The sequence below is a fragment of the Notamacropus eugenii genome, chromosome 4, assembly GCF_028372415.1.
Source record: "Notamacropus eugenii isolate mMacEug1 chromosome 4, mMacEug1.pri_v2, whole genome shotgun sequence".
NCBI classification, from domain to species: domain Eukaryota; kingdom Metazoa; phylum Chordata; class Mammalia; order Diprotodontia; family Macropodidae; genus Notamacropus; species Notamacropus eugenii.
Window position 1 is genome coordinate 75,327,400 of NC_092875.1, and position 209,919 is coordinate 75,537,318.

Below are 209,919 nucleotides of genomic sequence, written 5' to 3' on the forward strand. Positions count from 1 at the left end.
GGAACATCTGGTCTCTAATTCCAGCTCTGCTACTGAGATCCCTGAATGATCCTGGGTAAGTCACTTTCCTCTCAGGGCCTCAGTTCCTTCCTTTGTAAAATGAGTCAGGTGGATCCTTAAGGCACCTTTCCTGCTCTAATACTCTGTACTTTACCCAAGAAGGCCCTCCTCCCTTCTCACCCTCCCCCTTTCCTTCCCCCAGCTTTCTATAGTCTCAATGATTTCCTGGGCTATCCCCCTGGTGGACCCAGAGGGAGTGATTGGTGGCTGTCAAAAAATGAAGGGGACAGCTCTAATTTGGACCCAGGAGAGGTGCTCTTCTTGGGGCTGGGAGAGATTGCTGTCCCTGGGCCTACCCTTTCTTTCCAGGTTGCATCTTGTTTACACCTGGTCCAGCACCTCAAATCACAGGATGTCAGGGATCAAACAGCCTGACCTCTTCCTAGGGGGCATTGGGGTTTAGTGGAAAAGACGTGTGTTGTAGTAGATTTGAGGACACTGGGCTTGGGTTTTAATCTCAGCCTTGTCACTTATTACCTCTGTGACTTTGGCCTAGTCATCTCTCTGGATCTGTGTCTTATCTGTAAAAGGAAAGGGTTGGGCTAAATGTCCTGTGAAATCTCACCCAGCTTGAAATCAGTAAACAAGCAGAGGCTCCCAGACGTTAAAAAGGCTTGCCTAAGGCTGCATAATTAGTTAGTGACTGAGCCCCATCTAGAACCTCAGCCTCCTGGCTCCCTGGGCTCTTTCCATTATCCACCAGAACTGGTGGTGAGTGGTAGGGTGGTGGTGGTAGGGTTTGGGAGAAAGGGTCACCCCATAGGAGCAAATGTCTAGTGGTGGGACTCTGAGTCCTGGTCCAGGCAGGTGTGTGTGTGTGTGTGTGTGTGTGTGTGTGTGTGTGTGTGTGTGTGTGTGTGTGTGTCTGTGTCTGTGTCTGTGTGTGTTGGGAGTGGAGGAATTTGGGCAGGACCCTGCTGAGGGTCTAGAGTCTCCACCCCTACTCTTCTCCCTCCCCTGGGCCCTAGGATCTTGGGGGCACTGCATGAAGGAAGGGATGGATTAGCTTAGGAGGTTCAAGTCACATGGAGCATTTGCATGACCTTGGGTCTCAGTCTCCACAGTCCTGGATATTAGGTCCCTCATGTATAGTGAATATTGTGCTCAGGCTGGGGGAAGATCAAAAGTTGGGATAAGACATGACCCTTGCCCTCCTGGAACTTATAGGAGGGGTGGGGGATGGTTTGGTGCAATGTGTATGTAAAATGGTGTAATACATGATAATACTTTAAAAAGTACATCAAATGGTTGCACAGCAAAACACAGAATACCATGTTCAGTCCAAGGTAGGAGAAGTATTCTATCCCCTGGAGGGATCAGGAAAAATTAATGGAGAAAATCCTGATACTGGGTTTTCAAGGTTTTTTTTTTTACATCTTGTAAAGAGGAGGAGGAAGGGCAAGCCAGGTATAGGAAATAGCTGGAGCAAAGTCGTGGAGGTAGGAAAAGCAGAGAGTGTTCCAGGCATGGGGGGTAGTGTAATTGGAAGGGCACATAAAGTAGCATGAGACCAAACTAGATGGTAGGGTAGTAGAGAGAGCCTTGAATGCCAGGCTAAGGACTCTGTAGTTTAGTCAAGAAGCAACAGGGAGTAATTGAAAGGTTTTATTCTATTAGAATAATATGATAATATTTTGGTTTTGTTTATATATTTTTAAAAGGGCTGCGACAGACTAGAGAGGGGCAGAGGACAGAGGAGGGAGGACGTCAGGGAACATTATGAAGGCTATATGAAGGATGAAATGACCTTTTAAAACCTTTTCAGTTCTAAGCCTATGTGTGATATGAAATCCTACGACCTGTTTAGAATGGGGAGGGGGGGGGGTGGATCTCTCAGGTCTACCTGGCAGGGCTGTGTGCTGCCCTCTTGTGGGCTGATTGCTTACGGTTCTGTCCTGACATTCTGGGATCGCCTGAGCTCCTGACACCACCGGGCACACGTACTGACTGTTGGTCGTCTAATTTGTAGGGTATGACATAGAACCATAAAATGTTGATGGTCGAATGTCATTATTTCACCGATGAGGAAACTAACGCTCATGGAAGGCCTCAGAATTTGTCAAGATGTGGGAGAAAGGGATTTTTAAAATTCATGCTGGATAGTCTAGATCGTTTCTAAATTCACTTCTAACTCTTAGCTTCTGTGAATTCTTAGATATTTTCAGTGAGGGAGTTTATTACCTCTTTTAAAAAGTTATCTTTAATTTTAAAATATTTTAATTTTTCTCAACTACATGTAAACAAAAAATTTTAACATTATTTTAAAATTTTGAGTTCCAAATTCTCTTCTCTCCCTGTCCTTAAAACAAGGCAATTTGATATAGATTATACAAGTGCAGTCATACAAAACAATTTCCATGTTAGCCATATTGCAAAACAAAACAGACCAAAAAACCAAGAATAATAAAGTAAAAAAATGTGTGTTTCAATCTGTATTCTGATGCCATCAGTTCCTTCTGTGGAGTGGATAGCATTAAGCTCATTATCTCTGAAGGCAGCTTGTTCCATTGTCTGGACATTCAAATTATTAAGTAGTTCTTGCTTCTACTGAGCCAATATCTACCTTCCTGTTCTGTCCTTGGCTTTTAATTTTGCCCTCTGGGACCAAGCAGAATGTCAACTCCCTCTTCCACATAATGTGCTCTTATTCATAAGACTTGTTAATTCTTCAGGCTAAACATTGCAAATCTTGCAACTGAACCTTATAGGGTTGGGTTTCCAGACACTTCACGGTTCAGATTACCCACTTTTGTACTCATTAGATTTTTGTCAATGTCCTAGTGTAGAAGAAGCCCCTGAAATTAGACACAATGCTCCAGATGGGGGCTCGATAGGGTAGAGAATTACTGTCTCCCTTGCTTCCAACAATAAGGAAGGCAGGGAAGTTGAGCTGGGGGGTTGAGGATAGCAGTTGCTACCATGAATTCTTGTGAGAGCACTGGCTCCTCCAAACTGGCAGGATGTTAGTGTCTATGACCTGTTTACACATGGATAGTACACTTGACTACAGCTGCAGACCTGATTCTCACAAGAGAAGAGGAGGAAGAGGAAGAGGCATGAGCATACTCTTCGTGGTGGAGCAAGGCAGTTCAAGTCTGATGTTTTTAGGTGGTTTTTCTCTGTATGTGTGTGTCTCTTCCTTTGTGCTGTGGGTGATCTTGGTTAAGTCTCATTTGCTGCATCATACTACCCATGGTCTTGGGTGCTATAAGGAAAAGGATTGGATTTTTTGGGTGAACTTTGGCACCTGTTTGTTAGGTCCAGTTATTCTGAGTTTTTATTTTTAGTGAAGGGAACCCTATCCTACCTACCCATCTGTATTTCTTTTTTGATCCCTTGGTGATGAGGAAGGGAAGGGAGTGGTTTCCTAGTAATATGGGTTGATTGGCTAACCATTGTCATAATGAAAATTACAGTTGCATTTATGAAATATTTTAAAATTGGAAAACAGATGTTAACTCATTTGATCTCCATAACAACCTTGAGAAGGTACTATTACAAATGAAGAAACTGAGTCAAGAGAAGGGTTAAGTGATACACACAAGGTCACATGGCTAGTAAATTCTCTAAGGCTAGATTCAAACCTGTCTTTCTAAAACCATCCATGCCTTAGGAAAACTTAGTTGGCTGGTAGGGAGCTAGGTATTAAAGGGCAGATGCCCAGTTTGATCCAGCACGCCCAAGCATCACATGTCTGGGTCATCTTGGAAGCCAGAGGTTTAGAACTTGAAGAGACCTGGGAAAGCATCCATTTATTCCAAAGCCTTTCATTTTACATAGAAGGAAACTAATTTCATAGAGAGGTAACTGTGTCAGAATTCAAACCCAGGTGTTTTGTCTCCAAATCCAACATTTTTTCCACTGTGCCATACTGGGGCTTCTCTCTAGGGTCATGGCATCATTGGCTACGAGATGGGAGGTTCCTTAAAGTTCTAAATCCAAATCCAAATAAGGAAACTGAGGTCCAGAGTAATTAAATGACTTACCCAAGTTCACACAGTAATAAACCTTAGAGTCAAGACTCCAATTCCAACTCTATACCACCCTGCAGCCTCCATTCTATTCTGTGGCCAGGAGGTAACTAAATGACCCTGACTAGGGAGACTCCCGATGAGTCAAGCTAAGACTGGGGAGCTTAAACGAAGAGAAAGGAAGTAAGCTTAGGTGCCACCAAATCTGGGAGTAAGTAGACTTCTTTTTAATAGACTTCTAATGACCTTGCCTTGCCATGTGATTTCTAGATTTATTCATTCTCTTCTCTCTGGGGTGGGTGTAGAAGGAGGAAACACTTTTGTGGTCAGCAGTGTTGTGAAGGTAGGAGAAAGAAGAGCAAGAGGGAAGAGGGTGGTTCTGGAATCCTGCTGCCCAGATGGAATGACTGGAGCAGGAGAAGGGGCTTAGGAAACTAGCCATCAGATGTGGCAGATCTCTCTGTAGCTAGGGAGGCCTGCTGTTTCGGGGGCCTGGAAGTGTCAGGTGGCTGGGGGCTTTGAGGGAGTAGGGGTGATTGAGAAAGAAATGAAGGAAAAAGCAACATGGTATAGTAGATAGAAGGTGGTTAAAGTCCCACTTTTGACACGTACTGGCTCTGGGACTCTGGGCAAGTAATTTACCCATGGGATATGGGTAAGAATTGAATGCTGGAGTCCATCGATAACAAAGTCACCCAAGGCAATTTGAGGATTACAGATTGCAATACAGTTGTTGATTTGCATTGGTAGAGGGAGTTTCATCACCGGGGAGTTCTGGATATTGATGGAAAAACCAGTCTGGAAAAGTAAAAAAGGCAATAATGATAGCTCACAATTTTTTAGCTTTAAGGTTTGCAAAGAACTTTACAAATATCTCACTTTTTCTTCATCCTAGGAGGTAGGTGCTACTATTATCTCCATTTTACAGATGAGGAAACTGAGGCAAGCAGTGGTTAAGTGACTTGCCCAGGATCACATAGCTGGTAAGAATCTGAAGTAAGATTGGAACTCTGGTCTTCCTGACTCCAAGACCATCACTATGTCGTGTAAGTCTCTGGCGCTGACTCCAAGCAGATTTGCGCTAAAGCTTAAGGCTAGATCCTCTTTAGATTTAGAGAAGCTGAACAGTTGGGGTGATGATGATTCTATGAAACACAATCAATATCAGCTAAGTCCTTGATGATGTAGCATCTGGGTGGGGGGCACCCTCACCTCACATGCAAGTCTTTCAGATAATGCCGTAGAGGTTCAAGGTAGTCTATGTATGTTCCACAAACTCAGAAGCTCAGATAAAGCCCCCATCAGTATGTTTAGTTTTATTGGTCAGGTAGTAGACAAATTAGTTCAAAGTAAAGGCATTTAATGAAGTAGAATAGTAAGAAAAACAGTCATAGGACAGTCTCCCCCATAAAACTGTGGCACACTCTCCCATCAATGCACCATCACAAGAAAGAGTGGACAAGTGTAATGTGGACAGGCATGTGGCTAGAGCACGTGGTCCTTGTCCTATAGCAGATACTTAATAAATGTTTGCTGATTGCTTAATTGAGGCATGGAAGGGTAACTCTTATCCCCAACGCTGTAGGACCAGCCATGTTTTTTGGTCCTACCATCATGTTGTTCCTTTGGGCCTTCTTCAGTTTTTTAGCTAGCTGACTCTAGTGGGCGGGTATCCTCTGCCAGTTGCACGGCCATGCTGCATGGATGACGTGGCTCTCTCTGATAGCCTTTTATAGGAGAATGCTTGCTGTTACTCTGCTGGTCCCATAGCCAACGTAGGGCACTTCTAGAGTGTGAGATTATAGCACATTTGTCTCCCTCCAGCTTTGGGCATCAGCTGGGGTTTTTGATAGAGATATTATCTCTTCTTTGTAAAACACGAAGTGGTTACTTACATAGATTTTTTTGGAAAAGGGCTTAAAACTCTGAGTTTTTTAATTTTTGCTTTGCTACAGTTCTTTTGGGAAAGATAGAATATTCATATACCCAGTCATTGGATTAGAAGAAGAAGAAAAAACCCACTGGCTTTTTTCCAAGCATTGGCTAGAATGGGCATTTCCTCTTCAGAAAAACATTACTCCCCATGGGTGACAAACTCTTCAAAACTCAGAATCATCTCAAATAACTATCGCATAGAGGCTTAGATCTATTTTTAAGTCTGTATTTCTTGCTTACTCAGGGCAGGCTTTCTGTCTGAGACTTCCTTGACCATGCAATTCTCCTGCTTAACTTCCAGTTGCTCAATGTCTCCCAGGAAATGTGGAGTAAAGAAGATACCTTGCTAGTAAATTGTCAAAGCTTTTATGGTTCAGGGACCTTTCCAGTTTTTAGAGTCCAAGATAGTTTTCCCTTTCATGCAAATGAATGAGATGGGGAAATGCGTAGGGAAAAATGCTAAACCCGAAGAGTTTAGGGGTTGTCTTCTGGCCTAGCCACATTCCTTCCTTTATTATGTATGTATGGTGGAGGACTAGTTAACTTCTTCTGCAAACTTCCCTATTTTGTTAAGTATCACCTTGTCTAAGACCCCCCAAGACCCTAGTTGTCTCATCAGTATCCTGGAGTCGCCCTTCCCTGGTTCTTTTAGCTTGGGTGATTTTGTTATTACTGGACTCCAGTATGGAATTCTTACCCATATCCCATAGACAGCAGGAACAGAACTTGGGTTTTTGAGGTCAGTGTATAGTAGCATTTAAGACCCAGCCTGGGACTTTTGCAATTGACCCCATTATCAGAAAATTATAGGTAGACAGGAGCTATCTGAACTTGGCATCCTCTCAGATGGATAATTGCCAGTATTTTAAGCTAATTTCTATTGTTCAGGGGTACCTACGCAAAAACAAGATGCAGAAGCCTTTATATTAGTAATATGACAAAGGAGTCATTTACATATGTAACCCAAGGGTTCTGTTCACTCTGGGTCTCCAGTTAGCTTCCTCAAATTTAAAGTACTTTGTGGATCAGAATCCTTTCCAAACCATAGTTCATGAGCCCCCACTAATGTATTTTATGTTTTTTACCAGTCAACCAGATGACTCACTTAGCTCATTAAAAAAGTCATCATAATTAAATAATAGTGCAAATAAAGTAACTACAAAACATTTCCCTTCTCTGCCCTATAAACCATAACTTTACTTTCTCACAAATAAATGTAGACTCGATGGGAATAACGGACCTTTATAGGAATGTGTGGGACACACACATGGGGAACATGTGGCCATCCACATGTGAGGGAAATACACAAAGGGCTGCAAACTCGGCAAAGTTGGACAGTCTTTGTCTCCTACCGATGTAATTATTCTGCTCTCTGTGAGGCCTGCTCCCTGCCAGAAACTGCTTTCAGCTTTAGCTACTCATCATCTCTGGCTCTTCTCTTTTCATTAATCTCAGTTCTCCACCTACCCGATATGCCGTGATTAGTAAACCCTTCCCCTGTAAGGAAGGCCAACCCAGCCGACAGAGGTTAAGTGACATAAGTGAAGGCAAGATTTGAACTGAACCTTCCTGACGCTGGTTCTCTCCACTGCCCCACCTAGTTGTTTAACCAGTTCCTTTCTTTTGAACTCTTTCAGTTGAACTGCCTTGTCCTCTACTGCCTCCCCTGGGTCTCTCAGCTTCACTGTCACTTAGCCAATCATCAAAAACTTGCTTTGGACCTTAATATCTCCAGGATAAGGTAAATGAGGTTCTGTTTCTTCAAATAGACAAGGGGAGAAAAAGACAGAGTGATTAGGAAACTAAATTAAACTTACCCTAGTAGCCCCTTTATTCTATGAAAAATACCAATGAATAGAGAATTCTAAAAACTTGTTGACATTCAACTTTCCTCACCAACACATCACAGCCTAGTCTTTTTCTTTGGACTCTCTCCATGTGTATCAAGGAGTTTCACGAGACAAAACCCATCTTCGAGTATGAAGAAATAGCATTGTTGGAAATACTTAAGCAGTGATTTTGAAAACTGCCAAATATACTATCTCCTCCAGATACCAGACAAGTCTGATGAATATGTTAGTACAACTAGATGATTCCCAAAAAGATGGAGGAAATAAGCAGGAGACAGACCAGGAAGAATATTCCTAGCTACTGGAGAGCCCCAAAGCCACAGGAGAGCCCCCCCCCCCCCCCCATATAGCTATGGAACAGAGATGTTGGTTCCTTAAGGGCTTGCCATATTATTTTTTAAAAATTAAATTTTTTCCAATGAACAAAGATCTATTTTCTTCTTTCTCACCTCCCCCTATATGGGGGTGGGGGAAGAAAAAGAAAACTCCTATAAGAAATATATTTAGTCAAACAAAACAAATTCCATGACTGGCCACATCCAGAAAGGATGTCTTACTCTGCATCACTCCCTGAGGAGGTGGGTAGCATGGTTGATCACTGTGTTGATCAGAGTTTTTAAGTCTTTCAAAATCATTTGCTTTTATAATGTTGTTATTGTATAACTTATCGTCCTGGTTCTGCTCATTTTTCTCTGTATCAGTTCATATAAATCTTCCCAGCCTCCTTTGAAGTTGTCCCCTTCATAATTTCTTATGGCACAATAGTATTCCATTATATTAGTACATCCAGTGCATACAGTGGAATTTGTTTAGTCATTCCCCATTTAATAGGCATTTTCTTAGTCTTCAGTTCTTTGGCACTGCAAAAAGGGCAACTATAAACTATTTTGTACACAGAGGTCTTTTTTCTATGTCTTTGATCTCTTTGGGGTATAGGCCTGCTCTCTATATTTTAAATCTATCCCCTCATCATCTGGTGTGGCAGTGTTACAAATTTGGTGGGTCTAAACAAGGCAAGAGAACTCTGAGATGAATCTGGAAGGGAAAGTTGGAGAGCTTCATCTCCCAGGGTATAGAATAAGCTCATAAGGACTAGTGCATTTGTTAAGGGACCTGGATGACAAGCAGGCCTCATTGCATTAGCCATAGCCAACCATGGGGAGGAGGTCTGTCTGAGGCCCAGGGAAACAGAGAAGGAATTCCTGTAAGTCATGCTCTAGGCCAAGGCACGTTTGCTTGGGAAGTCAGAGAAGCCTGGATATGTATAGCCCTAATCAGTTTGTGGAGCCTTCAGGCCCTGTATTATCTGTACTTTATTAGTGAGGGGAGACATAATATTTCAGAGGAAGTCTGTCTCTGAGCAGCTTGTCAAAACTTGAGGGGGACATCTAGGAAGAGGGTTAGTGTGGCAAGAAGCCATCCTACTTATCTTGCTAGGGTTGGGGAGATTATAAGGTGAACGTTGGAGTCAGTATTAGGAGTTAATATTATGGTAAAGGGGTAACTTGCTTACATAGCTAAAAAGATGCCCTTCACTTTGGGTTCCCTGTAATCTCTGTCAAATTCCAATATTTTGTGGAAACCATGATTCTTTCTAGTTAGTTTACATGGTCTCAGCAGGGTAGCAGAAATAATTTATTTTTTATTTTCTATTTTGAGTACCAGTGGCCTGCTTCTAGTTTGGGTTCTAGTCCCAACTCTGTCATATGCTAGCTGTGTGACTGTCTCTCAGTACTCTAAGCAGTTCTCTATAAGTTGCTAAGAAAGTGCTGACCTGCTTGGGTAGAGGGAGTATCCTCACCAGGGAGTTAGTTCCACATACCAGTGAAATCCAGGTCCAACTTTGCTGGCCTCATATCTTTGAGGGACAGTGAGGCATCATGGATAGAGTCAGTTTGAAACTTGAGAGATCTGAGTTCAAGTCCTGCTTATGATACACATAGGCTGTGTGACTTGGAAAATCCCTCAATTTCCTAGTACCTTAAGAATGTAAGGTAGTCAGAGGTGCTTTGTGAACGCGTACAGCTAAGTGCGCTGTGGGGAGCTTCAATACATAGTCTTCTTAAGGTTGGATTGTGATCTATGAGTACTTTCTAGTTGGTCACATCCTACATCCTGTTTGCTCCATCTCCCTTGAACACTCCTTTTTTGTGTTATGTTAATGTTATTGTATTATGCTTAGTGTGTTGTGTTACCCCCAATAAATTCCTATACTTGATTTGGTGACAGCTTAAGTGAATTCTTTTGGGATAACCTTGTACCCCAACATTTTGGGGTACACCCTGAACCTCAACCTTAAGATTATAAATTGCAGAGGAAGTGACAAACCTTCATTGGTAAGAGGGACTTTCTTCATGTGGAAGTTCTATATACCAATGAAATTCCAGGACTAGTCTCTATTCCTATTCAGTGGTTTTTTTGCGTTTGTTTTGTTTTGCTTTCCTGACATTCTTCAGCTCTGTGATGCACTTTTATATTGATATTTGGTTATGAGCCCCTCCTTTTATTCTTTGAATGTGCCTTTTAAATATCTGAGCTACATCACCCTTCCTCATTGGGATATTTTTATATTTGAGAATCACCATCCTTCTTTCCTTTTAGATTTTCCGGTCATGCGATTCTACCTTTTTTTTTCTCCTCTGAATTAAAAAAAATCTGTTCTCCTTCTGTCTAAGGGACACACCTGATTTACTCTTTTCTGGCTAGCATGACTGCTGTGACAAGGCTATCACTTTCTCTCAGTCTTCCCTTTGCTTTTACAGACTCAACCATTTCCTTCTTGTGGGTCAGATTTCGGCCCAGGATAGCGGTTCTCCTCATTACTTCCTCTGTTTTCTCAGAGATTAAATGATTGGTAAGGTACATTATGATCGTGTCAGATGCTTGACTTTTAGTAGAATAAAGTCATCTGCTGGTACACGGGAAACTGAACCCCATCCTCCCTCCTAGCCTCCATACACATCCCAGCTATATAACTAGCTGCCCTCTGTATCAGCTTTGTAGTTGGTTTCAAGAGGTCTTTGCCTATAGTGTTGGTTTAATAATGGCACAGCATGTTTACAAAGAGCTTTATAAACCTTTTTCCTTACAACCACAGCCTGTGAGGTTATTGTGATAACTATTGTTGCAGTTTCTATTACCTCCATTAGACTGTGTGGTCCTTGAGGACAGAGATTGATTTTTATCTTTGTTTCTACCAGGGTTTTGCTGAGGTCCTGCCACACAGTAGATATTTTTTTTAAAGGGATATTTTACAAAATATCTCCCCACCTAAAATCTGACATAGTCTCTCATTAATACATCTAGCAAAAGTGGGTTCAAATTTTGGGCACATTGGCAAAGGGAATAATTCACAGCTCCTAGAAGATCTTTGAAGGGAGAGGTCCTCAAGTCCTTTAGTATAGTGTATCTTTTTTCTGGTTACCATATAGAATTCTTTTAAAAGGAATTATTTCCCCCCTCCCAATTATGTGTAAAAATAGTTTTAAACAATTGTTTCTTAAAATTTTGAGTTCCAAATTCTCTCCTTCCCTCCTTCCCCATCCCTCTCATTGAGAGGGCATAGAATTGGACAGAAGTTATACATGTGCAGTCATGCAAAACATATTTCCATATTAGTCATGTTGTGAAAGACAATGCAGACAAAAAAAACCCCAAGAAAAATAAGGTTAAAAATGAAAGTATGCTTTGATCTGCATTCAGATTCCACCTAGATCTTTCTCTGGAGATGGATGGCATTTTCATCATAAATCCTTAAGAACTGTCTTGGATCATTATATTGCTGAGAATATCTAAGTCATTCACAGCTAAGTTTTGTACAATATTGCTGTTACTGTATGTATTCTTCTCCTGGTTCTGCTTGTTTCACTTTGCATCAGTTTATGTAAGTCCAGGTTTTTCTGCGAGCATCTTGTTCATCATTTCTTAAACACAGTAGTATTCTATCACAATCATATACCACAATCATAAACCATGAAGTGTTCAGCCATTCCCCAATTAATGGTCATCCCTTCAATTTCCAAACTTCTCATTTTACAGATATGAAAACTGAGGCCCTGGGAGGTTAAATGACTTACTTATGGTTGCAGGAAGTTGTAAGGGACATAACTAAAAAGCCCTATTTACACTCCTTCAAATCCTCAACCTGCTTTTCTCTGAATTTTCTTGATTTTATGTGCCAAAGAGATGGAAAGTACAGCACAAAAAATTGGGATCCCTATAGGAAAGGACCATTACTAAAGGCTGTGTGCTATGGAACTCTTTAAAAGGCCCTACACAGAACTGGCTGGTTCTGTGTAGATAATAATAAAAATAATAACTAGTATTCATATAGTGTTTTAGAGTTTACAAAGTACTTCACCACTATTGCCTCATTTTATCCTCACAGCAATCCTGGGAGGTAATTACTATTATTATCCCTATTTTATCAAGTAGGAAGCTGAGGCATAGAGATTAAATGATTGCCAAGGGGTCAAAGAGTATCTCAACTGGGATTTGAATAGACTCCAACTCTATTTAGTTGGTCATCTAGTTACTACTTTCCTTGTAGAGAGACACAGAGCAAGAGCCAGTGCCCTGGCAGGTAGCTCAAACTTCCCAGTGATAGCCTATTGATCTATGATAAGTTGGATCCAGTTTGTGGGTGGTTAGAAGTTGGGTCCAAGCCTTTATAGGATCAGCAAGATGAAATTTTTACATCTTTTGCTGTCCTTGAGATCTAGAATGCTTTATGGCAGTCCTCTACCAGTCTTCCTCCAAAATGACCTTTGAGAGTATCCATCTATGCCCAGAGTAAGGGAGACTGATTCAGAAGAGAGGGTGAAGGGGTAAGCTAACAGGAAAGTCAAAGATACAAGTTAAAGAGAGATATAACCTTGGCTGAGTAGGCATCACTTCATTCCCTTGGAATGGAACACAGAACGCAGGGCCCTAGGGCTATCTCCGAATGCTCAGTTTGTCTGAGTTGATTTTGTTCAACCATTTAGGACCACTGGGTACTTGCAGAGATCGAACACCCTGAAGCAGCTACTCCAAGACTTATTTCAAGAGGAGAAACATTTGTAACAATGGACCATGAAATCCGACAAAAGTCAGTCAGCAAGCATTTATTAAGCATTTACTATGTATCAGGAACTGTGCTGGGCACTGGAAATACTGTTCTAAAATACAAGTAAAAAGAAAGACAGTCCCTGCTCTCAAGGAGCTTCTATTCTACTAGAGAAGCTGAAATGGGAGGAGGGAGAAAAAACCCAGAAGTATGCAGCCTGATGAGAAGTGAGAAGATGTCTGGGTTGGGCTTCCTGTGTGAATGAGGATTCTGGGAGGAGGCCAGAGGAAGGGGCCACAGCACTTGGCAGGTGAGAGTATAGTATGGGAATTCTCTAAAGTGATCTTCCAGGATCAATTTTCCTATTAGTGCTTTACTGGTTCATTTGATAAATATGTTCATTCTCTATCCTCTACAGTCTTTTGTGTACTAATTGGTGGGAAGTCATACAAATTAGTTTAGGTGTTAGAAAATGCCCAGGAGTGAAACGAAATCTCAGCTCTAATGTAGCTGGGAGTGGAAGGGATATGGTGGGGGACAGAGAGGCAAACCTATTTCACTCTGAGTCTACTCAGTCTCTGGGGTTGTAAACTTTGGGAATCAACTGAGTTGGGATATTAGCTCTTTCCCACGTTTGTAGCTCAGCATGGCCCACCCACATCAGAGAAGATGCTATGCTTTATGAGCAAAGCAGAATTGAAATAGCTCAAAAGGAACTCAAGATGCACACATTTAGAGAATCCACCCCAAATGTTCACACAGACTATTTGTGCCCAACCTGTGGTAGAGCATTCCGAGCTCGTATTGGTCTGGTCACCCACAGTCAGACACACTGAAACTTGATTCTAGCATAGTGGTGTCATTTTAGTTCTCTTTGAGCATGAAGAACAACAACCAACCAGCTCTGGGGTAGAGGACAGCTGGAGCTCCTGCTTGCCATTCAAAAGTCGCACCTTGCCTCACTTTGCACCTTGCCTCTCTTTCCCTTCTTTTCTTCTCAGAAATCTCTCTCCCTATCCAAAGTCATCTCTTCCTTCATGTGCATAGTCCCACAGAGTCATACTTCTGGGACCAACAATAATGTTGGCCTGTGAGGATTCACACCGTGATCAGCGTTGCACGGGAGACACAATTGTTTCAAACTGGTATTTCTATGGCATTGACCCTCTAACGAAGAGGGTTCCCACACTGCAAACTTTTTGGGTCCCCTCTCCAGTTGTACTCTGGTTGCTTATTCAGGAGGCAACAGCAGATGCTAAAACAGATCTAAGGGAAATACAGAAGCCCATAGACTGAGAGACTTCTAGCACTGGAAAGTATCTTAGAAGGGACTTAGTCCAACCTGTACCAGACAAGACATTTCTGTAATACCCCAAATGATCATATAGTGAAAGGGTGCCCACTAATGCCTGAGGCTGCCCAGCCTAGTTGTGGATAGCTCTGATTACAGGCAGTTTTTTCTGAAGTCTAACTTTATCTCTTTGTAGCTTCTCCCTTCTGCTCCTAATTCTTAACTCCAGGCATTTTCTCTGGCTGTCCCCCAAGCCTGGAAGGCTTCTCCCTCCTCATTTCCACCTCCTGGCTTCCCTGGCTTCCTTCAAGTCCCACCTAAAAGCTCTCCTTCAGGAGGAAGCCCTCCTGAATTGTGTAATATTCACTCTTGATTATTTCCTACTTATTTTGCATATAGCTTATAGCTATGCAATTGTTTGCATGTTGTTTCCCTCAATTGATTGTGAGCTCTGCGAGCGCAGGAACTGTCCTGTGTCTTTCTTTGTATCCTCAACACTTTGCAGTGCCTGATATATAGTAGGCACTTAATAAATGCGGTGCAGTGGATAGACCCCATGGCCAAGAGCCAAGAAGACTTTTATCTTCCTGAGTTCAAATCCATCTCAGATTCTAACTAGTTGTGTGACCCTGGGCTCAGTTTTCTCATCTGTAAAATGAGAAGAAAATGGCAAACCACTCCAGTATCATTGCCAAGAAAACCCCAAATGAGATCATGAAGAGTTGGGCATGACTAAATAACAATAACAAATGTGTAATGACTGACGAAATACAACTTTTATCTCTCCTCTAGGTGACAGTTCTTTACCTAATTGAAGATAACTATCATTCCTTTTCTCCCCTCCCCCCATCCCTCTCAAGACTTCTCTTTTCCAGGCTAAACATCCCCAGTTCCTATAACAGTACTGATTATGGCGTCCATTTCAGGTATGAAATCAGGTGAATATCCTTGTCACCCTCTTCTTAATGCTTTCATTGGTTATCGATGTCCTTCCCCAAATGTGGACCTGGGGATATAATACTTCAGATGTGGTCTGACCTGGGCATAGTAGAGTTAGATTTCTCTAGTCCTGGATATTATGTGACTCTCAGTGAAACCCTAGCTTGAATTACCAATTTCGACTACTGTATCACACCATCAAAGGCAGCTAGGTGGTGCAGCGGATAGAGCATCAGTGCAGGAGTCAGGAGGACCTGAGTTCAAATCTCACCTCAGACACTTGACACTCACTAGCTGTGTGACCTTGGGCAAGTCACTTAACCCCAACTGCCTCATCCTGGGTCATCTCCAGTCATCCTGATAAATATCTGCTCACTGGATTCAGAAGGTTCTGGAAGAGAAGTGAGACTGGTGACCTGTACAGCCCTCCCTCACTCAAAACAAAGTCAAGTGCAAGTCATGTCATTATTTCTCTGATGGCATGGTCTTCTTTGGCAATGAAGGACGAACACACATCACACTGCTAACTCTTGTTGAACTTTCAATCCATTGGTCTTGCTTGAGATTTCTCATATTAACTGCTCTCAAGCCAAAACAGATACCGGGAAGGTTGGGAAGAAGACCCAGTTAATTAGGAAGTTTTCTCTGGAGGAGCTGGGTCTTGAGCTTTGTATTTAGGGTAGAAAAGGGATGCATCATGACAGGCAGGAGGGAGGAGATGGATTTTTGTCCATGCGATAAGTTGTTAATGTATATAGCTTACTTCATGGAGGGAGGGGTCATATCCTGAGTTAGTTTTAAAATAGATATGTGGTTTTTGAGATTTTTGCTTGGGGCCACTGGAAGAGGAAGGCTTTCTGATTTATGGTGACAAAGGAGTTTCTGTCTTGTTTGGAGAACTGAGTCCTCTCCTTCCTCCCCTAAATAACTGCTCTTCAGTCTTTAGGGCTAAGTTCAGTCTCTCTTCCCCCTGGAAGCCTTTCATGACTACTCCAATCTACACAGAACTCTTCCTTTTTAACATGCTTCAGTCATTAGGAGAAAAGCCATACAATCCAGCCCTTGGTATGCTAATTGGCTCCTCTAGCTGGCTGTTAAGGCCCCTAGGTAGTGCAGTGATCAAATCCAGCCTCAGACACTCACTGTCTATGTGACCCTGGGCAAGTCACTTAACTCTGTTTGTCTCAGTTTCCTCATCTGTAAAATCAACTGTAGAAGGAAATGGAAAAGCACTTCACTATCTTTGCCAAGAAAACTCCAAATAAGGTCATGACAAGTGCACATTAAAGAGCAACAAGAAGCACGATATTAATCTCCTTGAGGGTAGGATTCACTGTTTCATTCACATATATTTATCAAGTATCTACCATGTGCGGAATCATGGGTGAAGTTATTGAACCTTAAGTTCCACATGGGTAGGGTTTTATCTAAACTTTGAAACCTGCACAAAAAATTATAGCATTGATTTTTAAAAAAATAATACAAAATAATTACATACATACATAAGTGTATGAGGGGAAAAAAAAGTGTGTCAGGACCTCCATTTTAAGGAAAAGCCCAGGCCAGCCGTGTTACTTCTTCATTCCTCTCTGGGCTCCACTTCTCACTCTTCGGATTTCTTTCTCCACTGGGTACTTTTATCTCCCATCCCTTTCCAACCTCCAATTTCTTTTGTTTTCCTTTTGTGTTCCTTGTTAGAATATGAGCACTTCTGGGACAGGGATTGCCTTTCTTTTTGAACTCAATGCTTAGGGTAATGCTTAGCACTGTCAAGGCTTCATAAATTCTTGTTGACTTGACCTGACAGACAGATGTAAAACAAAGTATCTTAAAATGAAGAACTGGGGCTTATCTGGTAGTTAATAAATGTTTGCTGAATGAATAAATATATGAATGGGTATTTCCTGGCAACGCTGACTCCTGGGCAGGAGAGAGCCTGATTGAGTGGGGAGAGTTATTATATTTGGGGATTGAAATCTTGCTTCTGTTATTTAGTAGCTGTGCGACTAATTGACTTCTCTGAGGCTTTTTTCCTACTGGCAACCCTTTAGAGCAAGAGGACCGCTTTTTAAAGATGTCAAAAACATGCCCAGAGCTCACTATAATGGTAGTTGTTCTATTAGAATTTATTTTTTGAGAGCATATACGAACATGCAAAACTAGTGTGAATTTAGAAATGCTTTTAAGTGTGTATATGTATGTGACAATATTATTTGAAAGAATCGTCTATGTGTGTGACATTATTTATTTAATCTACAGAAGGTATGTTTAGGATCATAGATCTTAAACTGATAAGGACCTTAGAGGTCATTTAGTCCAATTAACTCACTGTATAGTTGAGGAAACTGAGGCCCAAAGAAGTAAAGTGAAGTGGCTCAGGTCACATGGAGCCAGATCCTTTGACTCCAGAGTCAGTTTTTTTTTGTACTATACCATATGCATCTCTTTTGCTTAGTTATAGATTTGCATATAGATTCAGGGACCCATTATAATAGCCTATGACCCTGATGGGAGTCTGTGATCCATAGATTGGGAACCATTTGACCAGATGATTCTGAAGGTTCCTTCAAGCTCCAAATTCTATGATCTGAAGAATTCATAAGAAGAAACATTATAGTCAAAACTTAGTCTGTAACTGAAATGGACAAAAGGATACCCCTGAGCCATCTTAGGTTGGTTCAATTGGAGCCAGCTGCCTTGAAAAAAATGGCTTCTGATCTGGGCTTTAAATGAACAAAGGAGGGAAGATGCTGTTAGCAGAAAGGAAGGAAATTATCTTGTGGCTATCAATCTGGATGCAGGCTGGGTCCCAGGACTGTGTGACCCTTTTTTAGCTTCCAGTTCCCATTCTCACATATCCTACTTGCACAGGGCCAGACAGACGTTTAAGCAGAGTAGCCATTTGTTAACTGGTCCATCAGTCAGTCAACAAACATATAAGTTCTGGGGTTATGAACAAGCTAAGTGTAGGATAAATTGGAAATAATCAACAGAGGGAAGGCATTAGAATTAAGGGGGATTGGGAAAATTTTCTAGTTGTGGCTGGGATTTTAGTTGGAAGAAAAACCAGGAGACAGAGATGAAGAGGGAGAACATTCTAGGCATGGGGGACAAGTCAGTGAAAATGCCTGAAGTCAAGAGACGCAGTATCTTGTTGGAGTAACAGCAAGGAAGCCAGTGTCACTGGATCAAAGAATATGTGGGGTGGGGTGTAAGGTATAAGAATACTGGAAAGGTGGAAGAGGGCAGGTTATGAAGGTCATTGAATGATGCTGGAGATAACAGAGAGACCCTGAAGTTTATTGAGTAGGGGGAATGATGTGGTCAGACCTTCACTTTGGGTGAGATGGAGGATGAACTGGAATGGAGAGACACTTGTGGCAGGTATTGCAATAGTTCAGGTGTGGGATGATGAGGGGTCAATACCAGGCTGGTAGGCAGGGTCAGAGGAGAGAAGGGAGGGAATGAGAGAGATGTTTTGAAGGTAAAATCAACAAACCTTGGCAACAGATTGAACTGAGAGAAAGTGAGGAGTTGAGGATGACACTAATGTTATGAAGCTGGGGGACTGAGAGGATGGTGCTAACCTTCACAATAACAGAGAAGTTTGGAAGTTGGGTGAGTTTGGAATAAAATAGAATAAGTTCCACTTGGAACATGGTGGATTGAATATGGCTATAGGATATCCTGTTCAAGATGTCTGATACACAGTTGATGATGCAAGACTAGAAGTCAGCAGAAAGATCAGGGCTTGATGAGTAGTTTTAAGAATCATCATATGATATGATATTTGAATCTGTGGGAGCTGATGAAGACATGAAGTGATATAGTATAGAGGGAGAAGAGAAGACCCACTGCAGAGCTCTATGTGACACCCATGGTTAGCAGGTGTGACCTAGATGAAAGCAAAGATGACAAAGAAGGAGGGGTCAGATAGGTAGGAGGAGAACCAGGAGATGTTGGTGTCCCAAAAATGGATGAGAGAGTATCAGGGAAAACAGGGTGATTCACGTTGTCAGAGGTTGCAGAGAGGTCAAGAAAAATGAGGATTAAGAAGAAAATATTGGATTTGACAGCTAAGTGGTGGGAGTGATTCAAAGCTGAGCTTTGGCAGGGGACGATCAGCAATCCAGTAAGGGGCCAGGGGACTCAGAAGAGTATAGTTCAGAGTTAAATCATTGACCAAGGGACAAGCTGGGGAATAGAGGAAAGTGTAGCTAGTAGTAAGGGCTGGGAGAGAAGTGAGGGGGTGAAGGAATTGGAGATCACATAGCATGGATGAAGAACAGGATTTAGGGTTGCAAGACAGAGGGAAAGGTGGAATGGCAACAGATTGTGGTCTGATAAGGAAATTCAGAGTTTGTGAACATGGTAATAGAGCATTTGTGGGTGATGGCAAGATCAAGGATATGACTATCTCTATATGTGGCTGAGGGGAGGTGGAGGAATAGGTCATGGGAAATGAGTAGGTTGGGGAACTGGGAGGTTAGTGTTTGTAGCAGTATCAATATGTCTGTTGAAGTTCCTTAGAATGAAGGCAGGACTTGGGTAGGAGAGAGTCTGTGAACTATGTACCAATCTCACTGAAGAAGGGTTGTATCCTGGAGATAGAAGGCAGCTAGGTGGTTCAGTAGGTGGATCACTGGGCTTGGAATCAGGAAGACTCATCTTCCTGAGTTCAAATCTGGTCTCCGACACTTACTGTCTGTAGAACCTTTAACCCTGTTTGCCTCAGTTCCTCATCTGTAAAATGAGCTGGAGAAGAAAATGGAAAAATCATTCTAGTACCCTTGCCAAGGAGACCTCAAAGGGATTATGAAGAGTCAGACATGACTGAAATGACTCAACAACAAAAATCCTCGAGATAGACAGTACTGAGGATTTAAAAAGTTCAGGAAGGTCTTTTGCTGAAAAATTTTGGTTGAAACGACACTGTTTGGGTTTTACTCCTTTGAGTTAAGTAGTGTCTTCTAACTCTTTTTTTTTTAAATGCAAATACTGCCTAGAGGGAGAAATTGTAGATATGTTCATACCTTCATATGAATGGTTTCAAATGGGCATTTTCATAGATTTTAAGAGCTGTAAAGACTCTTAGAAGACAGAACTTAGGCTATTAGAGAGAGAAGGGATATTAGAACAAATAAATAAATAATAAATAAAGTAAAAACCCAAATAAATAAAAAATAAAAAAATAAAGTTTTTTCCTTTTTTAAAAGTTTTATTGTCTTTTATTTTACACCAAAGTAATTTCCCAGTACAGCTCCTTCTCACTTAGCCTCCACTTTGAAATTACCCTTGTGACTGAAACACATCTGAAGGAGGTGCTGATACTCAAAAATGTCATGAACCACAGATTGAGTCCAATGCTCTTATCTTACAGATGGGGAAACTGAGGATCAGAGAGGTCAAATGTCTTGTCTAAAGTAATAAAGATAGCCAGAATTTGAATTCAGGTCTTCTGCTTTTGCTACTTTGCCTCAGTGTCTCCTATCTAGGAGATAAAACCCCAGCCTTTCCTTCCCTCATTCAGTTCGTATCATCCAAGCTGATCTCGGTATCCACATTTCTTCTTCTTCCATTTATATTCTATACAGCTATCAGATTGATAACCTTGGTCTCATTGCATTACTACCCTCCTCAAAGAAATTTTAGTGGCTCCCGATTGCCTATAGGTCAAATTAATCTTTTCTGTTTCCCATTTCTTTCTTCAGACTGATTTCACATTACTTCTCTTCACCCCTCTCCCAATATACTCCATGTTTCAGCCACATTCCACCTCTGGACTTTGTAACTCTGCACGGTTTGTTCCTTCATACCTAGAACACACTGTCTCTTCACAATTTGCTTTTTGGAATCCCAATCTGACTGGTCTGGTTTTTCTTTTCCTCTGCATTTTCATGTCATCCCTAGGGTTGGAGAAAAGAAGGAAGTGTGGAGGTGAATTGCCCTGGTTATTTCATGTAAAAGCAATTGCTTGCTGTTATTTTAATGTCTCATGGACATTCGAAAAGAATCATTCTTCTTTATGGAAATGGTCCTGGAAGATGTCTAAGGGAAACATGAGAAACATATTAGAGACAAAGACAGGAAACAAAGGGATGACCCTTGATCTCGGGTCCTCTCAGTGGCCAGCCTAGGAGGTATCTGGTAGGGTTTTGCTTAGCTGAAATCCAAGAGGGAGGGCTTTGAAGAGTTAACCCATGAAGGAGGCAGTGGTTATACGACCAGCCAAGGAGATCAATGGGGCGAGCCAAGTAGAAAACAATGTTGTATGTATCCATCATCATTGAGAACAAAATGGTTGAAGGGGGAAATCTCATGCCGATATGGTTCATGGATACATCTGTGAAAAAAAAAAAGAAAAAAACAAAATATAAACAGAAGAATGGGTGAGGAAGTTGAGATTTCAGATTCTTCCCAGGAATAGTTCCATTGTTAATAGTCAATGAACATATTTATTAAGCACCTACTATTTGTTGGGCATTGTGCTAAGCACTAGGGATTGTTGTTTATTATTTTTTGGTTGTGTTCTACTCCTTGTGAGTCCATGTGAGGCTTCCTTGGCAAACAAACAATCCCTTTTGGGGTCTCCTTGGCAAGGGTACTGAAAGGATTTTCCATTTCCTTCTCCAGTCCATTTTACATACTTGGCAAAAATGTCCTGAGGGTTGCCATTTCCTTCTCTAGCTCATTGTACACAGGAGGAAACCGAGGCAAACAGGGTTAAGTGACTTGCCCAGGGTGACACAGCTGGTGTCTGAGGCCAGATTTGAAGGCAAGGTGATGAGTCTTCCTGACTAGGTCTGGCACTTCATCCACTGCGTCACCTAACAAGCACTGCGGATATAGACATGAACAAAGAAACACAGTTCCTGCTCTCAAGGGGCTTACAGTCGAATGGGAAGATAGTATATTAAAGGAAGTCAAAAAGGGTGGATGGGAGGAGGTAGAAATGCCCCCCAAATGCCCCGGGGTCAGGTCCCAATCAGGTGAGAAATGAGATGATCTGAGCTGGGCTCCCTCCTTAAATGGAGGTTTAGAGGTCATGACTCCACCCTTCAATTTTAGGGCTGGAGGTTGGTGATGAGTACCTAGGCTCTTGGGATCTTGCAAGGTGATGAAGTTTTCCCATAATGAGGTTCCTGAGGGTATTGGGGAGAAGTCAGAGATATTCCAGAGTAGTGCAGTCTGGTGAGATTCTGCTCTGGACTTCTCACCCTGTACTTGGTTGTAAGGTGTATTCTCCTTTAGTTAAGGCATACTTTAATTTTGGTTTCACATGAAATTGGAAAAGTGATTACAATCTCATTGGAATGAGGACAGGAGTGTATTGGAATCAGCTTGAATACAGCTGATTGTTAAATTTTCTGCGTAAACGTTTACAACTCAATTGTAAGCTGGCAAATACTACAAATCAGGGCTTCATTTACTGTTCTGATGATTGTCTAAACTTAAGAAATGTTAATGATGTAGATAAAATGTAAAAGTTTACTATATGTACAGTCCCCCTTCCCAGTCCCCTTTTAGAGAGCTGGTTGTACAACATTTACTATCATGGTGTATGGGGTGATCAGCACACAAGCATTTTTCAGGGCTGCTCATCCACTTCTGGTGTCCAACAGTCACCCAACTCTGACCTGTGGTGCTGAAAAGTTGTATTACGCACATTGGCCACACCCCAGTAAAACCACCTGGGCAGACCGGCTAAACCAGGTTGAGGATAACCAATGTAATAGGCTTTAAACTCTTCAGTGAGTTAGGAGGATGTCTACAGAAGACTTCCCCAGAGTAATGGGTAGATGAGAATGACTTGTTCCAAAGGCCTGGTGGGCAGCTGAAGCTGGCACTTTGGAGTGATTAGAATTTGGTCAGACACCAAGGTCATCCGCCCCATCCCAGGCTATTGCAGGGCATCCTGACTTTTGTCCTATCACTGGCCTTTGATGACTCTGGAAGACAGCGTGAAGCTGATGACTTTGTGCAACTCTGCCTCACTTCAGCTTAAGTGATGAGACCCCGATGGTCTCATCAGTCCTCTGAAAACCAAGGACGGACAACTACAAGTCAAGATAGATTTGAATTATGTAGTTATTCCAATCCCTAGAGAGAAACATGGGCGGAGGCACTAAAAGGCTGTATGCCCTGAGGACTAGCTGATTCCTGTCTACGTTTGCTAAAGCATTTTATTGCAGCTAGGTCCTATCATCCAAGCCCGTCCCATTACTAGAGCTGATAGCTCAGACCTTGGAGTGCCATCTGGTGGCTCATACAGATATATCATGCCCACCTTATCTTTCAGAAATAATGCAAAGCAAGCTCATAGGAGACTGAAGGCAAGCTTTTGCTCAGTTCAAGTGCAACCTCTGGTAAGAGATCTTTCCAAATGACTTTATATTTATTTCCCAAGTATTTTATATTCCCATATTTTGGTATATGCGGTTTCTACACAGAATGTAAGTTCCTTAAGGGCAGGAAAGATTTCATGTTTATCTTTGTATATCTAGGGTCTAGAATGATGTCTGGCAAATAGTTGGTGCTTAATAAACTTATGGAATTGAATTAGAACACAAAACATGGAATACCAAACCTGGGAGAGATCTTTAGGAAGACGATGTCAAAGATAAAAGATATATTAGAACATAGAATGTTTTCTCTTTTTTACAGTTTTATTAATTCCTTTAATTTTTTACACACAATAATTTCCTAATATATTCCCCAGCATTTAGCCTTCGTTTGAAACTGAAACACTTGTGTCTCCTTCCTCCCTTTCCTTCCTGCCCCTTCCCTACGCATTATTTCACCTTTATGACTACGTGGCTGGAATAGCTTCTTGGAATGCCGTAGCTGGGTGAGTCACCAGTTGGTACTTTAGGCTTAAGCTATGAACGAAGTCTAGCAAACCGGTTGGATGCAGATCCTCCCCGCTCAAATCCTGGGTTTTTATCTAGAATCTAGAGAGAAGCAAGGATATTCCGATACTGATCAGCAAGTATTTATTGAGCACCTATATTGTGCTAAGTAATGGAGATACAAAAGTGAAACCACCCTCTGCTTTAAGGAGTTTACATTCTAAGGACAGAGACCACTTGTATGCATGTTAATACATACAGATACAGAAGAAATGCAAAATAAATGCGCGATAATTTGGGAGGGAGGGCACCACTGTGCAGAGGATCAGGAAAGACTTCGTGCAGAACGTTGTGTTTGAGCTGGGTCTTGAAGGAAACCAGACATTCCCCAGGGTGTCAGGGGGTGAGCAAGTTTGGTGGCTATGTGAAAGTTTGATTGGAATGGAGAGCCTTGAGGCAGGAAGACCAAGTAGTCCAGGTGAGACGCCATGGGGGTCTGAGCTGTAATTTACCTGGCTCATGGAGCTCCAATTACCACCCAGCCCCTGATAGAGCTTTAAATCCCCCACGCGTGGGGTGAGGTGAAAATTTTGAGCTTCTTGGGAGGTCCAGGGCTTCCCCCATTTAGGATTTTAAAAACTGTACTCATTTTCTTTAGATTTGGCTTCTGGATGTACAACGTATTTTTGTTTTATTAAACAAATCTCATTTTATTGAGAAATTTTGTTTTTAGATCACTTTCATTTTCAAATGTAGTCCTCCTCCTCCTTCTCCTATGAACTGTCCTTATGACAAAACTTTAATGAGAAAGAGGGAAAAAAAAACCCAACACATTATGTCTGACCGTATATGCAAGTTTGGCCCTCAGTCTCTTGTGGTTGAGACTTATAGAGGTGATGCATTTACTTGTGTTTCCAGCTCAGGGATCTTTCAGTTACTGAGGCAGCTAGATGGAATAGGGCTTGGAGCCTGAACTCAGAGTCAGGAAGATCTGAATTCAAATCCAGCCTCAGACACTAGCTATGTGACTCTGGGCAAGTCATTTGCTTTATCTCTATTTGACTCAGTTTCATCATCTGCAAAATGGGGACAATAATAACACCCACCTCCCAGGATTGTTGTGAAAATCAAATGGTAAAGGACCTGGCACAAATTAAATGCTATAAACATTGTTTTTTGTTGTTTAGTTATGTCTGACTTTTCATGACCCTATTTGGGGTTTTCTTGGCAAAGATACTGGAATGGTTTGCTATTTCCTTCTCCAATGGATCCATTTTGTCAGGCAGTCAGAGGTTAAGTGACTTGCCCAGGGTCACACAGTTAGGAAATGTCTGAGGCTGGATTCGAATGCAGATCTTCCTGATTCCAGGTCCTGTGCTCTATCCACTGAGCCATCAGCTGCCTCCGTAGAAATATTAGCTATTATTATTTATTGTCTCTATGGAAAGTGGAGAAGTACATTTTTTCAATTCTTCTCTAGGGCTAAGCTTGGTTATATTATAATTACAAAGCATTCAGGGTTTTGGGGGTTGTAGTTAGAGTTGTAGTTATAGAGTTGTAGTTATTTATGTGTAGAGTTTTCCTGTTTCTGCTTACTTCACTTTGTATCAGTTCATTAAGAATTTCTCATGCATTTCTGGATTCACATTCATTATTTCTTATACTGCAATAACATTCTAGTCACGTATCACAATTTGGCTATTTCCCAATCTATTTTGTTTCCTGTCCTTTGCCGCCGCAAAAAGTGGTGCTATGAACATTGTTGTATATAGAGGACCTTTTGTTCTGGCTTTGCCCTCTTTTCTTGTCTCTGGGTTTTATTTATCTGGTTTGTTCCACTGTTCCACTTTTATATTTTTAAACTAGTACCAAATAGTTTTGGTGAGTATTGTTATGTGATATAATCTGAAAGCTGGTAAGATTAGGTTTTTTCATTCTTTCTCTTGAGATCCTAGACCTTTTGTTTTATCAAACGAATTTTAATATTATTTTGTCTAGTTCCATAAAATAGTCCCTTGGTCATTTGATAAGTAGAGCACTAAATATATAAATGAGTTTGGGTAGTATCAATTTTACCATAAGAGTTCAATCCAACCGCGAGCGTTGGATATCTCTCCAATAATTTAAATCTTTGTTTTTATGAAGTGTTTTGTAGTTGAAATTTAACCTACCAAGGAATGGTAGGTTAAATGCCAAACACTTTAATACATTTTCGTAATACTTTGTAATGGAATTTCTCTTTCTCTTGTTTCTTCCTCATTTTCTTTTTAAAGCACCATATAGAAATGCTCTTCATTTCTACTGATTTATTTTGCATCCTGTGAAGTTCCAAAAATTATTAGTGGTCTCAGTTTGTTTCTTTGTTGATCATTTGGGCTTTTCTAGGTAAACTAGCATGGCTTCTATAAATAAGATAATTTAATCTCATCTAAGTTTAATTTTTTTCTTGTCTTTTTGCTGGTTGGTTGTTGTGACCAAAATGACATCACCATGATAAAGTGAGGTTTCAATGTGTCTGACTGTGGCTGATCAGACCAATACAAGCTCAGAATGCTCTACCACAGATTGGGCACAGAGTGAACATTTGGGGTGTATACTCCAAATTTGTGCATCCTGTGTTTCCTTTGTGCTATTTCTGTTCTGCTTTGCTCATAGAGAACATCATCCTTGCTGATGTAGGCATGCCATGCTGAGCGGTTCTGTGCCAGTGTCTCCTCTGTCACAGAATCAGATCCAAAGTTCTTGAGGGAGACCCTGAGAGTGTCCTTGTATTGCTTCTTCTGACCACCATGTGAATGCCTGCCCCATGCAAGTTCTCTGTAAAATGTCTTTTTTCCATACTAGCATTCCCAGCACTATGCCAAATGATAGTGGGGAGATGGATATCTTTATTTTGTCCTGTATTCATTGTGACAGCTTCAAGTGTTTTTCCGTTGAAAGTGTGATATGTCTATTAAGTAAGTAAAATATTTGTGGTATGGAGCATTAGCATATATGTGCTGTCACATTTGTAAAAAGCTGACCAAGGAGCTCGAATTAGCTCAAATGGAATAAAATTAAGTAACCACCAGGTAACCTTTCACTTACAATAGTTACTGTATCATTTGGGCAGCTAGGTGGTTACTCATTTTCCTGAGTTCAAATCTGGCCTCAGACATATATTAGCTGAGTGACCCTGGGCAAGTCACTTAACCCTATTTGCTGCAGCTTCCTCCTCTATAAAATGAGCTTGAGAAGGAAATGGCAAACCCACTCCAGTATCTTTGCCAAGAAAATCTCAAATTTCACCATGAAGTATCTGACATTAATGACATGACAACTGTGCTACTTATTGAGGCAGCAGTATTTCCTCTGGCCACTAGAGTGTGCTTTAGCCAATAAATGCTTAGGTAACTCTATCATGGCATTGCTGTTTAGTGGGGGCCATCTCCAGTGGTCCTGATCCATATCTTGACACTGGACCACATGGCTCTGGAGGAGAAAGTGAGGTTGGTGACTTTGAATAGTTCTCCTTCATTTAAATCCAATTCACTTGTAAGTCATGGAATCACTTTCCTGATATCATGGTCCTCTTCAAGAATGAAGGACAAACAACAACCTTGAGTCATAGTAGCTGCCCCACTGGGGACCCAACTGGACAGTTCCAGTTGGGCAATGCAGCTCTTTCCTTCCTTCCTTCCTTCCTTCCTTCCTTCCTTCCTTCCTTCCTTCCTTCCTTCCTTCCTTCCTTCCTTCCTTCCTTCCTTCCTTCCTTCCTTCCTTCTTTCCTTCCTTTCCTCCTTACTTCTTTCCCTCTTCTCCCTCTCTCTACACAGGGAATCATACCCTCATCTGTGGGTGTTCTGCCCAAAGAAATATACATTTTGATCACTGAAATCTTGCAAAATATTTTGGGATTTATGGTCTCGATTTCTTTCTTAAGGATTGTGGCTTAAACCCAAATCACATTAGCACTCATTCATTGATTGGCCAACAGTAGGTCAGAGGCCAGTCTCACTTTTTCATTGTTTGGGCCTGGATGACTCAGAGTGAGGGTAAATAGCAACTGTTTCTGTTTTGGTCAGAAACCCTGAGTGTCTTTCCCTCCCAGGTTGATTTTTTTCTTTTTGGACTAGGTAAAAGAGACCATTCTTTGGTTCATTTCTTAACTAGAAAGATGGACAAATTTGGAGAATCCACCCCAAATGTTCACACAGACTATTTGTGCCTGACCTGTGATAGAACATTCCAAGTTCGTATTGGTCTGCTCAGTCACAGTCAGGCACACTGAAACTTGACTCTAGCACAGTGATGTCATTTTGTTCCTCTTTGAGAATGAAGGACAACCAACCAACTAACCAACTAATCTTACCTAGCCTTAATCACTGAATAGGCATTGCCTTAGCCAAACTGAGACTGGGAAAGACCTTAATTTAAAAACACCAAGGTCTTCCATTGCATCCTGGGACATCTCTAGTCATCCTGATCTATATCTTGTCACTGGACCCTGATGACTCTGGAGGAGAGAGTGAGGGTGGTGATTTTGCAAGCTCTCCCTAACTTAAATCCAATTTGCTTGCAAGTCATGGCATTACTTTCCTGAGGTCATGGTCCTCTCAGAGAGTGAAGGGCAAACAACATCAACAATTGCCTAGTACTCATCTTGGAAGCAGTATTTTTTTAAGCAACCCTTGTCCTGAGTTCCATACAGATCTAGGAGATAAAATACTGGTCGAATACTAAAATATGAAATTTACTCATTGTATTTTCTGGCTCATCGCTTCCACCACATGAAATATTTTACTCTTAAGTCTCTTCCCTGACAGATGGCAGTACCAATCTTCCAGTCACACAAGTTGGTGACCTCAGTTCCTTCTCTTCTCCTCCTTTCTACTCTTATATCCCATAGAGCTATAAAGTTGCCAAATCTTGTCATTTCTACTTCCAGAACATATATCATATATGTTCCTTTTTCTGCACCAACACAGTCATCACTTTATTTAGGTGAAATGTACAGGTTTCTAACTCTTACCAATAGCCTTGTTATTGGCCTCTGCACCTCGAGCCCTACCCTTCTCTAATCCGTCCTCCACATATGTTGCCAGAGTGATTTTCCAAAATGCAAGTTGGACAGGTCCCAACACTATGTTGTGTACAAGCGACACTCTTGGGACAGAAAGTCATATGTCTTTCTGATATGATGGGCTGGAGCGGAATCTATCATGCTTCAGCTGAACCAAAGAGGGCAGGGGTGGCAAAAATAGGCATAATTGAAAGAGATAATTAGTGAAACTGCATTTTGCTAAATAATCAGGGAAACTACATTTTGCAATGAAGTAATATAAAAAATTTTCATAGCAAGTTTCTCTGCTAAAGGCCTTATTTCTCAAATATACGAGGAACTGAGTCAAATTTATAAAAATAAGTGTCATTCTCAAGTTGATAAAGGGTCAAAGAGTATGAACAGGCAATTTTCAGGATATGAAATCAAAGCTATCTAGAATCATACAAAAATGCTCTAAATCATTATTAATTAGAGAAATACAAATTAAAATAACCCTGAGGTACCACCTCGCATCTATTGGCTTGGCTAACATAACAGAAAAGGAAAAAAATGATAAATGTTGGAGGGGATGTGAAAAAATTTTGCAACATTGGAGCAATTCTACTTCCTATATCTCCTCTGTTTCTCATAGAAAGAAACTCCATTTCTGTTGGTGGATCTCAGGATTTTGCTTCGTCTTTTGCTGATCTGAATTATTATAGATTCAAAGAAAAGATCCAAAGAGGTAAAAATAACAAAGCAAAAAATTGGGGACACTACTGCCCTGCTGGTAGAGTTGTGAAGTGGTCCAACCATCCTGGAATGATGCCCAAAGGGTTATAAAACTGTGCATGCCTCTTGATCCAGCAATACTACTATTAGTCAGTACCCCCAAAGAGATCTAAGAAAAAGGAAAAGGATCTAGATATAAAAATATTTATAGCAGGTTTTTTTTTTAGTGGTGGCATAGAATTGGAAATTAAGGAAATGCTCATCAATGCTAAACAAATTGTGGCACATGATTGTGATGGAATACTGTTGTGCTATAAGAAATGATAAGTGGGGGTGGTTTCAGAAGAAAGACTTGTATGAACTGATTCAGAATGAAGTGAGAAGAACCAGGAGATCATTGTGCACAGAAACAGTAATGTTGTAACGATAATCCACTGCGAAATGCTATCGATCTCCAGAGAAACAACTGATAAACTCTGAGTGTAAGCTGAAATAAAATTTTCTCTCTTAAATTTTTTTTTTTGGTTTTTTATTGTGATGTGACTAATATGGAAATACGTTTTGCATGATATCACATGTGTAGTTTATATCATATTGTTTGCTTCTCTGTGGGTGAGGGAGAGGATAAGAAAGGGAGAGCATTGGAATTCAAAATTTAAAAAGAAAAGAATGTTCAAAATAAATAAATGAAAACAACAAAGAAAATAAAATGAGTGTTAGATTGAGTGACTTTCCTGCTGGATGAACTCCAGTGGCTCCCTCTGACCTCTAGAAGCATTTACATGCGCATTTTCTATTTAGTATTTAAGAATCTACACAACTCGGCAGAACCTGCTTGACCTTTAATGACATAGAATTTAAATGCAAAATAAAAGTCATCCCTATCACTCCTATTCCCTCCCAGATTTTCAAGGTAGATGAGAATATTTCCTTAGTTTGCACCTAGGAGCTCTTGTGTCCTCTTCCTCACAACTGTAAGTTCAAATGGAACAGAGAGAGAGAGAGAATTCAATGAGCAGATAATGCCTCTAATATTGCATTACTCCTGGTCAAAGACAAGTGTTTTCTTTTGCAGCCTCAGAGCATTTCCACTTCCTGTATCTCCTCTGTCTTTCATAGAAAGAAACTTCATTTCTGGTGGCAGATCTGAGGATTTTGCTTTGTCTTTTACCAATCAGAATTATTCCAGGTTCATAGAGAAGTAGCAAAAACAAACGAGATTTTTTCCTGGGCTACAGAAATAGGATTAGCTCTTGGTTTTCAAGTTGACATAAAAATAGAGATAATGGGGCATTAATGAATTAACAAGGTGTAGCCTCTTGATCCCTTTATGAAGTGTGAACAGGTCCCATGAGTGAATTAAAGGGAACCAGTCATTAGATAAGCAAAAATCTGACATACCTTTTTGGAGCTTTACATATTTTTTAGTTGCATATTACATATCTACAGTTACATATTTTTACAGTTGCAGAGTTTGAGGGAGTCCAAAGTGCTTTGTGGAGAAGACCTTCGTAGGGGGAAGAGGGGATTTTTCTCTTCATCTCCTTCTCATTGGCCATAATATCCAACAATAATTTGTCCAGAGAGAAACCTCATCTGGCAGTTCCAGAGTTCATGGGTTTGAGAGAATTGAGGCCAAATTGAGAGAGCAGATACACACATTCTAGACAAAGATGGACATGGAAGGGCAGTCACTTGAGTTCACATGCTGCTTTGAGTAATGGGGACTCCTGACAGCAGAGGAGAGAGCCACCTGTGAGATCAAAAGAAAGCTAGCCATGGTCACCCAAACTCAACAGAGAGTTGAACTATGAGGAGAAGCAGATCTGGGAGACAAGCCTAAGCATCCAAAAGGGGATTAAGGACTCTGGAGAGGGAAAGGACATGAGGGCCCTTCAGGGTCATGGCTGTGAAGGCCTTGACCACATATGTTCCCTACACAAGCGCTTCATTACCGTTGTATTCTGTGTCCAATCTTCCCAGAGATGTGTGGATTTGTGGGAGAGTACTCTAGATTTAGGGGAGAAATATTTGGTAGCTACCTTTCTTACTATGCTTCTATTAAGAGCTAATTTTATCTATTGACTGATCATTAATGGGAAGCACATTAATGGGGGCTTATTAGCTATACTATTGTAAACGCAGAGCCACAAGATTACCCCTAGAAGCCAAAGTAGCAGTTGCTCTAGGGGGACCCAACCCTTGAGTGGAAGAGCAAGTTGGGAGAATTACCTGGAGGGGTTGTTACACAACTATATTGTTTTCATTGTTCATATTACAGTTTTATAATATTTTATTGAAAAAAGCATTCAACCTCAAAACAACCAAATAAACCTGCTTAGTAACTATTTACATTTAAATGAATTAATTTCAACCCACAAAGCATCAGAATAATCTTTCAGTCACTCTCTGCTTCCAGATTCACCTCTGTAATCTGTCCTCTACATAGCTGTCAAATTGATATGCCTAAGTGCGGGTTTGACCATCTTGCTGCCTGTTTTGGAAGCTCCAAATGGCTACCTATTACTTCTAACATAAAATGCAACCTCCTGGGTCTGGCATTTAAAGTCCATTACAGTCTGGCTCCAATCTACTTGTCCAGATTGATTTCACATATTTCCCCAAACTCCCCACGTGATGTGCATTTCACTCATATCAGCCTACCTTATTTTCCTTGTACACAATATTCTATCTCCTCAGCATTTGCACAGACTGGGGTCTGTTCCAGGAATACTCACCCTCTATGACTCTGTCTTGTGGAAGTTTGAAGTCCTTTCAAGTCTCAGGTCAAAGCCTCCTTCTGGAAGCCTTTGTTGATTTCCGTAGTTATCAATGATCTCCTGCCCCTTCATCAATGTGTATTTATTTTGTATATAACCTATATATACTTATTTGTGAACATGTTGAATAGAATGGAAGCTACTTGTGGACAGGGCTTGCTTTTCCTTAGCTTATATCTGTATTTTCAATGATTATTACAATTCCTAGCACATAGTTAGCACTTAACAAATGTGTGCTGACTTGTCTGGATTTGAAAAAAAAGTCCCAACTCTCAAGGAGCTCACATCTAATGGGTGGCGACAACATGCAAACAACTTTGTACAAGCTAGCTATACTTTGAATAGATAAACAGAGGGCAGATTTCCTGAAGAAGGTGGGACTTGAAAGAAGCCAGGAGGAGGAGGGGCTGAAGAAGAAGAATATTTCACGTATGTAGGACAGTCAGTGAAAATGTTCAGAGTTGGGAAATTGAGTGTCATGTTCAAAGAATGGCAGAGCATGTGTTTGTATGTGTGTGTGTGTGTGTGTGTGTGTGTGTATGAAGTAGTCTAAGGTGTACACTTGGAAGGTGTATGTGAGTAGGTTATGAAGGGTTTTGAATGCCTAGCATGATTTTATATTTTATCTTGGAGGTGGTAGGGAGCCACTGGAGTTTATTGGGTAGGAAAAGGGGTGACATGGCAGGGAGATCCACCAGCAAGTTATTGCAATAGTATAGCTCTGGGGTGATGAAGTTCTGCATGAGAATGGTGGCATTGTCAGGGGAGAAAAGGGGTTGTATGGGAGAGTTCTTAAAAAGGAGAAGTCTACAGGACTTGGCAATAGATTAGATATGAAGGTTGAGAGAGTGAAGGGTTGAGGATGACACCTAGGTGGTGAGTCAGGGTGACTGGGAGAATGGTGGTCCTCTCAATAGGGGAGTATTTGAGGGAAGATAATGAGTTTAGTTTTGGGCATGTTGGGTTTGTCTACAAGATATCCAGTTGGAGATGCGAGACTGGAGGCCAATAGAGAGATTAGGGATAGATAGATGGTTTTAAGAATCATTAACATAGAGATGATAATTGAATCCATGAGAGCTGATGAAATCACCAAATGAAATAGTATAAAGGAAAAAAGGAAGAGGACCCAGGACAGAGCCCTATGGGTCAACCAAGATTCGCAGGGATGACCTGGATGAAGATCCACCAAAGGAGAATTATGGGAAGAACATCAGAAGAAAGGAGGGTCATGAAAATCTAGAAAGAAGAAAGTATCAAAGATAAGAGGGTCTGCAGAGAGGTCAAGAAGGATGAGGATTGAGAAAAGGTCATTAGACTGGGCAGCTAAGAGATCATTAGTAACTTTGGAGAGAGTAGTCTTGATTGAATGATGAGGCTTGAATGATGGAAGTCACACTCTAAAGACTATAAAGAGTTAAGAAGAGAATGAGAAATAAGGAAGTGGCAGCATCTATTGGAGACTGCCTTCTCAAGGAACTTTGCCAAAAAAAGGGAAGTGAGGTCTGAGGCGATAGCTAGTGGGGGTGGATGATTGAGAGTTTTTTGAGGATGGGGGAGATAAGAACATGTTTGTAGGCAGCAGGAAAGCAGCCAGGAGACAGAGAGAGATTGAAGATAAATGAAGGGAGGGGTGATGGGGGAAGCAATCTTCTGGAGAAGATGAGATGTAATGGGATTGCTTGAGTGCATAGAAGAGTTTGTCTTGGCAAAGAGACACCTCATTACGTGAGATGGGGTGAAGGAGCAGTTAGTGGCAAAAGGCATATGGGTGTTGTGAAATGATGAGGAAGGGAGGAGAATAAAGAACTCACCGTTAATGGCCTTAATTTTATCAGCAAAATATGAGCTAAAGTTCTCAGCTGAAAGAGTGGGGCAAGGGGGAGTCATAGGAGCAGAAGTATGCTGGCTTCTGAGGGCTGATTCTGGAGGAAGCCTTTCCTGATTCCCCCATCAATGCTAGTGCTTTCCCTTTGTTATTTATTTCTAATTTATAAAGCTTTTTTGTACATGGTTGTATGCATGTTGCCTATCCCATTAGACTGAGCTCCCTGAGAGTAGGGACTGTCTTTAGCCTTTCTTTGTATCCCTAGCTCTTAGCATGATGCCTGGCTGAACCGATAATAAACTCATGACATCATGAAATAGGGACAAGTATGACTTGTTTTTTGAGTACTCTATGGGAAAGGCCATGATTGGTTGTGGCAATCATACCTTAATAACCCCAAAGGGGATGAGGGTAAACAGAACAGAAAATGCAGAGGCAAGTAGAAAAAAGTGGGGAGGGATACAGAGGCCCACAGACTGGGGACAGAGCATGGGCTTGTGTGGTTAGAGGCAGGCAGAATGAGGAAGAGGATGGAGAGGGGCAGAGGCAGAGAACACTGAAGTAACCATGGATTAGAGTTGGGAACACTAGGCATTATGGACCCAGTAGTGATGTAAGAGCATTTGGGGAGGAGGAGTTTGAAGTCCCATTATTATAGGGTTTTTTTTGGGGGGAAATAGGTGAATTACTATCTGTGCTGCCTTGGGGTTAGTTCATTATCCTACCTAGGTTATCTCAAAGTTATTGGTAAAACTTTAAAGTTGTCATTTCAAAGTTCTTATCTCCCTTTTCATGTTCTGCTGGTCTGGAGCTGTGGAAGTCTGGATTTTGTGTGTAGTTTACATATTATAGGACCAGAATCTTGGCAAACAGAGCCTAAATGGTTTCTCCTGATTCAGCACATATTACCACGATGTTAATTTCGTTTAATATGGGATACAATTTGTAAATTACTTTCCTTTGCTCTTTGGTATGGTTTGCACATGACTTCCAGATTTCCCTTTGCAAGCTCATTTCCGCTATTGCTTCTTTATACTGGCTACTTATAAACGTACTATACTGACTAGAAGGAGGAACTGGTCAGGGGGCCCAGAACAAAATACAATTTTAACATATTGGCACATAGTAGGTGCTTAATAATTTTTTTTTTTGACTGCACAGGAAAATCTCAGGTCCTTCTGATTTCTGGTGGAGTATTCAGGAAGAGAAGTCACTCATCTGAGATGAAGAGGAGGTAGAAGACTGGCTGTAGCTTGGTCCTTGCTCCTCCTGCTAACCTGAATGGAGAAATGGAATATGGGTATTCCTCCTCATTCCCCTTCCCCCCCTGCCGCCTCCTGAAACAGAAGGGTAGAAATAGTGCAAATGATCAGATCAGGAGCAGAAGCAAAGAAATGACCAAATGAGAGAAGACACTGTTAGACAGACTAGTGAAAACAAAATGGGGTAAAGAGTAGACTTGGGGTTGATGCAACTGCTAGACTCTAGCACACAGCACCCTGTTCACATCCATTTTCTTCCAAGTTCCTTCTCTGACAAGGGGGAAGGAGGATTGTTTGTAGGGGAGGGGAGGGAGAGTTTCAACTCCCCCCTCAGCTACAAGTTATATCACATCTCACTATACTTTATAATTGTCTGTGTTTTTATGCTATTAAATTCCGATTAGAGTACATGACCACTTACCATGAGTTTACCCCAAGTTTATAAGTATATGATACAAGACGGAGAGAAGGTACATTAATACGGAAGAAGAGATTTTTTCCCTAACTCAAACTGGAGTGAAGGCTGGATAGGAATGATAGGCTGATTATAGGAAGGGTTTCTGCAATTTTAGTAATATCCCAGATCGTACTCTAGATTGCCTTTTACACCTGGAGGAAAACTTAAAGAGGAAATGAGTCAGTGGCTGTAAAGAACAGAAAGTTTTGTTTGTTTGAGTTATCAATCACTCATGCTAAACACATAGCACTTAGCCAATCCCCACCTAAGTATTAATTGCTCTTCCAATGTTTTATAGAATTCACTTGTAAATCCATGTTGATCAAAGTCCTTCCTTCACTTTTTAATAGATAATTTTGCCTCGGATTGATGCAATTGTTTTCCTTATTATTTTATGAGTAGTCTTAAAGCTTATGATCGACAAACCCCCTACTTTTTTGAAATCTCTGTATCAAATTGTTATTACTTACTTAATAACAATAATTATCATTGATATAGTGTCTTTTGTGTGTCAAGCTCTGTACTAAGCACTTGACAAATATTATCTCATTTGATTCCTCAGAACCACCCTTTGAAGTAGGGGCCATTACTACCCCCATTTTATAGTTGAGGAAAATGGGGCAAACAGACATCAAGTAACTTGCCCAATGTCATATAGCTAGTAAGTATCTAAAGTCAAATTTGATCAGGCTTGCTTTTAGATAAGTGAGTCTCGAGTGTCTCCAAATGTTTTCATACATATATTGTCCTGACACCGATAGGTCCATTTGTACATGTGTGTGTGTTTGTGCGTATGTGTGTGTGTGTGTATTTGAGTACATGTATGATGCCTGGCTGAACTGATGGTAAACTCATGACATTATGAAATAGGGACAAGCATGACTTGTTTTTTGCGTACTCTACAGGAAAGTCCATGATTGGTTGTAGCAATCATACTTTAATAACTACAAAGGGGGTGAGGGCAAACAGAACAGAAAATACAGAGACAAGTAGAAAAAAGTGGGGAGGGATACAGAGGCTTACAGATTGGGGGGATGGGGTTGTGTGGATAGAGGCAGGCAGCATAAGGAAGAGGATGGAGAAAGGCAGAGGTAGAGAACAGTGCAAGCCTGGAGTCAGGAAGACCTGAGTTCAAGTATGGCCTCAGACAGTTACTAGCTGTGTGACCCTGGGCAAGTCATTTAACCCTATTTGACTAAGTTTCCTCATCTGTAAAATGAGCTGGAGAAGGAAATGACAAACCACTTTCCTACCAAAGACTGCCAAGAAAACCCCAAATGGAGTCATGAAGAGTTGGACATGACTGAACAACAATTTCCAGTTTGATTTTTTTCTGAAGCCTGGACTCCAACAATAATTTATTCATTGAAAGGCTGAATGCAATGGGTACCTTGATAGGACAAATAAGCTAGTCTTTCACTTTCTTTGTCATCTATTAGTTCAAAGAGCTGTTGAACAAAATCCTTAATTAACTCACCCAAAGCCTTTTCCATGGCTGATAAATTAGAAGTTCTTCTCTTGGCTTCTTTTGCTAAATCTATCTTTGTACTAAAAGCACCAAGAAGGAAGAAGGGGATAAGCATTTATTAAATACCAACTATATACTTTGGGCTGTGCTAAGCTATTTACAGATATTATTTCATTGCATCAAGATAACCTAATCCACTGAATATTGTTCCCAGAGTTTTTCTGAATGGGGTCAATTTCATCTAATACACTGGTGATGTCATACACCTTTTCTTTCCATATACTTAGTATTTTTGCATCTTTATTTGAATCAATAACTCCAACAGGAGCAAAATAATTGTGAGCTGAATACAAATATGCATTGTAACAAGTCTTCTCTACCCTTGTTGCTTTTCTTATGGTCATGCATTGTACATTCTTTTCTAAATGAATCATTATTTTTGATGTCAGGAGATTCTCTGATTGACTGGCAGTTGGGGTTTCTGGACTCCATGTGGTGGGTGAAAACAAGCACAGTGCCAGAACTTCTAGGGCTCTTGATATTTTCCCTGAAAGCGTTTTCCAAAGGACTCGTGGTGGAAAATGCTATCCACCTCCAAAGAAAGAATAATGGAGTTTGAATGCAGAGCAAAGCAAATTATTTTCACTTTCTTTATCGTTTTTGTGGTTTTTGTTTTTGGTCTGTTTCTTCTTTCATAACATGACTAATATAGAAATATATTTTGCATGATTGCACATATATAACCTCTTTAAAATTCTTACCTTTTTAGAGAGGGGGAGGGGAAGAAGGGAGGAAGAAAATTTTGAAAATAAAAAAATGAATGTTAAAATTATCTTTACATTGGAAAGTTGGAAAAAATATAATACCAGTTTTTAAAAAGAAAGTTTGTTGCTATTGGTATTTTGTCTCTGGGGTTACCTTGGGCTGAGGCCTGGGAGAGTGAGGTAGAGGAACCTGTCTCTTGGAGCAGAGTCTCTGCCTTCTTGTCGCTGTTTGGATCTCTCTGCAGACTCCCTGGGCCCTATGACAGAACCCAGGACCACCACTCTACCCCAATATTGGAAGAATGCTATGGTTCTAGGATGAATTACATGCTACCCCTTATGTGGAATTTCCTTTAATTTAAAAAAAATTATTTTTCCCCAATTACACATAAAAACAATTTTAAGCCCCCCCCCTTTTTTTTTTTTACAAAAAGTTTTGAGTTCTATCCTTTAACTTTTAAGTTAAAGCACAAGTACTAACGGTGACCCCTTGCACTCTTTCCAGTAGGAGCAATTAGATATCTTCTAAGAGCAGGGAGGTACAAAGAGGAGGAAGATATGAATATTCAAAGCCTGGTCCAGGGAAATCCACTCACCTGTTCTTCCTGTGTCTTCACATTGATACTTAATAGTGAACAGTTCATTTGTATGCTGGTAAATATGTAACAACCAGCTTTCCAACCCCCCCGCCCAGGACTGTGCCAATGGCACACTTTTAAATTTAGTCTGAATTATTAACATCTTCTCCTTAACAAAACAATAAATCAAGCCTTGCTTTGTTGTGTTGGCTAATTTCCAAAATGCAAATGATCACACTGAAAATTTAGCGATAGGTTCTTAGGGAGTCCTTATGAGCTGCCTCTTGCACACTTTTGCACAGTCTCTATTGGCACAGACCATCAGGTGGTTTGGCCAATTTAGTGACATGGTAGGTTGGTTGAATGTATTAAAACTAGAGGATCATTGCTTTTTAGAGTTGGAAGGTACGGTTAGGGTATTTAGTTCAAAGCCCTACCTGAAGCAAGACTCTTTTCCACAACATTCTTGACAAGAGGTGATTTATTCACCTTTTATTGGAATACTTCTAGTGACAGAGTACCCACTAACTTACCAGGAAACCTCCTGCACTTTTGGACAGCTTTGATTATTGCCATTTTTTTTTTTGGTGGCAATTGGGTTTAAGTGACTTGTCAAAGATCACACAGCTAATAAGTGTCTGAGGCCAGATTTGAACTCAGGTCCTCCTGACTCCAGCACTGATGCTCTATTTACTATGTCATGTAGCTGACAGCTTTATTTATTGGGAAATTCTGCTTAATAGTGAGCTTACTTCTTTCTCCCTGAAAGATCTCCCCATTGTTCCTAGGTCTACTTTGCAGGGACAGGCAGAACAAGTTTCTTTAGCATTATGACCCATTGGATATGTGAAGACAGTAATTGTTCCCTCCATGAATCTTCTCTTCGTCAGGTTACCCATCTCCTAACTCATCTCCTAGTTCTTTCAACTAGTGTTCATCTGACATAGTTATGCCTTCTCTCAATGATCTGGTGGTCATCGTCCTCTGGACATAGAAATGACCAGTATTGACATGAATTGATCCCTTTAATAAAAATGGTGAATCCAGGAGCACTTTGAAGAAACAGACTCAGAGAAAGACCATGACTAAGTTACTCTTTGACCCAGTGAAATGAAAGGTAATGAGGAAAAAGGGAAGGGAGAGCGAGAATAGATACATAGATTCCTTCATAGTCTTCACTGGCTATGGAATCAGGGAACATTTCAGTTGCTTATTCCTTGTGTGATCTCAACCTGGGTCTCAGTTTCCTCAGCTGTAAAATGAAAGGGTTAAACTAGATGGCCTTTGAGTTACTTTCCAATTCTAGAATAGATAAAAATTCAAAGGTGAGTTAGTCTCTACCATCAGAAGACCTAATACTGGTTGTGTGACTCTGGGACAAGCCACTTAACCCCTTGGTGCTCTGTGCAGCCCTCTGAAAACTTAAGTTGTGTGGAAGATACAGACTTGTATAGGCAGAGAGAGTTTCCTCACCAAGATTAAATTAAGCCAAGAATGTCACAGGTCTGGTCCATATTCCTAATGCAGAGTAATTTCGTAGATGCACATTGAAGAACATTAAGAACTATATTGAACTTTTTGCCAAAGTCTTGGGAAATATCTGAGGAAGGTCAGAGAAGGCATAGTTCCCCATTTGGTTATCAGTACCAGGGGCTGTGGCTAAAAGTTGGGTCCTTCTCTGGGTTATGTAGAAAGTACCTTATTCTCTTCATATGAAAAATTAGACCACTTGTGATCTAATGTTAGGACATGGACTTCTCCATGGCATTCCTGATGAGATAGCAAATTACATAATAGAATAATGCTCATGTATCTTTAGTGCTAATAGTGTTTCTGAAGTACTTTCCTATTTGCACAAACAAATCTAATGTAGTTAGAAGAGAAATAGGTAACTGAGGGAGAAGTCTTTGTAGGAAGCCAATTTAATAAGACTCATATCCAAGACACATAAGGAATTGATTCAAACTTACATGACTAAGAGCCATTTCCCAATAGATAAATGGTCAAAGGATATGAATAGGTAGTTTTCAAAGGAAGAAATCTAAGCTATTAGCAATTGCATAAAAATGCTTGAAATAACAAGTAATTAGAGAAGTACAAATTAGAGCACTTTGAGGTTCTACCTCATATCAGACTGCAAAGATGACAAGAGTGGAAAATGACAAATGTTGGAGGGGCTATAGGAAAACAGGTATATGAATGCATTGTTGGGGCAGCTAGGTGGTGCAGTAGATAGAGTACTGGGCTTGGAATCTGAAAGACTCATCTTCCTGAGTTCAAATATGGCCTCAGATATTTACTAACTGTGTGACCATGGGAAATTCACTTACTAACTCTTCCTGACTCCATTTGGGGTTTGCTTGGCAAGGACACTGGAGTGGTTTGCCATTTTCTTCTTCAATTCATTTCACAGATGAGAAAATGGAGGCAAACAGGGTTAAGTGACTTGACTGGAGTCACACAGCTAATTAAGTGTCTGAGGCTGGATTTGAACTGAAATTTTCTTGACTCAAGGCCTGGCTGGTAGCCTGGTGCCACTTTGCCACCCAGATTTTCCTAAGGGGCTGTCAATTCAATAGCATTTCCTTCCCTTCATCTCATCTCAAAAGAAATTTTTTAAAGGGGAAATCCTTTAGTATTTTGCTACCACTGGGACCCATAATTCTTCTCCACTCTGGGGGCAAAACTTAATCCTAAACCACTCCACACTCTGGGGCAAATTTAACTTAAATCTAAACCACTCTTATCCCTGAGACAAGCTTTCTAAACCTCCCCTCTCTTGCGAGCCAACCTAAACTTTAAATTTCCCCAAACCTAACCTAAAATTAAATTTCCCTGATCCCTGGGGCAAACTTCTGAGCCTCAAAATTTAAAAAATTTAAAAATCAAACTATACCCTAAATCTTTCCTGATCTGGAAGAAAAAGGCATGGAGAACAGACTCCCATCTCTTGAGGCTGTCTTCCTCACAAAAGGCTCTCAGTGAGGGTTATTTGGAGTTCTCTAGGGAGATTTTCTGGGAGATTGACAGCTGAGGGTGGTGAGGGTGGTGGAATTTGGGTACTGGGGTTCAGTAATATGACTTGACCTAGTTGGGTCTTCCAAAAACTGGTGGGTGAAAGATGAAATGACAGAGGAAGTAAAGGTTCGATCTTCGGAGCATATCAGTTTTATCAAGCAACGTATGTATTGCTCAACTAACCAGGCCCAGGCCCCTTCCTCAGCTTCCCCAATATGGGGGAGACAGACTTTTAGACATTCAAAACAACTAAGTAAGGCCAATTAATTAAAAGGAAACAATATGACATTAGGTAATCTGATTTCTAATTGGAGGAAAGAATAGGGACTTTCCAAGTTGGGAAGGCGATAGTGAACAGGTGCAACTCCCTAAAACCAGAAAAAAAAAACACCTTTTCTCACTCCTTCCAAGTCTGTATGCAATCAAAAAAACGTGAAAACAGTAACTGATTGATCGGTATGGAGCCAGTTTTCAGATAAGACATATGGGTTGCCTAAGATCTACAACTGTGAGAAAACTCCTTGAATTGGACTTTGGGTCTGATTCGATTTCTGGTCAGCATAACCTAGGTCCCTGGGTAAGGGTCTTTAACCAGCAGGGAGAGGTGGTCTAGCTTCCCAACTGTGCAGGTCTACGTTCAAACAATGCAATAGGGTTTTCTTCCAATTCCCACAACTAAATAAAGTTTTCTCACAAGACAGAACTCATAATTGAATAGAAAGTGAACTGAGCTAGCTCCAGAACTGAGTCACAAGATGGAGTCAGTGTGGTTTACTCAATTCCCACAATTAACCACTTGCTATCCTAATCCCCTCAAGTCTCTCAGTTGTTCATTTATGTCTGACTCTTCATGACTCCATGGACCATAGCACATCAATACTATCCATGGGGTTTTCTTGGCAAAGGTACTAGAGTGGTGTGCCATTTTCTCTCCAGTGGATTAAGGCAAACATAGGTTAAGTGACTTACCCAGGGTCACACAGCTAGTAAGTGTCTGAGGCTGGATTTGAACTCAGGTCTTCCTGGCTCTAGGCCTAGCACCCTATCCACTGAATCATCTACTTGTCCATGTAGTTATTACCATCCCTGTGTTACAGAAGAGAAAACTGAGGCACAGTCTCTGAGTAAATGTTTGTTAGGACAGACTATAAGACTATTTGAGGTCATCCAGCAGGATTCATTTCATTTTACCAAAGAAGTTTAGGATGAGAAAGAGGAGAGAATTTGTTCAGTCACCAGCTAGTTACTGCCTCAGTGACTGAATTGAATATTAAAATTCATTTTATTTAACACAGGAAGAAACTGAGACCCAGGGAAGAGAAAGAGACATCTAAATATATCACATTCCATTATTTGAAAATATATTACCCTGATTTCATAGCCACTATAGTGCAGAGATGTGAACCATGGTCTCTCCCAGGGCGCACTATGGCGGTATCAGCATTGGAAAGGTAAGGTGCTGTAGAAGCAGTATGGTGATGAAAAGACTAAGGTCAAGCTGGGAACACAGAAATAATATCAGAAGAGAGAGAGATTAGATATTTAGTCTGAAATTACCCCTATGCTCTTCACACTGATCTTTTTCTCACTGTTCCTAGTTCTTTGTTGTGTGGCCAACCAGGACAAACCTTGGGCAGTTAGGTGGTGCGGTGGATAGAGTGCTGAGCCAGGATCAGGAAAACCTGAGTTCAACTCCTCCTCAGACGGTTACTAGCTGTGTGTGATCTTGGGCAGGTCATCTCTGTCAGTCTCAGTTTTCTCAGTTGCTAAGCAGGAATAACAACAGGACATGCTTCCCAGGGTTCCTGTGAGGATCAGATGAGTTAATATTTGTGAAGCACTTAGCACAATGCCTGGCACATAGTATGGTCTTAATACATGCTTCTTTTTCTTCCTTTCTGAGGTAGGGAGATAAGTAAAACAACCCTTTTTTTTGGTTCTTTCATCTCCCACAATCTCCTGTCAGGGTAAATTTTCTTGAAGACTTAATAATTCAATTCAACAGGTGTGTAAGTGTCAATTATCATGTCAGGCATTGTACTAGGCAGGGCAGTGAAGAGAGTGCCAGGCCTGGAGTCAGGAAGACTCATTTTCCTGAGTTCAAATCTGGTCTCAGACATTTACTAGCTGTGTGACCCTGGGTAAGTCACTTAACCCTGTTTACCTCAGTTCCTCATCTGTAAAATGAGCTGGAGAAGGAAACTTCAATATCTTTGCCAAAAAGCCCCAAATGGTATCATGAAGAGTCATATACAACTGACCCAACTGAAAAACAATTGTGCTAGGCACTGGGGTTATAAAGACAAAAGCAAGGTTAGTTCCTGTATGGGGATAGGAACTTACATTCTTTACAAGTTGGGGAAAAACCCAAACCAGAAGTCTTTTCAATGTAAACCTCCTGTGGACTCTTTCTCTCAGTGGGAGTCAGGGGATGATCTCTAATGGAGAGGATTGCCAGGGACTCAATGTCCTCAGGGAGAGCCAATTTTCTATCAAAGCCAGGAGGTGGAAGGAGTATTGGTGGGAAATTTCTAAGATGTGAGGGAGTGTGTGGAGGTTTATAATGTTAGCACTAGAAAAAGCCTCAGCAAACAGGATACTGACTGTCAGAGCTGTGGGGGCTCTTAGAACATAGGATGATTGAGCTGGGAGGGATAGAACATGTATTGTCAGAGTCTGTAGAGAGAATGGCAGAACTTGGTGAACATAGAAAATGTTGCATCCAGGAAGGCTCTTTGAGTACCAAATGCAGAATGTCAGACCTGGAAGGGGACTTTAGAATTTAGAATGTCAGAGCTGAAAGAGACCTTAGGATGGCGTGACTTATACACAGTACAATAATGAATAATAATTAATACATATAAATAATTAGTTTTTGGTGATTAGAATATAGAATATAGAATATAGAATGTAGGATTGGTCATAAAGTCAGGGCTGAAATGGACCTTAGAGATCAACCTTGGAGGTCATGCAGTACAAACCCCTCATTCTACAGATGGGAAATTCAAGTCATATACAAGGAACTCAACCAAGTTCACCCAATTTAGCAGTGGCAGAAGCTGAGAAGAGAACCAGTCTTTTGCCTTCCAGCTTGGCCATGTACTTTTCTGCTAACAGCTGGATGAAGAAAGTTGCCTAAAACAATGGACTTTTTGGTGGGGGTCTATGAGATGTTTTTAGTCTGGGTCACTTTGGAAGAAGACAGCCAGGAGATGGTGTTTTGGCTCTAATCCTGGCCCTGGCAAGGTGGCAGGAGCTGAAGACCATCAAGCAGAGGTAGATGGACCAACTTCTGTGAAGTCACAAGGTCTTAGAGGCCTCTTCCCCCATTTTATACTGGAACAAACAGACGTAGAGAATATGCCCAAGGTCACACATTCAGTAAATGTTGGAGACAGGATTTGAACTCACATTTCCTTATTCCAGAGACAGTGATCTTTACACCACATGTGATATTGATTTGTACAGAATTTAATCACTATGGTCAAGTTAATTCAAGTGAACCTATGTTTTTACATTCCCTCTTTCTGATTGTTTATGTCATTCCACTAAGTAAGGGGCTGCAGCATTATGTCCCAACCCGAGGGTAGGAAAGGGTGGGCACATGAGCTTTGCCCCCCCTTTAGAAATGTGCATCTACCAGCATTGTAAACTTACCTCTGAGATAGCACTTGCCCACTTTCTTTTAGAAATATACCTATCAGGCTTTTCTTGCTTTAATTATAAAAAGTTGTCTATAAAAGCAGTGGGCAGTTCAAAATCATCACCTGGTCAATGGGCTTTTTGCCTTGGGTGCTACAACAAATTCCTTTACATTTTTCTCTTCCTAGGTTTGCTTTGTTATTGTCGAACAAAGATTTTCTTTGTCACAACTGTCCTTGCCCATTCTCCTTTGTGAGCTGGAGGAAGAAAAGCACTGTGATATAATGGATAAGAACAGTGGACTGGGAGTCAGGAAGATCTGGATTCAAATCCTGTTTCAGACACTGCTCAACTGTATGACCTGGGCAAATCACTTAACCTCACTGGATTTTAATTTCCTTAACTGTTAAAAAAGGAGATTGGATGTGGCCTCTTAGTTTCCTTCCTGCTCTAAAATAGAAACTGGAGAAGTGGCCTTGAATGCTGGGCCCAGGAATTTCTCCATCTATTAACCCTTGGATCTGGGAGTGGCAAATGTCCAGAGGTCACAGGCACAGGAGATAAAGTCTCTACCTTCCTTAAATCTCAGGTGGCCTTAAAGTGGTATGGGAGCCTGGGAGGTCCCAGCTTTTGTAATTCTGCTAAACTAAGCCTGGGCTGCCTCTGCTATAGAACAGAGATTTTAGAGGAAGTGGGGGCTGTGGGAAGAAGAAGGGTGAAGTCCCCTTACAGAAGGCACATATTTCCTTCTCCGCTGCCAATGGTACTTTTCCCCATAGGGCCAGTGGTGCTGCTGAGCTCACAAACAAGTAATATCCCCCAAAGAACCCCTTTCTGACCCTGGAGCCCTGGCCGTTGGGGAAATCTCTCTTTTGCCCCTTATTTTCCTAGGGCTGCTCTGGAGATCTCAAGAGTCAGAGCTGAAAAAGATGTAATCTAGGTCAAGTTATGTCATCCCTTCCCTTTTTCTCCGATAGTGATACCTCCCCTTCTGGGCAGATCACTCCCATTCTGACTTCCTCTTTAAATTTTGAATACCAGGCTGTCGTACTGAGTGAGAACATGCCTTCTGTTGCTTCCTCCCATTGGTCCCAGTTTGGAACTCAACTGTAATGGGCTGACCGCGCTGTTTGAATGTTAAACCTATACTTGCCTAAAACATTATCTTATGGAGAACTCACACAGGACAGGAGCTCACATGGTGGTCAGACAAAGCCATACAAAGATACTCTCAAAGTCTCTCTTAAAGAACTTTGGAGTTGATTGTGTGACACGGGAGACACTGGCACAGCACTGCCTAGCATGGTGTGCCCTCATCAGAAAAGGTGCAGTACTCTATGAGCAAAGCAGAATTGAACCAGCTCAAAAGAAACACAAGATATGAAAATTTAGAGAAGCCATCTCAAATATTCATATGGACTATTTGTGCCCAACTTGTGGCAGAACCTTCTGAACCCCTTTTGGTCTGATCTGTCATAGGCAGACCTACTGAAACTTGACTCTAGCATAGTGATGTCATTTTGGTCCTCTTCAAGAATGAAGGACAACAACCAATCATAGCCTGTTTTGCCTGTTAGAATTAAGCACATCAAAGCCAATCCCCTGCCTTATGACAGCCATTTAGACACTTTAAGTCAGCTATTTTGCCCCACCTTCCAATACTCCCAAGTCTTTTCTTTCTTGGCTAAACATGTCCAGTTCCTTCAGCTGATTTTCATATATGACAGGGCTCCCAGTGCCCTCACCTTCCTGGGAGGCTCCCCTCTGGTTATTCTCTAGTTTTGCCAGAATCCCTTTTGAAATGTGACTCCCCAAATGGAATACAATGACTAAGGTGTCCTCCAATGGAGAAGACAACAGGACCTCCCTCATCCCACCCTTTGACCTAGACATTGACCTTCTGTGAATTAATGACAGAGAGGCTCTCCTACTAATCAACTTCCCAGTCTCCCCATTACTTCTTAGCTTTTAAAACCCTTGACAGCCTGGTCCCAAGCTATTCTAAACTCAACGGGCTAGACCTCTGCACTCTGCAACTCAGTCAAACTGGCCTTCTCTGCATTCCTTACACTTGACACCCCTCTTCGTTTTGGCTCTGTCTGTCCCCTACACCTGGCACACATGTCCTCTTTACCGTGACTTCATAAAGTCTTTCTATTTTTTTTATGGTGAAGCCAAACGTCATCTTCTACATGAAAACTTTCAGGATCTCCACCCCCGCTCCCACCAAATCCTACTGGCTTCTTCCCCAAATTACCTTCTACTTAACTGGTTTGTATTTTCTTGTTGTTGAGTCTTTTCTGTAGTGTCTAACTCACTGTGACCCCATTTGGGGTTTTCTCCAGATGTTGGAGTGGTTCGCCACTTCCTTCAGCTCATTTTTACAGATGAAGAAACTGAGGCAAGGGTTAAGTGACTTGCACAGGGTCGCACAACTAGTAAGTATCTGAGACCAGATTTGAACTCAGGTCCTCCTGATTCCAGGGCTGGTACTCTATCCACTATGTGACCTAGTTGCCCATGTATTTATTTACTTACTTTCTACTTATGCTGTATACCTTTTTCTGTGTACTTGTCATCTCTTTCACTTGCCAATAGGGATTGTTTCATACCTTGTGCCTAGCAAAGTGCTTGGCATAGAGTAGGTGCTTAATAAATGCTTGTAGATTGATTAAGTTGGCATGTCTACACCAATATTCTTCTGATGTTGCCTTTTGGTGAAGAGGTCACCTTGGGCTCTCAGCAGATAGAACTTGCTAGAGCAAGTCTTACCCAGCTAGAAAAACAGAAAGTGTGGTATAGTGTGTGTAATGGCATCCAGAGGTCTGGGTACAAATCCTGGGTCTATACTTACTAGCTGTTGAGACTGTAGAGAAGTCACTTAGCCTGAGTCTCAGTTTCTTGCATGTGTGCAGAATAGAAATAATAACCCAAAAAAGAAAAATGAAAATGCTACTGAAGTTAATTAAATTACCAAAGAGGTAGCTACTCTAAAACTAGACAAAATAACAACAATATGTATTATGAAAATTAAAAAGGTTTAGGGTTTCCATGGGATAAGGAGAAAAAACAAATAAAAGAACTTGTGCACCAGATTTCATTAACAGACTTCAAACTATTTTATAAGACAGTAATTATCAGAACAGACTTCCTAAGTAGTCCAATGAATAGAGCACTAGACCTGCATAGAAAGGGTCATCTCCATGAGTTCAAATCCAGTCTCAAGCACTTGCTACTTATGTGACCCTGGAGAAGTTACTTAACTCTGTTTGCCTCAGTTTTCTCACTGGTAAAATGAACTGGGGAAAGAAATGGCAAATCATTCCAGTATCTTTGCCAAGAAAACCCCCAAATAGGGTCACACGACCAAAACACGTGAATCACAACACCATTATCGAAACTATTTGGTGCTGGGTTTAAAACCCCATAAAAATAGATGAGGGTTTTTATATTCAAAAGTAAGAAATAAATAGCAAGTAAAAATAATAATCACCTTTGATAAACCCAAGAACCTACATTACTGAGAGAAGAACTCCGTATTTGACAAGAAAGTCAGGGAAAACTGGATTAGGCCAACATCTCTTACTATAAACAGAGTGAATAATGAACCCTGTGAAGCTGTAGCAAGCATTCAAATTTGGACTATTGAGAGTTATAATTATGTAAAATATGTTAATTGGTTCCAGCCCAATGGAAATACGAAGTTTGAATTAGAGAAATTCAAATTCCACTTCATGGAATTCATTATTCTCACTAATTGGGATCTAGCTAAACCACAATAAACTCAAAATTGATACCCAAGCTGTATGTAAAAGGTCATATTCTAAAAAATGAGAAAACTAGGTTAAATACATTTCACAATGACGAATGGGAGAAAATTTTTAATCTTGACCCTTTCTCAAAGATTTTCAAAAATTGAAAGCATAAGAAAGCCAATTTGGCTGAACCATAAGTGTGTAGATGAGAGTAACGTGTGATAAGAATGAAATGGTCATTCAGGGATAGGTTGTGAAATTTAAAAAAATTTTATTTTACTTTCAAATGAACAGGTATTTACTTTCTCCTCTAAATTCTTCCTCACTTAAAAGAAAAAAAAACACAACAAACCTTCTAAAAAATATGTCTAGTCAAGCAAAACAAATTCTCCCATTGACTATGTCCCCAAATCTATGTCTTATTCTGCACCATGAATCCATCTTCTCCTTCTGGTAGGTGGCGTAGATTATTATCAGTCCTCTGGAACCTTGGTTGGTCATCATGTTGCTCAGAGATCTTAAGTCTTTTAAAATTCTTTGCCTTGTAACATACTTGTTGCTGCAGAAATCATCCTTCTATTTCTACTCACTCCAGCTCAGCTCATACAAATCTATCCCGGTTCCTCTGAATTCTTCCCTTTCATAATTTCCTAATAATATTGCCAAAAAGAGAAGTTTGTTTTTGATCCTGGACGTGTCAGGGATCCAGGAGAATTTATTGAGTAGGGGAACGATGTGGTCAGATCTGTACCTGCCCTACTTTGGCCTTAACTCCCTTAACCATGTTGATCCTTCCCTTTCTAGTTTCAAGATCATATTCCTTGATAAGGAATATGGAAGCAAAATAAGGTTGTGTAATTGTTATCTCACTGTTGTATATAAACACTGGACATTCACCCTCAAACAGGGAGCCTATCCTTTTTTCTCTTCCTCTTCTTGTCTCCAAAATAGCTCAAGATCTTCTTTCTGGTCCTTAGCACTTTTGTCATGTTTCAGTTCATCCTAAGCTTTGACCTTGGTGATACTAGTCTTATAGAATCATGGGACTCTTTTGTATTCCTCCTCTTCTGTGGGGCCCTCTCTGTCTTTTATATGTGTTCTTTCAAAATCTGAGCTCAGAGAGCAACCTCTGTGTCTTTAGAAAACTCTCTCTTTTCTTTCTTGTTGGGATCATATATTATGCAGAGGAGGGAGAGATGCTCTGGATTTTAAAGGCTCCCATCTCTCTTAGACATTACCCTATAGGGCAAGTGTAATAGATAGGGGCCTTGAGTTAGGAAGACTCATTGCCATGAGTTCAAATCTGGCTTCAGACTCTTACCAGTTGTGTGACCCTGGGCACGTCACTTCACCCTGTTTGTCTCAGTTTCCTCATCTGTCAAATGATCTGGAGAAGGAAATGGTCAGCAACTCCAGTGTCTTTGCCAAGAAAGTCCCAAATGGTGTCATGAAGAGTTGGACATGACTGAACAACACCTCTTAAGTCATCTTTTTTTTAAAAGCGATTTTGTGCATTTTCTTCTCCCACTAAGCTCCTTGAGGGTGAAGACTGTCTTTCTTTCTTTTGTTTGTATCCCTGGCTCAGCACTGTGTCAGTATGTACTGGGCACTTAATAAGTGTTTATTAAATTGAATTGAATGGTAAAAACTCTGCTTCTGAGACCTTTGGATTTTAAAAAATTGTTATTAGTGTATTTTGCTTCTCTGTCACCCATATTTCCCTATATACTCATTTTCTCCTTCCAGAGAGTCACTCCTTATAGCAAAGCATAAAAAAGAAGGAAAAAACCGCACTACTTTGGCAAAACTAGCCCAAAATAATGTCAACTAAGTCTGACATTACAGAAGAGTTTAAACATATTTCTTTTTCTCTGGACTTTTAGAAACCTGCTTTCCAAAATAAAACAATAATTATAGTTCACATATTTCTAACTTTTTAAAGTTTACAAAGCATTTTTTTCACAACTCTCCTGAGCCCCTCATAATAACAATAACCACATAACAGCTCATATTCATTTACTGCTTTAAAGTTTATGAAAGATTATTCAGAAATCGCCTTGTTTAATCCCCACAACTCTGTGAAGTGGCTGCTATTGTTATCACCCCCATTGTACAGATGAGGAAGTGGAGGCCAGTCCTAGGACGAGCTTCTGCTCTCCCAGCACGTTTTTGTTTCCACATCCCCAGAAAGGAGGCCAGAGAAGTACTTTTCCCTCATTGTTTCTACCTTCTAAAAGTGGAAATGACTAGCAAAGACAGAACGTACCAGAGGATGAATTTCTACAGAGGGAGCCTAGAGTCAGTCTTGGGTGGAATGATGTGACCCGGGAGAAACCCATTGCCTACCTAGGCAGACTGTTATACACTTGCTAATGCTTAGGATTTCCCCTAACGGTTAGGAAGTTTTTCTTGATCTCTGTCCTAAACCTCCAGGCTCTTGGCTTCCACCCCACTGCTCTAGGCACTCTCACTCTCTGGTGCCAATCTCTGATGCCAGTCTCTGGTGCCAATCTTTGATGCCAGTCTCAGGTGCTAGTCAGAGCAAATCTAATCTCTCTTCCACATGTTTGCCCTTCAACTACTTGAAGACCTATCACCCCTTCCCCAGCCTCCATCCCTTTTTATCTTAAACTAAACATCTCTGGTTTTCCCCCCTCCAGTCTCTCTGCTACCGTCTATTCTGAACAGGCTTCACCTTCCTAATCCTTAGCTCTCATCGCATTTTTGCTTTGCTCGAAATTCCTCAGTACTTCCCTATCCCTGAGAAGTTCTGATACAATAGCCTACCCGAAGTCCAAGAGTTAAACCATTATTGTTATTATTATTTTGCAGGCAATTAGGATGAAGTGACTTGCCAAGTGTCACACAGTTAGTAAGTACCTTTGTACCACTTAGCTGCTCCTAAACCATTATTTTTGCTAAGCAAAGGTACCTAGTGAATAGTGCTTTCTTTAGGATTTCACGAACACTTGTTCAGTCTCCCTGTGTAAAAGTAGCCCCAAGGAAAGTCCTATCAGTCTGAGAAGCTGCAGCCTAAGAGGTAGGTAGCCTGGGTTTCAGGCTAATCCCTCTGTCAGGATGTTAACTTTGGCTCCTCTAGCTTTGGGTCATAGTATCCTGGCCTGCCCTGCTCTTCATGACCCCAGGATGAAACAGGCCATGCTCTTCAGCTTGGCATTCAAGACCCTTTATAGAGTGACTCCACCTGGATGCTGAAAGGATCCCAGGGCATATAGGACATTTAAATGACCATCTGGCCAGGACAGTTGTTGGTACATAAGAGCCAGTATAGGGGTTGTAGTCAGGGACCACATTCTGCCTGTCCATCATCTATGTTATTCACACAAAGACCCTCTGACCCACTACATAAAGTCTTTGTATTTTCATCACATGACACTCAGTGGCCGTCTTTTGTCTCTAGATTAAAAGCCAGAATATTTAGCTTGGCATTTGAGGCTTTTCTCCAGCCTTAGTTCACTCTCTAGACATGAAAGTGATAGAGTGGATAGAGTGTCGGACCTGATTTCAAATCCTGCCTTAAGACACTAGCAACATGACCCTAGAGATGCTATTTGACCTTTCTAAGCCTCAGTTTCTGCATCTGTAAAATGGAGATGATAGCCCCTGCCTTACAGTTATTATGACGATCAAAAGAGAAACTATATGGAAAGTGCTTATCATTTATCAAATGAGACACAAAATGGAAAGTGAACTTTAGAATGCCTTATAAATGTTAAGTGATATTATTATAATTTCCCCTTAATGTATTCTACTTTCCATCCAGACTGGACTTTGAACAGTTCCCCTATGTCATCCTGTACTATCCTGGTTCTATGTATTTGGGCATTTTGCCTGGTCCTCTCCTTGGTCAGTTGATAAACATTTATTAAGTGCCAATAATTGTGCTAAGCTCCGGCGATAGAAAGAAAGCTATGAGACAGTCCCTGTTCCCAAGGAGTTCACTGTCTAATGTGAGACAATAGGGAACTATTACATCCAGACAAGCTATATGTGGGATAAATTGAAAATGATACATGCAGGGAAGGCATTAGCTTTAAGAGGGATAGGGAAAGGTTTCTTGTAGAAGATGGTATTTTCCCAGGATTTGAAGGAAGAAGGGAAGCCAGGATGTAGAGCATTCCAGGAATGGGGGATAGCTAGAGAAAATGCCTAGAATCAGTAAATGGAGTGCCTTGTGTAAGGAACAGCTAGAGAGCCAGATTCACTGGATGGCAAAGTATATTTTTTCCCTCAAATTTATTACTTTATTTGTTTTTAATTTTCAATATCCACTTCCATATGTTTTAAATTTTCTCTCCCTCCCTCCTTCCCCTCTCCCTCTCCAAGATGGCATGCAATCTTATATGGGCTCTACACATACATTCCTATTAAACACATTTTCACAGTCATCGTGTTGCATAGAAGAATTAATTATAACGAATGGGAGAAACCATGAGAAAAACAAAACAAAACGTTAAAGAAAGAGAAAATAGTCTCCCTCGTTCTGCGTTGCGACTCCATAGTGCTTTCTCTGGATGTGGATGGCATTTTGCATCATGAGTCAAGGTATAAGTTTGTGAACATGGCTGAAGCCTCCTGAAAGAATTTAAGCTCTTTGAGAGCATGGACTATGCCTCTTTTTATCTGAATTCCAAGAGCCAAGCATGACATTGGGCTTACAGTCAGTGTTTAATAGATATCTGTGAAGTTGAATGAAGAAAAAAGAAAACTCACAGCCAATTTGGTAGAGTTAGGACTAGAACTCATGCTCATTCCATTGCCTGAGTGTGGTGTAGCATTTCAGAGTCTCCCCTCCCTACTGCCCCTACGAGAATTATACTCTCCTACATGGGCCCTACTGTCTTAGACCAAAGGACACTGTGTCTCAGCAGTCACATTGTGCTCAAAGAACCACTTCCTTTGGGTCTTGAGTCACTTTTTCAAGGGGAAAAATGAGAGAATTAATTGTAAATGCCTGTTTTGCAATAGAAAACTTTTAGAGGCAAATACTCAGCAAAACAAAACTCTTTGGCTGCTAGGGTCCTTCTTGGGTGTCAAGAGTTGGGTAATCCTTTGCCCGCCTTCTCACTTATCGCTCAAAAGCAGGCTAGAGTAGGAGAAGTTCCTCTTTGAAGACCCAGAGGAGCCAGCACCATGCAGGACAGAGGAATCACTCTTCTTCTGGGTGAGTGTGAGGTCAGCTTGCTGACTTGGTTCTGGTAGACCAAGAGGTAGGGAATGAGCCACTCATTCACTATATGACCTGCGACAAAGCTCTTTCCTTTCTCTGGGCCTGAGTTTCCCTAGCCTTGGTAAGAGGGTCATAGGGTCATATGTTTAGAACTGGAAAGACATCTAACCCAATCCCTTCATTTTATAGAGGAATAAACAGGGCTGACTTCTCTACATACACCCTTGATCTGACTCCCTCCTGTCTTCTCCAGGTTGTCCCCACTATCATCCCCTTCTTCATTCTTGGTTCTTCTTTTTCTTGCTGTCTACTGGTACCTTCCCTGTTGCCTATAAACATGGCCAAGTCTCTCCCGATCCTTAAAAAAACCCTCACTAGAGCTTATCCGCTCCACTAACCAACATCCTATTTTCTCCTCCCTTTCTCAACCAAACTCTTTGAAAAAAAAAAAATCTGTTTACATTTAGTACCCCCATTTCCTCTCTTCTTAACTCCTTGTAATTTTTCTACTGACTTCATCACTCAACTGAAATTGTTTTCTCTGGAGTTAATAAGTCTCTCTCTCTCTCTCTCTCTCTCTGCAATTGGGGTTAAGTGACTTGCCCAGCACACAGGTAGTAAGTGTTTGAGGCCAGATTTGAACTCAAGTCCTCCTGATTTCAGGGCTGGTGCTCTATCCACTACATGAGTAAGCTATCCCTCCAACAGTTTCTTAATTAAACCTAAAGGCCTCTTCCCAATCCTCCTCCTCTTCCTTGGACTTTGAGCGTCTTTGATATTGTTGAATCGTATGCTTTCTCCTCTCTGGGATTTTAGGACATCATGCTCTCCTGGTTCTTCTCCTGTCTGCTTAATGTTTGATGTTTCCTTTTCAGATTCCTTTGTTGGTTTTTCATCCATGTAATCTCCACTAATGGTGGATGAATCCCAAGGACCTGTCCTGAACTTTCTCTTCTTTCCATAGTTTCTCTCTTGGTGACTTCATCAGCTTCCATGATGGCACAGTGGATAGAACATTGGACTTAAAGTCAGGAAGATCTGAGTTAAAATCGAATCTCAGGCACTTGCTAGTTTTGTGACCCTGGTCAAAGTCGTTTAAATTCAGTTTCCTAAACTATAAAAATTGTGATTCCCTCTGTGTGTGTATATATATATATATATATATATGTATATATGTATATATGATATATATATATGTATATATACACACATACACATATATATGTACGTGAATATATATATATATATATATATATATATATATGTCCTAGGGTTGCTATGAAGATCAAATGAGAAATTATTTATAAACAATATTTATAAATAAAATATGTGCCTGACACATAGTAGGTGTTTAATAAATGCTTGTTTCCTTCCATGGCTTCTATTACTATTTCTATTCAGATGATTCCAGCCCTACTCTCTCTCTTTAGTGACAACCTTGCATTGCAAACTACTTTTTGAATATTTTCAACCAAATCTCTCAGAGATTATTCAAATTCAACATGCCCAAAACAGAACTCATCATATTTTCCCCAAACCCACCTAACTTTCCTGTTACTGTCAAGGTCACCACTATCCTCCCAGTGATCCAGGTTTGCAAACCCGGGTATCATCCTCTTTACTCTCTCTCACCCTACATATGCAGTCTGTTGTCAAACTTTGCTACTTCTCTCTTCATATCATCTCTCACATATATTTCCGTGATCCTCTCCACTCACACAGCCACCCGCATTGTTCAGACCCTCATCACTTCTGGAATAGACTATTGCAATGGTTTTTTATTTGGTCTTCCTGCCTTAAGCTTGCCCCTACTCCGTTTCATCTTGCCAGTAGCCCCCAAAGAGAGTTTCCTTCATTGTGGTTTTATCCTGTCCCCCCATATCACTTAATAAACTTCAGTGGCTCCCTATTATCTCAGGGATCATTTGACATACCTGGCTCTTTCTTACCTTTCCAGTCCCTTCTTGCCCTCTGAAACCCAGCCATATTTGTTGATAGCTTACCCCTATTCCTCCTCTCTGTACGTTTACATTGCCTTTACAAGCAATCCTGGAATATGCTGCCTCTTCTCTGTCACCTCTTGGAAACCCTGCATGTTTTCAAAATTTAGTTCACAAGGGTCACTTTCTGCACCTTTCCTGATTCCCCGGGTGTTTAGAGGTTTCTCCTCCCCAAATAAACTGTATACATTTAATATATATTCTTCATGTACTGTATGTTTGTGCTGTTTCTTTCATTAGAATCTTTTCTTATAATAATATAGAATACTTACTTATAATGCCAAAAGAGACATATGTTTTTTGGACGTGGCTAATGTGGGAATTTGTTTTGCCAGATTATGCAGCTATGTACGGCGGGATTTATTTTTATTTTTAAAATTTGCTTAATGGGGAGGGAGTAGTTAGAAGAAGAGATTAATAAAAATATTTGTTACTTGAAAAATAGATACTTGTTACTTGAGAACAAACTATTAACAAAAAGAATGTGAGCTCTTTGAATGCAGGGACTTTTTTCACTTTCACTTTCTTGTCTGTAGCACTTAACAACTGCCGTGTGCACGGTAACATTTCATAAATGCTTGTTGATTGATTGGTTAAGTGACTAACCCAAGGCCATATAGCTAGTAAGTGTCAGAGGCAGAATTTGAATCCAGATCCTCTGACTCTTGAACCAGAAAGCTTTCTGGCTTTACTTTCTTTACTACACTGTTTTGACTCCCTACGAGGGAAGAATGAATTGAATTAGAAACTTTGAAGTGAAACGACCCTCAAAGGGCATCTAGTCCAAAGGGTATCTAGTCCAACCCATTTTTGGGCAGGAATCCTGTGGCTCTCTAGCCTCTGCTAGAAGGCCTCTTATCATATGAACCTCATGACCTTCTGAAGTAAACAGTTTGTTTTGCTTTTGGTTTGCTAATGGTCAGGCAATTGAAATCTATGGCCTGTACCTTTCTTTATTACTTAACCCAAGGGGACCCAGACAGTCTCTTTAGGTCATATTCTATGATTCTGATGCCTGGTCAGAGTGTGAGGGTGAACTTTGAAGGTGCTTTTGGGAAGGTGGATAGCTTCAGAGTAAGAGAGAAGGCCCTGAGTTGGAGGCAGGGGATCTGAATGCTGATCCTGCTGGAAGTATTGACTCCCTTGTGCGTGGTCACAGCTTCTGGGAGACATTGAATCATGGTCTTTTGGAGCTAGGAAGGAGCATCCAGTCCACTCTCTTTATAATAAGGGAAACTGAGGCCCAGAGAAGGAAAGTGATTCCCCCCAAATTATGAGATTAGTCAGGAGAAGAGCCAGAATTCAATCTCAGGTCTACTGACTGTCAGTCCAATGTTATTTCTGCCATCTACTACTTGCATTTCCAGGGAAGGATATTTTTTAATGACACTTAACATCAAAGATTAGAACAGGCTGAAGCATGAGGTCTGTTTGGAGTTAGATATATTTTGATTCAATGGAAATGCACAAGATCTCAGGATTCAGAAGAGGAATGGACTTAGGGAGCATTGAGTCAAACCTCCTGATTTTGTAGATGAGAAGACCAAGAGACCAAGGGTGATGCCTAAGACCACGTGTAGTTTTTTGTCATTTCAATCATATCTTCTTGGTGACCCCATTTTGAGTTTTCTTGACAGAGATACTGTAGTGGTTTTCCATTTCCTTTTCCAGCCCATTTTACAGTGGAGGAAACTGAAGCAAACAGGGTTAAGTGACTTGCCCAGGATCATATAGCTAGTAAGTGTCTGAGGCTGGATTTGAACTCAGGTCTCCTTGATTCCAAGCTTGGTGCTCTATCCATTGTACCGTATAGCTAGAACAAAGCCCAAATTTCAACCCAGGTCATCCAAATCCAAGTCAAGAGGTCTAGCTACTTCTGTCTAGGCCAATTCCCACCTTACATAAACTTCTCTTCTCCCCAAACCAGGCTTAGCAGTCATCCAAAGCTAACTGAAGACAGAGCCAGCTCTCTGCCAGTTGAGGGGTAATGTGATTTTTAGGTTGCATTAAAAGAGTCATATGGTCTAGGACTACGGAAGGAAAGTTCTACTGAGGGTCTATTTGTGATTAGCTGTGCAAAGCCTAGACAAGGCATTGTGCTAAGTGATTTTCCAAACATCTCAGTTGTTCCTTTCAAACACCTTGGTGGGTAGGTGTTATTTTTATCCTCATTTTACATTTGAGGAAAGTGGAGCAAACAAAGGTTAAGTGACTTGTGCGCGGTTACACAGCTAGCAAGTGTCTGAGGATAGATTTGAACTCAAGTCTTCCTGACTCTTGGCCTAGCACTCTATGGTTCCACCTAGCTAGGAAAAGTGCCATGGGTCTTCCCTGGTCAAACAATATCTGGAGTATTACAGTCAATTCTAGGTGTCAGATTTTTGGAAGGACGTGGATGATCTGGAGAGTATTCAAAGATGGGCAGCTGGTATGAAAATGGACCACGATATCATTCCACATAAGGATCAACTGAAAGAACTTGGGGTGTTTAGCCTACAGAAGAGAAGGCTCAAGGAGTCAGGTATTTGAAAGACCGTCTTGTGAAGGAAGGACTAGAAGTGGACTTGGTTCCAGCAGATAGAAAGAGGGGCAGTGGGGAGAAGGCACCAAGACATAGATTTAGGCTTAAAAAAAAGAAAAAAAGCCAGCGTCTTAACAAATGGTGCTCTCCAAAGTATAATGAGCTGATTCCTGAGGCAGTGGACTCCTCCCTTACCAGAGGACTCACCAGCTGGACAACCATTTGCTGTAGATGAGAATATTGTTGACTTATGGGTTGAGTTAGATTGCCTTTGCACTCTCTTCCAACTCTTACATGAATCTAATGCTTTATTGATGGTCTCCAATACCATTATTGTTGTTCCGTGACATTAGGGAGGTGATGCCATGAGGTACAAGTGAATTGGATTGAAGTGAGGCAGAGCTGCGCAAGGTCACCAGTCTCATTTTCTCCTCCAGAGCCATCTGGGTCCAGTGGTCAGATACACATCATGACGACTGGAGGTGGCCCCCTTCAATACCATAGTCTTTGAACCTCGGAGTTGGAAGGGCCCCCTTTTTATTTTTCATTGTTTATCTCTCTTTAGAATGTTTTTCAGGGATATTTTTATGCAGTGTGGTGGCAAGACTGTTGGACTTGAAGTCAAGAAGACCTCTCAGATCAGAACTGTCCAGGGCTTAACACAGTGCCTGGCACGTAGCAGTCACTTAATAAATGTTTATTGATTGATTTTGCCTTAAGTACTTGCTACCTGTGTGACCCTGGCTAAGTCACTTACTGCCTTCCAGCCTCAGTTTCCCCTTCTGTAAAATGAGGATAATAATGGTATCTACCTCATGTGGCTGTTGTGAGGACCAAATGAAATAGCATGTGTAAAATGCTTTGGAAACCTTAACATGCTACATAAATGCTGACTATGATTAAGATTATGATATTCATTTCTGAATATATCCCTTCTCCCTCTCCTACCCACCAAGTCATCCCTTGCAAGAAAGAAAGCAAAGAAGCCATACCAACAAATACTTCAGTTGAGTCTGACAGTATATACAATATTTCACACATGGCAAGATGGTGTGGTTGAAAGAACCCTCATCTCGGAGTCAGAAGACATAGGTTTGAAACCTGTCTCTCTTACTTCCTACTTGTAAGTTGTTAATTAAGTCTCTTTCCTTCTCTGGCACTTGGTCACTTATACCATAAAAAGAAAGGATTGGATTTTATCATCTTTGAAGTCCCTCTGGCTCTAAATCCTGTGATCTCTTGGGTAATATGGGACAGCCCCCAATCAGTTATCTTTCACTCACAATATAACCACCATGATGGTAGCATTTATTTGATTCCTTTTGTTTGTATCCTAAGCACAGTTACTGGTTCATTGTAGGTGCTTAGTAAATGCTTGTTGGTTGACTGAATCCTAATGTTCCCCTACCTTTTCCACTCAAATCCTGTTCTCTCCCATCCATGTACTTATCTAAACTTTGTGTCTCTGAACACTGTGTTAACTTCATCGATGTTTGTGGAATGAATGAATAAATGAATGAACTGATCCCTTAGATATACACACATTCCTTGGAGAATAGAGGTTTTCTTAGCCCTTGAGATCCCATATGGAGGAATATAGAACTGTTTTCCTGAGGATTTTGCTGTAATGGCACATAGTACAGTGTCTAGCGTACAGAAGGCACTTTCCAAGTGCCTATTGATGAATTGATGGTTATCAGATAATGACTTTCTATCTTCTTCTCCTAGGTTTGGTCTATTTCACTTCCCACGTAAGGACACAGACATATTATGGTAAGCTGCTTCCTTCAATTAGGAATTAGGGGATGGTGGGATAAGCAGGGCTGGGGAGTATAGAGAAAGTGAGTAATCTCGAGGAAGTTCATTGGTAGTGACTGGTTTTTTAGGACCTTGCAAGGCAGATATCCTCCTACTCTTCTGCCCAATGCAGTGGAATGAGAATCTTAGGAGCTATGCATGATGAGGGGCAATATATGAAGGAAGTGGCATTTCAGGCTCAGAGATGGAAGACACTTAGTCTGGTCTATACTGTAGTTAAAATCCCTTCTATAAATTCCCTGGCAAATATCTATCCAATACCTGTTTGAAGAATTCCATTGATGGGGAACTCACTAACTCCCACAGCAGCCCCTTCCACTTTGGAGCAGATCTCATGGTTACCAAGTATTTCTTTCCATAGAGAATGGAGTTGACTTTTTTGTACCTGACTCATATCATTCCTAGTTTGTCTCTTTGGCACCTTTTCTACATGACAATCCTTCTTCAACTGGATAGCTATCATGTTGCCTTCTAAATCTTTTCTTTCCTAGTTCCATCAGCTTATTTTTGGATGGCCTGAACTTCAGTTCCCCTTACCATTTTGATCTCTCTGTTCTAAAAATGTCCTTGTTCATCATTGAAAAAATCAAAGAAATAGGGGGAAATCTTTCTTTGAAAGATCAAAGAAAGGAGATCAGGTTTTTAATCACATTCTTTGACTCATTACACTCCCATTCCAGAAAAAAGTCTCTAAAACAAAGCTTGGATATGATTCATGCTCAGGGATTTTCCAAAAGGGATTTCCTAAAAGGGATTACCAGAGATCCTTCTAGGAAAATTATTCAATGAGCAGAGTAATAGATAATAGATAGAGGATAGTTATTTATTTCTTCTGTCACAAAAGAGATGCTTAAAACACAAAAGCATCACAAACACATACTGACAAATACTTAAAATATGAAACAATAATTCCTATTATACTTTACTAGGAGATAGGAAGGAATCTTCCGAGAGACTTTCAGGATTGCTGAACAGGTATTTCACATTTGCCTTGGATCTGTAGTGTTTAAGTAGCAGCTCAAGGTCTGTATCTCCTTGCTAGCCAGACATTCATGACTCACTCCTTTGGCAGGGGTCATCTTCTCTACCAAGAAGGGTTCACTTGCAGGGAATACTTCTTGCTGGGCAACCAGCACTCAATTAAATGACTCCATCTCTATCGAGCTCATGATGCAACCAATACTAGAAATATCCACCTCTCAGGATCAATATCTGCCACTTGTGCTCATGGAAAGAAACATAGAGCAGAAAAGGCAGTTGAAAAATAGTCTCAGACCCACAAGACAACAATGTGTACTCACTGCCATAGGCACGTAGCTGCCATAGTTGCTGTTGGGAAGGAAGAGAGAAGAGAGTTAAATGTGTTGCCTATCCACATGTTCAGAAGTGGAGAAGAGTATGTGAGCATGCCTTGTTTCCTCTTCTAAAGCCCATTAAGTACACACTCTTTTGGTCCAGTAGTGAGTCTTCAAAAGTGCTCCCAGTGATAGGGATAAAGGGAAACCAACCTGGGTCTTCTGGTCCTATATACCCTTTAATAAGGGTCTAGAGCACAAGTGTCACTGGAAGTGGCCCAAATGCATTACCAGTTCCTGGGGAAGTGTTCCAACCTGAACACCTCTTTACAGGTAGGGTTCAGAAGGTAGTGTTAGATTTAGAACCAGTCACTACCAATGAACCCTTGTCTTCAGGTTGGACTAGATGGCTACTGAGGTCCTTTCTGACTCTGAAATTCTGTGATTATGTGAAGTAAATGGAAGTGAATTTGAAGAGGCAGGAAACACAATAGGAAGGGTTGACTATGACTTCTCATAAGAACTGAAGCTCTCTGAACTGAATTGTAGAGAAATCTGAGTATTCTTTTTTCATTGTTTTTTTAAGCTTTTATTTAATATTTTTAATTTTCCCCAGCTACATGTTAAAACAGTTTTTAGCATTTGTTTTCAAAATTTTGACATCCAAATTCTCTTCCTTCTGCCCTTCCCCCACCTCCTCATTGAGAAGACAAGCATTTTAATATAGGTTATACATTTTAGTCATGCAAAACATATCCCTAAGAGTCATGTTGTGAAAGAAAACAAAGACAAAAAAAACCTCAAGAAAAATAAAGTAAAAAAAAAAAGTATGCTTCAATCTGTATGGAGACACCATCAATTCTTTCTCTGGGGATGGACAGCACTTTTCATCATACGTCCTTCAGAGTTGGCTTAGATCGTTGCACTTCTGAGAGGAGCTAAGTCATTTACAGCTGATCACCTTACAATATTATTGTTACTTTGTACATAGTACATACATTTCACTTTGCATCAGCCCATGCAGATCTTTCTTAGAGCGTCCTGCTCATCATTTCTTATAGTACAATTGTATTCCATCATAATAACATATCACAACTTGTTCAGTCATTCCCCAGTTGATGGACAACCCCTCAATTTCTAATTCTTTACCACCAAAAAATAGTTGCTATTGATATTTGTGTACATATAGGTCCTTTTCCTTTTATTTGTGTCTCTTTTGGGATACAGACACAGTAGTGGTATTGCTAGGTCAAAAGCTATGCATGGTTTTATAGCTCTTTGGCCATAGGAACCTGAGTATTCTAAGAAGAGATGAGGAAGGGGTAGAAGTATTCCAGGCATGGGACTTGGTATGTGGGATTTGTCTTTATTATTACCACACCTAAATTTGGAGAGCTCACCCGCACTTGAGTGTCTCATGGTTTCCCTGTATCTCGACTACTTCACTTCAGTTACACCATCATCCAGTAGATGCCTGGACCTCATGACCTGCCCTGCTAATTCACAGTGCATAGATACAGGACATGATTACCACTGTTCCTGTAACCCTGGATTTATACTGGCTTCTGGACACCGTGTCTTCACTGACCCAAATGAGAAATGTGAAGGTGAGACAATGGAACTAAAAGTGGGGGATGGGTGGGGTTGGGTGTAGACTCATGGGTAACCTAACCCAGACTTGCCATGTGGACAAACCAGGAGACTCTGAGGATTCATGGACGGAAACCTACCCCTGAGACAGACAGATAGGTAAGTGGTAAGTGACATAGGATTGTTTGGGGAGAAGTGAGGTCAGCAGGCTTTTTTTAAGTATCTACTATGTGCCAGGAATAATTCTAAGTGCTGAGGGTACAAAAAAACAAAGAGCAAAAACATAATCTCTTATCCACAAGGAGTTCACAGTCTAATGGGAGTGACAGCCTCTAAATAGCTAGATATATACAGAGTAGATGGAAGTAGATGGAAGATCTCAGAGGGAAGACACTTGTGAGTGTTGGGGAGAGGGGGAAAGGAATCTTGCAGGAGGTGAGATTTGAGCTGAGACTTGCAAGAAGATATCATGTAGAGATGAGGAGGGAGAACATTCTAGGTATTGTATTTGTCCTTTGTTTTTGAAGAGGACTATGACATCAGGAAGATGATGATAACATGACTTGTAGTTGACTTTGAGTGGAGTGAGGGAGTGCTGTACAAGGTCACCAGCCTCACTTTCTCCTCCAGAGACTTCTGAATCCAGTGGCCTGATCTTCATCAGGACTATGGAAATGGCCCAGGATGCAATGGGAGACCTTGGCCCTTTTAGGCTAAGGTCTTTTCAGGTAATGGCCATTCAGTGAATAGGGCTTTTAAAGAAGTCAGTCAAGGGATGGCTCCTTTATTTAGAAAAAAGAGAAAAAAAAATCAGAGGGAGGGGATTGAGATAGCCAGTGAAAGGGCAATCAGAAAATTAGGAGAGGTAGTGTCTTGCCTTTAGGAAGTTAATGTCAGTAGATACTGAGGTATGTGGAAGGGAGAGTAAAGAAAAAGAAAACTGGAAAGGTAGGAAGGGTGCAGGTTATAAAGGGCTTTAAAAGTCAAACAGAGGTGATCTTATCAGTCCAGAACTACTCAGGCAGAAGGGTACCTCTGATTGACTTAGTAGCTATTGCTGACTCTGGAAAAGTGCCTAAGAAATAGAAAGAGATATGATCAGGGTTTTCAAGGTCATGAAGGGTCTCATAAGGTAGAAGAGTTTGAATTGTACTGATTGGTCCTAGAAGGAAGAACTAGAAACAATGAGTGGTAGGCAGACAGAGGGGAAGGTGCCTAGAGACAAATTTCAGCTCAGTCTAAGGAAGAACTCTTCTTACACCCAGGAGTTATCCAGCACTGGAACAGGCTTCACAGGAGTCCTGGGAGTTCACTATCACTACAGGTCTTCCAGGAGGTACTAATGACCACTAATTAGAAGGTAGTCCTGCTCTGCTCTAGGTCAGGCTTGATAATGACCTATGAGGTTATTACCAACTCAGAGTTTCTGAGGCTCCAGGTTTCCTTCGTGGTGTCTTGGTTCCTTCTCTTCTAGGAGTACTGCTGATTGGTTGGTACAACATGTCCTTCCTTCTCAAAGAGGACCAAAATGATACCACTATGCTAAAGTCAAGTTTCATTGTGTCTGACCGTGGCTGATCAGACTAATATGAGCTTGGAATGTTCTACCACAGGTTGGGCACAAATAGTTCAGGTGAAAATTTGGAGTGAATACTCTATATTTGTACATCTTGTGTTTCCTTTGAGCTGTCTCAATTCTGCTTTGCTCATAAAGCACAGCACCTTCTCTGATGTGGGTACGCCATGCAGAGTGGTCCTGTGCCAGTGTTTCCCATGTCACACAATCACTTCCAAAGTTCATGAAAAAGACCTTGAGAATGTCATTGTATCATTTCTTCTGACTACCATGTGAACATTTGCTTTGGTGAGTTCTCCATAAAATAGTCTTTTTGGCAAGTGTATGTTTTGCATTCAAACAACATGGTCAGCCCATCAGAGTTGCACTCTCTGAAGCAGAGTCTGAATGCTTGGCAGTTTAGTTACAGTAAGGACCTCAGTGTCTGGTACTTATCCTGCCAGGTGATCTTCAGAATCTTCCTAAGACAATTCAAATGGAAGTGATTCAGTTTCCTGGCATGGCGCTGGTATACTGTCCAGGTTTCACAGGCATACAACAATGAGGTCAGCCCTATGGCTCTGTAGACCTTCAGTTTGGTAGTCGGTCTAATACCTCTTCTCTCTCATACTTTTGCTTGGAGCTTCCCAAACACTGAGTTAGCTCTGGCAATGCATGCGCCAACCTCATTATCAATGTGTACATCTCTGAAAAGAACATTACCAAGGTAAGCGAACTTATCCACAGCATTCAAAACTTCTCCATTTGTTGTAACCAACGGTTCCACATATGGACGGTGTGGTGGTGGCTGATGGAGCACCTGTGTTTTCTGGGTGTTAATTGTTAGGCCAAAATTAGCACAAGCAGCAGAAAATTGATCCATACTTTGTTGCACCTCAGCTTCAGAGGCTGCATTGAGCACACAGTCTTGTGCAAACAGAACATCATGCACCAGTACTCCCTCTACTTTGGTCTTGACTTGCAGCCTTTTCAAGTTCAAGAATTTATCATCAGTGCAGTAGCTGACCTTGGTGTCATGTTCATCCTCATTGAAAGCACTTGAGAATTAACTCTTCTGTGAATACTTTGGCTTCCATTTGCAACAATATGCCCAGCAGCCTTGTCATGGATAGCTTCTGCGTTGTTAGCTTTACCTTCTGCCTTGATGTGGTTGGATCTTCCCAAAGTTTCTATCTTTAGGGTCTCAATTCCAACTGCACCAGTATGCTGGGGAGGTAAAACTTTACCTATAATGCCTGCTTCACCTTCAGGGACTCTGACTATGAAGATGCAGGGGAAACTTAGACATTATTCATGTTGGAGTTTTCTTGGATTCATGTATTTATTCAACAGCTAGGTATTGTAGTGGATAGAGAATTGGACTTGGAGTCCAGAAGACCTGAATTCAAACTCTGCTTCAGACACTTAACTAGTTGTGTGTTTCAGCCTCAGTTTCCTCAACTATAATACGGGAATAGTAATAGTACCTACCTCACAGGATTGATGTGAAGACCAAATAAGATAATAAAATTCAATACAAACTTTAAAGTGTTCTATAAATGCAAACTAGTATTCTCTTTGGTGCATAATTTCTGTTTTGGGGAGATTTGAGAGGTTGTGAGGTTTGGAGAAAATGTATATATTGCACCATCTTGTTGCTCACATAACCCAGCAGTCTATTATTATTGTGTATCATCTAAATACTTATTTCGTGAGTATCCACTATGTGGCCAGTCCTGCGGCAGGGTTGGGAGAGTATGGAGACAAATGTGAGAGACAATTTTTCTAGTCATAGGAGTTTCTAGTCATAGTTGAAGATATGGTAGTATCTACTTCAATATAATTGTAAAGATATAATATGAATTTTGAGCATTTGTATAGGACTTTGCAAATATCATCTCATTTGATCCTCACAAAAAACCTGGGTAGTAGGTACTATCATTGTCCCCATTTTACAGATGAGGAAACTGAGGGTGAGAGAGGCTAAATGACTTGTCCAGGATCACAGTTAGCAAATGTTTGAAACAGGATTTGAACATCCAACAGTCTGTCCACTGTGCCACATAGCTGCCTGTGGTATTAAGAGTACCAGTGGTTGGGTGCTGAGGCAGAATGATGGGGTGGTAAGAGCACTGGATTTGGAGTCAGAGGACCTGTGTTGGGATCCTGACACTGCCACTTATAACCTTTATGACTTCATATAATTAGCTTAACTGTTCTCAGCCTCAGTTTCCTTATTTGTATGTAACTAGTGTCCTCTCATTCCTGACCTGTGATAGGATAGATTCTGAGATAAAATAAGGCAGTGCTGCCTTGACATGGGGAGTTCCAGTAGACTACTTCAGGCATGAGGCACTTGATGGATCAGATGGGCACATGCCAGACTTTCTCCTTGTGGTTACTTGTCAATCATTGGCTCCCATGCCCTGGTAACTCTCTTCTAGATCTAGGAAATTAACACAATCACACAGACCTCCAACTTGTGATTAAATAGGAAGTTTAATTAGATTGGTAAATTTATGGTTTAGAAAAAGACCAGAGTGGGTGAAGGGAAAATTAACACCCAGGACTTGGAGAACATACCATCACCTTGCAATGAAGCCTCCACCTAAGTATGGTCCCATCATTCCCCTGGTTTCCAGGATCATACACACACATTCCCTTAAAATTTTGGAAATGACTGTTCCTCTGGATTCATTCCTTATGTTTCCTATCTACTAATTCTCAGAATTCTGAACAGTCTCTCTGCCACCAGTCGCCATTTACTCTATCTCTACTCCAGTTTGTTCTCTGCTAGGCAAAATGATCTACCTAAAGCACAAGTCTCCTTTCCTACTCAGTGAGCTCCAGTGTCTCCCTTTGACCTCCAAATACAAGATCCTCTGTTTGGCTCTCAAAGTCCTTCCTAATCTCTTCCCTACTTCCAGTTTTCCTACTCCTTTCCTCCTCTCTGCTCATACTCTTGTAGCCAGTAATATTGACTTCCTTTCTTTTCCTAACAGAAGACACTCCATCTCAAGGCTTAGGACATTTTCACTGACTGTTGCCTATGTCTAGGATGCTCTGCCTCCTCATCTCTGTCTCCTGGATTCCTTCAAGTCTCAGATAAAATCCACCTTGTACAGAAAGCCTTCTCTAATCTTCCTAAATTCTAGCCACTTCCTTCTCTGAATTATTTCCTATTTATCCTGTCTATAGCTGGTTTGTACCCATTGGTTTGCATGTGGTCTCTTCAACTGGACTGTATCTCCTTGAGGGAAGAGAGTATCTTTTGCCTCTTTTTGTATTCCCAGCATTTAGCCTGGCACATAATAGGCATTTAATAAATGTTTATTAATTGACTGTAGGATTACATTCTATTACTCATACCCTAGCTGTGATGCTGCATAATCCTTCTCTCTGCATTCCAGATGAAGATGAGTGTGCTGATTCCACCAGGTGCCCAGCATATGCCAAATGTGTCAACAGCCTAGGAAGCTTCGAATGTGTCTGCAAAAGTGGTTTTGTAAAGAGGACTAAGGAAAGAGAGGGTAAAGATCGCAATGGAATGGAGTGCCAAGGTGAGTAGGGAGAGAGTGCACTCCTGTAAAATGGAAATTTAGTTTTAATGAAATAAGATCTGGAAAGGAAAGAATTTGAACATGTCTCTATTTACATGATTGATTGGATTCCCTCTCTACACTTCCCACCCCCTCAGTTTGTTGTGTGGATCACATCCCTTTCATGCCTTCACACCCAGGTGACTCTTATTCACGGCATCCTACAAAATTCTCCACATAAGAGTCACTCAGTGGAATAGAGAATTCCTCCAGTTTTTTTTAAACTTTTATTTTTCATATACCTATGAAGTACTTGAACTGTGCATCTTTTATCCCTCCTTCTCGTGCCATGATTGGCTCCTCTCTTTTTACACTCTGTGCATCTTTCTGTTGTGCTTTGGGTAACTTGTCATGTGAATACCTTTAAGATTGGGATGTTCCAAGATTGGCAGTCATATTGTATCACTGAGTGTATGAAAACTATGGGCCATCATGGCAGTGAACATCTTGAGAGGCAGCCTAGGACAAGAGGAAGAAGGCCAAACTTGGAGTCAGGAGGTCTTCAGTTTTCTCACTTTAAAAATTTTATGAATGTAATCCAATTAAAAAAAAAAGACTGAATTTGTCTATCTCAGCCAGGCTGGAAGTTCCAGGGTGACTCATGTATTCAGACTTACTCATGATTGGCCCAGGAACTTTGACATGCTTCATTTGTCATGAGGTCTAGTTTGTCCCTACTTAGTCAACTTGGTGGCTCCTCTTCCTAGGGACTCAATATATTGGCACTAGATTTAGTGTGGGTACTCTATCAGCTTATCCCACTGCAGCTCAGAACTCCTGAGTTCAAGATCCACCAGCCTCAACCTCCCTGGAATCTGGAATTATTGGTCTGGGCCACTAAATCCAGCTGTCCAGAAGTTTAATTCTTGCTTTGACATTTACTATCTATGGGATTTTGGGCCTCAGTTTCCTCATCTGGAAAATGAACTAGAAAAGGAAATGGCAAAACACTCCATTATCTTTGCCAAGAGAACTGCGAATGAGATCACAGTCAGATATGACAGAAATGACTGATGAAGAAAATGCTTTGATTCTCATTGAGAACCATACACAACCATAAGCTTGACAGGCCTTGGTCTAGGGAACTCTTTTGACCAAATTCACTTTCTGTCTAGATGTGGATGAATGTTCCCAGAGTCCCAATCCTTGTGGTCCCAACACCCGCTGCACCAACGTCATTGGAAGATACAAATGCCGTTGTTTACCTGGATTTGCTTCTCCCCGTGGAAATTCTTGGATCCCTGGTAGGACGGGACCTTTTCAATGTACAGGTAATACTCATGGTGCCACTGATGATTTGGTCTGATGCCTAGTATTGTCTTCTCTGCGTTTGGGTGTTTTGTGACTTCCTGAAAACATCTTCCCCTCTGTTCTGCAGATATCGATGAGTGTCTCAGTGAAGCAGCCTGCCCACTGCATTATACCTGTCAGAACACCCCAGGAAGTTATAAATGTACCTGCAGTGCTGGCTTCACCTTAAGGAACTCTCAATGCGAAGGTGCCAAAGATACTAAGACATGATCCATCTTGGAATTTCCTTGGGTTCATTTTTTCATTCACTTAAAAATCCTGTCTTATTGTCTGAGTGTTTCCTCTGTGAGAGGCCATGTGAAAATATATAAACAAATGTCGGAGATGCTTCTTGTCTTTAGAGAGGTTGTGTTCAAATCCCCTCATTACTGCCTCCCTCAACCAAAACTGCTAGTGAATTTAACTTGAAAGGTCTGAATATACATATATATTTTTTCCTCTAATTTCAGAAATTGCAAAATTGATTCAACAATTAATTCTCTTTTTAGTGCTCCTTAAATACTCCCAAGGTTAACTTTCTGCCCACCATAATGGATCCTGCTTGACTCTTTTGACCAAATTCACCTTCTATCTAGATGTGGATGAATGTTCCCAGAGTCCCCATTCTTGTGGTCTCAATACCAACTGCACCAACACCATTGGAGGATATGCATGCAACTGTTTGCCTGGATTCTCTTCTCCCCATGGAAGTTCTTGGATCCCTGGTAGGACAGGACCCTTTCAATGTACAGGTAATTCTCATGGTGCCATTGATGATTTGATCTGGTGTCTAGTATTATCTTCTCTGGGTTTGGGTGTTTTGTGACTTCCTGAAAACATCTTCCCCTCTGTTCTGCAGATATCGATGAGTGTCTCAGTGAAGCAGCCTGCCCACTGCATTATACCTGTCAGAACACCCCAGGAAGTTATGAATGTACCTGCAGTGCTGGCTTCACCTTAAGGAACTCTCAATGTGAAGGTGCCAAAGATACTAAGACATGATCCATCTTGGAATTTCCTTGGGTTCATTTTTTCATTCACTTAAAAATCCTGTCTTATTGTCTGAGTGTTTCCTCTGTGAGAGGCCATGTGAAAATATATAAACAAATGTCGGAGATGCTTCTTGTCTTTAGAGAGGTTGTGTTCAAATCCCCTCATTACTGCCTCCCTCAACCAAAATTGCTAGTGAATTTAACTTGAAAGGTCTGAATATACGTATATATTTTTTTCCTCTAATTTCAGAAGTTGCAAAATTGATTCAACAATTAGTTCTTTTTTTAGTGCTCCTTAAATACTCCCAAGGTTAACTTTCTGCCCACCATAATGGATCCTACTTGACTCTTTTGACCAAATTCACCTTCTATCTAGATGTGGATGAATGTTCCCAGAGTCCCCAGCCTTGTGGTCCCAATACCAACTGCACCAACACCATTGGAGGATATGCATGCATGTGTTTGCCTGGATTCTCTTCTCCCCATGGAAATTCTTGGATCTCTGGTAGGACAAGACCCTCCCAATGTACAGGTAATACTCATGGTGATTTGATGACTTGATCTTGTGTCTAGTATTGTCTTCTCTGAGTTTGGGTGTTTTTTGATTTCTTGGAAACATCTCCATATTTAGAAACTTCATATTGTTCAGTTATCAATGAGTGCATAAATGAAGCAGCCTGCCCTTAGTAGTATTCCTGTCAGAATACCTCATAAAGTTATGACTGTACCTGCAGTGCTGGCTTCACCTTAAGGAATTCTCAGTTTGAAGGTACCAAGGATACTAAGACATGATTCGTCTTGGAGTTTTCTTGGGTTCATTTTTTCATTCACTTAAATATACTATTTAATATCCTAAGTGTCTCCTCTGTGAGTGGCCCTGTGAAAATAAGTGAACAAACATGGGAGACGGTCCTTGTCTTCAGAGATGCTGTAATCCCATTGGAAAGACAAGAAACATTTTCTTCTATATACTAAATCCTTGGGAAGGACCTTCATTAAGAAAATGAATGCCTCCAAGTTCTGGGATTATATTGGCCTGCTTATGGAGGCAGGTGATGCAGAAAGGGACTGAATTTGGAATCAGAGAATCTAAGTTTAAATTCTCTCATAACTGTCTTCTTTATCCAAAAATGCTTACTGATTTGACTAGAAAAGTCTGGAATATACATATACATACATATATATATATATACATTTTTTGACTTTGTAAAATTTATTTAACAATTCTCTTTTTAGCACTCTTTAAACACCCCAAATATTAACTCTGTGCTCACTGTCATGGGTCTTGCTTGACTGCCAGAAATATAAACCTAATCAGCAGCAGGGCACATCCCTGACTCTGTTCAAGCCCTGGTTGTTATTTCTTTTCTCTTCCATTGACTGCAGGTTCTCTGTGGTGCTCTTGTTTCTTTCCTCATACTTATAAATGCAATCAATCTATGTCATGCTGTCATTAAAATGGACTGGAACAAGTTTCGCTAATTCATGGAAACACTGTCCCCTTAAGTTGCAGGACAATATCTGAGCAGATAACTTCTATATATTCAAGGGTGTGCTGCTTTATCCATCAGCTCCCCTCCCACCAAAAAGTAGCCATGGCACAATGTGGAACCACAGGAAAGGGCCCAAAAGGCTCGAGAGGGGGGAGGGGAGAGAAGAGAGAGGAAAAGCGGAGCCTTGTTGTCCTGTCCGCTCCGCGCCCCTCCGCCCAAGAGAGCTTTCAGGCTTTCCTGATCCTACTTAGACTCTCCAGCAGCATAGTTTGCATCTGAATACCGTGCTGTTAGACAACAATGGTGTGCCCAGATCCGGGACATCTCGAGGGCGGGGAGAGCTCTCTCCCATCACGTTTCTCACAGGAAGAGGTGGAAATACACGAGATAGCTCGGTTCACCTCGATTCCCAGCCGTTTCCTGGGGGGTCTCGTGAGAACTCTAAGATTTAGAAGTTCCCACCTTTACCCGCCCGAGACTGTCCACATGGAATTGAGCTTCCAACCCTAGCAGCAAAAATTAGGCTTAAACTGCCTGACTGATGCTTTTCTCATCCCTTTCTTTTCTAGACAATCAGCAAAACAATCAGTCAAAGCCTAATTTGTGACGTTTTTGCTGAAAGTTCGATAATTTGCTCTGGCCAACTGGTGCAAACTACCTTTTGAACATCTGTTTATGTAAAATGAAATGTTGGAATAGGCAATTTCTAAGGTACTTACCAGCTACAAATCCATGCTAGGATGATACCACCAATGTAGATACCATTATTTAAGGTGTCAGTCATGACACTCTTGGCTACTTGTGCCACAACACACTCAAGCATAGCTAGACCCAGATTAAAATGTAATTGGGAAATATTCAACAACGTAAATAAAAGTACAAGAAAAGGCAGAAAACATTACATTGAAAACCAAAGTCAACACGCAGACTATGGGGATTCTTATTGGTCTTTGTTTTTATCTGAGTTTGGTACCACTGACTTAATATGTATTCTTATGCATTGTTATGGAACCTTCCCCTTCCCCCCAATCTGTCACCTGGTAGTGAAGCACCTGGTGATAAATCTCTCTGAATTTAGCTAGACTCATCCCCTGCAACATGGCAAACCCATATGAATATCTTCCCTGGTGGGCAGGATCCAACAAAATTTGTGATCTATTGGTAAAGCCTTTGCACAGCTGTGTTGTCAAGGTTATCTTCACAACACTGGGGGTAACTATGAATATGCCAGCATAATTCTGAATCTCAAAGTGTAACATAGGTTTCATATAAAAGGCAGAAGAAAAACATTTATTCTGACACCAGAAATCTGAATCCCAACACTAGAAAGCCAAATCTGTCCTAGTAACCAAGAAGTTAATACACATTAGTACTGCTGGGGACAAAGGCATTTCTAAGCCTTCTGCCCCTCTTACCCTCTTGCTTGGGCCTTCCCACAAACAAACAAACACTCACGAGCCTAGGTGTTCCTGCTTGCCTGTGTTTCTCCTAGCTCTGACTAGCCTGATCAAATTCCTCTCCATTCTTCCTGTTCCAACTGTTCAGCAAGGTCCTCCCACCACATGTGACTTAGGTTTCCATATGATTTAGGCAGGTCACGTGGGTCTATTAATGGATGGGAAAGATCTTCCCTTTTAAATTATCATAACTTTTGGTCCCAACACCTTTTGTATCCATTTCATAGGTTGGTGGGGCAACTGGTATCAACAGAATTTTAAGAGGGATAACAGAAAATAAGCATATAAAGTTATATTGTAGGCAACTGATGTCAATAGAACTTTATGACAATATAACAGGGATAATACAAAATAAGCCCATAAAACAATATCTTACCATGGCACTTGAGCACAAGCACCTCATCATTCCCTCTTCAAATGAGTGGGACCCAAAATCTTGTGATAAGTGGTGAAGGTCTCTTTTTCCATAACTACTTCCTGCTGAGATTAGACATAGAGCTATCCTCGCCCCAAGAAGTCCCATTTAAGGGGTCAGTTCTTTAGCTGGCGTCCAGAGCTTGGTTGACACCAGGTCCAGAGGTGACACATCACAGTCATAGACAAGGGGTGACATCCAGCTTAATCAATCATGCATCTGCAGGTGGAGGGTACTAAGCCTGCAGAAAACAAATCTAGCAAACAAGTTTAACAGACAAAAAGTAAAAAAAGAAACAACTAGAAGCAGGATAGATATAGGGTCACCTGTGCTTCTGGAGCCCCAAATCTGGGCTGGTACTTTTCCCCTTGCTATCTCTCCAGCTACTACCTGAGGAATAGTTTGTTCTTTTTCCAAGTGACATGTATAACATTCCTCTACTACTTGTTTTAACAATGAATGAGAGATACTAATACTTCAGTCTTGTGCCTACAAGTATATGGCCTGGACCCCTAAATGACTGGTCGTTTGATGGACCCATTTTGCTTGTACCAGATCATCAATTGGTGTCAGAGTAGGGACAATACGTTGAGTAGCAATTTTTGTTAGTCTATCAGCATGTGCATTGTACTCACATTCTGGTGTGGTGAGGGCCATGTGAGCATCTATATGAAAAATTGACAAATTAGTAACCAAAGACATGTCCCATACATCCTCCCATCATTCTTTGACCCAGATTTGTTTGCCATGAATTTCCCAATTTTGATTTTTCTACATGGACATCCATGTAGCTAACCCATTAACTACTGCCCATGAATCAGTGAATATATGACACTGTCCTCCTTGTTCTGTTTTGATACCTTGAAATAAATCCAGTATGTTGATAACTTCTACCTATCCCAATAATTTCCAAAGTCTGCCTAGTACATGGGTTATAGGCTACCACTTTTCAATGTCTTTTGTGGCCCAAATATTTTGCTGTCCCATCAGTAAACCATGAATGTCTCTTTGTTCTTCAGTTAATCCATCATGTCCCTCATTCCATTTTACCAAGGACTGTACCAAATGTTGCTTGGTTCAGGGGGTGTATCATTTCCCTCAGTATCTATGTTTGCTATAGATTCATGGAAAGCAGAAACTCTACTTTTGCCTGCTTTTGATCTATTTTGAATATTCCATTTCCATTTGATTATGCTAGCCTCTTGCCAATTCTGTGTGAAGCTGGGGTACTCATTACCTAAGTCACAATCAGGATTCTAGACCTTAATATTACCTCATGGCCCAAAGCCAGGTGTTCAATCTCTACCAAAGTCCAACATGAAGCTTACAACTGCTTTTGAAAGGGGGTATATTGAATTACAGATGAAGGGAGTTTCCTAGGCCAAAATCCTAAGGGTACATTTCAGCTTTGTTGTTTTTGCCATAAACTTCAGTTCACATATTCATCCTGTACAGTCACTTGTAATTCCACTGAGGCACTTTGCATAGGTCATAAATGTAGGGCCAATTGTATAGAGGCTTTTGTTTCTTCAAAAGTTTTATTTTACCCAAGTCCCCAATCAAATTCATATTTTTTTCTAGTAAGTTTATATAATGATTTCAAAATTTGTCCTAGATGCGATATGTGATGTTACCAATATCCAAGTAATCCTATAAACTTTTGGACCTCTTTCTTATTGGTGGGGATAAGAAAATCCTGAATCTTTTGTTGGACTTGCAGGAGAATCTTTGCAGCCTCTTATTCCATTGTATACCCCCAAACTTTACGGTTTGATCTGGCCCTTGAATCTTTTCAGGGTTAATTTCCTACCCTTTGCTTTTCATAAACTTAATTAAAAGTATCAAATTCTTCTCCACTTCTTTTACATTTTCCCCCTGTATCAAAATATCATCTATATAGTGGGTAAGCTGTACACCAGGTAGTTCTAATTCATCTAAATGTTCAGTCACAATCCTATGACAAATAGTGGAGGTATGTGGATATCCTTGTGGCAAGCATGTAAAAGTTTATTGTCAGACCTGCCAAGTGAAAGCAAATTGGCCCCATTGTTTAGAATCTGTTGGGATAGTAAAGAAATCATTGGCTAAATCAATACCTATATACCAAGTCTCATCATATTTCTGGACCTTTTCTATTAAGGTAATTATATCTGGAACCGCAGCATATAAGGGAGGAGTCACTTTATTCAGTTGTCTATAATTCACTGTAATCCTCCACGTCCCATCTGACTTTTGTACGGTCCAGACAGGATTATTCCATTGAGTGGCTGTAGGGATTAACACTCCTGCCTCAACATATTCCTTTATAGTATTGGTAATTTCATCTTGCCCACCTGACATTCAATACTGCTTTAAAGTAATTACTTTAGAAGGTTCAGGTAAATTGATTGGGTTCATTTTAATTTTAGCCACTAAAACTGTACTAATTCCCTTCTTCCTTACTGAAAATTGATATCTCCCCTCAGATAAATTTAGAGTCATACTTCTCAGTATATCTATTCCAATGATGTGTTCAGGAATGGATACAATTACCAGGATATATTTTTTCTTAGGTAATTGTCCAATTTTCATCGTTAGTTTGACTTGTTAGGCTGATATTTCAGGCCCTCCCAAAGCTGTTATGGTGATAGGATTTCCATGTTTAAACTTTTCAGGGTTTTCATATATAAGAGAGGTCTTTGCCCTAGCATCTATTAATGCTCTAGTTATAGTATTTGATCTGTTTTTCCAATACATGGTCAAATTGACGTGAGGTCTGTAATCCTGTCTTTGTATTTCTTTAATCTGAGCTGGGGCTTGGACAATTTCCTATTCTCCTTGAAGGTGTGACAAACTTGGATACAAGGGTTCAAGAGGATCTATAGGGGCAGTTCTTACTTCTCCATTCCATCCAGTATTAAGCCCCCATTTTCAGTATATTCTATATAGTTCATTAGTTGGAATACCATCTATGTTTCCCAAATCTATCCCTGCTCTCAATAGCACAGTAAATAATAATTTCCTTGTCAATCTATTCTGATTTTGAATCTGCTGGCTATTTACTCTTCTCTCTCAAGGAAATTTATCTTTTCCCCAGTCCCCTAAGTCACTTAACTGTGAAATCTTGTCCAGCACCTAAGAAAGAGGGTGCCTATTTCCCCAATTATTAGAGTCAAAACTAGGTGCTTGAAAGCAGGAGAATCCATCTTCACTATTATATTACTATGGCAAACTGCTAAGGGGGTGTCATAGGACACATCTATGTTTCTGATCATTATGGCAGCTTTCATTACCTCCTCCTTTAACTTTCTTATAGAGTCCCTAACTGAATACCAGGGTCTATTTCCAGTAGGCTACATAGAATCAGTAGGATATTCCTTACTGCACCCTTTTGCAGGGAAAACTAACAGATTAGTTGTATTGTTACCTCCTTGCATATTGTAATCTCTAGAGGCTTGCTGTACAAAAGGATTCTGACTGATAGGTATAAATTTCAAACAATCCATACCATCTGTAGATATTCACAGCCCTGCTGATGACTGTGAGTATGCCAGCTTAATTCTGAATCACAAAGTATAACAGATTGTTTACATAGAAGGCAGAAGAAAAACATTTATTCAGACACCAGAAAGCCAAATCCCAACACCAAATCTGACATAGTAATCAGGAAGTCAATTTACAGTAGCACTGCTGGGGACAAAGGTATTTCCAAGGCTTCCCCACTGCCCTCCTTTGTTGGGGCCTTTCCACAAATAAACAAACACTCATGAGGCTAGTTGTGACCGCATGCCTGTGTCCTTCCCAGCTCTGACTAGCACAACCAACTTCCTCTCAACTCTGTTCCACTCTTCCTGTTCCATCTGTTCACCAAGATCCTCCTACCACTTGTGACTTAGGCTTCTATGTGATTTAAGTAGGTCACATGGGTCTATTAAGGAATAGGAATGATCTTCCCATTTAAATTACCGTTACAAAAGCTAAGGATAAACTTCATGCCTTGGAAAGTCACCAGAGAAGGATTTTAGAAAGGAAGGGTATGTATGTCCATGACATGAAAAACCACAGGTTAGTGCCAGCTTATGCATGAGAAGCTAGGCAATATGAAATGAGTTCAATAATACTACCCAAACAAAATCCCAAGAATGTCACAGGAATAGTACATGCCAATTTGTGGCATGGACAGTCAAGGAAGATAGGAAAATCTCAGTGTCTGAAGGTGGTCATTTGGAGAAGAGACTTGAGCGGGACTTTAAAGAGGGGGCAGGTGTGGTAGCATGGATCAAGCACAAGAAATATTCAGAACAGATGAGTTATGAGCTCCATCTTTGGCTCTACTAACTATGTGACTTTGGACACATCCCTTCTCTTTGAATCTCAGTTTCCTCCTTTCTACATGGGGATAATGATAGTTGTGCGAACTACCTCACAAGTAGGAACAGATGGTTATATGATTATCATTTTAGAACAACAAGGGATTTTAGAAATCATCTGGTCCTATACTTCCTTCCCCTTCACATAAACACCACCCCAAATGAAGAAACTACAAGACGGAGTATGATTTGTGATTTGCCCAAGATCACACAGATGGTGGTAGAGTTAGAATTTGAACCTAGATTCTCTGATTTCCTATCCAGGGCTCTTCCCATAATGCCATGTTCAGTTCATGTGCATAAAGTGTTTTGCAAATCAAAGCTCTTATTGAAGAATGGCTAGGAATTGCTGAAGCAGGGAGAAGAGGAGAGGAAATGATGGGAGCAGAGAGAAAAGGAGAGAAGGCATTTTAGGCAGAGAAAATGGGATGAACAGTTTCAATTTGTCTCCCTGAACTGTCATTATAATATTTATACTGATAACTACATTATTACTAAGAATTATTTAAAATTAACATTAAAATATGCTTTATGAGAAGTAGTGTGGTGTAATGGATTGAAATTCCTTGGGAATTAGGAGAGGCTGGCGTCAAATCCTGCTCCTGCTAGTCATTTGCTGTGTGAACCCTGAACATGTGCCCTCGGCAATTTTCTAAGCCTGTGGAGGAATAGCTAATTGTTGTTAGAGGAAGTTTTCTCTCTTGGAGCTCCACATACCAGTCAAAGCACCGGTACAAAGTCCTGTCCTCTTTTGCCTCATTAGATACTTAACATTGAACATTAAAAAAAAATCTATCCTGTGCTTTCATTGGTATAGAGCATTCTTCCCATTGGAGAAACTCCTGTTACCAAGGTAGATTGGCACCCATGTGGCAACTTAGCAGTTTAGAGCGATGGTGTCTAAATCTAATGAAGAGTCTTCAATCCTCACATGAAGATCCCTGTGGCTTCACAGTAACTTTGTTGAAAAATGAACCATTATCTATGTTTTATTGAATTTTTATCTATTCTGTTCACTATTTCCCAAGTATATTTTCCTGTGGTTTCGACTGCAATCCAGAATGTTACAGGTTGGGAGTTTGACACCTCTGGTGTAGAGAATTATCTGGGGGACTGAGAAGTCAAGTCACTTGTCCAGAGTCCTCACTAGTGTATGTGATAGGTGGAACTGAGGGGCAAGCTCTCTCTACTACACCTGACTGCCCCATTGATCATCATTACAAGTCAAAATAAAATCAAGACAAATAAAATTAACACAAAATTTGTTTTGTTATTATTTACATATAAATGAATTATTTTCACTGCCTGAAGTACATTGACATTATTCTAGTGGCCCCCTCTAAGTTCCAATCATTTATCCATTTCATTTCCTTTTTTTTGGTATAATCATATTTAGTATGTACTTCATTCCTTTAGCTGTTTTTCATTTTTTTCTTAGTGTTATCTCATCGAGCTCTATCTCAGTTTCTTTGGCATCCTCATGCTTATCCCTCTTCATTGCATTATAGAATTCCACTACATTTGTGTACTTCAGTTTATTGAACTATTTCCCTGTTAGACATTGAGGTTGCTTCCAGGGTTTTTCATTTTGCTTTCATTTTTTTTCATGTATTGCAGTTATGGAAACATCTTTGGAGAGATGGCTCTTTTTGGGGGAGAGACAACATTTTCAGTGTATATTCCCAATAATGGAATTTTTGATTGTGGCAAAGGCTTGGATTATTTTTGAAATTTTTATTGCATAATTCCAGGGTCTTCTGCAAAACTTAAAAAAAAAAACAACTTTCACATCCTCCAGTAATGAATGAGTATTCTTCTTTCTGCACCAGCACTGAATTTCATTGGTTTGAATAATTTTTGTCAATGCAATAGATCTGAGGTGGTACCTCAAGGTTGTTTTGAAGTGCTTCTCCTCGTTTATTAATGAGGTTGTAAATTAATGTTATTAACATGAATAATAAACAGAATAGTAATGAACTGAGGTAGTATGAGAGCTTAGTATATATGTCTGACCTTAGAGTCATGATCTGAGAGCAAATCCTGTCTGTAATAGTAGGTGTGTGATCAATGATAAGTCATTTAATCTCTTAGTATCCCAGGAAACTCTCTCAAATTATATGTAGCATAATAAAATTGAATACAAATAAAATTAAATATAATTTATATGTAATACTGATAATATAATAGTGGGGTCTACTAACTATGGTTGGGGTATATTTAAAACCCTCCCTGTGTAGGAGCCTCATACCTCTCACCTAGGTGTGTGAGACCCCTCACTTCTGTCTGGGTTCGTGTTAATCCAATCTTTTCTCATAGTAGCAGGTCTGCATTTATAGCAATAAGCCATCACCATATTTTTAGATTCAAACTTTCTCATTGTCCAGAGGGTAATCCTGGTAAGTGGAAATGTATGCCCCTTACTTACCTCTCTAGCTCTTTAGCTCCTACCAGATGTGTTTTTTGTTAACTGTTAGACCTGCCACTTCCAAGGTGTTGCACCCATATGATAGGTGCACAATGAGCCACCCACATCTTTGGCAGAAACATTTGCTTAGCAATGAGGTTAGAGACATAATATTATTGATCCTAAAATAAAGTAAACAAACAAATAATAAAATACATCACAATACATTTGTAAACCCAGAATATATTCTTCCAGAGAAGCACAAGATGGAAGAAAACTCATGTGTGTGGAATAACTCACATCTTGGGACTATAGAAAAGAATACTATTAGTTCACTGAAGAATTGGGACAAGAGGAAGAAGGCTAGACTTGGAGTCAGGGGTCTTCAATTCTTTTGCTTTAAATATTTTATAAATTTAATCCCATTTGAAAAAAAAGACTGGATTTGCCTATCTCAGTCAAGCTGGAAGTTCAGGGGCCACTCTTGGATTCGACTTCACTAACTTGGACATGCTTCATTTGTCACCTGGTCTGATTTGTTCCTCCTTAGAGAACCTGGTGCTACCTATTCCTGCAGACTCAACTTATTGATTTCATGTGAGCACTCTATCTGCTTAGCCCACTGCAGATCAGAATTCCTGAGCTAAAGATTCACTAGCCTCAAACTCCTGGGCATCTGGGATTATAGGTCTGGGCTACTACACCCAGTTGTCCTGAATTCAAATCCCTGTTTGATTCCTCTTATCTGTGTGACCTTGGGCCTCAGTTTCCTCATCTGGAAAATGAGCTAGAAAAGGAAATAGCAAAGCACTCCAGTATCTTTGCCAAGAAAACCGCAAATGGGATCACAAATAGGCAGATGTGACTGAAACAACTGAACAAGAAATTGCTTTGATTCTCATTTTACAGTCATAAGCTTGGCAGCCTTGGTTTAGGGAACTCTTTTGACCAAATTCACCTTCTACCTAGATGTGGATGAATGTTCCCAGAGTCCCAAACCTTGTGGAGCCAATACCAACTGCACCAACACCGTTGGAGGATATACATGCAACTGTTTGCCTGGATTCTCTTCTCCCCATGGAAATTATTGGAACCCTGACATTACAGGACCCTCCCAATGTACAGGTAATACTCCTGGTGCCTCACTTAACTTGATGTTGTGTCTAGCATTGTCTTCTCTGGGCTTGAGTGTTTTGTGACTCCCTGAAAACACCTCCCCTCACTGCTCTGCAGATATCAATGAGTGTCTCAATGAAAGAGCCTGCCCCTAGCATTATACCTGTCAGAAGACCTCAGGAAGTTATGACTGTACCTGCAGTTCTGGCTTAAACTTTAGAAACTTTCAGGGTGAAGATACCAAGGACACTAAGACACGATCCACCTTTGAGTTCTCTTGGGTTCATTTTTTCATTCACTTAAAAATACTGTTTTATTGTCTGAGTGTCTCAGCTATAGCAGGTCCTGTGAAAATATGTAAACAAATGTGGGAGATGGTCATTGTCTTCAGAGATGCAGTAATCTAATTGGAAAGACAAGATGTATTTTCTATAATGTACTTGGAAGGATGTTCATTAAGAAAGTGAATGTTTCCAAGTTCTGCGATTATGTTGGCCTGTATATGGAAGCAGGTGATGCAGACAGTGACTGAATTTGGAATCAGAGAACCAAAGTTCAAATTCCCTCATGACTGTCTCCCTGCTCCAAAACTGCTAATTAATTTGACTGGAAAGGTCTGGACATATATACATATATTATATACACACACACAGCTGCATATACATATACGTGTATATGTATGTATGTATGTATATATATATATAATTCCCCCCCTAAATTCATAATTTTAAAAATTGATTCAACAATTAATTCTCATTTTAGTACTCCTTAAGTAGCCCAAGGTTAACTCTCTGCCTACTGTCTAGGATTTTGCTTGACTCCAATCAGCAGCAGAACACATTCCCGTCTCTGTTCTAGCCCTGGCTGCTATTTTTTCCCTTCCATCTCCTGCAGTTTCTCTGTGCTGCTCTTGTGTCTTTCTTCACATTTACAAATGCAACCAATCTACGTCATGCTGGCATTACATGGACTGAAACAAGTCCCATTAATTCATGGAAACACAATACACTTAAGTTCCAGGATTATAGCCCAACAGACACTTTCTATACATTCAAGGGTGTGCTGGTAAATGTTTAACCATCAACTCCCCTCTCCCCAAAGAGGAGGCCTGGCACAATTTAATCCTAAACTGAATGACTGTTGCTTTCTCTATCCCTTTCTTCTCTAGACAATCAGCAAAACAATTTAGTCAATGCCTAATTTGCGGCATTTGCACCGAAAATGGAGCAATTAGCTCTGTCTAGCTAGTCTAAACTGCCTCCAGAACATCTCTCCATATAAAATGAAGGGTTGGAACAGGTGATTTCTAAGGTACTTACCAGCTACAAATCCATGATACTAAGATGATAACACTAAGCAGATGCCATGATGGAGAGTTGTCAGTCAAGGCACACTTGTGTTGTTTATGCCACAACACACCTGAGTGTAGCCAGAACTACATTAAAATGTAAGTGGAAATATTCAGCAAAATAAATAAAATTACATCAAAACACAAAAAACATTACATTTAAAAATCAAGTCAACAGGCGGACTATGGGGATTCTTATTGACCTTTCTTTTGATTTGAGTTTTATTCCACTGACTTAATAGCTATCTTCATGCATTGTTGTGGGACATGTCTCCCAATCTATCACCTGGTAGTGTATCACCTGGGGATAATTCTCTCTGCACTTCGCTAGACTCATCCTCTGCTACCTGCCAAAACCATATGCATATCTTTCCTGGTTGGCAGGATTTACCAAAACTTGTGATCTATTGGTATAGTCTTTCCAACGCTATGGATAACCTCCATGCCTTGGAAAGTCAGTAGAGAAGGATTTTAGTGCAGAAGGATATGTATGTCCATGACATAAAAAGATCACAGGTTAGTAACATCTTATATGTGAGAAGCTAGGTAATGGGAAATGAGTCAAATATTCCCACTCAACTCAAATCCCAAAGACACCACAGGAAAAGTGCATGCCAATGTGTGTCATGGACAGTCAGGGCACAGAAGGAAATCTCAGTGTGTGAAGGTGGTCATTTAGAGAAGATGAGACTTGAGGGTGACCTCAGAAAGAGGGCAGCTGTGGTGGCATGGATCGTGCATGAGAAGTAGTCAGAAGAAATGAGGTATGTAGCTCCATCTGTGGCACTTACTGTGTGATTTTGGACTCCCCACTTCTCTCTGAACCTCAGCTTCCTCCCTCCTAAAATGGGGGTAATGATAGTTGTGCTATCTCCCTCACAAGTAGGAACAGGTGGTTATGGGGTCATCATGTTAGAGTAGCAAGGGATCTTACAAGTCATCTGGTCCTATGTTTCCTTTTCTCCCACCATCCCCACTCCCAGATGAAGAAACTACAGGACAGAGCATGATTTATAATTTGCCTAAGATCACACAGATGGTTAGAATTTGAAACCAGATCCTCTGATTTTCCTTCCAGAGCTCTTCCTAGGAGGCCATGCTCAGCTCATGTACATAAAGTGCTCTGTAAATCAAAGCTCTTATTGAAGAATGACTAGGAATTTTCTAGGCAGAGAGAAGAGGAAAGGAGACAAAGTATTCTAGGCAGAGAAAATGAGATGAACAGTTTCAGTTTGTCTCCCCAAATTGTCATTGTAGTATTTATATTGATGTCTACCTTCATACTAATAATTATTTAAAATTAATGTTGAAAATATGTTTTATGAGAAGCAGTGTGGTGTAATGGATTGAAATTCGTTGGGAATTAGAAGAGCCAGGGTCAAATCTTGCTCCTGCTAGACATTGACCATGTGAACCCTGGGCATGTGCCCTAGGTAACTTTCTTTTGACCAAATTCACTTTCTACCTAGATGTAGATGAATGTTCCCAGAGTTCCAATCCTTGTGGTCCCAATACCAACTGCACCAACACCTTTGGAGGACATACATGCAACTGTTTACCTGGATTCTCTTCTCCTCATGGAAATTCTTGGATCCCTGGTAGGACAGGACCCTTCCAATGCACAGGTGATTGTCATGGTGACTTGATGACTTAATCTTGAGTCCAGTATTATCTTCTCTGGGCTTGGGTGTTTTGTGACTTCCTGAAAATATCTCCCCACTGGTGCTCTGCAGACATCAATGATTGTCTGACTACCCCCAGCAGTAAGCCTGTCAGAACACCCCAGGAAGTTATGGCTGTACCTGCAGGTCTGGCTTTAACTTTAGGAACTCTCAGTGTGAAGAAACCCAAGATGATAAGACATGATCTATCTTGCAGTTTTCTTTGGTTCATTTTTTCACTCACTTAAAGTTAATGTTTTATTGCCTGAGTGTCTCCTCTATGAGAGGCCCTGTGAAAATACGTGAACAAATATGGGAAATGTTTCTCATCTTCAGAGAGGTTGTGATCTAGTTTGAAAGACAAGATATATTTTCTACAATATACTTGGAAAGATGTTCATTAAGAAAATAAATGCTTCCAAATTCTGAGATTACGTTGGCCTCTGTATGGAAGCAGGTGATGCAGAAAAAAACTGAATTTGGAATCAGAAAATCTAAGTTCAAATTCATTCATGATTGTCTGCTTTGACCAAAACTGCTTATTTATTTGACTAGAAAAATGTGTGTGTGTCTGTCTGTCTATCTCTCTGTCTGTCTGTCTGTGTATCTTTTCCCCTCTAATTTCAGAATTTTTAAAATTGATTTTAGAATTACTTCTTTTTAACATTCTTTAAATACCCCAAAATGTCTAAAAATGTATTATCATTTATGTTTTATTGTGTTTTTATTTATTCTGTTCACTATTTCACAAGAACATTGTGATGTTGCTCTGACTACACTCCAGAGTGTTTAGAGCTGGGAGCTTGACACCTCCTGTGGAGAGGATTGTCTAGGGTTTTGAAAAGTAAAGGCACTTGTCCAGAGTCCTCACTGGCTTATGTGATAGGTGGGATTGACCCCAGGTCTTGGGATCTCTCTACTGTACCTGACTACCCCACTGATCATTATTACGAGAAACAACCAAATCAAATACAATCGAAACAAAATTATAACAAAATACGGTTTAATGCTATTTACATTTAAATGAATTATCCTCACTGCCTAAAATATATTGACAATATTCTATCAGCCCCTCTAAGTCCCAATCAGGAACCATTTGTACATTCATTTTCATTTCTTTTTTTTAGTTCATCACAGTTTGTACTTAATTCATTAGTTTCTTTTAATTTTTTTCTTGGAAGCATTTCTCAGAGCTCTATCAAGATTCCTTGGGCATTCTCATACTTATCACTCTTAAATATCTATTACTATCTATGTGATCTTGGGCTCCGGATTTCCTCATTTAGAAAAAGAACAAGAAAAGGAAATGCAAAGCACTCCAGTGTCTTTGCCAAGAAAACCACAAATAGTCAGAAAAGACTGAAAGGACTGAAGAAGAAACTGCTTTGATTCTCTTTCACAACTATAACGTTGACAGCTTTGGTCTAGGGACCTCTTTTGACCAAATTCACTTTCTGCCTAGATGTGGATGAATGTTCCCAGAGGCCAGATCTTTGTGGTCCTAATACCAATTGTACCAACAGCTTTGGAGGATATACATGCAGCTGTTTGCCTGGATTCTTTTCTCCCCAAGGAAATTCTTGGGTCCCTGGTAGGACAGGACCCTTCCAATGTACAGGTAATATTCATGGTGCCACTGATGACTTGATCTGGTGTCTGGTATTGTCTTCTCTGTGACTTCCTGAAAACATCTCCCCCACTGCTCTGCAGATATCAATGAGTGTCTCAGTGAAACAGCTGCCCCCAGCAGTGTACCTGTCAGTGCAACCTAGAAAGTTATGCCTGTACCTTCAGTGCTGGCTTCACCTTTAGGAACTCTCAGTGTGAAGTTACTCAAGACACTAAGACATGATCGTCTTGGAGTTTTATGGGTTCATTTTTTCATTAGCTTAAAAGTAAATTTTTGTCTCCTCTTTGGGCAGCCCTGTGAAAATACATAAAGAAATGTGGGAGATGGTCCTTGTCTTCAGATATGTTGTGATCTGATTGGAAAAAAATATATTTTCTAAGATGTGCTTGGAATGATGTTCATTAAGGAAGTGAACATTTCAAAGTTCTGGGATCACGTTGGCCTGTGTATGGAAGCAGGTGATGCTGAAAGAGACTGAATTTGGAATCAGAGCATCTAAGTTCAAATTCCCTAATGACTGTCTCCCTCCTCCAAAACTGTAATTAAGTTGACTAGAAAGGTCTGGATATATATTTCTGTATTTATCCCCCTCTAATTTCAGAACTTTAAAAATGGATTCAAGTGTTAATTGTCTTTTGAGCACTACTTAATGCCCTAAAGGTTATCCACCATCATGGATCCTTCTTGACTGCCAGAAATATAACCCCAATCAGCAGCATGGCACATTTCTTCCTCTGTTCTAGCCCTGGCTGCTATTTCTTTCTCTTCCATCTACTGTACTTTTTCTGGCTACACACTCAAGGGTAGCCAGCAGTAGGTTAAAATTTCATTGAGAAATATCCAACAAAATAAATAAAAATACCACAAAATATAGAACATTTCATTTAAAAACTAAGTCAACACTCAGTGGCTGGGGCTCCTTAATGGTCTTTGTTTTTATTTGAGTTTGATTCCACTGAGTTAATAGATATCTTCATGTATACTTGTGAACCCTCGCCTACAATCTTTGTCCTTCAGTTGTTCACCCAGTAATAATTCTGTCTGGACTTAGGTAGACTCATCCCCAGCAACCTACCCAACCCTTGTGAACATCTTCTCTGGTTGGCAGGATCTACCAAAACTTTTGATCTGTTTACATAAGCTTTGCAAAGCTAAGGAGAAGCTAATCGATACAAATGAAAATACATTCAAAATTTTGTTTTATACTACTTATATTCAGATGAATTATTTTCACTGCCTAATGTATGGTGACTATTCTAGTGGCCCAATCTAAATCCCAATCAGGATTCACTTATGCATGCATCTTTATTTTAGTTTTTTATTTATCATAGTAAGTATGGACTCCATTCTTTTAATTATTTTTTCATTATTTTCTTGGTAGTATTTCTCTAAGCTCTATTGGGATTTCTTAGGCATCATCATAGTTATCCCTCTTAAAAATCCCTTACTGTCTATGTGATCTTAGATCTCAGTTTCCTCATCTGGTAAAAGAGCTAGAAAAGAAAATGGCAAAGCTCTCCAGTAGCTTTGCCAAGAAAACCACAAATGGAATCACAAATAGTCATATATGACTGAAAGAACTGAACAAGAAAGTGCTTTGATTCTCTTTCAAAACCATAAGGTTGACTTCCTTGGTCTAGGGAACTCTTTTCACCCAATTCACTTTCTACCTAGATATGGATGAATGTTCCCAGAGTCCCCATCCTTGTGGTCCCAATACCAACTGCACCAACACCTTTGGAGGACATACATGCAGCTGTTTACCTGGATTCTCTTCTCCCCATGGAAATTCTTGGATCCCTGGTAGGACAGGACCCTTCCAATGCACAGGTAACAATCATGGTGCCACTGATGACTTGATCTTGTGTCTAGTATTGTCTTCTCTGTGCTTGGGTGTTTTGTGTCTTCCTGAAAACATCTCCCTCATCTTCTCTGCAGATATCAATGAGTGTCTCAATACCCCCAGCAGTACACCTGACAGAACACTCTAGGAAGTTATGACTGTACCTACAGTTCTGGGTTTAACTTTAGGAACTCTCAGTGTGAAGATACCCAGGACTATAAAACATGATCCATCTTGCAGTTTTCTTGGGTTCATTTTTTCATTCACTTAAAAATGTTTTATTATTTTTTATTATTTATTTATTATCTTTACTTATTATTATTATTTATTTATTTATCTTTTAATTTTCATTTATTTTGTTTTATATATTTTTATTTACTTATTATTATTATTAATTATTTATTATTTTTATTTATTATTACCTGAATGTCTCTCTATGAGAGGCCCTGTGAAAATATATAAACAAATGTGGGTGATGTATCTCATCTGCAGAGAGGTTGTGATCCAATTTGAAAGACAAGATTTATTTTCTACAGTGTACTTGGAAGGATGTTCATTTAGAAAGTGAATGTTTCCAAATTCTGGGATTATATTGCCCTGTGTGTGGAAGCAGGTGATGCTGCAAAAGACTGAATTTGGAATCAGAAAATCTAAGTTCAAATTCCTTCATGACTGTGTCCCTTGTCCAATACTGCTCATTTGTTTGTGTAGAAAGGTGTGTGTGTGTGTGTGTGTGTGTGTGTGAGTGTGTGTGTGTGTGTGTGTATCTTTTCCTCCTCTAATTTCAGAATTTTGAAAATTGATTCTAGATTTAACTCTCTTTTTAACACTCTTTAAATACCCCAAATGTTAACTCTGCCCACTGTCATGGGTCCTGCTTGACTGCCAGAAATATAACCTCATATAACCTCAACCAGCTCCAGGGCACATTTCTGCCTCTGTTCTGGCCCTGGTTGCTATTTCTTTCTCTTCCATCTACTGCAGTTTCTGTGTGTGGCTCCTGTATCTTTCTTCACACTTACAAATGCAACCAATCTTGGTCATTAAAATAGACTGGAACATTTCCACTAACTTATGTAAATATTGTTCCCCTAAGTTCCAGGATAATATCTGAACAGATACCTTCTATATATTCAAGGGCATGGTGGTAAATGTTTAACCATCACCTCCCTCCAGAAAAAAAATGTAGGCATGGCACACTTTCAGCTTAAACTACACAATTGACACTTTCTCCTTCCATTCTTCTTCAACAAAGTAATTAGTCAAGCTTTAATTTGTGGCATCTGCACTGAAAATTGAACAATTAGCTCTTTCCAGCTACTTCTACCTGCCTCCAGAATAACCCTGCATGTGAAATGAAGGGCTGGAATAGATGATTCTAGGATGATACCACCAAGCAGATGCCATGATATAGAGGTGTCAATCATGGTACACTTGGGCTGATTGTGTCACAACATACTCAAGTGCAGCCAGAACCAGATTAAAATGTAATTGGGGAATATTCAGCAAAATAAAAATACAACAAAACATAGAACTTATTACATTAATAAACTAAGCCAACATGCAGAATATTGGGATTCTGATTGGTCTTTGCTTTTATTTGACTGTGATTCCACTGACTTGATATAGATCTTGATGCAACGTTGTGTACCTACCCCCACTACCAATGTACTACCTGGCAATAATTCTGTATGGTCTTAGGTAGACTCATCCTCATTAACCTCCCAAACCTCTATGAACATTTTGCGTGGTTGGCAGTATGTAAGAGAACTTTTGATTTTTTTGGCAACCTTTCCAAAGCTAAGGATAACCCTGTGTCTTGGAAAGTTACCAGAGAATGATTTTAGAAGGAATTGTAGGTGCATATGTCCATGAACTAAAAAACCAGAAGTTAGTGACGTCTTATACATGAGAAGCAATGTGAAATGAGTTTAATAGTGCCAGTCAACTCAAATTCCAAAGATGCAACAGTAAATGTACTTCCCAATGTGTTGCATGGACAGTCATGGCAGAGTGGGGAATCTCAGTGTCTGAAGGTGATCATTTAGAGAACATGAGACTTGAGGGGGACCTCAGAGAGGGGGCAGCTGTGGTGGCATGGATGTATCACAAGAAGTTGTCAGAGCAGATGAGGTACGTAGCTCCACATCTGGCACTTACTAACTGTGTGACTTTGGACACACCACTTCTCTGTGAACCTCAGTTTCTTCACTTCTAATGGAGATAATAATAGTTGTGCTGTGTACCTCACAGGTAGGAACAGATTGTTATAGGATCATAATTTTAGAGCAGCAAGGGATTATAGAAATCATCAGGTCCTATACTTCCTTCTCCCCAACCTCAGGCTCCCAGATGAAGAAATTACAGGACAGAGTATGATTGTTAGTTGCCCAAGATATCACAGAGGGTGGTAGAGTTAGAATTTGAATCCATATACTCTGATTTCCTATGCAGCTCTCTTCCCATAAGGCCATGTTCAGTTCATGTACATCAGGTGCTTTGCAAATCCAAATTTTTATTCAAGAATGGTTAGGAATTGGATAAGCTGATAGGAGAGGAGAAGGGAGGAGAGAAGGCGTTCTAGGCGTAGAAAATGGGATGAAAGGTTTCAATTTGTCTCTCTGAATTGCCATTATAATATTTATGGTGATGGCTACCTTGTCCTAATTATTATTTAAAAGTAACTTTAAAGATTTGCTTTATGTGTGGCAGTGTGTGTAATGGATTGAAATTCCTCAGGAATTAGGAGAACCGGGGGTCAAATCCTACTCCTGCTAGATCCTGGTTGTGTCAACACTGGGCATGCACCCTAGGCAACCTTCTAAGATTATGGAGAAATTGCTAGTTATTCTTAGAGGAAATTTCCTGTCTGGGAGTTCCAAGTGTCAATCAGAACATAAGTACAGATTCTTGGCCCCTTCTGCCTCATTAGACACTTAACGTTATACATCTTAAAAAAATCTATCCTTTGCTTTCATTGGTATAGAGAATTATTCCCATTGGAGAAACTCCTTTTCCCACCTACATGGGGTGGCACTTGTGTGGCAGCTTTGCAGTTGTGAGCTTTGGTGTCTAAGTCAAATGAAGTGAGCACCAAAAATCCTTCCATGAAGATCCCTTGGGTTGGATAGTTATTTGTGTAAAAATTACCATCATCTTAGCTGTATCGTATTTTTATCTATTCTGTTCAATATTTCTCAAGCACATTTTCCTATGGGTTGGGGTGCACTCCAGAGTGTTGCAGGTTGGGAATGTGACCCCTTTGGTGGAGAGGATTATTTGAGGGAATGAGAAGCAAAGTCGATTGTCCAGAGTCCTAGCTGGTGTGTGTGAGGGGTGGGATTGACGCCAGATCTTCCTGACCTCTACTGCATCTGATTGTCCCGCTGATCATCATTACAAGTGAAAAGAAAATCTATGCAAATCAAAACAAAATTAATACCGTATTTGGTTTAATATTATTGACATTTAAGTGAATCATTTTCATTGCCTAAAGTTTATTGACATTATCTGGTGGTCCCCTTTATTCCCAATCAGAAATGATTATTCATTTATTTTCATTTTTTTATATGATCACAAGAAGTATGTACTACATTTTCTTTTAGTTCTTTTTCATTTTTTTCTTGGTAGTATTTCTCTAAGCTCTAGCAAGATTTTTTGGACATTCTCATACTCATCCCTCTTAAATATCTTCTACTGTCTGTGTGATATTGGACCTCAGTTTCCTCATCCGGTAAAAGAGCTAGAAAAGCAAATGGCAAAGCACTCCAGTATCTTTGCCAAGAAAACCGCAAATGGGATTAGAAATTGTCACATATGACTGAAAGGGCTGACCAAAAAAGTGCTTTGATTCTCATTCACAACCATGAGGTTGACAGCTTTAGTCTGGGGAATTCTTTTGACCAAATTCACCTTCTACCTAGATATAGACGAATGTTCCCAGAGTCTCCATCCTTGTGGTCCCAATACCAACTGCACCAACACCTTTGGAGGACATACATGCAGCTGTTTGCCTGGATTCACTTCTCCCCAAGGAAATTCTTGGATCCCTGGTAGGACAGGACCCTTCCAATGCACAGGTAACAATCATGGTGCCACTGATGACTTGATCTTGTGTCTAGTATTGTCTTCTCTGTGCTTGGGTTTTTTGTGACTTCCTGAAAACATCTCCCCTCACTGGTATGCACATGTCAATGAGTGTTTTAATGAAACAGCCTGCTTCCAGCACTATACCTGTCAGAACACCCAAGGATGTTATGACTGTACTTGTAGTACTGGCTTCACTTTTAGGAACTCTTAATGCGAAGGTACCAAGGACACTGAGACATGATCCGTCTTGGAGTTTTCCTGGTTTTACTTATATTAAACAAATGTTAGAAATTGTCCTTTCCTTCAGAGATATTATGATCTCTTTGGAAAGACAAGATATACTTTCTACAATATTCTTGGAAATCTGTTCATTAAGAAAATGAATACTTCAAAGGTCTGGGATTATGTTGGCCTGTGTATGGAAGCAGGTGACACAGAAAGTGAGCGAATTAGGAATCATAGAATATAAATTCTTATTTTCTCATCACTATCTCCTTCCTTCAAAACTGCTAATTAATTTGACCAGAAAGGTCTGGATATATATTTATGTATGTTTTCCCCCTCTAATTTCAGAATTTCTAAAATTGATTCAAGAGTTAATTTTCTTTTTAGCACTCTTGAAATACCCCAAAGCTTAACTCTATGCCCACCATGATGGATTGTGATTGACTGCCAGAAATATAACACCAATCAGCAGCTGGACACGTTTCTACTTCTGTTCTAGCCCTGGCTACTTCTTTCTCTTCCATCTACTGTAGTTTCTCTGGCTACACACGAAAATGTAGCCAGCAGCAGATTAAAATGTATTTGGGAGATATTCAACAAAACAAATACAACAAAATATAGAAAACTTTTCATTTAAAAACTAGGTCATCACTCAGACTCTGGGGATTCTTATTGGCCTTTCTTTTTATTTGAGTTTGATTCCACTGACTTAATAGTTATCTTCATGAATAGTTGTGTACCTTCCCTGCCCTCCCCCCCACCATTGTATCACCTGCCAGTTGTTCACTTGGTGATAATTTTGTCTGAACTTAGGTACTTTCATCCCCATCAACCTGTCAAACCCATATGAACATCTTCCTTGGCTGGTAGTATTTACTAAAACCTTTGATCTATTGGCATAGCTTTTGCAAAGCTAATGATACCCTCTATCCCTTGAAAAGTCACCAAAGAAGGTTTTAGAAAGGAGGGGTATGTATGCCCATGATGTAAAAAATCACAGGTTAGTGACATCTCATCCATGAGAAGCTAGGCAATGTGAAATCCGAAAGATGCCTCAGGAAACGTACAAGCTGATGTGTGCCATGGACAGTTGGGGGGAAAGGGAAATCTTAGCGTCTGAACGTGGTCATTTGGAGCAGATGAGACTTGAGGGGCACCTCAGAGAAGGGGCAGCTGTGGTGTCATGGATCTAATATGAGAAGTAGTCTGAACATATTAGCTCTGGAGCTTTATCTCTGGCACCTACTGACTGTGTGACTTTGGACTCACCACTTCTTTCTTAACCTCAGTTTTCCCCCTTCTGACATGGGGAAAATGATACTTGTGCTATCTGCCTCACAGGTAGGAATAGATTGTTACAGGGTCATCATTTTAGAGCAGTAAGCGACTTTAGAAGTCATCTGGTGCTATACTTTCTTTTCTGCTTCCTTGCAGATGAAGAAACCACAGGATAGAGCATGATTTGTAATTTTCCCAAGATCATACAGATGGTGTAGAGTTAGAATTTGAACCCAGATGTTCTGACTTCCTATCCAGGTCTCTTCCCCCAAGGCTATGCTCAGTTCATATACATAAAGTGCTTAGTAAATCAAAGCTCTTATTGAAGAATGCCCAGGAATTGGATGGGCAGGAAGGAAAAGTAAGTAGAAGTGAGGAGAGGGGAGGATAGAATGCATTCTAGGCAGAAAAAATGCGATCAACAGTTTCAATTTGTCTCCCTGAATTTTAATTATAATATTTATAATGATGACTACCTTAATACTAATAATTATTTAAAAGAAACGTGAAAAATACACTTTATGAGAAACAATGTGGTGTAATGGATTGAAATTTCATGGGAATTAGGAGAGCCTGGTGTCAAATCCTGCTCCTGCTAGACATGGGCTGTGGGAACCCTGGGCATGTGCCCTGGGCAACCTTCTAAAAGTACGGAGCAATAGTTAATTATTGTGAGAAGGTTTCCTGTCTGGGAGTTCCAAGTACCAATCAAAGCATAGGTACAGATTCCTGTCCCCCTCTGCCTCATTATATACTTTACATTTAATATTAAAAATTAAATCTATTCTGTGCTTTCATTGGTATAGAGAATTCTTCCCACAGGAGAAACTCCTTTTACCACCTGTGTAGGGTGGCACTGATGTTGCAACTTAGCAATTCTGAGCTATGGTGTCTAAGCCAAAATAAACAGTGTCAACAATGCTTACATGAGGATCCCTGTGGCTGGATATTTACTTTGTCTAAAAATGTATTATTATCTATGTTTTATTGTCATTTTATTTATTCCATTCACTATTTTTCAAGAAAATTTTGATGTTACTCTGACTGTACTCTAGAGTGTTTTGAGCTGGGAGTTTAACACCCTCTGTGGAGAGGATTGTCAGGGTTTCTAAGAAGTAAAGTCACTTCTCCAGAGTCCACACTGGTATGTGTGTGTGTGTGTGTGTGTGTGTGTGTGTGTGTGTGTGTGTATGTGTGTGTGTGATGGATGGGATCTCTCAATTATACTTACCTGCCCCATTGATCACCATCACAGGAAACAACCAAATCAAATACAATTGAAACAAAATTAATACAAAATTTAGTTTAGTACTATTAACATTTAAACAAATTATTTTCACTGCCTAAAATACATTGACAGTATTCTAGTGGCCCCTTTGAGTACCAGTCAGGATTCATTTATCCATTTTTTTCATTTCTCTTTTTAGATGATCACAGTTTGTACTTAATTCATTAGTTTCTTTTTAATTTTTTTTCTTGGAGGTATTTCTCAGAGCTCTATCAATATTCCTTGGTCATCCTCATATTTATCCCTCTTAAAAATCCATTACTATCTGTGTGATCTTAGGCCTCAGTTTTCCCATCTAGAAAAAGAACAAGAAAAGGAAATGCAAAGCACTCCAATATCTTTGCCAAGAAAACCACAAATAGTCAGATAAGACTGAAAGTACTGAAGAAGAAACTGCTTTGACTCTCTTTCACAACCATAACCTTGACAGCTTTGGTTTAGGGAACTGTTTTGACTAAATTCACTTTCTGCCTAGATGTGGATGAATGTTCCCAGAGGCCAGATCTTTGTGGTCCCAATACCAACTGCACCAACACCTTTGGAGGACATACATGCAGCTGTTTACATGGATTCTCTTCTCCCCATGGAAATTCTTGGATCCCTGGTAGGACAGGACCCTTCCAATGTACAGGTAATATGCATGGTGCCACTGATGACTTCATCTTGTGTCTAGTATTGTATTCTCTGGGCTTGAATGTTTTGTGACTTCCCAAAAACATCTCCCCTCACTGCTCTGCAGATATCAATGAGTGTCTCAATGAAACAGCCTGCCCCTAGCAGTATACCTGTCAGTACAACCCAGGAATTTATGACTGTACCTTTCAGTGCTGGCTTCACTTTTAGGAACTCTCAGTGTGAAGTTACCCAAGACATTAAGACATGATCATCTTGGAGTTTTCTTGGGTGCATTTCTTCATTCACTTAAAAGAAATGTTTTGTTTTCTCTTTGGGTGGCCCTCTGAAAATACCTAAGGAAATGTGGGAGATGGTCCTTGTCTTCAGAGATGTTGTGATCTGATTGGAAAGAAAAGATGCATTTTCTAAGATGTACTTGGAAGGATGTTCATTAAGCAAATGAATATTTCAGAGTTCTGGGATCACGTTGGCCTGTGTATGGAAGCAGGTGATGCTGAAAGACTCTGAATTTAGAATCAGAGCATCTAAGTTCAAATTCCCTCATCACTGTCTCCCTCCTCCAAAACTGTAATTAATTTGACTAGAAAGGTCTGGATACATATTTCTGTATTTATCCCCCTCTAATTTCAGAATTTTAAAAATTGATTCGAGGTTTAATTTTCTTTTTAGCACTCCTTAAATACCTTGAAGATTAACTCTCTGCCCACCATCATGGATCCTTCTTGACTGCCAGAAATATAATCCCAATCAGCAGCAGGGCATATTCCTGCCTCTGTTCTAGCCCTGGCTGCTATTTCTTTCTCTTCCATCTACTGTACTTTTTCTGGCTACTCACTCAAGTGTAGCAAGCAGAAGATTAAAATTTGATTGGAAAATATTTAACAAAATAAATAAAAATACAACAAAATGAAGAATATATTTCATTAAAAAACTAAGTCAACACTCAGACTCTGGGGATTCTTATTCCCCTTTCTTTTTATTTGAGTTTGATTCCACCAAATTATCTTCACGCATAGTTTTGGACCATTCACCTCTTCCCAATCTATTACCTAAAGTTGTTCATTTGGTGATAATTTTGTTGGAACTTAGTTAACCTCATCCCCTGCAACCTGCCAAACCCATATGATCATCTCTGGTAGGCAGAATCTACCAAAACTTTTAATCTATTTGCATAAATTTTGCAAATGTAAGGATAAGCTAATCAATACAAATCAAAATACATGTCAAATTTTGTTTTATACTATTTATATTCAAATGAATTATTTTCACTGCCTTAAGTAGGGTGACATTATTCTAATGGCCCAATGTAAATCCCAGTCAGGATTCAATTATGCATTCATTTTTATTTTAGTTTTTTATTTATCATAGTAAGTATGTACTCCATTCTTTTAGTTCTTTTTCATTATTTTCTTGGTAGTATTTCTGTAAGCTCTATCAGGATTTCTTAGGTATCCTCATAGTTTTCCCTCTTAAAATTCCTTACTATCTATGTGATCTTAGGTCTCAGTTTCCTCATCTGGAAAAAAGACCTAGAAAAGGAAATGGCAAAGCTCTCCAATAGCTTTGCCAAGAAGATGGAAATGGGATCACAAATAGTCAAATATGACTGAAAGGACTGAAGAAAAAATGTTTTGGTTCTCATATAAGCTACAAGTTTGACAGTCCTGGTCTAGGGAACTCTTTTGACTAAATTCACTTTCTGCCTAGATGTGGATGAATGTTCCCAAAAGCCAGATCTTTGTGGTCCCAATACAAGCTGCACCAACAGCTTTGGAGGATATACATGCAGCTGTTTGCCTGGATTCTCTTCTCCCCAAGGAAATTCTTGGATCCCTGGTAGGACAGGACCCTTCCAATGTACAGGTAATTGTCATGGTACCATTGATGACTTGATCTTGTGTCTAGTATCATCTGCTCTGAGCTTGGGTGTTTTGTGACTTCCTAAAAACATTTCCCCACTGCTGCTCTGCAGATATCCATGAGTGTCTCAGTGAAGCACTGCTTCCATTACTATACCTGTGAGAACACCCCAGGAAGTTATGATTGTATCTGCAGTGCTGGCTTCCCCTTTAGGAACTCACAGTGTGAAGATACTCAGGAATTTAAGATATGATCATCTTGGAGTTTTCTTGGGTTCATTTTTCATTCACTTAAAAATACTGCTTTTTTGCTGTAGTGTCTCCTCTATGAGAGGCCCTGTGAAAGCATATAAACTCATGTGGTCGAAGGTCCTTGTTCTCAGGGATGTTGTGATGTCATTGGAAACAGAAGAAAAAATTTCAACAATACCCTTGGAAGGATGTTCATTAAGAAAATCAATACTTCAAAGTTCTGGGATCATGTTGGCCTGTATGTGTATATGTATATATACATACATACATAAACACACACACACACACACACACACACATATACACACACACATCCATATAAATTTTTTTCCTCTTTAATTTACAAAGTTTAAAAATAGATTCAATAATTAATTCTCTTTTTAGCACTCCTCTAAAACTGCTAATTAATTTGAGTACAAATGTTGGGACATATACATATATATATATTTATATTCTCTCTAATTCCACAAGTTTTAAAATTTATTTATCAGTTAATTCTCATAATTCATGGAAACAGTCACCCTAAGTTCCAGGATTATATTCCAACAGATACCTTCTATACATTCAGTGGTGTGCTGGTATATAGTTAACCATCTCCCCCAAAAGTAGGCATGGCACAATTTAATCTTAAACTGCCTGATTGTTGCTTTCTCCATCCAATTCTTGTCTAGACCATCAGCAAAACAATTAGTCAAGCTCTAATTTGTGGCATTTGCACTGAAAATGGAGCAATTACTTCTGTCTAGCTAGTCTAAACTGCCTCCAGAAGACCCCGCATTTAAAATGAAGGGTTGGAATAGATGACTTCTGAGGTACTTAGCAGTTACAAATCCATGATGCTAAGATGATACTGCCAAGCAGATGCCATGATATAGAGGTGTCAATCCCAGCATACTTGTTTTATTTATGCCGCAACACACCTGAGTGTAGTCAGACCCAGATTAAAAGGTAATTGGGAAATATTCAACAAAATAAATAAAAAGACAATAAAACATAGAAAACATTACATTTCAAAATTAAGTCAATACGCAGACAAGAGGATTCTAATTTTCCTTTCTTTTTATTTGTGTTTGCTACCATTGACTTAATAGTCATTTTCATTCATTGTTGTAGGACACTGCACCCTCCGATGCATCACTTGATAGTTGATCACCTGAGGATAATTCTCTCTGCACTTAGTTAGACTCATTCTCGGTCACCTGTCAAAACCATATGCACATTTTCCCTGGTTGGCAGGATTTACCAGAACTTGTGATCTATCGGTATAGCCTTTCTAAAACTATGAATAGCCTCCATACCTTGGAAATTTACCAGAGAAGGATTGTAGAAAGAAAGGGAATGGATGTCCATGACATAAAAAGACCACAGGTTAGTTATATCTTATACATGAGAAGCTAGGCAATGGAAAATGAGTTCAATTATCCCACTCAACCCAAATTCCAAAGATGCTACAGAAAAGGTACATGCCAATGTGTGTCATGGACAGTCAGGGCACAGAGGGAAATCTCAGTGTGCGAAGGTGGTCATTTGGAGAAGATGAGACTTGAGGGGTACCTCAAAGATGGGGCAGCTGTTGTGGCATGGATATAGCAGGAAAAGCAGTCAGAAGAGATGAGATGTGCAGCTCCATCTTTGTCACTTACTAACTGTCTGACTTTGGAAACATTCCTTCTCTCTGAACCTCAGTTTCCTCCTTTCTAACATGGGAATAACGATAGTTGTGTTCTCTCCCTCCCAGGTAGGAACAGATGGTTATAGGTTTTCATTGTAGAGTCACAAGGGACTTTAGAAGTCATTTGATCCTATATTTCCTTCCAGCCTCCCCCTCCCCCACCCCAGATGAAGAAACTACAGGAGAGAGCATGACTTGAAATTACCCCAAGATCACACAGATGGTGGTAGAGTTAGAATTTGAACCCAGATCCTCTGACTTCCTATCCAGTCTCTTCCCACAAGGCCATGTTCAGTTCATTTACATAAAGTGCTTTACAAATCAAAGCTCTTATTAAAGAATGACTAGGAATTAGATAAGCAGGAAGAATAGGAGAGGAGGGGAGAGGAGAGGAGAAAAGACATGCTAGGCTGTGAAAATGGGAAGACCAGTTTCAATTTGTCTCTCTGAATTGTCATTATAATAATTATATTGATGTCTATCTTAATACTAATAATTATTTAAAATTAACATGAAAATATGCTTTATGAGAAGCACTGTGGTGTAATGGATTGAAATTCCTTGGGAATTAGGAGAGCCTGGGGTCAAATCTCGCTCCTGTTAGACATGGGTTGCGTGAACCCTGGGCATGTGCCCTAGGCAACTTTGTAAGACTATGGAGCAGTTTCTAATTATTGTTAGAGGAAGTTTCCTCTCTGGGAGTTCCAATTACCAGTTATAACATAGGTGCAGATTCCTGTCTCCTTCTGCCTCATTTGATACTTAACATTAAACATTCAGAAAAAATTTGTCCTGTGCTTTCATTGGTATGGAGAATTTTTCCCATAGGAGAAGCTCCTTTTACCAAGGTAGCTTGGCACCCATGTGGCAGCATAGCAGTTTAGAGCCATGGTGTCTCAGTCCAATGAAAAGAGTGTCACCAATTTTACAAAAGTATCCCTCAGGCTATACAGCAATGTTTGTTGAAAAATTTCCCATGATCCATGTTTTATTGTATTTTTATTTATTCTGTTCACTCTTTCACAAGCACAATTTCATGTGACTCAGGCTGCACTCCAGAGTTTTGCAGGCTGGGTGTTTGACACCTTCTGTGGAGAGGATTGGCTGGGGGACTGAGAAGTAAAGTCACTTGTCCAGAATCCTCACTGGTGTGTGTGAGGGGCGGGCTTGACTCCAGGTCTTCCTGACCTAGGGATTGGCTTTCTCTACTGCACTTGACTGCCTCACTTGATCATCAGTATGAGTCAAAACAAAATGAATACAAATCAAAACATAATTACTACAAAGTTTGGTTTAATATATTTTTTATATTTAAATGAATTATTTCTACTGGCTAAAGTATGTTGTCATTATTCTAGTGACTCCCTCTAAGTCCCAATCAGGATTCAGTTGGCCATTCATTTTTATTTCTTTTTTTTATATATGATCAGATTAAGTATATACTCAATTCCTTTAGTTCTTTCCAATTTTTTTCCTTGATACTATTTGTCTAAGCTCTATCAGGATTTCTTGTGCATCCTCCTATTTATCCCTCTTAAAAATCCATTACTATCTGTGTGATCTTGGGCCTCAGTTTTCTCATCTGGAAAAAGAGCTCAAAAAGGAAATGGCAAAGCACCAAGAAAACCGCAAATGGGATCACAATGGTCAGATATGGCTGATACGACTGAATAAGATATTTCTTTGATCCTCACTCACAACCATAAGCTTGGCAGCCTTGGTCTATGCAACTCTTTTGACCAAATTCACCTTCTACCTAGATGTGGATGAATGTTCCCAGAGTCCCCATCCTTGTGGTCCCAATACTAACTGCACCAACACCTTTGGAGGACATACATGCAGCTGTTTGCCTGGATTCTCTTCTCCTCATGGAAATTCTTGGATCCCTGGTAGGACAGGACCCTTCCAATGTACAGGTAATACTCATGGTGCCACTGATAACTTGATCTTGTGTCTGGGATTGTCTTCTCTGGGCTTGACTGTTTTGTGACTTACTGAAAACATCTCCATCCCCCCAACTCCCTGCTGCACTTCAAATATCAATGAGTGTCTCAATGAAGCAGCCTGCTCCCCTGCATTATAGCTTTCAGAACATCCCAGGAAGTTATGACTGTACCTGCAGTGCTGGTTTTACCTTTGGGACCTCTCAGTGGGCAGGTATCCAGGAATATGAGACATGATCATCTTGGAGTTTTCTTGGGTTCATTTTTTCATTCAGTTAAAAATAATGTTTTATTGACTGTCTCCTCGATGAGATGCCCTGTGAAAATATATAAACAAATGTGGTAGATGCTCCTCTTCTTCAGAGATGTTGTGATCTAATTAGAAAGACAAGATAAATTTTATACAATATCTGTGGAAGGACGTTCATTAAGGAAATAAATAATTCAAAGTTCTGGGATCATGTGTATGGAAGTAGGTGATGTGTAAAGAGATTGAATTTGGAGTCAGAGAATCTAAGTTCAAATTCCCTCATCACTGTTTCTCTCCTCCAAAACTACTACTTAATTTGACTAGAATGGTCTGCAAATATATCTATATCTATATGTATCTATATATCTGTATGTATATATATATATATGTGTGTATATATAAAAATATGTATAATTTCCCCTCCAATTAGAGAAGTTTTAAAATTGGTTGTATAATTAATTTTCTTTTGGGCACTCCTTAAATATCAGAAAAGTTAATTCTCTGCCCACTGTTATGGGTCCTGCTTGACTGTCAGAAACATAACCCCAAACAGCAGCAGAGCACATTCCTGCCTCTGTTCTAGCCCTGGCTACCATTTCTTTCTCTTCCATCTACTGTAGTTTCTCTGTGCTGCTCCTGTATCTTCCTTTACACTTACAAATGCAACCAATCTTGGTCATGCTGACACTAAAATGGACTGGAAGAAGTCCCACTAATTTAGTGGAAACACTATCCCCCTAAGTTTCAGGATCATATCCCAACAGATACTTTCTATATATTCAAGGTTGTGCTGGTAAATGTTTAACCAACAGCTCCCCTCTTCCCCAAAAGTAGGCATCGCACTATTTGTACTTAACCTCCACCATTCTTGCTTTCTTCATCCAATTCTTGTCTAGACAATCAGCAAAACAAGTAGTTAAACTCTAATTCGTGGCATTTGCACTGAAAATGGAGCAATTAGCTCTATCTAGCTAGACTCATCATCCAGAACACCCGTACATGAAAAATGAAGGGTTGGAAAAGGTGACTTCTAAGGTATTTACCAGTTACAAATCCATGATGCCAGGATGATACCACCAGGCAGATGCCATGATATGGAGGTGTCAATCACAGCACACTTTGGTTGCTTATGCCACAACACACCTGAGAGTAGCAAGAAGCAGATTAAAATGCAATTGGGAAATATTCAACAAAATAAGTAAACATAGAACAAAACATAAAGAACAGTACGTTTAAAAATTAAGTCAACACACAGACTATGGGGATTCTTATTGGCCTTTCTTTTTATTGGAGTTTGATACTACTGACTTAATAGGTATCTTTATGCATTGTTGTTGGAAGCCCCAACCACCATCTTTTGATTAAGTAGTCGATTACCTGAGGATAATTCTCTCTGCATTTAGCTAGACTTATCCCTAGCTACCTGCCGTACCCATATGAACATCTTCCCTGGTTGACAGGATCTACCAAAATTTGAGATCTATTGGTATAACCTTTGCAAAAGCTAAGGATAATCTCCAGGCCTTGGAAAGTTACCAGAGAACAATTTTAGAAGGGAGGGGTATGTATGTCTATGACACAAAAACTCAGGGGATACTGTCATTTTATACATGAGAAGTTTGATAATGTGAAATGAGTTCAATAATACCACCCAACCCAAATTCCAAAGATGCCACAGGAAAAATATATGCCAATCTCTGGCATGAAGTCAGGTAAGAGAGGGAAATCTAAGTGACTGAAGGTCATCATTTGTGATGGCATGGATCAAGCATAAGAAATAGTTAGAACAGATGAGCTCTGAAACTGCATCTCTGACACTTACTAACCCTGTGACTTTGGACTCACCACTACTCTCTGAACTCCAGTTTACTCCTTTCTAACATGGGGATAATGAGAGTTGTGCTTTCTCCCTCACAGGTAGGAGTAGATGGTTATAGCGTCATCATTTTAGAGTAGCAAGGGTTTTAGAAGTCATTTAGTCCTATAATTTCTTTTTCCATCCTGTTTAATATGAAGAAACTGCAGGACAGAGCATGATTTGTAATTTTCCCATGATCATACAGATGGTGGTAGAGTTAGAATTTTAATCCAGGTCTTCTGATTTTCTATCCAGAGCTCTTCCTACAATCAAAGCTCTTCTTCAAGAATGGCTAGGAATTGGATAGGCAAGGAGGAGAGGAAAGGACAGGAGAGGAGACGAAAGAAGGCATCCTAGACAGAGAAAATGGAATAAACAGTTTTGATTTGTCTCCCTGAATTGTCAATATAATATTTATACTGATGACTGCCTTAATACTAATAACTATTTAAAATTTACCTTAAAATATGCTTTATGAGAAACAGTGTAGTATAATGGATTGAAATTCGTTGGAAATTAGGAGACTTCGGGTCAAATCCTGCTCCTGCTAGACATGGGCTGTGTGAACCCTGGGCATTTGCCCTTGACAACTTTCTAAGACTACGGAGCAGTTGCTAATTATTATTAGAGGAAGATTCCTCTCTGGGAGTTCCAATTACCAATGAAAGCATAGGTACAGATTCCTGTCTCCTTCTGCCTCATTTGTTATTTAACATTAAACATTAAAAAAAAATCTGTCCTGTGTTTTCATTGGTATACAGAATTCTTCCCACAGGAGAAATTCCTTCTACCAAGGTAGATTGGCATCCATGTGGCAACCTAGCAATTTAGACAAGTGCTGTCTCAGTTCAATGAAATGAGGGTCAACTATCTTTACTTAAGTAATCCTCGTGTCGCATAGTAACATTTGTTCAAAAATATACCATTATCTATGTATTATTATACTTTTTAAAATTCTGTTCTCTCTTTCCCAAGAACATTTTCTCATGGCTTGGACTTCAATCCAGGGTGTTGTGGGCTAGGACTTTGACACCTCAGGTGGATAGGCTTATCTGGGGGACTGAGAAGTAAGGACACTTGTCCAGAGTCCTCACTGGTGTGTGTGAGAGGTGGGATGGGGAGGGGCCTCTCTCTATTACACCTCACTGCCTCACTTGATCATCGGACAAGTTGAAACAAAATTAATACAAATCAAAATAAAATTAATACAAAAATTTTTTAACGCTATTTATGTCACAGTGAATTATTTTCGCTGCCTAAAGTATATTGACTTTATTCTAGCAGCCTCCTCTAAGTCCCAATCAGGATTCATCTGTGTATTCATTTTTACTTTCCCTTTTTTATATGATCGTAGTATATATTCAATTTTTTTAGTTCTTTTAATTTTTTTTCTTGACAGTATTTCTCTAAGTTCTCTCTTGATTTCTTGGGCATTCTCATACTTACTCCTCTTAAAAATCCCTGACTATCTGTGGGATCTTGGGCCTCAGTTTCTTATTCTGGAAAAAGAGTTAGAAAAGGAAATGGTAAAGCACTCCAGTATCTTTGCCAAGAAAACCACAAATGGAATCACAAATAATCATGTATGACTGAAAAGACTGAACAAGATATTGATTTGATTCCCATTTACAACCATAAGCTTGACATCCTTGGTCTGCGGGTCTCTTTTGACCAAATTCACCTTCTACCTAGATGTGGATGAATGTTCCCAGAGTTCCCATCCTTGTGGTCCCAATACCAAATGCACCAACACCGTTGGAGGACATACATGCAGCTGTTTGCCTGGTTTCTCTTCTGCCTATGGAAATTCTTGGATCCCTGGTAGGACAGGACCTTTCCAATGTACAGGTAATAGTCACGGTGCCACTGAGGACTTGATCTTGTGCCAAGTATTGTCTTCTCTGGGCTTGAGTGTTTTGTGACTTTCTGAAAACATCTCCCCCCTGCTGCTCTACAAATATCAATGAGTGTCTCCATGAAATAGCCTGCTCCCAGCAGTATAGCTGTCACTACCCCCCAGGAAGTTGTGAGTGTACCTATGGTGCTGGCTTCACATTTAGGAACTCTCAGTGTGAAGGTATCAAGAACATTAAGAAATGATTGATCTTGAAGTTTTCTTGGGTTTATTTTTTCATTCACTTAATTCATTCACTCCTCTATGAGAGGCCCTGTGAAAATATATCAACAAATATGGGAGATGGTCCTTGTCTTCAGAGATGTTGTGATCTTATTGGAAAGACAAGAAATATTTTCTGCAATGTGCTTAGAAGGATATCCATTAAGAAAATGAATACTTCAAAGTTCTGAAATTATGTTGGCCTGTGTATAGAAGTAGGTGATGTAGAAAGAGACTGAATTTAGAATCAGAGAATCTAAGTTCAAATTCCCTCATCACTGTCTTTCTCCTCCAAAACGGCTTATTAATTTGACTAAAAAGATGTGGAAATGTATATATATGTATATGTACACATATATAATTATACACATCTATATGTATATATATTTGCATGTCTTTTTCCCCTCTAATTTTAGATTTGTTAGAATTTATTAAACAATTAATTCTCTTTTTTAGCACTCTTTAAAGAACCTAAAGTTTAACTTATGCCCGCTGTCATGGATCCTGCTTGATTGCCAGGAATATAATGCCAGTCAGCAGCAGGGCACATTCCTGCCTCTGTTCTAGCCCTGGCTGCTATTTCTTTCTCCTCCATCTCCTGCAGTTTCTCTGCTCTTCTCTTGTGTCTTTCTTCACACTTACAAATGCAACCAATCTAGGTCACGCCAGCATTAAAATGGACTGGAACAAGTCCCACTAATTCATGGAAATACTGTCTCCCTAAGTTCCAAGATGATATCCCAACAGATGCCTTCTATATATTCAAGGGTGTGTTGGTAAATGCTTATCCATCAGCTTTCCTCCCCTAAAAAAATTGGCAAGGCATAATTCAATCTTAAACTGCATAATTGTCTCTTTCTCCATCTCTCTCTTGTGTACACAATAAGCAAAACAATTACTGAAGCCGTAATTTGTGGCATTTGCACTGAAAATGGAACAATTTGCTCTGGCCAGCTACTTCTAGCTGCCTCCAGAACACCCCTGCATGTAAAATGAAGGGTTGGAATAGGCGACTTCTAAGGTATTTATCAGTTACAAATCCATGATGCTAGGATGATGCCACCAAGCAGATGCCATGATACGGAGATGTCAATCACAGCACATTTGTGTTGTTTATGCCACACACACCTGAGTGTAGCCAGAACTAGCTTAAAATTTAATTGGAAATATTCTGCAAAATAAATAAAAATACAAGAAAACATAGAAAATCTTACATTTAAAAATTAATTCAATATACAGAATATGGGGGTTCTTATCGGCATTTCTTTATATTTGATTTTGATGACACTGTGGGCTGCCCCCCATTTAATCAACCACATGGTAGTTGATCACTTGGGGATAATTCTCTTTGCACTTAGAAAGACTCATCCCAAGCAACCTGCCAAACCCATGTGCACAATTTCTCTGGTTGTCAAGATCTCCCAAAACTTGTGATCTCTTGGCATAGTCTTTCTAATGCTAATGCTAACCTCCATACCTTGGAAAGTCAATAATACCATCCAACCCAAATTCCAAATATACCATAGGAAAAGTACATGCCAATGTACTTTTGGGTACATTGTACAGGGTACAGAGTGAAATCTCAGTGTTTGAAGAAGGTCATTTGTGGGGGCACGGATCAAACACAAGAAACAGTCACCTGTTCAGGTGACGTCTGCAGCTCCATCTCTGGCACTAACTCTGTGGCTTTGGACTCCTCATTTCTCCCTGAACCTCAGTTCCCTCCCTTCTAACATGGGGGTAATGATAGTTGTGCTATCTCCCTCACAAGTAGGAACAGATAGTTATAGGCTCATCACTTTAGAGAAGCAAGAGATTGTAGAAGTCATCTGGTCCTATACTTCCTTTTTCCCTCACCTCCTAGAGGAAGAAACTGCAGGACAGAGCATGATTTGTAATGTGCTGAAGATCATACAGATGGTAGTAAAGTGAGAATTTGAATCCAGATCTTCTGATTTTCCATACAGAGCTCTTCCCACAAGGCCATGCTCAGTCCATTACATAAAGTGCTTTGCAAATCAAAGCTCTTATTGAAGAATGGGTCACAATTGAATAGGCAAGGAGGAGAGGAGAGAATGCGGGAGAGGAGAAAAGTCTTCTTAGGCAGAGGAAATGGGATGAGAAATTTCCATTTGTCTCCCTGAATTGTCATTATAATATTTACACTGATGACTACTTTAATACTAATAATTATTTAAAATTAACATAAGTAATACTCTTTATGAGTAGCAGCGTAACGTAATGGACTGAAATTTGGGGACAACTAGGAGATCCTGGAGTCAAGTCCTGGTCCTGATAGACATTGTCTGTGTCACCACTGGGCTTGTGCCCTAGCCAACTTTCTAAGACTATGGATCTATAGCTAATTATTGTGAGAGGAAGTTTCCTCTCTGAGAGTTCCAAGTACCAATCAAAGCATAGGTGGATTTCTGTTCCCTTCTGCCTCATTAGACACTTGGCATTAAACATTAACAAATCTATCCCATTCTTTCAATGTTATGGAGAATTCTTCCCATAGGAGAAACTCCTTTTACCACGTATGTGGGGTGGCACTGGTGCGGCAACTTAGCAGTTCTGAGCTATGGTGTCTAAGTCAAAATGAAGAAAGCGCCAACAGTCCTTACATGAGAATCCCTGGGGCTGGATACTTACTTTGTCTAAAAATGTACCATTCACTGTTTTATTGTATTTTTATTTTTCCTGTTCACTTTTTCTCAAACACATTTCCTGTGATTCAGTCTGCATTCCAGAGTGTTGCAGACTGGGAGTTTGCCACCTCTGGTGGAGCGGATTGTCTGGGGGACTGAGAGATACTCATTTGTCCAGAGTCCACACTGGTGTTTGTGAGAGGTGGGCTCTCTCTACTGTCTCTGACTGTCCCACTGATCATCGTTACAAGTCAAAACCAAATCAATACAAATTGAAACACAATTAATACAAAATTTGTCTTAATACTATTACCATTTAAATGAATTATTTGCACTGCCTAAATTATATTGACATTATTCTAGTGACCTCCTCAAAGTCCCAATCAGGAGTCATTTATCCATTCATTTTCATTTCTTTTTTTGATATGATCACAGTAAGTATATACTTAACTGGGTTAGTTCTTTTTAATTTTTTTTCCTGGAAGAATTTCTCAGAGCTCTCTCCAGATTTCTTGGGCATCCTCATACTCATGCCTCTTAAAAATCCCTTATTATGTTTGTGATCTTGGGCCTCAGTTTCCTTATCTGGACAAATAGCTAGAAAAGGAAATGGCAAAGCACTCCTGTAGCTTTGCCAAGAAAACCACAAATGGGATCACAAACAGTTGCATATCACTGAAAGGACTGAACAAGAAACTGCTTTGATCCTCACTCACAGTCATAAACTTGACAGCCTTGGTCTAGGGAACTGTTTTGACCAAATTCACTTTCTGCCTAGACGTGGATGAATGTTCCCAGAGTTCCCATCCTTGTGGTCCCAATACCAACTGCACCAACACCTTTGGAGGATATACATGCAGCTGTTTGCCTGGATTCTCTTCTGCCCATGGAAATTCTTGGATCCCTGGTAGGACAGGACCCTTCCAATGCACAGGTAAGAGTCACGGTGCCACTGAGGACTTGATCTTGTGTCTGGTATTGTCTTCTCTGGGCTTGGTTGTTTTGTGACTTTCTGAAAACATCTCCCCCCAACTTCCTGCTGCTCTGCAGATATCAATGAATGTATCAAAGAAACGGCCTGTCCCCTGCATTATACCTGTCAGAACACCCCAGGAAGATATGAGTGTACCTGCAGTTCTGGCTTCACCTTTAGGAACTCTCAGTGAGAAATTACCCAGGACACTAAGACACTTGGAGTTTTCTTGAGTTCATTTTTTCACTCACTTAAAAATAATGTTTTATTTTATTGTCTGAGTGTCTCCTCTATTGGAGGACCTGTGAAAATATATGAATCAATGTGGGAGATGGTCCTTGTCTTCAGAGATATTGTTATCTGATTGGAAAGAGAAGATATATTTTCTACAATATTCTGGAATGACAGTCATTTAGAAAGTGAATACTTCAAAGTTCTGGGATTATGTTGGCCTATGTGTGCAAGCAGGTGATGCAGAAAGCAACTGAATTTGGAATCAGAGAATTTAAGTTCAAATTCCCTCATCCCTGTCTCCCTCCTTCAAACCTATTAATTGACTAGACACTTCTGGACACTTGGGAAAGTTTTATATTTTTATATTTTTACCATTTCTACCAGAAACGGTTCTTGTACATTGTATATTGTGGCTGATACTGTGTACAATGTTCTCCTGATTCTGCTCATTCACTCAGCATCAGTTCATATCCTAGGCAACTTTCTAAGTCTATGAAACAACTATTGATTATTGTTAGAGAAAGTTTCCGGCCTGGGAATTCCAAGTACCAATCAAAGCATGAGTAGAGATTCTTGGCCCCTTCTGCCTTATTAGATTGTTAACACTTAACACTTAAAAAAAAATCTATCCTGTGATTTCATTGGTATAGAGAATTCTTCCTGTTGGAGAAACTCCTTTCACAAAGGTAGATTGGCAGTTGTGTAGCAACATAGCAGTTTAGAGTCATGATGTCTAAATCTAACGATGTGACAGTCACCAATCTTTAAATAAGTATCCTTCGGGCTGCATAATAACATTTGTTGAAAAATGTACCATTATCTATGTTTTATTGTATTTTTATTTATTCTGATCACTCTTTGCTAAGCACATTGTGATGTGGCTCAGACTGCACTCCAGCGTGTTACAGGCTGGGAGTTTGATACCTTCTGGAGAGAGGATTGTCTGAGGGACTGAGAAGTAAAGTCACTTGTCCAGAGTCCTCACTGGTGTATGTGAGGAGTGGGATTGAGGGCTGGACTCTTTCTACTACACTTGACTGCCCCATTAATCATCATTATAAGCCAAAATAAAATCAATACCAATGGAAACAAAATTAATACAAAGTATTTTAATATTGTTTATATTACAGTGAATTACTTTCACTGCCTAAAATAAGGTGACATTTTTTCTAGTGGCCCCCTCTAAGTCCCAATCAGGATTCATTTGTACATTAATTTTTAATTTCCTTTTTTTATATGATCATAATATATACTACATTATTTTTGGTCTTTTTAAAGTTATTTTGGCAATATTTTTCTAAGTTTTATCTTGGTTTCTTGGGCATCCTCACATTATCCCTTTTAAAAATTCTTACTATCTGTGTGATCTTGTGCCTCAGTTTCCTCACCTGGAAAAAAAGGTAGAAAAGGAAACTCCAGTATCTTTGCCAAGAAAACCACAAATGGGATCACAAATAGTTGCATGTGACTGAAAGGACTGAACAAGGAACTGCTTTGATTCTCATTCACAACCGTAAGGTTGACATTCTTGGTCTAGGGAACTGTTTTGACCAAATTCACTTTCTACCTAGATGTGGATGAATGCTCTCAGAGTTCCCGTCCTTGTGGTCCCAATACCAACTGCACCAATACCTTTGGAGGATATACATGCAGCTGTTTGTCTGGATTCTCTTCTGCCCATGGCAATTCTTGGATCCCTGGTAGGACAGGACCCTTCCAATGTACAGGTAATAGTCACGGTGCCACTGAGGACTTGATCTTGTGTCTGGTATTGTCTTCTCTGGGCTTGGGTGTTTTGTGAATTCCTGAAAACATCTCCCCCTTGCTCCTCTGCTGGTATCAATGAGTGTCTCAGTGAAACATCTTGCCCCTCACATTATACCTGTCAGAAAATGCTGGGAAGTTATGACTGTACCTACAGTTCTGACTTCACCTTTAGGAACTCTCAGTGAGAAATTACCCAAGACACTAAGACATGGTCATCTTGGAGTTTTCTTGGCTTCATTTTTTCATTCACTTAAAAATAATGTTTTATTGTCTGAGTGTCTCCTTTATGAGAGGCCCTGTGAAAATATATAAATAAATGTGGGAGATGGTCCTTGTCTTCAGATATGTTGTGATCTGATTGGAAAGACAAGATATATTTTCTACAATATTCTTGGAAGGACGTTCATTAAGAAAGTGAATACTTCAAAGTTATGGGATTATGCTGGCCTGTGTATGGAAGCAGGTGATGCAGAAAGTGACTGAATTTGGAATCAGAGAATCTAAGTTCAAATTCCCTCATCACTATATCCCTCCTTCAAAACTGCTAACTAATTTGACTAGAAAAGTCTGAATATACATACATACATACATACATACATACATACATACATACATACATACATATATATATATAGATATATATGTGTGTGTGTGTGTGTGTGTGTGTTTCTCCCCACCCCAATTTCAGAATTTTAAAAATTGGTTCAAGAATAATTGTCTTTTTAGGATTCCTTAAATACCCCAAAGCTGAACTCTCTGCCCACCATCATGGATCCTTCTTGACTGCCAGATAGATATCCCCAGTCAGCAGCAGGGCACATTCCTGCCTCTGTTCTAGCCCTGGCTGCTATTTCTTTCTCTTCCATCTACTGTACTTTCTCTGGCTACACACCCAAGTGTAGCCAGAAGCAGATTAAAATGTCACTGGAAAATATTCAACAATAAATAAAATACAGCCAGATGTAGAAAACATGTCATTTAAAAACTAAGTCAAAACTCAGACTCTGGGAATTCTTATTGCCTTTTCTTTTTATTTGAGTTTGATTCCACTGAATTAAGAGATATCTTCATGCATAGTTGTGTACTCCGTCCTATCTCTCCCCCCAATATATCACCTGGCAGTAGTTTACCTGGTGATAATTGTCACTGAACTTAGTTAGCCTCATCCCCTGCAACCTGCCAAACCCATATGAACATCATTTCTAGTGGGCAGGATCTACCAAAACTCGTGGTCTATTTGAATAGCTTTTGCAAAGCTAAAGGTAACCCAATCGATGAAAATCAAAATAAAATTAATATCAAATTTTTAAATTGCTATTTATATTTAAGTAAATTATTTTCACTGCCTCAAGTATGTTGACATTATTACTGATCCAAAAGGATTGATTTGTGCATTCATTTTTATTTTCTTTTTTTCATATGATCATAGTAAGTGTGTACTCAATTGTTTTAGTTCTTCTTAAAATTTTTTTTGGTAGTATTTCTCTAAGTTCTATCAGGATTTCTTGGGCATCCTCCAACTTACCCCTCTTAAAAATCCCTTACTATCTGTGTAATCATGGGTCTCAGTTTCCTCATCTGGAAAAAAAGGTAGAAAAGAAAATGGCAAAGCATTCCAATATCTTTGCCATGAAAACTGCAAATGAGATCACAACCAGTCACATATAAGTGAAAGGACTGACCAAGAAACTGCTTTTATTCTCATTCTCAACCATAAGCTTGATAGTCTTGGTCTAGGAAATTCTTTTGACCAAATTCACCTTTAACCTAGATGTGGATGAATGTTCCCAGAGGCCAGATCTTTGTGGTTCCAATACCAAATGCACCAACACCATTGGAGGATATACATGTAGCTGTTTGCCTGGATTGTCTTCTTCCCATGGAAATTCTTGGATCCCTGGTAGGACGGGACCTTTCCAATGTACAGGTAATAGTCATGGTACCACTGATGACTTGATCTTGTGTCTAGTATCATCTGCTCTGAGCTTGGGTGTTTTGTGACTTCCTGAAAACATTTCCCCACTGCTGCTCTGCAGATATCAATGAATATCTCAATACCCCCAGCAGTATACCTGTCAGAACACCCCAAGAAGTTATGACTGTGCTGGCTTCACCTTTAGGAACTCTCAGTGTGAAGGTACCCAGTACAATAAGACATGATCATTTTGGAGTTTTCTTGGGTTTATTTTTCATTCACTTAAAAATAATGTTTTTTTTTGTTTGAGTGTCTCCTTCATGGGAGGCCCTGTTAAAATAAATGTAGGAGGTGGTCCTTGTCTTCAGAGATGTTGTGATCTGATTGGAAAGATGACAGATTTTCCATAATATGCTTGGAAGGATTTTCATTAAGACAGGGAATACTTCAGAGTTCTGGGATTATGTTGGTCTGTGTATGGAATCAGGTTTTGAAGAAACAGACTGAATTTGGAATCAGAGAATCTAAGTTCAAATTCCCTCATCACTGTTTCCCTCCTCCACAACTGCTAATTAATTTGATTAGAAAGATGTGGATATATATTTACATATATGTATTTTTCTACTTCTAATTTCAGTATTTTAAAAATTTATTCAAGAATTAATTCTCCCTTTAGCACACCTTAAATACCTCAAAGCTTAACTCTCTTCCTACCCTCATGGATCCTGTTTGACTGTCAGAAATATAATCCTAACAAGCACCAGGACTCATTTCTGTCTCTGTTGTAGCCCTGGCTGCTATTTCTTTCTCTTCTGTCTGTTGTAGTTTCTCTGGCTACACACCGAAGTGTAGCCAAAATCAGATAAAAAATATAATTGGGAAATATTCAACAAAATAATTACAAAGTTGATGAAATATAGAAAGCATTTCATTTAAAAACCAAGTAAATGCGCAAACTATAGAATTCTTATTGGCCTTTCTTTTTCTTTGACTTTGACTCCCCTGACTTAATAGATATCATTATGCATCTTTGTGGACCTTGCCCTCCCCATTCTATCAACTGGCAGTTGTTCACCTGTTAAGAATTCTGTCTTCACTTATCTAGAATCATCCCCAGCTATCTTCCAAACCCATATGAACATCTTCTCTGGTTGGCAGGATCTACCAAATCTTTTGATCTATTGGCATAGTCTTTGTAAAGCTAAGGATAACACCTATTCCTTGGAAGGTCACCAGAGAAGGAGTTTAGAGAGGAAGGGTATGTATGTCCAAGACATAAAAAACCACAGATTAGTGACCTCTCATGCATCAGAAGCTAGGTAATGTGAAATGAGTTCAATAATAGCACCAATCAAAATCTCACAGACACCACAGGAAAAGTAACTGCTGATTTGTGCCATGACCAGTCAGGACAGAGAGGGAAATCTCAGAATCTGAATGTGGTCATTTGGAGAAGATGAGACTTGAGGGGGACCTCAGAGAGGGGCAGCTGTGGTGGTATGGAGTAATCACAAGAAATAATCAGAAGAGATGAGGTATGTAGCTCTGTCTCTGGCACTAACTGTGTGATTTTGGACTCTCCATTTCTCTGTGAATCTGTTTCCTCCTTTCTAACATGGGGATAATGATAATTGTGCTATCTGTCTCACAGGTAGGAACAGATGGTTATAGGATCATCACTTTAGAGTAGCAATGGATTTTAGAAGTCATCTGGTCCTATACTTCCTATTCTGCCCCTCCCAGATGAAGAAACTACAGGACAGACCATGATATGTTATTTTCCCAAGATCACACAGATGGTGCTAGAGTTAGGATCTGAATCCAGATCGCCTGATTTCCTTTCCAGGGCTCTTTCTACAAGGCTATATTCAGTTCACGTGCCTTGCAAATCAAAGCTCTTTTTGAAGAATGACCAGGGATTGGATAGGCAGGGAGGAGAAGAGAGGAAGCATTCCAGGCAGAGAAAATGAGATGAACAGTTTCAGTTTGTCTTCCCAAAATGTCATGACAATATTTATCCTGATGACTATCTTAATACTAATAATTATTCAAAATTAGCATTAAAAATGTTTTTTATGAGAAGCAGTGTGGTGTAATGGATTGAAATTCCTTGGGAATTAGGAGAGCCAGGGGTCAGATCCTGCCCCTGCTGTACATTGACTGTGTAAGCCCCAGGCATGTGTCCTAGGCAACTTTCTTTCTTTTAAAAAAAATTTTTCTTTTTTTCTTTAATAATTAATTTATTTGTTTTATGTTTTCTACAACCCCTTCCATAAATCTTAAATTTTCTCCCTCTCCCTCTCTCCTCCCTTCCCAATATGGCATGCAATCTGATATGGGTTCTATATGTACATTCTTATTAACCACATTTTCACATTAGTCATGTTGTACAGAAGAATTAAAATGCATGGTAGAAACCATGAGAAAAAAACAAACCAAAACTAAACATAACACAAGAGAAAATATTCTGCCTCATTCTGACTCCATAGTTTTTTCTCTGGATGTGGAAGGCATTTTGCCTTAATAGTCCTTTGCGAATGTTTTAGGTCCTTGCATTGCTGTGAAGGGGTGGCTCTACCAGAAATGGTCCTTGCACATTGTGGTTGATACCGTGTACGATGTTCGACTGGTTCTGCTCATTTCACTCAGCATCCTAGGCAACTTTCTAAGCCTATGGAGCAGTTGCTATGTATTGTTAGAGGAAATTTCCTGTCTGGGAGTTATAAATACCAATCAAAGCATAGGGACAGATTCTTGGCCTCTTCTGCCTTATTAGATACATAACATTAAATATTAAAGAAAATCTAACCTGTGATTTCATTGGTCTAGAGAATTCTTCCTATCAGAGAAACTCCTTTTGCAAAGGTAGACTGGCACTCCTGTAGCAATGCAGCAGTTTAGAGTCATGGCATTTAAATTTAATGAAGTGAGAGTCATCAATCTTTACATAAACATCCCTTGGGCTGTATAGTAACATTGGTGAAAAATGTACCATTATCTTTGTTTTACTGTATTTTTACATATTTTGTTCACTATTTCCCAAGCACATTTTCATGTGGTTCAGACTGCACTCCAGGGTATTACAGGCTGGGAGTTTGAAACCTCTGGTGGAGAAATTATCTGGGGGATTGAGAAGTAAACTCACTTGTCTAAGGTCCTCACTGGTGTGTGAGGGGTGGGATTTACTCCAGGTCTTCCTGCCCTGGGGGTGGGCTCTGACTACTACACCAGAATGCCCCATTGATCATCATTACAAGTGAAAACCAAATTAATAGAAATGAAAACAAAATTAATACAAAAGTTTGGTTAATGCTATTTATATTTAAATTAATTATTTTCACTGCCTGTAGTATGTTGCCATTTTTCTAGTGGCCCACTCTAAGTTCCAATCAGGATTCATTTGTGCATTCAATTTCATTTCCTTTTTTATATGATCATAGTTAGTATGTACTCCATTCTTTTAGTTCTTTTTAATTTTTTTCTTGCTTATATTTCTCTAAGCTCTCTCAAGATTTCTTGGCCATGCTCATACTTAACCCTCTTAAAAATCCCTACTATCTGTATGGTCTGGGGCCTCAGTTTCCTAATCTGAAAAGTGAGCTAGAAAAGGAAATAGCAAAGTACTCCAAGAAAACAGCAAATGGGATCACAAACAGTCCCGTATGACTGAAAGGACTGAACAACCAAATGCTTTGCTTCTCATTCAAAGCCATACACAACCATAAACTTGACAGCCTTGGTCAAGGAAACTCTTTTGACCAAATTCACCTTCTACCTAGATGTGGATGAATGTTCCCAGAGTTCCCATCCTTGTGGTCCTAATACCAACTGTACCAACACCTTTGGAGGACATACATGCAGCTGTTTGTCTGGATTCTCTTCTGTCCATGGAAATTCTTGGATCCCTGGTAGGACAGGACCCTTCCAATGTACAGGTAATAGTCATGGTGACTTGATGACTTGATCTTGTGTCTAGTATTGTATTCTCTGGACTTGAATGTTTTGTGATTTCCTGAGAACATCTCCCAGCACTACTCTGCAGATATCAATGAGTGTCTCAATGAAACAGCCTGCCTCCAGCATTATACCTTTTAGAACACCCCAAGAAGTTATGAGTGTACATTCAGTACTGGTTTCACCTTTAGGAACTCTCATTGTGAAGTTACTTAAGACACTAAGATATGATCCATATTGGAGTTTTCTTGAGTTCATATTTTCATTCCCTTAAAAATACTGTTTTATCACCTGTCTCCCCTATGAGAGGCCCTGTGAAAGTATATGAACAAATGTGGGAGATGGTGCTCATCTCTGGAGATGTTATGATGTCATTGTAAAGACAAGATATATTTTCTACAATATACTTGGAAGGTCATTAATAAAAAAATAAATTCTTCCAAGTTCTGGGATTATGTTGGTCTGTGTATGGAAGCAGGTGATGCAGAAAGAGACTGAATTTGGAATCAGAGAATCTAAGCTCAAATTCCCTCATCCCTGTCTCCCTCCTCCAATACTTTTAATTAATTTGATTAGAAAGGTTTGGACAAATATATATATTATATAATGTACATATAATATGCATGTACTACTGTGTTTATACATATCTATACATATATACATTTCTTTTTTCTCCCTCTTATTTGAGAAGTTGCAAAATTGATCCCACAATTAATTCTCTTTTTAGCACTCCTGAAATACCCCAAATGTTAACTCTCTGCCCACCATCATGGGTCCTGCTTGACTGCCGGAAATATAATCAGCAGTAGGGCACATTCCTGACTCTGCTCAAGCCCTGGCTGCTATTTCTTTCTTCTCCAACTACAGTAGTTTCTCTGAACTGCTCCTGCGTCTTTCTTCTCACTTTAAACTGAAACCAATCTAGGGCATGCTGGCATTAAAATGGACTGTAATAAATTCCGCTAATTAGTGAAAACACTCTCCCCCTAAATTCCAGGATTACATCCCAAGAGATACATTGTATATAATCAGGAACGTGCTGTTAAATGTTTAACCATCAGCTCCCTCCTTCCCCCCTGGCAAAAAAGTAGGCGGGGCACACTTTCAGCTTAAACTGCATGATTGATGCTTTCTCCATCCCTTTCTTGTTCAGATAATCAGCAAAACAATTAGTCATGCTCTGTTTTGTGACATGTACCCTGAAAATTGAGCGATTGGAGGTGGCCAGCTTTTTCTCTCTGCCTCCACAAATCCATGATGCTAGGATGACACCACCAAGCAGATGCCGTGATATAGAAGTGTCAATCACGACAAATTTAGGCTGATTGTGTCACAACATACCAAGTGTAGCCAGAACCTGATTAAAATGTAATTGGGAAATATTCAACAAAATAAATAAAAATACAGCAAAACATAGAATGTTACATTGATAAACTAAGCCAACACACAGAACATGGGGATTCTTATTGGCCTTTGTTTTTATTTGAGTTTGAGTCCAGTGACTTAATAGATATCTTCCTTCATCCCTGTGGACTCTCTCCTCCCCTAATCTCTCACCTGGCAGTTTTTCACCTGGTGATAATTCTGTCTTCACTTAGCTAAACTCATCTGCAGCAATCTGCCAAACCCATATGAACATATTCTCTGGTTGGCACGATCTACCAAAACTTTTGATCTATTGGCATAGCCTTTGCAAAGCTAATGATAACTTCCGTGCCTTGGAAAGTCACCAGAGAAGGATTTTAGAAAGGAAAGGTATATATGTCTATGACCTAAAAAACCACAGCCTCCCCTGCATGAGAAGCTAGTCAATGTGAAATGAGTTCAATAATAGCATGCAATCAAAATCCCAAAGATGCCACAGGAAAAGTACATTCCAATATGTTACAGTGACAGTCAGAGAGAGGGAAATCTCAATGTCTGATGGTGGTCATTTGGAGAAGAGGAGACTTGAGGTGGACTTCAGAGAGGGGGCAGCTGTGGTGGCATGGAGCAAGAACGAGAAGTAGGCAGAAGAGATGAGGTCTGTAGCTCCATCTGTGGCACTTACTGTGTGATTTTGGACTCCCCACTTCTCTCTGAACCTCAGCTTCCTCCCTCCTAAAATGGGGGTAATGATAGTTGTGCTATCTCCCTCACAAGTAGGAACAGATGATTATAGGATCATCATTTTAGAGTAGCAAGAGTTTTAGAAGTCATCTGGTCCTATACTTCCTTTTCCCCTCCCCTCCTAGATGAAGAAACTACAGGACAGAGAATGATTTGTAATTTTCCCAAGATCACACAGATGGTGGTAGAGTTAGAATTTGAACCCAGACTTTCTAATTTTATATCCAGAGCTCTTCCCACAAGACCATGCTCAGTCCATGGACATAAAGCTCTTATTGAAAAATGGCTAGGAATTGGCTAGGCAGGGAGGAGAGAAGGCATTCTAGGCAGAGAAAATGAGATAAAGTTTCAATTTGTCTCCCTGAATTGTCATTATAATATTTACACTGTCTACATTAATACTAATAATTATTTAAAATTTATATTAAAAATATGCTTTATGAGAAGTAGTGTGGTATAATAGATTGAAATTCCTTGGGAATTAGGAGAGCCAGGGGTCAAATCCTGCTCCTGCTAGACATTGGCCATGTGAACTCTAGGCATGTGCCCAAGGCAACTTTCTAAGCCTATGGAGCAATAGTTAATTATTGCTAGAAGAAGTTTTTGCTTTGGGAGTTCCAAGTACCAATCATAACATAGGTACAGATTCCTGTCCCCTTCTGCCTCATTTGGTACTTAACATTAAATATTTAAAAACAATCTGTCTTGTGCTTTCATTGGTATAGAGGATGCTTCCTATAGGAGAAACTCCTTTTACCAAGGTAGATTGGCACCCATGTGGCAACTTAGCAGTTTAGAGCAATGGTGTCTCAGTCCAATGAAAATAGTGTCACCAGTCTTTACATAAGGATCCCTCTGGCTGCATAGTAACAGTTGTTGAGAGACGTACCAGTATCTATGTTTTATTGTATTGTTATTTATTCTGTTCACTCTTTCCCAAGTACATTTTCATGTGGCTGGAACTGTACTCCATAGTGTTGCATGTTGGGAGTTTGACATCTCCTGTAGAGAGTATTGTCTGGGGGCCTGAGAAGTAAAGTCACTTGTCCAGAGTCCTCACCAGTGTGGGTGAGGGATGGGATGGGACTGGTGGGCTCTCTCTATTGCACCTGACTGCCTCCTGGATCATCAAGACAAGTCAAAATAAAATCAATACCAATGAAAACAAAATTAATACAAATTTTTTAAATACTATTTCTATTACAGTGAATTATTTTCATTGCTAAAGTGTATTGACATTTTTCCATTGGCCCCCTCTAAGTCTCAATCATGGTTCATTTGTGCATTCATTTTTAATTTCCTTTTTTATATGATCATAATATATACTCCTTTATTTTATATCTTTTTAATTTTTTTTCTTGGCAGTATTTCCCTAAGCTCTATCTTGATTTCTTGGGCAACCTCACATTATCCCTCTTAAAAGTGTGATTATGGGCCTCAGTTTCCTCATCTGGAAAAAGAGCTAGAAAAGGAAATGGCAAAGCACTCTAGTATCCTTGCCAAGAAAATTGCAAATGGGATTGCAAATAGTCATGTATGACTGAAAAGACTGAACAAGAAACTGCTTTCTCATTCAGAACCATAAGGTTGACATTCTTGGTCTAGGGAAATGTTTTGACCAAATTAATCTTCTACCTAGATGTGGATGAATGTTCCCAGAGGCCAGATCTTTGTGGTCCCAATACCAACTGCACCAACACCATTGGAGGATATACTTGCAACTGTTTGCCTGGATTCTCTTCTGCCCATGGAAATTCTTGGATCCCTGGTAGGACAGGACCCTTCCAATGCACAGGTAATAGTCACGGTGCCACTGTGGACTTGATTTTTCGTCTAGTATTGTCTTCTCTGTGCTTGAGTGTTTTGTGACTTCCTGAAAATACCACTCCCCCCCCCAACCCTACTGACCTGTAGATATGAATGAGTGTCTCAGTGAAGCATCCTGACCCCTGCCTTATATCTGTCAGAACCCCTCAGGAAGTTATGAGTGTACCTGCAGTGCTGGCTTCACCTTCAGGACCTCTCAGAGTGAATGTATCCAGTATATTAAACAATGATCCATCTTGGACTTCTCTTGGGTTCATTTTATCATTCACTTGACAATAATGTATTATTGCCTGAGTATCTCCTCTATGAAAGGCCCTGTAAAATATGCAAACAAATATAGGAGATGATACTCATCTTCAGAGATGTTGTGATCTTATTGGAAATACAAGATATATTTTCTATAATATAATTGGAAGGTTGTTCATTAAGAAAGCAAATACTTCCAAGTTGTAGGATTATCCTGGCCTGTGTACGGAAGCAGGTAATGCAGAAAATGGCTGAATCTAGAATCAGAGAATCTATGTTCAAATTCCCTTATCACTGTCTCCCTCACTCAAAGATGCCTATTAATTTGACTAGAAGGGTCTGGATATATGTTTCTATATGTTTTTCCCCCTCTAATTCCAGAAGTCTTAAAATTGATTCAACAATTTATTCTCTTTTTAGCACTCCTTAAATACCCCAAAGATGAACTCTCTGCTCAAAGATGAACTCACATCCAAGTCATGGATCTTGCTTACCTGCTAGAAATATAGCCCCAATCAGCATCAGGGCACATTCCTGACTGTTCTAGGCCTGGCTGCTATTTCTTTCTTCTCCATCTACTCCAGTTTCTCTGTACTGCTCTTGTGTCTTTCTTCACACTTATAAATGCAACCAATCTAGGTCATGCTGGCATTAAAATGGACTGGAACAAGTCCCACTAATTCATGGAAATACTGTCTCCCTAAGTTCCAGGATAATATCCCAAGAGATACCTACTGTATATTCAAGGGTATGCTGGTAAATGTTTAACCATTAGCTTCCCTCCCCTAAAAAATTTGGCATTGCATAATTCAATCTTAAACTGCATAATTGTCTCTTTCTCCATCTCTCTCTTGTGTACACAATAAGCAAAACAATTACTGAAGCCATAATTTGTGGCATTTGCACTGAAAATGGAACAATTTGCTCTGGCCAGCTACTTTTAGCTGCCTCCAGAACACCTCTGCATGTAAAATGATGGATTGGAATAGGTGATTTCTGAGGTACTTACCAGCTATAAATTCCTGATGGTAGCTAGGATGATACTGCCATGATATGCCATGGTATAGAGGTGTCATTCATGGCACACTTGGGGTGCTTGTGTCACAACATACCCAAGTGTACCAGAACCAGATTAAAAAATAATTGGTAAATATTCAACAAAATATATTAAAATATGAAGCATAGAAACACATTGCATTTAAAAACTAATCAACATGCAGACTATGGGGATTATTATTGGTCTTTTTTTTTGAGTTTGATACCACTGACTTAATAGATATCTTCCATCACTGTTGTGGGATGCCCTCCTCCCCCCCAATCTGTCACCTGGTAATCAATCACCTTGGGATAATTCTCTTTGCACTTAGCTAGACTCATCCCACCAAACCTTCTAAATCCATGTGGGCATCTTTCCTGGTTGGCAAGATCTACCAAAACTTGTGATCTCTTGGCATAGCCTCTGCAAAGCTAATGATAACCTCCATGCTTTGGAAAGTCACCAGAGAAGGATTTTAGAAAGCAAGGGTATGTATGTCCATGACATAGAAATAACACAGATTAGTGATATCTCTTGCATGAGAAACTAGGCAATGTGAAATGAGTCCAATAATACCTCCCACATCAAATCCCAAAAATTCCACAGGAAAAGTACATGCCAATGTGTGGCATGGACAGTCAAGGGAGAGAGGAACATCTCAGTGTGTGAAGGTGGTCTTTTGGAGATGAGTCTTGAGGGGGACCTCAGAGAAGGTACAGCCATGGTGGCATGGATCTCACATGAGAAGTAGTCAGAGCAGATGAGGTCTGCAGCTCCACCTCTGGCATTAACTGTGTGACTTTGGCCTCACCACTTCTCTCTGAACCTCAATTTCCTACCTCCTAACATGGGAATAATGATAGTTGTGCTATCGTCCTCACAGATAGGAACAGATGGTTATAGGATCATCATTTCAGAGCTACAAGGGATTTAGAAATCATCTGGTCCTATACTTCTTTTACCCTCACCTCCTAGAGGAAGAAAATACAGGACAGAGCAAGATTTGTAATTTTTCCAAAATCACACAGATGGAGGTAGAGTTAGAATTTGAACCCAAATTCTCTGATTTTCTATCCAGAGCTCTTCTCACATGGCCATTCTCAGCTCATGTGTATGAAGTTCTTTGCAAGTCAAAGCTCTTATTGAGGAATGGCTAGGAATTGGATAGGCAGGGAGGAGAGGAGAGGATATAAGGCATTCCAGGCAGAGAAAATAGGATGAACAGTTTCAATTTGTCTCGCTGAATTGTCATTATAATATTTATACTGATGACTACCTTAATACTAACAATTATTTTTTATTATTGATTTATTTGTTTTTCAGTTTTCTATAATTACTTCCATAAGTCTTAGATTTTTCTCTCCCTCCCTTCTCCCTCTGTCCTCCTTCCCTCACCAAGAAGGCTTGCAATCTTATGTGGATTCTACACATACATTCTTATTAAACACATTTTCGTATTGATTATGTTGCATAGAAGAATTAAAATGAATGTGATAAACCATGAAGAAAATCAAAACAAAACAAAGCATAACACAAGAGAAAATATTCTGTTTCATTCTGTTATCCAATTCCCTAGTTCTTTCTCCATAAATTTGACACACAATCTTTTGTTCCCCTAATTTGTTTATAGTATCATCCTTTATACCTAGATTATATACCCATTTGGACTTTATTCTTGTGTATGGTGTCAGGCATTGGTCTATGTACAGTTTCTGCCACACTGCTTTCCAGTTTTCCCATCAGTTTTTGTCAAACAGTGAGTTCTTATCCCAGAAACTGGGGTTCTTGGGTTTATCAAACAGTAGAATGCTATATTCATTGACTACTGTGTCTTGAGAACCTAACCTATTCCATTTGTTTACCCTTCTATTTCCTAGGCAGTTCCAAATGGTTTTGGTGATTGCTGCTTTATAATATAATTTGAGATCTGGTAGGTCTAGGCCACCTTCCCTAGCATTTCTTTTCATTAGTTTTCTCTATATTCTGGACCTTTTGTTCTTCCAGATGAATTTTAATGTTATTTTTTCTAACTCTAGAAAATAATTATCTGGTAGTTTGATTGGTATGGCGCTGACTAAGTAAATTAATTTAGGTAGAATTGTCATTTTTATTATATTAGTTCGGCCTACTCATGAGCAACTGATGTTTTTCCACTTACTTAGATCTGACTTTTTTTGTGTGAAAAGTGTTTTGTAATTGTATTCACATAGTGCCTGGGTTTGTTTTGTCAGGTAGACTCCCAGATATTTTAGAATGTCTACCTTACCTTTAAGTGGGATCTTTCTTTCTATCTCTTGCTGTTGAGCTTTGTTAGTAATATATAGAAATGCAGATGATTTATGAGGGTTTATCTTGTAACCTGCAATTTTGCCAAAGTGGTTTATTATTTCAAGTAGTTTTTTACTTGATTTTCTAAGTATGTCATCATATCATAGGCAAAGAGTGATAAGGTAGTTTCTTCTCTGACTATTCTAATTCTTTCAATTTCTTTTTCTTCTTTTATTGTTAAAGTTAACATTTCTAGTACTATATTAAATAACAGTGGTGATAATGGACATCCTTGTTTCACCCTTGATCTTATTGGAAATGCATCTAGCTTATCGCCATTACATATAATGTTTGTTGATGGTTTTAGGTAGATACTGCTTATTATTTTATAGAAGGCTCCATTTATTCCTATGCTGTCCAGTGTTTTCAATAGGAATGGGGGTTCTATTTAGTCAAAAGCTTTTTTGGCATCTATTGAGATAATCATCTGGTTTCTGTCAGTTTTATTGTTGATATGATCAATAATGCTGATAGTTTTTCTAGTATTGAACCAGTCTTGCATTCCTGGTATGAATCCTACTTGATCATAATGTATTATTCTCATGATAAGTTACTGTATTCTTTTTGCTAATATCTTATTTAAACTTTTCACATTTATATTCATTAGAGAAATTGGTCTATAATTTTCTTTCTCTGTTTTGGCTCTTCCTGGTTTAGGTATCAGAACCATGTTTGTATCATAAAAAGAATTTGGGAGGACTCCTTCTTCGGCAATTTTCCAAAATACTCTATATAGTATTGAAATTAACTGTTCTTTAAATGTTTGATAGAATTCACTTGTAAATCCAACTGGCCCTGGAGATTTTTTCCTAGGGAATTCATTGATTGCTTGTTCAATTTCTTTTTATGAGATGGGGTTATTTAAGTATTCAACTTCCTCTTCTGTTAATCTGGGCAATTTATATTTTTTAAAATATTCATCCATTTCATTTAGATTGTCAAATTTATGGGCATACAGTTGGGCAAAGTAATTTTTGATTAATGTGTTGATTTCCTCCTCATTGGAGGTGAGTTCACCCTTTTCATTTTTGATATTGGTAATTTGTTTTTCTTCTTTCTTTTTTTAAAGTCAAATTGACCAAAGGTTTATCAATTTTATTGGTTTTTCATAAAATGAACTCTTCATTTTATTTATTAATTTAATGGTTTTCTTGATTTCAGTTTCATTAATCTCTCCTTTGGTTTTCAGTATTTCTAATTTGGTATTTTCTTGGACATTTTCAATTTGTTCTTTTTCTAGCTGCATGTCCAATTCATTGATCTCCTCTTTCTCTATTTTATTTATGTAGGCATTCAATGATATAAAACTTCCCCTAGGAACTGTTTTTGTGGTATGTCATAAGTTTTGGTAGGTTGTTTCATTATTGTCATTCTCTTGAATGAAGTTGTTGCTTGTTTCTATGACTTGTTGTTTAACCCACTCATTCTTTAGGATTAGATTATTTAGTTTCCAATAAATTTCTGGTCTGTCTTTCCATGGCCTTTTATTTTATAGAATTCTTATTGCATTATGGTCTGAGAAGGATGCATTGACTATCTCTGCCTTTCTGCACTAGATTGTGAGGTTTTTATGCCCTAGTACATGGTCAGTTTTTGTATATGTGCCAGGTACCACTGAGAAAAAAGTATATTTCTTTTTATCCCCATTGAATTTTCTCCAGAGATCTATCATATCTACTTTATGCAGAGTTCTATTTGCCTCCTTAACTTCTTTTTAGTTTATTTTGAAGTTAGATTTATCAAGTTCAGAGAAGTTGAGGTGCCCCACTAGTGTACTTTTGTTGTCTATTTCTTCTTGGAACTTCCTTAGCTTCACCTTAAAGAGTTTGGATGGTATACCACTTGGTGCATATATATTTAGTAATGATATTGGTTCCTTGTCTATAGTGCCTTTTAGGACATAGTTTCCTTCCTTATCTCTTTTGATTGGATCTATTTCTGCTTTTGCTTTGTCTGAGATTAGGATTGCTACCCCTGCTTTTTTTACATCAGCTGAAGAATAATATATTCAGCTCCATCCTTTTATCTTTACCCTGTGTATATCCCCCTGTTTCAAATGTGTTTCTTGTAAACAACATACTGTTGGATTATGTTTTTAATCCATTCTGCTATCCACCTCCATTTTATGGAAGAGTTTATCCCATTCATATTCACAGTTCTGATTACTATCTATGTCTTTCTCTCCATCCTCTTCCCCGCATTTATACTTTTAGTTATCTCTTCTCCCTTCCCCTCCACAAAAGAGTTTTAATTTTTAACCACCATCTCCCTCAGTCTTCCCTCCCTTCTATAAACCCCCTCCATTTTATTCCCCTTCTTTATTACTACTTCTTCCCTCCCTTTTAGACTCCCTCCCTTTTCTTTCCCCTTTCACCTCCTACTGCCTATAGAGCTAGTTAGATTTCTATACTTAACTGAGTTTGTTGCTCCCTCCTTGAACCAAATCAGATGAGAGTAATCTCAAATAGCGTTCATTTCCCTCTATTGTAATATGTTTTTGTACCTCTTCCTGTGATGTAATTTACCTTTTTCTGCCTCTTCTTTTTCACATCTCCCATTACATTCCCTTTGCACTCTTAAATTACACTTTTTATCATCACAGCATTTAATTTATAGCCACTCCCTCTATCTATGTATTTCCCTTTTAAATCTCATAATAAACATACAATTCTCAAGATTAACAAGTATCATCTTCCCTTATTGGGATGCAAATAGTTTGTCCATATTGAATAACAGGTTTTTTCCTGTTTACCTTTTTATGCCTCTCTTGAGACTTATATTTGAAGATCAAATTTTCTATTGAGCTCTGGCCTTTTCATCAGGAAGTTCTGGAAATCCCTTATTTCATTGAATGTCCATCTCCTTGATGAAATATTATGCTCAATTTTCCTGGGTAATTGATCCCTGGTTGTAGTTCAAACTCCTTTGCCTTACAGAATATCATATTCCAATCCCTCTGATCTTTTAATGCAGAAGCTGAAAGGTACTGTATGATCCTGACTATAGTTTCTTGCTATTTGAGTTGTCTCTTTCTGGCTGCTTGCAGTATTTTCTCCTTCACTTGATAGTTCTAGAATTTGGCAACAATATTCATTGGTGTTTTCAGTTTGGGATCTCTTTCAGGAGGTGATTGGTGGATTCTTTTGATGACTGTTTTGCCCTCTGGATATAGGACTTCAGGGAAGTTTTCCCTGATTATTTCTTGGAAGATATGATCCAAGCTCTTTTTTATATCATGGCTTTCTGGTAGACCATTAATTCTTAGATTTTTCTCTCCTGGATCTATTTTCCAGGTCAGTTGTTTTTTTCCAATGAGATATTTTACATTTTCTTCTATTTCTGTCATTCTTTAGATTCTGTTTGACTGATTCTTGATGTCTCATAGAGTCATTAGCTTCTACTTGCCCAATTCTAATTTTTAAAAGACTGTTTTCTTCAGTTAACTTTTGCATTTCCTTTGCCATTTGTCTAAATGTTCCTTTGAAGGAGATATTTTCTTCAGTTAGGTTTTGTACTTCCTTTTCCCTTTGTCCAGTTTTCCTTTTCAAGGAGCTGTTCTCTTCAGTGAATTCTTTTTTCATATTTTTAATATCGTTGGCCAGTTTTCCTTCTACCTCTTTAATTTAGCTTTTAAAATTCTTCTTGAGCTCTTCTGGAAATGCTCTTTGGGCTTGAGAGCAGTTCATATTCCCTTCTGAAGTTTCAGATGGGAGAACAGTCTCAATGTGGACTTTTTCAGTATGTGTGTTTTGGTCCTTGTCCCCATAGTAAAATTCTATTGTCTTTTCTTTTCTGGTTTGCTTCCTGCTCATGATGATTGCCTTTTTTCCTGATTTTTAAAGTGGATCTCTGCTTCTGGATCACAGGGGCCTCTGTTGCACGGTTCTTGTGCTTGGAACTTGAGGCTTTGTGTATTGTGGCCTCTGGTTCTTTCAGCTAGAAACTAGAATGCTGTAGCTTACCTGGTACTCAGCTGGCTGGTGTGCCAGAGCAGAAGCCAGGTGAGGTCTTTCTGAGCTTTCCCAGAGTTACCCTGGAGCTCACTGTGTGATGGGTATGTAGGAGTGGTCTGGCCACAGGAAGTCTTTTCTAATGAGCTAGAACACAGGCAGGCTCAGTGGTTAGTGAACTCTGTCTGCTCTAGTGTCTTCCTGATTCCCCTCACTATGCTGAAGTATGCCTGGTGCCCTGGTGTTAGTGCTTACAGGCTCCACTCCCCTGGGGCTCAGGATCTCCTCCTAGGTCACTGAGGTGACACTGTCTGGGACAGCTCTGGTCCTGCACTGGTCCCCTTCAGCCACAGCAAGAGAGACCCCTCCCCCTTTGTGATTTTTCTAGCTTCATGGACTAAGAGACTGTTTACCCTTCTGCTAATCCCACTATTCCAGAATTTTTCTTGGGGAAATATTCCCTGGGTTTTTCAAGGTCAACAAGGGGAGGTGGACAGCATTTACAGATCACTCCACCATCTTGGATCCCAGAAGTTCAAGTAGGTGTCCTACAGACATTTAATCTGCAGGTTGTTAGTCTCAGGAGCAGCTACTGCTTTTACCTGAGGTTCTGTGTTTCTCTCTCATTCAGTTCCAATGGACTCCCATCTTGCGCTGGTATATTTGAGAATTTGCTCTGCTGCTGCTGCTTCCAACTTCCTGGTAGTTTCTGCTCAGCTTTGCTATCATAGGGTCCATGCTGGTACAGCCTGTGCACTGTGCACTCTGCGCTGTTCCAGCCCCATGCAATAGATCCTTCCCATTGACCTTCCAGGCTGCCCTGGGCTGGAAATCTATCACACCCTGTCTCCTAGTGCATTCTGCCACGCTAAAATTTGTTCAGATTCTCTTTTTAGGGGTATCGGAAGTAGTTTGTCCTATAGTTTCGGTGAGTTCTTGCTCTCATTCCTCCATCTTGGCTCCACCCTCACTAAAAATTATTTTAAATTAGCATTAAAAATAGTGCTTTATGATAAGCAGTGTGTTGTAAAATTCCTTGGGAATTAGAAGAGCCTGGCATCAAATCCTGCACCTGCTAGAGGTGGGCTGTGTGAACCCTGGGCATGTACCCTAGGTAACTTTCTAAGACTATGAAGCAGTTGCTCATTATTGTTACAGGAAGTTTCCTCCCTGGGAGTTCCAAGTACCAGTCAAAGCATAGGTCCAGATTCCTGTCTGCTTCTGCCTCATTAGATACTTAGCCTTAAACATTAAAAAATCTATCTTGTGCTTTCATTGGTATGGAGAATTCTTCCAATAGGAGAAATTCCTTTTATCAAGGTAGATTGGCACACATGTGGCAACTTAGCAGTTCAGAGCTATGGTATCTAAATCAAATGAAGTGAGTGTCAAAAATCCTTACCTGAGGATCCCTGTGGCTGCACGGTAACATTTGTTTAAAAATGTACTGTTATCTATGTTTTATTGTACTTTTATTTATTCTGTTCACTACTCCCCAAGTACATTTTCATGTGGCTTAGGCTGCACTCCAGAGTGTTGCAGGCTGAGAATTTGACACCTCTGGGCAGCTGAGAAGTAAAGACAATTGTCCAGAATCCTCTTTGGTGTGTGTGAGGGGTGGGATTGACTCCAGGTCTTCCTGCCCTGAGGTGGGCTCTCTCTACTGCACCTGACTGCCTCACTCAATCATCAATACAAGTCAAAACAAAATTAATGCAAAATTTGGTTTAATACTATTTAAATTTAAATGAAATATCTTCACTGCCTAAAGTATATTGACATTATTCTAGTGGCCCCCTCTAAATCCCAATCAGAATTCATTTGTCCATTCATTTTCCTTTCCTTTTCTTAATATGATCTTAGTTAGTATACTAACTAAGAATGGATCTAAGATCCATTCTTTTAGCTCTTTTTAATTTTTTTCTTGGCAGTATTTTTCTAAACTCTATCTAGATTTCTTGGACATCCTCATACTTATCCCTCTTAAAAATCTCTTACTATCTGTGTGGTGTTGGGCCTCAGTTTCTAATCTGGAAAATGAGTTAGAAAAGGAAACAGCAAAATGCTCCGGTATCTTTGTCAAGAAAACTGCAAATGGGATCAGAAACAGTTGCATGTGATTGACAGTACTGAACAAGAAACTGCTTTGATTGTTATTCACAGTCATAAGCTTGACAGCCTTGGTCTAAGGAACTCTTTTGACCAAATTCACTTTCTGCCTAGATGTGGATGAATGTTCCCAGAGTTCCCATCCTTGTGGTCCCAATACCAACTGCACCAACATCTTTGGAGGATATACATGCAGCTGTTTACCTGGATTCTCTTCTGCCCATGGAAATTCTTGGATCCCTGGTAGGACAGGACCCTTCCAATGCACAGGTAATAGTCACGGTGCCGCGGAGGACTTGATCTTGTGTCTGGTATTGTCTTCTCTGGGCTTGGGTGTTTTATGACTTTCTGAAAACATCTCCCCCCAACTTTCTGCTGCTCTGCAGATATCAATGAATGTATCAAAGAAACAGCCTGCCCCCTACATTATACCTGTCAGAACACCCCAGGAAGATATGAGTGTACCTGCAGTTCTGGCTTCACCTTTAGGAACTCTCAGTGAGAAATTACCCAGGACACTAAGACACTTGGAGTTTTCTTGGGTTCTCAACCATAAGCTTGACAGTCTTGGTCTATGCAACTCTTTTGACCAAATTCACCTTCTACCTAGATGTGGATGAATGTTCCCAGAGTCCCCATCCTTGTGGTCCCAATACGAGCTGCACCAACAGCTTTGGAGGATATACATGCAGCTGTTTGCCTGGATTCTCTTCTCCTCATGGAAATTCTTGGATCCCTGGTAGGACAGGACCCTTCCCATGCACAGGTAATACTCATGGTACCACTGATGACCTGATTTTATTACTAATATTCTCTTCTCTGGGCTTGGGTGTTTTGTGACTTCCTGAAAGCATCTCCCCACTGCTGCTCTGCTTATATCACTGAGTGCCTCAATAAAACAGCCTGCCCCCAGAATTATACCTGTCAGAACACCCCAGGAAGTTATGATTGTGCCTGTAGTGCTGACTTCACCTTTAGGAACTTTCAGGGTGAAGATACTCAGGACACTAAGACATGATCCATCTTGGAGTTTCCTTAGGTTCACTTTTTCATTCTCTTAAAAATAATTTTCTATTGCCTGAGTGTCTCCTCTATGAGAGGCCCTATGAAAATACATAAACAAATACATAAACAAATGGTCCTTGTCTTCAGAGATGTTGTGATCTCCTTGGAAAGACAAGATATATTTTCTACAATTTGCTTGGAAGAACATTCATTAAGAAAATGAATACTTCAAAGTTCTGGGATTATGCTTGTCTGTGCATGGAAACAGGTGATGCGGAAAGAGACTGAATGTGGAATTAAAGAATCTAAGTTCAAATTCCCTCATCACTGACTCCCTCCACCTAAACTGCTAATTATTTTGGCTAAAATGGCCTGGAGATGTGTATGTATATATATATATATATATATACACACACACACACATACATATATATATATAATTTTAGAAGTTGTAAAATTGATTCAATAATTAATTCTCTTTTCAGCACTCTTTAAATACCCCAAAGTTTAACTCTCTGCCCTCCATCATGGGTCTTGCTTGACTGACAGAAATATAACCCCAAGTAGCAGCAGAGCACATTCCTGCCTCTGTTTTTGCCCTGGCTGCTTTCTCTCTCTCATCCATCTACTGCAGTTTCTCTGTGCTGCTCCCGTGTCTTTCTTCATGCTTACAAATCCAACCAATCTATGTTATGCTGGCATCAAAATGGACTGGAACAAGTTCATCTAATTAGTGGAAACACTGTTCCCCTTAATTCCATGATTATATTCCAACAGATACATTCTATAATCCTGGAAGTTTAGGCAACAATGCCATTAGTCCATTCAAGAACTTCTGCACTACATGAAATTGTTTCTCTGCGTCCTGTTTCACTTTTAATCCTTACTGTGTGTGTTTGTCCTTCATTGTGGAAGAAGACCATGCCATCAGAGAAATGAAGACATGACTTGCACTTGACTTTGTTTTGAGTGAGGGAGGGCTGTGCAGGTCACCAGCCTCACTTCTCCTCCAGAGCCATCTGAATCCAGGGACTGGAGATGACCCAGGATGAGGCAGTTAGGGTTAAGTGACTTGCCCAAGGTCACACAGCTAGTGAGTGTCAAGGGTCTGAGGTGAGATCTGAACTCAGGTCCTCCTGACTCCTGTACTGGTGCTCTATCCACTGCACCACTTAGCTGCCCCTAATCCTTACTAGTCATTAGCTGGAGAAATCTTCTGCTCCTCTCTACTTAAAACTCTACTTTCTCTACTCATAGTCTTCCTAAACTTTTCCAGTCAACTATCATCCTTATAAGGGCATTTAGAATATAAATGGTTCTCTTTAAGCCAGAAAATAGCAAAACATTATTCAGTTACCTGGACCCTGAACTGACCAATCAGAACACAGCTCCCCTCACTAGGAGACCAAAGTAGTCCCAAATACTTATATGATTTTCCATATTTTTGTCATAAAACACACGTGTATATAAGGCACAAAACATATGTACAAATTACTGTTTATTTTCACTCATATACCTCTGGTTTTAAAATATATGTTCTTTCTCTGCCTCATTAAAACTGTTTTCATACAAATGAGGCATCATTCCACCTTGTTGAGAAGAGATCCTAGTCCTCACATCTACACTTTTCCTAATTTTCTCTCCAAGATTGTGCAAAAACTATCTGAAAGCTGTGATTCTTCATATGCATGTTACCACTATATATTTAAAAAAAAATATGGGTACTTTTCCCCCTTACAATAGGCATCAAAAATATCCATAATGATGGCAATATCTCATATCACTTGATGATATAAATTTCCTTCTTTATCCAAAATTTTTTTTGTCCTTTTCATCATTAACTGCTCCCTATATAAAAGATTGTAGAGAGATAGTACACCTTCTACATACTACCGATGAGTCACCAATATGCACTGGTGGAGGGAATTTCCCACACTATGGAAATTTTGAGTTCTGGCCCTCTAGTCCTTTAGTCCTCCCCACTTCCTAACTCTCCCATGTGGTAAGTGGTCCAAATATTATTACTTCCACTTTTCAGACAAGGTAAGTGATACTCAAGAAGGGGAAGTGACCTGATGAAGATTCTGACCAGTCAGAGCTAGGCTTTTCCTGAAGTAGCAGTACTGTTACCTATAAAATCCAGGGACTGAGAGAGAATTCTAGCTATCATGGGCAAGGAAGCAAGGAAGACAAGCTGATGGGGGAGGGGACACGAGAAGAGATAAGAAAAAGAACTAGTGCTTTGGACATAGTCACATTTGTACATTCTGTAGGCAGCTACCATTTACCAATCTTTCTATTATTTATCACCTTAGAGTTCCTCCCTTGCCTCCTCCCATACACTGAAACAAAGAAGTTCCTTAGGCCCTAAACAGCTGGGAGAATGAGACATGTTGCTGACTCTCTATAGAGAAGAGATAGGAACAAGGTCATAACAGGACTATTCTCCCGTTCTTTAGCCCCTGGGGTGGCAGTAAGGGTGATCAGGGACACATGGAGCTTGTCTTTGGTTTGGGGTTCCAATGGAATTTGGTTGTAATCAGTCAATTTGTGGAACTTGACAGCATTTTCTTCTTCAATTCTCCAGATGTGGATGAATGTATGGATGCCACAGCTTGCCCAACACATGCTATCTGTACCAACACACCAGGAAATTATTTCTGCACGTGTAAACATGGATATAAGCCAAGCACTTCAGAAGTGAACTTCCGAGGCCAAGGAATACAGTGCAGAAGTGAGTGAAGGGGATTCCTGTGAAGTCTATCTGAGCTGGTTGGCAAAGAGAGGCAGGGAATTTAGACCCCGTTTTGGACTCTTTAGCTTAGAGGGATGAAAGTAGAGAGGAACACCATGAATGCGGTCCATAAAAGAAAGAAACACTTGGTTTAGGTAAAAGACAGCTTATCCATCTAGTCCTGGAAAGCCAGAACTGGAGAATGTGCCTAGCTGGGGAATAAAAGAAAGTGAGTGGGGAGGACTTTGTATTTTATGCTATCCTAAAAGAAATAGGGAGATACTGAAGGTTTTGGAGGAAAGAAATCCAATGGTCAAATCTATTTAAAAAACTTTTCTGGCCATCAAGGAAAAGAATAATAACAATAATTCCCATGTATATAGTAACTCTGGGTTTGCAAAGTATTTTAATTAAAATAACCAGATGAAGTAGGTGGTACAAACATTACCATACATCACTTGTCAATAAACATTTATTAAGCACCTACTTTGTGCCAGGCACTCTCTTCAACACTGGGGAGACAACTAAGAAAAAGACAGTGCCTGACTTCAGGGAGTTTACTCTCTAATCAGGGAAGACATTGTACAAAAAGGAAGCTGAAAAGTGTGTGTGTGTGTGTGTGTGTGTGTGTGTGTGTGTGTGTATGTGTGTGGTTCCAGAGGGTACCTGACCCAGGGGCATGATATTGATGGGATCGAAAGCAAACCAAGCAGCTGGTGAGAAATTCTGAAGCCTCTAGGATTCAATTACAATATTCTTCCTACAATACCAGTATTGGTGGGTTGGCTGAGAAGTGTGGGTAGGGAGAGTTATGAGCCAGGTCCTGTCTTGAGACAATGGGGTGTCTAGCCACATGGGGAGGCCTATGCAATTCTTTCTTTCCCTTCCCTTCCCCACCCACAACCCATGGTCACCCTCACTTCCACCATACCCTGGCCTGACTGATGCTTTTGGGATCTTTAACTATGCCTTATCTTACTGAAGCATAAACATTGCTTATTTTGGGCCTCCTAGAGATTCCAGTCAGGTGCAAAGTAGACTTGGTGGATGAGGGACAGGTGCGGCATTGCCAGAGCAATTCAACTGTGCTCCCAGAACATGTAAGTGATGATTTTCCTTAAAAAAAAAAATAATCTCATGTCCTTTTGTTGCTTTTGAAGGAATTATTGTAGAGCCAGAAGTAAAACCCCCAGTGGATGTGAAGGGGAGGGGAGGGCAGGACTTGACTCTAAATGAAGGCTTTATCTGGACAGTAGATTTATGGGCCAGAGAGTAAGATCTTGTTTGGGTGTTCAGTTGTGTCCAACTCTTTGGGACCCCATGGACCAGAGCATGCCAACACTGTGTAAGGATTTATGGGCAAAAATAAAGGAGTAGCTAGCCATTTTCTTTTCCAGTGGATTAAGGCAAACAGAGGTGAAACAACTTGCCCAGGGTCACATAGCTAGTAAGTATTTGAGGCTGGATTTGAACTCAGGTCTTCTTGACTCCAGGTCTGGTGCTCTGTCCACTGAGCTACCTAGTTTCTGCCAAAAGCCTTCATGAAGGCACTAGGTTTTCTACCTGGTTTTCCACTTGGATAAAAGGAAGGAGAATCTAACTCCCTGGGCTGATATTTAGCCTGGGACATTGCATTATCATGGTTAAGCTGGGTGTTTTAGAATGTGTTACAATGAAGGAAAGCAAAAGACCTAGGTTAGATGTCATCATGGCAAAGAAATCCTACTGTAGGGAATATGGAAACTTGGGTAGTTTCCCCAGCCTATCTTGGGTCTGTGTTTCTTTGTACTGTGGGTGTCCTTGTTAGTGGGACTCTGCCAGAAGCTGCCTGAGGACTGAGGCACAAGACGCATGAAAGGGCTGGTCAGTGATGACACTACTTGAAGCTCAGCAACACTTTCCTTCTTGACACCTTCTGAAGTCTTTTCTATTCCTGTGGCTATACTTGGGTCAAAGGTTGTGGGGCCAAGATAGTCTATGACTGCTAGATCCTGAAGGATAGGCAAGCCAAGTCAAGTCAACAAGTGTTTATTGGATACTTACAATGCACCAGACACTGTGTTGAGTGCTAGGATATAAAAAAAATCAAAAACATTGGCCTTGACCTCAAGGAGCTTATATTCTAATTGGGAGATAATAAGGAAACAACTATGTACCATACATATAAGATTTATACAGAGGATAGAGAGGCAATCTCTGAAGGAGGGAATGCAATAGTAGTATGAGAGAACAGGGAACTACTTGGCAGACAGTTGTTTGGACTTCTTGGCAATGTAATGGGTCAGTATCAAGGACCATGGGTCCATGACAACTGTTGGGGAAGGACTGATGACCACCATTGCAGAAATAACTGTAAATCCCCCATGGAAGCTAATGTACTTTATTGCTTATGATTTGTGCAATTTCTCTCGATTAGGGTCCTGTTTACACAGCTTTGCTGGTTTGGAGTGGGTTTTGCATGTTCGCTAAATGGCAAAACTCCAGCTTTTATCAGACAGTCAGCTTTGATTTTTTTGTATAAAATTTTCTCTACCACCCTGTCTTTACAAAGCCTTGTCATATCAGTGAGGTGATCCCAGGTTCTCAAGGGCTATTACAATGGAGGACAGTTGGGATTAGAATCCAAGACCTTTGCTTCCAAACCCAGGGTTCTTCCTGTTGCATTGTGCAATGGATTGGGTGGTTGGACTCAAGGTTCCAAAGTCCTAGGGACCTCTAATTTAACACAATCTTGTACTTTTCCCTCTTTGGGCACAGATTTTCTTCTGTATGCTAATGGACTCCATTTTCAGTGCTACGGAAGACATCTGTGAGAACAAGACCTCCACTGTGTCTCTAGAGGTAAGCATTAAGTCAGAGGAGTCATCAGTATGGGAGTATTGAGACACAGACAAGGAAGCTTAATAACAGCTGGCCAGAGCTAAAACTAAGGTAGGACAGCTAAGACTTTGCCCTGGGGATGTAAATTTAGGAAGTGCAAAAATGTAACTCGTACTCCACTTCAGCAGAATACTAGGAGATGAGGTAAGGTGAGGCTCTGAGAAGATGCCAGAGGTGTAGAGGAAGAGGACTTTCTGGGATCAAAAGCTATAGGGACCATGGACTGCAGTTTGTTTCCTCCATTCCACAGAGAAACCTGTCTCATCCAGACCCCTCCCCAATAAAGTCAAGTGCTTCTGAACTTGACTCCTCAATGCTCCCTCCCCTTCCTTCCTTTTAGGTGCATTAGCCTCTCTCCTTCTCTCCTTCCATAAGCAGCATTTTTTTTAAGGAAGTAAGAAGATTATGTGATCCCCAAACCCTTGCGTTGGACTGGATGACCTTAAAGATCCCTTCCAATTCTAAGATATTATTCCTTAAGGCACTAGCAGTGATTTCCACTCCCCACCCCTATCCCAAATGAATTTCTCTTAATTATGATTTAAATATTTGTATGGTGCTTTTGTTTTTACATTGCCTTCATTTTCAAATATATCCATCCCTCCTCTGCTATCCAGTGAATAATTCCTTGTAACAGAGAATGAAAAAGAAAAGGATGAGGGAAGCAATTCAGCATCAACCCTATCTGAGAGTATATGGAATATTCCACACTCATAGTCCCCCACCTCTGTAACATTTTCTTTGGATCATTACAAGCTTAGTCATCACTCTACTCCCTCTTTGAATTTTGAGGGTATATTTCATATTGCTTGCCCTAATTGGTGCCACTTGTTCTGAGATGTGGAAGTCCTGGGGGTTCATTTCACCATTTACAGCTCTATGTCTGGCCTAAGATTTTGGCTTAAACCATGGCTTCATTTATGAACACAAGGTGAGCAAGATGGAGGTGGATTAGGGGTTAGGGCTCTGGGACTTTATTTCAGAGTTTTGAAAGGATTTAGGCCCCCAATCCCCTGGCCTCTGTCTCACAGGGATAACTTCCTTTCCCTTCCCTTCCCTTCCCTTCCCTTCCCTTCCCTTCCCTTCCCTTCCCTTCCCTTCCCTTCCCTTCCCTTCCCTTCCCTTCCCTTCCCTTCTTCTACTCCTCCTCCTCCTTCTCCTCCTCCTTCTCCTCCTCCTTCTTCCTCTTCTTCTTCTCCTCCTTCTCTTCCTCCTCCTCCTTCCCTCCCTCTCCACCTCTCTCCTTCCTGTCTCTATCTCCTTCTCCCCCATCTCCCTCTCTCTCCCTCCCCCCATCTTCCCCTCCTATTTTGCCTCTCATCTTCTAGCCCTAGATAAACTGGGAAGAGTTAAAGGATCTTTTTGAGAGGGAATTACCTCATTAGATTTCTCTGTACTCACATGTATCCTTCAAAATATTCTCCCTATCCCATTTCCTGCTTTAAAAAAAAGTCTGATTGATGTTCTTTTTTACATCACTTTCACTTACCAATGGTTCAGTGACTCTTTATCCCTTAATAGAACCCTCCCTTGAAAGAAGTACAGATAACCCAACAATAACTAGAACAAAAAATCCACAACACATTGGCTATATTTGTTAATGCATGGCTTTTTCTAGGCCCTGAAACCCTGTGCCTCTGATTGGTGACCCATTTGTATCCACCATATCTAGGCTCTTCTAGATCCATCATATTATAAATAACTGGCATATCACCATACATCCTTCTTCCTTTACCCTGATTTCCAGCTCTTTGTCCTGGAATACTAATCAGATCAACAGCACCATTTCTGGAAAAGACAAGTTAATCAGTTTTCCCATGGCTCCATTCACTCCCTCAGGATCTTCTCTAAGCAGTGTTTCCCTCTTTTAGAATGTAAAAGCCTTGAAGGCAAGGACTACCTTACTTCTTATGTGCCTGGTACATAACAAGCTTTTTCATTCATTCCTTTCTGCACCTCTGTTCGCCACAGAGTTCTTTAGAGTCCAGAAGTCTTTCAATATTATTTTTCTTCACATTTGTGTAGTCATTGGAAGTTTTGTTCTTTCCTGATCATTTCTCTAGTATGGCTCATATTTTCTATTCTTTTCATTTAGTCTAGATGCTGCAGCTGAGAAGGTAGGGGGCCGGAGGAGGAGGCATTAGAGATCATCTAGTACAACCCCTTCATGATGTAGATTTCTTGCTCTAAGACCATCGTTAAGCCCAATTCACTCTGGAGTTCATAGACTGGCCCACCTAGCACAGAGTCTCTTTTACCCAGGAACCCTGAGGGTCTTCCCTTTCAAATTTGACTCTTTTGTTATTTTTTTTTTTTTTATTAAAAGGGGCATGAGTAATTACTTAAAGAGGCCTATTCACTGAATGGGTGTATCTCACTCAAAGTGAGAATTTGATAAGACCTTAGCCTAAAATGGCCAGGGTCTCCCATCCTGGGTCATCTCCAGTAATCCTGATGAATATTAGGCCAATGGACCCAGATGGCTTAGGAGGAGAAAGTGAGGCTGGTGACCTTGCACAGCCCTCCCTCACTCAAATCAAAATCAAGTGCAAGTCATGTCACCATCTTGATGTGGTCCTCTTCGAGAACAAAGGACAAACACAACAACAGCAGGTAATAGATTGTATTGGAAGTTGATCAGGATTGGCCTATGGGATGACGGTGGAGGCAGAGAAAAGCAGAAGGAAGATGAATCCCTTCTCCTGTCCCTAAGCATCTGTTGCCTTTCTCAGTGGTCAAGCTTAGATGGAGCTGAGTGGACTCTTGTGCACACTTAAATCTCTCATTACAGAAACATCAATAAGTGTGTACTGAGAAAAGTCTTCTCTTCTGACAGAAAGCTGCTGAGGACTTGGCATCTGTCCTTGAAGAGACATCTACATGGCACAACTTGAGTCAGGAGGGGACCTCAACCCTGGCAACAGCTTTTCTGGAAAGTGTGGAGAGCGCCACATTGGCAGCTTTTGCCAGTCTCTCTGGGAACACAAGTCAGACAGTGGAGAATGAATATCTAGGTGGGAACCACTACTACTGATGAGCTGAAACCTATGTCCTTCTTCCCTCCCTCTCTCCCTCCCTCCCTCCCTTGCTTCTTTCCTTGTTATATTCATTCAATACACCGCATGCAGAGCACTGTGCTAGACTCTGAAGAAAGTATGAAGTTTATATAACACAGAGTTCCTGCTCTTATCAAACTCAGTAGTGAAGAAGACAGAAAATAATACAAGAGAAATGCATCAGAGAGATACAAAATCAAGTGCTATTTGAAATCTATGGAGGGAAAGGTTATTAGTGACTGGGGGGATTTGATCAGGGAAGGCTTCATAAAGGAGGTAGCATTTCTGTTTCTCGGATTCCATGATTCCTTACGCTGCAGCTCTGAGCAAGCCGGGTAACCTATAGCCATCCCAGAGAGTTCCCAGCAAGTGACTTCCCCTGCCCATGTTCCAAACTATTGCCATTAGGTTTTAAACAATGTCTAGATTTGGGGCATGCTGGCAGGTAGAGCTTGCCTCTATCTAATTGGTTTTGTCTTTGCTTTAGCTTCTTCGTACTATGCTGCCTCCTCAGAGGTCCATCCCTTAGGGTTGAGAGTCTGCTGTAGCCTCCTTCCTCCAGCCTCTGCTCTCATCTCTCTGCTGTCTATGACTCTTCTTCCTTTGAATTCATTATCAAATATTTCTGGGATCTGTTCTCAGACACCTGTTGGCCCTTCAGTTCTCTCCTTTTACTGAAAAATTGAGTCATAATATCATAGATTTAATGTAAGGATATTTAGAGGTCCCCTTATTTTACAGAAGAGGAAACTGAGGCACAGAGAGGTTAAATGGCTTGCCCTAGGCCACACAGTAAATGACAAGATGAGGATTTGAAACCTAGGTTCTTCTGACTCCAAATGCTGTGCTCTTGCCACAACACGATAGCTTGGCTCTTTCTTGGAATTGTAGAAACAATTCTTTGAGCATTTTGGAGAATTGCTTTGCTGGGAGATGTTATCCAACATGAACTCTTCCTTCCCTTTCTAGAGATCAAGAGCAAAGTTATCCAAGACGAATGCCTGACGGAAAACTTAGTCTTGACCTTGTCAGCCAAAGGTGATTCCATGCAGATTGAGTGCAACACCATAAATGAATCTGTGTCCTTGGGCACATTATCAGGTGGGTCAAAACTTTAGAGGACTCTAGAAGAGGGCTTGAGATAAACTGTAACCTGGCTGCCTTCCTGCAAGGCCAGGAAGGGGGCCCATTTTTACCTCACCACTGTGGTTCTGCTAAGGTGGCCACCTTAGAATACGAGGGCAATTGTCTCCATCTGTTCCTTTCTTCAGCGACAAGGTTTGGCAATAAGAATGCTACTAATGACTGACTTTTGCATAGGTCCCAAAATATTTCCTAAGCACTTTACATTACATCTTTTGATCTGTACAACAACCCAGTGAGATAAGAGCTATAAATATTATTGTTATTTTGTATGTAACAAGGAGATTGTTCAACAAGGGTCCAGTTCCTAGAGAATGCTCAGTAGCCATGTGGATTGGCCACAGGGATGGGACAACTCTCAATGAGCCACAACGAGGGACCAATCTTTTGTTGTTCAGTCATTTTCAGTCATTTGGTTGAAGTTTGACTCTTTGGGATTCCATTTGTGATTTTCTTGGCAAAGATACTGGAGTGGTTTGCCATTTCTTTCTCCAGTTCATTTCACAGATGAGAAAACGGAGGCAAACAGGATTAAGTGACTTGCCCAGGTTCACACAGCTAGTAAGTATCTGAGGCCAGATTTGAACTCAGGAAGATGAGTCTTCCTGACTCCAGGTCTGTCATTGATCAGTCTTTAGAGCATGTATAATAATCTACCTGAATTGGCAGCAAGCAGAGGATACTGAAAGTGGGTCCAAGGAACTGGGCTTCACTGACTAATCCCCTACCCCCATTATATACAGACAAGGAAACTGAGGTTCAGAGAAGTGACTTGCTTAGGGTTCCACATTTAGTAAGTGACTTAATCAGAAGTAGAACTCTGGTCTTCCTGACTCGAAGTCTGCTCTATCCATTCAACCACATTGCCTCTGGATAATAGTGATATGCTCTTTAAAGAATCACACAACTAAAAAATTTATACTCTGGACAAATCTGGTTCTCTTGAATCAAAGGCCAATGTTCTTTCTGTGGTATCATGTTTATTTATGTCAAGTATAGATTTAAGCCCTGGAGACCACAATCTGATAACTGATCTTCCTAGCTGCAGTTTCTAGTGTTCATAAGAAAGAGTGGGCATAACATATATTCTTCCATTTGAACCTCACAACAGTGCCAGGAGATAGTTACTGCAAGTTCCATTATCATCATATGGCAGATGAAGGTCAGGGGATCAAGGGGTGGCCTCCAAGTCACAGGCTGAATAAGCAGCTGAATCAGTATGTGCTCTGGTGCTCTTTCCAATACACCCTGACCCTTTTAGGCTACGACCTTTTGAGGTACTCCCTTAGAGTGAGGCAATGCCCATTCAGTGAATAGGCCTCTTTAAGAAGTGAGTCAAGAGATGGTCCCTTTAACTAGAAAGAAAGAAAAAAAAATCAAGCTGGGAGGGGAAGACCCTCTGGGTTGTTGTTCCAAAGAGAAACAATTACCATTGACATTCACTCTAAGCTTGGAGGGCCCAAAATGCAGCCATTAAGTGGAGCTTGGGCAGGGACCTCTTGTGGTCCAATCTATGAGCTTCAGAGTGAACTGGGTTTTAGGTTTTGTGAAATGATGCAGAAAGAAAGAAAGAAGGAAAGGAAGGAAGGAAGGAAGGAAGGAAGGAAGGAAGGAAGGAAGGAAGGAAGGAAGGAAGAAGAAGAAAGAAGGAAAGAAAAATCTAGCCAGTAAACTTCAAATTAACTGGGTAGGTTCAGGCCATCAAAATTTACTTTCCTTTGGAGAGGAGAAAGAGAGGGAGAGAATGAGCTGAGTTACCCAACTGGCTTGGTCCCCATTCAGGCACCTCAGTCTACTTACAGGTTGTATTTGTCCTTCGTTTTCAAAGAGGACCATGACATCAGGGAAATGATTGCATCCTGGGCTATCTCCAGTCGTCCTGATGAATATCTAGTCACTGGATCCAGAAGACTCTGGAGGAGAAAGTGAGACTGGTCACCTTGCACAGCCCTCCCTCACTCAAATCAAAGGCAACTGCAAGTCATGTCATCATTTCCCTGATGTCATGGTCCTCTTCCAAAATGAAGGACAAACATAGCAAGTATACCACCTTCTCTCTAAATAGACCGGCCCCTCTTGGTGCAGGAACAGTGTCTCTGGTCCCACAGATTGATGGAATCCTGGAGGACTTGTATGAGCAAAGGCTCTGAGTCTTTTCAGGACAGATTATGAAAGCAAGTGGAGAAGAGAAGCAGTGGGACTGAGGAAAATATTTCATTTATTTAAAAACAAATTTTTATTGATTAATTTAAACAATAATATATTAAAATAATAAAATAGTGTAATAAAGAATAAATATTTTAATATTTCTATTTTATTGATTACTATTTATATATTGTATTTAATGAATAACATGTTTTAATACATGACAAAATAATATTTTAATTAATATGACATTTATTTTATTTCAACAGATTATTATACTTTATAACAAAGAGCCCTCTTTTCCAAGTACCTAAGTGAATACCTTTCCCAAACTGGCCTTGCTTTCTCTTCCTTGAACTTCTTACCTTTGCCCCTTCTTCACAGATCAGCTCAGGTGCCACCTTTGATGAGAAACTGTTTCTAACACAGCTTTTGAGGCACAGTGATGCCACAGTACACAGAGTGCTGGACCTGGAATCAAAAAGTTGTTGTTGAGTCATTTCAGCTGTGTCTGATTCTTTGTGACTCTATTTGGGGTTTCCTCAGCAAAGATTCTGGACTGGTTTGCCATTTCCTTCTCCAGTTCATTTTACAGATAAGGAAACTGAGGCAAATGGGGTTAAGTGACTTGCCCAGGGTCACCCAGCTAGTAAGTGTCTCAGGCTGGATTTGAACTCACAAAAGAAGTCTTCCGGACTCCAGACCTGATACTCTATTGACTGTACCATATAGGTGCCCAAAATCGGAGACCTGAATTCAAAACTAAAATTAAACATTTCCTAGGTCTGTGACCTATGCAAGTCACTTAGTTTCCTCAACTCTAAAATGGGAATAATAAGAGCTCCTACCTCCTAGTGTTACTGTGAGGATCAGCTGAGATAATATTTGTAAAGCGCTTAGCACAGTGCCTGGCACCTGGTGCCATATAAATGCTAACTATTATTAGTATTATTAATGTCCCTAGTTGTTATTGCTTGCTCTGTCTCCTCTCTTCTGAAACGATCATGAATATTGTGATCTGCTTACATACATCCCCCTCAGTGAAATGTAAGCTACTTCAACCAATCAATTAATTGGGAAGAATTTATTAAGTGTTTGCTATGTGCCTGGTACTGGGTTAGGTTCTGGAGTTGCAAAGACTACAGTGAAATAGTCCCTGCCCTCAAGAAGCTTATATTCTCATGGTAGAAACAATATAAATAGAAATAGTTATATTCAAAATAGATACAAAGTAACTTTGGGAGAGACAACACCAGCATGGTAGGGTTGGCTGGGGTGGAGGCAATGACCTGGAAAGGTCTAGTGCAGAAGCTGAATCTTCAAAGAGAGGAGGCATTCTGAGAGCTTCTTGGGATCGTTTATTTTTGTCTCAATAGCTCCAGTACCTAACAAAATTCCCGGAAAACAGTGGTGCTTAATAAATGCTTGTTTTTTGGATTCCCATAAAATGCTTGTGTTTGGATTTCCATAAAAAGTTCTCAATTGAATGACTTTGCCCAAGAAGGGCACATTTGGGAAGTTTGCTGTTGGCCAGAAATGAGGCCCCAAGGCTATAATTTTAGTCATTTGGAGTCAACATTGTCTGTGGTTATTTGTCACAAGGATTGTTGCTTGCTGGAGTTGCCTTTATTGGTACAAGTTCCAGTCATTTTGTATTTTGTTTTCTCTTGGTTAGACTTTCTTCTTTCTGCAGCATTTCCTATGAGATTTCCCATATTTCTCTCAATTCCACATATTCATCCTTCTCCATGGTCCATTAATATTCCATTATATTCATCTACATAACTTGTTCAGTCATTTCCCAGCACATTGTTTGTTTCCTTATGTTTGCTTTTACAGACAATGTCATTATACAGATCCCTAATTAAAAATCCTGGTAGGCTGGGAAATTGAGGTGGGACTAGGAGCAGGGACAGCAGTGACGGAAAGTCTTAGGAGAGAGTCTGACAGAGGGTGCTGTTGTGTGTTATGAATATTTTGGGTATATATAGGTGCTTCCTTTCTGTCACTAAGAAAAAGGTACATTTTATCCTCCCCCCCCTCCATTTGTGAATATTCTCTTCAACAACCAACCAACATTCATGAAATGCTACATAGAAGGCTATGTGCCAAGTCTTGAAAAAAAGAAAGCTATGGACACAGGACCTGATCTTAAGGAGCTAACATATAACTGGGGCAGCTAGCTAGAGTGTCAGGCTTGGAGGCAGGAAAACCTGAGTTCAAAGCCAGCCTCAGATAATTCCTAGCTGTGTGATCCTGCTCTGTTTGTCTCAGAGTCCTCACCTGTAAAATGAGATCGTAATTGTAAAACACTTAGCACATTGGCATATAGAAAGTCCTATAGAAATGTTAGTTATTATTGTTCATTGGAGTGTTTCTCTGTGGAATGTTGATCAGGTATCACAGGAGTAGCTTTCACCTCTTTCCTGGGCATGGAGTCCATTCTGGATGAAAAATTCTTCTACATCCCAGACGCTAACTTGATCAGGTCTCATCAGAAACTTAGGATGAATTCTCGAGTGGTAGGTGGCATCATCACTGGTGAAAAAAAAGGCAACTTCTCCAATCTTATCATCACTACTCTGCAGAACCTCCAGGTAAGGATGGTTATCTCTGTCTTTGAACCGAACCTCCTGCAATCCCTGTTAAAGGCCCTTGTTAAATCATTGATAGGTTGTCTCTACCCATCATCCAGTCCCTAAATGTGTACTGAATGCCTCCTCAGCAAAGTTCCTAGGGATTTTCCCTAGGACAACACATCCAAAGGATGCTAATGGAACTTGTAATCCTTTGGTGTTTAGGAATAGCAGAGTTTACTAGGAGGTTACTGGATGATGGGCTGTGCTGAGCTCCTCCCCTGTCCTACCTTCTCCACATGTGTGACCTTGCATCAGTATCCCAGCACCTTTGTCTCCTCCCTGGAGGTAGTGGCCTGCACTCTGACTTACCTAGGAACACACTGTATCCAAAGCATGGTTTGTGGTACTTGTCCCTCATGCAAAAATTCCTGCTTTTGGTCTCTGACTCCTACATGACCAGCCCTGAATTCCATGACATTTGCCTCTGATACTGCTAAGGTTTTCGGTTTCCCTTTCAGTTTTGTAAGTGACAGGGAGTGTGTTGTCTACAGAGATCTCAGTCCTTCCATTCCACTACATTTCCTGTACCCATGCACACAACAGTCAACTCTCATTGCCATTAACACAGTGTATTTCTATGACTCTTTACAGTTACAAAGTGATTTATATATGCTAGCCCGATGAGGTATAGAGGGCAACTGTATAATGTCACAAATGAGGAAAATGAGACCCAGTGATAGGACAGTTGCAGCAACACAGCTATCTGATGGCTCAAACCCAGTTTTTCTGACTCAGAATCAGGTTTTTTTTCCCTTCTAGGTCATACTACTTTTGCTGTTAACACTGAATACATCAGGGGTGAATTATCTCAGTGTTTTGGGATTATGCTTTTGCAGCCAAAGAAGAGTTCGGACAGATCCATCTGCATCTCCTGGGATCCAAAGATTGAAGGTGGACGATGGACACCCACAGGCTGTATAACGCAATCCTCCAATGAGACCCATACCAAGTGCGGCTGCTATCACCTGGCCAACATGGCTGTTATCATGGCATCTGGGGATACCACGGTCAGTGGAGATGATTGTAGGAGGGGTTCCTGGACTTCTTGCCACAGGGAACATATTTTTACTGATCAGACAAATCGACCAAGGAATACTGAAGTATCAGTGATTTACTCACTCATTAATTCATCTGACGTTTATTTTTTCTTCAATAGCTTCTTTTTCTAAAAATTATTTTATTTGTTTTCAGTGTTCTACAATCACTTCCATATAACTTAGATTTTATTTCCCCTCCCTCCCACTCCATCCCCACTACTTCCTCCCTCCCTCCCTGAGATGGCATACAATTTTGTATAGGTTCTACACGTACATTCCTATTAAATACATTTCCACCTCAGTCATGTCGCGTAGAAGAATTAAAACGAATGGGAGAAATCATAAAGCAAACCAAAACATAACATAAAAGAAAATGATCTGCTACATTCTGCGATTGAATTCCATAATTCTTCCTCTGAATGTGGAAGGCATTTTGCCTTAAGAGACCACTGGGAATTTTTTAAGTCCTTGCATTGCAATGAAGTTTTAAGTCTACCAGAAAAAATCCTCGCACATTGTGGTTGTTCCTGTGTACAAAATTCTCCTGGTTCTGCTCCTTTTTGCTCAGCATCAGTTCATATAACTGACAAACACTTATTAAACACCAACAGTATGAAGTAGATCATTGCGAAGGGGGCTTAAGGAGATGCAAAGCTTAGGTAAGACATAGTCCCTGCCCTCATACAACTTCTAGTCTGCTAGGGACTAGAGACTTAAGTAACTACAGATTAAAAAATGCATATACTTGGCTTGCTTTAGATACTTAAATATGTCAAAGTCCTGTTTGAAATCTGAGAGAGGGAGAAAAAGTTATTGCTATTAAGGGGAAACCAGGGAAGATTTCCTGGAGGACTCATCATTTGAGGTTTTACAGGATGGGAAGGTTTTTAACAGATAAAAAGGTGTAGGGAAGAGATTCCAGGAATAAAGAGTAATGGGAACCATGGCAAGGACATCTTGAATGTAGGTCATGGTTTGGGGACAGAGAGTCAGCCAATCTGAACAGATAAGGCAGAGAGGGTAGAATGGTGCCAGATTGCAGGGTGCTTGAATACCGGGCCAAAGAATTTGAACTTGATTTGGTAGACGCTAAAGAACCATTGAACATTTTTGAAGAGGTGAAGTAACCAGATCTATGGGCAAGAAAGATTCTTCTGAAAGTGTTACAAAGAGTGAATTGGACAGAGAGCTATTAAGGAGTTTATTGCAATAGTCCAGATGAGGGGTAATAAAGATTAGGGTTGGGTGATGCTAGTAAGAATTGTGGAAAGTGGTAGGTAGAAGGAGGAGACGTGAGAGATGATACAGAAATAGAGTGAATGGGTAGGCAAGTAGATCAGTAACTGGTTAGCTGTGGTTGGGGTACCAGGGTGTGTAGGTGATAATGAAAGAAGCATAAGACAATGTCCTTGCCTTCAAAGGGCTTACAATGTGATTGGAAGACAAAATATAATTACATCAACAGAAAATGAGTGACATATGGTGATAAGAGTTGAGTAAGACAGATGATCAGAGCCGTAGGAGCTTAGAGGAGGGAGAGATTCTTCTGGGCTGGTGTTGTCATGGAAGACTTAGGACTTGAAGAGTGGATGAGATTTGGAGGGGGTAGAAATGAGAGGGGGATGGTGTGAGTAAAGCAATAGAAGGAAGACTGTTCTTTAGGAAAGTGACTGCCTGGGGTGACAAAGGGGGAAATTAGACTTTCAAAAATTTTTATAAACCAGTTTAGAATCCTTGTACAAGCTAGAGTCTCAGTTATTTAGCATGGCACAGGAAGACACTTTCCTGAGTGGACTAATGGTTAGTGGTGGACCACTAACCCTGAAGCTCCCTGTAACCCAGGAGGTACTTGTAAAGCTGGTGCTCAGCAGATAAGCCACATGGGCCAATTTCCTTTCAGATGGATTTTGCCTTGATGTTGATAAGCCACGTGGGGATAATTATTTCGTTGATCTGTCTCATCTTGGCCATTGCTACTTTCGTGCTCTGCCGCTCCATCCAGAATCGCAACACTACCCTCCACCTGCACCTGTGTGTCTGCCTCTTCCTGGCTAAACTCCTTTTCCTCATAGGAGTGGTCAGGACAGAGAACAAGGTATGTCTTCCCATCTTGTACCATATGGCCCTATCACCATCCTTTTGGTCTGCTTCCTCCCTGCTCCCCATTCTCATGTTATACTCCCCAAACCATCCATTTTTTGTATGTTTTCCACTCTTGGTACCTTAAGACCACAGGTAAATATAGATAGGCAGCATGGAGTAGTGGATAGGGCATTGGAGTTGGAGTCAGAGGAGCTGGATTCAAATCTTACGTTAGACATTTACTGGTTTTGTGACCTTAGATAAATTACCCAATTTCTCTGTGCCTCAGTTTCTTTGTAAAATAAAGGGGTGGGGACTTGATGGCCTTGAAAGTGTCTTCCACCTCTAAGTCAAGACTCTACAAGACAATAAACCTTTTGGCCCATTGCATCATGGTATATACCTGAGTGTGATGAAGGTATTGAAAAGTGAGAGAATCACCTGAGATCTCTTTATGATCAAGATGGATTGACTCTGAGGTGTGGTCATCTGCATTTGTGCCTGCATCAGTGTCCTCCCCTACTTCTCTATGCCTGAGGAAAGTCTAGTTCTTGGGACTATTCTGGCTGAGCTCTTAGGCATGGAATGTTCATTTGAAAGAGCACTAGATATGAAATTCAAAGATTTGGATTTGAATCCTGACTTGTTTATGTATGACTCTGGGGCAGTTACTTTGTCTTTCCAAGCCCCAGTTTTCCTATTTATAAATTAAGTGAATCACATGATGATTCCTCATGTGTCTTCTAGCTCTAAATCCTCTGACCCATCTAGATCCAAGATTCTATGATCCCATGAGCCTAGGCCAAAAGGCTAATGATGGGGGTAGCCTGTGATACCTTCTGAGTGTCTCCAACTTTTCTTGGGAGTCTTGGCTATCTCAGAGAGATGCTACCATCCTTCTGACCCAACCCAGATGTACCAAACATACAACATCTCTTTCCAAGCTCTTCAGCCAGTGAAGGCACTTTGTTCATTGGTTTATTTGGCTGGGTACTTTCCACCAAGACCCAGTGGAGTCACGGAAGGGTACTGTGCATGTAAAAGCCATGTAGGAGTTCCCTCCCCCTCCCCACCCTTCCCATGTGCTTCCAGGAGAGGATGACAGGATCTCCTTTCTTTGCAGATAATGTGCATGATCATTGCTGGCCTGCTGCACTATCTCTTCCTGGCCTGCTTTGCCTGGATGCTGGTGGAAGCTGTGATGCTCTTCCTGACGGTCAGGAACCTCGAAGTTGTGAACTACTTTAGCTCCCGAAATATCAAAATGTGCTATCTCTGCTCCTTTGGCTATGGTCTTCCAGGGTTGATTGTGGTGTTGGCAGCAGGAAACCAATGGGAAGGCTATGGGATGAAAGACCGGTGAGTGAGGGGAAGGGCGGTTTGCTGCCCTGGAAAGAACCTGACACCAGGGAGTCAGAATTTGGAGGTTCAGATCTGGCCTCCTTTACTTACTCTTCCTGTGACCTTGAGACAATCTTTCCCCTCACTGGGTCTCAGGTTTCTCCTCACTTTTTAGGGTTGAACAGCTTATAGCTAAGTTCTGATATACTAAATGTTTAATATCCCTTCCACTTCTGTTCCAAGGTTTTTCCCAGATCTGACATTTCATATTCTAAGACTCTTTCCATCTCTGTTTTTCTTTGTTCTAAGGTCCTTTCCAGTTCTGACAGTATTGCTTGGGGGCATCTGGAGGATATTTAACCTGTAATGGGGGAGGATTTTGTGGGAGATATGAAGAATTTGTCACATGAAAGAGGGATGAGATGTGCTCTGTATGGTCCCAATGGGCAGAACTAGGAGTGAGGGAGGGGTGAAGTTGCAGATAGGAAGGTTTACACTAAAGATATAGAAAAAGTCCGATTAGAGCTGGCCTTACTGCGGAAGGGACTTTTTCTCAGCCCAAGTCTTTAGACGGGGGCTTTGGTAAGTCCTTGTCTCAGGCATGTTAGAGATGAAATTCTGGTTCCAACCTGACTTGAATTAGACACATTTTGAGATCCTGTCCAATTGAGTTTCTGTGATTTTAGAGATCTTTTTTAGTTCTAACATTTTGTGTCTTGCATCCTGAAGACCCTTCTTGTGCTAAAATTCTATGATATAAGGGCCCTTCCACCTTTACCAAGAGTTTTTAATCTGGGTCCTGTGAACTTCATTTTAAAAAATATTTTTATAAATATATTTCAATGTAATTAGTTTCCTTTGTGATGCTATATATTTTATTGTATATATGTATATATATGTGTGTGTGTATATATATATATATATATATATATATATATATATATATATATATATATATATATATATATATATATTCAAAGACATTGTTTTGAGAAGGGGTCTGTAGGCTTCCTCAGACACACACACACACGCGCACACACACACACACACACACACACACACACACACACACACACATTAAAACCCCCAGATCTAAGCTCTTTTCTCCTTTTAAAATTTTCTCTACAAAGAACCCTTCCAGACCTGACATTCTGTACTCTCATGGTCCTTCCAGCCATGACATTCTGTGTTCAGTGTTCTAAAATACCCTCCAGCTGTGACATCTCTTGAGGCAATCCTTAGATCCTTCTTCTCCAAAACAATAGTTACTCAGGAAATGCAGCTGTTTCTTGAGGGATGGGGCAGGGTGGAGCTGGATTGTTTTACCCCCTCCCCCTAAACCCCATGACATGACACTGACTTTCCTTTTTTCATTCCAAAGCTGCTGGTTGAATACAGACACTGGGTTCATCTGGAGTTTCCTAGGACCTGTTTGCACAATAATAATGGTATGTGAGTCATGACTTGGAGAAAGGGGGGAGTTCAGCCCAAGATGTGTGCTTCATTTCATCTTGAGAAGGTTGGGAGTTCGCTGAGCTCTGGACTTGGCTGGGCTAGCCTATTATGCACCAGGGGATTGAGCAGCTGGCCTAATGGCATAATACTAGGGGTTCCAAGATGGTGTCTCCTCCATCTTTTCCCTGGTATTACATGATTAGAAATTATTTTTATTTTAATTTTTAAGACTGGGTTCCTATCTCATTCAGGTTGGAAGTACAGGGACTTCTGATGGACCATTCCCCACTCTAATTGGCACAGGGACTTTGGCCTGCTCTATTTTCTGAGCTTGTCTGGTTTGCTTCCCCTCTCCCTTCCCAAGGGCCTCTTTATATTAATGCCAAACTTAGAGTGGACACCTGTTGAGCTTACCCCAAACTCTGCCTCTTACTTTAGCTCTGAGCTCCTGAGCTCAAGACATCTGCTTATCTCAGCATCCCTGAGTAGCAGGAATTATGGTTATTGGCTAGGAATTCATTCTTTAAAGGATTTGAAGGGGCCATGAGACTTGTCTTCAGGTATTTGAAGAAACACAGAGAAAAAGGATCAGGTTTATTCTACTTGACCTCAGAGCATAGAATCAGGAGCAATGCGGATGAATCAGCAGATTTGTGTCCAAAATAAGAGGAAAAAAATCTTAAAAATTAGAATTATCCCAAAGTGGAATGGGCTGTCTTGGGACACAGTTGGTTTTCTCCTTATTAGTGGTCTTCAAAATAAGGATGAGCACAATGTCAGGTTATGTTGTAGAGCAATTGTTATTCAGCTATAGATTGGATTAGTTGGATTTGGGGGTACCTTCTAATTCTGAAATTTTGTAAATGAGGTGATCAGGTTTTTACCTGACAGTAGATTTGGATAAGAGGTAGGCAGGGACCAGAAAATTCTGAGAACCATGTGGGTAAGGAGAGCATGCCACTGGGTGGGCAGCAACAAAGGTGAAGGGATATTGCTTTTGAGAAAACTTAAGTTTTTTTTCTTTTTTCTTTTTTTTGTATTTGTTTCTAATTTTGCTTCTGGACATTTTGGGGAGGGCTGGACCTCAAAATGAAATTTACAACATGGTACCATTAAGTAGTTCTTTTGGAAATTTACTGAGAGTCATGGAGTCCCTGTTACTTGCTCTTTGTTTGACCTGCATAAATATCCCTTCTTTCCGAACCTCAGTTTCCTTATCTGTAAAATGAGAAGGTAATTGCTTTAAATCTTGCAGGGTTGTTGTGGAGGAAATGCTCTGCTAACTTTAATTGCAATGGAAATGTGCTATTATTAATTATTTTTAATTTATTGGAGGCTTGTGTTTCATTATGGACCTAAAACTTCTGGTGAATTGGGATGGTGAATATGAGTGAAAGAATATTTCTACTGAAAAAGAAGGTCCAGGTCTGAAACTCCCAGGAAGATGGGTGTAAATTTTTGATGGAGGATTGTTTTTTTTTTGAAAAAGAAACTGATCCACAATGGAACCACATTCATTCTTAGAATGCAGTGGGAAGAGCTTGGATGTAGAGTTAACAAATTTGAATTTGAATTCTGTTCTGGCACCTGAGTGGCCTTGAGTGAATCACTTTTCCCCCCTGGGTCTCTGTTTCTTCATTTTTAAAATAAAGGTGGTTGGACTTTTTTATGTCATGGACTTCTTTGGCAATTTGATGAAGCCTCTGAACCCTGTTTCAAGATAATGCTTTTAAATGCATGAAATCAAATGTGTAGGACCAAGAAGGAAATCAATTATATTGAGTTACAGTTACCAAAATATTTTGAAAAATCAAGTTCACAGGGGCAACCAGGTGGTACAGTAGATAGAGTACCAGCCCTCGAGTCAGGAGGACCTGGGTTCAAATCTAACCTCAGGTACTTAACACTGTGTGATCTTAGAAGTCACTTAACTCAGATTGCCTTGCAAAAAAGAACAAAAAATGAGTTCACAGATTTCAGGCGAAGAACTCCTGGAGAGAGGTCTATTCTAGGTGTCAATCTGTGATTTTTGGGTTTTACAGTCTCTCAAGAGAGAAATCGAAAGGGAAACAGGGGATTGCCAGACCCCTCCTCTATCCCAGCCTGAGTTCTATGTCCATCTTCTCTGATCTTCTTTCAGATTAATTCAGTCCTCCTGATGTGGACCCTTTGGATCCTGAGAAACAAGTTGTCCAGTGTCAACGCAGAAGTATCCACCATCAAAGACAAAAGGTGGGCTTAGTTAGAGGCCCAGAGGACCAAGTGCTTCCAATCAAGGTGGAAATACCACAGGAATGAGAGCTAAGGCAGGAGGGATACCTCCCTGTTGCCACAGGGGCCTGGATCAGCAACTTAGAGTCAGTCCAGTGCTCATCTCAGAACATACACTGTCTTACTGGTTTCCTGTTTTCATATTCTACAGATGGTTAGGGTCACAGGATAATGTAGAATCTGAGACTTTTAATAGTGTATCTCAGAGAGCATCATAGGATGAATGAACATGAGAAAAAGGATGCATTCAGAGCTTATTAGGTACCAGGTACCAGAAACACAAATATAAGTGAGAAAAAACAGTGCCTTTCTTTAAAATCCTCCCATTTTAATAAAGAAAGACAGTAATAAAGAAGAACTAGGAAAGAGGACAGTGGGGGGCAGGGGGGAAATGACATGTGGCCATGTGATTTGGAAATGGCTGAGAAGTGACATACTGACCTATTTCTAGTCTAGATAAGGGAAAGTTAACCTCTCAAGGCCTAGAGTAGTACCAGAGACAGAGACTGAGTTCTGGAGAGAGATAGAGAGAGAGAGAGAGAGAGACAGAGAGAGAGAGAGAGAGAGAGAGAGAGAGAGAGAGAGAGAGAGAGAGAGAGAGAGAGAGAGAGAGAGAGAGAGAGATATGAAGGTGATGATCAGAGTTTGGCAACATGGTTTGGAAATGGCCAGGAAGTGTTCTGGTAGTCTGGTTCTGGGCAAGATAAGGGGAGAGCTCAAAGCCCCAGGGGCAGTTGCATTTCTCCTGGGAGGAGACAGGTGAAGAGAGCAGGCCATGCAATGTTGTACCAGGCGCTTAAATGAACAGGGATCTGGAGAGGCATTAGAAAATGATTACTTTTCTAGCTTTCCAAATAACTTTGCAATACTTCCTTTGTCCAAGTTATTAGCCCACATTTTTAACTTTTGTTCCTTTCTCTGAAATAGTTTGTTTGAAGGAGGGCTACCTGGGTGCTACTTGGAGCAAATCTGCCCCATTGAGTTGGCCCCAGAGATATTTCTGTGGCATTTGGTAGCTCATGGTTGGAGATTCTTCTTGATCATTCTGTGGTCATCCTGTGGTTGAGACAGTCTCCTCTCCCCCTGATTGATGCCAAATAATGGTGAAAAAGCAGATGCATCCTGTCAGCTGAGCTCCTTGAACACAACCATAAGGTTGATATATTTGTAAATCAGTTATTACACAATCATAAGCTTGACATATGTGTAAATCAGCTATTGGCATTATTATAACATTCAGCTATGCTCCAACACATTTAGATATAACAATTTGTTCTCAATAAAAGGGAAAAGGAGCCCAGCTCCACTCTTCTGAGTGTCCTTTCTTCCAGGAATACCTCCCCATCTTGTACTTGGAAACTGATTTTTTGAACCAAAGTCCAGAACTTTACATTTATCCCTAGTGGAGCTTACCTTATTAGGTAATGCTTCAGTATTCAAATTAGCCTATTGTGATCTTCTCACATCCTATCTCTTGTTGTTGAGAGACAGAGAATCTTGTTTGTAGAATAGCAAAGGGACCACTGGATTGAAGACTACATGTGGGGTATATGGTGTAAGAAGACTAAAGTGGGCAGTGTTAGCTTATGAAGGACTTTGAAATGCCAAACGAGGGATTTTTTATTTGATCTTGGAGATGATAGGGAGCCACTAGAGTTTACTGAGTAGGGTGTGTGTGTCATGGTCAGACCTATACTTTAAGGAAAATTACTTTGATGGCTGAATGGAGCACAGGTTAGAGTGGGGAGAGGTTTGCGGTAGGCAGACCAAACCACATGTTATTGCAATAGTCTAAGCATAAGGTGATGAGGACTGGCAATAGGGTGGAGGCAGTGTCAGAGGAGAGAGGAAGACATATTTGAAAGATGTTGCAACAGTGAAATCAGCAAACCTTTGTCATGGATTGGGAAGGGTTGATAGATAGTGAGGAGTAAAGGAGGACTCCTAGGTTGTGAGCCTGGGAGACTGGGAAGATGGTGGTGTCTTTGATAATCCAGAAACATAAAAAGGGAAGAATGAAGAAGAATTAGACAAGGGAAGTTTGGAAGTAGGAGAGAAGATCTGGGTCTAAGATCTGTAATGGGCATCTGGAGATGTGACACTATAGGTCAGCAGAGAGCGTAGACTTGAGAATCATCAGCATAGAAATGATAATTATATCCCTGGGAGCTGATGAAATCATCATGTGAAGTAGTATAGAGGGAGAAAAGAAGAGGGCTCAGGACAGATCCCAGAGCAACACTTACAGTGAAAAGATATGACCTGGATTAGGACCCAAGAAAGTATACTAAGAAGGAGCAGTCTGATAGATAGGAGGAGAACCAGAAAAGGGTAGTGTCAGGAAAATGGAGAGAAAATCAAAGAGAGGAGGGTGATCAATAGTGTCCAAGGCTGTAGAGAGGTCAGGAAAGACGATTGAGAAAAGACCACTGAATTTGGCAGTTGAAAGCTCATTGGTGACTCTCCTTTCCTTATTTGTCTAATTCTTCTTCATTCTTCCCTTTTCATGTTTCTTGATTTCTTTCCACGAATATATTTGCTAATAGATAAAAGTTACTTGCTTCCTCTTTTATCTGTAGTCATGGGAAGGGGACAGATTGTCACCATTGCCCTAACTGTTCAGTAGCAAGGACAAGTTGACATCTATCAAAAACTCATGGTTAACTTCTTTGCACACCACATAACAATAAAGGGTATTCTGAGAGCAGTTGCCAAAGTATCTTTGGCTCTCAGAGAGCTAGATGCCTCTTTCCCCTTAGCTCTGGCATTATATGGAGAGTAATACTTATTTCTTTCATTTAGGTTGTGTGTGTGTGTGTGTGTGTGTGTGTGTGTGTGTGTGTGTGCGTGCGCGCGCACATTGATCAATCAAGTTTTAGCTAACCCTCCCATCCTAGTAGGAAAATTCCTCTTCTCTTTTTCTTTCTCTGGTTCATATTTCATTAATTTTCCTATGAGTCAAGGCTATAGTGTAATAAATATTTTTATATATATTAATTTTGCTTATTTTTAGTGTTCCACAATTACTACCATAAAACTTAGTTCCCCCCCCCAACCTACCTCCCACCACCCCCTCCCTCCCTGAGACGGCATACAATTCTATAAAGGATCTACACATACATTCCTATTGAATACATTTTCACTATAGTTATGCTGTGTAGAACTAAAATAAATGGGAGAAATCATATAACAAACCAAAACATTAAACACACACACAAAAATGATCTGCTACATCTGCGACTGAATTTCTTAGTTCTTTCTCTGGATGTGGAAGGCATTTTGTCTTAGAAGATCATTGTGAACTTTTTTTTTTTAAGTTCTTGCATTGCTATAAAGATCCAAGTCTACCAGAAAAAACTCTCGCACACTGTGGTTGTTGCTGTGCCAGAGTTCTCCTGGTTTCACTCCTTTCACTCAGCATCAGATCATATAAATCTTTCCAGGCCTCTCTGAAGTCTTCTTGCTTATCTTTTCTTATAGTGCAATAGTATTCCATTACATTCATATACCATAATTTATTCAGCCATTCCCCAGTTGATGGGCATCCCTTTGATTTCTAGTTCTTGGCCACTACAAAGAGTGCTGCTATAAATATTTTTGTACATGTGGGACCCTTTCCCATTTTTAGGATCTCTTGGGGATACTGTCCTAGAAGTGATATTTCTGGGTCAAAGGGTATGAACATTTTTGTAGCCCTTTGGGCATGGTTCCAAATAGCTCTTCAGAATGGTTGGATGAGCTCACAGCTCCACCAACAAAGAATTTGTGTTCCAATTCTCCCACATCCTCTCCAACATTTATCATTTTCTTGTTCTGTCATGTTTGCCAGTCTGATAGGTGTGATGTGGTACCTCAGAGTTGTTTTGATTTGCATCTCTCTAATCAAAAGTGATTTTGAGCATTTTTTCATATGATTATAAATATCTTTAATTTCTTCCTCCGAAAATTGCATAATAAACATCTTTAAAAGAAATACAAAAAGAGGCATTAAACACCATGCAAAAAAGACATACATCATAAATAGACACACATCAGATCTCTGGATCCATCCCTTTCCAAGGTTTTTGGGAATGAAATTTATCTTTCCTTTTCTTAACTGAATGCACAAGTCCAGTTCTTAGGTGCTTCCAAATGGGAATGGAGAAACAGAATTTCTCCACCTACACATCCCTAGTGTCCAAAGTTAAACTCTCCATTGATACATTGCAGGAATCTTGCAGCCTCTTGGGAGTCTTTCTTGAACCTGATGTAGCTTGTTAAGCAGCATGGCACCAGTTGTTGTGCCAGGGTTTTGAAAATGCTCATCTCATTTCAGTCTTCTTACTATATCTCTGACCCCTCTCGTCCTTGAACAAAGTCAGCTGGGCTTTCGCAAAAGGAAAAGATAGCCTATGTTTGCTGTTAGAGTCCCTTAAAAAGCAAATGACTTTGAGGGAAGGGAATCATATTGCTCTCAGTTAAGTAACATCTTTCTTACCCCAATTTCTCTGAAAGGTTCACATACTGGCCACACTCCATGAACATTCCTTTTCCATAAAAAGGAATGGCAGAAGGAGGGAAGGGAAAAGGAAAGGAAAGAAGGAAGGAGGAAAGAACCAACAAAATAAGGGAGGAGAATAAGCATTGGTTAAGCATCAACAATGTGCCAGCCACTGTATTAAATATTTTACAAATATTGCCTCATCTGGTTCATTCTGGGCTCGGCATGAGCAATGCCATGAGAAAAAGCACAGAGATGGGAGAGAACAGAGGATGATGGTTAGTTAAAGTGCTAGATGCAGGAATCAGAAAGACCTAGATTCAAATCCCGCTTCAGACATCTAATAGGTGTGAGCCTTGGCAAATCATTTAAAATCTCTGAGCCTCAGTCCCCTTATTTGTCAAATGGGTTGGACTCCATTTCTGCTCCAAATCCATGCTTCTAATCTCTATAAATAAGAGATGAATCTAGTGTGACTGGGACAGAGAGCACTGGAAGTTTCAAAAGCCCCTATCACCTCAACTTAGGCATATCTCTTCAAGGAATTTAGGGGAATGATTCCATTTCCCAATCTTCTCCCTGCAGGTTACTAACATTTAAAGCCTTTGCTCAACTCTTCATCCTGGGAAGCTCCTGGATTCTGGGAATTTTTCAGATTGGCCCCATAGCAAATGTAATGGCTTACTTATTTACCATCATCAATAGCCTACAAGGAACCTTCATTTTCATCATCCACTGTGTCCTCAATCGCCAGGTAAGAGCTATAAGTACCACTTCTTCTTCCATGTGGCCCTACCTTCCCGAAGGCAGCTGAAGCCCAGCAATAAATAACCGTGTTTCTCAATCTTTAGGTGCGAAAAGAGTATGCAAGATGTTTCTCAGGGGTGTCCAAGGTCAGCCCCACTTCTCAGACATCGGGGATCTTGTTATCTGCTACTTCTCAATCGGTAAGGGATCTCTCATGCTCCTAGTGGTGGTCTGGGGTAGGAAAAAAATCTCTCTCATAAGAGTACATGACTAAGAAGAAGGGTTATCATAGAGGAAAGGACTTCTAAAAACTGTCAGGAAACACACTTTTATTAAGCACTAATGTGCCTGGAACTGTGCTAAGGGCTAGGGATACTAATATGAGCTTAAAGAAAGATAGTCCCTGTCTTCAAGAAGCTTATATTCTAAAGTAGGAAAACACACAAAAAGAAGATAAAAAGGAATAGGTGGAGGGGGCAGAAGAACGTGTGTGTATGCGTGTGTGTGCGTGTGTGTGTGCACACATATGTGGAGAGATGAAGGTACCTGAATGGGGACATAGTGTTAAAGTCTGTATGGATTGAATGGGATGACTGAGGATAGAAAAACAGCAAAGAATGCGGTCTCTGCTCTATAAGTGCTTATATCCTAACAGGGAGATCTAATAGGTATAACAGACCAAATGTCAATATGCACAAGTATTTATTGAGTCCTACAATAAATCTGCTTGTTCATTCATTCAACAAGGAAGCCTGAACCCTATCGTTAATGTATTCATCTATTCAATAATGTTTACCAAACAATGATGTTTACTCAGCTCTATGGCTTATTCATCCATTCATTTTTTCCCTAAACTTTATTTGAGTCAGTTAGATAGGGCTTGGAACTAGAAAGACACATCTTGATGAGTTCAAATCTGGCCTCAGACTCATAGTAGGTATGTGACCCTGGACAAGCCATTTAACCTTGTTTGCCTCAATACTTCATCTGTAAAATGAGCTGGAGAAGAAAACGACAACCTACTCTCGAATCTTTGCCAAAAAGCCCCCATTGGGTTCATGAAGAGTCGGATACAACTGAAAAATGACTGAACAATAGAAGTCCTATTTATTTATTCACTATGGTGTGCTTCATAAGAGGGAAGATACAAAATTAAAATTAGATGTACTCCCTCTCATGGAACTTACAGTCTGATAGATATAGAAACAAAATTAATTCTAGTAAAAATATGACATATATTCATTAGACAGGTATGGGACAAAGTGCCTTTAGTTCAGAGGGGGATGGGTTTTACCATCAGAGGATTCAGGAAAGACTTCAGGATATGGCATGTGGTTTGGGTTTTAGAGAATGGGTAGAAATTCAGTAGGTAAAGAGCTCTGCTCACCATTCATTTACTTATTCAATACATGTTTACTATGCCTTTCAATTGATTCATTCAACAAGTACATACTGAACACTCATTATGTGTGTATGGGTGTGCTGTGTTAAGTATTGTTGGAGATACAAAGATGGGGTTTAAGCATTTCCACAATCTGATTGTATAGGAGAAGTACTGGAAAGGATGTTATCAGAAGCACATGGCCAGAAAAACAGATAGTAGTGTAGTGAGAGAAAGAGATAAACTGATGGCTAGCCCATGTACTCCATTGTTATCAAGAGATGTCAAGAGAATTAGAGGAAAGTTCACATCGTATTAAGCAAACTCATGCATGCTTTCCCGGAAGACCGTGGGCAAGTCCCTTAAATTTCCTGAGCCTCAATTTCCCCACCTGTAAAATGTTAGGCTTAGGCTCAATGGACTCTGAGGCCTCTTCTAGTTCTAGGCATATGATCCATTATGATAGGATATGAATAAGCAATACCAAGGATGTCCAGCATGAGTGACTTGGGATCTGCTTCATTGGAAGGAGCATCCTCCCTGAGGATATCATGAGTCTAACTCCACTCAGACCTATGTCTTCCCCCTCCATTTTCTTTTATTCTAAATTGCTACCAAAATGCTCTTCAATTTGTTATCAGTCTTGTTCTGCCCTCTCCTGTCTCTTTGTGTTCTTACAATATATCGTCCATGTCTAGAATGAGCTCCTTCCATGGAGCTCCTTCTATGGAGATCCTTCTCTTTTTTCAGATCCAGCTCAGATACCATTTTTTCCCATTAATTTTTTCCCCATGAAGATCCTTCCAACTGAAAGTGATCTTTCCCTCTTCAATTTCTTATAATGTGTCACCTTGATCCCCCCTCTGTCTTTATGATCATCTCCTTGGTACCATAATTTTCTGTGTCCCTATAATATCTCCCCTATTAAGGAATATGTTCTTTGAGGGCAGGGATTACATCATTTGTCATCTTTATACTTTCAGAGTCATCACAATGCTTTATATTTTAACAAAAGTATGTTGAATTGAATGAGCAAACACACAGACATGATTTGTAAAAACCATTTCAATAAACTTTTCTCCAACATGGTAGTGTGACTGCCATATTTGGATGCTAACATTAGGATTGCTCAGGTGCTTATGACATTAAAGAGAATAAAGATGAGGAAAACAGCCATATTGGACCAAGTATACAGAAAGAGTATCCATGCTAGAGGTGACATAATTGTGAAGACATTGAGGTACTATTAGACACCAAAAGTGATCCAATAAAATGGAGAAATTTGTTTCTTTATAAAAATAAGGGGATAGATTTGTTCGCTAAAAATTGAAGCAATAAATCTATTAATTTATGAAATAAATTGATATGTTAAAATAAAGATATCTGAAGGAAAGGAAGATACCAAAGGTGTAGAAATAAAAGCTCTAATCTTATTAATGAAGACAGTTGGATGATGCAGTGATTAAAGTATAGGATCTGAAGCCAGGAAGACTCATCCTCACAAGTTCAAATCTGGCCTCAGATACTTACTATCTGTGTGACTCTGTTCAAGTCACATAACCCTATTTGCCTCAGTTCCTCACCTGTCAAATGAGCTGGAGGAGAAAATGGCAAAACATTCCAGTATCTTTGGCAAGAAAACTTCAAATGGGGCCCAGAAGAGTTGGACATGACTGGAACAACTTAACAATAAAACTTTTTTTAATACCCATGCCCCCAAAGGTTATTGGAAAAACATCAAAAACAATCAAGTCATGTATCTACTCAGCCATACCTATAAAGTTTTTATGATGTCATTTATATACAAAACCAGGGAATTCTCTATGAAGGGATTAGTGGGAAACAAGTGGATGACATTCACAGGCCATATTCAACAATGGATTAAATACTTACTATCTCATGATTAGTGAAAAATTTCAAGAATATAAGATCATATTATGCTTATTATTGTTGATTATGAAAAAGCATTTGATTCAGAAGATTCACCTTATAGCCTCTTTTAGAGCAAGGGGTCTCCTATCTGTACTTCAAGATCATTCTTTGGAAGATATAAGAATGAAATAACCCTGTTCAATGACCTTGATAACAAATATCAGGTGAAGCATGAAACTGATAGGTATGTGCTTACTAAAGGTATTATTTACTACTATGATGGAGGAGCTCAAGTGTAGAGTCTAGGTCAAGGAGGGATCCTTTATAGGTGGTAAGGTCCTTTAGATACCCCTATTTATGGGTGACTGACATCATAATGATTGAATCAGTCCCTTTATGCTGGAAGAGATCTAATATTACTCAAAAGAGTTTGGTTTGATCACCCACACAGGGAATACTAAGTGGATGAAAGTCTGCTACCCAGATTTCAATATGCATAAGATTGGGCAACCTATAGAACTTGTCCAGTAGTATGTATATCTGGGACAGACAACTGGACAATGAATTGGGCCCAAGGAGAAAATGAGGAATGCCTTCAGCAAGTCAGCTGTTGTGAACTTTTGGGAGAACATGGAGAACAGTCACATAGGATGGGTGGGCATGGATGGGTTACAATCTTCATCATTGGAGGGAACTACCAAATCAATGAGATCACAGATGTTTATGTAATTGAGCAGGACATGGTAACAACCCTTCAGGAATTTGTAATTCTGAATATGAATAAAAACAATCCAAAGGAGAATGCTGTTGTGGCCTGGAGCATTAGCAAAAAATACTAAAAGCATAGAGGAAGGAGAGAAATTTTTTGATTGGGGGTATGAGTAAAGATATCTTGGTATTTGGATTTGATCTGGAAGTACAGGTAGGATGTTGACTGGCAGACATGGTAGGAGAGCATTCTGGGAGTCTGGGCTGAGTAAGGTGTAGAGGCAGAAGGATTCCAGGGCTGGTCAGGGTAAGTAAGAAGTCTAGTTGGGTTGGAGCTCCCTGAATGGACCTTGGTCATTCTTGGTTGAAGTAGCACATTTGAAGATGGCAGGGATAGAAACTGAAGCTTCTTAGGAAGAGTAAGGGTATGATATTGGCACTTCTCTCTATAATCTGGGAAATCATTCTTTTTCTTTCACAGAACTGAAGTCTATTTTAGCTTTTGAAGACATCATAGAAAAACAAGAAAAGTGACGGCAAAGACAAATTCACCGGGATTCTTTTGTAAACTATCTGAAGCTTTAACATAGTAATACCGCAGAATAGTCACCTGACCCAGTTGTCAGGTACATAGAAAACACCTGAATCACCTGTGTCCCACCATGATTCCCTTTGCCCACTTTGAAGTTATGACTTCTGCTCCAGAAATACAAGGCTATAGGAGAGTTAATTCTTCTCCCTTGAGGGAACCAAGGCCATATTTCCTGAGTTTGGTCAATTTTGTAAACAAATATTATTTCTATTTCTTTATTTTTTGCTAAGTATCTTCCCACCCAAATATCAAACATTTATTTTTTCCCTTTCATTCCATTCCCTCTCCCAACTGAAAAAAATTCTGCAATAAATATGGATAGTTAAAACAAATTCTCACATTGGCCTTTTCCAAAAATATGAGTCTAATCCTCCATGTTTAACCTATCACCTCTTGTAGGTAACATGCTTCATCTCTGGTTTTCTGGAATCATGTTTGAGCTTTATGTATTAATCAGAGCTCTGTAATCTTTCCAAATTCTTCATTTTTACATTGTTTTCATTGTAGTGTAAATGGCTCCATTTGCTTCACTCTGTGTCAGTTCATACAAGTGTTCGCAGTTTTCTTTGAACAACTTGCTACAAATAAATGCCACGTGTTGCTTGTATGATCTTGGGTGAGTCCCATTCCTTCCGACTTCAGTTTCCTTACTCTCAAGGGAGAGTTGGACTCAATGATAAGGCCTCGATGAATTTTCTAAGGTCTCTTCTATCTCTAAATCACATTATTTATGATGTGACTTTGGGCAGGGCATTTAAACTTGATGGATCTCAGTTTTGTAGCTGTGAAATTAGAGAATTAGGCTAATGATCTCTAAGGTCCTTTCCACCTCTAGACCCTAGGAGTTTTAGATTAGTGATGAATGGAAGAATCCCTTTCCGTTACTTTTGCCTCTGGAAAGTTTATTTGGGGTAGCAGTAATGATTCTACTTTCCCCTAAGACAAATTTTCCTTCATTCTTAAAAATGGCCAAGACAACCCAAAGGTTCCACTCTACTTGCACACATGACTTCCCTTCAAACACTTTATGTTCCAGCCAAACTGAATGACTGTCATTCCCTGTTCTAATCTTTCCCTTTCTCTTCTCTGGGATTTTGCTCAAATCATCCTCATGCCTACAAATGAACTCTCTTTCCCACTTTTAACATCATCTGTTAAAGTTGCGTCTTCAAGGCCACAAGGCATTTCCTTATGTGTCCAATTTCTCATAGTACTTTACTTGGCCTTGCTTTTTTCCTTAACTCACAAGGGATTATGTCCTAGTAATTATGTCCTAGCAACTGTCTCTCTCCTGTTTTTGTTGTTGTTGAAATGTTTTTCACTTGTGTCCAACTTTTTGTGGCCCCATTTGGGGTTTTCTTGGCAGAGATATTGGACTGGTTTGGCATTTCCTTCTCCAGCTCATTTTACAGATGAGGAAACTGAGGCAAACAGGGTTAAGTGACTTGCCCAGATCACACAAGTAGTAAGAATATGAGACCAGATTGGAACTCAGGATGATCAGTCTTCCTGTCTTCTGGTCTGATGCTCTGTCCTATCATTGCCTACTTGCTGGTACTTCCCCTATTACAACCTTCTCGATGTTAATTCCCCTATTATATTCCTCTAATATAAATTAAGTGAGAGTGGACACTGTGTCCTATTTACCTTTGTGTCCCTGACATCTGGAATTTCACTTGCCTATAATAGCTAATAAATGTTTGAAAAAGAAATCTTAGGATGTGAAAAAATTAATTTTGGAGTGGATGAAGATGGAGACCTCATTACCACTGAGACAGAATTTTAAAAAATGGAGTAGAAGGTAATGGTGATGGAGACGAACCCCTTCCTTTTAGTGAGAATCTATTCAATCTCTGTCCATACTTTTGAGCTCACTGGAGGGAAAAGGGAAGATGCCCACTTATAAACATGCCCTGCATTTCCCTGGGGCACCTTGTTCCTGGCCTGGCCTGGAACGGCCTGGCAAATGTTCATCTCATACACTTCCATTATCATCATGCTTCACCTTCCTCTTCCTCAATTCTAAGCAGGATAATGAAATAGTGAGGGCTTTCAGGAAGGACACCCCAGGAAATGTGAAAGAGCATTTTCACTCTTCTCTCCCCTCCCCCCAGCTTTCAAATACAGCTCTTTAATGTTTAAAGTTTAATGCAGATATCAACTTTTCTTCTAATCAGAGAAAAAGAGGCAGGGCACAGTCCAGAAGGGTGTCCAAGCAGCAGGCTTCCCTTTCTCTGCACAGTCTTGTGATGCATCAAGAGATGGATTGGGTTAAGTAACTGCATTTGCCAAGATTAAAGGGTCCTTTTTTATCAGAGTTCCTGCCAAGCCATGTGCTAAGATCATAGGATTGTCAAGTTGGAAGGGAGAGAATTATGGCCTCTCAGAGTCTGGTGGAACCTCAGAGTAGAGCTGTAACAAGGGGGAGGCAAAGGGGATGATTATCTTGCATGCATGAAGCTGATGGGGCACAGAGAAAAATATAACGCTAACAAGCTGATGTATGTTCAGAATAGGGTGCCTGGGGTGGAGGATCGGTTAAAATAGAAAAAGAGAAGGGAACACACCTTTATTTGGTCCCTACCATGTGTCAGGCACTGTTCTACATGCTTTAACAATGTTATCTCATTTGATCCTTACAACAACCCTTGGGAGGTAGGTGCTATTTTATAGTTGAGGAAACTGAAACTGAGAAAAGTTAGGTGACTAGTCCAGGGTCACTCAGCTATTAAGTATCTGAAGCTGGATTTCACCTCATGTCTTCCTGATTCCTGACCCAGAGCTTTATCTACCATGCCATCTAGCATAGACAAAGGAGAGAGAAAACAGCAATCCCATCACATCATTAGGCTAGGGGGACTGTAATTGTATATTCCTACTTGTAGGTGAGATTATACCAGATGTGGGGAACCTGTGGCCTTAAGGTCACATGTTGCCTCCTAGGTCCTTAAGTACAGCCTTTTGACTGAATCCCAAACACTTATTCTGTAAAATTTGGATTCAGCCAAATGGCTGTACTTAAGGATCTAGAGGGCCACATGTGGTTTTAAGAGGCCCCAAGTTCCCCACCCTGGATTGCACTAATCACAGATGAGGGTAATTTAACATTTACCGCACCCCCATTACATTAGTAAGGTTTCTGAGGCTTACCAAACCAACTCATCTCTGAATCCCTTTAATGAGATCCCTGGCAAGAGGCCATATGGCTTCTGAACCCAAACTTCTAGGGACAGAGAACCTACTAGCTCTCCAGGCCACCCCTCCCACTTCTGGACAGCTCCAATTGGTGGGAAGGTTTTCTTGATGTCAAGCCCACGTTAACCCCTTCACCGTACATTAAATACTATACGCCACTCAGACAGTTAATGGCTGAGCCACCTTCATTCCCAGTGGCAGCAGCCTCTGGGAGCTTAAGACTTCATTTTCCCCAAGGGTACAGCTTGATTTGGGCTCCCCCTTCCCAGATTCCTGTCTTCAGCATGTAACCAGGCCACTCCTGGTTTATGAAGAAGCACTCCTGTGCCTTGCCCTCCAGGTCAGAATATCAAGGAGAAAGGAAAGGACCAGTTTCACTAAAACCGGGCCTCTGATTCTTCCTAGCTTTGTGACTCTAGGTCACATACAGGTGCTAAACAATATGCCTCAGTGAGCTCATCTATGATATGGGGATAATCATAGCACCTCTCTTCCTCCCTCCCAGGGCTTTCATGGAGATCAAATGAAATACTTGTCAAGCACTTAGCACAGTGTCTGGGGTAGATTGGGTACTTAACAAATACTCCTTCCTTCCTAGCAGCTCTTAGGTGGCCATCTCACACATCTCACATCACAGATGTCTAAGAGAAAGGGATGGAGACAAATAGGACAGGGAATTGAGAAGAGGATTATAGTGTCATAGACCAAGACTTGGATGACACTTTTGAGAGCATTTAATTCAATCTATCCTCCCCATTTTATAGATGGAAAAACTGAGGGAAGTCATAGAGGAAAGAAAAGAGGAGGAGTCTTTTACCACACTGTACTACCCATGTGGTTTCTCTCCAGTATGTCTCTTCCTTGTGTCAAAAAAGAAAGCAGTCACCTGTGTTTTAAAAGTCTTGTTTGGTGTAAGAATTAGGGACAATATCCTTGGCATTTCCACTCCAGAAGCCTTGCTTTTCTCGTTCTTGGAGTGCCCTGTTCTGGGTGAATGAGAAGGAAGGATTTACTTGCTCAGACAGGAGCTACCCCCAAACCTGCTGTTCTGTGATTTCTCCTTATTGTTCCTAGTTCTCCTCACTGGGGCCCGGTGGGACAAATCTGATTCCTCTCCCACAGGACCACTTTCTAGATACTTGAAGATGCCTGTTATATTCTCTACCCCCATCCCCCAACCTCTACCCCATGTCATTTTATCTATGGTTTACACATACTCCTGTTCTTTAACTTCCCCTTCCTGGCATCCTAGTCATCCTTCTCTGGACATCCACCAGCTTGTTAAGTTGTCAAACTTGGTATGAAATGGGGCTCTCAGGACTTCTCCTGTGGGCTGACCAGTGCAGGCTGTACTGGACTATGTCTCAACCTATACACTACATCTCTTGATGTAGCCTAAGAAAGCTTTATGGGACAGCTGGGTGGCACAGTGCATAGAGTGCCAGGCTAGAAGTCAGGAAGACTTTTCTTGAATTCAAATCTGGCCTCAGGTACTTGCTAGCTGTGTGACCTTGGGCAAGTCACTTAACCCTGTTTGCTTCAGTTCCCTCATCTGTAAAATGAGCTGGAAAAAGAAAATGCAAACCATTCCGGTATCTTTGCCAAAAAACCCCAAATGGGGTCACCAAGAGTTGGATGTGACTAATTGACTGAACAACATAATGATGATCATATGTATTTAGTCATGCAAACAGTTCTGAATATTGTATTTACTGCATTCCCTTCTTTAATTGTTCCAGTGTCACAACCCCATCAGAAAAGGAAATAAGGCTAGGATAGTTCTTGATGAAGCTAGGCTAGCTCTAAGCTAGCTGCTGCCTCCTTTACCAGATGCTCATTAGCCCTCCTTTTAACAATATAGTCTAGAATTTGCCCAGAAATCTAAATCACCCACTCCAACCTTTTGCCTCTTTTCAAAAGACATTTTTCCCCTTCGCTCGTCCTGTGGTAACTCTCCTCTTCTCTAAGATGATACATAGATCAATGACTCAGCCAAAATATGTGCCCTCTCCCATGTTTGCTGGCCCTGAGATTCTGGGAAGAACTCCTTGCTGTGGCAATACTGGACATTCTAATGGGAGGGATAGGAGTGGAACAATGGCTCATAGATGTTAACTCCTCACCCTTCTGAGGAAGGAATACCTGGGTAGTATGTGTGAGTATGTATATGCTCATGTGTTCCTGTGTGGTCCTGTAAGAAGGAAAGACTAAGATCATGCTGAAAGCAGAGAGCAGGTGAGTACATTGGTTCAGAGCGGTCTCAGGGTAGCATGGAGTTCACTACCTACTGTCCAGACTCCTGGTGGGCCTCCAGGTGAAACTCCTCCTGTGCCAAGACCAAGCAGTCTGTCTTCCCTACTGATCTTTCCTCCAGCCTCTTCCTTCCCTCCCTACACCACTCCTGACCTGTGTTCTCTGATATGACCAGAGAAGATAATTCAAAGGATTTTGAGCAGGAAGGACCTTACACCTCATTGACTTCAGCATCTAAATTGTATGGAGGAGGTAACAGTAGAGCAAGTGATTTGCCCGAGGCGCCATGATTGAGAACGGTCAGCATTCTGTTGACTCCAAATCCAGCATGTCTTCCATGTCACATTTCCCAGCTGCTCACCTTTCTCATCATGATTCTACTTTGTGGAACAGTAAAAAAAAGAGATGAGGTCAAGTGCGGGTTTCCCTCATATTCTGGGAAGTTTATAACAAACAATCATGCTAGGGGAGAAAACATGTCAAAAAGAGAAGGAAATGCACTTTCCCACAAAAGTACCTCATAGAAAACGAGAAGTTCAAAGCCACTTCCTTCTTCAGACAGCCCTAGGAATCTCCAACTTTAAAGAGACACTACCTAACCCACATGGGTGTAGTCAGGGTTTGGGGGGAGGGGAATGGAGGTGAACTCATTTTACAGATGAGAAAACTGAAGTGCCAAGAGGTGATTGGGGAGTAGCATTTCATGAAGAGGCCTCTTTATGTGATTGGTTTTGTTGCTACTGTCATGACTATCCCCACGTATTGTATGGAAGACAAATCACTTCCTCTTTTGAAAGTTATGTATCCTATTATACATATCCTATTTCAATCTTCAAAGCATTCAGACTTTCATCAATGGGAATGATATCTCCAGCAACATAGATGGTAATCCCTCTGCAGCTAAGAGTTGCCAGGACCTCCCCCAAATCACCATCGTGCAAGTCACTTGGTGACGATTTTCTCCACATTTAGCTGCAATGGTCCTCAGACAGCAGACACACATTCTGACATTAAACCCCTCCCTGAAGCATCCTGACCAGCTTGGCTGAACCTTCAGAGCTCATGTTCAGGTCGCACAACCTTTGGGAACCCAAAGGCATCCTTGTACCATAGAGAGGGAAGATTATAATTCTGGAACAAATGATGCACCATGTCTTATTTTTAAAGTGAAAGATTGAACATTTTGTTGCTGTTGGTCCTTACATTCACATTATTCTTAAAAATCAGTTGAATTTTAAGTTCTAAATTCTCTCCCTTTACTCCTCCTTCCCTCACCCATTGAGAGGGCAGGAAAAACAAAACACATTATAAATATGTATAATTATATATACATTATAAATATGTATAATTATCTAAAATAAATTTCCATGTTAGTTATTTTACTCTCCAAAAAAAAGCAAGACAGAGAAAAAAATGTGTGTCAGTCTTCACGCTGAATCCAACAGCTCATCATCTGGAGGTTGATAGCATGTTTCATCATGACTCCTTTTGGAATTGTGGTAGGTCATTGCGTTGATCAGAGCTACTAAGTCTTTTACAGTTGATGATGTTAAAATATTGTCATGACTGTGTAGATTGTTCTGCTTCTGCTCATTTCATTTAAGTTCATATATGTCTTCCCAATTTTTTCTGAAACCATTGCCTTCATCAATTCAACACAAGAGTATCCTATCACATTCATATATCACAACTTGTTCAGGTGTTCCTCAATTGATGGACAAGCCATCAATTTCCAATTCTTTGCTACCACAAAAAGAGCTGCTATAAATATTTTTGTGTGTATTGGTCCTTTTCCTCTTTCTTTGATCTCTTTGGGATAGAGATCTACTAGTACTATTGCTGGGTCAAAGGTTATGAACTGCTTAATAGCTTTTGGGGCATAGTTCCAAATTGCTTTCCAAAATGTTTGGATTAGTTTATAGTTCCACCAACAATGCATTAATATATTTTCTCACATCCCCTACAGTATTTGTCATTTTCCTTAGCTAATTTTATAGGTATGAGGTGGTACCACAGAGTTCTTTTAATCTGAATTTCTTTATTTAGTGATTCAGAGAATTTTTTTAATGTGACTATTGATAGGTTGAATTTCTTCTTCTGAGAACTGTCTATTGATATTCTTTGATCATTGGTGGGGGAGATGGCTCTCATTCTTGTAAACTTGACCCAGTTCTCTGTTATTTTAGAAATCAAGACTTTAATTAGAGAAACTTGTTGCAAAGATTTTTGCCCCCACACAGTTTCATTTTCTCCTTCTAATTTTAGTTGCATTGGTTTTGTTTGTACAAAAAATTTAATTTTATATAATCTAAGTTATCCACTTTACCTCCTCTGAATCTCTTTTTTTCTCACGAACTCTTCTATTATCCATAGATATGACAGGTAATTTCTTCCATGCTCCAGTAATTTGCTTATGATATTACCTTTATGTTCAAATAATGTAGTTTCTGCCATACTACTTTTCAGTTTTCCTAATAGGTTTTGGTAAAATAGTGAGTCCCAGTAGCTGGGATTTTAGGTTTATCAAATACTAAGTTATTGTCCTCATTTGGTCTCTATATTTTGTGCCTAACTTGTTCTATTGATCAACCTCTCTATTTCTTACCCAATACCAAATTATTTTGATTATTACCACTTTGTGGTATACATTTAGATCTGGCACTGTTAGGATCTCTTCTTTCATGTTTTTTTTTAATTTGAATCCCTTGTTATTCTTGACCTTTTATTTCTTCAAAAGAATTTTATTATTTTTTCCAGCCCAATAAAATAATTTTTTTGGTTTGCAAATTAATTTAGGTAGTATTGTCATTTTTATTATTTTTGCCTGATCTAATTATGAATAGTTAATATTTCTCCTATTATTCAACTATGATTTTATGTGAAGAGCATTTTGAAATTGTGTTCATAAATGTCTTACATGATTGCACATATATAACCTGTATCTAATTGCTTACTGTCTTAGGGAGGAGGGAGGGGAAGAAGAAGGAAGGGATAGAATTTGGAACTCAAAACTTAAAAAAACTCAAATGTTAAAAAGCTATTTTAACATGTAACTGGGGAAAAATAAAATATATTTTTAAAAGATTGTGTTCATATAGTTCCTGTGGGCATCTTTCCAGGTAGGCTCCCAAGTGTTTTATACTGTCTGCAGTTATTTTAAATGGAGTTTCTCTTTCTATCTGTTCCTACTGGGTTGTGTTGGTAATAACACACAGAAAGATTGATGATTTGTGTCAGTTTATTAACAATACTTTTGCTCTTTGCTTTTGGAAAGATTCTTTGCAATTTTATTTTTTTTACTATAAAAGTTGTTTTTAAATAGTCCTCTTACTGTTATAAGTCATTTGTCATTGTTTAGTTGCTCTAGTCAAGTCCAACTCTTCATGACCCTATTTGGGGTTTTCTTGACAAAGATCCCGGAGCAGTTTATTATTTTCTTCTCCAGCTCATTTTATAAATGAGGAAATAGAGGCAATCAGGGTTAAATGACTTGCTCAGAGTCCCACAGCTACTGAGTGTCTGAGGCTGAATTTGAACTCATAAAGACAAGTCTTCCTGACTCAAGGCACCATATCCATTGCATCCTATACTCGCCCTTTAATAAATCAGAAACACTAAAAAGCTGATCACTTGTCTTGTAAATGAAGTCAGTAGGTCAAAAGGAGCAGATTGACCAAATGAGAGATTGGGGACTTGAATCTTCATTGTCAGACATATACATGAAATCTTTTTAGCTTGATAGAATAGCTTGCACGATCTTTGAGAACCCAGAGTCATCTGGATACCCTGATGAGACATCAAAGCAATATCATAGGTTTAACACTGAAAGGAACTTAGAGGTCACTGATGAGGAGCTGGAGGGGATCATAGGAGGGTCCAACCCTCTTGTTTGATGAATGAGAAAAGCGAGGCCCAGGGAAATTAAATGACTTGTTTTGGATCATACTGAGAAGATATAGAAGAATTGGGATTTGAACCCAGGGTTTTCCTCATTGTACCATGATGTTATTTACTGGTGTAACCTGATTTTCTTTTTCTTGCTAATGCATGATAAAAAAAGGCATTCTGTATCCTCATTCATTTCTTGGTCCCCTTGATTTTGTTTGATTTTTCCTGGTGTCACAGTAACACTCCTTCCAGCCTTAGCTGATGTTTCCCAATCCCATAGAGAGTTTCTGAAAGAGATCGCCTCTTCACTTGAGACAAAAACCTTGGGGTGGAGGAGATGGAACATATCATCATTCCTAGACTGTTGCTGATGAAGAGGGGAGCAGCAAAAATAATAATCTAGACATTTCTATAGAGTTGGTGTGTGTTCACAGATGTCATCTCATTTTATCTCAGTCTTCTTGTTATTCAGTCATTTTCAGTCATATCTAACTCCTCATAACCCCATTGTAGGGTGGTTTTTTTTTTTTTTGCCAAGATACTAGAGTGGTTTGCCATTTACTTTTCCAGCTTATTTTACAGATGAGAAAAACGAGACAAACAGGGTGAAGTGACTTGCCCAGGGTCACATAGCTAGTAAGTGTCTGAGGCCAGATTTGAACTCACAAAGATGAGTCTTCCTGACTCCAGGCCTGTCACTCTATCCACTATAGCATCACCTAGCTGCCCATCATCTCAATAACCACCCAGGATGGTTTTCAACTCAACTCAACTATTCAGAGAGCACTTTTTTCACTTGGAGAGGTTAAAGGATTTGCCTAAGTCACTTAGCCAGTAAGTGGCATGGCTGGGAGCAGAATCCAGGTCTTCTTGATCCTCATCCAATGGTTTTTCCACCATGCCCCATTCATCACATTTCCTTTGCTTACTTGAGTTGGCTCAAACAGAGAGAGAAGGAGGAAGGAGATGGTGGTGGTTGTTGGGAGAGGTGACACAATTTGACTGCTTGAACCCAGCTAACAGATATGATAGCTCTCAGTCTAGGCTGCTTTGGTTGAAAATGTATCCTAGTGTTCCAGACAAAGCTACTTGTGCCTTCCTTCCCCAGCAATGAACCAGGATGGCTTTTGTGGTGCCTTCTACCATGCTGCTGGCTCTGGCTGCTTGAAGAGTCCTGCACAAGCTTTCTTGTGACACCAACATCATATGCTACTTGTTTTCATCTGATTGTTCTTCCCTACAGCAGCGTTTCTTTATTTCACTCCAACAGGCATTTCTGGGCAGTGCCCTACCTACATGTCTCTCCCAATCCCTCCATGGATCTTTATTGGGGATGACCTGTCACTGGTTTATCTAATCACAAATGCATCCCTAAAAGTGCTCATGGGATCCTAGGTTCAGAGTGGGAAAGGACTTCAGAAAGCATCTTGCCCACCCCCTCTCATTTTACAGATGAGAAAATTGAGTTCCAAACTGGAATGATTCACCCAAGGTCACACAGTGAGTATGTGGCAGAGATGGGATTCAACCTAAGTCTTCTGACTCCAAAGCCAGTTCTCTTTTCATCTGCACAAAAAATTCCAGATACTTCTGATGTCAATACCCTTTGGTTGCCAGAGCTTACCATCTATGGGTTCTCTGAGATGCTAAATTTGAGTAGCTTCTCAGGACTGTTGCCAAATGGCATTTTGTCTCAGTTTTTTCCTCTTCCATTTGAAGCCATAGCCTAATTATTTTTCCTCTGCTTTTTAACTTCCTGAATTAGAGAGCCAATGGCCTCTTTGATGTTATATTTGTCCATTTAATAGAAACCTGGACTGCAATATTCCCAGAAAGGACAGCAATATGACCTGAAACAAGATCATGTATCTAGAGTAGGAAGGGACCTCAGAGGCCAACTGGTACAACCCCCTCATTGTACTTATGAGGAAACTGAAACTCAGAGAGGCACTAACCCAAGGCTACTCATAGAAAAAAAAACAGAGCTAGGATTCTAAAACCAGTACTTTGTTTTTTCAAATTTGTATTGTTGTCTTTTGCTTCTTTATCATGTAATTTCTCAATGTATCCATCTATCCCTCTCCCCCCAACAAGAGTTATCCCTGATAACCAAGAATTCTTTAAAAAGGAAAAATGTATTTTAGCAAAACTAAATAATATGTGAAGAAAGTCTGGTATTACATTCAGTGCTTAAGGCTCTCAGCTCCCTATCTCTGCAAAAAAATTGAGGGAGGTGACCTTGCATATTTCTTTGGGGCAAAGCTTCATCATAATTTCATAGCATGTAGTTTCCATCTCTTTATTGTTTTTCTTTCCATTTACATTGCCTTAATCATTGTGTGTTTTTCTTTTATTAGTTCTCTATCTGTTCATAAAAATCTTCTTATGCTTTTCTGTAATTATGATACTTCTTGTTTTTTGTAGGTCAGATATTCCTTTTTATCCATGTAGTACAACTTATTTGTTGACATTCCCCAACTGATGAACATCTAAATTATTTATAGTTATTTGCTACTGCAACAAGTACATTTTTTGCAATTTTCTTCACACAATTTGAAATTACTTTCTGGAATGGTCATACCAATTCACAGGTCCAGCAACAGCATGTTTGTGTGCCCAGTTTTCTAAAACCTTTCCAACATTGTCTATTCCCATGTTTTGTTACCTATGTGGAATGAAACAACAGAATTAATTTTTAAGGTACATTTTCTTATTTTTTAAAATAATCTTTCAATATATTTTGTTTTTACATTACCTACATTTTCTATGTCCTTTCCCTGACTCCCTCTTAGAGATCATATTTTATAATAAAGAATAAAAAAGAGCATTAAAAAAATTCAGCAGGACAAAGATATTAGAAAAATCTAATGTTATATGCAGTGTTCCACACTCTGCAAAGAAGCAGAAGATGGGATCAGGGGAGAGGAGGTGTTATTTCATCTTTTCTGTGGGGCCAAGCTTGGTCATTATTATTTTGCAGCATTCACTTTCCATTTTTTTATTGTTGTCTTTTAATTTATATGGCATACACTATTTTCTCTCTATAATATGCACATAATTTTCTTGTTTTTGTTTGCTTCATTTTGTATCAGTTCATATATATCTTCCCATGCTTCTCTATATTTACCATTATTTCTTATGACTCAGTAATATTTCCTTACCTTTCCCCTAGGCCGAGGGAGAGAAGCAACAAGGGGAAATTTGGAAAATATGTGGAAGCTGCTATTTTTATTCTGATCCAATGGGATTTTGATATAAATTCACTGCAATCAATTCCAAGCCTCTTGGAATAGGACTGAAAACTGGAAGGAATCTTAGAAACCTTATAGTCCAACTCCTCATAGGAACACAAACTGAGAAATAGGATGAATCTTATAGGTCATCTACTCTAACCTCTTCATTTATGCTGAAATTTGCTTGACTGTTACCCAACAAATGTATATGGGTCTTTTTGTTTTTTATTCACTCACCTTCTTGGAGTGAAATCTCCTTAGCAATGGAATCTCTGCATCAAAGGGTAAGGAGATTTTAGTAACATACTTTGCATAACTTCAAATTACTTTCCAGAATGGTTGGATCCGTACATATCACCACCAACAATGCATTAATATGTCTGTTTTTCTGCAACACCTACAATAATGATTATTTATCTCTTTCGTGTCTACCAAGCATAACAGCAAGGACCCCAGCATACACAGGAGTGTGGACTTAGATCTACTTTTCTGAAAGGAAAGCAGCTTTTGAGGGGTCACACATACCGTCATATATACCAACAGAGAAAATACAAGCAGAACCAACAGACAGCGCTTCCAGCCGTCTGACCACAGGCAACACGTACATCATCACCAGAGAGAGAAGCACCAATATCTGGGTTTTCAAAAATGGGGGAGCTTCCTAAAACGACTGCCCAGAGTCTCACTGGGCTCACCTTCTTCCAAAAAATAAGCCCTAAAGCAAAACCTCATCTCAGAGTATATATACTCTTTTCAGAGCCTGAGGGCATGACCCCTCATGTCCCAACGCCTCACCAGCAATCAGTAAAATGTGTGGACCCCCAAACAAAACAAGCCTCCCCTAATCAAGCCTCCCTCAATAACCCTACCTGAGGCCTATCAATGGCCGGGGAAGATTTTTAACTCCCATTACACCAAGCCACTAGGCAACATAAGAGTTGTTTTGATATGCATTTTTTTATTATTAATGACTTACAGCAATGTTCCACATGGCTATCAATGTATTGGCAAATTCTTTTGGAACTTCTTATATTCTTTAAACAGTTACCAGTTAAAGAATTATTTTTGGTTATAAAGCCCCCATAAATATGACTAATTTGTTAACTTAGCTAGCGTTTGCTTCTCTGACGCAATCAGAGAGGTTTTCATATACCTCATAAAAATACCATGGCTTAGACTTATGATTATAGTTTCATTAACACCTAGTGATTACATTCTAGGCTTTCAGTGATTATACCAACTGATGGTATGTGTGTGCGTGTATGTATGTGCATGTGTGTGTGTGTGTGTGTGTGTGTGGAGATGTCTACATCTCTGTTCTCATCTAAATGTCAGACCTTTATCAGAGATGTTTGATATAAATATTTTCTCCCAGTTTATTGCTTCTGAGCTTACCTTCATTTTTTGAGCAAAATATCTTCAATTTCATGTAATCAGAATTATCTAGTTTTGTCTTTTATGAAGACCTGTATACCTTGTTTGTTTAACAATCCATTCTCTATCCATATCTTTGAAAAGTACCTGATCTAGTTCCCTTCTAATATTTTTTTACGGTATGACCTTTAAAATTTAAATCCTGGGTTCATGTTAAGCTTATGATAGCATATGGTATAAGATACTGAACTAAACATAATTTCTGCCAGACATCTTTCCATTTTTCCCAAAAAGGATTTCTTCCCCAAATAATATCCTCAAAATTATGTCTTCAAATCTAGCATTCCTTCTACTACATCACAAGATCTATAAATATAGACCTTAAAGATTCCTCCAAGTTATTATTTCATGTTGTTCCTACAGGTCAGCTTATCCTTTAATTTGATGACCCTATAGATTTTGAGATGCAGACTTTCCAAAGAAGAACCCACCATTCAAAACACAAGATAAGAAAGAGGCACCAGCCTGAGAAGGAAGGGCTCAGTGACTCAGTTTACATTGCTGTTGCTATTAGAGAGAGAATTCCTATAGGTGACAATATATATCACTTATACTGCTGGGAGATTTCTCTATTTAAAAAAAGCTGAGCAAGGACCAATATGAGTTTCCCTAGACTAAGGGAGAGAAGTGATAAGGAAGGATTTAGAAAACATGTGGCCGCTATTTTTATGCTGACCAATGGTTTTTTCATATTCAACTTCTGCAATAAATTTCAACTTCACATTAATATCAAAGGAATGAGGGCTGGAGAAAATCTTAGAAATTGTCTTGTTTGATTCCTCATAGGATAGCAAATTTAGAACTGAAGTGGAATTTAGCATTCATCTACCTTAACCTCTTCATTTTGTAGCTGGGAATATTGAGACCCAGAAATGGGAAGAGAACTGCCCCATCATATAGGTTATAAGCAGCTAAACCAAGGTTCGAACCTTGGTCCTTTGAACTTACTGTTTAGCACATTTCCTGGCAGATAGTAAGTGACTAATAAATGTTTGATGACTGACTGGAAATCCATTGCTCATCTCATGAATGAAGAGGTGAAGGCAGAGGGCTGCCTGAGCTGTTTAGAAACAGAGAGACATCCTATTTCCATCTTTAATTTTTAACAGAACCTTGACTTTTAAAAAATTTTATTTTAAACTTTAATACATAATAAGAGAATGAATGTATTATAAACTTAAATATTAAAACTTAAATACAAAATAAGAAAAGAAAAAAAAGCACTGCCATGTGCACAGCAGAATGTAAGAGAGGATTCAAAATATACAGCAATAAATTTCCATTTCAAGAAAGCCAATATACTAAACGCTACACACTGTGCTCAGAGCTGTTCATTTTTTCTTTGCATCCTTGTAAGTTTTCTTTTATTCTCTGTTGTGCACTTTTTACTTTGTTCTTCCCCCCTCCTTCCCCCTCCACCTCCTCCAAGAAGACTACAGTTGAGCATGGACATATACACGTACATACACACATGTATACACATGCACAAACACACATGTACATGCAAACACACACACATATACTTACATACATACATGTACATATATTTAGATATCTATAATCATACTCATATAGACATATGCATTCTTATGCACCTATATCATACTTGGTTGTCCTCTGTTTCTCTGAGGATAGATAACAACTTCTTTCATAAGTCCAAATCTTTCTACATTTTTCTAAGTCCATCAACTCATCATCTCCTACACCACAGCAATATTCCAACCATATACTGTCCAGTTATTTTAAATAGTCTAAAACAGTATTGATTAATATGGCTGACCTATAGTATAGCTTCCTTATTTTTCTCTTTTGATTAAATCATTTTTTAGCTTTAACTTTCTCTGAGATCATGATTACTATGCCTGCTTTTTTTCTAATAAATTCTACTCCTGATCTTTATTTTATTTTTGTGTATATTTGTTATCTCTCCTGACTCTTCTGCTTGACTTCCACCTGCTACCTTGCCCTCCTATTATTTAACCTACCTGTCCCCCCAAGAATCCCTCTCTTATCCTTCCATTCCTGTTAATCTAAAGGCCCTTGTCTAGCCCCTAGAACCTTAACTTTTATAGCCCTTTCCAGATTTTCATCTTTGGGCTCCTCTTGGAGTCTTGACTTTTTCCTAATTAAATTAGTATTTGTGCCTGCTAGGGTAGTCATTAATTATACCTTTACCATTACCAACACCCTACAAGGGGCCTGCACCTTCCTGGTGCACTGTTTCTTCAGTCACCAGCTTACGTGACCTCCTTTGGCCTATTTTACAGTCTATTTTATGGTCTCACTTTTTTCTGCTAATATCATTATTAGCATCTTCTTGTGAGTGTGTTATGATCCTTGTCTTTCCAAGGGTTGTTTGTCCCTTCTGAGCATGTATGCCTGTGGGAATTTGCCAAATTGTCCACTTTTCATCTTTATAGTTTTCTATTATCTAAACTTGCTCTGAGGTTGTTTTTATTACTGCTTAACATGACGTGTTAGGAGAACTGATGACATATAAGAGGCTTTTGCCAAAAAGTTCCTATGAAACATTTGTGGTTTCACTTCTAGTTTTAAGAAAAGTGCACATTATCTTGTCCTCTACACAGAGCAGAGAGACTAACAAAATGGGATTGCGCCATCTTCAGAGTTGTGTCAGAGTTGGAAGAAACTTTATCTTGTTCAAACTGTTACCTAAGCCAGGATTCCCTGTATAACATTCCAGATGAGTCTCTGATTGAAGACCTCCAGAAAGGGGCGGCTCACTACGTTGTGAATCAGCCCATTCTATTAGGGGCTGTTTTTTTATGTGAAAGATTTGGTTTCACCTTGACCCAGGTAGGACGAGAGCTGATATAACTATTGGTGAAATAACTAAGCAATACCTGCTCTCATCACCAGGTGGCAGTACATGCTTTAGCTATTCTTCTGATTTTAGGTTTGTGTGAGCAACTTACCGATTCCAATTTTGCTCCAATTTAAGCATGCTCAAACCTTAGACCATACCTCATTCTCCCACAATAATTGCTTTTCCCAATTAAAAAAGCACATTAATGCCATCATAATTCATAATTTGCTTGGCTTTGCCTCAATTCACAAAAGATTTCAATCTATTTCTTGATTTCAGTGACCTGAAAGGATTACTTATTCACATATAAATTACTGTAGAGAAAAGAAAACTACCAAGGTTAGTTTTTAAAACTCCTCAGTACTGTCTAATCCCTACTCTTGCGAAGATCTGAAATCTCAACTTCTACCCAATCTTCCATACCTAGTGTACTCTAGAAACTATATTGGTAGAGGACCAACCTGAAAACACTTTCTCTCCTGCTTTATTTTATTTTAATTTATGAAATAAAATAAGCATTTGTTTTCAAAGGTAAAAGGTGCATGGTTCCTAGCTTGCCTTACCAATCATTTCTTATCACCTGGCTGGACAAGTAGTAACTTTCACTCAATCCCTTCAGAGGCAATTAATCTGTTGAATTCTTCACTATCTCTGTATCCAATAACCTGTTGTCAAGGCCTATCCATTTTGTCTTTGCAACATCTCTTCCATATGCCCTCCTCTTTCCTCTAATAGTGCCACCACTCTAATGCAGGCTCCCATCACCTCAGGATTGGACTACTACAATAGCCCAAGGGTCTGTCTCCCTGTGGCAAATCTATCCCCACTCCAAGCCATCCTCCAGTCAGCGACCAAAGTGATTTTCCTATATGCACATCAGACCTTATCCCCCACTTAACCTATTCAATATATTTCAATAGCTTCCTGTCACCAACATCAAATACAAAATGTTCTGCTTAGTATTTAAAGGCCTTTATCAATTAGTCCCCTCCTACCTTCCCAGCCTTTTTATACCTTATTCCCCCTCTCCCATGTACTCTTCAGTCCAATGACACTGATCTCTTGCTGTTCAACGATTTAGGTACTCCATCTCCTGGCTCTGGGAACTTTCTCTGGCTGTGCCCATACCTTAGTGATCTCATCTCCAATGACTACCGTCCATGCTTCCTTCAAGTCTCAAAAAAAATGCTATTTTCCACCAGAAGCCTTTCCCAATCCCTCTTCATTCTAGCATCTTCCTCCCGTTAATTATTTCTTACTTATCTTTTATGCAGACTGTGCATATTAGTTGTCTGCCCCATTAGACTGTAAGCACTTTGAAGACAGAGATTGTCTTTTACATCTTTTTGTGTCTGAAGCACTTAGTGGGAGAGGCTAGGTGGCACAGCGCATACGGTGCTGATCCTGGAGTGAGGAAGACTCATCTTTTTGAGTTCAAATGTGGTCTCAGAAACTTACTAGCTATGTGACCCTGGGCAAGTCACATAAATCTGCTTGCCTTGGTTTGCTCATCAGTAAAGTGAGCAGGAGAAGGAAATGGCAAACCATTCTAGCATTTTTGCCAAGAAAACCCCAAATGGGGTCACAAAGAGTTGTACACGACTGAACAACAACAAAGGACTTAGCAGAATGCCTGCCACACCATAGGGAGCTTAATAAATTTTTCTGATTGATTGAATGCATAGCTCATAGGCTGGTCATTAGTGGGTTCTTATTCAGGCACCATCTTGGATCTTCTCACAGGTTTCTGGAGTGTTTCTCAGGCATCCTTCTCTAATATCCTTTTCTGACATCTTCTCTGCAAAGAAGACTGGCTCTCTTTTCAAATACTTACCCTGACCCCCTCATGTAACATTTTCAGTACTATAGGAAAAAGCTTTGACATTGAGTACCCTAAGCAATTCACCTCTACGTTGTCAACATTGGTCTGGCATACAGACATGGCAAGAAAACAGATTATAATACAACTCCAAACTTTATGCAAGTTAAAGGAAGGTCGTTATAGAGCAACAATATCATTTTCCTGCAGGTTGCCTCTCTGAAAGGCTGCTAGGATGATATCCATTTTATAGGGAAGGAAAACGTTTTGCTGAACTTAGTCAATTTGACCACAGGGAATTAAGGAAAGAGCAGAGAAGAGAGCTCATGTCCTCTGACTGTTGTTTCAGTGTCCTGAAGAAGTATGGTGTGTGTGTGTGTGTGTATGTGTGTGTGTGTGTGTGTGTGTGTGTGTGTGTTGTCATCTAGTACTTGACTAGCAGAGCTAAAATGTACACTCAGGGTTCACCATGTTCCTCCCTTCTCACTCCCTCTACCTCTCTCCAAAGGACTCAAAGCCTCCTCTTCTACTAACTTTCCCTCTGTGCACTTAAGTAGTCCAGCTGCTATGATACAATAAGGCTGGGAGACAGAGATTGAATTTATGATCTCGTTGGTATAGGGGAGTCCTGGGTGAGATCCTCCTACCAAGGCAGATCACCATTGTGATGGAGACTTACAGTCAGACAGTTGCATAGGGCACTGAGACATTAAGACCCTTAATGCTAGAATGCATCAGAAGAAAGAGTTAAGCCTAGGTCGTTCTGGTTTTGGAGCCAATTTTCTGTTTGCTATACTACACTGCTAACATTCTATGGGATACACCCAGAAATTACCCCCAAATGCACCTGTTTCTGCCTCTTCCTCTTTCTCATTTTTCTATCTTTTTGTCTCTCTGCCCACCCTGTCTCTATCTTTCTGTGTCTCTCTGAAATTGACTTGACCATGTGTTGCTTGTATGTGTCTTTGAGTGTGTGTCTGTACATGTACATCTCCACGTGTGTATGTCTGCACCTGGATATGTCTGTATGTGTGCACATATACCAGATCATTGGAGTTTTTTTTATTCCAGCTTTAAACCTGTGTGTGAAATGAAAAATTCAGTCAGCTCTAGCACTGTATTCCATTCTGGGGAAAAAGAATACCTTGAATCTATGTGCAGTCTTCATGTAAGAGACTGCCTTAGAGACCTTGTACTTCTCTGTCTCCTTGCTCTCACTGAGGTAGAAACTGGGCACTTTGGCACCTGTCTTGCCTCCAAGGCTAGCCACCAATTCCCCTTACTAGCCTGAAGGGTTCTAATGCCTGGAAACATAGAACAGTTTTATTTATGAATCTGAGCCCATAAGGCGTCAAGGGATACCTATTCATTCTTTCTCTGCTCCCTCCTTCCTCCCCTCCCTTGCAGGTCTAGGGACAGGATTAGTCTCAGCGACTTAAGGCAGTGCCTTCAGGGGGGTCATAGTGCCCTAATCCAGTGCTCTGTGGTAAGGGTCTGGGTTTTGACTGGCGCTCTCCATATATGACTCAATTTTTCTACTGTCCCTCTCCCAATTCTGGAATTTGTCTTGGGTTATTTTGTCACTGCTACTGCTTAGGCACCTGGAGGCTGAAACAGGATGGAATATAGCTGTTTCTGGTTGCTAAAGATGGTCCCCTCTTTTCTCTTTCTTATCCTTTCCTCTCTCCTCCCAGAGAGGGTGCGTGCATTCTGAAACTTACCTCTTTTTCTATAAAGATTGCATTTTGTCTTTGCTGTTCACCTAGTTCATAGTTTAAATAAGAGAGATATAAAGGGAGAGAGACAGAGAGAGACAGAGAGAGACAAAGAGAGAGAGAGAGAGAGAGAGAGAGAGAGAGAGAGAGAGAGAGAGAGAGAGAGAGAGAGAGAGAGAGAGAGAGAGAACAGCAGAGGTAGAAGTGGAAAGTCAGACATTCTCTTTCTAATTTGCCTGGATGTCTGGCTGTGGCTGAAATGAACCAAGATTTTTGTGGGAAGCATATTATTAAAGTCCTGGAAAGCAGAGATTAAAATGAGATCAGACCATTCTCGGACTCACCAGAGCAAAGAATAAGTTAGTGGTAGTATTGGGGAGGGGGCAGAGAGGAAAGAAATCTTGTTAAGTAGGGAGTAGGAATTGTTCTCTCAGACATAGTGTCTCAGTTACCTCAAATGTATTTCCTTACTCTAATCACCTTAAAGGAAACATTTCCCCAGAGATGGAGATCTGGGCAGTGGTTAGAGAGAGTCATGCTTGAAATGAGGAGTTGAGAAAGAGTGGCTGCACTTGAAGGACTGTATGAGTCAAAGAGAGGGAGTAGACAATTCACCTGTTAGCCAAACACTCCCAACTTGAGTCATTTCTTATAAGTGGTAGTGATTCTTCTTGGGATAAAATTTTGAATTTTTTCCTCTATTTTAGACTTTAAATACAATTTTAATTCTTTATTCCTGATTTTTTTAGGAAGAAATTTCCCTTATTTCTGCTACAAGCAATGGATCTACCTGTATGGAAAATCCTATTCTGAATTCTTTAAAGTTTCAATTTTTATCCTCTTTCTGAAATAAAATGATGGCACCTTACCCATAGATGGGCAAAATGCCTTATCCTTTCACAAAGATGTTACTGACCGTGATTATCTTACTTTGGCTTTTATATAATGGTAGTAGTATTTGTCACTTGCAGGCACTTTGCTTCCCAAGCAATCCATGAATCCATATTGAGAGGATAGTCTATACAGGGCATTATACTAGCTACTGTGGAGTATGTGCCCACAAAAACTAACAATCAGGTAGAGGAAGAGAAGTATATTTCTTCATTAATTACATATCCATTTACTGTGTGGCTAAAGTACTCAGAGTTCTGTGCTAGGCATTGTGCCAGGCATAGATGAAATCCAGCTCCTTCCCTCATGAAGCATGATAAGAAAATTTCTGACAGTTTTCTTTCCGCTGTTTATGTAAGATAAGTGCATCACGTAATGAGCTAGTTCATAAAATCATGAATGATATATTAACCATAACTTTGGTATTAACTGGCTGCTTTTCTGTTTTACCTGACATAGATCTTCCCCTTTATCCCCTTGTTCTTTTATGTGTAAATCATCATCTTTTCTTATTTTTCTTTGAAATTTCATTGTCTCTGTCCTGCTTATGTGACTCAAACCCATTAAGTACATCTTAAAACTGATGCTTGGGGCTCACTCTCTTTTTGGTAGTTATTCGGTGTAGCAGACATCCTGACTATAATAAATTTCAGGGTGTCCATCTTAGTATCATTGATTGATTGTCAGCAGGACCGAATGAATGGACTCAGACAATTTTTGCCACTGACTCATTCTACAACCATTTACAGAGCACACATGCAGAGTCTTGTACTAGGAGCTAGAGGATATACGAAATTTAGGTGAAACATTATCATTGTCCTCATGGAGCTTATGGTCTGGTTAGAGAGAATAGTACACTCATTGATTCATTTATGAGATTTCTTTGTGATTAAAACTTAGGCCTTTTGATTTTTAGGTATACCCCTCAAGGGATGCCACTGATCAATCATGCCTTGGTTATCTCCTATAGGACCTGAGCATGCCTAAGGAATTCATTTTCCCTTCATATGCCACCTTCCTTAGCCACCCTATCCATCCTAGCTCACTTTGAATTGTGAGCATGGAGAGATGCCTACTCTGCTCACCTTAGCTCCTTTTATGCTCCTGAGGCATTTTTATTGGTGTGTGTGTGTGTGTGTGTGTGTGTGTGTGTGAAGACAGAGAAAGAGAGAGACAGAAAGACAGAGAGAGAGGGACAGAGAGATAGAGAGACAGAGAGAGACAGACCGACAGACTAGGGGTATCCGGACCTCAGATTCTTTTGCCAGGCTTGTAAAAGTCCAATATTGAGCTTCCAACTTCATCTAAATGACCCTAGGTACTAAGTCTAGCCATTCTAGTCTGAACCAAATATTTTGTCTCTAAAATCAGGAACTACCTCTTTTGAACAAAGAATTCTCCATGCCTTCCCAACTCCCCATCTCTAAATCTAAATAATAAACTAACAAACACCTTAGATTTATATTGGCCATTTTTAAAAATCATGTATAAAGAGAAGAAAACAAAGTAAGCTGTGAAGGGAAAACGAAAGGACAGAAACATCCAGCCCTTTGGTCTGTCTTCTCAAGCTTCCTAGCAGGATTCAATAGAAGCAGGGGGTAAGAGAGTGAAGGACTCAGGCAGCAAATAGGATCCAAGGACTAGGAGAGGGGAAGGAAGGCATTGTGGGTTGGGGGTCTGTCTGCTTTTCCTCTTCAAGATTGTGTTTTCTTCTTTCCTCTGCTCAGGATCTCCATTTGTCTTCTATGCTTTTTCAAACATGATGCTCAGCAAACAGTCTCAGAAGGTAATCTGTCTCAATTTCTATTCTAGTCCTCTTGGAGCCTGTCCTTAGAGCTGTGATGACATTTTCCCCTGTCATTTCACTTTCTAGGTTCCTTTTATCTTTTACTCCTAAGCCTCTTGGGTGAATGTGGGTATAGGGGCATAATGGCTATTCAGTGAGTCAGGTCCTTCTCCCTCAGGTTTCTCTGTTCTCTTGTGGATGTAACTAAATGAGGCATACCCGTAGTTTATGTAAATATAGTTTGGCCTCTCTGGGACTCCTAGCATGACCAAGTAAAAGAATAATAAAGACCGAAGCTAGGGCATGTATGCAGGCATAAAATTCCCAGAGCTGAGATTTCTCATCTCTTTACTCTTTTTTTTAAAAGAATTAAATGCCAATTTGCTTCTGCAACAAAGTGTTACAAACACATATGTTAAAAACAATTTTTGATTCCTTGAAAAATACAACAAAAGATAATAACCTTGTTCTGAAACTCTTCTACTGCTTTCAAATAATGTATAACACAGAGCTAAATATGCCAATGGTGTCTACCACTTTCTTTTAAAAAATTTTATTTTATTCTGAACTTAAATAAAACAAGCATTTCCATAACATAGTAGAATAGAAAAAAAGATTATTGTACATAAAACTATACATCTATTATGCACAACTTGCTATTCTTTTAAAATATATAATAAAGGTATCATGGAACTTTTTTTAACTCTTGAAAAAATTTCTGTGTAGACTTTTGTGGACTATGAAGAAGAGCAAATGGAAGCCATCCAAGTCTGCCTTGCTGTGGGCCAAGGAATGGGAGAGGGCTAGGCTGCTCAGCCACTTTAAGCAGAAGAAATCAGAGTCAAAGAGAGATCACTTTATGAGGCCATTTATAGTCTTGGCACAAACCAGAAGAGGCAAATTGGAGGATGCAGAGACATCGGACTCCAGGATACATGACGGGGACTGGAACAGGGCAAACTGGGTTTCAGCCTGAGGTTGAGACACAGCCAGTGTCCTATGATGAGAACAAGTAGACTTCTAGGTCACTGTTTCTCTCTCTTTCTCCCTTGGAATACATTAGAGGAAATAGCTGTTGCTGTTTTAGACCTGCTCTGTTTCTTTCCCTTCAGTGTTCCCTTGGACTGGTTTGGTGGAAGAGACTGGGGAAATGGGAAAATCAACCCCAGCTGGGACATTTGCACAACCTGCTAATGGAATTTCTATTTATTCTTTGTCATATTATCTGCCTGTGGCAATAAATGTCATGGCTATTAACAGTAAGAGGTCAGATCCTATGTATTTGAGGAGCATGACAGATGGTGCTGAAGCCAGACCACAGCTTCACAATGAAGAGTTTGACAAACTAGTTGAGAGAGAGATTTTTATCTTTTTTTGAGAATTTCCAAAAATATTCCAAAACACAGCCACTAGACTGCCATGGAACCTGGAATAAGTTGTGGGTGGGGTGCAATGGAATAGATGCCAATCTGTTATCTCGGGTACCATCTGGTGGCCAAACAATATATTTCCCTTCCTGTCAGATGACTCATGGACAGATCATATGGCAGCCTGTTTTCTCACCAGAAGAGCAGAGAGGGAGAAAAGGAATAAGCCAGCTTCTGCTGTCATGAAATGCTTCTCTGAGCATTCTTCTCGAACTACTGATAGCCATACCTTATTATGAACGACAAAGAAGTTCTAGCAATTTCAAAGTCCTCTTTTATTTCTTGTTTGGTGGGTTTTCACTCTTCCCCAGATTATAATGCTCTTTCTAGCTTCACTTAGTGTTTCTCAAGTTCCTGGAGAGTTCCTGGAACATCTTGTTTTTCATTGGCCTTTTCCTTTATCTTCTTTTTCTTTTTTTTAAGGTAGAGAGTGTCCCAGATTCCCATGCTCTGGTTGTCAAAGAGTATAGTGGAAATAATAACAGCCCCTAACATTTGTGTAGGATTGACATGCCATCCTCAGACATCACCTTGTTTCATCCTAATACTCACCCTGGGGGAAGGAGCGTAGATTATTATACAGTTCCTATTCAGTTCAATGATCCAACAACTTAATAACTTTGGTTAAATCCTTCTTCCCAGATCATATCTCTAGTAAGTAGAAAAGGTGATAACAGAATCCAGATTTCCTGATACATAGTCCAATGCCCTCTTAGTCAACAGTTGTCAGTCAACAAGTGATTATTAAGTGCTTACCACATGCCTGGCATTGTGCTAAGCTCTGGGAATACAAAGGCAAAATCATGGTGGTCCCAGAAGTAAATATTGGAGGGGCACAGGGAGAATGGGAAAGCCCTCCTGAGGACGGTGTGATTTGAGCAAAGTCTTGAAAGAAGCCAAGGAAGCTAGGAGGTAAAAGTAAGACTATCCCCTGATTTTAGGCATAGGGGACAGTTAGCACAACTGTACACAGCTGAGATGGAATGTTGTCAGTATACTAGCCCCACTATATTTCTTTTGTTTACTTCTAACTGCCCAAAGAGGGCAGTTGGGATGGTGCACTGGATTAAGTGCTGGACCTGTCAGAAAGACACATCTTCATGAGTTCAAATCTGGCCTTGGACACTTACTAGCTGTGTGACCCTGGGCAAGTCACCTAACCCTGCTTGCCTCAGTTTCCTCATCTGTAAAATGTGCTGGAGAAGGAAATGACAAAACCACTCCAGTCTCTTTGCCAAGAAAACCCCAAATGGGATCACAAAGAGTCAGACATGACTGAAATTTCTGAATAATAACAGCTCAAACAGAGAGGGCAGGAGGAAAGAAGCAGTGGGTCTGACGCTGACACAAGGGCCAGTCTGATCATTGGTTCCCAGTCAGTGAGGTGTGGCTCTTAGCCCAGGCTGCTTGAGTTGGATGTGTGTCATGGCCTGCAGCCAGCCCTGCAGATTCTGCATAGTCTCTGCTATGGACCAGGACTGCCTCTTCCTGCCTGTGCCCTGGCTGTTACCTCCATCTCCACCCTCCAGGCTTGGGATGCTCTGCCCCATTGCCTCCATCTCTTGCTTTCCCTGGTTTCATTCAAGGTTCAGCTCAAACCCCACCTTCTGCAGCAGGCCTTTCCCATTTCTCTCTCCCCACCCCCACTGCCTAGCTTCCCCTCTGTAAGTATGGAGTTTTCCCTTTTGCATTCCCAGGGCTTCACACAAATGCCTGGCACATAACAAGTTCCTAACAAATGCCTGTTGATTGATGATTATTCACTGTTGGCTTTTTAGCTGTTTGAAGACCACTGTATAAGGTTTCTTACAGCTGGCACTTGGCCTGTGTGGAGCTGGTTTTCATTTGCTTTTTTCTTCATTAACATTTCTTTCCCTTCCCACCCCTGTACACAATCTTGGGGAGCACCCCAAGTTCATCCCATCCTGAGAATCATCATGGTACAAGAATTGTAGTTGGTTTAGTTACTCATGAAAGGAGCTCTGCACCTTCTTCCTCATCCATGGAATTCATTCAAGGCTGCTAGATGGTGCAGTGGATGGAGCATTGGGCCTAAAGTCAGGAAGCCCTGAGTTTACATCTGACCTTACACGCTTACCAGTGGTGTGACCCTAGGCAAGTTACTTAACCTCTTTTAATTTCCTCTATGTAAAATAGGGATAATAATAGCAGTTGCTTCTCAGGGTTGTTGTGAGGATCCAATGAGTTAATGTTTGTGAAGCAAGCACATAGTAGGTGCTATATAAATACTATGCATATTATTACCTGTGCATAGTAGGTGCCATATAAAAATATCATCTATATTATTGCCTGGAACATAGTAGGCACTATATAAATACTATCTGTATTATTACCTAGTACATAGTAGGTGCTATATAAAAATACTATCTATATTAGTACCTATAAATACTGCCTATATTATTACCTGGCACATAGTAGGTACCATATAAATACTGCCTGTATTATTACCTGACACATAGTAGGTGCTACATACATACTGCCTATATCATTAGTGAGGTCACGAACCTTTCTCTGCCAGTGTTTACCATCTCCTTGCCCTTGGAGGAGCTGAACTTAAGAAGCCTCTGAGGATTGCTGCTAAATGACATTTCATCTCAGTTATTTTCTTCTACCCAGGAAGCAGCACCCCTATAATTATTCCTCTACTTTGCTTCTCAGCTTCCTGCATTATTGAGCTAATGGCCTCTTTGATGTTGCATTTGTTCATTTAATAGAAAACTAGGCAGAGCAGTTCCTGAATAGGACAGGAATATATTCCAGAGAGAGCAAAGTCATTTTTTTTCTCTGACTCTAATCAAATTTTGAGGACAGTGTGTGAGATGAAAAGATTTAGAGTTAGAGGGACCTTAGAGCTCATGATGTTGCTTTATTTTACAGAGAACAAAACTGAGGCCCAGAAAGGGGAAGTCATCAACCTAAGGTCACACAGGTATTAAGCAGCAGGGCCAGGAAATTGACCCTAGGTCCTCCAGTACCAAAGCTAGCTTTCTTTCTATTATACTATGTTAACTCTGAAAAATTCCCCTAAGTTACTACTTCACATTGTTCCAACAGATTATCTTGTCCTATTTTTGATGACCCTGTGGATTTTGAGAGACAGACTTCCTTCATTCAACAAAAGAGTGTCTGCCAACCAAAAGACAAGGTAAGAAGGTACCCAAAGGAGAAGGGCCCTGTGATTTGAACCTGAGATAACCCTACTTGGAGATTTCTGCTTGTAAAAAGCTTGGGAAATACCACTGTGGCTCTGCAGTTCTGACTGGGGATTTAGTTTGTCTGTAGGCAGTGCTGATGTTTATTAAAATGGACTTTTTTTTTAATTTTAAAGGAAACATGCAGAATTTATTATATATATGTCTATACGTATATATATATACATTTATATGTTATAAATATATACATATACACATTTTAAGCTAGTGCTATGAAATGGAGCTTTATGGTTTCCTATAGAACCCTCTTTGGGGTTCTGTTATGTGTGTGCAAATGCACTTTTTGGAGTTTGAGCTCAAAATAAAGAAATATAACCAATGAAAACCAGTGTGGCACAGTCCCAGCCACCAATCATTTAAGTATGTTAATGCTTAATAAACCCAGATGCTGGGAATTAACCCTCTTCAAGCTCTTACTGGATTGGAACAATTAGGGTTAAGGGTCCAATTTCTCTGCTCATTCTTTATTCCTTATTAGGCAATTTAGAAAATACCTTCACTGTAGTGGTCCTATAGATAACTGGAGAAGATGTCCTATTGGCATATTGCTGGCCCTTTGTCTAAAAGTCTTGGACTTGAGCAAGGATACAACCTCCCCAGCCCAACCCCCCTGTGTGCTACCCACTTCAAGCATGGAGGCACAGTAAAACTGTCCCTGTTTGGAGTTGTCTTTTTTTTTAAAATTTATTTATTTAACTTTTAACATGCATTTTCACAAAATTTTGGGTTCCAAATTTTCTCCCCATTTCTTCCCTCCGCCTCCTCAAAATGCTGAGCATTCTAATTGTCCCTATCACTGATCTGCCCTCTCTTCTAACATTCCTCCCTTCTCTTGTCTGCATCTTCTCTTTTGTTCTGAAGGGCCAGATAACTTTCTATACCCCATTACCTGTATTTCTTATTTCCTAGTAGTAAGAACAATACTTGACAGTTGTTCCTAAAACTTTGATTTCCAACTTCTCTTCATCCCTCCCTCCTCACCCATTCCTTTTGGGAAGCAAGCAATTCAATATAGGCCATATCTCTGTAGTTTTGCAAATGACTTCCATAATAGTCATGTTGTATAAGACTAACTATATTTCCCTCCATCCTATCCTGCCCCCCATTGCTTCTGTTCTCTCTTTGGATCCTGTCCCTCCCCAAGAGCGTTGACCTCAAATTGCTCCCTCCTCCCACTGCCCTCCCCTCCATCATCCCCCCCATCCCCTTCTCCCCCACTTTCTTGTATTGTAAGATAAGTTTTCATACCAAAATGATTATGCATTTTATTCCTTCCTTTAGTCGAATATGATGAGAGTAAGCTTCATGTTTTTCTCTCACCTCCCCTCTTTCCCCCTTCACTGAAAAGTCTTTTGCTTGCCTCTTTTATGAGTGATAATTTGCCTCATTCCATTTCTCCCTTTCTCCTCCGAATATATTTCTCTCTCACTGCTTAATTTCACTTTTTAAAGATATGATCCCATCCTATTCAACTCACTCTGTGCTGTCTGTGTGTGTGTGTGTGTGTGTGTGTGTGTGTGTAATCCCACCAACTACCCAGATACTGAAAAGTTTCAAGAGTTACAAATATTGTTTTTCCATGTAGGAATGTAAACAGTTCAACTTTAGTAAGTCACTTATAACTTCCCTTTGCTGTTTACCTTTTCATGCTTCTTTTCATTCTTGTGTTTGAAGGTCACATTTTCTTTTCAGCTCTGGTCTTTTCATCAAGAATGCTTGAAAGTCCTAGATTTCATTGAAAGACCATGCTTTCCCCTGAAGTATTATACTCAGTTTTGCTGGGTAGGTGATTCTTGGTTTTAGTCCTAGTTCCTTTGACTTCTGGAATATCCTATTCCACGCCCTTCCATCCCTTAATGTAGAAGCTGCTAGATCTTGTGTTGTCCTGATTGTATTTCCACAATACTTGAATTGTTTCTTTCTAGCTGCTTGCAATATTTTCTCCTTGACCTGGGAACTCTGGAATTTGGCCACAATGTTCCTAGGAGTTTCTCTTTTTGGATCTCTTTCAGGCGGTGATCGGTGGATTCCTTGAATACTTATTTTGCCCTCTGGTTCTAGAATATCAGGGCAGTTTTCCTTGATAATTTCATGAAAGATGATGTCTAGGCTCTTTTTTTGATCATAGCTTTCAGGTAGTGTCATAATTTTTAAATTGTCTCTCTTGGATCTATTTTCCAGGTCAGTTGTTTTTCCAATGAGATATTTCACATTATCTTCCATTTTTTCATTCTTTTGGTTTTGTTTTGTGATTTCTTGGTTTCTCATAAAGTCATCAGCCTCCATCTGTTCCATTCTAATTTTTAAGGAGCTATTTTCTTCATTGAGGTTTTGGACCTCCTTTTCCATTTGGCTAATTCTGCTTTTTAAAGCATTCTTCTCCTCATTGACTTTTTGAGCCTCTTTTGCCAATTGAGTTAGCCTATTTTTCAAGGTGTTATTTTCTTCAGCATTTTTTTGGGTCTCCTTTAGCAAGGTGTTGACCTGCTTTTCATGCTTTTCTTGCATCTTTCTCATTTCTCTTCCCAGTTTTTCCTCCACCTCTCTTACTTGATTTTCAAAATCCTTTTTGAGCTCTTCCATGGCCTGAGACCACTGAATTTTTATTTTGGGTGTTTGGAATACAGAAGTCTTGACTTTTATGTCTTTCCCTGATGGTAAGCATTGTTCTTCCTCATCAGAAAGGATGGGAGGAGATATCTGTTCACCAAGAAAGTAGCCTTCTATGGTCTTACTTTTTTTCCCTTTTTTGGGCATTTTCCCAACCAGTTACTTGACTTTTGGGTCCTTTGTCAAGAGTAGGGTATACTCTGGGAATCTGTGAGATCTCAGTTCCTTCAAGGTGGCACAATCAAGCGTGTACTGGTCTGGATGCAGAGAGGGATTTTTGTGCCCAGAATCTTAGTAGATACTTCTCCACAGCCACTTGGCCTCCAGTTCCCAAGTCAGCACTGGGTGCTGATTTTCAGATAAGCTGGATGGGCAGGGCCAGCATTCAGTGTGAGACAAAGACCAGCTCTCCCAGGGCCTCCACCCAGGGCTGAGGTAAGACTAATCTCTTCAATGCCCCCAGGACTTTTTATGCTCCAACAATGGAGCTTCTGGACCAGCTGCTGTGCAGGCTCTGTGGCCGCTGCCTGCTGCTGAAGCTATGTGAAAGCCCTTCTCCCTTTCTGGCCTGATGATTAAACCCCATCACTGACCTTTGGGGCCTGTGGGCCGAGGGATCTGAGGCCCTGCTACTGCGACTGGAGATTCCTCCCCTGAGGTGTCCTCCTCCCAGAGTCTCGTCACACCACACCTCTGCTCGGCCAAGGCTGGGCTGGGCTCTGTGCTCGGCTCTGTATCCAGTGCAACCAACATTTCCGTGGGCCTTTCAGGTCACCGTGGGCTGGAAATCTCCTCCACTCTGTTGTTCTCCACTTCTGCTGCTCCAAAATTTGTTGAGAGTCCCTCTCTACAAGTATTTTATGGGCTGTGGGGAGGACCCTGAGTAAGTGTGTCTTTCTAGTCCACCATCTTGGCTCCGCCCCCCAAAATGGACTTTTGATAGAAAATGACTATGAGAAATTCCAGAACTGTATTTCTAGGTTCATGGGATTTAGAGCTGAAAGACTCTTTAGAAGTCATCCCATCTAGCTCCCTCATTTTAGAGCTGAGGAAACAGTCTTTGAGGGAGGAAGCAAATTCCTAAAAGTCATACAGTTTATAGTCAAATGAGGATTGAAATTTGGGTCTATTGACTCAAGTCAGTACTCTTCTCATCTTCTATAACTTAATATTGGAAGGAACTCTAGAAATTATCTAGTCATGAGATCATAGGATGATTGATTTGGATTTCTAAGGAAATTGAGTGACCAATCTCCTGTTTTACCCTCTTCATTTTAGAGAAAAGGGAAATTGAGGCCCATAGAAGGGGAGTGATTTGCCTAATGTGATTAGAGGCATGCAGAGGTTCCCATTGTTGTTAGTATAAGACTGATCTTTAAAGCCCATCCTCAGATCTTCATGTTGGGCGATTGTCAGGGTTTTTGAATTTCTCCTGACTGAATCAATAGCTGAATAGCCATATTCATTGGGGAGGGCTTCACCATCACTGGAATCCTTCAGAGAATCACCTCTTGCCCACAGGGAAAACATTTTCCTTTGACTGTCTCATTACTTCTTATGGGTGCCTTTTCTTCTCTCACTTTTAAATAGACTTTTCTTGGGTTCTGTGTGGACACTGCTCATGCTTTTTGGAGCCACAGTGAGAGCTGGGTGGAACTAGTGGACACCAAAGATGGAAAGCCGCCCTGAAAAGGGCTTGGCAGCCCTCACACCACAGCTACTAGTCTTTCCTGAGCACACCCTACACCCTGGTAAGCTGTTTCAGCAAATGGGGCTAAACCAGGTAGAGGGTAGCCAAGGGATCTCAAACACGTTGGTGAGTTGGGGGTGTCTCCCCCAAGAATGTGAAGACTTCCCTTGGTAGAATGGGAGGATGAGAACAATTTGCTCCAAGGACCATGAAGGCAGCTGAAGTAGGCACTGTGGAGCACTTACAACTTGGTTAGACATCACAGACACCAAGGTCATCCACTGGGTCTTGAGCCATCACCAGTCATCTTGACTCTGTCCTGCCACTGGACCATGATGCCTCTGGAGGAAAGAGTGAGGCTGACGACTTCATGCCACTCTGCCTTACTTGAATCCAGTTTACTCACCAATCAAAAGACATCACCCATACCATTTTTTATCTTGGGTTCTCTTATATTCACTGGGAACATTTCTACCTTCTTCTGACCATGTGTCTGGAGGAGGTCCCTGTCTTTGCTGCATTCTCTGTTTTTGCCTTTCTAGTTTCCTGTTATTTAAATATGCTCTGAAGTTGCCGAGGTCTGGGTTAATGACTACCTCAATTAACCTGAAGTTTTAGGTGACAGAGAAAATGTTTCTTTCTGAAAGATTGCTTTGAAAATGTTGTGGCTTTCAACTCAAGGTTCTTTTTACAGCACTCAGTCCCTGTGCCCTGTACTCAAAGTGAGGCCCAATAGTCAAAATTGGATTATTTTTGGTGTCATAGAATTTCAGAGTTAAAAAAGACCTCAGAAGACACCCACCCTATTACCCAAACTCTAAAGGTTCTGCTTCACTCTAATTCAAGCAGCTGCAGGGTTGTATATAGGAGGCAGCTCCAGGATAAGATGGGGACTGCAATACATGTATAGACCGCCAGGTGGTGCTCCAAATACACATAGTCAAGCAAAGAAAAAAAAAAATTCCTACATTGTCCATGTCCAAAAATATATCTCATTCTGCACTCTGAGTCCATCACACCCTGCAAGCTGGGTGGCAGGCTGCACCATCATCTTGGTTATTGCATTGATCAGTGTTTTCATAACTTTCAAATTTGTCTGTTCTTACTGTACAAATTGTTCTCATTTCCTACTATTTTTTCCTACTATTTTTGTTTATTTCACTCTTACCAGGTTTCTCTGAAGTTATTCCCTCCATTATTTCTTATAGGAAGGCAAACCAGCCTCGATGGAGCATTTCGAGGGAGAGGCAGAAAGCAGTATATGTCCAATGAGACAAACCAACACCGCCACCATCTCCCTGTAGACCTTGATGGAGACAACTCAGGACCCTGAACCAAGAGGTTTGGGAATAACGATGTCCCCCGAAGCCACCAGAACTGCTTCCAGATGAGCCCCCATGGCCAGCCCTCATAGGTACTGTAGAGGAAGGCAACTTGTGTGGAGACGGGGCCAGTCAGCCCCTCAAAATATCAACCGATGACCACTCACAAGGCAGGCAAGCCAGCCTAACTGAAGTAGCAAGGCACACTGAGGGAGTGACAAAAGGCAGCATAAATTAGGGAGGTCTAACCACTACTATCTTGACCACTTTCTCCCCTCAAACCCAGAAGAAAACAGCCCAGGATCTTGAAAACAGGAACCTTTGGAGTAGCACTGCTTCCAGTCCACTGTCAAATGATTCTAACATTAGAAATGGATGCAATTTTCAGTGGAAATGACATTAAAGAAAAAACAATATCTATCTGTTTTGCTGCTGCACCCTAAGCACCAGGTGAAATTTCTTTCTGACCTTCCATATGTGTTGTCTCCCCCACTAGAATGTGCACTCCTAGAGACTAAGGATGGTCTTATATTACTATTTATGTCTTCTATTTGGAGCTCAATACAGCTGTTTGCACACAGTCAGTGCTTAATAAATGCTTTACTCATGCATACACTCTTACAGAACAGTAGCATTGCATTACATTCACATACCATAATTTATTCAGCCAGTCATTGTTTATGGTAATTCTCTTAGTTTTCAATTCTTTGCCACTACAAACACAAAAAACTTGTTATTCATATTTTTATTTTTGCATCTGGGTCCTTTTCCTCTTTCTTTGGGACATAGGCTTAGTAATAGTATTACTCCACACTTAAGGTTGTCTTTTCCTTTGTCAAGACAACTCTCAACTTAGGGTTAGAAAATTCTGTTTGCCTTCTTGGCATTTAATCCCCCAAACCTTTTTGGAGACTTTACCCAGAGGAAATAAATAGTGCTGAAGTGACAAAGCTGTCCTCAGTTCTAATAATACTCCTCGATTGAGGTGCAGATAAATGGATGAGGCAAGAAAAAAAAAAAGGAGTACTTGAGAGTACCTTTGGCCTCTGTCTGCCTCATTTTACCTTCTTGTTAATACCGTAATACCATAATAACCAATAACATAATTACTGTCCAGAATATTCTTCTCAGCATAGAAGATCAAATCTCCCTACACATTGCCCAAATGTGACATTGCATCATCGTTCGGTATCTTTTCCTCCTTTCACATTCATCCAATCTATATCTATCAAGCAAAAGATTTTGCTAACTGTTATCTATTGACCTCCAAGACCCTCTCCTTCTTTCCTTGATGTGTTCAGTTCCTGACTCACAGTTTTTCCTTCTCACCTCTTGATCTCACACAAGATGATTTCAACATGCATACTAATAATTCTTCAAGCACGCTAACTTCCGAGTTCCTCAACTTCTTCACTTCCCATGACTTATTATTATGGTTTATGCTAAAACCAAAGCCTTAACTCTATATAGAGATAGTCAAGCCATTGCTCATACCATTACGACCCTCTTGTTCTACTTCAGCATTCATAAACTCTGAAAGTCCCTTATCCAATCATCGTCTTTTATCATTCCATCTTGACATCTGTCTTAACACACCAAACACTGTTCTTTGTTCTTACTGTAACCTTCCATCCCTCCACCCCTCAGTTCCTTTCCAATACATCACGCCTTTGTTGACTATAATCTCCCTTCCCCATATTGACCCCTTGGTGAACCAGTTCAATTCTACACTGTTCTTTTTTCTCAAGTGCCTTGCCCTTTATCATTTTAATAACCTGAGGAAGGTAGACTAACCAGAATAATTCAATCAATCAATAATTATTTATTATCCACTGTGTGCCAGGCACTGCTCTTGGCAGTGGAAATTCTTAAAGACCTTTCATTCTAATCTAGGAGATGAAATATGTATATATAAGTCTAAGGGTAGGCATTCACCTCTGCTACAATTAATCATTGAAGACCCAGACAACTCTACTGAATCAATCAGCAAATCAAAAATAAACTGGATATAAACAAGTCAACTTGAGAGAAGTGAAATGCTTTGTTCATTGGATGAAAACAGGTGATATCATGTAGGAAATGTCTTGCAATTGACTGAAAGAATCAGGCATATCTCTGGGTCTGTGTATAAACACAGCAAGCCAATTCAGAAGCAAGCATTTCATCTGCAGTGAATTAAATGGTGGTCAGATCCAGTGGTCGAAGACTCCCGAGACTGAATTGTCCTCGGGGGAATTGGGATTGAATGTTTCTCCTCCCTTTCTCTGCTTGGAGGCAGCTAGGTGGTAGAGTGGATAGCTGACTGTTGGGCTTGAAGTCAGATAGACTTGAGTTCAAATATGGCCTCGGATACTTCTTAATTATTTAAACCCAGACATGTAACCTCTGTTTGCCTCAGTTTCTTTAGCTGTAAAATGGGATTAATAATGGCACTTACCTCCCAGGGTTGTTGCGAGGATAAAATGAGATATTTGAAAAGCCTGGCACCTAGAAGGTGTTAAATAAAAATGCTAGCTCTAATAATAATTATTACTTAGAAGATGATACTTGAAATGAGGCTTGAAGGAAGGGAGGAATTCTATTAGGGGAAGAAAAGATGGGGTTTATTCCTTTCGGCTGACAATGGCTAAACTACAAAAATAGAAAGTAATACATACTCTTGTTATGCCCATGTAATTAGGCATTTTTCTTGGCTGAAAATGTACTTGTTTGGGGTGGGGATTATTTAATGTTTGTGGTTGTTGTTAGGAAATGTCTGCTTTGTCCAAATAAAACATATTACTAAAGTAAGAAAAAATTTTGTCGAAAAACAAAGAGACCTACACTGGGAGGTAGGCAACCTGGATTCTAGTGCAAGCCCTGTCATTTACTAGACAGACATTTCCTCTCTTAACTTCAGTTTCGCCATATATAAATGGGACTATTAGATAAGAGCTACAACTTTTAGCCAAATGATACAAATGTTCTCATCTGAATTTTATAGAAGATGATACCAAAGCTCAGAGGGGTTAAGGGACTTGGCTAAGGTCTCAGGGTTTAAAAGTCAGAACTCAAACCTGAAGTATTTGGGCTTACTCCAAATATGGAATTATTTCCTCCACACCACACTGACTTTCAGTATGGTGACATGACATTAGATTGTTCATGAAATGCTTTTTGATAATTACAATGATCACAAAAAACAGGGCCATAAGTAGGAATTTTTATAACCAGGTTAAATTGCTAAAAACATACTTGGGTATGAAACACACCCAAAACATCCTTGGGGTATGGCTGTCATTTGGGGGAGTAGAAGAGTACATCTCACTCATATGGACCCTTCTTATATTAACTAGTTCTTCTTGCTAACTAGGTATCAATCCCAGTTGTTTCTATGCTGCTGAAAGACTGCAGATATCCTGGGGCAAAGTGCTGATGACTTCACCCTAGTTATGACTCTAGCAAAGATAGTTCCCCTCTTCTAAGTGCTGCATCACATGCCCCTTTCCTTGTATGTGATATGGGAATGAATTTTTAAAATTATTATAAGAGAAAAAGAGTCATCCATATTATAAAGGAATGGGAACTAAACCAGGCATAAAAGAATCATATCTGAGTTCTGGGCCCATGACTTTTCTATGACTGCAGGCAAGTCACTTTTGCCTAGATGGTCCTAAAATTCCTCCTCTGTCAAATGAAAGGATTGGATTAAATTATTTCTAAGCTACCATAAGACTCTAGCATTTGCAATAGTTTTATGAAAGAGACCTTCAGGGATTCCTTTCGAAACCCTTTTATTTCCCATGTTCCTTAAGAAGCCTGAAATGAGAAAAGGTCATAGAGTTAGTTCTCTGTTATTAGTAAATAGTGAACAATGGCCATGGCTTGATGTCAGGACATGAACTTCTGGGTAAATATTCAATAACTTATTCCCTTTCAAAACTTCTAACTTGAGAGATGGTCTAGACAAAATATCTTGCTTTCAAAGTTTTCCTGAGGGTTATAAGGTCTTTATGTGACTTTAACATTTATTGCATGTTACTATAATAGGGATCCATGCTCTTTGCTATTTACTAATGCATACATTGGTAGGTTGTTTTCCTTTGTTATCAAAAAGAACCAAAACAACATTACTATATTGGGGCCGAGGTGCAGTGTGTCCAACTGTGGCTGATCAGAACAATATGAGCTCAAAAGATTCTACCATAGGTTGGATACAAATAGCCTACCTGCACATTTGGAGTGGATGCGTCTAGATTTGTGCATCTCATGTTTCTTTTGAACTACCGCAATTCTGCTCCATTCACAGAATACAGCACCTTCTTTGATGTGAGCACATCAAGCTGAATGGGCCTTTTTCAGTGTCTCCTGTATTGATTCCAGAATTCTTCAGAGAGACTTTGAGAGTGTCCTTGTATTTCTTCTTCTGCCCTCCATGTGAGTACTTGCCTTATGGGAGTTCTCCATAATATAATATTTTAGGCAAATATATGTTGGGCATTTGAACAACATGGCCATTCCTTCAGAGTTGCACTCTTTGTTGTAAAGTTTGAATTCTTGGCATTTTAGCTTGAAAAAGAACCTTAGCATCCAATACCTTATCTTGCCAGATGATCTTCAGAACCTTCTTAAAACAATTCAAATGGAAGCAGTTCAGTTTCCTCGCATGGCACTGGTACACTGTCCAGGTTTTCCAAGCATACAACAACAAGGTCTGCAAAACAGCTCTGTAGACCTTCAGTTTGGCAAGAGGGCTAATAATACCTCTTCTCTCCTATACTTTCTTTCAGAGTCTTCCAAACACTGAGTTAACTCTGGCAGTGTGTACATCAAGCTCCTCATCTATGTGGACATCCCTGGGAAATATACTGCCAAGGTAAGTGAACTTATTCACAGTATTCAAAATTTCTCTGTTTGCTGTAACCAGTGGTTCCACATATGAATGATGTGGTCTGACTGGTACAGTACCTGTGTTTTCTTGATGATGTTAGGCTAAAATAAGCAAAAACAACAGAGAATTGATTCATAATTTGTTGCATCTCAAGCTCAGAGACTGCACTGAATGCTAAATCATCTGCATACAAAAGATCATGCACCAATACTCCCTTCACTTTAGTCTTGCCTTGTAGCTTTTTCAAGTCAAATAATTTACTATCAATGTGGAAGCTGACTTTCATGCCGCATTTGTCTTCGCTGAAGGTGTCTGACAACGTGTTGAAATCATGCTAGAAAAAAGCATGAGAGCAAGCACACAGCCTTCTTTACTCCACTGGTGACTGGGAAAGCACGAGAGCATTGTTCATTATCCAAAATCTGTGTAAATATGCCATCATGAAACTGACATACATACAATACTGATGAGCTTCTACGAGCACCCAAAGTTTGACATAATTTTCCACAAGTCGTCACAATTGATGGTATGAAAAGCCTTGGTAAGATTGATGAATGTTGTGTACAGACCTCTGTTCTGTTCCTGGCATTTCTCCTGGAGTCGTTAGGCAGCAAACACTTTATTGACCATTCCTTGGCCCTGCATGAAACCACAATGGCTCTCAGGTAGGTGATCATCTTTCAGGTGAAGTATCAGCTTATTAAGCAGGACTCTGGCAAGAATCTTTCCAGCAATGACTAAAAGAAAGAGACTCCCCCGTTCCTGCCGTGATCATCACAGGACAATCTATTTCCTTTACCTTTACAGAGATGGACAATTGCCTAAGGAGGTGACCTTGTATTTATCATGTGCTTACGTAAACTGAGGGTGAGCAGATCCATTTTAAACAACCATTGAGCCCCCAGAGATGTTGGAGTATCACATCCAGTTGTGGGAACTATATTTCAGGGAAGACACTGAAAAGTTGGATGGCATTCAGAGGAGAACGGAAGGATAACGTTGTTGTTTAGTTGTTTTTCAGCTGTGTCCAACTCTTTGTGACCCCATTTGAGGTTTTCTTGGCAAAGACACTGGAGTGGTTTGCCATTTTTCTTCTCCAGGGCATTTAACAAATGGGGAAACTGAAGAAAATAGGATTAAATGACTTGCCTAGGCAGATCAGGTTTGAACTCAGTAAGAGGAGTCTTTCTGGTTCCAGGTCTGGTGCTCTATCCACTGTGCCATCTAACAGCATTTACTTATCTCCACATATTTGTCAAGCCCTATGTTAAATGCTGAGGACAAACATACAAGCAAATAATATAATCCCCTCCCTTCCCTTACAAGGAGATGATATTAAAATAGGGAAATACAACATGTATAATGGTACTAGACCATGAAGGGAGGGGGTGATGAAGGTGCCTGAGTGGAGTAACTCAGCTGGTAAGGAGTCTCATTTTCTTCAACTGTAAGAGCTGTAAAATGCTTAGAGTTCCTTGACTTTTGTGGAGATGAAAGAGGTATAATATCTATGTGCCTTGACAACTTTTATGTACTGTATCAATACCAGTTGTTAATCCGCACTGGGACTTAGAACAGGGTTCACATTTCAGCTGAACCACTTACTAGATTTTTAAGAGTCTGAGATGTGACTTTCTAGCTTCCTTATTCTAAGAATCTGACTTGAAAACAATGTTGCAGTCATTACCCCAGTCTAGATGTAACATCCTGACTTGATATGACTTTGCACCATGGAGAATCAACAGCACAAATGAGGAAATTGAGCAAAGTTAATGTCTCCTCACGTTGTAGAAGAATTGTGGACTTCTAGTAGTGAAAACTATATTCTCTTTGGGGTGTGATTGTGCAGTTTTTAAGCTAAAAATGCTTTATGGATGTCTTTTTAAGAAATACTGTTCCCTCTGACCCAGCAATATCGCTTCTAGGACTGTGTTCCAAAGAGATCATAAAAATGGGAAAATGTTCCACAAGTGCAAAAATATTTATAGCAGCTCTCTTTGTGGTGGCCAAGAACTGGACATTGAGAGGATGCCTATCAACTGGGGAATGAATGAACAAGTTGTGGTATATGAATGTAATGGAATACTATTGTGCTCTAAGAAATGATGAACAGGTGGACTTCAGAAAAACCTGGAAAGATTTACATGGGCTGATGCTGAGTGAAAGGAGCAGAACCAGGAGAACATTGTATACAATAGCAGCCACAGTGTGTGAGGACTGTTTCTGATAGACTTAGCCCTTCACAAGCAATGCAAGGACATAAAACATTTTCAAAAGACTTGATGCAAAATGCCCTCCATATCCAGAGGAAGAACCACGGAATTGGATTGCAGAATGAGACTATTTTCTCTTGTGTTATGCTTTTTTTTCTCATGATTTCTCCCATTCATTTTAATTCTTCTACGCAACATGGCTAATGTGAAAATGTGTTTAATAAGAATGTATGTGTAGAACCCATATAAGATTGCATCCTGTCTTGGTGAGGGAGGGGAGAGAGAGGGAGAGAAAATTTAAGACTTGTGGAAGTGATAGTTGAGAACAAATAAATGAATTAAAAAAAAGAAATAGCTGTCATTTCCCCATGGTTCTCTCCCCAATACTGTTGCTTTGTTCAGTTGTGTCTGACTCTTCGTGACCAACCTCATTTGTGGTTTTCTTGGCAAAAATATCACAGCTGTTTGTCATGTCCTTCTCTAATCCCTTTTACAGACAAGGAACTGAGGTAAACAGAGTTATGCAAATGTCTGCAGCCAGATTTGAACTCTTGAAGATGAGTCTTCCTCACTTCAGGCCCCATACTCTTTCCACTGTACCATCCAGCCATCCTTTTGAGAAATGTCATTGCTGTTCAGCAATTTCAGTTGGGCCCAACTCTTCCTGACCCCATTTGGAGTTTTTTTTTTGCAAAGAAACTGGAGTGGTTTGCCATTTCCTTCTTCAGCTCAATTTACAGATGAGGAAACTGAGGCAAACAGGATAAAATGACTTGCCCAGGATCATAAAAGCTAGTTAGTGTCCGAGATTGGATTTAAACTCAGATCTTCCTGACTTCAGACCTGGTGCTCCATCCACTACATCGTCTAGCTGTCCCATGACATCCTTCCCCTATAACAAGAAGTAGGGATAAGCAAGACAGATCAAGGCATTGCTCATATCCCTCATTCTGTACCAAAAGACCATTTATTTCCTTTCTGCCAACTGGGAGAGAGCATGCTTCATCATCAGTTCTCTGAAGACATGTCTGGCCACTGCATTGATCATAGTTCTGATGACTTTTAATGTTTTCCTTTATGATATTGTGGTGATTGTGTAAATTGTTCTTGTTTTTCTTATTTTGTGCTACATTAGTTCATACAAGTATGATGATTATAGATTATAAGATGATAGGTTTAGAACAAGAAGAAACTTATGGGTCATCTGACCCAACATCCTTATTTTATAGATGAGGGAACAAAGTCCAGAGGGTTTATGTCTTGCCCAAGATCACCATCCAATAAGTTGCAATGAATCAGACATCAACAAGCACTTATTAAGTGCCCAATATATGCCAGACACTGTGCTAAGCATTGGTGATACAAGGAAAAACAAAGTATAGTCCTTGCCCTCAAGGAACTTACAATCTAATTGGAGAAGATAACACAAAAAAAGAAGATGAAAAGTGAGGTGGGAGAGGGCATATTGCTTGGGGATATGATGATGTCCAGGAGAACATTTAGGTAGGAAAGCATGAAGTGGCTGCTCTGGGCTCCTTCCTTAAATGGAGAATCTAGGAGGAGCTCTCCACTCTTCACCCCAACAGCTCTCCCCAATCAGAGAGAGGGAGGTACCACGGGAATGTAGGATACTGAGGAGACTCAGCATTGCTGTGATTTTGAATGATGATGAGATTCCAGAGAGCGTGATGAAATCTGGAGAGGAATATCTATGTGGAAATAATATTGCAGTCAATATTTGGACTCAGGTCCCTGGACTCAAATCCAGATTTCTTTCCATTAAAACATATTACCTCCTTCCCCAGTTTCTCTGCATTCCTCATATTTGCTATTTCCTATTACAAGATGCTAATTCATTACATTCATATGCTACGGTTTATTCAGCCTTTTCCCAGTTGATGGACAGCCATTTTGTTTTCAAGATTTTTAAAAAAAAATATCACAGAGGTGTTACTATGACTATCTTAATATATTCTTTCTGTTCTTGACCTCTTTGTGGTATGTGGCCAGTAATGAGATTTTTGTATGAAAGGATATATTTTATTTAGGTGGTTTTCTCTTCACACATAATTCAGAACTGCTGTTCAGAATGATTGGACTGTGCAGACAACAGTGTATTAATCTGTCAGTCTTTTCACAGCCTCCCCAAAACATTTCCACCTTTATAAGCTTTTCCAAATTGATGACAATAAGGAAAAAACTTCAGAGCTGTTTTATTTTGCATTTCTGTGATCATTTGTATTATGGTATATTTTTTATTTGGGTGATGATAGATTACATTTCTTCTTTTGAGAATACTATGTTCTTCCCTCCTACGTGGGAAAAGAGTTGAATCCTAGAAGTTGAGGACTCTTAGGATGGTTAGAGAGGTTATAAGATTTTAGAACAATAAACCTTTGCCGTTAACGAGGTTTAAAAGGGGCTTCTAAGCGTAGCTATTTTGGTGACATGTCTTTTTTACTTCTCCACTACTGTGATAGAAAAATAGAAGAAAAATGGGTACAACTTAATTCATATAATAATGCTGAAGGAGAGACAGAGGGGACCTCAACAAGGGGAAAGGAAAGAGGCTTTTTAAAGTTTCTTTTTAATTTTTTAACAGATGTTTTCTATTTCTTACATCACCATAGTATCCCATGCATCTCTCCCGTCCCTCCCTCCCTCCTCAAACCATCTCAAATGACAAATAGTATGTGTTATAGAGAGGGAAAAAAGTCAGCATAACTGATTGATATATTAAGATTTAAAACACATGTAATGTGTCATACCTGTGAAACTCACACCTCCACAAATGGATCAGTGGGGGTGTCTTCTTATATCTCTTCATTTGGGTTCCGTTTAATCTTTATGAATTTTGTTACATTCACTTTAATTTATTTTTGGTTTGATTTTTCTTTCCATTTAAGTTGTTGTAGTTACTATATATCTTATTTTCTTGGCCCTATTTACTTTACTTTGTCTTAGTTTACATGGGTCTCTCCATGCTTCTCTGTATTCATCACACATATAATTTTCTATAGCATAATGATATTCCATTCCATGCATGTATCACAATTTGTTTAGCCACTTCCTAACTGATGGGCATCTACTTTGTTTCCAATTCTTAGTTATTACAAAAAGTGGTACTATAGGGGGGCAGAGCCAAGATGGCAGAGTAGAAGGATGGACCTACTGTAGCTCTCCCCCCAAAGCCCATAAAATACCTGCAAAAATGACTTTAAACAAATTCTAGAGCAGAACCAGGAGACCTTTGTGCACAGCAACAACAACAGGGTGTGAGGATTTCTTCTGGTAGACTTAGAACTTCATGGCAATGCAAGGACTTCAAAAATTTCCAGTGATCTTTTAAGGCAAAACGCCTTCAACATCCAGAGAAAGAACTATGGTATTCAGTCGTAGATTGTAGCAGATCATTTTCTTTTGTATTACATTTTGGTTTATTATATGATTTCTCCCTTTCATTTTAGTTCTTCTATACAACATGACTATGATGAAAATGTATTTAATAGAAATGTATGTGTAGAACCAATATAAAATTGTATGCTGTCTAGGGAGGGAGGGGGATGTGGTAGGGAAGGAGGGGGAGGGAGGGAAAGAAAAAATCTGGGTTGTATGGTAGTGATTGTGGAACACTGAAAATAAACTTTAAAAATTTCAGTAAAAAAAAGAAAGCGAAGTACAGACACAACACAATTCCTTACACCTCTCATATATTCTGCCATTCAATGTCACTGGCTTGTTTGTTATTTCTAGCTCTAGACATTCCATCTCTACTCTCCCGACATTTTCATTTGCTGTCCTCCATGCCTGGAATACTCTCCGTCTTCATTACTGCCTCTTAGCTTTGCTGTCTTTCTTTAAATCTCAGCTCAGTTCTTACCTTCATGAAAATTTCCTTCATCCCCTTTAATTATAGTGCTTTTTCTCTGATTATCTCCAATTTATAGATCTCATCGGGACATACTTGTCTGTATGTTGTCTCCCCATTAGACTGAGAGTTCCTTGAAATCAGAATCCTTTCTTTGTATCCTCAGGGCTTAGCATAGTGACCGGCACATAGTAGGTGTCTAATAAATGCTTCATAACTCTCTGCTGCCTGAAATGTGTTGGTTAATTTTGACAAACTATTTCCTCCCCTCTTTTTTTCACAAGGGATGGCTCTGGCTCATGAGAATAGAGAAGGGAGGGATTTATGTGTAACTAAAAGTGATGTAAAAACAAGATATCAGTCATTTTTTTTTTTCAAAAAAAGATGATCAATGACCTTGGAAAAAGCTATTAGTCAATGGTTTTATCAGAAGCCAGATTGCAAACAGCTGAGAAATGAGTGGGAGGTGAGGAAGTAGAGGAAATGAGTACAGACAGTGTTTTAGGAGTTTGACTGAGAAAGGGAGACAGAGAGATACAGGGCAATAGCTTGAGGAGATAGATATCCAAATATTCTAGCTCTTCGGACTTTCTCTTTTAAAAATTCTATTGCTCTCTTGTTTTCTCATCATCATAATTTCTCCCAGTATCCCTCTCCTTCCTTTTCCCCAGAGAGCTATTCTATAAAACAATGGATCTT

General features: G+C 40.0%; 1 protein-coding gene across 9 annotated transcripts; it reads left to right on the forward strand.

Moving 5' to 3' along the window:
* Positions 1-35,496: 35,496 nt before the first annotated feature.
* On the forward strand, positions 35,497-165,553 carry ADGRE1 (adhesion G protein-coupled receptor E1). Of its 9 annotated transcripts, none has more exons than XM_072602054.1 (39): positions 35,497-35,605; positions 60,690-60,734; positions 63,526-63,681; positions 68,630-68,779; positions 69,934-70,089; positions 70,197-70,316; positions 70,705-70,860; positions 70,968-71,087; positions 71,477-71,632; positions 82,188-82,343; positions 85,152-85,307; positions 86,806-86,961; positions 88,648-88,803; positions 92,740-92,895; positions 96,172-96,327; positions 98,040-98,195; positions 101,876-102,031; positions 105,859-106,014; positions 109,709-109,864; positions 111,709-111,864; positions 113,676-113,831; positions 117,599-117,754; positions 121,522-121,677; positions 131,493-131,648; positions 131,989-132,144; positions 134,971-135,117; positions 136,132-136,217; positions 137,875-137,958; positions 140,834-141,011; positions 142,023-142,154; positions 146,739-146,938; positions 147,817-147,987; positions 149,918-150,112; positions 151,223-151,458; positions 152,822-152,888; positions 155,036-155,127; positions 160,232-160,400; positions 160,498-160,593; positions 164,836-165,553. In XM_072602054.1, the coding sequence occupies exons 1-39, from the start codon at positions 35,587-35,589 to the stop codon at positions 164,839-164,841; spliced, it is 5,433 nt and encodes a 1,810-aa protein (XP_072458155.1). In that variant the 5' UTR covers positions 35,497-35,586; the 3' UTR covers positions 164,842-165,553. The 9 variants fall into 9 exon arrangements, with proteins under 9 accessions (XP_072458155.1, XP_072458160.1, XP_072458159.1 ...); XM_072602053.1 differs by lacking the exon at positions 35,497-35,605 and adding an exon at positions 54,312-54,434; XM_072602059.1 differs by lacking the exons at positions 35,497-35,605; positions 111,709-111,864 and adding an exon at positions 54,311-54,434.
* The last annotated feature ends 44,366 nt before the right edge of the window (positions 165,554-209,919 follow it).

What these genes read in the sequence shown, in the direction of transcription:
- ADGRE1 (XM_072602053.1), top strand. Translation starts at nt 54,404, where the DNA reads ATGCAGGACAGAGGAATCACTCTTCTTCTGG. An exon ending in AGGACCCTTCCAATGCACAG is followed by an intron (nt 121,678 to 131,492) that starts GTAATAGTCACG and finishes CTTTCTGCCTAG; the next exon opens with ATGTGGATGAATGTTCCCAG. An exon ending in AGGACCCTTCCCATGCACAG is followed by an intron (nt 132,145 to 134,970) that starts GTAATACTCATG and finishes TCAATTCTCCAG; the next exon opens with ATGTGGATGAATGTATGGAT.